General features: G+C 43.0%; 10 protein-coding genes across 18 annotated transcripts in view; 5 read left to right on the top strand and 5 right to left on the bottom strand.

Annotated features, from left to right (window-relative positions):
- Positions 1 to 5,353, bottom strand: part of nbl1 (NBL1, DAN family BMP antagonist) — a 30,739-nt gene extending 25,386 nt beyond the window's left edge. The window contains exon 1 of one of the 2 annotated variants that reach the window (XM_078425083.1): positions 5,136 to 5,353. The gene's annotated coding sequence lies outside the window, so the exon portion shown is untranslated. Of the gene's footprint in view, positions 1 to 5,111 lie in introns of both variants that reach the window. The other variant, XM_078425082.1, reaches the window with a different exon arrangement.
- Positions 5,354 to 12,032: 6,679 nt separating this feature from the next.
- On the bottom strand, positions 12,033 to 30,023 carry micos10 (mitochondrial contact site and cristae organizing system subunit 10). Its single transcript, XM_078425184.1, has 4 exons — positions 29,916 to 30,023; positions 14,880 to 14,927; positions 13,408 to 13,517; positions 12,033 to 12,399 (listed from the first exon to the last, which is right to left on the bottom strand). The coding sequence occupies exons 1-4, from the start codon at positions 29,980 to 29,982 to the stop codon at positions 12,385 to 12,387; spliced, it is 240 nt and encodes a 79-aa protein (XP_078281310.1). The 5' UTR covers positions 29,983 to 30,023; the 3' UTR covers positions 12,033 to 12,384.
- A 10,312-nt stretch (positions 30,024 to 40,335) lies between these two features.
- capzb (capping actin protein of muscle Z-line subunit beta) lies at positions 40,336 to 138,326 on the top strand. The gene is made up of 9 exons (XM_078424983.1): positions 40,336 to 40,470; positions 70,220 to 70,309; positions 103,885 to 104,006; positions 111,145 to 111,258; positions 119,269 to 119,410; positions 120,921 to 121,037; positions 126,900 to 126,965; positions 131,243 to 131,319; positions 137,067 to 138,326. Exons 1-9 carry the CDS (start codon positions 40,468 to 40,470, stop codon positions 137,158 to 137,160), a joined length of 825 nt encoding a protein of 274 aa, XP_078281109.1. The 5' UTR covers positions 40,336 to 40,467; the 3' UTR covers positions 137,161 to 138,326.
- Positions 138,327 to 150,962: 12,636 nt separating this feature from the next.
- slc66a1 (solute carrier family 66 member 1) lies at positions 150,963 to 181,625 on the bottom strand. 4 transcript variants are annotated; one of them, XM_078425585.1, is made up of 8 exons: positions 181,373 to 181,496; positions 173,496 to 173,739; positions 170,300 to 170,429; positions 168,606 to 168,693; positions 164,384 to 164,535; positions 160,266 to 160,358; positions 159,196 to 159,381; positions 150,963 to 157,159 (listed from the first exon to the last, which is right to left on the bottom strand). In XM_078425585.1, the coding sequence occupies exons 2-8, from the start codon at positions 173,669 to 173,671 to the stop codon at positions 157,073 to 157,075; spliced, it is 912 nt and encodes a 303-aa protein (XP_078281711.1). In that variant the 5' UTR covers positions 173,672 to 173,739; positions 181,373 to 181,496; the 3' UTR covers positions 150,963 to 157,072. The 4 variants fall into 4 exon arrangements, with proteins under 4 accessions (XP_078281711.1, XP_078281712.1, XP_078281710.1 ...); XM_078425586.1 differs by lacking the exon at positions 181,373 to 181,496 and adding an exon at positions 174,347 to 174,398; XM_078425584.1 differs by lacking the exon at positions 181,373 to 181,496 and adding an exon at positions 173,942 to 174,093.
- pink1 (PTEN induced kinase 1) lies at positions 181,498 to 198,281 on the top strand. The gene is made up of 8 exons (XM_078425582.1): positions 181,498 to 182,175; positions 186,096 to 186,515; positions 187,646 to 187,752; positions 191,723 to 191,905; positions 193,656 to 193,819; positions 194,423 to 194,550; positions 194,716 to 194,952; positions 197,167 to 198,281. The coding sequence occupies exons 1-8, from the start codon at positions 181,852 to 181,854 to the stop codon at positions 197,419 to 197,421; spliced, it is 1,818 nt and encodes a 605-aa protein (XP_078281708.1). The 5' UTR covers positions 181,498 to 181,851; the 3' UTR covers positions 197,422 to 198,281.
- A 4,324-nt stretch (positions 198,282 to 202,605) lies between these two features.
- Positions 202,606 to 213,714, top strand: agmat (agmatinase (putative)). Its single transcript, XM_078425172.1, has 7 exons — positions 202,606 to 202,918; positions 206,661 to 206,863; positions 207,689 to 207,737; positions 209,452 to 209,647; positions 210,566 to 210,745; positions 212,525 to 212,609; positions 213,477 to 213,714. The coding sequence occupies exons 1-7, from the start codon at positions 202,671 to 202,673 to the stop codon at positions 213,548 to 213,550; spliced, it is 1,035 nt and encodes a 344-aa protein (XP_078281298.1). The 5' UTR covers positions 202,606 to 202,670; the 3' UTR covers positions 213,551 to 213,714.
- Positions 213,715 to 214,459: 745 nt separating this feature from the next.
- dnajc16 (DnaJ (Hsp40) homolog, subfamily C, member 16) lies at positions 214,460 to 242,754 on the bottom strand. Of its 3 annotated transcripts, XM_078425651.1 has the most exons (17): positions 242,620 to 242,754; positions 242,224 to 242,329; positions 239,882 to 239,929; positions 239,629 to 239,787; positions 239,083 to 239,149; positions 237,341 to 237,674; positions 236,461 to 236,645; positions 235,630 to 235,734; positions 234,193 to 234,351; positions 233,336 to 233,466; positions 230,033 to 230,216; positions 228,436 to 228,624; positions 227,448 to 227,524; positions 225,414 to 225,494; positions 223,747 to 223,860; positions 222,284 to 222,451; positions 214,460 to 216,145 (listed from the first exon to the last, which is right to left on the bottom strand). In XM_078425651.1, the coding sequence occupies exons 4-17, from the start codon at positions 239,784 to 239,786 to the stop codon at positions 215,710 to 215,712; spliced, it is 2,388 nt and encodes a 795-aa protein (XP_078281777.1). In that variant the 5' UTR covers position 239,787; positions 239,882 to 239,929; positions 242,224 to 242,329; positions 242,620 to 242,754; the 3' UTR covers positions 214,460 to 215,709. The 3 variants fall into 3 exon arrangements, with proteins under 3 accessions (XP_078281777.1, XP_078281775.1, XP_078281778.1); XM_078425649.1 differs by lacking the exon at positions 239,882 to 239,929; XM_078425652.1 differs by lacking the exons at positions 214,460 to 216,145; positions 239,882 to 239,929 and adding an exon at positions 220,803 to 221,057.
- Positions 242,755 to 247,585: 4,831 nt separating this feature from the next.
- casp9 (caspase 9, apoptosis-related cysteine peptidase) lies at positions 247,586 to 262,101 on the bottom strand. 2 transcript variants are annotated; one of them, XM_078425653.1, is made up of 10 exons: positions 261,964 to 262,101; positions 260,476 to 260,716; positions 259,306 to 259,367; positions 257,591 to 257,767; positions 257,146 to 257,235; positions 256,628 to 256,645; positions 253,658 to 253,808; positions 252,409 to 252,585; positions 250,705 to 250,814; positions 247,586 to 248,674 (listed from the first exon to the last, which is right to left on the bottom strand). In XM_078425653.1, exons 1-10 carry the CDS (start codon positions 262,093 to 262,095, stop codon positions 248,576 to 248,578), a joined length of 1,257 nt encoding a protein of 418 aa, XP_078281779.1. In that variant the 5' UTR covers positions 262,096 to 262,101; the 3' UTR covers positions 247,586 to 248,575. The 2 variants fall into 2 exon arrangements, with proteins under 2 accessions (XP_078281779.1, XP_078281780.1); XM_078425654.1 differs by lacking the exon at positions 256,628 to 256,645.
- A 725-nt stretch (positions 262,102 to 262,826) lies between these two features.
- ddost (dolichyl-diphosphooligosaccharide--protein glycosyltransferase subunit (non-catalytic)) lies at positions 262,827 to 277,332 on the top strand. Its single transcript, XM_078425257.1, has 11 exons — positions 262,827 to 263,038; positions 264,391 to 264,501; positions 264,868 to 264,954; positions 266,663 to 266,766; positions 268,070 to 268,164; positions 268,863 to 268,956; positions 271,439 to 271,587; positions 272,240 to 272,387; positions 273,935 to 274,055; positions 275,227 to 275,333; positions 276,529 to 277,332. The coding sequence occupies exons 1-11, from the start codon at positions 262,852 to 262,854 to the stop codon at positions 276,676 to 276,678; spliced, it is 1,353 nt and encodes a 450-aa protein (XP_078281383.1). The 5' UTR covers positions 262,827 to 262,851; the 3' UTR covers positions 276,679 to 277,332.
- A 2,427-nt stretch (positions 277,333 to 279,759) lies between these two features.
- The window catches only part of ddi2 (DNA-damage inducible protein 2), an 18,339-nt gene continuing 9,740 nt past the window's right edge, over positions 279,760 to 288,358 (top strand). For both annotated transcript variants that reach the window (XM_078425224.1, XM_078425225.1), the window contains exons 1-4: positions 279,760 to 280,140; positions 286,454 to 286,592; positions 287,542 to 287,805; positions 288,320 to 288,358. The exon at positions 288,320 to 288,358 is cut by the window's right edge and continues 88 nt beyond it. In XM_078425224.1, coding sequence (XP_078281350.1) covers positions 280,003 to 280,140; positions 286,454 to 286,592; positions 287,542 to 287,805; positions 288,320 to 288,358 — 580 coding nt within the window. In that variant the 5' untranslated portion in view covers positions 279,760 to 280,002. The remainder of the gene's footprint in view (positions 280,141 to 286,453; positions 286,593 to 287,541; positions 287,806 to 288,319) is intronic.

The following is a 288,358-nucleotide window of genomic DNA, read 5'->3' on the forward strand; positions in this document are numbered from 1 at the left end:
AGGTACAGGTTACTGAGCTGGATGATCAGCCATGATCATATTGAATGGCGGTGCAGGCTCGAAGGGCCGAATGGCCTACTCCTGCACCTATTTTCTATGTTTCTATGTGATCACATTGAATGGCCGTGCTGGCTCGAAGGACCGAATGGCCTGCACCTATTTTTCTGTTTCTATGTCCTATGTTTCTATGATCTAATTCCATGGATCAGTATTACTTACATACTCCATTGTAAGTAATTAAACTAAACTAACCACCATTAAACTAAACTAACCCTGAATGGTCTTGACCCGAAACGTCGCCTATCCCTTTTCTCCAGAGACGCTGCCTGACCCTCTGAGTAACTCCAGCATTTTGTGTCTATCTGATGATAATTGACAAAGGCTCCAACTAAATTTGTCACAGCAACACATTTAACCCATGAACTTGCAAACTAACGCAAACCAGAGAGTCCTTACTTATAACGAAGTTTGTATCTATTCCACTCACCGTGAGTTATGTACTAACAAACGGAATTTAAATATGATTTGCCCCCCCGCTCCCCCCAACGTTCCCCGTGATTGCAATGGTGGATTGCCTTTCAGTTGTCAAGTGAGAACGCAGGGAAATGGGATTAGGAGGCAGAGATCAACCACCATTGAATGGCGGAGTGGATTCGATGGGCCGAATGGTCCAATTCTACTCCTATAACTCGAGCAAATTGGGCTATGCAGATGCGGCAGACACAGAATGTGAATGTGGAACCATGTGTAATCCATGCCACGTCTACCAAGATACCACTTCTCCATCCCTTCCCACCCGAGGTGCTGCCTGACCCGCTGAGTTACTCCAGCATTTCGTGTCTACCTTGGTGACCAATGCTGCCTGAAAGATCTAGCGGAGGCAAACGAGAAGGGTGTCAGTCCACTGTGCAAGAGCCCGGCCGAACATTTGAAACATCGATGATGGACACGAAAGAAGAGAAGACTTGTGAACTTGTAAGGTACACACAAAAATGCTGGAGTAACTCAGCGGGACAGGCGGGCAGCATCTCCGGAGAGAAGGAATGGGCGATGTTTCGGGTCGAGGCCCTTCTTCAGACTGATGTCAGGGGAGGGGGCGGGACAGAGACAGAATGTAGTCGGAACTTGTGAATGGTTGCAACAAAAATGTACACGTGACAATAAACTGAACCGAACTGATATTTATTTTCTTTGTCCAAACTGCTAGATATCGCGACTCGGGTGACGGGGCTAGTGAGGTGAGGTGAGGCGAGGAGAGGTGAGGTGAGGCGGGTGGAATCCTATCTTCTACCCATCCAATACGGATATCCAAACTTGCTGAGTAGTTTTTGATTGATTTTGATACAGCACGAAACAGGCCATTCGGCCCACCGAGTCCTCGCCGACCATCGACCACCCGCTCACACTACTTCTCAACTCATCCCACTTTCTCACCCACTCGCTACACACTAGGAATGGGTGCAGGACTAGGCCATTCGGCCCTTCGAGCCAGCACCACCATTCAATGTGATCATGTGATCGAAACCGGAGCGCTGTAAAGAAACTCACGCATTCAGAGGGAGAACGTGCAAAGTGAACCATCCCATCAACAACTAGAGAACGGCTCTGACAACTATCTACCTCACTGGAGACCCTCGGACTATATTTAATCGGACTTTACTGGACTTTACCGTGTATGTGTACACTGTGGATGGCCCGATTGTAATCATGTGTATTGTAGTCTTTCCGCTGACTGGTTAGCGCCCAACAAAAGCGTTTCACCGCACCTCGCTACACGTGATGATAAACAGTAAACTAAACCAAACCCGAGGTGAGGATCGAACCCGTGTCTCTGGCGCCGTGAGGCAGCGGCTTTGCCAGCTGCCACTGGGCCGGCCTTGATCGGGGGGTGAGGTGGTGGGGATGCAGGACGGGAAGGAGTGTTCCTAGCTCTACCCCAGTTAGTCCGGCTACTCACGAACCTGGAGTCTTGCCGGACTTAGACACAAAATGTTGGAGTAACTCAGCGGGTCAGGCAGCATCTCTGGAGAGAAGGGATGGATGGGTGATATTTCGGGTCGAGACCCTTCCTCAGACGCGACACGTTACCCATTCCTTCTCTCCAGAGATGCTGCCTGACCCGCTGAGTTACTCCAGCAATCAGCATCTGCAGTTCGTTCCTGGTCTACCCGCCTTGCCGGGATCTCTGTCCCTACTGTAAACTGTTAACTCCGCTGTATAACTGATTCCCCCCCGAGCCGCGTCTACAGTGAGGGGTGTTTAACCCCTTACATCCAGCAAGCGACATTTGGACTCATCCTGAATATCTCTAACAGCAGATTAGACTCTTTAAACAGGGAGTAAAATCTCGCCCAGTGAATCGATAGTGTACACCTTGTGTGATCATCGGGGCTTCATACCGTCCACGATTGGAGACACTTGAAGCCCATCAATCTTTGCAGAGAGAAACTGTTCTGCATTTAAAATAAGACACAAAGTCCACCCCGCTGAGTTACTCCCGCACTTTGTGTCTTTTTATTTCGTAAACCAGCACCTGCGGTTCCTTGTTTCTCCATTGCCTTGCATTCAACGTCCGCGATAATTGAGATTAAAATCAAGTTTGAACCATTTCAGCTCCTCGTCTGCTCGCTTCTCTTACGCACAGACCTATTGAATCAGCGCCTTGTCTGGCTGGTAAACGCGGTCGGATTGAGAACCCATGGAGATACATTGGGTGGAGAGAGGAGAGTGGGGAGGGATTGGAGTGGGGAGAGGGGAGAGGGAAGAGGGGAGTGGGGAGAGGGGAGTGGATAGAGGGGAGTGGGGAGAGGGGAGTGGGGAGAGGGGAGAGGGGAGTGGGGAGTGGGGAGTGGGGAGGGATTGGAGTGGGGAGAGGGGAGTGGGGAGTGGGGAGGGATTGGAGTGGGGAGTGGGGAGTGGGGAGAGGGGAGTGGGGAGAGGGGAGTGGGGAGTGGGGAGAGGGGAGTGGGGAGTGGGGAGGGATTGGAGTGGGGAGAGGGGAGTGGGGAGAGGGGAGTGGGGAGAGGGGAGTGATTGGAGTGGGGAGAGGGGAGAGGGGAGAGGGAAGTGGGGAGAGGGAAGTGGGGAGAGGGGAGTGGGGAGAGGGGAGGGATTGGAGTGGGGAGAGGGGAGAGTGAAGTGGGGAGAGGGGAGAGGGGAGGGATTGGAGTGGGGAGAGGGGAGGGATTGGAGTGGGGAGTGGGGAGAGGGGAGTGGGGAGGGATTGGAGTGGGGAGTGGGGAGAGGGGAGTGGGGAGAGGGAAGTGGGGAGAGGGGAGTGGGGAGAGGGGAGAGGGGAGGGATTGGAGTGGGGAGAGGGGAGTGGGGAGGGATTGGAGTGGGGAGTGGGGAGAGGGGAGTGGGGAGGGATTGGAGTGGGGAGGGATTGGAGTGGGGAGAGGGGAGAGGGGAGTGGGGAGAGGGGAGTGGGGAGTGATTGGAGTGGGGAGAGATTGGAGTGGGGAGAGATTGGAGTGGGGAGGGTTTGGAGTGGGGAGAGGGGAGTGGGGAGTGGGGAGGGATTGGAGTGGGGAGAGATTGGAGTGGGGAGAGGGGAGGGATTGGAGTGGGGAGGGATTGGAGTGGGGAGAGGGGAGAGGGGAGTGGGGAGAGGGGAGTGGGGAAGGATTGGAGTGGGGAGAGGGGAGTGGGGAGATGGGAGTGGGGAGGGATTGGAGTGGGGAGAGGGGAGTGGGGAGATGGGAGTGGGGAGTGGGGAGAGGGGAGGGATTGGAGTGGGGAGGGATTGGAGTGGGGAGATGGGAGTGGGGAGGGATTGGAGTGGGGAGGGATTGGAGTGGGGAGGGGAGTGGGGAGAGGGGAGTGGGGAGAGGGGAGTGGGGAGTGGGGAGAGGGGAGTGGGGAGATGGGAGTGGGGAGTGGGGAGAGGGGAGATGGGAGTGGGGAGGGGAGTGGGGAGGGATTGGAGTGGGGAGGGGAGTGGGGAGGGATTGGAGTGGGGAGAGGGGAGTGGGGAGTGGGGAGATGGGAGTGGGGAGATGGGAGTGGGGAGTGGGGAGATGGGAGTGGGGAGGGATTGGAGTGGGGAGGGGAGTGGGGAGGGATTGGAGTGGGGAGAGGGGAGTGGGGAGAGGGGAGTGGGGAGAGGGGAGTGGGGAGGGATTGGAGTGGGGAGTGGGGAGAGGGGAGTGGGGAGATGGGAGTGGGGAGTGGGGAGATGGGAGTGGGGAGGGATTGGAGTGGGGAGGGATTGGAGTGGGGAGGGGAGTGGGGAGGGATTGGAGTGGGGAGAGGGGAGTGGGGAGTGGGGAGAGGGGAGGGATTGGAGTGGGGAGAGATTGGAATGGGGAGGGTTTGGAGTGGGGAGAGGGGAGTGGGGAGTGGGGAGGGATTGGAGTGGGGAGAGATTGGAGTGGGGAGAGATTGGAGTGGGGAGAGGGGAGGGATTGGAGTGGGGAGGGATTGGAGTGGGGAGTGGGGAGAGGGGAGTGGGGAGGGATTGGAGTGGGGAGAGATTGGAGTGTGGAGGGGAGTGGGGAGGGATTGGAGTGGGGAGGGATTGGAGTGTGGAGGGATTGGAGTGGGGAGTGGGGAGAGGGGAGTGGGGAGTGGGGAGGGATTGGAGTGGGGAGGGATTGGAGTGGGGAGGGGAGTGGGGAGGGATTGGAGTGGGGAGGGGAGTGGGGAGAGGGGAGTGGGGAGAGGGGAGTGGGGAGTGGGGAGAGGGGAGTGGGGAGGGATTGGAGTGGGGAGAGGGGAGTGGGGAGAGGGGAGAGGGGAGTGGAGGAGAGTGGGGAGGGGAGAGTGGGGAGGGGAGAGTGGGGAGGGGGAGATGTGGAGTGGAGGAGATTGGGGAGGGGAGTGGGGAGAGGGGAGGGGGAGAGTGGGGAGTGGAGGGGGAGAGGGAGAATGGGGAGTGGGGAGGGGGGGAAGGCGAAGTTTCTCAGTCCGACACCAGCAGAGAATAACCTTTGCAACGTCCACAATAGAGAGTTAAAAAACATAATGACGCCCCTCCAAGCCCAATTAGGTTCACGTAGACTCGCGGGCGCAGTGGGAACCAGGCGGCGATTGCCCGCTTTCTATTGTTAATCCGCACGGTCACAGCTATAGCAACACACAAACAAGCGGGCCACTTGAAGTCATTTTACCTTCGGCTGGGCAAAGACAGATACCTTTGCTCGAAGCTGAGGCTTCTGCGAGGAAACGCACCAAGCAGTTTCCAGATTACATTTTCTGAAGCCAGGATCGCGGCGAAGATCCTCCTGGTGCCTTCTTCGGTCGACAATCCAGCAGTGGTGATCAATGTGCAGAACAAGGGATTAGCAGTCCAACAGCGCGGAGTTAACTGGAGCAATCTCTATATTTCTGCTACACCCCGATCTGGCATCATTCCCGAGACCTACTTAGAGTGGGCGGCGCCAGTGTGACTTTGTCAGAGTGGTTCTGAGCCAGTACTCGGGCTTTTACCGACGTGACAGCTCCCTCCCCTCGGGAGTGTGAGCGACCTGAGTGGATTTGTCAGAGGAGATGGGATAATTAAGGGAAGAACAGCTGCAAGGAGCGGAAACGCGCCCTGGAGGAAACACAGGGTCCAGGAGCCGGCCGCTTTGATACCAACTCCCCGCCTAATCCTTAACCCAACCCCCGCCTGCAAGTCACGCTAAAGGTTCACGGCTTGCACGTTTCTCTATTCTGTGGAATTCTCTGGCACAGAAGGCAGTGGGGGCCAATTCATTGGATGTTAGTTTTCGCTCTTGGGGCTAAAGGAATCAAGGGATGTGTGGAAAAAGCAGGAACGGGGCACTGATTGAGAATGATCAGCCATGATCACATTGAATGGCGGTGCTGGCTCGAAGGGCCGAATGGCCTCCTCCTGCGCCTTTTTCCCCCTATGTTTCTCAAATTGATATGACGGGAAGGATAGCTGCTTAACGTCCAATGCGGTTTGTTTCCATGATTTCCCACAAAAAGTCAGCATTATTGAAGATTCAGCGGAATAACAGCACTTAAATTGTGATATATATATATTTTAAAGTTACGCAATAAAAAATAAACTTGTTTATACCAAAGATGGTGGAGTAACTCAGCAGGTCAGACGGTATCTCTGGAGAAAATGAATAGGTGGCGTTTGGGATCGGGACTGAAGAAGTGTTCCAACCCAAAACGCCGCCTATCCGTTTTCTCCACAGATGCTGCCTGACCTGCTGAGTTACTCCAGCGGTTATCTACCTTTTCAATAACGTGTTGGGTTCAGTGAGTTTGTCGGGGTAAGGTAGCACCTGGCATTATTTAGTTTAGTTTAGGTTTTGTCGACACTAATAGTAACTTATTAACTTTATTTATATGCTGTAACTGTAATTCTTTTTGTGCACAACCCGCAGGCATTGCCACTTTCATTTCACTGCACATCGTGTATGTGTATGTGACAAATAAATTTGACTTGACTTGAGATGCAGCATTGAAATGTGCCCTTCGGCCCAGCGAGTCCACGCCGACCATCGATCACCCGTTCGTTCACACTAGTTCTCTTCTGCTCCACTCCCTACACACTTTACAGAGGGCCAATTAACCTACAAAGCCCGCACGTCTTTGGAATGTGGGAGGAAGTCCATACAATCACATAATTTCCACGCAGCACCGGAGGTCAGAATCGAAACCGGGTCTCTGGCGAGGTGAGACAGCAGCTCTACCAGCTGCGCCACTGCGCTGTTTGAAGTAGAGTGACTTCTTCATAAACTGGATAGCAATTCACTCAAAACACATTAACTGCTTAAAACAAATCAATAACTATTTGCATTTTGGGGATCCATGAGTGCAGATACATCATTCGTTGAAAGTGGTGTCACAGGTAGATGGGGCGGTGAAATAGTCTATTGGCACATTGGCCTTCAGCAGTCATGGAAATGAGTGCAGAAAACTAGGACGTTATATTGCACACATTCGTGAGGCTACACTTGGAATCCAGTGTTCCAGCTTTAGTCAACTTACTACAGGAAAATGCCGTTAAGCTGGAAAGGGTGCAGAGAAGATTTACGAGGATATTACCAGCACTCGAGAACATGACCTATAGGGAGTGTTTGAACAGGCTAGGACTTTATTTCTTGGAGTGTAGAAAGCCGAGGGGAGATTTTACAGAGGTGTATAAAATCACGAGGAGAATAGATAGCGTGAATTCACAGATTCCTTTACGCAGAGTTGAAGAAATTGAGAACTAGAGTTTATTTAGTTTATTGTCATGTGTGCCGAGGTACAATGTAAACCTTTTGCTGTTTGCTAACCAGTCAGTAGAAAGACAATACGTGATTAATTTGATCAATTTCCCTCCTGGGATAAATAAAGTCCTATCGTCTCGCATTACAATCGAGCCACCCATAGTGTATAGAAACATGTTAAAGTGAATAACGTTTAGTGCAAGATAAAGTCTGTAAAGTCCGACCAGAGATAGTCCGAGGGTCTCATAGAAACACAGAAAATAGGTCAGGAGGCCATTCGGCCCTTCGAGCCAACACCGCCATTCACAGTGATCACGGCTGATCATCCACAATCAGTAACCCGTGCCTGCCTTCTCCCCATATCCCTTGATTCCACGAGCCCCTAGAGCTCGATCTAACTCTCTTTTAAATTCAACCAGTGAATTGGCCTCCACTGCCCTCTGTGGCAGAGAATTCCACAAATTCACAACTCTCTGGGTGGAAAAAGTTTCTTCTCACCTCAGTTTTAAACGGCCTCCCCTTTATTCTTAGACTGCGTGTCCCCTGGTTCTGGACTCCCCCAACATTGGGAACATTTTTCCTGCATCTAGCTTGTCCAGTCCTTTTATAATTTTATACGTCTCTCTGGGCGGCACGGTAGCGCAGCGGTAGAGTTGCTGCTTTACAGCGAATGCAGCGCCGGAGACTCAGGTTCGATCCTGACTACGGGTGCTGCACTGTAAGGAGTTTGTACGTTCTCCCTGTGACCTGCGTGGGTTTTCTCCGAGCTCTTCGGTTTCCTCCCACACTCCAAAGACGTACAGGTATGTAGGTTAATTGGCTGGGTAAATGTAAAAATTGTCCCTAGTGGGTGTAGGATAGTGTTAATGTGCGGGGATCGCTGGGCGGCACGGACTTGGAGGGCCGAAAAGGCCTGTTTCCGGCTGTATATATATGATATGATATGATATGAGAAGATTCCCTCTCATCCTTGTAAACTCCAGTGAATACAAGCCCAGTCTTTCCAATCTTTCCTCATATGACAGTCCCGCCATCCCGGGTATTAACCTGGTGAACCTACGCTGCACTGCCTCAATAGCAACTGGGACGTCCTTCCTCAAATTAGGAGACCAAAACTGCACACAATATTCCAGATGTGGTCTCACCAGGGCCCTGTACAACCGCCATTAGCTTTCTTTAATGAAGTAGGTAGTAGTTCAGGACTGCTCTCTAGTTGTTGGTAAGGTGGCATAGGCTTAAGGTGAAGGGGGCAAGTTTAATAGGAACCCGGGAGTTCTGCGGGTCAGGACCTTCCGAGAGATGCCAGTGATGAAGGGCCTTTAAGTGGGCTGCGATTAAAGCTCAGCCTGAACGACTGCTGGGACAACGCAAGGAGCCCGCCCGAGTGCTTGTGTGGGGAAGGGAGTGGAAGACCACAGCTTGGGGCTCCGCTGGCTGAGCCAGAGGGAGCCAGCCGTGACTCGTGAGTAAGTCTCATGAGTAAGTGAACCAACCCTGCACTGCAAGGACAAGGGGCGTCAGATGCCCGGGTGGTACTAGAGATGGACCACGCTCTGTCCACGGGCGCACTGCGGGGATTTCCGCGTGGGTTGGAAGTCAACGGATGGTGATATAGTTGTGTAAGAGTTTATTTAACGTATTTGTTTGACTTGTATTATGGTGGTGGGTTTTGTTTTGATTTATTTTGTACTGTAAATATTAATGTTAATAATCGATCACAAAACAAAAGGGAGTGCGTTAGTGGCGAGGATAATGCACGGGCCCCACTGTGGTGTCACCATAGACTGGTTCGCGGCAGGAAGGCTTGTTTTCACCTACAATGCCCCCACCCCTCCCCCCTTTTCCAAAGTTTGCTGTAGTGCACCCATTTCTCCTCCCACCTCCATCCTTTCTGGCTTTGCTTTTCTCTTATTTGACAAGCTGTTGTCTCCTTTTCATCTCTACCCTCTCTCCACCCACATACGAATCAAAACCCCCCCTCACCTGTTTCCACCTATCACTTAATCCCACACCCATCTGTTTTCCAGCTTTCTCCCCCTTACTAGGTATTACTAAAGATGGGTCACCTCCACAGATGCTACCTGGTCCGTTGAGTTCCTCCAGCACTTTGGGTTTTTTCTTGTTTAATTGGGCTTGGAAACTCCAGAGATGGATTTGGGCATTCCTTAGCAATAAGCCACTACTCTGGACTTCACACCACGATGGTTACTCTGTCTACCTTGATTTTTGCACTCTCGTTTTCTGATCTAAAATCATGTAGAAAATCGTGAGAGGAATAGATCGGGTAGATGCAGAGTCTCCTGCCCAGCGTAGGTGAATCGAGGACCAGAGGACATAGGGTTAAGGTGAAGAGGAAAAGATTTAATAGGAATCTGAGGGGTAACTTTTTCACACAAAGGGTGGTGGGTGCATGGAACAAGATGCCAGAGGAGATAGTTGAGGCAGGGACATTTAAGAAACAGTTAGACAGGTACATGGATGGGGCAGGTTTGGAGGGATATGGACCAAACGCGTGCAGATGGGGCTAGTGTACCTGGGACATGTTGTCCGGTATGGGCAAGTTGGGCCGAAGGCTCTTTTTCCACGCTGTATCACTCTATGATTCTATCCAATTGGAATAACTGATAACTTATAGTATATTTATTGTTATTGCTTCTACATGTCTCTATAGCTGCAGCAAGTAAGAACTTCATTATTCGGGTTCATACCCTGTGCAAATAAGACTTAGACAAGATCGCTTCCCACTTTACTCTCATGCAATGACAGAGATATGCATAACTAAAACAAATCTCAAATAGTAGTCATGCATTGAACTAGTTTAGTATTGAATTTTGTTTCACTAAAATAGTTAATATTTGGAATGAATAATCACCCACATTTTTGTTTTAAAATGAGATTATTTTCCCTAGACAATGCATTAATATACTGCTCTAGTCAGGAGGTGTAATTTGGTGACCACATTGTTGTCACATATGTTTGTAGTCGTTAAGAGGCTAATTATTTGGACCCATCCTGAAGTAATTTTCAACCACATTCACTTCAGGTTGTGGTGACACTGACAAGCCTCATCGGCTTACATGCCAAAGACAACTAGCTATCTGATAGCTCATTAAAGTAACTACTATTGGAGCTGTGGTGTTGAATGGTGCAACAACTGAAATGACTACACCAGACATTCGAGGTGAGAGTGCCCAGTGTTCATGCATAGCTAAAAACACTTTCCAATGTGAAGTATAAACATTGTATTAGTTTTCTCTTCTTAACCCACAACAACTCAGCCAAGGGTCAGAATCTGGTACCTTCCTGCAGTAACACTCGCTGCAAGTTTAAGAGCATTACTATTCATGAATATTTAACTTATTCTTGAAAACAAAACAAAGTGCTGGAGTTACTCAGCAGGTCAGGCAGCATGTCTGGTGAACATGAATAGGTGATGTTTCCGCACGGGACCCTTTCGAACCGATTATAGCGGAGGGGAGAACGCTGGAAGAGAGGTGGGGGCAGGAGAATGTCTAGCAAGTGATAGGTGGATACAGGTGGGGGAATAGGGCCCCAACTTGTTCAACCTCTCCCTCTAGCTCAGACCCTCAGGTTATGGCAACTCTGACGGCAACTTTTCAATTCCAGGTTTATTTAAATGAATTTTATTCTCCTGCTGACAGAGGGATCTGAACTTTAATCCTGGACTAGTTCAGTATCCCATCCACAGAGCCATCGTATCACAATTGAAGAGATTTCTGCAGCACGAACTGCATTTCCAAGGAAGTTTCATTCTACTACTGATGTAGTAATTTATTACAATTAATTTCAACCACATTCACTTCAGATTGCGGTGAAATAAACTACCTCATTGATCTACTTGCGAATATGACAAGCTATCTTGTTTAAGAGGCTACTATTGAGGTGTGATACTGAACCGCAATGCTCATGAAATTACTGTATAATAAAAAGAGCTGGATATAAAACACACACCTTGAGATAGTAGAACGTAACACAAGATCTTCAGGAAGGTCAAGATTTTAAATTGCACTATTTCCTATTTTGAAAATACCCAGTAAAATTGACAATAATTGAACATGGAGTAAAATTGACATACTTGGAAAGACAGGGAGCGTGCACAGAAAATGCTTTTTGCCTTCCTCCCTTTTCAGCAGCAGAGCCTTCAATCGCCGAAGATTTTTAGCAGCCACTCAAAAAAAATAAAAGTTAAGGAGTAAATTAGAGACTGATGCAATATTTGAAAAAAGTAATTTGTTTATATGCTAACCTGATTTTATTCCCCTAAGTGTTAAACAGCAAATCATAGCTATCAATACACTGATAATTTATAGACTGGGGAATCCACACGCATGTGGACAGGACGCTCAGCAAGAATTATTTGAAAATGTACCATTAACATTTGACTTATAGCAGGCTGCCTATTATAGAGGTGACTATATAATTTCACTGTAGTAAATCTGCAGTGACCCTTTGTAATTTTGTTCTTCATGCAAAGCATTAATTGAGCTGATTTACTACCAGCCTGGGCAGCATTTAGCAGCAATACATTATTACACTGTAATTTATTGTTAGCTGCGTAGTGGTTCTAGATTCCAGAGATTGCACAGAGGGAACATTCCAAACTAGAAGTTCAGCTTATATTCTGGCTATAAACACAGGAGTGATTTAGAATGCCCTCCAGCAGTTGCCTGTTGTGGGGAGCAGAGGCAGTGTGCTTCACAAGAAAGCAAGAGCTAGTCTTTTATTTTAACAACTCCAGCTGTGGGAGTGTGCACCTTTGCTCAGCTCCTGTTTGACAAGTAACAAGCTTTCCATTTTAACCAGAACAGCACCACAAGAAGAGACCAAAATACCCAGTTAAATAGACAATCAAATAAATCGATATCAAGTTTAATTGGTTGTTTGACAATCGTGACAAGTTATTTTCGGAACTTCACCTCACTTGCTGACACCACCAGCGATCATCATATCAGACAGTCTCTTAGATGAGCCCATCTGTTAGTCCTTAGTCCCAACTGCTCTTCCACTTACACGCACAGATGGAAAAAGCTGGGGACAATGAACTGTTGTTAACTCTTTATTAATACCAACTCTATTGTAGAAGTTTGACAAATAAAATTAAACATAGCACAGCAATAAGAGTTTCTCTTGCATGGACGGACACAGGTAGAATTGATTCACGGGCAACAGTTAGTAGAGTCAGAAAACACTACGCTGATTCATCCTGTGGAAAGAATAAAAAAGTTCAAGATTACCATTATTTTATTCTGCACATTTCAAAGAATAACCAAACTACACTGTTACAAAAGACAACACAAAATCAAATAACTACAGTGTCCTGATGTGTACAGCAAATAGTAGGAACTTAAGCGGCCGAACTCAAGACCCGGACCAGCAGATCATGGCTTCAGGGGGAGCCCGCTGAGCCAGTACCCCGCTTGTTGGACCCGGTGGACCATTGGTCTGGAAGGGGGAGCCCGCCATGCCCAGACACCAGGGCCAGTGACGGACGATGACGATGAGCATGGAGCGAGGCCGGTAGGAGAGGAGTGGGAACCGGGGTCTGGTCTACCATGCACCTCGCGATGGGCTACGGGAGGCACCTCCGGGGAACAGAGGTGGACGGGCGAGGAGAGGGACGTGGCATCCAAGGAAGGAGATGGCTGGAGGCCAGTAACAGCCCGGCACTTGCTTGGAACAGGCATCGCTCATAAAACTGGAGCATAGACCCAGCGCCTACTACTTCTGCTGGTAGTTTGTTCAGTATACATACCACCTTCTGCGTGAAAAAATTGCCACTCAGCTCCCTTACCTTCAACCTATGCTTTTAGACTCCTTTACTCGAGGGATAGGACTGTGGCTTTTCACGTACTCTGCCCCTCGTGATTTATATACACCTCTAAGGTCACCTCCCGATCACCTTCATTCCTGGGGAAAAGAGACCCAGCCTATCCAGCCTCTCCTTATATCTGCAACCCCAAAATGCGTAAATGCAGCACCTCATGGTCAGAACTTACCTAGTGGAGGTCACGAGAGGCGTTACTGCCAGTTGTGAATTCACAGTTTGGGAAGGATCCAGTGGACCCTTAAATCACACGTTCTTTGGCAATAATTCAAATCGCTAACATACGACTGCAAGGGCCTGACCCAAGCCGACAGAGATAGTTCAGCACTTATTTGATGTTCGTACTTTAATAAAAATACAATTGAAAAGAATTAGCATTGTACTCACTTTGACAAACTTCCCATGAAGGAGATATGGAGACTGAAAATCACGCTGGCAATTGGCATATGCCATTCCTAAACCCATCCCTGCACCGAATGTAATAGGCCATACACGCCCTAAACATGAGAAAAAACAAGCTGTCACAGAATATCTATTGTGAAACAATTAAGTACTCTACGTAATGAACATCTACAACAGGTTCAGCTGATTTATGTACTCCAATACTTTCCGTTCTCCAATACTACCAAGATGGCGCCCAACCCAGGAGACTATTTACCTGCTAGTCACAGAAGCAGATCTGCAATCACACATTACAATCGCTCCACACTTTTACACAGTGAATGGCTCGATTGTAATCACGTGTTATCTTTCTGCTGACTGGTTTGCATGCAACAAAAGCTTTTCACTGTACCTCTCTGTACTTCTCTACATCGGCGAGACCAAGCGCAGGCTCTGCGATCGTTTCGCTCAACACCTCCGCTCTGTCCGCCTTAACCAACCTGATCTCCCGGTGGCCCAGCACTTCAACTCCCCCTCCCATTCCCAATCTGACCTTTCTGTCCTGGGCCTCCCCATTGTCATAGTGAGCCCCAGTGCAAATTGGAGGAACAGCATCTCATATTTCGCTTGTGGAGATTATACCCCAGCGGTATGAACATTGACCTCTCTAACTTCAGATAGTTCCTCCGTCCCTCTCTTTCCCCTCCCCAGTTCTCCCACTAGTCTTCCTGTCTCCTACTACATCCTATCTTTGTCCCGCCCCCTCCCCTGACATCAGTCTGAAGAAGGGTATCGACCCGAAACGTTACCCATTCCTTCTCTCCAGAGATGCTGCCTGACCCACTGAGTTACTCCAGCATTTTGTGTCTACCTTCGATTTTACCTGTGCAGTCGTATGTTAGCAGTTTTCTTTCCTACACATCCTTTCACTGTACCTCGGTACACATGACAATAAACTAAACTAACTAAACTCTTCCAAAGGCACAGTTATGCTGCAGTGCAACTCCATTGCACAGAACACCACTGTGCACGTCATTCAAGTTCCCATTCTTCCCATGGGCACGTAGACAGCGGCTGGCAGTGCATCATTCAACCATAAGGTAAACATAGACTAGTTGATGCTTGCCTGCAGGTTGCTCTGGCTGGGATAGTGGAGGAGTGGAGAGGAGAAATACCCTGAAGGGAACACTTTTCCCTTTCTCCTTCACAGTTCAAAATCGTATGAATCCAACCCTGGTTAGATGCTAGTTGCAAGTCTGTGTAGCTCAAATAACAGGCCCTAACCATTAAGGAACATAGTTATTCCATCGCATTCTGGTGTTTATGACAATGCCAATCAGATTTGAACACGAGCTATTCCTGGGCATTAATGCTGCATCTCCCACAATACTTCTGCAAATTATCCACCCGGCCCAAGATTTTCCGATAGAAAGGTCAAACCTTGGTTTTAGATGCGAACTTCAAACAGTAATACTTACGTTTGAAAGCAAAAAGAGAAAATACAATTCCTAATCCAAGGCCAACACCTGAAAATATAATAGAAAAGATCAGTTAAATAATGTTTGAAATTGAACCATCGATAGATAACCTTAAAGTTATTTAGGGATAAGGGGATACTATCAAGAACAAGTTGTATGAAAAACAGTCAAAGGCATTGTAGGAATTAATATTTCTGTACAGTCACAGCTCAAAGTGCCATTTGTGTCAGCTTTCATAAGCTCTGTCCTCTTAAATATCAAATTAATATTGTTCTACAGACCTCTTCGCTCACCAGCCTTAAAAATCACCAGGGTTTGGGGGTGGTGAGGATGGGGGAGGGGACGTAGATGGTGATTGTGGTGACGGGTGGGGGTGGTGTTGGTGTTAAGTAAGGTTCAGCTTTTCATCTTGAAGAAAATCTTCCTTAGGGGCAACTAACACAATTACAACTTGGAGTCAGGTCATGGTGTTCAACAAATTGCAGGAACTACTGCAGGGGAAACAACTTCCGCCAGCACAACTGTGAATTTCAGTTTGTCTGGCGCTATTAGTCTTTACAGATTGATTGCATAAAGAAAGGCAAGTACCTACTAACCCAAACTAATAAATGAACACACTTCAACTTGGTGCTAATTAGCTCCATGTCAAAGACTTTTAAGACCAGGCCTGCCCCCCAAAAAAAGTTTACAGTTTTTGTTTTTTTATATAGAGGGTTCCCTAATGGCTCGATGCACATATCAGGGTGATAGTAAAAACAAGGAGGTCTCGACTTCAATCAATGCTGAGTTGTCTTCGACAATACTTTGGAAAGGATAGGACAGACTTTCTTACTCAATAGTTACTGAGTGAAAGCCAATGGAAAAAGAGCGGTGGGCAACGATGAAAGGTGAGCTGTGATTGTTCTAGCAGTGAGATAGCCTGTTGAAATTCTAGCCCATGCTTACTTGAATTCACTGAGAAACTGCAGGTTGAATTCAGACCTACACACAGCACAGAGTTAGCGCAGAAGGAAAAAAAAATTGGCAAGAAATTAGTAGGGAGGATGAAGACAGAGCGAAGGAATTATTTTTCAAATAAAATCAGCTAAAGGGATTGGAAAATGTAATGCACGTGACAAGAGTTTTGAATCAGGCTGTCAGTCCACTGCCTTGAGCGGATTCCTCCAACACAAAACACAAGAGTATTGCAATTCTGAAATTCTGCAAGTAATTGACGCAAATCCTGTTCAGACACGAGTGTAAATTGGACTCTTAACTTTGTCTCTAGGTAATTGTTGATCCAAACTAAGTTATATATCCAGATTAAGAGAGATTTTTTTATCTCTCCAGGCAACATGTCGGCCCTAGTTCTAAAACATTCTGTTCTTCAAATAGCTCTGATGGCAGGAAGGCACAACAACCAAAACTATTCCATAAATAATTATAAAGTGAAATCGGACAGGTACTCAAGGATGAAAAAGCAGAATGGAGGATTAATCACAATTGTCCCTTCGATGTGTCACTGTGCACAGATTGACCTAGCTTCTGTGGTGCAAATTTCTATAATTCTTGCTGATAAAGTTTAAAAACACCAACTAAAGTTGCATGCAGCAATCTTGCAGCTAAAACTCCGTTTCATCTCTACACTATAGAGCGGTCGGTGCTTCTTCAACTGGTGAATTGTTCACCCAAGGGTGAATGAAACTAGAGGGGTGCATGAAGGGTGAATGACTTAATATATATAAAATTATACACAAGGGAGAATAAGATGAAAATTACCCCCAAAAAAACATAAGAAAATTTAGTCGAGGGTGAATGAAATTTTGTGACAAAGACTCAAGGGTGAATGAGTTTAAGAAGCACTGCACTAGAGGTTTTGGTCATAAGGAGCAGTGAAAATTTGAGAACTTTTTTTTGTTCCAAGCATTTTTGAACTTCAAAGCCTATTACAATTAACAATTTCCTAAAATTCCGTGCACAGAAATTATACTCAACAAGGACAAGCTAACCATCAACAAGAATGTACGAAATGGGGAAAGATTTTGACCTTTAACCATCATCTCTGCTGCACACCACCTGTCTCCCAGACAGAGATGCATTAAGGTATTTTTCTGTTGCCCTTAACCTTAGGGCTGGGGCCCACGAGAAGGGACTTCATAAAGAGGTCAAGTCTGTATTTTGGAACATATCTTTGGCATAAGAATCTGTTTTATAGACATATATATATATATATATATAATGTATACATATCCTCTGTTGGAAGCTTGACTTTCACTTCAAATATTTAAAAAGTCATGAAGAGTTTATACATTTCGCAAATGTAAGATTTGGATAAGGAATTGTTTAATCAGGAGAAAAGCAGTCAAGAAATGCAGTTATTGCTGCAGTTTGCTAAATTATGCTGTATTCATATTAAGTTGCAAAGACATTTATGTTTGGGAGTGGGCTCATATAAAACTACACTTCAAAGATTCAAATTTAAAAAAGGAACCTGGGTTTTGTTCAAACATTAAAAATGTTTGTTTAAATCTTAAGACAGAAACATTCAAACACTCTCTGGAATAAAGAATTGAAGATTCCAAAAAACGTAGGAGGACACCTTGAAGGTAGTCAAGGATGAGAAACGTACAGGTTTATGGACAAATGGAAGAGGAATCACAACTGTTACTTCAATGCATCACAAGTAAACACATTGGAACGGATTCTTCCTATTGGAAGTACAATTTTCAATCAGACTGCTTTGTTTCAGAGCAATCCTGAAGGGCCATATCAAATTTCAGCAATAATTTCTAAATTGCTGATTTCACAAATATTTTATTCCCTAAGCACAGTGGCTGAGACTACCCAATCAGATGGGAGAGATACAGTGGCTGTCATGCTATTATATGTGGGTCTTACCCGACTTTTAACACAGATACCAAGATAGAAGGCATGGAGAAATCTACTTCATTAATCAGAGATTTCAGATGCTAGTCCTTTCAAGATTTATGAATGAAAAATTAATGGTTTTGATCTAAATTTATATTGTTGTCGAGTGGTGCTTGAACCATTAACCTTAATTCGAGGTGACTAATGAGGCAAGCTATCACATTTTGAAATTACGTCCCCTAATGAGTAACACATTTTCATCCATCTGTGACCCTAAAGCCCCCAGCGCCCAAACTCTCCATTCTTCAATGTTTGTCCAGAACGACTGCATGAATTGCAAATCAAATAAAGATATTATTCTACCACCGATTAAAAAATGGAGCATTTGACTGCTCAGGTGGAATCTTTAAAGATTGCAACATGACACAAAATGCTGTGTAAACTAGGACACATAAAGCTTTTACCTGTCGAGCAAAGAGCTAATATTTTTCATGATCTCAAGACATCTCCAAAGTGTTTCAGTCAATGAGGCACATGTAAAGAGCAGTCATTGCTGTAATAACTGCAATACATATGCGTGGGGGTATAGATGATCTGGATATATCTGTATATGGGAGTATGTGCATAAGTACACGCACTGGACTTTTTTCTTGTTTATTATATTGTTTATAGTGTACTATGTTTATATATTCTGTTATGCTGCTGCAAGTAAGAATTTCATTGCTCTATCTGAGACATATGTCAGTGAAACACTCTTGACAGCAAATATTATGGTACAATGGTATAATTTACTCCAAATATTATCTGATCATATATGCATCCTGATTTCCTTTTTAGGTTCATTATCACACTCTTATACTTAGTATGAATGTGCCCAATGTCTTCAGATCGTCACTGAACTGTATGAGAAAAGGAATTTCACTGCCCTTGGGTATTTTTGACAACTGAACCATTATTAATGTTGAAATCAATGACTTCAGCTGAATGCACAATTATCTCAGGGAACTGCTAAAATTCAGTTTCAAAGTTTGCCTCACTATTAAAAATCTAGTACACAAGAAAGAACACATAGGGAGTGCTCTCAATAATAGCTGTATAATTATAGGTCCCTTAAGTTCCGGCTTTTACATACTCAATTTCCATCATGGAGCAACACATTGCCTAAAATACTGTCCACATGACCAAGACAATTAATTACACCACAGCCCGACAAAAAGGATTTATTGTGTTCTTGTTCAAAAATTGAGATTTAACACTGGGGCAGCTTCTCAATAAAGGTTAAATTGGCAATAAAATACAAATGACTGGATTTTGGTTCTCTTTAGCATACTGACAGCATTACGTTTGATGTCTCCCAAATGGGCACATTTGCATAAAAATCCACACAGAGTTGAGCTCTTGGACCAATTTCCCATGAATTTAGAATGGTATGTCCTTTCAAAATACGACCTAAATTTTCAAAGGGGCCAAGTCATTGCTTTTCTGTGGAGCGCAGAGAACTGGAAGGCTTTGAACAAACTCGAGAACATCCAAAAACATAAATGGAATTAAACTTGAAGTTCATTAAAGAGTGAACTCTTGAAGAGTGTAGGAGAGACTTTGATCATACTTGTATGACCTTGTATCTTGCAAAACAAAGATCAGTCTATTAATCCTTGGAGAAGATGGCAGTTTGATTGAGAAACAATTGATGAATGAAAATTGATTCAGACTTTGACTGCTAATGGTTTAAATAAATGATGACAACATCACTGTCCCATTGATAATCCCAAGCAAAGGAAGGTTAAGTAAGATTGAATTAAACCAGCTTAAAATTAGGGAGATAATATGACTATTTTAAATAAAACAAATAGGATACCAAAAAGGACTTTCTACAAAAATTAACTAACTCCTTAAATGGTTCACGTTCTACACTTCAATGACTTCTAAATCAAAAAACATCTCAAATGAATCAACAAAATACTGGCATAGATGCCTATGTTCACTTATGCCTTGTTACGCTGCATTTCTCTAGAAAATTATAACTATAAACTTCGAGCTTGCAAACATTTGCAGATACAAGTGCAAATACAAGTACAAATGGAAAGTGTGTTCTCAAAAAATATTTGATAGCTCAGGACAGACAGAGATTTTCAAAAAAGTTAATGTGAGACAGATGCAGGGTCAGTGTCAGACAGAAAGCATTAAGGAATTGGGGAAAACAACGCTGTACTGATGAAGTGAGAGAATGGATGGCAGAAAGAGGCATGAAGCCACAGATTGTTGTGTGAGAGGAGGGAAAGTGATATGGCAGTGTGAGACAACAGTTTTACATGGCAAGGAAAGCAACAGAGTTGGGGTGCAAATTAACAAATACAGTAAAAACGATGGAATCAGGAAATAACTAAGTGACAGAGGGCTCAGGGGGAGGGCAGAAGAGAAAATGGAAGGGGGGCATGGAGGTGGGGGCAATGGCAAAAATCAAGTCAAGAATGTTAAATTCTTGTCATATGCAGCAGCATAACAGACCTGCAAACATAGTACTCACTGATAACACGACAAACAAAAAAATTCAACAATGCTTGATAAGAATCAACCATGAAAGTAATGTTGAGATGGAGAAGAAAAATTCAGCCAAGGCTGGGCAGAAAGCAACAACTTTCAGTATATCAGGGTAGGCAGGCCACGAGTGGAGTGCAGAACAACTGGAGGAACAGAGGTACAGAGAATGACATAAAAATGACTACAATTAAAAACCGAGAAGCAACATAGATAGGAAGTGAGTGCACACACAAGTCAAAGTTAAAACATTTGCAGTACATTTTTTTATTTACTAGTTTAAAAGCTATTAAACCAGGAGTTTGATGGCAATAACTGGTATGTTAAAACAGCCTGAAGATCTTCCAAGCATCTGGTGCAAAGGTTGATGGGAATGTTAACCCCATTAAATCTCCCATTCCATTAGCAATTGGTTTTAAAGTAAATATCTGCTCCAGATGGATTTTAGTCTTAATTGAATCATGTTTCGACAACGATCCAAGGCTAACTCTGCCAAAATAATGCATTGTATAGTTACAGCTACCATGACACAAGGAAACTCGGTCAGTAATATCATCACCAGCAACATATTTTACATAAGCATCCTTTTCGTCTTCCTTTACTTCATGTGCAATGATTTTAGTGCAAATTTATTTACAGAAATTATCTCTCTCTTTTTAAACAATCAGTCTTCACATAGACCTGCAGTATTTGCTCGACCGTCCAGTCTATTGTAGCTGTTTCTTTTCCAAAGTGACATTTTGACATATATTTGCTTTAATCAACTTGCCCTGCGATCATTGCATTTTGTTAAAACTTGGCCGGTAGCACAGTCTGCTTCCAAGCTCTCACTTTCATCCACAGTTAAAGACATGAAACTTTCTTCAGAAAGAAAAGTTTATGTACCAATGGTGGTATGTTAAAACCAACCCGTGTCATTTTATATTCAACTCCATAGGTTGACAATATATGATTACAGTATGTCTAGATGCATGTCACAATTTGTTACAAGAATTCAGTAAATGGAATTTAGTAAATGCAAACAGATGATCTTATTTCTATATAATCTGAAACTGCAATTAAAATTTGTGCAAATAAATTACAATAATGCAGTCATCTAATCAAAGAACACAAACACTACCAATCAGCTACAGACAGTATGTTCTCTTTTACCACCGCACCAATTTTCCTCTCCCATGCCTCATATTTTGTCATTCTTCTTGTGTTCAACTGGTAATGCCATCTGTGGATGGTCAGCAGGCAAAAACCATCATGGTCGGGCTGCCTTCTCAACTCCCTTTCCCACCCAGGGATGTGTCCTGTGCAAGTACATACTTGCATTACTCAGGTTAGAAAGTCAACATTACATACAGTACATCCATTTCTGACATACATGTGACATGGATGCAACACACATGCAGCATCAATCCCAATCTCCACAGTCTCCACAGCAAATCTAACTTTCTAACAGGTAACAGTTAAGCACTGTAATTGATAAGGCTCATGATTTTTAATAAGTTTCTAAGCAAAGTGACTGAATTAAAACTTTCAAACAGTTTGGCCAACAAATCTTCCTGGAAATCAGCTGGTTACATCAACAGGCAGACTGAAACAATAAATAGGGTGGAAGATTCCCCTTCATAAAGACAGTTAAGAGTAGGGGAATTTCGTAAGGACAATTTGTTTATTACATGGGTAACTGTCCCTCTTTCCCACAAGTTGAATTTACTGACTGTGAATATGAAGCATTCCGTCACCCATTTCTGATAGATTAATTTTAAGATTAAAAAAATTATGGAATACAGTTCTTTAAACAGTGTTTCCTTTTATAAAAAGTATCAGAGCCAGATACCAGTGCCAAAGCACTGCAAAGTTTGTTGCTTCTAGAAACACAATGGACAAAGAAAAATAAGGATACATTATTTCATGTCATGCCAAACAATGGAATGGAATACTTTATTTTCACATGTGACTAGGCACAGTGAAATTATTTGCTTGTATACCCGATGCACACAAGTAGCGGCCACCTACGGCGCTGAAAATGTACATAGAATATCTAAAAGGCTACATTAACTAACACCAAGTTGCACTTCACATAATTAGTTCTGAAAAAATCAGGGAAAGAAAACAAACTACTCTGAGCTTCTTTACAGCGGCAAAACCAAATGCAGGCTCGGCGATCGTTTCCGTCAACACCTTTGCTCAGTCTGCCTTAACCAACCTGATCTCCCGGTGGCTGAGCACTTCAACTCCCCCTCCCAGTCTGACCTTTCTGTCATGGGCCTCCTCCAGTGCCATAGTGAGGCCCACCGGAAATTGGAGGAACAGCACCTCATATTTCGCTTGGGCAGCTTGCAGCCCAGCGGTATGAACATTGACTTCTCCAACTTTAGATAGTTCCTCTGTCCCTCTCTTCCCCTCCCCCTTCCCAGTTCTCCCTCTATCTTCCTGTCTCCACCTATATCCTTCCTTTGTCCTGCCCCCCCCCTGACATCAGTCTGAAGAAGGGTCTCGACCCGAAACGTCACCCATTCCTTCTCTCCTGAGATGCTGCCTGACCTGCTGAGTTACTCCAGCATTTTGTGAAATAAATACCTTCGATTTGTACCAGCATCTGCAGTTATTTTCTTACACTTCTTAAACTACTCTGAGCTAGTACGGTCCACAAAGAACAATGAGATTAACGAGTTGAATGTCTGGCTTGACGGTGTTGCCTGTGGGAAAGAGCTAGAGAATTAACAGAAAAGACCAGGTAGGATCTTCATTTTACTATCGAGAATAAGCCTAACATTACATCAAGGTGCTAATTTCAATTGCAAACTGAAGTCCGCCAATCTGCTTAAATCCCTGATCTTTTGACTCAGAGGCAAGCATGTAACCAATTGTTTATTTAGAGCCATGCAGACTCAGCAAAAAAATCCAGCCATCCTACCACGTTCTCATCAGTATCAGAGGGCAAGTATACATGCAGAGCAGTTTTACCAAGAAAAATAGGCCAAAAGATATCAAATGTGAAAAACAATTGCAAAATATAATTACATCTTGTGAACCCACAAAATACCCAAACTTCAGAAGGGATAATAATTATTAAGACGAATTATAGGGATGGTTCCTCTCTAAATAGCCTTACCATGATTGAATGAAAAAGATTTGTTCATATTTGTGGCTCTGTGTTATAATTAAGCACAAGCAAATCTTTAATTAAAGGTAATAACCTCACTCCAAGAGAAACAACCTGGCTTATCCATCGACAGATCACAGGAAAGCATCACATAGGATGTTTGAGAGGCCTGAGTGCCAAAGAGAATTTTCCTTTGAAGCTGAACTTTAAAATCTCCAAAATTAATCCAATTTCAAGCAGTTTCTACACTCTGCTCCGCAAGTACAAAGCTCTGCATGCAAATGGCTGGAATTGTACAGACTGATGTCGAGCTGTGAAGGAGTAAGTGACTTGAAATATTTAAAAATGTACTAGACCAAGTGGACCCATTGGGCCCAAACCTCTACTGCCTTGGTGCAGCACCCTTTCCTCCCTCACTCCCCCATCCCCTCTCCCCACCTCTCTCCCCCCCTCCCTGCCCCTCCCCTCTCCCCCTCCACCCTCCATCCCTCCACCCTCCCTCCCCCCCACTCCATCCCCCTCAACCCCCCCCCCGTATCCTCTCTCCTCCCCCCTCTCGCTCTCTCTCCCTCCCTCCCCTCTCCTTCCCTAGGATATAGATTTAAACTTTAAAATGTAAATAACGTTAAAAATATAACACCGATTTCAATGAAACTTCTTCCATTAGCACCAAAGGGACAACAGTGTGTAAGGTGGGTCTAAAATTGTCGCGCTATCATGTACCGTTTTAGCTATAGTTCAGGAACAAACAAACAAACAAATGAGAGTTTTAGTATATAGATAGATATTAATCAATCCAAAATGCCACCCATGACACCTTTCCCACAGATGCTTCCCCCAGTGTTCCTTACATTGACCAGAACTGGAGGATTTTGATATAAATTGGAAAGGCCAGTTATTTGAAATTGCCAATTTCAACATTGAATCATTGGGGTTGTAGCTTGCCCAATTGGAAGATGAGATATAGTTTCTCAAGCTTACTTTGGACTTCGTGGGTACAGTCTACGAGGCCAAAGAAAGAGTGGGTTTGAGAATTAAAGTGTGTTGGAAGGAACTGCAGATGCTGGTTTATACTGCAGACACAAAGGGCTGGAGTAATTCAGCATGTCAGGCAGCATCTTTGGAAAAGACTAGAAAGTCTGCAACACATTCAGTCTGAAAAAGGGTTCCAACTCGAAACATCATCCGTCCTTTTTCTCCAGTGATGCTGCTGGGCCCGCAGAGTTACTTCTGCCCTCTATGTCTATCTTGAGAATTAAAGTGGCAGGTAACTGGAAGAGCAGCATCACACTCGTATGTTGAATTGAAGGGCTCTGCAAGGCAGTCACCTCATCTGCACTTGAGGGGAAGTCATCTCATCAGCATTAGTGGTACACTAGAATGGAAATGGTGCAAGCAGATTGCTGCTTCATCTGGATGGAGCATTTGGGTTCCTAGAATGGTACGAAGGGAAGAGATGAAAGTACAGTTGTGCCTCCTCCAGTTGCATGGGAAGGTGCCGTGAGAAGAGGAATGGGGATTGGTGGAAATGGAAGACTGAAACAATCCCTTTGGAATGCTGAAAGGAGAGAGGAGGTGATGCCACTTAATTCAATGTGATGGAAACTTCAGACGATGAATGTGGAGGACAGTGGGAAGGAAGGTAAAAGACAAAAGGAACATTGTCCTTGCTATAGATAGGTTAAAACAAAAGCTTGGGAAATGGAACTAACACTTAAAAATAGCAATGACTTTTTATATATAATTGGCTCTGTGTGTGTGGAGAGTCCTGGGATGGCAGGACTTTCATATGAAGAAAGACTGGATAGACTCGGTTTGTACTCGCTGGAATTTCGAAGATTGAGGGGGGATCTTATAGAAACTTACAAAATACTTAAGGGGTTGGACAGGCTAGATGCAGGAAGATTGTTCCCAATGTTGGGGAAGTCCAGAACAAGGGGTCACAGTTTAAGGATAAGGGGGAAGTCTTCTAGGACCGAGATGAGAACGTTTTTTTTCACACAGAGAGTGGTGAATCTGTGGAATTCTCTGCCACAGAGGGTAGTTGAGGCCAGTTCATTGGCTATATTTAAGAGCGAGTTAGATGTGGCTCTTGTGGCTAACCCTTTAGGGGGTATGGAGAGAAGGCAGGTACATGATACTGAGTTGGATGATCAGCCATGATCATATTGAATGGCGGTGCAGGCTCGAAGGGCCGAATGGCCTACTCCTGCACCTATTTTCTATGTTTCTATTAGGGCAAAGTACATGTGAATAATTCGAGTTTATATGTTATCAAGCACAACGAGGAACCAAATTTTTAAATCATTCTTTTTCTTTCCAAATCATAAAATCCATGATACATTAAGTAAGGCTTGTGACAAGCGAGTCATCATGTTCAGCAACACAGGGATGCTAAGCATAATTTCCAATCTGTACATCAAGATCCAGGGGAAAAACAAATCAGAGGCATCTGTACTTAGATTCAAGATTAAAATAATACTCAAGAACTGAGGAAAGTGTTCTGAGGCAGAGAATTCCACAGATTTATACCTCTCTGACTGAAAAAGTTATTCCTCATCTCCGTTCTAAATGGCCTACCCCTTATTCTTATGCTTCCAATCGAGCATTCAATTCAACTCTTGAGCATTCAATTGTTTCAGAACTCGTATCATCATCTCCAAAACCTGCTTGGCTCACAGGTCTTTGGACTGCCTGATATACCGGAGGATAATACCAGGGGAGTGCCGCCATTCAGTGAAGAAGATCTCTGCACAATAGGATAGCAGAAATATCAAAATAAAAATACATATAAAGCATCATGCATTGGATGTCTACGAAGAAACAACAGATGCTGGATTACACCAAAGATAGACACAAAATGGACAAAAGTAATAAGTGATGTTTTGGGTCAAGACTCTTCTTCAGACTGAGAGTCAGGGGAGAGGGAAACTATAGACAATAGGTGCAGGAGTAGGCCATTCGACCCTTCGAGCCAGCACCACCATTCAATGTGATCATGGCTGATCATTCTCAATCAGTACCCCGTTCCTGCCTTCTCCCCATACCCCCTGACTCCACTATCCTTAAGAGCTCTATCTAGCTCTCTCTTGAATGCATTCAGAGAATTGGCCTCCACTGCCTTCTGAGGCAGAGAATTCCACAGATTTATAACTCTCTGACTGAAAAGGTTTATCCTCATCTCCGTTCTAAATGGCCTACCCCTTATTCTTAAACTGTGGCCCCTGGTTCTGGACTCCCCCAACATTGGGAACATGTTTCCTGCCTCTAACGTGTCCAACCCCTTGATAATTTTATATGTTTCAATAAGATCCCCTCTCATCCTTCTAAATTCCAGTGTATACAAGCCTAGTCGCTCCAGTCTTTCATCATACGACAGTCCCGCCATTCCGGGAATTAACCGAGTTAACCTACGCTGCACGCCCTCAATAGCAAGAATATCCTTACACAAATTTGGGGACCAAAACTGCACACAGTACTCCAGGTGCGGTCTCACTAGGGCCCTATACAACTGCAGAAGGACCTCTTTGCTCCTATACTCAACTCCTCTTGTTATGAAGGCCAACATTCCATTGGCTTTCTTCACTGCCTGCTGTACCTGCATGCTTCCTTTCAGTGACTGATGCACTAGGACACCCAGATCTCGTTGTACGTCCCCTTTTCCTGACTTGACACCATTCAGATAATAATCTGCCTTCCTATTCTTACCACCAAAGTGGATAACCTCACACTTATCCACATTAAACTGCATCTGCCATGCATCCGCCCACTCACACAACCTGTCCAAGTCACCCTGCAACCTCATAGCATCTTCCTCACAGTTCACACTGCCACCCAGCTTTGTATCATCTGCAAATTTGCTAATGGTACTTTTAATCCCTTCATCCAAGTCATTAATGTATCCGGATTCCGCTCCAACCACTGTACTGAAACTGCGCTCCTCAAAATCACAAACGACCTTTTCCTCTCCTCCGACGCTGGCAACCTCAACATCCTCATCCTACTTGACCTCAGCGCCGCCTTTGACACCATAAATCACTCCATTCTCCTCACCCGACTTGAAACCTCCTTTAACATCACCGGCACAGCCCTATCCTGGTTCAAATCTTACCTCTCTGACAGGCACCAGTTCATCTCCATTAACAACTGTAAATCCCCCACCGCTCCCCTCCCCCAAGGTGTCCCCCAAGGCTCAGTCCTTGGCCCCCTCCTCTTCATCCTCTACCTGTTCCCCCTTGGTCAATTAATCCGCCGTCATGGTCTCAACTTCCACTGCTTCGCCGATGATATCCAGCTCCTCATCTCCACCAAGTCAATCTCCACCACCACACACTCTACACTGACAAACTGCATCACTGAAATAAAATCTTGACTTCAATCAAATTTCCTCAAACTCAACTGCAACAAATCTGAAATCATCATCATTGGTCCAAAAACGCTCACCAAATCCACCCAAAACTTCATCCTCAATATTGATGGTCTCCCAGTATCCACCTCCCCTCACATCCGGAATCTTGGAATCATCTTTGATCAAACCCTCTCCTTCGACAAACACATCAAACACATCACAAAGACAGCCTTCTTCCACCTCAAAAACATTGCCCATCTCCGTCCATCCCTCCTCCACAGCTGCAGAAACCCTCATCCACGCCTTCATCACCTCCCGTCTGGACTACTGCAACAGCCTCCTCTATGGCGCACCCTCAAAAATCATCAGTAAACTTCAATACATTCAAAACTCCGCTGCCCGTCTACTCACCCACACCCCGATCCGTGACCATATCACCCCCGTCCTTTACAAACTCCACTGGCTCCCCATCCCCCAGAGAATCCAGTACAAAATCCTCCTCATGACCTACAAAGCCCTCCATAACCTGGCCCCATCCTACCTGACTGACCTCCTCCACAGGTACACTCCCACCTGAACCCTCCGCTCTGCTGCTGCCAATCTCCTATCCCCCCCCCATCCGGACCAAACTCAGATCCTGGGGGGACAGGGCTTTCTCCATCGCTGCTCCCACCCTATGGAACTCACAACCCCAAACCGTCAGAGACTCCTCCTCACTCACCACATTCAAAACATCACTGAAGTCTCACCTGTTCAGTACTGCCTTCAACCACTGAAGGTCACCTCAACTTCTGTCTCCTTTCTCTGTTCGTTTACTTATTTATCTATTTATTCACTTCCCTATGTTCTTTAAATCCCTGTAAAGCGTCTTTGAGTGTATGAAAAGCGCTATATAAATGTAATGCATTATTATTATTATTATTATTATTGTAAATAGCTGCGGTCCCAGCACCGAGCCTTGCGGTACCCCACTCGTCACTGCCTGCCATTCTGAGAGACCCATTTATCCCCACTCTTTGCTTTCTGCCAACCAATTTTCTATCCATGTCAGCACCCCAATACCATGTGCTCTAATTTTGCCCACTAATCTCCTATGTGGGACCTTGTCGAAGAGGTACAAAGTTCATATGAATAAAAGGTATGGTGGGGGGAGGGAAGATTTGATAAGAACCCGACGGGAAACTTGTTCACACAAAGGGTGATGGGTGCATGCAACAGGGTGCTAGAGAAGGTAGTTGAGGCAGGTACTATTGCAACATTTAAGAAACATTTAGACAGGTACATGGATAGGATAGGTTTAGATTGATGCGGGCCAAATGCAGGCAGGTGAGACTAGTGTAGATAGCACATGTTGGTCGATGTGGGCAAGTTGGGCTGAAGGGCCTGTTTCCACACTATGACCCTATGATAACACTATGCTCAACTGTGAACTGTCTTTGGATGCAGTAAACACATCGTGATTTTTAAAAACTATTATTGGGGTTAGTAATTCATTGAATTTGTTTATTATATACCTGTATTGTGTTTGCAGATCTGTCAAGCTGCCACAGAAAGGCATTTAGTTGTTCCGTTCAGTATATATGACAACTATTCACACATGTCAGAAAATAACTGCAGATGCTGGTACAAATCGAAGGTATTTATTCACAAAATGCTGGAGTAACTCAGCAGGTCAGGCAGCATCTCAGGAGAGAAGGAATGGGTGACGTTTCGGGTCGAGACCCTTCTTCAGACTGATCAGTCTGAAGAAGGGTCTCGACCCGAAACGTCACCCATTCCTTCTCTCCTGATCAGTCTGAAGGGTCTCGACCCGAAACGTCATCCATTCCTTCTCTCCTGAGATGCTGCCTGCCCTGCTGAGTTACTCCAGCATTTTGTGAATAAATACTATGCACACATACTCTCTATGTGTAGGAAGGAACTGCAGATGCTGGTTTATACCGAAGATAGACAGAGATCGCTGGAGTAACTCAGCGGGACAGGCAGCATCTCTGGAGAAAAAGAATAGATGATGTTTCGGATCGGACCCCTTCGTCAGACTCCCTTTATAAACCGAATCAATGACAGGGCACCTTGAGAAAGGCCTACAGGTCAGGCACATGTCTCGATGGCTGAACACTCAAATGGCACGCCGTTCCACCGAACCAGCTGTCAACGCAAAAGGTATGTCCCGTGAGATCGATTGCACTCGGATGGACTTTACCTAACTTCACCACCGCGTCGGCCGCGCACCGTTCCATCTTCTGGTTGATTTCGGCCTCCGCCATCATGGACCAGCCTTCCACACAATCTCGCGAGAAGAGGGAATGGGGGAGGGACGGGACGAGGAGCGGGATCACGGAACCAGGGAGGGCGGCGCTAACCAGGAACACGTGACCAGCTAGGGGCGGTGCTAACCATGAACACGTGACCAGCGAGGGCCGGCGCTAACCAGGAACGCGTGACCAGCTAGGGGCGGCGCTAACTAGGAACACGTGACCAGCGAGGGGCGACGCTAACCAGGAGCGCGTGATCCGCGAGGGTGGCGCTAACCAGGAGCACGTGACCAGCGAGGGGCGGTGCTAACCAGGAGTACGTGGCCAGCGAGGGGCGGCGCTAACCAGGAGCATGAGCACGTGATCAGCAAGGCGGTGCTGGCCATGAACACATGACCAGAGAGGACACTGTCATTTGGCCTTTTGCTGTATGTTATCAATTTGGATTTAAATGTTGAGACATGAGAAAGAAATGTGCACATTGCATAGCGCAATCATGCACCATGCTGTATGTTCATAATGCATGAATATGGTGAATGGATCCTGAAAGGTGGTGAATTAATGTGGTGAAGAAAGCACTTGGCAAGCTTTGCCTTCATTGGGAAGGGTATTAAGTTGAAAGGTTGGCATACCATGATACAGGTGTACAAGTCATGGGTGAGGCCGCACTTGAAATACTGTGTGCATTTCTGGTTGTCCAGCTGCAGGAAGGAAGTCCTCACATTGGAAAAAATGCAAAGGGGATCCACCAAAAGTGCAAAGGGGATGTTATCCTGGCTTTTGGGCTTGAGTTACATGGTGAGGTTGGATAGGCTGGGATTTCTTTCATTGTCATCTAGGAGGCAGAGTGGTCACCTTACTGAGGTGTACAAATTCATGAGAAATTCATAAAGAGAAAGCTCACACCTTTTCCAAGGTTAGAGAATTCTAAAACTAGAATCATCGACTTGAGGTGAGAGGGGAGAGATTTAAGAGGGATCTCATGAGCAGCTTTTTTAATCAGAGGGTAATCCGCATCTGTAATGAGCTGCAAGTTGGACCTATGGAAGTGGATATAATTGTGACTTTTAAAAGACATCTGGACAGGTATAAGAAGGGTTTAGAGAGCGATGAGTCAAATGCAGGCCAATGGGACTAGCCCAGTGCACCAACCTAGTTGGCATTGATAATGTGGGCCAAAGGGCTTTAACTATAAAAATAAATATGATATAACAACCAAAACAGCTGACTCGATTGTGGGAACCACCAAAGATGTTATCACATAAACAGCATTTTACATGTGGTTAGTAGAAGCAAATAGAAAAATTAGAGCCATGATCATTATCCTTGACTTTCATTATAATGGGACATATCAAAAAATAACAATGCCAGTGGAAGACAAAGGCATGTAAACGATTCCATATAATGATCATTGTGGACTTCATCTGAAATCCACGATCCATAAAACCAGAAACTTGCAGCTCCGGTGTTACACACATTTTTACCATAAAAATAATATTAAAGCTGGGAAAACATGAATGAAGAGAGACTAGGATTCTGTTGCAGATGGAGCTGGTTGTTGCTCAAGTGAATACTTTTTATAATATTGCTGATGGTCCTATACTATTTACAGTGCAAAGCGATTATGACAATAAAATACCACTCATTAAATCAGAGAGTTACAAAAACTGGGACGTGAAAAAAATAATAGCAAGTAACTAAGCTTGGCTGAAGAAAGCAGAAATTGTGTTGCTTGGGATGTGCAGAGCAATTCAAATGTTCTGTGGTTTGGAGAGACACACAGCATGCTATGTGTATGTTATAACATTTAAAAGACATTTCAACAGGTATATGGATAGGTAAGGTTTAGAGGGATGTAGGCCAAATGGAGGCAATTGTGACTTGGGGCATCTTGGTCGGCATGGACGTGTGGGGCTGAAAGGCCTGTTCCCTTACTCTATGACTCTTTGACAATGACATGCATATGCTGAATGTGAAGTTGAAGATAAATGCATGCACACACATATCCTCATTTTTCTCAGGTGATTATTGGAGTGGATCAAGCTCTTGCCTGCTATTTGCACATGCCTTTGGTGGGAGGGACAAAAGCAAAAAAGGGAAATGCATGCTGAGACACAAGAAGGAAATAGTAATGCTGAAAATCGGCAACAGTCGCAACACACAGTAATGTGTGTGATTTAATTAATAAAGTTTGAAGGCCCTGGTTGCTTAAGCAATTGGTTCAATTAGCACCTTGAAAATGTATTGATTGCTGGCCAAAGGTGATAGTGGCTGTGACAGATGAGGGGGAAATGTCACAAATAGCAATCAGCAAACTTAGAAGCAATTGATTGATTGATTGATTGAAAGATACAGCATGGAAACAGGCCCTTTGGCCCACCGAGTCCATGCCAACCATCAGTCACCCATTCACACTAGCTCTATGTTATCCCACTTTCGCATCCATTTCTAACACACTACGGGGAATCTACAGAGCCCAAATAACGTTCAAACCTGTACGTGTTTGGGATGTGGGAGGAAACCGGAGCACCCAGAGGAAAACCAAATCTCAGGAAGAACATGCAAACTCCATAACAGACAGCACCCGAGGTCAGGATCGAATCCGGGTTTCTTGTGCTGCGAGGTAGCAGCTCTCACGGCTTCACCACTGTGCCAGCCTTCACTGCACAGAGAATGGCACGGAGATAGCACAGTGGCAAAGCTGGCAATTCACAGCACCAGAGACCTATGTTCAATCCTGACTTCAAGTGCAATCCATGTGAAGTTTGTACGTTCTCCCTGTGACCACATGGGTTTTCACCAGGTGGTCAAGTTTTCTCCCAACTCTCAAAGACATGTGCGTTTGTAGGCTGCCTCTGTAAATTGCCCCCAATGTGTAAGGAGTGGATGAGAAAGTGGGATAGCATAGCATAGATGTAGTGTGAAGGGGTGACCGATGGTGGTGTGGAATTGTTGGAAAGTCTCTGTTTCCATGCTGCACATTTGAATCAATCAATTACCTCACCTTCACCACCTCCTAGGTGTCTTGCTTTATGTAAATATTTTTCCTGTTCTCTTTTTCTTTTTTTGAAGAGTATGTATTGTTGTGTGCAATGGAAAAGCATGGCAAGGAAAAGAAGCCATCAGTATTAAATGGCCTTGTGATCCTGGGGAAATTGTGGCAGTCGGGGAACCCTCAGCATTCCTGTTCTTAATCTTTGTGTTTTCCTCAATGTCCTCATAGTAATTCCTATTCATATGCTCAGACTACCTGGCACATATTCAACTGTCACAGTGCTAGGAAAAGCATGCATAGGTGACCTTTCGAGTCGGGACTCTTCTTCAGACTGAAGAAGGATCCTACTACGAAACATCATATCCATGCCTTCCAGAGATGCTGCCTGACCCACTGAGTTACTCCAGAAATGTAAATCAGTAACTGCAGTTCCTCATGTCTACAGAGCACAGTATAGCGCAGGAACTGGCCATACAGTCCGCTATGTTCATGCCGAACATCATGCCAAGTTAAACTAATCTGCCTGCAGATGATCCATATCCCTCCATTCCTTGGATATCCATGTGCCCATCCACAAGGCTGTCCACAAACCTCTTAAATGCCACTGTCATAACTGCCTCCACCACCACCCATGAATCCAACTATCAGTCTTCTCCAAGTGTACTCTCTAAGTAGATTGAAACTCAAAACCCAAAGAGTGACATACTTCGGAAATTGATATCACAAAATGTTCTTACTGTGCACATTTATATTTACAACAAATGGTTCCAGTTTCCTTAAGCTTCCCTGTGCTATTCTTAAATCTTTCTGAAGGCTCCTGCTAAAATTATGACTGTCTAGATGTCGAGTGAAGATGGGATCTAAATGGGAAATCCTCTGATAGCACCTTTGATCCACTCCATTCACACGTTTTAAAGTGCAACATCATGTATACAAATAAGCCTACTTACGTTTTGTAATTAAACTTTTTATTTTGATAATAAATCAGACTTAGTACTACCCAAGTTCTAGCTATGGATTTAATACACATAGGTTCTTAAGTCATAGGAACAGAATTAGGCCATTCAGCCCATCAAATCTACTGCGCCATTCAATCATGGCTGATCCATCTTTTAACCAGTTTCCTGTTTTCTCCCCATATCCTTTGACCCTCAAGTACATCAAGTACATGTCAATCGTCACTTAGAAAATACTCAATGACTTTGCCTCTACAGCCTTCTGTGGCAATGAATTCCACAGATTCACCACCCTCCTTTCTAAAGGTACGTCCTTTTATTCTGAGGCTGTGCCCTCTGGTCCTAGACTCTCCCACTGGTGGAAACATCCTCTCTACATCCACTTCATTCAGGCATGTACTGAAGAAGGATATAATATCAATATAGTTGATACTTTGCAGTACAATATAGTACTGGTAATATATTGTGCCAAAATGCAGAGATTAAAATATAGCAATTTAACTGACATCAAATGATGACTGATGAAGTATTTTCTTTACTGAACATCGACAGTATTGAATTCATCCATTTTGATTCAAATCAAACTTTCAGGTCCTTACCTGATTTGATTCCCACCCCACTCTGGCCACTCTTCCATTTCGATCTTACCATTGCCTTGTTGAATACGGAGGTCAAAAAGGCTTGGTGGCGACATACACATTGGAAATGGGTGCATTTTGAGTGGTGTCACTAAATTAAAAAACATTGAAGAGCATAGGGAGAATGGGTATGAGGGAAAACAAAACTGAAAATACCCAAAATACTAACCAGGTCAGGCAAGAGAGGAACAAGACTAAACTTTCCAGAACTGCGCAAAGCTAGAAATAAAAAAAAGAGAAAGGAGAACAGAAGGAAACACCAAAGGGGAAGTTCTGTATAATAATGGATTGCAAGAGTGTTTATTTTTAGTTTAGTTTAGTTTAGAGATACAGCATGGAAACAGGCCCTTCGGACCACCAAGTCCATGCCAACAAGCGATCCCAGCACATTAACACAAGTTTACACATACCAGGGATAATTTACACTTATACCAAGTCAATTAACCTAAAAACCTATACATCTTTAGAGTGTGGGAGGAAACCGAAGATCTCGGGGGAAAACCCTCGCGACCATGGGGAGAACATACAAACTCCGTATAGCCAGCACCAGTAGTTGGGATTGAATCCATGTCTCTGGCGCTGCAAGCTCTGTAAGGCAGCAACTCTACCGCTGTGCCATTGTGCCGCCCAGTGCTTGAATGACAAAGGGGAAATGATGCAAGGCCAAAGATGAAGGTAGTAATAAAAATAAAGAAATGTTGAGCTCTTTTGCAACTATATAGGAGGCAGAAGTTTGAGAATTCAGAGTGGAGTCATAAGGTCATAAGTGATAGGACAGAATTAGGCTATTCGGCCCATCAGCCATTCAATCCTGGCTGATCTATCACTCCCACCTAACACCATTATCCTGCATTCTCCCCATAACCCCTGACACCCGTACTGATCAAGAATCTATCTATCTTTGCCTTAAAAATATCAATTTACAGCCTCCACAGTCTTCTGTGGCAAAGAATTCCACAGATTCACCACCCTCTGACTGAAGAAATTCCTCCTCATCTCCTTATTTAATGGAATGTCCGTTAATTCTGAGGCTGTAACCTCTAGTCTTAGACTCTCCCACTAGTGGAAACAACCTCTCCACATCCACTCTATCCAAGCCTTTCACTATTGTGTAAGTTTCAATGAGGTCCCCCCTCATCCTTCTAAACTCCAGCAATTACAGGCCCAGTGCCGTCAAATGCTCATCATATCTTAACCCGCTCATCCCTGGGATCATTCTTGTAAACCTCCTCTGGACCCTCTCCAGAGCCAGCACATCCTTCCTCAGATATGGTGCCCAAAATTGTTCAAAGGTGGCCTGACCAGCACCTTGGAGTGGGAGATAAAAATAAATTAACCAGCAACTGCAAACATAGTTATGCTACTGTGCCATATGGAGGCCTTTTGCAAAGCATTTACCTATTATAGAGGAAATGTTGCATGGAACACAACGTGTTGAAATAACTCTGGGTCAGGCAGCATTTCTGGAGACATATATAAGCGATATTTCAAAAGAAGAGTCCCAACCTGCCTGACCGCTGAGTTATTTCAGAACTTTGTATTCTGCGCAAGAATTTGCAGTTGTTTGTGAATACATAGTAAACATTATTGTGAGAAGCAAATATAGTATATTAATTTAAAAATGTACAAAAGTTACTATTTCATCTGGAAAAAATATTTGGCACCTGGATTGTGGGAAGAGAGGATGTAAAATAAAGGCGATGCACTGTGCCATGGGAAGGTAAGGAGCTGCAGTGTGAATGAAGAGTGGATGTGGCCAATACAGAGGCAATGGTCCCTTTGGGATGCTGACAGCAAATAAAAATGGAAGATGTTGTGATGACATGATGCTGGGATGTATGGTAAGTTTGCTGTGGATATATGCAGGTGGAAAGTGAGTTGCAAGAATTATATGAGGGTAGATAAATGTACAGGGTGTACCTAACATTGAGAACTCCAAAGACGTACAGGTATGTAGGTTAATTGGCTGGGCAAATGTACAAATTGTCCCTAGTGGGTGTAGGATAGTGTTAATGTATGGGGATCGTTGGGCGGCACGGACTTGGTGGGCCGAAAAGGCCTGTTTCCGGCTGTATATATATGATATGATATGATATGATATGATATGATAACTGCATATGCACTAATTAGTGCCTATGAGAGGTCTCAAGCTGGAACAGTAAAACAGAAAGACAAATGATACCTTTTCTATTATTGTAAGTGGTTGGAGTATTAAGACATAAAGAGCAGGAAATGTACAGGTTTCTTTCTGGTGAGATCACACCCAGACAATCAGGTGTAGATTTTGGTTCTATAGTCAGTTTAGTTACTTGACACAAGAGCAAATAGTATGGTTTCACTGGACTTATTCCAAGGATAAGAGCTTATTCCATTAAGAAAGCTTGAGAAGCATGAATGTAAAATCGTAACAAAACATATATGACTCGGAGAAAGATTATAGACAATAGACAATAGACAATAGGTGCAGGAGTAGGCCATTCAGCCCTTCGAGCCAGCACCGCCATTCAATGCGATCATGGCTGATCACTCTCAATCAGTACCCCGTTCCTGCCTTCTCCCTATACCCCCTCACTCCGCTATCCTTAAGAGCTCTATCCAGCTCTCTCTTGAAAGCATCCAACGAACTGGCCTCCACTGCCTTCTGAGGCAGAGAATTCCACACCTTCACCACTCTCTGACTGAAAAAGTTCTTCCTCATCTCCGTTCTAAATGGCCTACCCCTTATTCTTAAACTGTGGCCCCTTGTTCTGGACTCCCCCAACATTGGGAACATGTTTCCTGCCTCTAATGTGTCCAATCCCCTTATTATCTTATATGTTTCAATAAGATCCCCCCTCATCCTTCTAAATTCCAGTGTATACAAGCCCAATCGCTCCAGCCTTTCAACATACGACAGTCCCGCCATTCCGGGAATTAACCTAGTGAACCTACGCTGCACGCCCTCCATAGCAAGAATATCCTTCCTCAAATTTGGAGACCAAAACTGCACACAGTACTCCAGGTGCGGTCTCACCAGGGCCCGGTACAACTGTAGAAGGACCTCTTTGCTCCTATACTCAACTCCTCTTGTTATGAAGGCCAACATTCCATTGGCTTTCTTCACTGCCTGCTGTACCTGCATGCTTCCTTTCATTGACTGATGCACTAGGACACCCATATCTCGTTGAACTCCCCCTCCTCCTAACTTGACACCATTCAGATAATAATCTGCCTTTCTATTCTTACTTCCAAAGTGAATAACCTCACACTTATCTACATTAAACTGCATCTGCCATGTATCCGCCCACTCACACAACCTGTCCAAGTCACCCTGCAGCCTTATTGCATCTTCCTCACAATTCACACTACCCCCCAGCTTAGTATCATCTGCAAATTTGCTAATGGTACTTTTAATCCCTTCGTCTAAGTCATTAATGTATATCGTAAATAGCTGGGGTCCCAGCACCGAACCTTGCGGTACCCCACTGGTCACTGCCTGCCATTCCGAAAAGGACCCATTTATCCCCACTCTTTGTTTTCTGTCTGTCAACCAATTTTCTATCCATGTCAGTACCCTACCCCCAATACCATGTGCCCTAATTTTGCCAACTAATCTCCTATGTGGGACCTTGTCGAAGGCTTTCTGAAAGTCGAGGTACACCACATCCACTGACTCTCCCCTGTCAATTTTCCTAGTTACATCCTCAAAAAATTCCAGTAGATTTGTCAAGCATGATTTCCCCTTCGTAAATCCATGCTGACTCGGAATGATCCTGTTACTGCTATCCAAATGCTCAGCAATTTCGTCTTTTATAATTGACTCCAGCATCTTCCCCACCACTGATGTCAGACTAACTGGTCTATAATTACCCGTTTTCTCTCTCCCTCCTTTCTTAAAAAGTGGGATAACATTTGCTATCCTCTAATCCACAGGAACTGATCCTGAATCTATAGAACATTGAAAAATGATCTCCAATGCTTCCACTATTTCTAGAGCCACCTCCTTAAGTACCCTGGGATGCAGACCATCAGGCCCTGGGGATTTATCAACCTTCAGTCCCATCAGTCTACCCAAAACCATTTCCTGCCTAATGTGGATTTCCTTCAGTTCCTCCATCACCCTAGGTTCTCCGGCCCCTAGAACATTTGGGAGATTGTGTGTATCTTCCTCAGTGAAGACAGATCCAAAGTAACGGTTTAACTCGTCTGCCATTTCTTTGTTCCCCATAATAAATTCCCCTGCTTCTGTCTTCAAGGGACCCACATTTGCCTTGACTATTTTTTTCCTCTTCACGAACCTAAAAAAACTTTTGTTATCCTCCTTTATATTATTGGCTAGTTTACCCTCGTACCTCATCTTTTCTCCCCGTATTGCCTTTTTAGTTAACTTTTGTTGCTCTTTAAAAGAGTCCCAATCCTCTGTCTTCCCACTCTTCTTTGCTATGTTATACTTCCTCTCCTTAATTTTTATGCTGTCCCTGACTTCCCTTGTCAGCCACAGGTGTCTCTTACTCCCCTTAGAGTCTTTCCACCTCTTTGGAATAAATTGATCCTGCAACCTCTGCATTATTCCCAGGAATACCTGCCAGTGATTGGTAGGAAATATGCTAAGAGGTTGCTTCACCATGAAGAATCCTGAACCAGGTGGGGTGGGGGTGACCCCAAGTGGGGTGGGGGTGAACAGGATAATGGATCAGCCAACCCAAGGGGTTGGATCTTACACTCTATGTATTCATGACAACAATGAAGGTTCATGAAAAGACCCTGGATATTGTGGACTTATCTGAATATGCCAGGAGCCACTTCTAGTTTAAGGCAGTTATCAATGATGAGATACATCGCCACCTTAAATATGTAATTGATCATATGACAATTACATGAATTGGAAAGGCTTGGAAGGATATGGGCCAGATGGGACTAGTGTAGATGGGACATCGTGGTCGGCATGGGCAAATTGAGCCAAAGGGCCTGTTTCCACACTTTATGACTCTCAGACTCTATGCAAACATACAGCCTGAACAGAAAATAGGGAGTGTGCATGTTTGCAATGCAATGGGGAGGGTGCATATGGGCCCCCCGACAGGAAGTGTGCATGTTTGCATTTCAACAGGGAGTGTGCATGTTTGCATTTCAACAGGGAGTGTGCATGTTTGCATTTCAACGGGGAGGGTGCATGTGTGCACCACAACAGGAAGTGTGCATGTTTGCACCGCAGCAGAGTGTGTGCATGTTTGCATTTCAACAGGGAGTGTGCATGTTTGCAATGCAACGGGGAGGGTGCATGTGTGCAACGCAGCAGGGAGTGTGCATGTTTGCAACGCAGCAGGGTGTGTGCATGTTTGCATTTCAACAGGAAGTGTGCATGTTTGCATTTCAACATGGACAATAGACAATAGGTGCAGGAGGAGGCCATTCGGCCCTTTGAGCCAGCACCGCCATTCAATGTGATCATGGCTGATCATTCTCAATCAGTACCCCGTTCCTGCCTTCTCCCCATACCCCCTGACTCCGCTGTCCTTAAGAGCTCTATCTAGCTCTCTCTTGGATGCATTCAGAGAATTGGCCTCCACTGCCTTCTGAGGAAGAGAATTCCACATGGGCCAAAGGGAGTGTGCATGTTTGCAATTCAACATGGAGTGTGCATGTTTGCATTTCAACAGGGAGTGTGCGTGTTTGCATTTCAACAGGGAGTGTGCATGCACTGAAGCACCACTTCCGCATTGCAAGGACCATACTTGGGCACGCTGGAGATCGGGCCGTGGATTGGTTGGGCGCGAGGTTGCCTGCGTGACCCGGATGATCAGTCGGGCCCGGGAAGGAACCGTCCGCGAGCCCGCCGCCGCCGCCCGTCAACTGCCAACCGTCAACTGCCCGCGAGCCCGCCGCCGCCAACCATCAACTGCCCGCCCGCGATCCCCCGACCACCGTCGCCATGGTGAGTGTCTTCCGCTGCCCGCCTCACAGTGCGGCCTTACCCCCCCCCCCGGCCGGGGAGCGGACAGCGTTGAGGAGCCATGCCACGGTCGGTGTGTATGTGTGGGAGGTAGAGAGGAAACAGGGCAAGGGAAGAGCCGCGCCCTCCCCCTCACCTCCCTCTCAACACCCGGTCCAGGGCTCCCTTCTCACCGCCGTCCATTCTAGCCCCACACCCCGTTCAGCACCCGGCCCCAAGCTCTCTCTCTCTCCCCCCCCCCCCCACCGCATCGCCCTGCCCAGGGCAACCCCCCCCCCCCCCCCCGCCGGCGGTGAGGGCATCCCCTCCCTCCCAAACTTCACATTTACCGGGACTCCTAGAATAATTCTCTCACTCCCCACACTGGTCCTTCCTCTAAAAGTAGAGACAAACTTCCTACAAATACTATTCCTTATTCACACTGTCTGAGTGAGGGGGTGAGAGCTGAGAGTAACTGCGTTGGTCGCTGGACCTGTCACGGTCTGGCATTGTGTCACCACTTTTCTTTTGTTGGTCTATTCAAGCATCAAGTTTTGTGGAAGGTGTATTGTCGCGTCGTGATCTGAATGTTCACTCGGGGCAGTTGGGTTGGATTTACTTCTGATATCAGCTTATTATGATCTCGGTTCTTCCCATTGTGTTATCTAGTAGTGTAATCTTTGACATTTCCGAGGGTGGAAATGTCAAAGACTGGATAGCACAACTTTCAGGTGCTATTTGGGACAGTTACAGAGGTATTGTACTATGGGATTCATGTGGTTGTCAAACTGGAAGGATGTAGATTGAATGGCTAATAACATAAAATCAAAAGTTAGTTTGCAACTTTTACTTGATTCATTTGAAGCCTCACCCTGGTATTGATATAAGAATGTTATGTGGTATTTGTAAACCAGTTCGTTGCGTTCCGTCCTCAAATGGAAATGTGAAACCTGGCGCTATCGTAGAGTTGCTACCTTTCCCATCTATTGTTATAGTGCTATTTTTATTTGCCAATACTCTACTCAAATTGTCCTAGGTTGGAAAGATAATTGCCGGTTGCCTTTCCCAACTGAAAATTGGCTGAAACCTCTCTTTGCTTTCTTTTGTTAATGTACAAAACCAATTGTGTGAAACTGTCGTTATGTGAATATTGTACCTGAACGTCACTGTACTTGTGCGTATGACAATAAGCTGGACTTGACTTGAACTATCTAATCAATTGCCTCTCCTTCACATGCCCATGAACCAAATCTCTTCTAAGGATTTCTACTGTCCTCGGATTTCCAACTTTTGGTGGTTCTCCTATATCCTTGTCACTTTCCAAACTTTGTTTAATCATGAGATCCTTTGCCTGTTCCCTTGATCCTATTCCGACCAAATTGCTAACTATCCAGCTTTCTTTTCTAGTTCCTGTTTTTTTGTTGTTGTTGCAGATATTACATTTTCTCTCCTGGACTACAGCATTCTGCCTCAGGAAAGCAGCTATCATAGTCAAGGACCACCCACATTCCTGCCATTCTCTTTTTTTCTCCTTGCCCCTCCCATCAGGAAGAAAATACAAATGCTTGAAGGCACATACAACCAGAATTCGAGAAAAAGTTTTCCCTGCTATCGTCAGACTCTTAAACAGACCTCGTTAAACAGAAATCTTCCAATGTACCTCGTTTTGATTCTTGCATTTTTTAATCTGCACTTTCTCTGCAGCTTTCTGCTTTGCAATTATACTGATGTCAAATTTATTAATATCATCATATATGACTGACAAAGGAACTCCTGTTCTTTCTGTTGTTTTCATTGACATCCAGTTGCACTCCACAGTTTTCTAGGTGGAAGGAATCATGTGTGTCATGTTACAATTCTGTCTTTCACGTTGTGGCTAGAAAATCATCTTTAGACAATAGACAATAGACAATAGGTGCAGGAGTAGGCCATTCAGCCCTTCGAGCCAGCACCGCCATTCAATGCGATCATGGCTGATCACTATCAATCAGTACCCCGTTCCTGCCTTCTCCCCATACCCCCTCACTCCGCTATCCTTAAGAGCTCTATCCAGCTCTCTCTTGAAAGCATCCAACGAACTGGCCTCCACTGCCTTCTGAGGCAGAGAATTCCACACCTTCACCACCCTCTGACTGAAAAAGTTCTTCCTCATCTCCGTTCTAAATGGCCTACCCCTTATTCTCAAACTGTGGCCCCTTGTTCTGGACTCCCCCAACATTGGGAACATGTTATCTGCCTCTAATGTGTCCAATCCCCTAATTATCTTATATGTTTCAATAAGATCTTTAATGGCTGTTTAGACTGTTAATGTCCTCTAAAGATCTGTTCTTTGTTCTGTGGGCAAGATTGAAGCCATTGTTATTTGTGTCTATCCTAAATCACTCATCAACTTCATCTTTTTCCCGGCAACTGTTTGGAGCTAGACTGTTTTGAAACTTGATGGCATACCTAATCTTATGAGGGGCTTTGGATGGGAAATGTACTATCATTAAGTTTGTCTGTCTCGTCCAGTACCTGCACTTCTTCAGGCCTTTATTACCTCAAGACTTGACTGTTCTATTGCTCTATTGACAGTCTTCCATATTTTACCCTCTACAAATGTAATCGTGTCGAGCATTCCTGTTTATGCCCTAACTCCCTCTAATTCCTATTCACCCATTTATGATTGCTGGCCCACATTGGCTGCTAGTTAAGCAATGCCTCAATCTTATGATTTTCATGCTTGTTTTCCAAACCTGTGATTGTTTCTCTACGTCCAATCTTTAACCTCATTGTGCCCAATGTTGTCTGTCCCCTTATTCTGGCATTCCCAATTCTAATCCTTTTATTGACTTGCTTTCCTTTATCAAAACATGAAGCTCAGGAATTCTATCTCAAAATCTTTGCCCATCCATCTAATCCCTCCTTGGATATTTTCCTTAAAATCTTCCTCACATGTGCCCAAACACCTCTGCATGTCTCAATCAAATGGTGCAATGAAAGAACATGATTAAAAGGTGCTTTATAAGTGCAAGCTGCATTTGGAACTCTTCAATGGATAATGTCTGCATTTTTTAATAAAACTATTATTTTTGGTAGTAGAAAAATTGATTAGAGAGTAATGTATGAAAAATATTTTAATTTGCCTACCTGCATATATGGAAACATTTTTTTCTATCCTGTAATTTTGATTTTGACACTTGGTTGACTACAAATGAAGTTGTCTGAATGACAAATAGGATTACGCTCAGATTTATTAAAACATTGGTCTTTTTTGTAGAATTTATTAAAAATAAATATTGATTATTGTGCATTTGGGGAGATTAAAACATACTTTTATTCAAATAGAATTACAGTTTTGTTAAGATATCATTTTCAGTTAATCACAATTTTTTTTTGGTTTGAAAGAACACTGCTGACTTTATTTGCTGATAAAGATTTTAACAGGAAATTGGTGGGAAAGGAGTAGCCAGGCCTAACTTAACTTTGGCAATGTAATTGTCATTGTGAAAATTGTTTTTGTGTTTGAATGCAAGATTGGTAACAATCTTTTACAAGATTACAAATCTTTTACAGCACCTTTTGGGTGCAGGCTGAAAAATATTATTATTATATGTATCATATTTACATGTACATTATTATATGTATGGTGCTCTTAAAAGTTGAGTTTCAATCAAGTGTAATGGCCATTTGTGTATAGTTACAGTTGTATGAATACAGGTTTTCTAAAACTGGTAGTGGAATGATCTAATAGAATATGATACTAAGTGCTGGAGTAACAGCAGATTGGGCAACATCTGTGGAAGACATGGATAGGCGACGTTGGGGCTGGTACTCTTTTTCAGATTTCAGATGTCTGAAGAAGTGTCCCAATCCAAAACAATGCCTGTCCATGTCCTCCAGAGATGCTGCCTGATCCGCTAAGTTATATCGGCACTTTGTGTTTTACTCAAGATTCCAGCATCTGCAGTTCATTTTGTCTCTCTTAATAGAATATGATACTTGGCTAACAACCAAAAATTGGCAAAACCCAAGATTTTTTATTTCCCTCAGATTAAAATCAAAAACTTAGAGGGGAAAAGGAGGGATAAAAAAGAATGTACTAATATGCTTACAATAATACGGTACTGGCAGAACTACAGTTGAGTATCGGCTTGTATTATATGATCATATCTAGATTGGGATTTGTCTCCACAGTTTTCTGATTGTGAGGCAAAGTGAGCATAGTCAGTGAACATTTCCATGGCTTTTGGAAAGATTCTGAGATTATTAGGGGTTGGTGTTCCAGAGGGAGATGGACATTTTGCAAAGCAAAGATCTTCGGTTAAAACATATTTCTATTTATGGGTGTAAATTTGTACATCAGTTTAGTTTAGACATACAGCACGGTAACAGGCCCTTCAGCCACCGAGTCCGTGCCGACCAGAGATCCCTGTACACTAGCCCTATCCAACACTTTAGGGACAATTTACAATTTTTATTTTCCAAAGCCAATTAACCTACAAACCAATACGTCTTCCTGGAGTACCTGAGAAAACTCACACTGTCATGGGGAGAACGTAACAACCTCCGTACAGAGCGCACCCACAGTCAGGATTGAACCCGGGTCTCTGGCAATGTAAGGCAGCAACTCTACTGCTGTGCCACTGTGCTGCTCTTAAAGTTGCAACTAAAATTCCCATTTACTCTTGTAGTTCAGTTAACATGGGAAGGAGGATCTAAGTGTACAGAACACAGAAGAGTACAGCAGAAGACCAGGTCGTTCGACCCTCAATGTTGGTGCCAAACATGCTATCAACTTTCACATCCTAATCTCCCCAATCCCTTCATGTCCAAATGCATGTCAAAAAGCCTGTTAAACACCAATATCGTTTCTGCTTCAACCACTACCCCCAGGTGTTCCAGACAGTCACCACCCTCTGCGTAAAATTAAAACCTTGCCCTGCACATGTCCTTTAAACGTTGCCCCTCTCACCTTTAAATTATGCCCTCTAGTATTTAATTTTTCCACCCTGGTAAAAAGGTTCTGACTATCCAGCCTATGCCTTTCATAATTTTATATACTTCTATCTGGTCTTCCTGCAGCCTCCAGCATTCCAGAGAAATCAACCAAGGTATGTAGGTTAATTTGGCTTTGGTAAAAATTGTAAATTGTCCCCAGTGAGTAGGATTGTGCTAGTGTACGGGGATCGCTGGTCGGTGCAGACTTGGTGGGCCGAAGGGCCTGTTTCCGCGCTGTCACAATCTTCCAGCCTGAATATTGTCTTTCCACCACAACCCTCTTCTAAGTAAGCCAGTTCTGAATGTTTTTGACCAAGTCACTGTTAATCCCTTGCATCTTAATCTTATGGATTAGTCTTCCATGGGGAACTTTATCAAATGCCTTACGAAAATCCATGTAGACAACATCCACTGCCATACATACCATCATCAATCAGCAGTGTAATGAAACTCAATTAGCCACGCTTGTGTTTCTTTGGATGTAAGATCATTCAATTTTCTGCAGGCTGAACATCTATCTGGTTTTGTGTTTGCTTTTATATGATGAATGGTAGTTGGAGCAAAGATAGCTGTTGCACATGCCTTGAGATATGTTTGGATTATTCTTTAACATTTCTGCCACAGTTCTGAGGATGCCACACTAATTTAGTCAAACATTCGTTAGATGTTTATGTTACAATTTAAGAATTATAGACTTTTTTTTCTATTGAATCTCTTCATTGTACTTTGTTCTTTCTCTCAAATAACTAACCATGTTTACTTAGACTCCGGGCCAAATATTTAATATTAAATCAAATAAATTTGTATCCAGAGCTGAAAAAATTATTTTTTAATGCTACAAAAATGGTCAGTAATTTACTTCAGATACACAGCATTGAAACCGGCCCTTCAGCCCACCGAGTCTACTCCGACTATTCACACGAGTTCTATGTTATCCCACTTTTTCATCCACTCCCTGCACACTAGGGGCAATTTACTGAGGCCAATTAATCTACAAATTTGCACTTCTATGGGATGTGTGTGGAAACTCAAATGGTCACATGATGAACATGCAAACGCTGCACAGACAGTACCCATGGTCACAATCAAACCCAGGTCTCTGGCTCCATGAGGCAGCAGCTCTACCAGCTGCGCTAGCATGCCACTGACATATTACTTTGTGCAGCTTAATATAGATAAAATATAAATATAATGTAACAGGTGCCTTTGGTTTTGTACTTCCTAAAATGTTACGCCATCAGCAGTATTCTTACCTCTTACCTTGATCTATTGAAAATGTTTGCTTAGTCAGTAAGCCCATTAAATTGTATCATAATGGTAGACAATAGACAATAGGTGCAGGAGTAGGCCATTCAGCCCTTCGAGCCAGCACCGCCATTCAATGCGATCATGGCTGATCACTCTCAATCAGTACCCCGTTCCTGCCTTCTCCCCATACCCCCTCACTCCGCTATCCTTAAGAGCTCTATCCAGCTCTCTTTTGAAAGCATCCAACGAACTGGCCTCCACTGCCTTCTGAGGCAGAGAATTCCACACCTTCACCACTCTCTGGTAGTTAGTATTATTTTCTCTGGAGCGAAAAGGTTCTCCATATTTCCTGAAAGTTATCTTCTGTGTGCTTCAGATTGATATCACTATTTAATACTATAACAGTTGAGTTTATGTGTGAAGCAGTATATAACCAGCTATTCAGATCTGCTGCTTTCATTGATGAATCTGAATGTGGGTGTAATGCTGGGAACCAGCACTTTGGCTGGGAAAACAGGAAAATGTGGACTTGGAATTTGTATATTTTAGTGATAATAGTATACTAGTGATTTTGGTATATTTGGTCTCCAAATTTGAGGAAGGATATTCTTGTGATTGAGGGCGTGCAGCGTAGGTTTACTAGGTTAATTCCCGGAATGGCGGGACTGTCATATGTTGAAAGACTGGAGCGACTAGGCTTATATACACTGGAATTTAGAAGAATGAGAGGGGATCTTATCGAAACATATAAGATTATTAAGGGGTTGGACACGTTAGAGGCAGGAAACATGTTCCCAATGTTGGGGGAGACCAGAACCAGGGGCCACAGTTTAAGAATAAGCCATTTAGAACGGAAATGAGGAAAAACTTTTTCAGTCAGAGAGTTGTAAATCTGTGGAATTCTCTGCCTCAGAAGGCAGTGGAGGCCAATTCTCTGAATGCATTCAAGAGAGAGCAAGATAGAGCTCTTAAGGAAAGCGGAGTCAGGGGGTATGGGGAGAAGGCAGGAACGGGGTACTGATTGAGAGTGATCAGCCATGATCGCATTGAATGGCGGTGCTGGCTCGAAGGGCTGAATGGCCTACTCCTGCACCTATTGTCTATTGTCTAACAGTTTTAAATCCCGTTTTCCTTTCTTCTGTCCCATGCTAATCATTGTTTTGGAACCACAGCTCTCACCATTTCAGTTTTTGAGTCCAGGTCAAAATATTTTTATGCTACTTGATCTAAATTGCTTCTAATGACAGATTAATCAATGCAGTTGCTTGATAAAAATAACATGATTGCATAACAAACCAGTTTATTGTACACAGCTGTTAAACCTCAGGGGAACAAAAGAGGTCTATATTTTGAGGTAGGGCATCATTTTAACCTATGCAGACAATTACAGTGCACTTCTGGACACTAGCCTCGTGTGCCAGTGGTGGAGGAACCTAATGTTTAGTGTGATTAAGGTTTGCTAATCAAGTGGGCGGCTTTATTCCGTGTGCTGTTAAGCTTCTTGCGAGTTATTGGAACTGTACTTGCCCAGGCATGTGCAGCATATTCTATTTTAACCCTGACTTGTGTCTTGTACCCCGAGGAAAGATGTCAAGTGCTGAATCGCTAACTGCAGGATACTTAGTCTTGTACTGTACACATAAACAATCCCCTAACCTGTCATGTTCATGCCACACATTGAGCACCTGTCTACATGAATCCCATTTTCCTCACTTGATCTATAACCTTTAGTGCTATGGCCCTTTCTATATATTTATAGAAGCTCATCTACTGTATATATTTAATGTTGTGAGAGTCCCCACAGACAGTGCATTCCAGATTTCAATCTTGAGGACAGAAATTCCTAACATAGTCATAGGGTGATACTGTGTGGAAACAGGCCTTTTGGCCCAACTTGCCCACTCTAACAAATGTGTCCCTGCTATACTAGTCCCACCTGCATGCATTTGGTCCATATCCCTCCAAACTTTTCCTATCCATGTGTCTGTCTAACAGTTTCTTAAACGTTGGGATAGTCCCAGCCTTATCTGGCAGCTTGTTCCATACACCCATCACCCTTTGTGGGAAAAAGTTACCCCTCAGATTCCTATTAAATCTTTTTCCCTTCGCCTTGAACCTATAGAAACATAGAAAATAGGTGCAGGAGTAGGCCATTCGGCCCTTCGAGCCTGCACCGCCATTCAATATGATCATGGCTGATCATCCAGCTCAGTAACCTGTACCTGCCTTCTCTCCATACCCCCTGATCCCTTTAACCACAAGGGCCACATCTAACTCCCTCTTAAATATAGCCAATGAACTGGCCTCAACTACCTTCTGTGGCAGAGAATTCCACAGACTCACCACTCTCTGTGTGAAGAAATGTTTTCTCATCTCGGTCCGAAAAGACTTCCCCCTTATCCTTAAGATGTGACCCCTGGTTCTGGACTCCCCCAACATCGGGAACAATCTTCCCGCATCTAGCCTCTCCAACCCCTTAAGAATTTTATATGTTTCTATAAGATCCCCCCTCAGTCTTCTAAATTCCAGCGAGTACAAGCCTAGTCTATCCAGTCTTTCTTCATATGAAAGTCCCGCCATCCCAGGGATCAATCTGGTGAACCTTCTCTGTACTCCCTCTAAGGCAAGAACGTCTTTCCTCAGATTAGGAGACCAAAACTGCACACAATACTCCAGGTGCGGTCTCACCAATGCCCTGTACAACTGCAGTAGAACCTCCCTGCTTCTAAACTCAAATCCTCTTGCTATGAATGCCAACATACCATTCGCTTTCTTCACTGCCTGCTGCACCTGTATGCTTGCTTTCAATGACTGGTGCACCATGACACCCAGGTCACGTTGCATCTCCCCTTCTCCTAATCGGTCACCATTCAGGTAATACTCTGCTTTCCTGTTCTTGCCGCCAAAGTGGATAACCTCACATTTATCCACATTATATTGCATCTGCCATGCATTTGCCCACTCGCCTAATCTATCCAAGTCACTCTGCAGCCTCCTAGCATCCTCCTCGCAGCTAACACTGCCACCCAGCTTCGTGTCATCCGCAAACTTAGAGATGTTGCATTCAATTCCCTCGTCCAAATCATTAATATACACTGTAAATAACTGGGGTCCCAGCACTGAGCCTTGCGGTACCCCACTCGTCACTACCTGCCATTCCGAAAAGGACCGTTTATTCCTACTCTTTGCTTCCTGTCCGCCAACCAATTTTCTATCCACCTCAACACTGAACCCTCAATACCGTGTGCTTTAAGTTTGTCCTCTGCTCCTTTACATTCCCATTAAATTTCCTATCCCTTACCAAAACTGATGTCCACTAGCCATTGATACCTCTTCATCGATGCCTCATCTTCTCCATTTTTTCCTGGGAAGTGGAAAGCTCCATCCAAGGCAATATCCTCATAAATATCCTCTGCAGCATTCCAGTCCATTCATATTGTTCCTATGGTGTTGTGATCGGAAATGTACACAACACTCCAGTAGTGTCATGACTAATGCTTTGTATGGTTGTACCATAATCCTCCTGCTCTTATAATCTGTGTTGCACTTGTTATGGCAATTTAATATTGTTCCTGACTTGTAGATGATTTACCACTGAGCGTCAGCTGGTGAATAATGTGCTGCAAGATTCTGGACTCTGAAGCTAAGTATTTTTGTGGTTGATTTAGGTAAGTTTCTGATAATGATGACATTCCAACCCCAACTCCCATCCCTTGTTGATGGTGAAGGGCTGGCAAATAGTAACATCAGTGAATGTCTAGGGTAGCCAATTGAACATAGAAACATAGAAAAATAGGTGCAGGAGTAGGCCATTCGACCCTTCCAGCTAGCACTGCCATTCTATATGATCATGGCTGATCATCTAATATCAGTACTCCGTTCCTGCTTTCTCCCCATATCCCTTGACTCCTTTAGCCCTAAGAGTTAAGTCTAAGGGTGGCACAGTGGCGCAGCGGTAGAGTTGCTGCCTTACAGAACTTGCAGCACCGGAGACCCGGGTTCAATCCCGACTACGGGTGCTGTCTGTACGGAGTTTGCACGTTCTCCCCGTGACCGCATGGGTTTTCTACGAGATCTACGGTTTCCTCCCACACTCCAAAGACGTACAGGTTTGTAGGTTAATTGGCTTGGTAAATGTTTTAAAAAATTGTCCCTATTGTGTGTAGGATAGTGTTAATGTGCGGGGATCGCTGGTCGGCGCAGGCTAGGTGGGCCGAAGGGCCTGTTTCCGCGCTGTATCTCTAAACTAACTCTTGAAAACATCCAGTGAATTGGCCTCCACTCACTACCTTCTGTGGCAGAGAATTCCACCGATTCACAACTCTATGGGTGAAAAAATGTTTCCTCATCTGTCCTAAATGGTCTACCCCTTATTCTTAAACTGTGACCCCTGGTTCTAGACTCCTCCAACATCGGGAACATTTTTCCTGCATCTAGCTTGTCCGTGTTGGAGATTGTCATTGTTATACTTTTATGATGTGAGTATTACTGGTTGCTTATCACTATATGTCTGAATGTTGTCTAGTCTTGCTGCATGCGGCAATGAATGAGTTGTGAATAGATAGACACTAAATGTTGGAGTAACTCAGCAGGATAGGCAGCATCTCTGGAGAGAAGGAATAGGTGACGTTTCGGGTCGAGAACCTTCTTAGGACTGATCTTTATTGTTCTTTCATGTCCATCATCCATGTTTCAAATGTTACATCGCTGTCATCGTCTGTCCTGAAAAGGGCGCAAGCTTCCGGCGACAATCAGTGGGAGTGAATAGAATTGATTATTGTACATTCCATTTTGAAGCTCGTGATGGGAGGAAGATTGTAAATGAAACAACTGAAGATGTTTGGGAATAGAATACTACCTCTGGTAAATCCCACAAGGATGTCCTGAGGCACTGATAATTCTCATTCAATAGTCACAACCATCTTCCTTTGTGACTCCAACCTTGAGTATTTTCACCTTGATGTCCATTAACCTCAGTTTTACCAAGGCTCTTAAATGTTGCAGAAGGTTGAATGTTGCTTGGTGTAAAGGGCAACCACTTTCACATTGCTTCTGGAATTCATCTGTTTCATCCATATTTGCAACAAGGTTGTGATGAGATCTGGCACCAATTTAGTCCTGATGAAGCCCAAATAGGGCATCAATGCTCAGGTTATATACCATTTGATAACATCATTATAGGGGGCTTCAATCACGTAATTGAGCAAGGTTGGGCAGTAATGAACTGAATTGGATTTGTTCTGTGTGTGAATAGAACATGTCAAGGCAATTTTTGGTTGTTGGATTTGTGCCAGTGTTGTATACTGGAGCGGCTTAGCATAACTGAATCTGGAGTACATCTTTAGTGCTATAGCTGGAGTGCCAGCTCGTCATCCCTTTGCCTTCACTGATTTTACTTCTCTCAGCCATTTTTTTTAATATCACATAGAGTAAATCAAATTTGCTGAAAATTGAAATGGTAGGGACATCAGGAGGAAGTTGAGCCGGATCATTTATTTTAGGTGAACCAAGGCTGCCAAAGTTCTAGCTTTATCGTCAGCACTTACCTGCTCAGCCATACTTCATTAAGAATAGACACAAAGTGCTGGAGTAACTCAGCGGGTTAGGCAGCATCTCTTGCGAAAAAGAATGGGTGACGTTTTGTGTTGAGTCCCTTCCTCAGTCTGAATTTATGAGTCAATCTTAAAGGTTAGTCTGGAGTCACATTAGAGGAGATTGTTGAACCAGATAGATGAGTTTCACAACAACGCAGTAGTTTACGGTCACCATACTAATTAGTTTCAAATTCTTGAATTTGGGTCTCTAGATTGCCAGTCTGGTAACTCAATTGCTGTACCACCACCATACCCTGTAATCTATCTTTATATTCTTGATCTGCGTGGATCGATAAATATGTAAAATATGTAATTTTTGTGGTCAAGAAAGTGTTTCTTGCGTTCATAGCCAACACAAAAATTAAACAATGTCATCGATTTAGGAATACGGAGGGTGAGGAGAAAGACCTCAGGAACATGGCATATAATATTGTGGGCAGGTGCTCTTTGTACTGTAAAATAGGAAATTCTAATGTAAACCTTATTTGGTGAATTTTGGAATCCAGTCATAACAGGAGCATTATTCAAAAAGCCGAATATAGAAAGTCAGAAGCACTAACAGAAAATGCCGGAAATGTGCAGCAAGGTGGTTAATATTTGTGGTGAGTGCAGATGTATTCATACATGCACCCATCTTCAGTTTGCAAGAATGCACCAATGTTGTACGTCACAAAACTGGCACTGTCTGATTTGTCTCTTCAGCATTTTCTGCTTTTGTTTCATGAATATTTCCTACATTTGTGAAATTAAACCGTAGCAGTCTTAAATTAATTTTCAGGGTGTTCAAACCTATGTGCAATTTTATAAAGATAGAACTGATATTGCAACACATTTTTTTATTTTTTATTTTTTGTCTCTACAGTGAAACTAAAAGATTCTTTTGATCTATTAACTTATGTCTAATTCTGTGGCACTGTTACCATGGTCTATGATTGAAGAAACTGATGTTGAAGTTTTTTTGATGTTCACTGATGAACTTCCACTTGAAGGAATGTTTGAACTGCAGTGTTCTGAGTGTTAAGTACCTGAAAATGATTAGACCTCAGGCTTTTTCTTTATTTTAAAGGTAACCTTTCTTGAATTCAGTTCAAGAATTAGCACTAATCTTCAAATAACAAGCATGTTATTTTGGATTTGTCTCCTCGCATCCCAAGCTATTCCATGAAAATGACTTCCGATCCACAAATGTTAAAATGCTTCTGGCTGCCTTGGCTGTTTTATCAAAGGGAGCTGAGGGAATGCTGTGTGTTCTGTTTCACAGAGACATGGCACACCACCAGCTCTCCAGACTCAGCCGTCCAACCTGAAGGTTTCTCCATCCATCGTATGGACCGAAAGCAGGCATCTGTGAAAGGGAGAGGTGGGGGTGTCTGCCTCATGGTCAACTTTTCATGGTGCTCAGATGTGGCAGTTCTGTCTAACTCCTGCTCTCCGCACCTGGAACATCTGGTGGTGAAGTGCTGCCCCTTCTACCTCCCGAGGGAATTCACCTCCATCATTCTGACCGTGGTCTACATCCCAACCCAGGCAGACGTCCGTCTAGCATTGGAGGAGCTGCACGCTGTGGTCAACAAGCACCAGTCGGCATACCCCAAAGCCTTTACTGCCATAGCTGGGGACTTCAACAAACCCAACCTGAAAAAAATCACTCCCAAACTACCACCAACATGTCGCCTGCAGCACCAGAGGATTAAACACCCATGACCATTGCTATACGATCATCAAGGATGCCTATTGCTCTTTCCCTGGCCCTCACTTCGGGAAATCTGACCATTCAGCAGCGCTGATCTTCCTGCATACAGGCAGCAACAGAAGAGCGCACCCCCAGAGGTGAGGATTGCATAGAGCTGGTCTGGGGAGGCAGAGGAACAACTATGGGACTGCTTGGAGTCAGTAGACTGGGCAATGTTCAAGGACGCCTGAATAAATTTGCCACAGTCGTTGCAGACATTTCCATAAGGAAATGTGTGGGGGACTGTGTTCCTGCAAAAATCATCCGAGTGTTCCCTAACCAGAAGCCTTGGATGAACCAGGAGATCCGCATTCTTCTGAAGACCAGATCCTGGGCATTCGGGTCTGGTGACGAATAAGGCTACAAGAAGTCCTAATATGACCTTGACAAGGCCATCAAAAAGGCCAAAAGGAACCTCCGCTCAAAGCTGGAGGATGGGATGGATGTTCGGCAACTGTGGCAGGGCTTGAATGCCATCACCCCCTACGAGGCGAAATCTGGAGGCAGCTCAAGCGACAGCGAAGTATCACTCCCTGACGAGCTCAATGTTTTCTACGCACGCTTTGATAGAGAAAAAACATGTGCCTTTCCCAGTATTACAGTCACGGAAGATCCTTCGGGGGGTGGGGGTGTGAATCCTCGGAAAGCGTCTGGACCTGATGGTATACCCGGTCGAGTTCTCAAAACCTGTGCAGACCAACTGCCTGGAGTTTTTGCGGACTTTTTCAACCTTACATTATTGAGGTCTGACGTTCCCACCTGCTTTAAGAGGGCATCAATAATACCGGTGCCCAAGAAGAGTAAGGTGACGTGCCTCAGCGACTATCGACCAGTGGCACTAACGTCCGTGGTGATGAAGTGCTTTGAGAGGTTGGTTATGGTGCATATCAACTCCTACCTCACCAAGAACCTCGACCCATTACAGTTCACCAACCATCACAACAGGTCAACGGAGGATGCAATCTCACTGGCTCTCCACTCTGCACTGGACCACTTAGACAATCAAAAAAACACTTGCGTCAGGCTGTTGGTTATAGACTACAGCTCGGCATTCAATACCATCATCCCCTCCAAGCTGGTTCCCATGCCCGAGCCAGCTGCCTGCCCCTTTTCTGGGGTTACGTCCGCGCCTGGGTGATATATTTAAAAAAAGCTGGTTCCCAAGCTCAAGGAACTGGGTCTCTGCGCATCCCTCTGCAATTGGATTCTTGACTTTCTCATCCACAGACCATAGTCTGTTAGAATTGGCAGAAATACTTCTTCCTCGTTAACAATCAGTACGGGAGCACCTCAAGGCTGCGTGCTCAGCCCCCTGCTCTACTCAATCTATACTCATGACTGTGTAGCTGGACACAGTGCGAACTCCATCTTCAAGTTTGCCGATGACACCACCGTTGTTGGACGAATTACAGATGGTGATGAGTCAGAGTATGGAAGTGAGATCGACCAATTGACCAAATGGTGCCGGCACAACAACCTGGCTCTCAATATCAGTAAAACCAATGAACTGATTGTGGACTTTAGAAGAGGAAAGATGAGGACCCACAATCCTGTTTATTTCAATGGTGGAGAGAGTCAAAAACATCAAATTCCTAGATGTATATATTTCCGAAGATCTTTCCAGGACCCAGCACACTGATGCAATTATAAATAAAGCATATCAGCGCCTCCACTTCCTGAGAAGATTATGGAGATTCGGTATGCCAGAGAAGATTCTCTTGAACTTCTACAGGTGTACAGTAGAGAGCACATTGACTGGTTGCATCATGGCCTGGTTCGGCAACTTGAACGCCCGGGAGCGGAAAAAACTGCAAAATGTTGTGAACACTGCCCAGTCCATCATCGGCTCCGACATCTGAAGGGATTTATCGGAGTCGCTGCCTCAAAAAGGCAGTCAGCATCATCAGAGACCCACACCATCCTAGCCACACACTCATTTCACCCCTGTCATCGGGAAGAAGGTACGGGAGCCTGAAAACTCTAATGTCTAGGGTCAGGAACAGCTTCTTCTCTACAGCCATCAGGATATTAAACACTACAATCTCAAATAAGCTCTGAACTTCAATAGATTATTTTTATTATTATTATTATTATTATTATTAATTATTGCACTACTATTATTTGTTTTTGAGTGTGTGTGTATATATGTGTATATATATGGATGTGGATATACATGTATGCGTATGTGTGTACTTGTGGGGTATGTGTATATATACTCACTGAACTTTTTTTTCTCTCTCCTTCATATTGTTCACAGTGTACTATGTTTACTAATTCTGTCGTGCTGCAGCAAGTAAGAATTTCATTGTTCTATCTGGGAACATGACAATATACCACTCTTGAATCTTGACCATCGCCACCCCTCCCTAGACAAACCCCCTACATTTCATCCACTGGTCCCCAAGCCACATAAGGAGAAACTATTCTGTCTGTAGCATTATGCCAATTATAGAACTATAGAATTTTTGAACTCCCATCTTGTCGCGATCCTGAAGATTTTGTTAAATGAGTATTTTTTTAATTGAGTATTTTTCTGTCCATCAACGTAATATCAAATAGTTTCAACTCCATAAAGTTGAAACTCGTAACAGAAATATAGATGACAAATTTGTTTGGAGGTGTTTTTCTGCATTTCTACTCAAAATCATTTAGTCAAACATTCATCAATAGAAACCATTACAATTGGGCAGTGTTTTAATTTATTGGTCAACTTATTAAAATCCCGTGATGTATTCTGGGTTGGTAATGGTGCAGTTGAAAATGGGTTTATCATTAAAAAATGTATTTTTAACGCTATCAGTCCGAGACTTGAGAGTGATCTTGATTTTTAAATGACTGAAAATAACTTTTAAATTATAGTACCATTTGGATGAAATGTACTGAAAAGGACACTGGGAATGAGCAGAAAGATAGTTTTGAATGTGTAGTTTGACGATGAAGTAATGTTGGCTAAAGGCATCATCTTTGGGATCTTCAAATCTGAAGAGGTTGAAGCTTTAAAAAAAATGCTGCTTTGCTTAAATGTAGTGGGAGCATGGTTTCCACAAATGTTTCGATATCTGACGTTACCTAACCAACTTAAAAGGTATGTTTGTTTGATTGCCAAAAGTGAAACAGTATTGTACCATTGAGAAGACCTCACCTGGAGAATTGTGTACAGTTTTGGTCTCCTTCCTTGAGAAGATATATTTGCCATAGTGAATGTGTAGCAAAGGGTCACTGTACTTGTTTCTAGACTGGCAAAACTATTGAGGAGAAATAGGGTAAACAAGGCCTGAATTCTCTCAAGTTTACAAGAATGAGAGGGGAGCACTTGATGCATACAATATTCTGGGTCAGACAGACTGGATGAGCGGGGGATATTTGACAGCAAAGAGGAGGGATGACCATCTCAGCATACAGGACAAGACAAGCAGGACTGAGATGAGAAAAAAAATCACGAAAAGGGTATAGAACCAATGTGATTCTCTAGCACAAATAGCGATTAGTGCCGAGTAGCTGAGTATGTGTAAGAAAGCGATGGATTTTTGGATCCAAAGAGTAGTAAGGGATTCGTGGAGTGAGCGGGAATGTGGTATTGAGATAGTGGATCAGTCATGATTGTATTGAATGCAGAGTGACTTGTAAAACCAAATGGCCTACATCTGCTCCTTGTTTCTATTTCTCTGAATGAAATAAATGATACAATAATATTCCACTTTGGAGTAAGAAATCTATCGCGTCTACCACTTTTTAAGCTGTATTTTTTGCATTGAATCATATTGGCAGAAGTTTACAGATATTATATTTTGGAACTGTTCAATAAAGTAATTTAGGAAAGTTTAATTGGACATTTTTTTTCCTTCTAGTCTGGAACAGTGAAAGAATTTAAATAAGTATGATGTTCCTTGAATTAATTCAAAGAATAGGCAATTTACCTCTTACCATTCTCAAGAGTGATTTTGAGTCATAGAGTTATACAGCATAGAATAAGCCCCTCGGCCCACTGAGTTTATGCTGACCATCATGCCTATCCATATTAATCCCACTTTTCTGCTATAGTTCTATATCGAGCACCATGTGGTGCTGGCTCGAAGGGCCAAATGGCGGCCTCCTGCACCCATTTTCTATCCCTCTATGCCTTGCTGATTACAGTACTTTCCCAGGCACCTCTTAAATATGCTGCTACTACCTCCCCAGGCAGCTTACTTAAGATATTATCTACTCTTTGTATAAAGAATTTACCACTCAGATCCAGTTTAAACCATTTCCTTCTCACCATAAACCTATGCCCTCTAGTTTTCAAGTTTTGGTCATGCTCTGTAGTATGAGAAATGGACTCTGTCTACCTTGTCTATGCCTCTCATAATTTTATATACCTCTGTCATGTCATCTCTCTGCCTCCTTTGCTCCCGGGAAATCAGAACCAGTCTTTCCAATCTCTCTGTACCCCTCTGACTCTCTGTTCAGCAACACTTGGCAGGGCCATACCATTCACTGTGTATATCCTGCCCTGGTTTAACATCCCGACATTCATCACTTTGCATTTGTGTGAGTTAAATTCCATCTGCCATTCTTTTTCCCACTTTTCCAGGTCATCAATATCCTTTGTAATCTTGGACATCTTTCTTCCCTGTCCACAATACCACCATTTAGATTCGCATCCAAATCATTAATATCTGCAGGAATATTTTCTTTCCTTTTGGGTTGTCTATTTGGGGTATGCGTACAGTAATTACATTTTGATTATCTTCCTCTTCATCCCCTTTTTCGTGGCAACTATTGATCCTGGATTAAGTGCAATAATTGGTTTCTTCACAAAATCACATTTTCATTCTCGTGCTCCTCTTCGCCGTCCTCTGCATCATGCAGGCATGAGCTAGTGTATTGACCATATTAGGACCAATTTTTCTGTTTGCTAATGCTAGCATTTTGCTGGGAAAATTTGAACATGTCAAATCGTATATTGAGAAGTCAAGGAATTGAGATAGGTACTGGAATGTTTGAATCTTAAATTTGGATTACCAAACAGCAAGGGGCAGGGGAGTGGGGAGGATCCTACAGTTTTTCAATGCGGATTCCAATCTCTAACCACACTTTCTTCTGTGCTGTGATTCCATTTTAGATGCATTTAAGCCGTCACCAGTGAACTTGAGCTTGTCCCGTTCATTTCACATTGACCCACATTGTCTTCCAGAAAAGAAAACTGCAGTTTAATAATATTCATCTCTTTTCTGAGACATTTTGTGTCTGTCTTTCTAATCTCCTCGCTTTCAACCCTACTGGCAAAGTCTCATTGTTTCTGTAATTCTATAATTTTGTAGGCTCCAGGCATTTTGCTGCCTATGATCTCTAATTTCTTCCTGAAATTTTTTCCTCTTTAAGGGCATCAAAGGTTACAGGGAGAAGGCAGGAAATGGGGTTGTGAGGGAAAAAAATAGATCAGGAATGATTGAATGGCAGAGCTGACTCAATGGGCCGAATGGCCTGATTCAGCTCCTATGTTTTATGGTCTTTTCCTTGTAAGTTTCTTAAAGCTAAACTCTTTTGACCTAGCTTTGGCCATTTGGTTTATTATTTCCTTCTATATCAGATTTCATTTAATAATATTCTCATGAAATGCCATGGACATTTTCCTACGTTAAAGATACTGTATAAATACGAGTTATTGTTATTGAGGTATCCAGTCTTTGATGTTAGCAATTACATATATAATGTAGATCACATTGATTACATTCTTCTCCCAAGCTTTTCGGAGATGAAATTCTTTGGGTTGTGGCATGCACAACAAACATATCTATAAAAGTGATTACTGTAATATCTATTTTTTTCCAGAAGTCATATATATAGTCTGAATATTTTTTTCTGCAACATTAAGCAGTGATCACATCTGGGGAAGTGGTGCTAACTAATTTGCACAGTTGAAACTTAAGCACCAGGGATCTTTGGTTCTCATCGACATCATCTAGCTTTTTATTTTTAGACTTCATAGCTTATGAACCAACGTTGGCATCATAATCATCCCACGTAAACAATATCAAGAAAAAACTATTCCATTTTAAATGTACTATTCCTTGGCAGAACTCTGTGACTTAGATGACTGCTTCCATATTTTAAAAAAATTGTATGCATGATTTGTCCTTTATATTTAGATTGTAGTATAATATTTCACAATATATCTGTCAGAATTTATTTGTCCTGAAGTGTACATTTGACCAGTCAAAATTTTGCCTGTGGCATGCATTTTGAAGAATTCAACCTAAATACTTGCATTATAGCATGTTTTCATTTTTAAAAAACTACCAAAACACTGAAAATTCAAAGGCCAAGATGTTGGGCATTAAGCTTCCATTAAAATGTAGCCATCCCTCAATATATCTGCACTGGTGAAACGATTCAGTGTTTATATGGGATGTGATTTGATGCCCAATATTCCCTGGTGGATGTTGAATATAGTTGTTGGGCCCTTGGTATCTTATCTATTTTCTAAATGATCTTCACCATCCATTATCTCTTTATGATCTAATTTCTTAAATAGAGTCATTTTACATATAAGATTCCAAAAATCTACAACTCTGAAGATATTCCTCCTTTCTTTGCGTAACCCTTGTCTTGAACATGATGGGTAGCTCTGTGCTTCCCTACCACCTCTCAGTACCTACACGGTCAAAGATACAATGAAACTGTGATGAAATGTATCATTTTTTAAACTCTCGAGAATATAAAACTGATCTACTTATTCTCTTTTCATAGGATAAACTCCTTATTCAAGAAGTCAAATTAGGCAACCTTTGATACAGTACTTCTAAGGCAAATATATACTTCCTTACGCAAAGAGATTGAAACGTACGGAATGTGTTATCTCACCAAGAGACTAAACAATTTGCATTAAGACTTCATTTCTTTTGTCCTCCAAGCCTATTAAACGCTGACATTTGGTTTCCCAATTCTCCCTTGCTTATGTGACTCATGTGCAAGCATTTCTCGCCACTCCTGCTGAATACCAACATTTCCTTACCGCTTTCAATTTTCTTGTCAGATAAGATAAGTTCACATTTCTCCTGTATTCCATCTGACACATTTGCACCAATGCAACTTGGTGATGCAGAATTGTTGCAAATACGTCTCATTTTCACACCATGCTTTTGTATTATTGGCAAATTTGAACAATTGACACTTGATTGTTTCGTCTAAGTTATCGATGAGGCTCTTGCACTGATCTTGAAGAGTGACGTATGAACAAGAAACTGCAGATGCTGGTTTACAAAAAATGGCACACAGTGCTGTAGTAACACAGCGGGGTCAGGCAGCATCTCTGGAGAACATGGATAGGTGATGTTTCGGGTTAATAGGTTGATACAGATGATGGTTGGATAAAGCCCAGAGATGTATACGTAAGGATTGTACAGTTGTGAGTTGTAAAGCTAGAGGAAGGAATGTAGGTGGAAGGGGAGAAATCGGTGGAACAGTACCTCGTGTTCCACTTGGGTATAAAGGATATTTGAACATTGAATTTTCTAATTTTAGATGCCTAACCTCAAACCTCCCCCACCTCTCTTCCCAGTGCCCCATCTGGACATGCACCCATTTCCCCCCTCCCCCTCACCTTCCACCTATGTTTCTTCCTCGGCAATCACAATTCGCTCTTCTATCCTTATTTTATACTCTTTGGCCTTTCATCTCTGGCCTTTGTCTAACTATCTGCCTCTCAAAAATTTCCCTTGTGTGTATCCACCTTTAACTCGCTGGGTAGGAAAGAACTGCAGATGCTGGTTTAAATTGAAGGTAGACACAAAATGCTGGAGTAACGCAGAGGGACAGGCAGCATCTTTCTCGCTGGGCTTTGTCCTGCCCCCTCCTTCTTTTCAGCTTTCCCTCCCCTCCCTGCCCCCCGCCCCCCCACACCACAATATGTCTGAAGGGTCTCCAACCCGAAATGTCAGGTTGTTCTCCATGTTCTCCAGAGATGCAGTATTACACACTGAGTTACTCCAGCAGTTTGTGCCTTTTTCTGATACAGTGCTGCATTACTTTTGCGAGACTTTGCGAGATTGTTCCCTGTAAAAAGATTGCACGACTTAAGCAAAACACCACCATTGTTTTCACACCTAATATCATTGCAGCATCGCGGACAATGCGAGTTATAAATATTGAAATTGCAAAACTGCTGTGAGCGTCAAAAAGGTTGAGATTTATTCAAGAGTTAAGAGTGTTTTATTGTCATATGTCCTGCAGTGGAGAATTTAAATTCTTACTTGCAATAGGTTAGAGGTTAGGTTTTGTGGTAGAAATGATAAAATTGATAGCTAACAGCAGGATTCTCAAAATGTAACAAAATATCTAACGATTGGCATCTAACAATTGGGTTGATACATTAGGATGGGCCTCTTAATTAATTAAGTTTGGGTCACATCTTTATTGTGGTGTAATAATTTAGTCCTTTACAGAAGAATGTGAATAAAATTAACAAAACTACAATCATACATCAATCTGCATGTGGTTGAGATCAGAATGGAAGAAAGGCATAAAAGTTAAAGGCTGGTAAGGACATGGTGCCTCAATTTGAACACACAGATGACAATGTTAAATTTAAAGCGTTAGCTGGCAATGAGTTGGTCATAGTTGGTGATCGTATGGTTAAATGGGGCTACTTGTGAATTAGGATATACCTGTAATAAATTTTCTGAGAAACTCTTAAGGATGTGGCATGTTCAGGGTGTCAACCAGAAAAGTCACAGATAGTTGAGTCAAGAGCAACAAATGCACATATTAGGGTTTTGGCAACAGATGAACTGAGTTGGAGGAGAAAATGGGCGATATTGCATTATTGTGATCAATAAATAATTAAGTTTTCGTAAATGCAATTAAACTATGTTAAGTTTTCACGATTTGGATCTGTGCTCTCTAGAATTGGTCTGGGGGGATTTCCACTCTTAATGGAGATCCTGAGAATAACGTGATTATATTTCCTTTCAACGGGAAAGACATACAGTTGTGGTTTAAAGATGAAGTCTCCATATCTGAACTGCTGAATTAATTTTCAAGGTATGAGGGAAAGAGCTGGAGAATGAAACTGACTGGATTGCTTTACACTGGCGTGTCCTACCTTCTGCATTGAGGATTCGGTGTTTAATGATGCCTAGTCTTTGATTGTAGCAATATTTCATCTATTATTAAAGTACACTGTTAACAAAGCATCTGAGACCGATTGTTAACTGTAGTGATTTTTTGAGAAATTCATTTGATATTACGGGGAGACCATAAAGTTTAGTTAACGATTTCATAATATATCCCAATATAAATCATAGGTGGTTTCCAGCATTTATTTTCTACTGTTTAATTTCAGATTTCATGCTTCTGCATATTTGTAATCTCTTAAATCCTAGGAGCAGAATTAGGCCATTAGGCCCATCAAATGTACTCAATTCAATCTGCAATTCAATCATGGCTGATCTTTCTTTCCCTCTCAGCCCCATTCTCCTGCCTTCTTTCTCCCCACAACCTTTAAGGAATTGTATTACCAATAATTAATGCCTAATTGTTTATATCAAAGATCTCACCATTTCACATGAAATGTCATCTTTCATCACCATAATATGGTCGTCTTAGCAAGATTTAAAAAAATCTTCTCTGCTGTTTTCATTGCCATTGGCTGTAGATTTTGGGTGGCATCCAGCTGCATCCTAAGGCTAGGGCGATCAGCAATGAACTTCTATTGACTCTTTGTTAGTGAGTGCAGTTTTAACATCTGCTGCCTTAGTGCCAAGTTTTCATAATTATTCTTTGTGGAAGAACTATAGAAGAAAAGCTGTAATCTTATTGAAACAGTTGCAGCACATTATTTTACTAAATTATTATATCTTGTAGGATGTTGGAAACAACTTTTTTTTCTTCCCCGTGGAGATTGTTTTCTATTTTGCCTAAAAATGAGCTTTTCTTCATGTTTCTGTGTGAATGTATAAAGTATCGGCTAACTGAAGCAGAACTCTAATCCAGGGACACTGCAGTAAATTCTAACATTTTGATCTATTCATCTCAAACATGGAATCTTTATCTGTGCTCACTACTGGCCTGAACATTATCTTTCTCTGTATTTAATTGCTTTTATATGTATTTGTATGCATGCATGCCGTTGTCCCTAAATTAGTTTTTGTCCTTGTATACTCCTTTAATCCTATAAGAGATTTGATTGGCAATTGTACACTGCACAGAAAGCTTTTCTGCAGTTTCTATCCAGAGAAAAACTCATCTAGGCCACCCGCAAGTTAGTAACACTTGACTGAAGGATACCTGTGCATATGAATGAGCACCCAGATTATTAAATTCAAAGGTACTTGCATTCCTGCAAATGGCAGAACTAGTTTCCTACCCATTTTTAGTAATTGTTCTCATCAGTCATGGCTGATCATCCAAAACCAATACCCCGTTCCTGCTTTCTCCCCATATCCCTTCATTTTGTTAGCCCTCTGAGTTACATCTAACTCTCTTGAAAACATCCAGTGAATTGGCTTCCACTGCCTTCTGTGGCAGATTCCACAGATTCGCAATTCTCTGGGTGAAAAAGGTTTTCCTCATCTCAGTCCTAAATGGCCTACCCCATATTCTTAAACTGTGACCCCTGGTTCTGGCCTTCCCCAACATCGGGAACATTTTTCCTGCATCTAGCCTGTCTAATCCCTTAAGAATTTTATATGATTCTATAAGATCCCCTCTCATCCTTCTAAACTTCAGTGAATATAAGCCCAGTCGATCCATTCTATCATCATATATCAGTTCCACTATCCCGGAAATTAACCTGGTGAACCAACGCTGCACTCCCCCAATAACAAGAATGTCCTTCCTCAAATTAGGAGACCAAAACAGCCACAATACTCCAGGTGTGGTCTCATCAGGGCACTGTACAACTGCAGTAGGACCTCCTTGATCCGCAAATCCTCTGAAGATTGAAGATCAAATCCGCTATGAAATCCAACATGCCATTTGCTTTCTTCAACGCTTGCTGTACCTGCGTGCTTACTTTCAGTGACTGATGTACAAGGACACCCAGGTCTCGTTGCACCTCCCCTTTTCCTAATCTGACACCATTCAGATAATAATCTGCCACCTTGTTCTTGTCACCTCACATTTATCCACATTATACTGCATCTGTCTTGCATCTGCCCACTCGCCCAACCTATCCAAGTCACCCTGCAGCCTGGCTCAAGGGCAAAATTGATTTATGGATGTCTGTAAAAAAGGAACCTTTTCATTGCCCGGGGGAGGAAACTGTAGTGAAGTATACTGTTCGCCGCTCAGATTTCCAGATTGTCCCAAAATGTGCATCTTCCATTTTCTTGACTTCACTGAGTTTCATGAAAACCGTCCCATGTTGGTGAAAATTTGACCTAAAAATGTGCTGTAAACCATTGTTATAATTTCAGTTATGTTTTTTGAATTTCTGTGTTTTAGTTTATGTATAATCTGTCTCAGCAGCATGTAATATGTACATAAAGGTATTGGATGAGGTGTTGATAATAGTTGCAGATTTCATGGCTGTAAGAATCCAACTTGTTTCTTTTTGATATGGGAGAGCAGTGTTTTTTTCCCCTTCATTTGGTGTATTACTTTCTTTCATATTCTCTTATTTATGTAAATTTCCCCGGTGTGGAACGAATAAAGGAATATATTGAAACAAAGCTACTATGATTAATTTTTCACAAGCTTATCTAAATCATACCAGTTTGTTCCGGTGCCGCGACAGGGTCATATGATTCACATTAGGGTTTGGAATCAAAACCTGGTTATCCTTATAGACAACGGCGTAATCTCAATCTCTGGAAAATAACTGCTATCCAGATATTTAAGACTAAATAATTGTATAATCATGTACTGTTTTAATGCTTTAGATATTTGGTGTCTTACTTTCTAAGATTCAATTTTTAGAAAATGCTCCCTACCTTTAATTATTATGTGCATAATATAAGAAAATAATGCTGGTACAAATCGAAGGTATTTATTCACAAAATGCTGGAGTAACTTAGCAGGTCAGGCAGCATCTCAGGAGAGAAGGAATGGGTGACGTTTCGGGCCGAGACCCTTCTTCAGACTGATGTCAGGGGGGCGGGACAAAGGAAGGATATAGGTGGAGACAGGAAGATAGAGGGAGATCTGGGAAGGAGATGGGGAAGAGAGGGACAGAGGAACTATCTAAAGTTGGAGAAGTCGATGTTCATACCACTGGGCTGCAAGCTGCCCAGGCAAAATATGAGGTGCTGTTCCTCCAATTTCCGGTGGGCCTCACTATGGCACTGGAGGAGGCCCATGACAGAAAGGTCAGACTGGGAATGGGAGGGGGAGTTGAAGTGCTCGGCCACCGGGAGATCAGTTTGGCCAACGCGGACCGAGCGCAGGTGTTGAGCGAAGCGATCGCCGAGCCTGCGCTTGGTTTCGCCGATGTAAATAAGTTGACATCTAGAGCAGGGGATGCAATAGATGAGGTTGGAGGAGGTGCAGGTGAACCTTTGTCTCACTTGGAAAGACTGTTTTGGTCCTTGGATGGAGTTGAGGGGGAGGTAAAGGGACAGGTGTTGCATCTCGTGCGGTTGCAGGGGAAAGTGCCCGGGGATGGGGTGGTTTGGGTAGGAAGGGACCGGTGGACCAGGAAGTTATGGAGGGAACGGTCTCTGCGGAACGCAGAGAGGGGAGGGGATGGGAAGATATGGCCAGTGGTGGGGTCCTGTTGTAGGTGACGGAAATGATTATTATGTTACGTGGTAATTGCGACACTCAACAGGATGTTCAGCAGGTCAATGTCTCTAAACACTTGCAAGTTTGTGAAAATGATAAACAAAATTTCAGTTGGTGGTGGTTTAAGACTATTCAACGTTTGCAACATAAGAAATATTTTAGGTAAAAAAGAATTAAACTGCACATTGTTTTACATGTGCCTGCAAGTCTTAACTATATTTCTTTCCCTCGGGCATTAATATCTTTTAAGAAGATTTCCTTTAAGATTGTATATTAGATAGCTTGTGGTTTGTATGTTCTAGCTGCATAAATATTGCAAATGTGTAAACTGGTTTAATTTTTGAAGTTGAATTTGTATTTTTGTTTAAATTGAATTTTTCTCAAGGCTTGGTTTTATTTCATCCTCGCAGTTCTGTCTACATTGGTACAATTATTGATTTTAAAAACCTTCCTTGCCATAGAAGACGTATTTTTTTATTCAGCGATGAACTGTTCTGTTAATTAACAATGGCTTAAGCAAATTTTAATGCCTCCTGGATGCATTAAATTAATTTTGTATCCCAATGAACATAAGGTTGTTAACCCAAAGTAAAGCTACGTTTGGTAATAAATCAACATTTGTGACCAGACTGACTTTTGAAAAGTATTCATCAATGCTCTTCCTTTTATTTCCACCTGGTTCTCGTGTGTAGAAGTTGCACGTGGGCGTTTGGAAAGGGGAAAAAACCTGTCAAATGATGGGCAGCTTAATAGTTATCACTTGAATTTGATACAGCCTCGAAATTCATTCTACATTGCTACATTTTACTGGCAAAGGATCTTGATAAACATTGTTTGCAGGGAGAATAAAATGGGATTTATAGATGAAATTATCTTGCAGGACAGGAAATGAATTAGATAAGTACAGCTGTGCCTCAGGGCAGTTATTATCCATTATATTTTCAATTTGGTGCAACCAAGGGCTCAATTTAAAGAGCACAGTATGTCCCAAATAATTATATTTATCTAAATGATCCACAATTTTTTCTGGGATTAAGACTCAAATTTGTACACCTGGAACGGATCATGTGTGCGTCATTGCTGTTGTACAAGAATTGACACGCTAAGCATTCCAGAGAATAAGTTTGTTCCTCAACTGGTTAGGTTTGTTTTGTGGTCACAAATGTAGAGGTTATTTGACAGACATGTTGCAATTTAATGTAATTTGAACCATTTTTAATGTATTGTTACTGTGATACTCTAACCCATTCTTGTAATATCCTATTATCTAAAGCATTTATTTGCCAGAAACTGGGAGGGAGAAATATCACTTTGGGAGAATGTTAGCAGGATATCCTGTGCTCCTATACCAAGTAGTGGATTAATAAAATAGTTTTATGTTGTGTATTCAGGACAAGTTTAATGCTTTATTACTTGTTTTTTTTCTCGGCTGCTGACTTTAGACTATAGAGTCCACGTCAACCAGTAATCACCCCGTACAGTAGCATTCTTCTACACATTAGGGACAATTTACAACTTTACCAAAGCCAATTAATAGACAAACCTGTATGTCTTTGGGGTGGGAAGAATCCGGAGCATCCAGAGAAAACCCATGTGGTCACAGGGAGAACGTACAAACTCCATACAGACAGGATCCGTAGTCAGGATCGAACCCAGGAACCTTGCAGTGTAAGGCAGCAACTCTACCGCAACGCCACCCAGCTGTTGTAATGAAACTGGCTAACAATTTGTATTTTCATGAAAGAATTCTCGACTTTTCTCAGCTTGATTGCTTGACACTTTTGTGCGTTAATTTAAATTTGTTATACCTTTACAATTTTTCTAATATTTTTATCATCCTGAGGTCATGGAGAGGTTTTAGTTTTAGTTTTTTTTAAACTGTTGTACACCACTTCTGCCTCTTCAAATTAAACAAAATTAATTAATTCTAACTAATTTTTATACAATTTTATATGTTTATAATTTTATACAATTATAAACTTATTATCCAGGTCTTTACATACCATTTTATGTGCCTTAATTTTTTTGGAAGGCTTCCTGTATTAATTTTGTCATGGTGGTGTTATTTCTGTTTATGGTTCTTTCTTGTGCCACAGGACTTAATAGCAGAGAGGACAATTATTATCCCAGCCTTAAAATCAAATATTTTAGTTTGGTTTAGAGATACAGCGCAGAAACAGACCCTTCGGCCCACCAAGTCCACGCTGACCAGCGATCCCAGTACACTAACACTATCACACACAAGGAAAAATATATAATTTTTACCAAAGCCAATTAACTGACAAACCTGTATGTGTCTTTGGAGCATGGGAGGAAATTGGATATCCTGGAGAAAACCCATGCAGGTCATGGGGAGAACGTACAAACTCCGTACAGACAGGACTTGTCAGGATCGAACCCGGGTCTCTGGTGCTGCATGTCAGCAGCTCTGCCGCTATGCCACTGTGCCGCCCACTTTCCTGATGAGACCCCTCTTTTATTCCAGTTCATTCCAAAAAATTCCAGTTTTTGCAGTGTGCTGCTGGGAGTTCAAGGTTTTTGACTCGGTGACAGTCTATGAATTACAAACTGTCCAAATTGGAATGATACTTAACTAGGAGATGGTGTTCCATCTTGAACTGCTGCGGTCATTTCACAGAAGCCAATCATCTTGTCAAATGTTATTTGCCTAGAATAAATCCATGCTGTCTGACTACATATTCATCTATTTATTTATTTATTTATAATGGATTTGTATGTGTACATATGTATACATATGTATCTCCACAGATATAAAATTATAATTAATTGGATCACACTGTTTTTTTTGTATCTGAAATTCTTGTAGTCTTGTAGTCTATGGTTACTTTGGCATCCTGTTTTTTTTTATAGTCTACAGTTACTTTGTGTTCCTATTTTTAAAAGTTAATGTCTGCCTTTAAGATGCGAGAAACTGAAGTGGGAAAGGAGAAGTGAAATGTTGTCAATTGATTAGTGATGCCTTCTCCCGTGCTTGTATATTTCTGATTTCTGTGTTTAATTGGCTGTAATAAATGTGATAAAACTCTGAGCTATGAGAAAGTAACCTGACTTCCCATTAGTGGTGCCTTTTGTGTGATCTCATTAAGTTCCATAATGACTTTCAGCGAATAGAAGGTATTTCCTCTCTTCAGCAAATAGACTTCTTTTGTGGCGTAGCCACTGTTGTTTTTAGGAAATCTAGCAGCGCATGTTTTTAGAAAGTTCTCACAAACCATGCAGTCTTGGAAATATGATGGTTTATGGTGTATTGTTTGTGTTCGGAGTAGACCAACGTCCCGGTTCCCTTCTGGGGTTCATGGAGATATTTTTGGCATCTTGGCATTTTAATCGTACTTTATTGCTTCTCAGGAAATGAGTGTGTTTGAAGCAAAGGAGTTCAATGGCTACTTAAGTGCTTTTTTTCCTATTTATTTAGAGTCTTAATGCAGACTTCAGTATTATTAATTCATCTTTATCCAATTATTTTCCCTAGAGTGACCAGCAGCTGGATTGTGCCTTGGATTTGATGAGGCGTCTTCCACCTCAACAAATTGAGAAAAATCTCAGTGATTTGATTGATTTGGTGAGTACAGATTGAAAACATTGACCTATGTATTTGAGTTGAGTGTATGCTGGAGTTGTCACTACCTGTCACTTTGGTTTTGTGCAAGCAGCAGAATGATTTTTTAATATTACAAAAAGTGCAAATATTGGAGCTCTAAAATAAAACCAGAAAATCTTTAATTATGCAATTGTTCTGTTAGCAGTTGTAGGTAGATCGGAAGAGATAAAGCAAGTCTCTTTTCAGGTTGATGTTAAATGTGGTATGGTTGTTTTCTCTATATTCAAGTATTTTTATTCTAATGCCTCAGACTTGTCCAAATTTAGTATGGCTATCCCTGATGTTATCACATTTAGAATAACTCATTTCTGTGACTAGTAATCAGAAAGTCTACTTTACTCTAGTAATCAGAAGGTCTACTTTAGTACACGAAGATTCACTAATCTCAAAGAGTTGGAATTCAAACGGAGAAAATATGTTCAGGGATTCAGTGAAGATTTGTGTTTTTTTTTGCCTGTTCCAGAAAATACATTGGAAAATACGGTGTTACTCGACAGAATGATAACCACGGGTTAGAACGAGACATTTGTTTGGAGCTGCTTGAGTTGTAAAAAGTTTTGGATAATCTATTGCATATGTTTTATAGCATCACTAGAATGGGTGCAGGAAAAGCGCTTCTTGAGAATCCAATACAAACTGCAGACCCTTAAAGTTAGACAACCTAAAATACAACCTTAAACCTAAATCGATCAACCGGCCTGGAAGCATCTGTGGGGAGACAAACAGAATTAATGTTTAGAGTTAAAGGTAGACACAAAATGCTGGAGAAACTCAGCGGGACAGGCAGCATCTCTGGAGAGAAGGAATGGGTCACGTTTCGGGTCGAGACACTTCTTCAGACTGATGTCAGGGGAGTGGGCGGGACAGAGGTAGAATGTAGTCGGAGACAGTAAGACTGGTGGGAGAACTGAGAAGGGGGAGGGGATGGAGAGAGAGGGAAAGCAAGGGCTATTTGAAGTCAGAGATGTCAATGTTCCTACCGCTGGGGTTTAAGCTACCCAAGCGAAATATGAAGTGCTGGTCTTCCAATTTGCGCTGGGCCTCACTCTGACAATGGAGGAGGCCCTGGACAGAAAGGTCAGATTGGGAATGGGAGTTGGAGTTAAAGTGCTGAGCAACCAGGAGATCAGATAGGTAAAGGCAGACTGAGCGGAGGTGTTCAGTGAAACGATCGCTGAGCCTGCGCTTGGTCTCGCCGATGTACAGAAGTTGACACCTGGAACAGCAGATACAGTAGATGAGGTTGGACGGGGTGTAAGCAGGAATTTCTGGGCATAATCCAGAAGATACAGGATCATTTCATTCCAAAGAGGAAGAAAGATTCTAAGGGAGTAAGAGGCAACCGTGGCTGACAAGGGGAGTTAGAGATGGAATAAAACTAAAAGAAAAGATGTATAAGATAGCAAAGAGTAGCGGGAAGCCAGAGGATTGGGCAACTTTCAAAGGACAACAGAAGATAGCAAAAAGGGCAATAGGGGCTGACAATATGAGGTATGAAGCGAAGCTGGCCAAGAATATAAAGAAGGAGAGTAAAAGCTTCTTTAGGTATGTTAAGAGAAAAAGATTAGTAAAGGCAAATGTGGGTCCCTTGAAGCCAGAAACGGGTAAAATTATTATGGGTAACAAGGAAATGGCGGAAGAGTTGAACAGGTACTTTGGATCTGTCTTCACTAAGGAAGACACAAACAATCTCCCAGATGTACTAGTGGACAGAAGATCAAGGGAGACAGAGGAACTGAAAGAAATTTGCATTGGGCGAGAAATAGTATTAGGTAAACTGATGGGACTGAAGGCTGATAAATCCCCAGGGCCCGATGGTCTGGATCCCAAGGTACTCGAGGAGGTGGCTCGAGGAATCGTGGATGCATTGGTGATCATTTTCCAATGTTCAATGGATTCAGGATCAGTTCCTGTGGATTGGAGGGTAGCTAATGTTATCCCACTTTTCAAGAAATGAGCGAGAGAGAGAGAGAGAGAGAGACAAAACGGAATTATAGACCAGTTAGCCTGACATTGGAGTGGGGAAGATATCCAATAGACAATAGACAATGGGTGTAGGAGTAGGCCATTCAGCCCTTCGAGCCAGCACCGCCATTCAATGCGATCATGGCTGATCACTCTCAATCAGTACCCCGTTCCTGCCTTCTCCCCATACCCCCTCACTCCGCTATCCTTAAGAGCTCTATCCAGCTCTCTCTTGAAAGCATCCAACGAACTGGCCTCCACTGCCTTCTGAGGCAGAGAATTCCACAACTTCACCACTCTCTGACTGAAAAAGTTCTTCCTCATCTCCGTTCTAAATGGCCTACCCCTTATTCTTAAACTGTGGCCCCTTGTTCTGGACTCCCCCAACATTGGGAACATGTTTCCTGCCTCTAATGTGTCCAATCCCCTAATTATCTTGTATGTTTCAATAAGATCCCCCTCATCCTTCTAAATTCCAGTGTATACAAGCCCAATCGCTCCAGCCTTTCAACATACGACAGTCCCGCCATTCCGGGAATTAACCTAGTGAACCTACGCTGCACGCCCTCCATAGCAAGAATATTCTTCCTCAAATTTGGGGACCAAAACTGCACTCAGTACTCCAGGTGCGGTCTCACCAGGGCCCGGTACAACTGTAGAAGGACCTCTTTGCTCCTATACTCAACTCCTCTTGTTACGAAGGCCAACATTCCATTGGCTTTCTTCACTGCCTGCTGTACCTGCATGCTTCCTTTCATTGACTGATGCACTAGGACACCCAGATCTCGTTGAACTCCCCCTCCTCCTAACTTGACACCATTCAGATAATAATCTGCCTTTCTATTCTTACTTCCAAAGTGAATAACCTCACACTTATCTACATTAAACTGCATCTGCCATGTATCCGCCCACTCACACAACCTGTCCAAGTCACCCTGCAGCCTTATTGCATCTTCCTCACAATTCACACTACCCCCCAGCTTAGTATCATCTGCAAATTTGCTAATGGTACTTTTAATCCCTTCGTCTAAGTCATTAATGTATATTGTAAATAGCTGGGGTCCCAGCACCGAACCTTGCGGTACCCCACTGGTCACTGCCTGCCATTCCGAAAGGGCCCCATTTATCCCCACTCTTTGCTTTCTGTCTGTCAACCAATTTTCTATCCATGTCAGTACCCTACCCCCAATACCATGTGCCCTAATTTTGCCCACTAATCTCCTATGAGGGACCTTGTCGAAGGCTTTCTGAAAGTCGAGGTACACCACATCCACTGACTCTCCCCTGTCAATTTTCCTAGTTACATCCTCAAAAAATTCCAGTAGATTTGTCAAGCATGATTTCCCCTTCGTAAATCCATGCTGACTCGGAATGATCCCGTTACTGCTATCCAAATGCTCAGCAATTTCGTCTTTTATAATTGACTCCAGCATCTTCCCCACCACTGATGTCTGACTAACTTGTCTATAATTACCCGTTTTCTCTCTCCCTCCTTTCTTAAAAAGTGGGATAACATTTGCTATCCTCCAATCCACAGGAACTGATCCTGACTCTATAGAACATTGAAAAATGATCTCCAATGCTTCCACTATTTCTAGAGCCACCTCCTAAAGTACCCTGGGATGCAGACCATCAGGCCCTGGGGATTTATCAGCCTTCAGTCCCATCAGTCTACCCAAAACCATTTCCTGCCTAATGTGGATTTCCTTCAGTTCCTCCATCACCCTAGGTTCTCCGGCCCCTAGAACATTTGGGAGATTGTGTGTATCTTCCTCAGTGAAGACAGATCCAAAGTAACGGTTTAACTCGTCTGCCATTTCTTTGTTCCCCATAATAAATTCCCCTGTTTCTGTCAGTCAATTATTAAAGAGGTAATAACGGTGCATTTGGATAGCGGTAAAAGGATTGGTCCAAGTCAGCATGAAATTATGAAGGGGAAATCCTGCTTGACTAATCTTCTGGAATATTTTGAGGATGTGACAAGTAAAATGAATGAAGGAGAACCAGTGGATGTAGTGTATCTAGACTTTCAGAAAGCCTTTGATAAGGTACCACGCGGGTGGTTGGTGAGCAAAAGTAGAGCACATGGTATTGGCGATAGGGTATTGACATGGATGGAGAATTGGATGGCAGACAGGAAGCAAAGAATAGGAATAAACGGGTCCTTTCAAGTTGGCAGGCAGTGGAGAGTGGAGTGCCGCAAGGCTCGGTGCTGGGGCCGCAACTATTTACAATATATACATAATTTGGATGTTGGAATACGAAGTAACACTGGCAAGTTTGCGGATTTCAAAGCTGGGTGGTAGTGCAAACTGCGAAGAGGATGTTAGAAGGTTGCTGGGTGACTTGGACAGGTTGAGTGAATGGGCAGATGCAGTATATAATGTAGATAAATGTGAGGTTATCCACTTTGGCGGCAAAAATAAGGAGGCAGATTATTATCTCAATGGTGTCATATTAGGTAAAGGGGAAGTGCAACGAGACCTTGGTGTCCTTGTACACCAGTCACTGAAAGTAAGCGTGCATGTATAGCAGGCAGTGAAGAAAGCTAATGGCATGTTGGCCTTCATAAAAGGGGGATTTGAGTACAGGAGCAAAGAGGTCCTTCTGCAGTTGTATATGGCCTTGGTGAGACCACATCTGGAGTATTGTGTGCAGTATTGGTCTCCTAATTTGAGGAAGGATGTCCTTGCTATTGAGACAGTGCAGAGGAACTGTCATATGAGGAAAGATTGGAAAGACTAGGCTTGTATTCACTGGAGTTTAGAAGGATGAGAGGGGATCTTATCGTGATGTATAAAATCATAAAAGGACTAGACAAGCTAGATGCAGGAAAATTGTTCCCAATGTTGGGGGAGTCCAGAACCAGGGGACACAGTCTAAGAATAAAAGGGAGGCCATTTAAAACTGAGGTGAGAAGAAACTTTTTCACCCAGAGTTTTGTGAATTTGTGGAATTCTCTGCCACAGAAGGCAGTGGAGGCCAATTCACTGGATGAATTTAAAAGAGAGTTCTAGGGGATAGTGGAATCAAGGGATATGGGGATTGATTGTGGATGATCAGCCATGATCACAATGAATGACGGTGCTGGCTCGAAGGGCCAAATGGCCTCCTCCTGCACCTATTTTCTATGTTTCTACTCTGGTTACCATGTGTGGCTAAAAGGAACATATCCATAACTATGCCTGTGGTGTCAATGTGTGTACTAACAGTTCATGAATTTTCATCATCATATATATACAGCCGGAAACAGGCCTTTTCGGCCCACCAAGTCCGTGCCGCCCAGCGATCCACGTACATTAACACTATCCTACACCCACTAGGGACAATTTTTACATTTACCCAGCCAATTAACCTACATACCTGTACGTCTTTGGAGTGTGGGAGGAAACCGAAGATCTCGGAGAAAACCCACGCAGGTCACGGGGAGAACGTACAAACTCCTTACAGTGCAGCACCCGTAGTCAGGATCGAACCTGAGTCTCCGGCGCTGCATTCGCTGTAAAGCAGCAACTCTACCGCTGCGCTACCGTGCCGCCCTTGGAATAGGTTAATAAATTTGCAGGTAGCTCAATTGCACGATCATCCACAAATAAGACATCCAGATTTTATTTTGTTCAGACACATTCTGCGCCTTCAGACACAGTAAGGATGGCATATTGGCACAGAGGTAGATCTGCCTCAACGCCTAGGACCCGGGTTTGATCCTGATGCTGTTTGTGTGGGTTTGATGCTGTTTGTGTGGATTTTGCATGTTCTCTCTGTGGCACATGGGTCTCCTCCGGGTGCTCCGGTTTCCTCCCACGTCCCAAAGATGGTTTGTAGGTTAATTGACCTCTGTAAATTGCCTCCAGTGTGTCGGGAATGGATGAGAAAGTGGGATAACAGTGCGAATGAGTGATTGATGATTGGAGTGGACTTGTGGGCCTAAGGGTCTGTTTCCATATTGTATCTTTAAAACTAAAAACTAATGATCACAGAGCTGCCAGGTTTTTAGTAGCAGTTAATAACAATTAAAACAGCTAATAACATAACAAATTAATAATTAAAAAACATTTAGATGGGTACATAGACAGGAAAGATTTAGATGGCTAAGGACCAGGCACAGACAAATGGAACTAGCTTCGATGGAGCATCTTTGTCAGAATGGACAAGTTACGCTGAAGGGCCTGTTTCCATGCTGTATATCTCTGACAATTAATGTCCTTCAGGATAGTAAATCTGCCATCCTTTCCTAGTCTGGTCTGTATCTCCTAAGGCCACCCACCTCATAAATATCCTCTGAATTGGCCAAGCAGGTCTCCCAGTTAGGGATGGGCAATAAATGCTGGCTTTGCCTTCATTGGCCAGATCCAGAAAAGAATTGAATAAAATAAATTGATTTTGGTTTTCCTCCAGGAAATGTAGCAATTAGACATAAACTCGAGGGAAAAGCTAAAACATTCTGGATTCTTTTTTTAAAATCAGATAAGCAATATTGGACTTTCACAGGGTGTGCTCATTATAGTAACATCCTAACAGTTTATGGTGTGTACTATAATATTGGAATATGACACTGCACCTATGATTTAACAGTGATAATTGCTTGCATGTAGCTGCTGAATTTAGTTGGTTTTAAAATATTAAACACAGAATTACATTGGATTATTGTGGTTTTGAAGAGGGGACTTGCATAGAAAACCTAAAAGGCAATACGAGGAGAAAAGATGAGGTACGAGGGTAAACTAGCCAATAATATAAAGGAGGATAGCAAAAGTTTTTTTAGGTACGTGAAGAGGAAAAAAATAGTCAAGGCAAATGTGGGTCCCTTGAAGACAGAAGCAGGGGAATTTATTATGGGGAACAAAGAAATGGCAGACGAGTTAAACCGTTACTTTGGATCTGTCTTCACTGAGGAAGATACACACAATCTCCCAAATGTTCTAGGGGCTGGAGAACCTAGGGTGATGGAGGAACTGAAGGAAATCCACATTAGGCAGGAAATGGTTTTGGGTAGACTGATGGGACTGAAGGCTGATAAATCCCCAGGGCCTGATGGTCTGCATCCCAGAGTACTTAAGGAGGTGGCTCTAGAAATAGTGGAAGCATTGGAGATCATTTTTCAATGTTCTATAGATTCAGGATCAGTTCCTGTGGATTGGAGGATAGCAAATGTTATCCCACTTTTTAAGAAAGGAGGGAGAGAGAAAACGGGTAATTATAGACCAGTTAGTCTGACATCAGTGGTGGGGAAAATGCTGGAGTCAATTATAAAAGACGAAATTGCTGAGCATTTGGATAGCAGTAACGGGATCGTTCCGAGTCAGCATGGATTTACGAAGGGGAAATCATGCTTGACAAATCTACTGGAATTTTTTGAGGATGTAACTAGGAAAATTGACAAGGGAGAGTCAGTGGATGTGGTGTACCTCGACTTTCAGAAAGCCTTCGACAAGGTCCCACATAGGAGATTAGTGGGCAAAATTAGGGCACATGGTATTGGGGGTAGGGTACTGACATGGATAGAAAATTGGTTAACAGACAGAAAGCAAAGAGTGGGGATAAATGGGTCCCTTTCGGAATGGCAGGTAGTGACCAGTGGGGTACCGCAAGGTTCGGTGCTGGGACCCCAGCTATTTACGATATACATTAATGACTTAGACGGAGGGATTAAAAGTACCATTAGCAAATTTGCAGATGATACTAAGTTGGGGGGTAGTGTGAATTGTGAGGAAGATGCAATAAGGCTGCAGGGTGACCTGGACAGGTTGTGTGAGTGGGCGGATACATGGCAGATGCAGTTTAATGTAGATAAGTGTGAGGTTATTCACTTTGGAAGTAAGAATAGAAAGGCAGATTATTATCTGAATGGTGTCAAGTTAGGAGGAGGGGGAGTTCAACGAGATCTGGGTGTCCTAGTGCATCAGTCAATGAAAGGAAGCATGCAGGTTCAGCAGGCAGTGAAGAAAGCCAATGGAATGTTGGCCTTCGTAACAAGAGGAGTTGAGTATAGGAGCAAAGAGGTCCTTCTACAGTTGTACCGGGCCCTGGTGAGACCGCACCTGGAGTACTGTGTGCAGTTTTGGTCTCCAAATTTGAGGAAGGATATTCTTGCTATGGAGGGCGTGCAGCGTAGGTTCACTAGATTAATTCCCGGAATGGCGGGACTGTCGTATGTTGAAAGGCTGGAGCGATTGGGCTTGTATACACTGGAATTTAGAAGGATGAGGGGGGATCTTATTGAAACATATAAGATAATTAGGGGATTGGACACATTAGAGGCAGATAACATGTTCCCAATGTTGGGGGAGTCCAGAACAAGGGGCCACAGTTTGAGAATAAGGGGTAGGCCATTTAGAACGGAGATGAGGAAGAACTTTTTCAGTCAGAGGGTGGTGAAGGTGTGGAATTCTCTGCCTCAGAAGGCAGTGGAGGCCAGTTCGTTGGATGCTTTCAAGAGAGAGCTGGATAGAGCTCTTAAGGATAGCGGAGTGAGGGGGTATGGGGAGAAGGCAGGAACGGGGTACTGATTGATAGTGATCAGCCATGATCGCATTGAATGGCGGTGCTGGCTCGAAGGGCTGAATGGCCTACTCCTGCACCTATTGTCTATTGTCTATTGTCTATTGTCTAAATTAGATTGCCAGTATTTCTGTACATGACTGCATTGGCAGACTGCAGTTTACCTCTGTCCCACTCTAACTAGGACACCGCATGCCTTGCATCAAAAGTTTGGCTGGGAAAGGAACAGCTGCTATTAACAGACTTGGTCACCCATAAATGCACAAAGAACGTAGGCATATTACATTATTAGAAATGTCAAGCTGTTGTCACTAGATCAAAATGTTGCAAGATAGATACCTTTAATGTTGATAAATAATTTTGAACACTTCACATGCTAACTGAATGTGGAGACATAATGAACTGCAGATGCTGGTTTACAGAAAAAGAGACAAAGTACTGGAACAACTCAGCAGGCCATGCAGCACCTCTGGAGAATATGAATAGGTGAGGGATTGGGACCGATCTTCAGACTGATTGTTGTTGGGGTGGGGTGATGGTTGAGGAAGCTGGAAGAGATGTGCGACAAATGATATGTGGACACTGGTGAGGGAGGAGGGGTGGTTGATTGATAGAGGGTTGGACAAAGGCCTGAGATTAAAAGACTGAGATAAGGATTGGAGGTTGGGATTGCAAAACCAGAGGAAGGATTATAGGTGGAGGGGGTAGGGGAGAAATGGATGTGTATCCAGGTGAGGCACTTGGAGGGGGGGGAGGAGAGGAGGTGATAGAGGACAAAGGGAGTAGTTATTTGAAGGTTAATTACCTAAAATTGACAAATTCAATATTCATACCATTTAGTTGTAAGTGTGGGAATGGAAAGGGGAGTTAAAATGGTTCGCAACTAGGAGATCCAGCAGGCCTTGGCAGACCGAGCGCAAGTGTTCTGTGAAACAATCACTTAGTTTACACTTGGTCTCACCGATATAACGGAGGCACATTGGGAACACTGAATACAGGAGATGCGGTTATAGGAGGTGAATGTAAACCTCCGCATCACCTGGAAGGACTGCTGGGGTCCTTGTATGAATGTGAGGGAGGAGGAATAGGGGCAGGTGCTTCGTCTCCTGTAGTTGCAGGGGAAGATACGTGGGGAGGAGGGAGGTGTTATGGGGGTAGAAAGCTTCTCCGTGTCCACCTATCACTTGCCAGGCTTGTTCCTGCCCCACTACTCTTCCACCTTTCTCTCTCTCCCCCCTCCCTTCCCCCACAATCAGTCTGAAGAAGGGTATTGACTCTGAACCACCTATTCATGTTCTCTAGCGATGCTGCCTGATCCGCTGAGTTACTGCAGGACTTTGGTCAACTGAATGTAGGTTGAGGGTGAGCATATACACAGAATAGAAACATTTCAACAAGAAAAAAACTTTGAAGGAGAGAATCAACCTCATGGCTGATCAAAAAGTCTAAGTAGAATCAAACCTAAAGAAAAAAAACAAATAAATGGCAAAGATGGGTGGCAGCTCAGAAAATTATTTAAGACAGGATATTTAAGAAAACAACAAAAACCTATTGAAAAAGGAAAATTTTGAGTGAGAAAAGGCTAGCTAAAAATGTAAAATCAAATTAAATGTTTTTGCAGATATATATTTTTTTAATTACAAAATGGCATTTGGTCCTTGAGAAACTGAATTTGGGGAAATATAGATGAAAAAAGGGAGATGGCAGATGAATTAAACAGGCATTTTCAATCAATCCTCTTTAACATCCCAGAAAATTGCAATCACTGGGGAAGTGGAATGGGCAAATTGCTGGAGCAATGGGTTGATGGTTTCCTTTTCCACCCCCACCCACCCAACAAGATCTGATAGATTTCGTCCTTGTGTTTTCTCATAAGAAAGTTTTAATTTTCCAAAATTCCTAAGATTTAAGGTTCTGTTAGATTGGAAAATAGCAAATATAACTTTTCTTCAAAAAGGGAAGGAAACAGAAAGCAGGGAACTATAGGCTAATTAACTTAACATCTGTCTTAGCAAAAATGCTAGAAGCTATTATTAAAGACATTTTAGCAGGGAACCAGGGGAAATTCAAAGTAATCAAGCAAAATCGACATGGCTCTGTGAAAGGGAAGTAGTATTTGACCAATTTATCCTTTGGGTAAAAGGGAACGAAAAGGCTTTTCATAAGGTTCCGCATCAAAGTGTATTGTGGAAATTTAAAGTTTGTGATGCATAAAGAAAGATGTTGGTATAGATAGATTATTGGCTGACTAACTGGAAACAAAGAGCAAGCATAAATGGGTTGTTTTCTGATTTGCAAGATGTAACAAGTGGTGTGCCGCAGGGACTGGTGCAGGGGCCTCAAATTTACTGTTTGTAGAACTGACTGGATGAAGGCACCAAGTATGATTGCTAATATTGCTGAAGATATAAAGATAGGTAGTGAAACGTCCCCATACGTTGTGAAGGGGACACCTACAAATGGATATGGATTGTGCATAGAGAGGATTTGTCCCCTTGAGAGAAAATCCAGAGTGAAGTGTTACTATTTAGAAGTAACAAACTTCTAGTTCTAGTTAAGGCAAAGACACCAATTTTTCCTGAGTGCCATGAGACTTTGGAACTCTCTTCAAAGATTGGTGAAAACAGTCTTTCAGTATTTTTCAGGCAGAGTTGAATGGAAATCGGAAAAGGCGTTGAAATGTTATCACAGATACATTGAAATGTGAAACTGAAGTAGCAATCTGATCAACCCCAATCTTGATGACTGGTGGAGTCTGTTGAAGGGACCAGACAGAGGCCACCTTCTGCTAATTTGTACGTATATAAATTTAGAAAAACATTTTGCTCAGACAAATGGAGCAGTTCTGCCAACTAATGAATTTTCAATTTCTTAGTCGCAGAGTCATTGTAACCCTGTGCATTTCCAAGGAACTATATCTTTTGCTTTATGATGTTTTTGAGGAAATGTTTCTTCTACAATGAAATATTGCAAGCATTTTATTATATCCAAAGGTTTCTGATAAATATAAACTCCCTCAGCCTCTGAACCATTTCAGACTTGCCTTCCAAATCTGAATTAATACGCACATGGTTCTGTTATTCAGAAAAATCCCGCCTGTATTTGGTTAGCCATCTGTGGACCTGGTATTCTAGGGAAAATTTCCTGTGGTACAATATATTTAAATGACCTTTCTACTGCTAAAATTACCCTTGGTTGTTTGATTCTTTCTAAATTTAGATCTGTTTTGGGTATAATAAATTTAATTTATTTTGGATATTCAAGTCAACAATTGTGAGCATTTCAAAAATGATTATTTTTTCAGTGCCTACCATTGTAATGCTCCTTTAATTTGTGTGCAGAACTCTCTACATTTTGTACATAATGCCCAAAGCTATCTATCTAGGAACCATTTTTGTTATTCAGTGTTTTCTGTGTCCGAGTGAATTGCATCCATATGAAACCTGAAAATTGTGGATGCCTGGTCAGACAGAAATGGTAAGGACTTGACCCTTCTGATTTTTTTTTCCCCGCAGCACTTTTGCCTGTACATCCTCATAATCAGAACCAGCTGCAGGTTCCACAATAGTGAGAGAGTTGCTTATGGATGCACTACAATCCTCCCAGGTGGTTTAGGGAGTTTTGTCCCAGTGAATCCACAGATTATTTATATTTGAAGATGCATAGAAACAATACAGAATCTAGCCACATTTCTGAATTTTTTTAGTGTGCTGCACAGAAGTTGGTTCCTTAGCTGATTATCTGCACATGACCAGTCAGAACTTTAAGACAATAGCATTTTATAATATGGTTACCTTGTTAGGGGTCATAGTGTGAGTATGACTTCTAAAATGTTTCAATGAAAATTAAAATGGTAATTATTTCCACACAAATGTTAAATAGTTTTTGTGTTAATTTAATTTTGTGTCTATCATAGACCGCCATAATCACTTGTTTTCATTATGAAGTTGATTTACAATCCTGGCTTTGGCACATCTGTTGCTGTTTTTCTGTGACTGCAGCACTAGCAATTATAGCTCATTAAAAATGTCAGTCCTATTGCAGTAGAATGTACTTCAGTAGAGTACTTTCTAATTATTGATGCATTAGCTTCCAAATATTGTGCAGTGTTTTTATATGTGCTTTGGTTTTAATTTCAATGCTTAAATGGAAAGTAGAAGTTGTATCTTGCAAAATATTGTTCTGAAATACTTTAACCTCCGGGGTTTAATTGCTGCTTGTCAAGGTAAAATGGATGGCTGTGTGAAGTACATAAATAATTGGTGTCTGCTTATGATTGCTTAAGCATGAAGTATTTAAGATATTTTTGACAGTTCTTGAGATGAAGGCATGATGGCTCCTGCAACATTGAGTGTTACAAACTAATGAGAGTTTAGATTTTCAGTTTGGGGCCTCAGAGCCGCAGGAGGTCCACTGTAAAATCCTAAACTATCTGAGGATCAACAGATTACTACTTAAAATGCTTGCTGACAAATTTGTTGCGCGTAATATTATTAAAAGCTTATCTGCATAAAAGCAACCTGTCTGCTCCTTGTATCCGTATGCAAACATTTGAAATGAAAACTTCCTGTAATTAATTGATTACGTTATTGCACCCTCCTCCTAGTGCTGATGCTACAGTTTGATAACATAGAACAGCTACAATGCCGGTTTGTGATAATGCTGCCTCTGGGACACTTTAAAAAATAATTTTTCTTTTGATATTGTTGTGTTTTCTTTCCTTAATTCTAATGTTCTCCACCATCACCTTTGTTTGGCAAACTGTATTTCTCATTTAGTTCAGTACTGATATTTCAAAACCAAGCTTGGAGTTCTTGAATAGGGTGACGTTTCGGGTCGAGACCCTTCTTCAGACTGAAGGGTCTCGACCCGAAACGTCACCCATTCCTTCTCTCCTGAGATGCTGCCTGACCTGCTGAGTTACTCCAGCATTTTGTGAATAAATACCTTCGATTTGTACCAGCATCTGCAGTTATTTTCTTATACTACTTGGAGTTCTTAAAAGTTGTTTGAGTAAAAATTACAGCCAGTATAATTTTTCATAGGCATTGTTTTATTAATAATCATTATGGCTTGGTTCTCTTCTCACTTTCCAAATGTTTTAAGCAAGTCTTTTGACCTGTTAGATCATTACATGCATTTTTTATGCAAGAAAAATTCATTGTGACATTGTAAAATGCCTTCTGAAATGCCTTTGTTTTGCTGTCAACTCCTTTCTAGAGGGCCACACAGCGGTGGGCGGCATAGTGGCGCAGAGATAGAGTTGCTGCCTTACGGTGCCAGAGACCCGGGTTCGATCCTGGCTATGAGTGGAGTCTGTACGGAGCTTGTGTGTTCTCCCTAGTGACCACATGGGTTTCCCCCGTGTGTTCCAGTTTTCTCCCACACTGCAAAGACAATAGACAATAGACAATAGGTGCAGGAGTAGGCCATTCAGCCCTTCGAGCCAGCACCGCCATTCAATGCGATCATGGCTGATCACTCTCAATCAGTACCCCGTTCCTGCCTTCTCCCCATACCCCCTCACTCTGCTATCCTTAAGAGCTCTATCCAGCTCTCTCTTGAAAGCATCCAACGAACTGGCCTCCACTGCCTTCTGAGGCAGAGAATTCCACACCTTCACCACTCTCTGACTGAAAAAAGTTCTTCCTCATCTCTGTTCTAAATGGCCTACCCCTTATTCTTAAACTGTGGCCCCTTGTTCTGGACTCCCCCAAGCGTACAATAGGCTTCTGTAAATTGTTCCCAGTGTGTGGATAGTGCTAGTGTACACGGTCATTGCTGCTCGGTATGGAATCGGAGGGCTGAAGAGCCTGTTTCCAGGCTGTATTTCAAGTCTAAAGTAAAGATCAAGTTTACTCAGTACAAGTGGAAGTATATTTGAGTTGTTTGGATTTGATCAAGAGAGAACTATGAATATTATGATTCATTCAAGCCTAAATATGCACAAAATCGAAGAGGGTTAATGAATGACAGATAATTATTACCTTTAATATTTGCTTGAATTAGTATAGGATATTTTTTTAATAGATGGGGGGAGGAAGGAATGATGTAAAAAACAAAAATGCCTAATAGTATTCATACAACATTTGGCATACTTCATTGAATAACATTTTGCTAACCAATATCATATTTTTTTTGTGTATTTGAAGGTTTTGATTCCAAGCATTGTTCAAAAATATAAATTAGATATTTGTGGCACCACCTGTAAGCAGTAACATCAAAAACTACAATAAACCTGGAGTGGCATTGCTCAAGCAGTTCAGTACTTGTCAGAGTGATCTCAAATATGTTTTGCAATTTGAGATGACAAAAATCCCAACCGTCACATTTTGTTGACTTTAAATATGGGGGAATAGTGGAATTTAGAGTTCACGCAGTAATGTGGCACCGAGGCAAAGAATCGGCAATGAAAGTGCAGGTACAAAAGATTGCCTCTCCTACATCTGTTCCCAAACTAGTCATCTGCTCATCGTATCAAGAACCTTTAGATGTAAAGATTACAGCTGTAAGAATTGGTGATGAAACAAAAGTTGGTCATTGCTGTATTATTCTCCTTGTGTAAGCCCTTGAGATTGAGGATGACTTTTCCTACTCCAGTTCAGCCACCTCAGACCCCAGTGGTGGGGTTGGAGTTTCCTCATACGGTGGGCAGAAGGAAAGGTTGGGAACTTAAGAAATAAGACCACTTTGTGTTTGCTCCACAAGCCATAAAATCATGGCTGATTATTTGCCTCCGTGCCACTTTACTGAATAAACACTGCAAAGCCATGTCCCTTGATTCCTTTCATATCAAAATATCTAGTCCCTCTCTGCTTTGAATATGCTCAGCAACTGGGGCTCCGCAGTCCTCTTTGAAACTGATGATGGCTGAAACTATTGGGCTGTTTTGTCGCAAAGGAATATAAAATACTTGTAAATACTTGTAAAATACTTGTAAACTGTCTATTAAATCATTAAAATTTAGCCTTCGCTGGTTTATTGTTATCACATTTAATGTAATTTCCAGTGACAATGCATGCCTTTGGGCACGTTATTCAGATTTAAGACCCAGTATTCATATTGGATAATTCTGGATCTTTTTGTAAAAATCATCATTATATTTATGACTATGTTCCCTACAGGCCACTTAACTGTCAAATCATCAATTTCTCCTCCTCATTATATAATGTCAGTTCCAAAATAATCCGTTCCCTGTTTCCACAATATCATATATATCATATCATATATATCATATACAGCCGGAAACAGGCCTTTTCGGCCCACCAAGTCCGTGCTGCCCAGCGATCCCCGTACATTAACACTATCCTATTATCCTCCCCACTAGGGACAATTTTTACATTTACCCAACCAATTAACCTACATACCTGTACGTCTTTGGAGTGTGGGAGGAAACCGAAGATCTCGGAGAAAACCCACGCAGGTCACGGGGAGAACGTACAAACTCCTTACAGTGCAGCACCCGTAGTCAGGATCGAACCTGAGTCTCCGGCGCTGCATTCGCTGTAAAGCAGCAACTCTACCGTTGCGCTACCGAGCTGGAAAACCATTTCCTGCATACTTCATGAGATTACTAGAAATGGGTTGAATATGACTTTATTTTCTCAGTCTATATGTAGGTAAGCATCCCACTTTGCAATAATACTCTAAGGGGGTCATAGATAGGAGTTACAGTGAAGTAGTCACGCCTAAGGTAGGGGCAGAAAGTAAATTGGTGACCATCTTGACAGGGAGTAGGCAAAGTGTTGGAGTGCTGGCCATTCCTCTCCACAACAGATATGCCCCTTTTGGATATTGTTTGGGGGGGGGAGGGAGGGAGAATGACCAGACAGAGGAGGGCTGCAGCAGTCAGGTCTGTGGCATCGAGCCTGGCTCTAAGGCACAACAGGGATGAATGGTCAGGCAGAGTGATAGTGATAGGAGACTAGTTCGTTAGGGTGGTAGCAGGAGAATCTGTGGCAGCAAACGAGACTCCTAGATGGTGTGTTGCTTCCCTGTGGATGGTAGATGGGAGTGGCTGCAGAACATTTTCAGGGGGGAGGATGAGTGGCCAGAAATCATTGTGCGCATTGACTCAAATGACATAGGCAGGAAAAGGGATGAGATCATGTGGAGTGAATATAGGGAGTTAGGCAAAATATTAAAAAGCAGGTCCTTGAGGGTAGTAATCTCCAGATAGCCTCCGGTGCCACGTGCCAGTGAGGGTAAGAACAGGAAGATATGATAAGGAAATGGATGGCTGAGGAGTTAGTGCAGTAGATTTTTGGATCATTGGGATCTCTTCCAGGGCAGAGGTGACATGTACATAAGGCATCTTTCTTGATTAGTAAGGGTGTCAGGTGATGGGGAGAAGGCAGGAGAATGGGGTTGAAAGGGAAAGATAGATCAGCCATGATTGAATGGCAGCATAGACTTGATGGGCTGAATGGCTTAATTCTGCTCCTGTGGCTTATGAACGTATAACTGTCTGTATCTGAACTGGAGCGGAACCAATATTCTGGCTGGCAGGTTTGCTAGTGCTACCTGGGATGGTTTGAACTAAATTGGTAGGGGACTGGATCCAAAGCAGGAGTGAGGTCAGAGGTTGGAAGTTGATGAAAGCAAGTTCCATAGGCAGGAGCATGGAAGAGGTGGGGGAAAAGAACCGGGGGAGTTGCTTTATTGATTTAGGAGAATGTCATGGCAAGCATTCGAGATGATATTACTACTGGGTCATCCATTGAAGCTATAGGGGTGGAGCTAAGAAATAAATTGGGGATGATCACCTTGTTGGGAATTTACTATAGGTCTCCAAATACTCAGCGGGAATGAGTAGGACAATTATGCTGGGAGATTGCGGACAGCTGCAAGATTTACAGGGTTGTCAGAACAGGGAATTTTAAATTTCCCAATATAGCGTCAACGGCTTAGAGGGGATGGAATTTGTCAAATGTGTTCAGAAAAGTTTTCTACTGGAGGGCCTTACAAGGCCGAGGGAAAGGCTTGACCTGCTCTAAGGAAATTGGGATGGGGAAGTGACTGAAGTGTGTGTGTGTGTGTGTGTGTGTGTGTGTGTGTGTGTGTGTGTGTGTGTGTGGCTTTTGAGGCCAGTGACCTCGATTCAGAAAGTCTTTGACAAGGTCCCACATGGGAGATTAGTGGGCAAGATTAGAGCACATGGTATTGGGGGTAGGGTACTGACATGGATAGAAAATTGGTTGACAGACAGAAAGCAAAGAGTGGGGATAAATGGGTCCCTTTCAGAATGGCAGGCAGTGACTAGTGGGGTACCGCAAGGCTCGGTGCTGGGACTGCAGCTATTTACAATATGCATTAATGTCTTGGATGAAGGGATTAAAAGTACCATTAGCAAATTTGCAGATGATACAAAGCTGGGTGGTAGTGTGAGCTGTGAGGAAGATGCTATGAGGTTGCAGGGTGACTTGGACAGGTTGTGTGAGTGGGCGGATGCATGGCAGATGCAGTTTAATGTGGTGGTAAGAAGGGAGATTATTATCTGAATGGTGTCAAGTTAGGAAATGGGGATGTACAACGAGATCTGGGTGTCCTAGTGCATCAGTCACTGAAAGGAAGCATGCAGGTACAGCAGGCAGTGAAGAAAGCCAATGGAATGTTGGCCTTCATAACAAGAGGAGTTGAGTATAGGAGCAAAGAGGTCCTTCTGCAGTTGTATAGGGCCCTAGTGAGACCGCACCTGGAGTACTGTGTGCAGTTTTGGTCTCCAAATTTGAGGAAGGATATTCTTGCTATTGAGGGCGTGCTGCTTAGGTTTTACTAGGTTAATTCCCGGAATGGCGGGACTGTCATATGTTGAAAGACTGGAGCCCCTAGGCTTATATACACTGGAATTTAGAAGGATGAGAGGGGATCTTATCAAAACATATAAGATTATTAAGGGGTTGGACATGTTAGATGCAGGAAACATGTTCCCAATGTTGAGGGAGTCCAGAACCAGGGGCCACAGTTTAAGAATAAGGGGTAGGCCATTTAGAACGGAGATGAGGAAAAACTTTTTCAGTCCGAGAGTTGTAAATCTGTGGAATTCACTGCCTCAGAAGGCAGTGGAGGCCAATTCTCTGAATGCATTCAAGAGAGAGCTAGATAGAGCTCTTAAGGATAGTGGAGTCAGGGGGTATGGGGCGAAGGCAGGAACGGGGTATGGATTGAGAATGATCAGCCATGAGATCACATTGAATGATGATGCTGGCCCTGCACCTATTGTCTATTGATTCTATTAACCTTAAAATAGTTATGGATTCGGGCAGGGTTGGTCCATAAGTTAATGTTCTGAATTGCGGCAAGGCCAACTTTGATGGCATTAGACACAAACTAAGTTGATTGGAGTAGGTTGTTTGCAGGCAAAGGAACATCTGGAACGTGGGATGTTTTTAAGACTGATGGTGAGAGTTTCTGTTAAAGTAAAGTAAGGAAGACAAAATAGCTTTCTTTTCTGATATAGTGTATCTGTTAAAACACATCAATTGTGGAATTTGTTATTTCTAACAAAATTTTACTTCTGAAAAGGTGCCTTTTCATCTTTGGTATTGTGCAATCAGCTTTGTTTCCATCAGAAAACCTGCTTACTTTGGTTCCATTAAATAGTTATTCTGAGGAGTGGATTCATTTCTTTCAGAAGCTAACTGGATTTGGTAATTTCTGGCATTTGTGTATTCATGGCCTGAACTCCTTGCAATGAAAGAAGCTCTCTTTGAGACATGCAACATTCTGAGAGGTATTCACATGGTACATGCTAAGAGGTGCTTTGCTCTGAGCCCAGAATTAGGGGGAGAGTGTCAAGATAAAGTGACAGACATTTGGGAATTGTGGTGCGGAAAACTGAAATTCTCTACTTCAGGGGATATGCTGGTCGGGCAGTAAAGTAGACTTGAGGCACAGGAGCAGCCAGGATTTTTATGAATGGCAGAGTAGGCTTAAGGAGTTAATCGGTGTTCTCTTTCTAATATTCTAAACACTTAAAATGGGTAAAATAATCTTCAGATTTTTTTTGAATGGCTGAAAACGCTCATTTATAGGCTGACATTTGACTCTTGAATTGAATTATTTATATTTTAAACATGTATTTTAGGATTCTTGGTCAGTTGAAATGTTATATCTTGTGCTTTAATCCTTGAGTTCTGAATCTGAGTTTGTGGTATTCCATCAGAAAACCCCTTAGGACCATAAGAAAATAAATGATCAATATTCATAACATTTTTTCCCCATGGGATAAAAGATAATCCACATAAACTGTATCCACTCGCCTCGTCTGAGAGGTGAAATTGAGTGAATATCCTAAGGTGGACTGTGTATCCAGCTGGTGTATCAAGGCTGATGGAAATTTAGTATTGATGGCTTTTGGAAAGAATTAATTTTGATAAGTCGAAGGTTTAAAGTTTTTTGTAATGAAATGTTTAATGAAAAGTGTAGAAGACATTTGTGGAAAAAGCAAAACAGAAAGTGCTGAGGAAATTTGTGTAACCCGCTTCTCTGCAGGAGTGAAATAAATCTTGAGTGAATATCCTGAGGTCGACTGCAGGTGGCAAGGCTGAAAGAAGACGACTTTTGTTGGCTGACCCTTAAAAACAAAACTTTTTTGTGTTTTCATTGCATGTTTGCATTGCGAGTTAGCTTGATCGTAATTTGTTTCTCTTTTACGTCAGTAAGACTAGCAATTATTTTCCATTCCTTTGGGGAGCTTCGCAGTGAGTGGAATAGACAGCTTTCACGATTTTCTCCAGATTTACTCGGGATAGATAACTATCTTCTGCAATGTTCCTCTTACCCTATGAGTTTTAACATCTGTGATAGGAAGAAATTACATAGAGTTGAAATAGAGACCAGTAATAAGATCAGTAACTAACAGATATCACCTGTTGGCTAATAGATTTTTTTTAAAATTGGGTTTTTTTTCAGTCAGACTTGAACATATTTGAAAAATATTTAAAAAAATTAAACCATCTCAAATCAGAATTTTCATCAACATTTTTAAATGTTAAATTAAGTTTATGTAGAAAAAGAAATAAGGTAACTATGTTCAGCTGGGACCAACGTCAAGTGTGATGAAAAAATTGATCGGAAACGAGGAAATGACAAATAATTTAAACATACCTTGCATTGGTTTTCTGGATGGAGGACACTCGATATTCATGGTATCCCAAAGATAACAGATGGGCCAGTTTTAAATAGGAGCGCAAAACTTGCAACTGCCTATTATAGGTGATAAGGTATTGGGGAAAATGTAATTAAACTGTAGGCATTTAAGTTGCCGGAACCTGATAGACTACATTCAAGTTTTTAACAAAGTAGCTGCAGAGCCATTGGTTAATATTTCTCACAGTACATTAAGTGCCGAGAGAGTAGCAGTTCAATAGAAGGAGATGAAAAGTGAAAAACTTTCAGTCAGCTGTTTTTAACCTCTATCGTTGGGGTGATGCTGGAGTCCATAGCCAAGGAATGAATACATTATTTAGAAAAGGTTAATGCAATCAAACCGAGCCAGCCTGTTTTTAAGAAAGAAAAATCATGACTGACAAATTTCCAAGAGTTCTTCGAAGATGTAACAAGCAGAGAACCTGTAGATTATTTGTATTGCCAAAGATACTTGATAAGAAACCACTGTCTATGGTTATTTTGGAGAAAGGGCCTTTTTCAGATTGGAGTGTTCCAAGGATCAGTTCCTTAACAGTTGACTGATTATACAGTAAAGCTCCAATGATTTGCTATCAAAACATTCAGAAATCTCAATGATCCATCATCTAGCTCACCAGCTGATGTTTGCTGTACTCTTGAAACTTTTTGGGTTCACCAGAATATTACCAATATGACATCTTTTTGAAAATGAGTAAATTAAAGGTGTGTTTGAGTGTTCCAATGTGAAAATAAAGGTGCTATTGCAGTCTCCGACCTCATGCTACTGTTTGGGATACATTGAACAAAGATAAAATAAATTCACAAGTATTCTGATCTTCATGTAGTATAACATTTGATTAAAATTTTGACCGCCTTGAAGCTTAATAGGGATTAGCATGTGCAAATTGATACATTAAAACAATTGTGGGTAGGAGGGACTGGTATTTCATATGGATCATTGTAGGTTAATTGGCCTCTATAAATTGCCCTTAATGTGAAGGGAATGGATGACAAATTGGGATCAAACTGGTGATCAGTGGTGGACCTGTTTCCATGGTGTATCTTTAAATCAATAAAAAAAATTAAAAATCGGCTTCTGTTTCTCTATGGTTTAAAAATGGGAGCATATCTCCAGTCGATTTGACATGAGTGCATGTTTCAAAGCATGTTTTCATATACTTGCAGATAGATGGTGTGATGGGTTAAAACATCACTCATGTAGTTCTTGCCAAATAGGGTGGCACAAATTGACTATGTGGCTGGAACACACCTGATGAAGTGCTGACATAAATTTTGGCAAAAGACAAATCTTTTCACCCTTAAGAATGGTGAGGAGGGTAAAATCCTTCTACATCCCTGGATTACCCTGAGTGTCGTGTAGGAAGCCTAAGACACTTGTCATCTTCAATGTTATTTCAATTTCCTTTCGAATGCTTAGTATGCCATTAGATGCTTCCCTGTAGTTGTTTCTTAATGGGTGATTCTTGCTCACGAAAATCATGTACAAATTCAGAAATAGTGTGAGCAATTTCCTTCCATCCAAACTCCCATCCTTTCTCAGATAAAGCCCCTTTTCTCTAATATCCCCGTCTAATCACATGTACAAGGGCATTTAAACATGAGAAATAATTGTTGGTCTTATCAGTGACAATAAGGACCCAAAATAAGAATATTTTTACAAAGCATTTGCACTAACCTGCTGGCAGAACAGCCTGTCAATATTCCCTTGCTCTAAAAAAACACTGTCACTTCCTTGTTCTCTACGTATTCCAGATGCTCCCTAGTCACATCCTGGTAATACCAGGACCTTTTGGGGTGCAAAGGGACAGCTAAGAATACTTGAGCTATTCTGAGAACTTGGAACCATCTCAAAGCTGCCTCTTCCTTAATATCGAACAGTACCACAGCGCATTTCCTCGGGCCAAGCCTCCTGCATGCTCCCTGCAAACATAGATGTTTGCTAACTTTATAAAGATTTCAGCAGCATAGACTCCATTTTATTCTTTAAAATGCCTGCTGGGACCTGCTGGGTTCCATGTTGAGTTAATAACATTGCCATCAGATACTAAAAGGCGAATTCTGTATTTTGCATTCATTTGTTTCGGTTCAATTAAAATATATTAAAAATATGATCTTTTTGTTTACCATTGCCAGGGGAGGGGTTATTTGTAAATTTCAAGGAAATTCCCCTAAGTTAGGTGCGGACTGTCTTCAGTATTTTGCTGCATTGATAACAAGTGCTATTGCTAATTTGCTGTAATCAATATGTTGCATAGTCGGCAGTAGTTCATTTTGCTGATCGAGTTTGATCCAGACTGTGGATACTATCTGTGCAGAGTTTACTCGTTCTCCCTGTTAAGTTTGAGTTTCTTCCAAAGGCCCCAATTAGGTTAAATGGCTGCTGTAAGTTACCCCTTAATGTAAGTTTAAGGCAAAATAGAACAGTTGATTGGGATGTGTGAGGGAGAATAAGTTGCAGGAGTAAGAAGGAGATGCTGCCCGACCTGCTGCGTTACTCCAGCACTATTTTCTTTTTTTTTTAAACCAGCAATTGCAGTTCCTTGTTTCCCCATTAAGATACTATTTGTTCACACTAATCTGAAATATCTTCTTTTGGTACAGAACCACAGCAACCAATCATCTGATTAAAAGCTAAGTTAAAAGATTGAGCTATAAAGTATTGCCCTGAGTTAATCAATAATATTTAACCCTGTTGCCAGAAGCCAAATGAAGCAAAAAGAATCTGAATTTTGATATCAGTAGTGTGTGTCTTGACAACTTTTGATCTCATGGTGTTTTATAAAAGTACTGTAACTGTAGGTAATAGGGCAAGTTCTCTGACATCACCACATACGTGCCCTGACCCATCATTTTTCCTGTTGTAACGTTACCACTTGATGACATAGCATGGTTAACTTGCATTTATATTGTGGCCAAATTGTAGCAACCATTTGCAGCACAGATTCCATATGTCAGCAGTTTGCAGACTGGCAGTACTCTTGGGCTGTCATCCAATCATCTAAAACGGAACTTGTGTGTCATGCAAAGGGACAGGTGAAGCAAGTTCTTTAGATGTTTAGCCATTTATGAAACAACAGCCATCTTTTTCTTTTGTAGGAAGGAACTGCAGATGCTAGTTTACACTGCAGATGGACCGCCATTTTCTTGCTTTTGGACTCAGCATCCCCTTTAAGCCTCGTTTACTCTTGAGATTAATAGCAATCAGTGGGTAATATTAATTAAATAGTATTACTTGGTTAACTAACTGCACTGAAGAGCTTTTTCATTCAATGAATAATGGGAGCTTTGTTCTGAAAGTTTTCAAGTGGATTATTATTTTCATTTCTTATTGGTTTTCTTTATGCTTATACAGCGTAACTTTTTTTTTCGTGTTGCTTTTTCCAGCTGCACACTTTCCAGCATTATTGGATTTGTACCACACAGTTTGAACAGCTGAGACTTGCCCTTGAGAATCCTGGTTTGTTTTTGTTGAAGTGTGGTCCGGATATAAAACTGCAGGAGCAGGTCATCCTGTATTTCTGCTGAGGGTTGGAAGTGGAAATAGTCAGGTGAACAGCTCGGCAAAATATCAAAGTACTTAAAAATACAAATGTGGTGTTGCCAGACGTTTGTCCATTTTTTTTGGAACACTGCTTGCCCAAATTCAAAATCCACTATCAAACTATTGTGATAACTATTCTGCAACAAAATGACAGAATTTAAATGCTTTCAATCTTTTGTCATGTATAAGTCAAGTCAAGTCAAGTCAATTTATTTGTATAGCACATTTAAAAACAACCCACGTTGACCAAAGTGCTGCACATCTGACTAGGAAAAAAAGAAACATACAGTGGCAGGCAGCCAAACACAACGGCGCGGCCATCTTGAACAAAATGTTAATTCAATCACCCACAGTCCAACAATAAAAGCACTAAACAGGCACCCAAATTACCCAACCCCAAAAACCCCCCCTAAACACAGTCCAACAATAGAAGCATTAAATAGGCATTCAAATCACACACCCCAAAACCCCCAAGAACACAGTCCAACAATAAAAGCATCAAACAGGCACTCAAACCACCCAACCCCAAAAACACACAAAAAAGAAACATCCATCAAAGAAACATCCATCACAGTGAGTCTCCTCCAGTCCTCTCTCTCCTCACTGTGATGGAAGGCCACAATGTCTTTCCCTTCTCCTGCTGTCCTCGCCCGCAGTCAGGTTGTTGTGGTTGCAGGCCGCACCGGACGGTCCACAGCGGGCCGAGCCCAAGGCGCGTCGCGTCGCAGCCGCTCCCGCAGCCTCCGAAGACGGCCGGCTCCGCTGATGATAAGTCCGATCCGGGGCGGGCGAACACGCTGTCGCTGCCGCTGTTGCTGCACGTCGGGGCGGTCGTGGCTCCCGACATTGAAACCCCCGCCCAGCAGAGAAATATCCCGCGGCCATCTTAGGCCGCGCCGGACGTTGAAATGTCCGCGCCCCAAGCCCCGCGATCCGGGGTGGGCGAACACGCTGCCGCTGCCGGAGCTCCCGATGTCGGGATCCACGCGGCCCGAACCTAAGGCGAGTCGCAGCCGCTCCCGCAGCCTCCGAAGACGGCCGGCTCCGGTGATGGTAAGTCCGATCCACGGACTTGGATGGTAAGTCCGATGGAGGCTGACAGCTCCAGGAGTTGGGCCGATGGTAGGCCGCAGCAGGAACGGAGACACGGCCCAGAAAACAAAGGTCGGGTCTCCGTTCGGAAGGGACACATATTTACAGTGTTAGTTTCCCCCTCCCCCCCACATACACACACAGAACACAAACACAAAAACACCACATCACAACTACAATTAAGACAAAAAAAACAACAAAAACACAAAGACAAATGGACCGCAGGTGAGCGGCAGCTGCTAGGGCGCAGCGGTAGAGCAGCTGTGTAACAGCGCCAGAGACCTGGGTTTGATCCTGACTATGGGTGCTGTCTGTACGGAGTTTGTACGTTCTCCCTGTGACCTGCGTGGTTTTTCGCCAAAATCTTCAGTTTCCTCCCACACTCCAAAGACGTATAGGCTTGTAGGTTAATTGACTTGGTATAAATATAAAATTGTCCCTATTGTTGATGTGTGGGGATCACTAGTTGGTGCGGACTTGGTGGGCCGAAGGGCTTTTTTCCGCGCTATATCTCTATAAACTAAACTAATCAATACACTTCAGATCTTCCAAACAGCTTTTAACTTGCATGTTTTGATTTTGACTTGCTTTTAATGTGCCACTTATCACATTCTTTGTGTAACTTAGACACCATTGATCTGTTTTACATCTTTCTTTTGTCTCTGTTCTCAAAAAATAAGAACATGCATTTTTGTGTTTGTGCTCAGATTTGAATAAATGAATCTAATGAAGGAAACATTAAATATTACATGTTTTGGCATTTTGTTACAGTGCACAACTATAAAATAAATCCACTGGTTTACATTTTCATTTCACAAAAACATTGGATGAGATTGGTGTTATTTTATGCTTCTAATATTGACAAAATACCTTTTAGTACTGGTGATCTTAAATGCAAATGTATGGAAAACTATCCTAATTATATATTTTGTAATCCAGATTATACTTTCAACATTTCTATAATTTGTTACTACATAGAAAGAAGCCATTTGTCCTAATGACTCTAAGCCAGTTCAAAGCAATCCCACCCATCATATTCCACCACCTATTTCCCTTCGACCTGGAATCGCGGGACTGTCATATATTGAAAGACTGGAACGACTAGGCTTGCATTCACTGGAATTTAGAAGGATGAGAGGGGATCTTATCGAAACATAAGATTATTAAGGGGTTGGACACGTTAGAGGCAGGAAACATGTTCCCAATGTTGGGGGAGTCCAGAACCAGGGGCCACAGTTTAAGAATAAAGGGAAGGCCATTTAGAACGGAGATGAGGAAATACTTTTTCAGTCAGAGTTGTAAATCTGTGGAATTCTCTGCCTCAGAAGGCAGTGGAGGCCAATTCTCTGAATGCATTCAAGAGAGAGCAAGATAGAGCTCTTAAGGAAAGCGGAGTCAGGGGGTATGGGGAGAAGGCAGGAACGAGATACTGATTGAGAATGATCAGCCATGATCACATTGAATGGTGGTGCTGGCTTGAAGGGCTGAATGGCCTACTCCTGCACCTATTGTCTATTGACCTTATAACCTGCTCTTTCTCACAAACCTATCAACTCCCCTAATACCCCTGAGACCCACCTGTAAATGAGACAATTTACAACAGCCATTTACCCTACAAACATGTTTTGGGGATGTGGAAGAAAACTGGAGCACCCAGAGGAAACTTGCACTGTTGGAGGAAAGCATGCAGCAAAGGTCAGAACCAAATCCTGGTTGCTGGAATTGTACAGCATCAACTAGAGCAACAAATCCATGCTCTTCCCACCAATTCTCAACCCTTCTATTTTTGACTAACCCACATGAGATCTCATTCCTAGCCAGTGTGATAAAATAAATTGAAATATGTGAATAAACAGATTTTATTTTGGTAAGACTCAATTTAGCATTTGGTATTTTCATAATGCTAGGGATGAATGCAGACTCCACTAATCTCATTCATTATTTGTATCCATGCCCCTTTTTTTTTTTTTTTTTGCAAGGGCAACAGAATAAATATTAAAGGAGGGGCATCAGGCAGTGGATGAAAACAAAAAAAAGGTAGATGCGGGGAATCTGGCTCCAGGCAGTTTTGCTGTTATCAGCACACGTTTTTCCATAATCAAGTTGTACTTAGAATTATGATTGTAGTGTTGTAAAGTTATGCAGAATGAAAACAGGCTCTTCTGCCCAGCTTGCCCATGTCGACCAAGGCATCTGCCTGAGGTAGTCATCCTTGTCTACCTTAGGTTCATAACACTATAAATCTTTCTTATCCATGAACCTTTCCGAATATCATTTAAAATTGTAATTGTACCTCTACCTCTACCTCTACCGCTTCCTTTGGCAGGTCTGCAATGGATAATCTTGCCCCACCCAGGTACCCATTAAATCTTTCCTTTGTCACTTTAACCTATGCCTTCTAGTTTTAGATTCCTCTACCCTGAGGGGAAAAGACTGAGCACCCATCTTATTGATTATCATGACCTTATAAGCTTTTGTGAGCCACCATTCAGCCTTGATTGGCCCACAGAAAACTGTCCCAGACCATGTAGTCTTTCCTTGTATCAGTTCAGTTTAGTTTATTGTCACATGTACCGAGTTAGTCTGAAGAAGGGTCTCGACCCAAAACGTCACCCATTCCTTCTCTCCGGAGATGCTGCCTAACCTGCTGAGTTACTCCAACATTTTGTGATGCCTTCGATTTGTACCAGCATCTGCAGTTATTTTCCTACACGAGTTCCAGTGAAATGCTTTGTTGCATGCCAATCAGTTAGCAAAAATACAATGCATGATTATTATTGAGTCATTTACAGTGTACAGATACATGATAAGGGAATAACGATGAGTGTAAATTAAAGCCAGTAAAGTCCGATCAAAGATAGTCCAAGGGTCACTAATGAGGCAGATAGTAGTTCAGGAGGACTGTTCTCTAGGGGTAGGATGATTCAGTTGCCTGATAACAGATGGGAAGAAATTGTCCCTGAATCTGGAGGTACGTTTTCACACTTCTATACCTTTTGCCCGATGGGGGAGGGGAGAAGAGGGAGTGGCCAGGGTGTGACACGTCCTTGATTATGTTGCTGGCCTTTTGGTTTGTGTGATTTGTTTGGTTTGGTTTGTGTCCACAATTTGCTGCAATTTCTTACGGTCTTGAATGGAGCTGTTCTCAAACCAAGCTGTGATAAAATGCTTTTTGCAGCACATCTGTAGAAGTTGGTGAGAGTTGTTGGGGACATGCCGAACTTCCTAAGCCTTCTTAGGAAGTAGAGGCGTTGGTGTGCTTTCTGGTCATTGCTTCAATATGGGCAGTCCAGGAGAAGTTGTTGGTGATGTTGACTCTTATGAATCTGAGGTTTTCAACCATCTCTACTTTGGCACTGTCATTGCAAACTGGGGTATGTGTATTGCTTCTCTTTTTACTGATATTGAGAGAAAGGTTATTGTCTCGACACTAGGACACGAGGTCCTCAATTTCCTTCCTGTACTCCGTCTCATCATTATTTGATATCCGGCCCACAATGGTAGTGTCGTTTACGAATTTGTAAATTGACTTAGATTTGTACATTTGTACATGCACAGTAGTAGGTGTACAAGAAGTAAAAAAGTGGGCTGAGAATGCATCCTTGCGGAGCACCAGTGTTGAGGATAATCGTAGAGGATGATTTGTCCCCTATCCTCCTTGATTGGGGTCTGTTGGTCAGGAAGTCGAGGATCCAGTAGCAGAGAAGAGTGCTGACTCCAAGTCACACGAGTTTGATGATATGCTTGGATGGTATAATGGTATTAAAGGCACAGCCTATGAAGCCCTCCAGCCTTGGCAACATCTTTGTGAATATTTTCTGCAACTTCTCAAGCTTAATCACATCTTTCCTGTTGCATGTTGACCAGAAATGCATACACTATTCCAGATGTGGTCTCATTACATCTTAAATAGCTTTTACATAACATCCAAATTATTGTACTCAATGGCAAGCCGTGCCATACACCTTCATGATCTTTGATGCCACTTTCATGGATCTATGTACTTGTACCCCAAGGTGTTTCTGTTCTGCAACATTCTCCTGGCCCCTGGCAGTTACTCTTTATGCACTGCCCTGGTTTAACATCCTAAAATGCATCCTTTTGCACTTGTCTGGGTTAAATTCCACCTGCCATTCCTTTGCCACTTTCCAAATTGATCCAGATGCCTTTGTATCCACCAATTTTGGTGACATTCGCAGACTTGCTAATCATGGCACCAACATTTTTTAAAAATCATATGACAAACAACGGGAACCTGCACTAATTCCTGCAGCACATCACTGATCATGGGCCTCCAATCTGATAAACAACCCTCCATTACCACCTTTAGACTCTTTCCACCAAACCAATTTTGTATCCAATTGGTTAGCTTGGCCTGGGATTCCATGTGATCTCATATTCTGGACTAGCCTAACACGTGGGACCTTGCTAATTTTGTTGATCACCTCTTCAAAACATTTATTAAATTAATGAGACATGATTTCTCACACACAAAGCCATACTCAGCCCTTGACTTTCCAAATGTCATAAAATGCAAATTGTATTTAGTACAGATCAAGCAGTCCTAAATAATACATTGAATAAAGGGCAATTTAATCCTAAATCTCTAGAAAGCCTATACAATATGAGCTCTTTATTCTTAATATTACAGTACAAATTCTGATTGTAAATGCATATAGAGTGCATACATAGCAAGCTCTCTGACCCTAAATACACATTTGATTCAATGAGGACTGTATAATCCTAAATATATAGATTGCATCCTGTCCAAACTCTAATTCTAAATACTTTCCTTTGTTAACATTCCTACACAGCTTGACCTCTGCTTTATGACTCTATTTTGAAATCTGGTATATATACTCGGAATCCCCTAGGTGTATTTTAAATTGCTTTTCAAACAGTTCTGTGCGCCATAGCAACTCATGATGAGACCACGCAAGGGCATAATAAAAAAAGTGGAATACATTTATAAAACACTATTTTAACTGTCCGGTTTTACTTAGTTCAGATACTAAAACTTCATGCAGTTGTTGTAGGTCCACACAGGATTTTGAATGTGCTGGTATGTTGCTAATATTTGTTTTTTATCGTACACTGTCGTCTGTATAATAATGTTACATCGCCAGCCACTTTGTTGTGCAGGGATAACCAGGACATTTGCGTACAGGTAACTGATACCTTCTCACTATATCTCTCTCTCTGTAGGAGATGTGAATACTGCAGAGAAAGACCAGGGAGCAGTTTGTTTGTGAATAGAATATGTTGTCATGTGAAACAAACCACAAACATTTTATTTAATCTATTTTTCACAGTTATCCCTTTCACTAATTTGCCTATGTAAAGGACTAATTGTCTTATTTAGCTGTTCGCTTGAAGAATTGATGTATTCATTGATTTGCTTAATTTCTGGTAAATCTGAAATTCTTCTACATGACAATTTTTGTTCCTCAAAAATTCCTACATTTCATTAAAGTATCCAAACTTACTTCTATGCTATTCCTGGAAGGGGAATGATCAATGCATATAGTTTTTACTTGCCTTTAATTTAATCTCGTTTTATTCAGGATAAGGGTATTGAACTTTGCATTGTTTCCAATTGCTTTATGTCCTGTAAAACTAAAACTGCGACTTACCGTTGCCCTATTTATTGAGAAGGGAGACACCTGTGGAAAACTTAGTGTAATGACGTGAATGCTTTGCTGTTTCCAAAAAAAATGGATTTTGGTCGTGCACAAGTAAAAATATCCTGATGGGTGTAAAAATTTTTAATTGAAGAATTGTGGTAGACTAAATATTTGAAGGGAAGAGATGCAGAATTTGTCTGGTGCTTTGGCATTACTGTGAGTCTTGCCTGCTGCCCTTTGCTATTGACTTTAATCATTTTCAAAGTTCTGATTAAATTGCTTAATTAGTTCCCTCCTTCAACTCTTTTATTTCAAGCGAGTTGGAACACTGCTTTTAATTTTCTTGTTAACTACCTATTTCAAATTATTTATGGTTGATTCAGCCATCTAATCAGTTTCTAAACCTTTCTTGCCTGCCACTCCATATCTTCACAATGTTTACAGTGATAAATTGAACTACATTGTAAATTCAACTTTAAAATGTTCTATTTATATAGAATCTTTGCATGAAGCTATGGTTATAGAACAGTAAAATGTATGCATTGTGCCCGCTGCTTAATCCTAATGGTGTTGCATAAGCTGTTGTTGGGTTACTGAGGGCTGAGTTTGTGTGAGGTGCAAGGTTAATGTAGTGGGATATTAAAATGGCTGAAGTTCAGGAAACTGTACAATATGCCTACCTAAAGTTGAGATCCAAAGAACTTTGTTTTGTAAAAAATATATGTTAGAATTTACTGAACTGAATCTCTGATCATGCATGGAAGTTCATTCCAAGAAAGAAAGTATTCTTTTAAATAATATCCCAATTATTGCCAAGATTTTCGAGTGATCTGCGTATACCAGCTTCTGAGCGTTTGTGATTATTGAAGCACAGAACATAGTTGGTATGGCAAAACTAACGTATCTGCTTGGAGCTTATTTCAGCATTATAACCACTCTGGGCCTGTACTTGCTGGAGTTCAGAAGAATGAGGGAGGAACTCATTAAAACGTACCGAATAGTGAAAGGCTTGGATAGAGTGGATGTGCAGAGGATGTTTCCACTAGTGGGAGAGTCTAGGACTAGAGGTCGTAGCCTCAGAATAAAAGGACGTTCCTTTAGGGAGGAGATGAGGAAGAATTTCTTTAGTTCGAGGGTGGTGAATCTGTGGAATTATTTGCCACAAACGGCTGTGGAGGCCGTCAATGGAGATATTTAAGGCTGATTCTTGATTAGTACGGGGGTCAGGGTTATAGGGAAAAGGCAGGAGAATGGGGTTAGGAGGGAGATATAGATCAGCCATGATTGAATGGCGGAGTACACTTGATGGGCCGGATGGTCAACCTTTGCTCCTATCAATTATGACCTTAAGACTGAAAGCATGCATTTGAAGTGCAACTACTTGTTCTAGAACAGTACAACACAAGAACAGGCCCTATGGCCCACAATATCTATGTTGAACATGATAATTTACCAAGTTAAATTAATCTCCTCTGCCTGCAGGTGATCCATATCCCTCCATTTCCTGCATATCCATGTGCCTATCCAAAAGCTTCTTAGATGCTACGATTGTATCTGCCTCCACCACCACCTCTCATCCTCCAAAATAAATTGAAATTCAAATTTGTGTGGAAACTTTTCCTCTCTGTTCCCTGAGAAAATATAAACAATTAAAAAGAGTGGAAATTCATTCAATGTTTTACCCAATAATATTTATGATTTTATGAAGCAGTTTAAATTCAAAGAATTGTATCAGTGCAATACCATTGAAAGTCCATTAAGATTGAATTTCAAATTGAGGGTATAATACTGGATGTGCGCCACTTCCTGACATTTTTTTTAAATGTTACAGAAGCATATGATTTACAGACAGCACTTGCAAAAAATTTTGTTTAAAGATTGCAACATTTTATTTAATTATTTTAAAAGTTTCTTTAATGAGATCTAGTATGATGTTTAAAATCTAATTCTTTGTCTTGCTATAAAGCAGTTTAAGGAAAATTGTTTTTGGTTATGAGATAAATTTTCTCTCCTTGCATGAAATCTCTCTCTGCGTGATATGGTGTTCCTCTTGCCCATTTTCGTTGCAGACATGTCCAAAGTAGGAAAATTGATTGGTTGTTTAATCCTGAAAATGTGATGTATTATTCTGCGGTTACAGTAATTTCTGCTGCAGAGCTTGAGATCATACTGGGTTTGGCGTGCCAATGTTCATTCATGCAGATGAACAAGATTCTGTTGGGACGGGTTGGAAAGTAGAAGGTTATTCAGTTTAACATTGACAAGTTGGTGTTTAAACATTTTCACTGAGCTGCATTGCTCTTTGCAATGGTTTGAAAAGATGAGGGATCAGTTAATGTGTCGGAAAGAACTGCAGATGCTGGTTTAAATCGAAGGCAGACACCATGCTGGAGTAACTCAGCGGAATAGGCAACATCTCTGGAAAGAAGGAATGGGTGACGTTTCGGGTTGAGACCATTCTCGACCCAAAACATCACCTCTTCCTTCTCTCCAGAGATGTTGCCTGTCCCGCTGAGTTACTCCAGCATTTTGTGTCTACCAGGGATCAGTTAATTGTGTTTTAAATAACCTTTGGTTTGATTAAATTCATAAAATGCACAAAATGTATATTTTTACACACTTTGTTAAAACGTTTTGTATTCTATTAATTTTTTTGCAAACAGGTGCCAACTCTCTGTGAAGACCTATTATCATCAGTTGATCAGCCACTAAAGATTGCCAGGGATAAAGTGGTTGGAAAGGATTACTTGCTTTGTGACTATAACAGAGATGGTGACTCATACAGGTGAGGTAATTGAAATGGAAATAATGGTACAGATATAACCATAACTATGGTTCAGCTTCCACCCTGCTGATTCCTCAGCTAAGCCTGTGAGCCCTTGAAGCCCTGACTACTCTTTTGGGGTTTTTTCTCACAGTCACTGATTTTATTTTTGTCTGGCTGGAAGGTTGGATATGATTTAGTAAATCAGAATATAGTCGTTTAGCATCAACAATATGATACAAATGAATGATAATATTGATATAAACTTCAGTGCCAGTCCTGAAATTACATGTGACCCAAATAGGTAGAAGCTTGATTATTCAGGCTTAATTTCTGAACAACGCTGTTCCATTTTAAGACCAGTTGGAGCCTTTTACTTTTGTTTTATTTGTTTGTAATTCTTCTTTCACATACAGACCCAAGTAAGATAGTAAAAGAATGGGCATGTCACCACTTGGGCAAACCTGATGCTAAGGATGTCATTCATCCAAAAACAAAAATTTGGAGATCAGTGTGTGTGGAAAGGGGAATAGAAAGGAACTGCAAATGCTGGTTTTTACCGAAAATAGACACAAAATTCTGGAGTAATTCAGCGGGTCAGGCAGCATCTCTGGAGAACATGGGTAAGTGACGATTCTGGTTAAGACCCTCCTTCAGACCCGCTGAGTCACTTCAGCATGTTGTGCTGGGAAAGTGACATGGTTTATATGTCTGAAAGCAACAATTTGCCATGTCCATTGGATACATTTATTCATTATCGAGTCATTTGCCATGTTAATTTTTAATGTTGAAGATTCTTCTATGGCTGATTTATCACATAAGCCTCAGGCGTATAACTTTGTATCTTATCGTGAGGAAAACACAGCTTCTTGTTTAATGCAAAGATTACTTTCATTCCTCTTGTGATTGAAGATTTCTGATAGTCACTTGTTCTGCAAGCTCCAGAAGAAATAAATCGTCTCGAGGTTCCTTCTTGTTCTACTTGTCATTCAAGTTAAAGGTGGTGCACATTTTATGGAACATGCGTCTTCTACAATGCTTCATTTTCCAATATCTTTGGGACTTCTAGATTAAACTAGAAATAGCATAGGCTTAACTTTGTTTTAATAACTTTTAAAAATGGTGCAACTTCAGTTTTACCTTTCAGGTTGTTTTAATGAAATAAAATCAGTTTCTTTTTGTTTGATATGAATTGTTAAGTAACATAGCAATCTGAATTTCTGGGATCAGTCCAAGCAAGGGAGTATTCTACTCCTTACACGTGGATCACTATGTTCCCAAAGATTTGTAAGTCGAGGTGACTTATCCAGATATTAAAACAATCTTAAACTCTGATATTTATATATATATATATATATATAACGTTAATGCATTTGCTAACTTTATATCTGGGGCATGATCTAGTTTTTGAAACGTATACATTTGGGACTTCAGATTTCTCACATTGTTTTCTTCTGAGATCTACACATGCTTTCTTTCCTGCATTTCTCTTTTAAATGAAATCCTTATGAGGAAACTGGTGCCAGCTACACAGTTTGAGGTCGTTAGCTTTAGCAAAAAAACATTCTCTGTGGAAAAAAAATACATGTTACATCTAGTCAGTGACCAGGGCCATGTGGCTTTTTGTTGCACACATAAAATGCACTTTAACTTGTTAACTAAAATGGGAATTTAAAAAGTACATTATCCATACATTAAACGTTTGTTGATTCTTTTTTAAGCTTAAGGCCTCCAGATACTTGCTCATGAATATTCGCTGAAAAAATATTGTACTGTTTAAATGTGAATGGATACATTCCAGGAAATAGGCATCTCTTCCATTCCATTTTGACAGCAGCATTGTGGTGATGGAGATCAGAAATGGTGTGTCTCTGCAACTACAATTTAATAAGCCTTTAAAACCTATGCAATATGTGCATCAGAAAGCCATATGGTGCAAGCCATTTGGTTTTAGGCAAGGAAAGCAAAATTCAGTCAGTTACAAGTGTATTCTTCCTGCATAAGAAAGGAAGAAAGAAGAAAAGGAAAAAGAAAAAGGCACTACCTTAAACATTTCATTTTCTAGTTTAAACATGTATATACTGCGATTTGCAAATGTCAATTCTGTTTTTGAGTTGTATTGTGCTGAAATCAAGGCAAATGGGCATCATTGTGACCTGACCTTGGAGCAGCACGTTATTCTCTTGAGTTGATTTGGTTGTAATTATTGAATACGGAATGCTTTGCATCTATTGTTACCATGACGATTAGAGCTTTTGATATCTTTACTACATATGCCTGCATAATATGCTTGAAGGTCACATGTTCTTAATCTGAAAGTACATTTGCCAGAATCTGCTGTCTATAAATTTTAATACTCATTGTGAAATTTGTGGTGTTTGGAGTCAATGCTTCCCGAATGGCTTCAATAGGAGTCATTTTTGAATAAATTGTACAAAAATGTAAAACTTGGATTTTGTTGAAAGCAATTTTAATTAAATGTTAAATCCTTTGTGTACTGTACCACATATCATTCTCTATAGGGAGATAGCTAGTGCTCTATTCTACTCTCCTGGTAGAGATGTTTGATGACCATCTGCTGCATTGAAGTCTCACCCCAGACTCTTACTATTCTACTCCATTTCAGTCACAACCAAACCAAATTGGAGTTCTACTTTTAGAGCATAGAAAGTTTGTTTTGGGAAGCTAAGTACTTTTGGTAGACACAAAATGCTGGAGTAACTCTGCGGGTCAGGCAGCATCTCTGGAGAGAAGGAATGGGTGACATTTCACGTCGAGATCCTTCAGACTGATGTCAGGGGAATGGGCGGGACAGAGATAGAATGTAGTCGGAGATAGTAACACTGGTGGGAGAACTGGGAAGGGGGAGGTGATGGGGAGAGAGGGAAAGCAAGGGCTAAAGCAAGGGCTATTTGAAGTTAGAAAAGTCAATGTTCATACCGCTGGGGTGTAGGCTACCCAAGCAAAATATGAGGTGCTGTTCCTCCAATTTGCGCTGGGCCTCACTCTGACAATGGAGGAGGCCCTGGACAGAAAGGTCTTAAAAAGGATATAGCATAAAAAGTACTTTTGGTCATGCACATAGAAATCAACACCCTCCCTTTGACACCACATAGACAAACTCGCTTATAACAGAGCTTTATTTGTCGTTCGGTACTGAAGTACCGAACGAAACTACATAGCAGTCATAGAAAAAAAGAACACAAGACACATAGCCCCAACACAAACGTCCATCACAGTGACTCCAAACACCCCCTCACTGTGATGGAGGCAACAAAACTTCCACTCTCTTCCCCACGCCCACGGACAGACAGCTCGTCCCCGACCGACCCGCACAGTCCCCGCAAGGGGATGGAAGTCCCCCCGGCCGAATCGCACCGGGCGCTGAAACGTCTCGCGGCCGAGCCGGGCGATGAAAGGCTCCGCGACCAAGCCTTGCGCAGCTAAGTCCCGTGGTCGAGCCGCACCAGCGATGTAAAGTCCCGCAGCCGAGCCGCACCGGGCGATGTAAAGTCCCGCAGCCGAGCCGCACCGGGCGATGTAAAGTCCCGCAGCCGAGCCGCACCGGGCGATGTAAAGTCCCGCAGCCGAGCAGCACCGGGCGATGTTAAGTCCCGCAGCCGAGCCGCACCAGTGATGAAAAGTCCCGTGGTCGAGCCGCACCAGCGATGTAAAGTCCCGCAGCCGAGCCGCACCGGACGATGTAAAGTCCCGCAGCCGAGCCGCACCGGGCGATGTTAAGTCCCGCGGCCAAGCTGCACCGGGCGATGTAAAGTCCAGCGGCCGAGCCGCACCGGGCGATGTTAGGCCCCGCAGCCGAGCCGCACCCCGCGCCGTGAGGAAGAGAAAAGTTTCCCCCAACCCCCCCCCCCGCCACCCCCCACCCACACCACCCCCCCCCCACACATACACAACCAAAAACAAATACAAAAACCATCCCAACACCGACACACAATAAAAAAAAAAAGGAAAAAAGACGAACAGACTGCTAGCGAGCCGCTGCCGTTAGGCGCCGCCACTTCAATGATCCATTCTACATTTTCCTTGATCTGCATTGCCTTTGATCCCTCGTTTTCGCACCTTACCCTTCCATATTTCGATGTCTCCCTCTCTCCTGACTGTCTGAAGAAGGGTCTCAGCCCAAAACGTCACCCATTCCTTCTCTCCAGAGATGCTGTCTGTCCTGTTACTCCAGCATGTTGTGTTTATCTTCGGCTTATACCAATTGTTGACATAAAACCCTTTAAAGTAGGGCGAGGGCGCTATATTAAGACTTACAATTAGTTCAATGTAGAATGGATCATTGTTAGATATGGGGAAGGTGACAAGGAGGCATGCAATCGGTAAAATTTAATCAGGAGGGCAGTGAAACTAGTCAGAGAACTAGGGTGGGAGAGGAATGGTGAGAGAGGGAAAGCAAGGGTTACTTAAAGTTAGAGTTCAATATTCATACTGCTGGATTGTAAGCTGGCCAAACAAAATATGAGGTGCTATTCCTTCAATTTGCGTTTGGTCTCACTCTGACAGTGGAGGAGGCCCAGGACAGAAAGGTCAGTATGGGAGGGGGAGTTAGTGTTTAGCAACCAGGAGCTCATGTAGGCTAGGCGGACTGAGCGGTGATGCTTAGCGAAACGATCGCCCTTCCTGCACTTAATCTCGCTGATATATAGGAGTCTACACCTGGAACAGGAGATACAGCAGATGAGGTTGGAGGAGATGCAAGTGAACCTCTGCCTCACCCGAAATGACTGTCGGGGTCCATGTATGGAGTCGAAGGAGACAGTATAGGGATAGGTGAATGACAAATGAATTTATATATTGATAATTTGCTTAAAAAATATTACAGACATTAGCAACTGGAGGATGAAGAGGGGATTTACAATAGGCAGCCTTTTAAAGTTATACACTAGGTACAAATTAAAAGCTTGAATATACAGGAGGCTGTTCGGATAAACTGATGTCTTCATTCAACTGATAAGCGAAAATTAATTTCAAACCAGTTTTATATCTGCTATAAGCCAAACCATGTTAATGTCCCATTATTTTCTAAAAATGTTGAAGTATTTTAATGTATATAAATATCTTTCAGTTCAGTCTTCGTCTTGGAAACAGATACCACTCCTTCCATTGTATTTTGATATTGTATGGTTCTCTGAGGCCAAAGAAAAAATTGATAGTCGGGTTTTCCATCGACAATGGAGCTTAACGAGTTAAATTAATCAGTGTCTTTAAGTTGTGCTTATGTGCCTGTGCTCGCTGTGTAACTCTTTCTACTCGCTGCCATTGGTAACATCTGTGTTTAATATTTTGTGCTTTTCCTTGTTCTTTATTGTATCATATAAATAAACAAGACTATGCCACGTAAACATGGATGAACTCTGCCAATTTTCTTTGCCGTGCAACCTTTTTAGCCACTTCTGCTTTAAATTTGTCTAATATTTCTTCAGAAATTAAACATTATAAATTATCACTTATCATTTAAATTATCCAATTTTTGACTGGAAGTTGTGCTGTGACAGAATTTTAGTGGATCCATATTTTGTAGTAACTTTAAATATAATATTTTCAGTTAAAAAAAATATTTATACTACTAATAGAACGAGGGACACTTATGTAACGGAATAAAAGTAAAGAACAAAGCATGAACAGCTTCGATGACAAAAAAAATCATTAAATTAGAAGGGCAAATAATTATTGGAATTTGTAAGATCATCTTTTGGATATTTTGGAAAACTAAAGTTTTCAATTGTCGCTAGGCATGTAGCTACAAAAGGCAGAGCAACTGTTCGGTTTACTGCAATAAGGTTGGGTGCGATATAAAAAAAATTAAACAATTGGGAGAGCAAACAATTTAAATCCAAAGGGCTTTGATTCCAATTGTTAAGTGAAAATGATAGTTTAAATGTAGAATGACGTATTGTGCAATATAAGGACAGAAGGAACAAAGAATGAGAATATAATTTTGAAGCAGTTGCCCAGGCAACGTATATGGAGTTTAACTGGTAAATAGCTCATTTAGATGCCTCTGTATTCAGAGCAGAAAATATTACCAGTACTAAATTATTAAAAATTTCATAAACAGAATTGTCGGTATAGGTGGGATGTTCTACACCACTCTCTATTTGTTGTGACATTTCATAAGAGCTACATTGATTTCTTTCAAAACATAAGTTGAGCAGAATCAAGTTTGTCCAAGGCACTAAAGATAAATTCTTGGAAAGATGGCCTGTAGTGGCAAAGCTATAAATGGGTTTTCTACAACTTTGCGCATCTTCATCCTAAAGTTTGATGGGGAGTGGCTGAACACCAGACAATTCATAAGATGGAAGGAAATGTTTCCCTTGGAGGTTCATGCAATTTGTTTGAATGTTAAGTAAACAAAATTCAGGTGCCCAACATTTTATTAAATAATGCATTCATTGCTAATATACTAAGTATTTGGATGGGGGTGTGATGGAAAACGGGTCTCCCTGCTGATAATAAAATAACATAAATACCACTGGGACCCTCTCCTTTGTACCAATACAGCTCCAAATCTAAACATGTCCCATACTCTTCTAATAGTATCAACATGCTTTAAGTACATTAAAATATAGAGAGACACTTGACACAAATGAATTAGAAACTGATTGCCATATTAATTCGCACAATGATCAGCTCCTCAATGTGTATATGTGGATAGATATTTTTTTTAAAAATTCAGATGGGGCCTGGAGCCGACCTTGCAAGTAAGTGGATCTATGAACAGGAAATCAACTGACACTGAGGACTAGTGGCTCTCATACTTGAGCACAGTTTGCAATTAAATGTATTCCCAGCACCTTCATAGATGGATGGTGTGCAATGTAATTTTGCCGATCTAAAATAATTGGTGGCTGTGAGCCAATGTGTGAACGGTGGTTTTAATTTTCAGGAAAGTGCTTGAATCTATTTAAGGCATGAGATTCCTTTTAAATGTATTTTTGTCACACATTTTCTAGAAAACCAACTTAGAGGAATATCACTCTTTATCTAAATGGGCAGTCTGCTGTAAAATTCATTCTGTGCAATCAGATTGCTGACACTCGATAGTGCAGTTTGTATTCTGAAGTAAACCAAGTTCAGTCCGAAGACTTTGTAATGGCTGCCTGTTTCTGATTGCACTGTGGCCTTTTTTTAGATCACCGTGGAGTAATAAATATGATCCCCCTCTGGAAGACGGTGCCATGCCATCAGCTCGCCTGCGGAAACTAGAAGTTGAAGCCAACAAAGCATTTGATCAGTACCGAGACCTGTAAGTAATGTAATGTTGTTTAATATAGTTTTCTGTACTATTATTTCTGTAGGTATGATTTAAATTGCAGATAGACCTTTAGTTTATTGCAAATGCTATTTTAAATCTCCCAGGCTCTTTTAAGATCTCAAATTGAAATTAGAGTAATTTGAGCTGTCTACTTAAAGTTGAGATAACTTTCAGATCCTTGACTTTTTCAAATGATTGCCTGGAATTAAATTGACTGAAGACTGTGCCTGTTTAAGTCTTCGTAATATCCAGAGTTTTTATTAAATACAACTTGGCATTCCACCGAGAACTTTCCTACGGTGTCTGTAACAGGCAGGGACAAGCCCTGATGAAGTGAGTTCTTGATATCTATTGTACAATGACACACTCTTGCTGATTTTACAAACAAAAGTAAAATACTGGAAGGTACACAAGCATTACTTAGTTTGATTTGGCCGGAATAGAAATTGTCACGTGACCAAAAACCCGTGAACGTTTAGTTTGATCATTGCACCACTGACCTGTTGGGAACTGGATTATTTCCATTCATTTGTTATGAAATGTAAAATCTTTTTTACTTTCAGCATAAGAACCACCTCTACCTGCTTGAAGTCCTTGAATATTTATGCCATGCTCTCGTTATCGTTAGGTTGAGAATTTCAGGATTTGGAAGTAGTGATTATGGGTATGCAGATCTATGCCCAGTTTAGGTCTGGTTTTGGAGGTGATGGTGTCCCTTAATATTGTTGCTCTGGTCTTGCTTGGCGATATTTCACCAGATTACAAATGAGACTACTGTTGCCACAATGTCCCTGTCTTCAAACAGCACCCATTTCAACACCATTATAGCAGATTCTCTCTTCCTTAATCTTCCCCAAGCACAACATTCAACTCTACTTCATAGCGTCACAACAGCACCTCCCAGGCCCTCCTTCAGTATGAAGAAGGGTTTTGACCCGAACACCCATTCCTTCTCTCCAGAGATGCTGTCTGTCCAGCTGAGTTTCTCGAACATTTTGTGTCTACCTTTGGCTGCCTTACTATTTTTTTTTCTTCAGTGGTACTATTCCAGATATCAGTGGTATGGAATAGGAATGGGGATTGTGCTGTGATGCTGAGATAAGGGTGAATATTGCCCTGGTGATGGGACTGGTATTTTGTTAGAATCTATTGTCATGGTATGGAAGTGATATTTGTAATGGTGTTATGGTGGATGGTTGAGGATTCAGTGATGTGAATGTTATTGTGTTAGTAGCATCTTTGAAGAGTGGTGAGAAGAGGTCATTATCTCATGCTTGTGACAACAGATATTAACTTGTCAATGCAATCTGTCAACGTTCTGCTGGAGGCTGGCATGTGCCTCTTTATCAGAGTTGTGATTGTAGCGAAATGCAGTGGAATTGCTGAAAACTGCCATGAATGTACAGATCGGGCTTCCTATGTCATCTAGGAAAAATATCACCTTTAATGCAATTCTCCTTCACTGTTGTCGAGTGTCAAAATTGGGGAGATATGAATGTGCAGCCTTATGCGTGCATTATGAACTGAATCAAACTAGCAGTGAAGGTTTTTTTAAAGTCATTGAACGTCCAACTGCTAGCAAGCTTTCTCCTGAAAAATATAATAGAATTTGAAATGTAAATGGCTACCCAGGGGGTATTTGAATCAAACCTCAACTGATCTGTGTCAGCAAAGGAATTGTAAATTAAGTAAGAACAGACTTTGTGTCGTCTAATATGTATAGTTTGCATATTTTACAAGGAACAAAGCTTGTCTATAAAAGTTGAAAATTGCTCTGCCCTCTGGTAGAAAGTTTTGTATTCAAGTAAATTTGAGGGTGGTGATGGGGGGGGGGATTGGCAAAACACGATGTTTGACAAAATGCCACTATCATATTGTAGAGTATTGTACATTTAAGATATGCTGTAACCTACCAGTATTTTTCCTGGTGTTTAATGCAAAACAGGTTGTTCTGACTCTAAAGTTGCGTTTATTTCATGCCTTATTCTTCAAGCAACAGTTGTATAAATGAAACCTTCATAAAATGTTAGATCATCTGGTAAGCCCATTATTTTAACTCAAAATGAATGCATGGTGAAGTATCAGTGAACCATGCCATATTTATTTATTAATATTGCACAATGATTTTGTTTTTGTGTGTGTTTTTTTTTATTGTGAGGCTATGGGCGTGGCAAGCAAACGGCTATTTGTGTGCTGTTCCACCATGGCTATCAAAATAAAACATAGAACATACCATAGTACAACACAAGAGCAGGCACTGCGGCCCACAATGTTTGTACCGTCAAGATGCCAAGACCAACTCTTATAAGTCTCCACATAATCCATAACCCTCCAATCCATGGATTACCATGTTGCTTGTCCAGAAGTCTCTTAAATGCCATCATCGTATGCCTCAACCACAACCCCCCTGCAGCGCGTTCCAGTCACTCGCCACTCTCTGGGTAAAAAACAAACTTGCCCCACTCATCTCCTTTAAACTCTCAGCTTAAAACTATGCCTCTAGTATTTGATTTCTCCATCCTGGGGGAAATGTTCTGACTGTCTACCCTCTCTAGGCCTCATTCGTAATTTGATGAACTTCTATCGGGTCTCCCCGCAACCTCTAGTTCCAGAGAAAACAATCCAAATTTATCCAACCTACTCCTGCAGCTAATATCCCCAAATCCAGACATAATTCTGGTAAACCTCCTTTGTGACCTCTCCACATCCTTCCTGTAAGGGACGACCAGAACTGTACATAACATTCCAAATGTAGCCTAACTATTGTGATGATCAACAATGTCCTTGAAGCACTGCAACCTTTATAGTGGACAACTTTTATACCAGTGGTGAACAAGGATCCTGGATTTTGGCAATGTTCAAGTCATAGTGATGTTCTTCACCCTAGGAAAGTAATTTCCAGATCCTTGCAAAGAATCCTTAAGGCTTAACTGCAAGAATACATTAATTGTCCCAAGAAGCAAAATTGAACAGATTAACAATGATAACTTTCAATCCACCAGTCCCTTCAGCGGGACAAAGCATCTTCAAGCGTAAAATGCAAGCTTTATTGATCAAAAGTTTACATTGAGTTGCTTAGAGCAATATTATGAAGTAACCAAAAACTTAGTCAGTGAGGTAGCTTTTAATCAACCATTGGAGCGAGGAAGAGGTGGTGAGATTTAGGACCTTGACAGCCACTGGCATGGCCACCAGCAATGGAATGGTTTTTAAATATGGGAATAATTAGTAGGCCAAAATTAAGGCATCAAAAATATAAGAGGTTAAAAACGGAAAGCCTTAAAGGGAAACAAGGAACTGCAAATGCTGGTTGACAAAAAAAGCTGGTGTAACGAGCAAACCGTTACCGCTGAGTTACTCTAGCACTTTGAGCCTCAAGAGATGATGGTTCGAGGCAAAGTGTTTTAAGTGGCTATTAATTAAGATCTAAAATGTAATGCTAATTTAAAGTTATTTTTAAAATCAAGTTTGGCTTAGTTCGCATAAAAGGTGAAAAATCCACTTAAGAATTTATGTTCAAAAAGTAAAAGTAACACTTGCAAATTAATGAGTTATATTATACCTGCTGCTGACAGCTTCTATATGATTGCGCAAAACACAAAGTGCTGGAGGTACTCAGCAGGTGAGATAGCATCTGTGAAGGAAAATGGACCAGCAAGGCTTCGGGTCAGAACTCTTCAGATTGAGCAGTCTGATGAAGGGTTCCGGCCCGAAACATCATCTATCTATTTCTCTCCATAGATGCTGTCTGATCTGCTGAGTTCTTCCTGTATTTTGTGTCTTGCTCAGGATTCCATCATCTGCAGTTCCTTGTATCTCTCGCCGTTACAATCATTTTTAGTTTTTAATTTCTGAGCTTTTGTCATTTCCATTCCAAATACCATATTGGTCTCATTCTGCTGTTGATTGAATTCCACGCATAAACTAGTGTTTATCTACTATACGTTATCGACCAAAGTCTTTTGGTGTATGTCAACATTACATTCTGCAACAACTATTGTTACACAAAATAATGATGTTTGCACCGTTTTTGGCAACTTTATTATAAGGCATCTTGTGCAAAATTAGGGAACCTTTAAGATCTGCAGGTGACATTAAATGGAACGGTGTACACTTCAAAAATTCATTTGAACTGTGTTCATTCTTAACAGTCTATTAAATTTTGTGATTTTAGTTTGGAAATTTTCCTTTAGGTTCTGATTAATTACCAAAAAAACAACTGGCTTACCCTATAAACCAGAAAGTATTTTGTCCAAAATAGCTAGATTAATTAGTGAGTCTGGCAGTCAAACTACAAATCATGGTTTCTGTACTCCAATTTACTGGAATATAGTGTGAGCGAGGCTTTTGGGACAAGCAGCCACAGTTCTATTCTCTTTAAATTGTGGATTAGCCCCAGCCTTATCCATAACCATTTTAAAGTTCTAAATTGATGCAAGGCCAACATTGATGCTATTAGACAGGAGTTTGCAAAAGTTGATTGAGGTAGGTTGTTTGTGGGCAAAGGGTCATCCGGAGAGTGGGATGCTTTAAAAAGTGTGACGGTGAGAGTTCAAGGTTAGCGAGAGCTTGCATGTTCCTGTGAGAGTGAAAGGTGAGGCAGGTAGTAAGTAACCCTGGATAATGTGGGAAATTGAGCCTCTGGTCAAAAAGGATGAGGCATGGGTCAGCTAGAGATGGCGGGGATCAAGTGAATCCCTGGAGGAGTATAAAGGATTGAGGAGTGTAAATCAGGAGGGGAAAAAGGGGGCAACAAAACCTGTGGCTGATAGATTAAGGGTAATCTGAAGTGATTTTATAACTATATTAAGAGGAAAAGGATAACTGGAGAGGGAATAGGGTCCCTCAGAAACACAAGTGATCATCTGTGAAGAGCCTCACAACATAAGCAAGATCCTCAATGAATATTTCTCCTCTGTTTTTATTGCGGAGAGAGACACAAAGACTAGGGCTGGGCCCTTTGCTGTTTGCCATCTGTATCAGTGATTTGGATGAGAATGTTCAAGGCATCATTGGTAAGTTTGCAGATAACACCAAAAAGGGTGTTATCTGCAAATAACTAAGAAGATGGTTGACATAAATTACAGTGGCATCTATATCAGTTGGGCAAATGGGCTGGGGAATGGCTAATGGAGTTTAATTCAGATAAGTGTGACAGTGAGGTGTTCCATTTCGGGAAGTTCAACCAGGCAGGACCTTTACTGTGAATGGTAGGGCCTAGGGGAGTGTTGTAGAGCTGAGGGATCTAGGAATACAAGTATTGCCTAAAATTCCCTGTTGCACATAGATAGCATGGCAAAGAAAGATTTTGGCATGCTAACCTTCATGAGTTTGGGAATTAAGTATAGATGTTGGGGCATTTATGTTAGTCATGTAAGACACTGGTGAGGCTGCACTTGGAATATGGGGTTTAGTTTTTGTCACCCTGCTTTTCGAAAAGATGCCATTAAAGGTGGAAAGGTTACTGCAAAGATTTACGATGATGTTGCCAGGGTCTGAGCTAGAGGGAGAGATTGAGCAGACAAGGTCTTTATTCCCTGGAGCACAGGAGGCTGAGGGGTGATTTTATAGAGGTGTAAAAGATTATGAGGGGAATAGATAAGGTGAATGCGCAGTCTTTATCCCAAGATAGGGGAATCAAAAATTAGCAGGCATATGTTTTAAGATGAGAGGGGGAAGATTTAACATATACCTGAGGGGCAATATTTTCCATGCAGAGGATGGTAGGTATATGAAATGAGCTGCCAGAGGAAGTAGTTAAGGCAGGTATGATAATAATATTTAAAAGACATTTGGACAGATACATAGATATGAAGGGTTTAGACTACAGCAGTTCTTAACCTGGGGGGTCGTGACCCCCATGGGGTTTTCCCAGGGGTCATGAAGGGGTCATAAATGAAATCATCCCATCCCATTGACTGAGTATTGGCAGACATGTTTTCATAAATCAGTTTTTTTCCCCCAATTTTGGTTTTGGGGGTCAAGGTACTGACCAAGAATGTCTGATGGGGATGTGGGGCCAAAAAGATTAAGGACCGCTGGTTTAGAGTAACATGGGTCAAATGTGGGCAAATGGGACTAATTTGGATGAGGCATCTTATTTGACATGGACGAGTTGGGCTGAAGGGCCTGTTTCTATTGACTCTGATGCTCTATCACATAATCAAATTGATGGGTATTCACTCCATCTAATTGTAGTTCTGAAGACAAATTAACACATACATCTGTGTAACTTTAAACAGGTAAATGAACTTATCATCACGTATATAATTTATGTTAACAAGCTTTGTTCCTTTCCAAATTGTAAAATAACACAGATGTCCCAATTGCACCAATCCTCAATGTTAAAACGATCCTTCAAAAACTGTCAGCCTTTGATTAGTTTCATGCCTCTAACAGCCTTTAATTGACTCTTTTAAGATGCATGGCAGCTAAGATACATTTACAAATGCCTTTGAAGATTTTCCAGAAGAGAAAAAAAGCTAAAAGTGCAGTTCTAGAGAACATCTTTTTGGTGTTAGAAATTCACATGATTGAATAGGCATCTGTTTGTATGTATAGCCATTAAACATGGATTCTAAACAGACAAATGTAATTGAATGGAATGCTTCCACCCTTACAAATATTTAGAAAGATCTGTGAGGCATATTCCCATTCAAGGGCAAAGGACATTTCAAGTTAGATGCAATCCTGTTGATGCTTGTAGATTATTAAAAACATAGAGGGGCACTATCATCACCACATACATTCTTTAGAACTTTCATAATCACCGAACACCACTCATTTTATCATGGATAAAATATTTCATCACATTCTGCAGTAATTTAATATCAGCTATAAAATTCAATTCTCAGGTTAGGGTTTGTCATCATTTGAGAATATAATTTTGTTTTGTGTGATGTTTCCTTGAAGCATAACAATATCCTATTTGGATTTTGAATTGCCTATTATGCATTATCTACATTTATTTGATAATGAAGGTAGACACAAAATGCTGGAGCAACTCAGTGGGTCAGGCAGCATCTTTGGAGAGAAGGTATGGGTCACGTTTTGGGACGAGACCCATCTTCAGACTGATGTGGGAGTGGGCAGTACAGAGATAGATTGTAGTCGGAGACAGTAAGACTGGTGGGAGAACTGGGAAGGAGGAGGAGATGGAGAGAGAGGGAAAGCAAGGAATACTTGAAATTAGAGAAGTCAATATTCATACTGCTGGGGTGTAAGCTACCCAAGCGAAATATGAGGTGCTGTTCCTCCATTTTGCGCTGGGCCTCTGACAACGGAGGAGGCCCAAGACAGAAAGGTCAGATTGGTAAAAAGGGGGGGGGGGGGGAGAGTTAAAGTGCTGAGCAACCGGGAGATCAGGTATGTTAAGGCTGACTGAGCGGAGGTGTTCAGCGAAACGATCGCATAGCCTGAGCTTGGTTTCGCCAATATACAGGAGTTGACACCTGGAACAGTGGATATAGTAGAGGATGTTGGAGGAGGTGCAAGTGAACCTCTGCCTCACCTGAAAAGACTGTCGGGGTCCTTAGATGGAGTCGAGGGGGGGAGGTCAAGAGTGTTTTATTGTCATGTGTTCCAGATAGAACAATTAAATTCTTACTTGCTGCAGCACAACAGAAAATGTGAACATAGTACACTGTAAACAAAATGATAAACGAGAGTGATAAAGGGACAGGTGTTGCATCTCCTGCTGTTGCACGGGAAGGTACCGGGGAGGGGGTGGTTTGGGTGGGAAGGGACGAGTTGACCAGGGAGTTGCAGGGGGGATGATCTCTGTGGTCTATTTGATAAAGTTTATTAATATTATTGAATTTAAGGACAAAAAACGAAAATCTTTTTATTTCCTGGGAAATGAGCATTTCCGAAAATGGAATGTGGAAGTTTATGAACTTGGCTGATGAAGATGAAATTGAAAATAATAGTTGAAATTTAACTGTGTGTATGTTCTCACTGAAGCCCTGAAACCAATATGCTACTTTTCAATTTCCCTGGCAGATATTTTGAAGGAGGAGTTTCTTCTGTCTACCTCTGGGACTTAGACCATGGTTTTGCTGGTGTGATACTGATCAAGAAAGCTGGCGATGGATCAAAGAAGATCAAAGGCTGCTGGGACTCCATACATGTGGTGGAAGTTCAGGTACATAATGGAAATCACTACGATGCTGTCTAATACTGTTTTAAGTTTGCTAAATATTTTAAGATGGGTCACAGATGCTGCAGACTCAAAATATCCTCTGATTCAAGGCTCCAAATGTGTTGACTTCTGGCTGCCATCTATTTCTTATCACGCCACGATGCACTTTAAATGCAAAGTGTTGTTTCAATTCATGATGTTGAGAATGTTATTTACAAGAATAAAAAATTAATAGAAATGGTAAAGTGACACAATCCCAGGAAAATAGACAATAGGTGCAGGAGTAGGCCATTCGGCCCTTCGAGCCAGCACCGCCATTCAATGTGATCATGTGATCAAAATGATTTATGTTGCAAAGAAATAGGAATGTGTTATTCAACTCTTCAAACCTGCATAATTAAATCATGAATGATGTGTGCCTTGGTTCCATTTATGTGTGCATATCCTTTATTCCTCTAACCTGTCAAAGGTTTTTTAGTTTCAGTGTTAAAATTTAAATTAACGTTGTATCCAATCTTTTGCTTGGAGTGATTAAATTTCCAATATTTAGCTGTGGGGGGAAAAAGAATGTTTTGAAATTTTACTCTCAAATGGTATGGCTTTAATTTTAAAGTTTTATATGATCTTTAAGATTCATTTGAAAGAGAAGGTTATATCTTCTATATCAACTGCTGCTTTCGCAAAAAAAATGTAAAGATCATCATTCAACTTTGTTTGAGGAAATACAAATCAGGTTTATGTAGCCTGTCCTCACAACTAAGTTCTCTAAACCTTTGCAGTGTTTTGGTGAAACTCTGCGATGCCTCTTCCAAGTTAAGTGTATCTTTCCTGAAGTTCACCCATGAACTGAATTTGTACTCTAGGTAAGGATTTGTCCATAACGCTATTATTGACAGACAGTTTCTACAAATTTATATTCCAATATACCAAAAATGACCAATATTCCTGCTATTTTCTGAATAATTTTTGAACTTGTCCATCAATTAATTGTTAGTAATCTCTGATCGTGGACACTTAAATCCTTTTAGTCCCCTTAAAACCCAATAAATTACAGATATTTTTTCTTTCATTAATTACAGTTTTGAATGCATCACTCTCTTCCTTCAAGTCAAATTTAGCCTATACATTTCTATCTAATCAGGTGAGGTGTAAAAAATGTCAGTGAAACACCATTATATTCATGGCCTTGGCACAATTCCTCGTACCAGTATGTAATCATGCATTCCACTTTATATCACTCACGATATTGCAGAGATGTATATATTTACAATACAGGAGGCCTTTCTTTGCTAGAATAAAAAACAAAAAAAAATATATATCACTCCCTTGCTGTATTCGAGATCTGGTATGTTGTTTCTCTGGTTCATTTGTGTATCTGTTTTTCTTTTGCAAGGCAAATTATGTGTGGTGTAGCTCATTCTACAGTTTGAATAATTTTCAAAATATGCATATATGCAGAAAATCAGATTTTTTTTTGGTATTTTTCTGAATAACTCTTCAATGCATTTCCCAGGAGAAATCAAGTGGACGTACTGCTCACTACAAACTGACCTCCACGGTTATGCTTTGGCTACAAACAAACAAGACTGGCTCTGGCACTATGAACCTTGGTGGCAGTCTGACTAGACAGGTATTGTAATAGGCTTCTATCATTAAGGGTTAATACTGTTATGGGCTAATATATTGTTAGAAACAGAAAATTCTGTGGTTCCATGAGCAAGTCAAAGGCTGGTTATCTTGCAGTGAGTAATTAATCTCCTGACACCCCAAAGCTATCTTCAATGCACGTCAGAAAGGTAATGGAATACTCTCCACTTGCCTCAATTAATATAGCTCCAACCATTCTCAAGCGTTTCTCCAGAGGAGCCTTTGATTTGTGCTCCATCAATCACTTTGACATTCCATTTCTTCACCACCTGTAGTATGTGCCATTTACAAAATTCAATGCAGTAACTTGCTAAGGCTACACCAACAGTATCTCTGTACCACCAAGAAAGCAAAATGCAGAAGGTGCATGGCAACACCACCGAGTGCAGATTACCCTCCAAGCCACATGCCATCTTGATTTGGACTAGAGAGTCATTTGTGTTTTTGTGAAACTTTAAACTAAGTGAATAAATGTAATGTAAATATAATTTACTGATGGTCATTGGCAACTTTAAGTTGAATATTGTCCAAAACAGTGGTCACCCTACATCATTTATATTCAGCAATTTTTACACTCTGGATCCAATGTGCCTGGCCTGAGGAAGGAAGTTAATTGCATAGAGAAGGAATGCAATGCAGTATTTACAGGTAAGGACACAAAGTGCTGGACCAACTCAGCAGGTCAGGCAGCAGGAAAGCAGCAGGAAGGGTGGTAGTGGAGAAAACCTCTTTCTTCCCACTGTGACTCATCTTCCTCAAGCTCCCTGCCTCTCCTCTTCCAACTTTCTTCTCTTCCTTCCCCAACACGCACACAATAAGTCTGAAGAAGATTCTCAACCCGAAATATCACCTATGTTCTCCAGAGATGCTGGCTGACCTGAGTTACTCCAGCACTTTGTGTCCTTTTTTGTATAAACCGGCATCTGTAGTTCCTTATTTTTAGCATATACAGGTATTTTGATGCTGCCACGTTGTGAAACTAATCGCCAGTGATTTTTTCCCCCCTGTAAGGTCCTGATTTTCGCTCTGCAAGTGTAGAAGATAAACAAATGCATTCTGTGAATTTTTACTTTTCTATGTACTCATTTCTGTTTCAAAGGTTACTATTGATTCTACTTTCAGCAGGAAGACTACAAATCAAAACATGCTGCACAAAACGAATCTGGTTCCTACAATCATTTCTCCCTCTTAATTTTCCAGTGATCTTAAATCTGTATGTTTTGATTACTGGCCAACTTGTCCAGGGAAACGGGTTTTCTTTATCAATTACTTTCTTAATCACAGCAATCAATATTTCCTTAATTCTCCCTCAAGAAAAGGGAACAATCTCAATTCCATCCATTGTCACTGAAACCCTTGAACTTTGCTTCTGCTAACTCTGTTTTCTCTCCATATCCTTGAGATCTTTCTTGGTGTTGCACATAATGGGTCTGTCCATGCTTTATGCACCTCACCCCTGCCATCCTCTCTCCTCCCCAATGCTATTTCCTTTGCCACACATGGAGTGGCTTTGCTACTGTAGATGTCTCAAAGGGCAGAGTCATCTGATAGTGATCGGTAGTCCTCAAACAGTGGTGCCTAAGAAACTGCCCATGGATAGCCCTGACAGCCTGGTGCTATTAAAGGCCATTGAACTGCGTTTCAATGTCTCTGATCAAGATTCAAAGCAGGCTTTATCAATTTGTGCTAATTCATAACGAATTGTGATTGGCATCAGAGGAAGTAGTAGTTTCAGTTTGTAATATTGGAAAATTAAATTTTACTATAACTTCACTGCAGACCATCTTTTCTGGTTAGATCTGATAAGTAACATATGTAAATTGTAAGGCCGAAAACGGCATTATATATTATTGAATCCTGAACAGTTAAATTAACAGTAATATTTTTTTAAACTTCAGTAAAGCTCTGTGGTGTAAATATTTCATGGAAAGAAGCATAAACACTTACATTTTTTAAAGAATAAAGCCGAGAAACATAATTATTGCAGAGTCATGGACCTTGCCAATAAAAACAGTGCTCAGAGAAAATATATTTTTTTGAACTGCCTGCTGTCAGCCTTGTGAAGACCAACTTAAAAGTTCTCCAATTAAGCACTTTGGCTTCTGTCTTTAATTTATACACAGAGTAATATATAATGGATATGTAAGCTGTATTAAGGTTACCTTTAAGTATTACTGTAAAGGCTATGAAAGGTAATCATGTAATGAAGTAATGAGATAGGACAATGACTCAGCTTATCCTCCACCAGTATGTCTGATTTAAGTGTTATCAGGTTTCATTCCAAAGAGCCTGCTGGAGTTGGAAGTTACCTTATCTTGGGAAAACATGATGAAGCATCAAAAAAATATTAAGCCTTTCTGAGGTCGACGGTGTGCCCCAATCGGGCAGACACAGTGTCTGCTGGGGCATGTACATGAAAACTTTGTTTTGGACCAAAAACCATGTAGTAAAGCCTGAATTAGCTGATCGATAGTAGAATTTTAACGCTTGGCACTATTGCCGAAGAAAACTGCCCTTAAAAATTCAATAGGCTCTGTGGCATGCAATCTCCATTTTGTTTTGCATGATTTGCAGTCTGTATGAGATATGTGGCAAGCAACACGGAGATATCATCAACTAAACACATTAAAAATCCATTGCTCATCTATCAAAAGCCTCCCCGCGCCTATGTCGACCTATTTCCTGCCATGCTTTGTCCTGTCTTTCCCCCTTTTCCAGCTTTCTTCTTTCCCCCATTTTCATTCCCACCCCCCCCCCCCCCCACATCAATCTGAAGAAGATATTTGACCAGAAACATCACCTAACAGTGTTCTACAGGGATGTTGCCTGACCCGATGAATTACTCCAGCACTTTGTGTCCTCATAGGAAATGTTATTCCTCAAAATAGCTTTGTAAATCCCATCACAGAAGACGTTAGGATAAATTTGGGATCGTTTTCCGAAAGAATATTGTGGCAGCTATCTTAGAACTTGGTCTAATGTAATGAAACAGCTAATTATTAATCTTGTCGATATCCTCTTGGGAAAAGTGATCACTAAAATTGAAGTATATACGAGTTCAATCATTAAGTCTTTAAGTTAGTCATTTATGTGGGCATGAGGGTTATATTAATATGGATCGTTTGGAATATCAGATTTTAAAAATTGTGTTAACAATGGTAAACCTGTAAACATTTCTAAATTCTCTATAAATGTATGTGGAAGTGAACTTGAGGCATAGGATTATTAGAACCATTATGGCCTCCCCCTCTTCATTTTTATTATTAAAAGTCATGAAATTAAAAAGGAATTGTTCAATTGCATTGAAGAGTGGCTTTGGGTTCGGAAACTGGTCTTGCATTGAAAAACAAGTATGCGTCACCAGCTTTGCAATCTTGTGGGGACTGCCAATGCACATGATCAAGCTGTTCCAGTCCTTGATTCACAGCTCGTATCATAAATATAGACAAATGCCGTGCTTGTGATAGTGGGTAATACAACCATGTAACAAGTATGGACTGGAGTGGTCTGCATTTGTCTCTGGTTCCAAGAATCTTGCTTAATCTGAAAATTTGCAGCAGTCACATAAGCAATTTCCATTTATATAATGAAATGGTTGAAGTGACGGGATAAAGTGGAAATGTTATGGAAATCAGAATTTTAAACTAATCAATGTTTTAATAATGACATTCGAATCTTTTGGAGTTATATAAGCAGTCAATTATGTTTTTTCACATTGGCTATGTTTTGTTTTCTGTCCAACTTGGCAAATGAATTAGTGGTAGTGAATTTTAATAATGAGCACGCTGGAACAAGGGGAATGAAAATAAAATGTAATTCCCCTTTGGCAGATGACAATGAACTGAGTTCCAACCTCATTACACAAATTCATATGTTAGCTATTCCCTGAAAGACTTGGAAAATCTTGTGACACTATTTGAAAATGAGCTCTAGAATTCTCTTGATCTTGATTCTCTTGATCTCTTGACCAATATTTACTCTCAAACCAGTTCTGATTATCTATTTCATTTACTTCATTGATGTTTTTGCAGACTTGCTCTGAATAAAAAGTCTCCCTGTGTGGTAATATTTAATTCTCTCCATAAAGGAGAAATGTAAAACATATGGAATATCTTCTGAATTGAAAAGTGCTATATAAATCTTATTTCCTATTGTCACCATCTGTTTGTGTTGTCTCATTTACAAAAATAAAATAATGAATGCATTTGGATGAATGCAAAATGTAAAAATTGAGGCAAACCTTAAGCAGAAACATCTTGAAATGGAGTCTAGTTCCCTACAATGCCCTAACAAAGTTTTTAATTTAATGTTTTTCATTTTAATTTAGACCCAAGGAACTGTAGATGCTGTTACAAAATAAAAGACACCATGCTGGAGTAACTTAGTGGGTTAGGGAGCATCTCTGGAGGACATGGATTGGTGACGTTTCTGGTTGGGACCCTCCTTCAGTCTGATTGTAGACTAGGGTGTTGGAGGAAGCTGGAAGATAGATGGGGGCGGAACAAAACATTTTGTGTCTCTGAGTTTTTAAATCTACTTTTTGCTAATTGATTTGCTCACAATTCCATGTTAGGAAGGACAGAATGTTGGGAACAGGAAGCTTCTAAAAGACATAAGTGGCTTAAAGCGAATGAGCAAAACTATGACAGCTGGAGTTCATTGTGGGAAGTGCAAGAGAAATTCTTTGAACCCAGGAAAGGAAAATCAATGTAATTTTGAGATGATGGGAAGTTAGAAACTGGACAGAAGTTCTGGTTATCCATGTGCACAGATCATTAAGAAGTGGAAAAGAAAGTAAAAGTTTTATTTAATTAAACCGAATTTAATTCGGTGGGGAAACAGATGAGAGAATATGATGCTTAAATTCTGCGTAAACTTCAGCTATCTTCTTTGGAAGAGCACATTTCATTTTGGGCACTTAACTGCAGAAAAGACATTGGCTTTTTTTTTGAAGGGGTGCTTGTAATCACCAGGGCTTACAGGGTTAAATTATGGAGGCGTTCAGCATTAACTTGACCTGTATTCCCTTTGAGTTAAGCATTTGAGGGGGTGATCTAACCAAAGTAGTTTCAATGATAAGAGAATGCAGAAAATATTTCCTCCGGAACAAGTGGCGGAATCTTAAAATCCAGTTTAAGGCATTATTCAAACAATGCTCTATTTGCTTAAAAAAAAGTCACCATGAGCAATTTGTGGTTTTTGGTAGATATATTTGTGTGATTGGGCTTGGAGGTGTTCTACATTCTCGTGCTGCTAGTATGAAGAATCTCTCTGTGTGCTGTTCTAAAGAAGGCTGTTAGTGTGAATGTGATTACATTGTTCTCTGCAGACCACCCATCTAATGCAGCATAATGAGTCATGTTAATATATTTGTATCTTTTTGTTGCTTTTTTTGTTGGTAATTGTATGAATCGTGGAAAATGTTTGGACACCAGCTATCGAGTTGCTTGCAGCTGCGGAATTGGGTCTTTTGAAGAGTCCGATGGCCTGATCAATGCGTCTATTGTGCACCAGCCTGCAGGGCCCGGAGGGTCCAGTTTCATGAACTCCTTTCACAACCGTCTGCCACCAAGTGGCAACTATAATGTGGAGACAGATGGCCAAAGAAATTATGCAGCAGTTACTTTGGTTGCAATGTCTGGTTCTGAAAATCATTTTCTTATATGTAAAATGTTCAGACTGAAGAACCGAACGTGGCTTTACGTTCTGCAACTGAGTTCAACTACAACCATAGAGAACCCTGGTTCATTCACTGACTTGGGCACAGATAAGAGTGCAGCCTTGTCTACGATGAATTTTCCTTGTCAGTCCAGCACACATTCTGAACCTGTTTTTGTTGTTGCAGATGGAGAAGGACGAGAACGTGAGTGAGTCGTCGCCTCACATTGCTAACATTGGAAAGCTGGTTGAGGTAGGTGCAGCTTTCTCTGTGTGGCAGATAGGTATCACTGGATGAGGAGCAGAGTGCGTGGCTTCTTGCAACAACAGTTGCAACGGCTCTGGCCAGCACAAATAGCAGGTCACTGTGGCAAACAGCATCCATTTTAAAAGCAAAAACGCTGCTGAGACCAGAAATCAGAAATACAAATAGAAAATGAATGAGATACTCAGTAATTCGAGCACTGTCTGTGGAGAGAGAAAAAGTTAATGATACAAGACAGTCCTTTCAATAATACTCAAACTTTAACTGTTTCTCTCTCCACAAATGCTGCCTGACCTGCTGAGTATTTTTTTTGTGTTTTAACATCATTTTTAATATGTTTAGCCCATTTTTTTCTGTATTTGCTTTTATTTTAAAGTGGGTATTATTGGTCAATTTATCTCAATACTTTGTTATTAATACACTTCAATTGTTGACTTGAATGTTGACAACTGTCCATAAGGTTGGAGTTAAGCTGCTTTGTCGGTGTAGTTCTTAATGGTAAGGTTCTGGGATGTGCCCAGTCGATGATACTGTACAATAAATGAGACAGCAGCATCCAGTTCTGATACAGACAGAAATAGTTGGAAAATTGGGCATTGAGTGCTGAAGGCTACATCATGTCCAGGCAGAAGATGAGGTGCTGTTCTGCAACCTTACCTTGTGACAATGCAGGAGACCATTGAGGGAAAGGTCAATGTGTGAGTGGAGTCGGTTGGCCATTAAATGGAGACACAAGAAACTGCAGAAGCTGGACTCGTGCATAAAACACAGTACTGGAGAAACTCAATTAAAGCTTATCTTCCACTTTCTCTGCTAAGTTGCCTCCCTCCCCCCCCCCCCCCCCCCCCCCAGTTTTAATGAAGGCTCCCAGACTTGAAATGTGAATGTTTTCCCTTTCCACAGATGCTGCCTTACCTGCTGAACATTTTCCATATTTTCTAGTTTCTTTTCAACTTTGGCAGCGCTGATTTAACCGTGACTATCCGAACATTACTCAAATTCCAGCATCTACAGTAGACATTTCTCTCCACCAATTCTGCCAGGCTTGCTGAGTTCTTCCAGCAGCTGGCTTTTTATTCCAATGAAAGAATTGTTCAGTAAACACATGAGAAGCACTATCTAGTTATAATGGATAATTGGTAAGATGCATGGGATTTACAGTGATTTGAACATTTTGATTCAGAACTGCCTTACTTGTAGAACGCAGGAAATGGAGAGATAGGGATCATGTGTAGGCAGAGGAGATTAGTTTAAACTGGCATCATGTTCTGCACTGACATTGTGGGCCAAAGAACCTGTTCCTACGTTGTGCTATGTTCTAATGTGAATTTTATACACTGATCCTTTACAAGGAGTAAATTATTCAGGCATTGAGACCTCTCGTAAATAAAAGTATATTTTGCATCCTCAACTTGAATCATGACACTTCAATTAATTTCTTGATAGTTTAAATATAGTGATCCTCTTTATCTACATTTTAGTTGGGAATGTTTCCTAAACCATGACAGTAATTAACACTTGCCTTGGTACAATGCAAAATGATTGGCACAGATCATTGGTGAATCCATATTCAGATATTTTGCCCGTAACAAAACCATTCTTCAAAACCCAGCTACCATTTTAATCAAACATTTAATCTTTCTCTTCCCAATTTGGCAATCATTTTTATGAATGTTGTTCAGAATAGGATTACCAAATGTTTTTGTGTTGTTTGATGAGATGTCTGGCATAATCTAGGATACGGAAAAACTCTGTATGATCACTAATTTCTTATTTGGGTCAAAAAGCCAGAAACATTGTATGTTAGTTCCAAGCCTTCTAAAGCAGATAACTGAAATTTTGCATGTTTGGCATCTACTATGTAAAAGAAAAGTTCCAGGGTAGTTTAACATCTCTTTTTTAATGTCATGCTACATAAAAATGACAGTTTACAGGTGTACAATGATCACTTTTAAATCAGTCATAATGTAGACAGAATGTATGGATACAATTGCCAGCTTGCTGTCGGGAAGAACGGATGCCAAGTGATCTCACTATTTGTTAGAGTTTTGGAGGCTAGTGAGCTGTGTAGCCACTGATGCAGATTTCTTGGAAAATAAAAAAAAGGGGATAAAAGTTAATTAATAGAAGACGTGATTAACAATTGACCAATGAACCGGAAAAATAAATATGCTCCTCGTGGTCAAAGTCATGTTTTTCTGCAGTGTGAAAGAATCCAGCTTGAAGCATCACAGCTTGTATCATCAGGATAATAACTTTGTTTGCCTGCATGATGTGCAGTCCGGGAATGGTGACATCACTGTGGCTTGCCTGTGTTCTGTAGCTGTACTATAACATTTTCCACAGAATTCTGGCTTGTACACAAAACATATTTATTATTTTAGGAGCCAAAATTCTTTGGAAAGTTCAATAGCTGCTACAGAGCCCAAGCTGGCCACAATTAAATTGACCAAACAAGAATACATTGCCTGTAAGAAGGTCTACTAGTGTCCTCTGGTGGTGAAAAGCACCCACACCAGACCTAGTCTGAGCATGCTTCAAGCCACATGTCAACCTGTTTCATTTTCCTTGATTCCTTTTGACGGTTGCAAATAAAAGTGATTGTGAATCATTGCATCATATAGTTATAAAACTTCTGATGCTTCAAAAAGCTTAAGTCTCAAATGAATGAAATATGATAATATTAAAATCCAAATGATTTGGAGTTGGAGCATGAATCATGATATCTAATAGGAAACTGGGTGCATCAGAGAAAGCCACAGTTTGAAATGTTTGACATCTGCCAATTAAAGTTGGGCAAAATGAAGATCCTGTTTAATTCTCTCCCATGATTTAATGGTTGTATTGGAATGCTGGAAAACTAGATGGATGAGTCCCCTGTACAGGGAACAAGGGGAAACGTGATCATTCGATTTTCACTGCAGGCAGGTAGAGGTCACAAATGTTGCTGCAGTGAAGGTGCCCACTGCATTCCTAATAGTGATTTGAAGCAGTTTATTGTATTGTTAGGTAAATTATTATCCAGCAAGAGGAGAATCAAGATTTAATATATTAAACAGTATTGGTTTATCTGGTGAGAATTCTCATATTCCACTGTTGTATGAATGGAGTTGATAATTATTTCAATTTAAACAGCTGAGCTAGCAAATCCATGTAGCCAGAGAACTTTTATTAAGATAAGGAAATGTTCCCAGCTCCTTGCTGGTCTTGAATGTTAATGCCAAAGGCTCTCCCTCGCTCTGTGGAAGAGCTCTAGGTAATATTTCTCATTGAAAGTGCTCCACTGATCACAGGCAGTCCCTTACATTCCCACGTGGCTTGGTGCCTGGAGTCTATCTGCTGCATTTCTAACAGGTGTACTTGTTTTGTTTTCATTCTTGAAAAATTGAACTTTTTAAAAAAGAGCCAAATTACCTGGGCCAGAAGTTGCATAATTTTTAATACTCTTTATCCTTCAATAAAGTGGATAGGTTTTCATTGTGCATATATAGCTCCTTTCTTGAAAATGTATTCATGCAGTCATGAGAATGGGTGTCGAGAGGTAACTTACTGGTCATCTAGTGTATACTTCTGATTGCTAGTTCACTTGGTATCAGAAGAACTTCAAACATGAGGCTTGAATTCCCAATCACTTCAGTGTGTACCCAGATTTAGTTTGACTCCAGTTATGCTGAACGAAATGGGTATGACTGAAACCAGTTGATGAAAATGTTTTTTTTAAAATCTGTTCATGCTGCAAATCTGAAATAAAACACAGAAGAATTCTGATGAAAATTCCTCAACCTGCGTATTCACTTTGTTTCTCTCTCCACGGGTGCTGCCTGATTTGCTGAGTGTTTTGAATATTCCCTGTTTTTATTTTGTTAAGAATTTAAGGGAATTGTGACAAGTACATGGAGAGGAAAGGTTTAGAGGGATATGGGACTAGAGCAGATGAGCATCTTGGTTGGCACAGATGAACTGGGCTGAATGGCCTGTTTCCGTGCTGCATGATTACATGACCACAGCCAAATCAGGACTTCACTGCCATTTTGTTCTTCAACCCTCGATACATTTTTGTCTTGAAGAAGTATGGCATCTCCCTAACACTGCAGTGATGGTTATGTTGATAAAGTGCGACTGCCTGCACCTGATCGTGCATTAAATACTTGGAGATGGTTCCGTTTCATTCTGTTTGTTTAACTGAAATACCAAAGACACTCTATTAAATGTGGTGGGAAGATGATCTTTATAACTAGCTGATTTGATTGTTATTGTTCTTATAGGATATGGAAAACAAGATCAGAAGCACATTGAATGATATCTACTTTGGGAAAACAAAGGATATTGTGAATGGACTAAGGTAATGTATGAAACGCTATTTCTATGTAACCCTTGTGGAAGCCCTTGTTTTAGCAGTATTTTAATCAAAAACCTTTAAAAAGGATGGGAGATGGGAAATTTTAGGGAGAAGATCCTGGAACATGGGCCAAGGACGCAGAAGGCACCGAGAGTAATGTGAGCCAAAGAGATGGCTCCATAACAATGCAATGCACAGTAACCTTGTATGTGCACTGTTGGAGGAGATCAGAGGGAGTGATTAGCAAGGCCATCAATGAATTTCAGCACAAGAGACATTTTTACTTTGGAATCTAAAGTTCCAATGATGACAGGAGAATTGCTTGGTTGGACTTGGATATTGGTAACAAAGGCCCTGAGCTTGTGAATGGGGTTAGGATGTACAGCTCTTGAACCAGCATGGACTCACTGGGCCAAATGACAGTCTCCTCTCCTTCAATTTCTCAAATTCTTACCTTCTCAGTGGTTTTGAAATTCCAGTTTAAGTGGGTGTTTAAGGGAATTTATTCAGAGAATAACAAATATGCCTGCCGTGGATAATATTTGTTTGGAATTTTTATGAATATACAGTTTTTTGAAAATGTGGGTGTCCTGATATTCTCGAGAGGAATTATCATAGAGGGGAAAACAAAATCAGCAGTAGAAATGTAATATTGAAACTATTTAAATATAATTTGGTTATGGAGCTTTAGCATGACTTTTTGAGCGTGTTATCCAAAATAGGACCTGTTAAAATGTGTTTTGTATATGAAGAAAGCACCATTATTAAGGTTTGTATGTGTTGGTTTTATTGATTTTTAATGTTTATTTTTCTGGATTGTATCTCTTTCCTTGACTTTCATGTGAAAACAAAACATTTTTATAGATCAATTGATGATTTACCAGACACCCAAAAACTTAAACAGTTACAGAGGGAACTGTCTCAAGTACTGACCCAGCGCCAGATCTTCATCCAGCCCGATAATTAAATGCCCAGGTATCTGCCTGTGAGGCTTAAAATGTGATTAACCACAACTTAACTGGGCTGACATAGTTAGCCTTTATCATTGCATGAAGTTTTACTGGTAAATCTAACCTTTAACCCACCTCACTCAAGGAAACGGCTGCTTTTTATTGTAGAGTGAAAACAACACTTGCAACACGTGGTTTGTAAAAGTGCTTTGATAACTTTAAATCTTGACGTGCAGTGTGTTAAAAGTTTGTGCCTAATTACTTTTCAGTCAATAGCTTTTATTGGAATCTTCCAACTCCCGAAGGATCTTCATGCTTTTAAACTAAAAACTTCCGAGAGAGAGAGCATTAATTTTCATGGATTGTGTTGCTTTTTTTAATTTTGGACAGTTTGAAACACAAATTTCATGATTTCTGCCATTTCCAACCAGTTTATTTTTCTATAGTACTATAGAAAAATAGTGGTTGGAAATGGCAGAAATGGTGAAATTTGTGTTTCAAACTGTCCAATTTTTTTTTAAAAAGCAACACAATCCATGAAAATTATTGCCCTGTGTTTAGCAGAAATGTGTTCACATTAAAGGTGCAATGTAGCAAAGCATCTCGGTATCCCTCAATGTTCAGGGACAAAGCCCAGCAGTCATGAAGAAAGGTTCTGTTACTGAATCATACAGAACATCCACTGTACTGTGCCGCACTCAATCCAGAGTTATGAATTTGCCAATGTGGTCTAGGGTTGTTATTCATGTTTACCACCTAACTATCTTGCTGGAAGGTGTGAAGCAGGAATCAAGGTTACCTATGTAGTCCATGTTCCAAAACGTCCTGGTTTCATTATCCATGCTACCCTTCCATAGAGACTCATTAAGTGTCTTTCACCAGGAGGCAATACTTTCAAGAAACATGACAAAGAAAACTAATTTATTCCTCAGCTTTGCTAAATAAAATACAGCTAATAGATTAAACATGTTATGATTTCAATCTAACTCTACTTCCTATGTTGTAATTTGGTACCATTTAGATTATAGTTTATGTTCAATCACAATTGGCATTGTCCATTTATCAGCATTATTACTGCCTATTTTGGCAGGGTGGCTGAAAGTGAGTAGCCCTGTTTAATGCAGAGGGGGAAAGGGTCCTCTGCATGACTGTTGGGAATGATTAGCGAGGAGTTTAGTCCTTTATCGCCTGTGTAGGAAGGATGGAGTGCCCAGCACATTAGTTCACTGACTGAGCAAATCTTTCAGAGGTAGTTGGGAAATGCCGTTCATTAAATGTTGCATCTCACTTGATCATAGCAATTTCAATGTAGGTGGAAATCCTGCAAAAATTAAGAATGATCTGATAACCTGCTTGTTAAAAGGTTTTTTTAAAACGCTTTGATGAAAAAAGAGTCGCCCTCTGGGTGTCGTATTAAACAAAATAAAGTTATAAATGAGCTTAATATTTTGGGAGTTACCTGCATGGTTGTCATGCTTGTAGTGGACTCACTGGAGGCTTTAACTTGTGCATGGTATTTGCCCCAAAAGAAAGCCTTAAGAACTCTGTGTGTGATTGTGCTTCATGACTGCAGACCTTTGAAAAGCTAACTTTATTTTTTCAAAGCAAATTATTGTTTATAACTAGAGCCAGGATTTTGCCATAAGTGCCTTTTTATGCCTTTTTTTGGGATGATTTCAGCAAGATAATGCCTTTCTCACGATCGAGTGCCTAAATCAGTCTTTTTTGCTGTTTTAACGTAACTTACAAGAAAATTTCCACCACCGGGGCAAAACCGGGGGCGCCACCATCGGTCGTTCTGTCGTGGGTAGTGGATGAGGCCCCAGTCTTTTGCAGTCAGGCTGTTAGTGGGTGTTGAGTGGTGATTGAAGAGGGGTGGGTGGGGAAGAGTCCAGTCTTTTCAGGCTGGAGGCAGGCTGTGAGTAGATGTGAAGTGATGTTTGGGGAGTGGGGGAGTGGGGAGGGGGTACCAGGGTTAAGTTTCTGTTTATCGAACCTGCAGTAGAACTCGTTCAGGTCGATGGTCAGCTGACGATTGTCCAAGGGTTACAAGGGTTTTCCTCATGTAGCTTGTGATTTCTTGCAAGCCCTTCCAAACTGAAGAGTCGTCATTAGCTGAGAACTTGCTCCTCAACTTCTCGGAATACCTTTCCTTGGCAGCACTGATTCCTCTTCTCAGCTTGTACTTGGCCTGCCTGTAGAGGTCTGCAGGAGCGGGGGCTCCTGCAGGATCTACCCTTGCAAGCGTCAAAATGCCTAAAGTCAAGTCAACGGCGTGTAAAAAATGGAACAATTTGGTGACAGTGTACCGGAGTGATATATTCTCAACATGCTGTTTTGCAAAGCATGTGAGAAAACAGCAAATCATGATAAGAAATATTTCGTCTCCCAGCATGTACAGACAGCTAAACACAAGTCGGCGGCAGAGAAACTGAAGGTGGGAAATACGCAAGCTTGTCTCCTCACTACATTTACTGCTGGCTCCAGTCGCAAATCTGAGTTTTCGAGTGATCTGTACAAGGCATTCATTGATGCTGGAATTCCATTGTGGAAATTGGAAAACAAATCTCTCGGGGTTTTTTTTAGAGAAACACACAGAGGAACATATACCGAGCAAGTCATCATTACGGAAAAATTATGTTGACAGCAACTTCAACATTGTTGTGCAGAAAAGTAGAGATGAAGTTGCATGCAACAAAATATGGATCCCGATAGATGAGACAACCTATGCTGTGGAGAGATATGTTGCCAATGTGGTCATCGGTACACTAGAGGCAGGTCAACAATCAAAGGAGTATATCGACATGAATATAGAGTCTGCAGCTTGTTTCGGGGATGCACCAGTGACCTCAGCTGGGGTAGAAAGAAGTTTCTCAGAACTGAAGCATATTCTGTCTGGCAGACCAGATAATTTGAAAATACTGCTAGAAATTATGTGCAACCAGGCAACTTTGGTCATTTAATGTAGTATACCTTTATATTATAATTTTTAACCATATTTTGGTGGTGGAAATACATGCCTTTTATGCCTTTTTTTGTAAATAAATGCCTTTTTTGTGCCTTTTTTGTAATTTTATTATGCCTATTTGCTTGCTTATTTCAGAGATTTTTAGCGTCTGAACATCCTGACTCTATTTATAACTATATGGCTCGGCTAGCCCCTAAAATTATCAGTTTCTTGTGGTGAATGGGGATCATGATGGTGAGCAATCAATGTTTAAATGGCTCATACAAGCACACAGGAACCATGCATCTGAAGCTCTGCACTGGTATATGTTGCTGCTGCATGTACACAATTGTAAAAGTCAGCATTAGTTCAGTTATACTCTCTTTGGAATTTGCACGGTCTGATCAGTTCATGTAATGTCATGTTTCCTATTTTGTTGAAAGGTTTGTGCTGGTTTGGATCAATCTGTTTATTTGGTTTTCTCACCTTAAGCTCCTTTAAACTTGCAATTCTGCATCTCCTCTCAAGCCCTGATTTTTTTTCCGTTAAATGTTAGGGGGCAATATCGGCCAGTCTTCTCAGCTGAATAAATACTAGTGATGTGTTCGGTTCTCAGGATAAAATGCGTGTTTATGATTGCAGTACTTGAGTTGCACTTCTGACAGAGGGAGCAACTTCCACGCCTACTGTTCCTGCTTAATAACTGATCATAAACAAAATTGCTGTTTCCAGATTGAAGAGTAAATTCTCTTCCTAGCTGAAGTCTTGTTTCTTATACAATCAAACTTCCCAAAGGACTGATGTTTGGAAAGGGAAATCTTTACCTTTTGATTCAGAAGTCTTGATCTTTAAAAATTGTTAGACACCATTGCTTGAGACAATACTAATGCCAGGATTTCAAAGTGTGTTTCCATTTAACTCCCTGCCAAAGGCCTTGGGTTTATTTGAGACCTCGGGTGAAGGGAAGCACCTTTACTGATCTCAAGAAGCTGGTCCTTTATTGGAGATATAATTCACAGGACTGTCAGCTACCGTTTCTCTGCATCGTTTGCATTGCAACCATGACCACAAAAATGTTATGTGGGACTTTTCATTTTCAAGTTTAATATAGTGATGCTAAAATGTTCATTTCCAGGATATAATGTGTGCAAGTTAAATTCTACCGCTGTTCAGATTATTTGGCATTAGCATCCTGAGGTTTCCAATGGGAAAGTATCAATCCATGGACAAATGGGAGACAAACTGCACGTGGTGTGATCCTGGACGTTCTTTCTACTGACTACCTGAACCATCATTCTGATTGGTGATCAGTTTAGATGAGGATCTCGCTCGGCATGGACGAGCCTGTTTCCGTGCTGTATGACTCTAAATTACTAAATTAGATGAGCTGTTTAAATACCTGTCAACCTCCAACTTGAATATGAACAATGACTCTACCTCCACAGTTTGCTGGCTAGACAGTTCCTGATTCTCAGAGTTGCTCTTCACCTCGTCTGAAAATGGCAACCCCTTATTCTGAAACTGGCCCCAAGTTATAGATGCCCCCACTAATGACCTTAAACAAAAACTGCTCAGACTCGTGTAGTGTTGTAAGCATGTGCTATATGTCAGTACGCAACAGAGCGAGCGAATGGAATGCACATGTTGGAATTGTTCAGGACACGTGATGAGAAGCATGTTGAAATCCAGGAGAATGAAACAGCTCATCGAGAGGCTACTGCACTGTGCACCTGTGGTGACACCACCATCAGTCATCCTTGCTGCTAATACCATCAAGATCTGCAGATTTGATTTTCACAAGAACTCGTTGAGCAGCCCTTCACCCTGTTAACTGTTGTTCATTTGTTTCACAGGTCTGTGGCATCACTTGCAGACAGATCAAGCCAGGAAGCTCTGATAACTAATTTGGCAGAAGCATTGAAGAAAAGACAGCAGCAATCTTATTGATCCTTTGAGCTCACTGACAAAAGCAAAGCACTGTCAGTTTCAGTTACATTATTTTCTTATTTCTTTTGTTCTTTAATTTGTCCTATTAAAATTTGCCTAAACTATTCTTGTTTAAAAGCCATTCTAACCCTGTCAGAACTGTATAAAATGCTGTTTTAGCTTGTAAACAACACAAAAGCATATTTCACGATCAAACATGGGGAACTTTTACCAAAAGGCATCTTGTACTTTGACTGCTATTGGTCACATTGTTTAACATACTAGCCTAGATTTTTTTTTGTTTAAAGACACTGGATACACTTAAAGTGTAAAGCAAGGAATAAAATCAACCTGCAGACAACAATCGTGAGATGGAGACCCGATCTCACTGGAGCATCATGTTCTAATTACCAGTTGCAACTTTTGAAGGGACAAGGATTGTATGTTCAGTATTGTACTATAGAAAAGATGCTTTATAAATTGACCTGAAATTCTACAAGTTCTAACATATTTCCCTTAAGGTTTACCCATGTCAATATTTTCAAGAATGCAAAGTTTTTTATGTAAAGCTTAAACATTAAAATGTACATTGTGTCCTAAAACCTCCAAGCTAAAAATAAATAGAACTAGAAAATCACACCAAACAGCAGTTATGTGTTAATTCTGTTTCTTTTTAGAAATGCCTCGGCTTTTTAAAGGAAATGCGTGGGGAAAAAAAAGAACCGTCTCAAGTCGACTTCACTATACAGTTAAATCTTGGCTGAAATGCACCATTTATCTGTCTTAGATCCATATCGTGGATACCCTGACCTAATAAAAAAATAATAAACCACTGGGTTCTGAAAATGCTAGTTGCTCGAGCAGCTATAGGTTTCTGGGTGAAGGGAATTCTGTTTTTCCATTATTTGTTACATTAGACTTTATTTAAAGCTGGTTAAAGTTTAGAGTAGCAGAATCCTACAGACCACATTCATTCCATTGGGGGATGTCCATCTACTACTACGAAGCAGTCTTCATAAGAGTTGTAATAAGTAGATTGGCTTTTGGTTTAAAAATTAAATTTATCTGGTCAGACTGGAAAATGAAACCATTATTTGTATTTTTTGTCACTCTGCAAGTGATAGCCTGACGATAGTTTATTTGCAAAATAAAGATTGATTGTGACACCAGATTTGGAAACTTTTTTCTGGTTATTTATAGCAATGCATTAGCTGAGAAGTTGGGGTTATGTATTTGGAGTAATGCTATTTCCAATTCCCATGTAATAACTTCGAGAATTTAAAACATAATTCATTTTGTAATTGTGTTTGTTATCAAACCCGCCAACAAGGGAGGTGCTGTTGTAGTCTGGCAGGCTGACTGTACTGAGGCCAGGTGCCAGCTCTTGGACACCACCTCACAGATAAACACATGGCCATCTTCCATCTCCCAAACTGTTTCCAATCTCATCACCTCTGGCTATCATCTCACCACCACAGTCTCCAACCTTTTCGTTCCCAGCCCCGCACAGCCCGCTTCTATCTCCTTCCCAATCCACAAATGGGACTGTCCTGGCTGACTCAATGTTTTTGACTCCAGTCCCCTCCCACCTCCATCTGAGGCACCTCACACGCCCTTCAACTTTTCCTGAACTTTGAGTTTCTAAACCCCCAATGCCACATCTTTACGATGGATATCCAGTCTCTTTGCACATCCATCAAGGCCCTCCAGTTCTTCCTCAGACACCCAATTAATTTCCATCTACTAACACACACCTCCGCCTAGCGGAACCTGTCGTCACCCTCAACAACATCTCCTTTGACACCTCACTTTTTCCAAGTTAAAGGTGTAGCCATGGGGACTTGCATGAGCTACCGCTATGCATGCCTTTTTGTCGATTACATCGAACAATCCTTGTTCCAAACGTGCACTGACACCATCTCCCATCTCTTTATCTGCTACATTGACCACTGCATCAGGGCTGCCCCTGCGCCCATGCAGAACTCATTGATTTCATTAACATTGCCACTAACTTCCATCCTGTCTGTAAATTCACTTGGACTATCTCTCGCATCTCTCTCCCTTTTCTTGATCTCTCGGTCTCCATCACAGGGAACAGACTATTGACTAATATCTACTACAAACCGACCAACTCCCGCAGCTTTCTGGACTACACTTCCACCCTGCCGCTTGCAAAGACATCGTCAACTTCTCCGCATCTGCTCCCAATTTGAGGCTTTCCAAATGAGGACATCCAAGACATTTCGGATTGGAACCCTTTAATCTGAAGATCTGAAGTTTCAGTCCGAGACCCGAAATAATTACTACGGGGGCTGTCTGTATGGAGTTTATACATTCTCCCTGTGACTCTGTGGGTATTCTAAGGGTTGTCCGGTTTCCTCCCACAATCCAAAGATGTATAGGTTTGTAGGTTAATTGGCTTTGATAAAATTGTACCCCGTGTGTAGGATAGTGTTAGTGTATAAGGTGATCGCTGGTCGGCACGGGCTCGGTAGGCTGAAGAGCCTGTTTCTGTGCTGCATCTCTAACATCTAAAAAAAATCTGCAGTTCCTTCCTATGCAGAATATCTGAGCATGATCACATTTGTGGGATCCTAATTTGCAACAGTGACTGCACTCTTAATATACTCGGTAAAGCACTTTGAGACTTTTGCAGTCACTTCAGCTGATCAATGAACTGTAAATTAACACTCTTTGTTCTACAGATCCAGTCTGCCCTGATGAATATTTCCAGCATTTTCTCATTTCTATTTGTGTATTTGCAGTTGCCATGTCATTTTGCTCCTGAATTCTTTTTCCCGATAGGAATTATACTGGCAGGTACCCAGGAATGTACTCTAATGTACATAGAATGTACACCCTAGCCACCTTTTAACGTACAAATTCTTTTATTTTCAGCGATATTTTTACCAACATGCATGTCTCTAAGTGGTGTGTGACTTCTAAGGTGATCGTCAAGCTGCTACTTTGAAAAGTCCAGTCACTGGCCGTTGTCCTCCATAATTGAAAGGAAATTTATATTTAGTTTGGGACCAGTCTGTTCAGGAGATTGTGTTATATTGCTTTTAAATATGGTCCACCATGCTTGCTCCCAAGAAATCTTAATATATATTTTGAGTCTGTTTGTATAGATTTTATTTTACATCCACAACAAATCAGAGCAGCACATTTTCCAAATGCCAAAGAACTAGTAAAAATGTATTGCAAATGTAAAGATTATATTGAAATATGTGTATTTAATTATTTTCATAAAATTGATTGCAACTAAGTATTTTCCTGTTCAGAGTTTTGCATAAGTAACACCGTGGGTTTTCTCCAGGAGCTCCGGTTTCCTCCCACACTCTAATAACGTACAGGTTTGTAGGTTAATTGGCTTCAGTAAAAAATGTAAATTGTCCCTAGTGTGTAGGATAGTGCTAGTGTACGGGGATCGCTGGTCGGCACGGACCCAGAAGGCCGAAGGGCCTATCTCTAACCATCTCATTTAAACTTTGCCCCTCTCACCTTAAAGCCATGCCCTCTAGTCTTTCAGATGGAGATAAGGAGAAATTTCGTCTCTTGGAGTTGTGAATCACTGATATGCACTTTAGCCTAAATTATTACAGAGGCCGACTCATTGAAGACTGAGATAAACTGACATTTAAACTGCAGGGAAGTTGAGAGCAATGGGGAGCGAAGGGAAACTGGTATTGAGGCCAAGGATCTTCTCGAATGGCAGAGCAAGTAGGAGAGACTGACTGGCCTATTCCTTCCTCACACTTGTGTTGTAATCAATAGGATGAGAGCTCTCTGTCCATATTCAATACAACTGAGTGTGTGTCATTGATCAGTGAAGCACATTCCTCTGAATGAAAGGTGGAATGCAACGTCAAGCTCTTTGGTTCTTTTGTTGACAGGAGGGAGACAAGTGATGCACAGCGACTACAAAGCAGCAGGTTTAAGGGAGATGATAGCTGCATATTTTTGTGAATGTATCAGTCACTCAAGGCTCAGCAGTAGACAAGGTCTTATTAAGTAGCTCAGATTGGTGTTAAGATCCTGATCTTCTTCTCGCTTGGTTGCAAGGATGTTGGAAAGAAATGAAAGATTTCTGAAAGGCTGCATGTAATGGAGAGGTCAGTGTACTCTGCTCCAGCTGTGCCTCACGTTCCTCTGTGCCTTCCCATCCGTGTCCTCAAGGTTCCCAGCGGGTTTTTGTGGCCAGCTGCAGCAGGGACTGTAAAATGGTGCCTCTTGTATTTGGATTCAGTGGGCTGTTCTGTACATTCTGTACTAACCAGGGCAATTGTGCTTATGTATAGGGACAAGCTGTATACAAAAAAATTATTTCACTGTACCTGGTACATATGACAATAAAGAAACCATTGAACCATTAATAAATGAGTCTTTTACCTGAACCCTCACTGAGTCATTCACACACCACCCAATGGGAACCTACTTGGGTAGAATGTACTTCAGTCCTATGTAGTGCACATGGCCATTTGCTGACAAATTAAGTTCATGGGATCATTAGGAGATAAGTGATAGGAGCAGAATTAGGCCATTCGGCCTATCAAGTCTGCTCCTCCATTCAATCATACTGATCTATCTCCCTCCTAACCCCATTCTCCTACCTTCTCCCCATAACCCCTGATACCCATACTAATCAAGAATCTATCGCTGCCTTAAAAATATCCATTGACTTGGCCTCCACAGCTTTCTGTGGCAAAGAATTCCACATACTCACCACCCTCTAAAGAAATTCCTCCTCATCTTCCTGAAGGAATGTCCTATAATTCTGAGGCAATGACCTCTGGGCCTAGACTCTCCCACGTGAAACATCCTCTCTACATCCACTCTATCCAAATTTATTGATCCACTCTAGTCTACTTGTGTTAATGTTTTAAATCCAACGGAATATCTCACATTTGTGGGAGTTTGTTGGGTGGCACAGTGGCGTAACGGTAGAGCTACTGCCTTACAGCGCCAGAGACCCGGGTTCCATCCTAACTATGGGTGCTTGTCTATACAAGAGTTTGTATCTCCTCCCCGTGACCTGCGTGGATATTCCCCGAGATACATAGACAATAGGTGCAGGAGTAGGCATTCGACCCTTTGAGCCAGCACCGCCATTCAATGTGATCATGGCTGATCTATTCGGTTTCCTCCCACACTCCAAAGACGTACAGGTTAGTAGGTTAATTGGCTTGGTTATAAATGTAAAATTGTCCCTAGTGTGTGTGGGGTAATGTTAATGTGCGGGGATCATTGGTTGGTGCGGACTCGGTGGGCCAAAGGGCCTGTTTCTGTGCTGTATCTCTAAACTAAACTAATTTATGCTGGATTCAAATTTCTTTAACGCTGGCCTGAAACTGATAGGTCCAGAATTAGTTCTAGCAAGGTGAAAGCTTTCATAAACTGCACTGTAGCATTTTGTTCTTTCCCGGGGCAAACGTTTGCATATGCATGAATACTTCAACAAGTAGAGCTCATGTTCTCCACAGACTGAACAGTGCCGTCCTCTGCTCAATATCTAGTTCAGCAAAACCTGGTTGTAACAGTGAAGTCTTGTTCCACTCTGTAATAGAAATATCACCTGGCATGCATTTGCATGCATTTTTTTGTGGAATGCAGATGGAAAGGCATTTTGTTAGGAAAGGCCCGGCATTAATTAATTAACAATACAGAAAGTGGTGAAGGTGAAATGCATTAGCTTTGTCTATTCTCTGACTTCTGTCTCAGACGGGCCATTCCCAACTGTTGTTTATAATAATAATAATAATATATTCCTTTATTCGTCCCACATCGGGGAAATTTACAGTGTTGCAGTAACAAAGTGGATAGCAAGAGATCATTCATTATAAATAAAAGTAAAGACAAGGATAAATTGTCATCAGTTTACTTCTGTCCTGAGATGCTGCCTGACCTGCTGAGTGACTCCAGCATTTTGTGAATAAATACCTTTAACTGTTACTGTTGACTCATCTGCTGGGAGCAGTGCTGATTGTGCAGTCTCACAGCAGCGGGAAGGAAGGACCTCCTATATCTCCTCTTCACGCACTTGGAGTGACAGAGTCTGTCACCGAAGGAGCTACTCAGTGCAGTGACAGTGTCCTGCATGGAGTGGGAGTCGTTGTCCAGCAGCGATGTTAGCTTTGCCATCATCCTCCTCTCTCCCACCGCCTGTACTGAGTCGAGGGGGCAACCCAGGCCAGAGCTGGCCTTCCTGACCAGCTTGTCAAGTCTCTTCCCCTCCGCCGCTGAGATGCTGCTGCTCCAGCAGACCACACCATAGAAGATGGCTGATGCAACCACCGTGTTGTAGAAGATCCTTAGGATGTGTTTGATCTTTCCATTGCAAAATAGAATATTCAGTCAAATAGTGAAAGGCCTGGATAGAGTGGATGTGGAGAGGATGCTTCCACTGGCGAGAAAGTCGAGGACCAGAGGCCATAGTCTCAGAATAAAAGGATGTATCTTTGGAGTTGAGGAATTTCTTTAGTCAGAGGGCAGTGAATCTGTGGAATTTATTGCCACTGACGGCTGTGGAGGCCAAGACAATGGATATTTTTAAGGTGGAGATTGACAGATTCTTGATTAGAATGGGTTGTGGGGAGAAGGCAGGAGATTGGGGTTGAGAGGGAGAGATAGATCAGACATGATTGAATGGTGGAGTAGACTTGATTGGCAGAATGCCCTAATTCTGCTCCTTGAACCTATGAAAAAATTCCTTACCCACCCCCCACCACCCTTAGCAACACATTCCAAGCACCCACCACTCTGTGTATGAAAAATGTGCCCTTACATCTCCTTTAAATTTATGTCTAGTTTTAGTTTATCATCATGTGTACTGAGGTACAGTGAAAAGCTTGTGTTGTGTGCTAACCAGTCAGTGGAAAGACTGTAAGATTACTATCTGACTGACTATAAATATAATTTTATAAACTTCTATCAGGTCTCCCCTCAGCCTCTGACAATCTCGGGAAAACAATCCAAGTCTATCCAACTGCCCCTTGCAGCTAATCCCCTCTAATCCAGGCAGCATTCTGGTAACCCGCTTCTGTACCCTCATCAAAGTGCCACATGCTTCTCGTAAGGGGGTGACCAGAACAGCACACAGAAATGTAGGTGTAAGTCCCAGTCGAATCTCTGAGGAAGTCTCACAAAACCAACAGCCTAATAGACTCTCATTAATGTTGCTCCAAACCCATTAACTCCCACTGTTCAACTCCCTTTGAGGGAACAGTGTGTAACAAAGGGGATTTGGTAACGATTAAATGAAATGTTTAATCTGCTGCGATCCTACTTCATCTCTATCTGGGGAAGTTCTTTCATTCACAGAAACCTCATCATATCTTGTTCAACAGATCTCATTGTGTCTAATCAAAGATCCAATTTGCAAACTCACTCATTGGAACTGCGGTTTACAAGGCTGCTCTTTCTACCTGAAAACCTATTACCTTCCATGACTGCTCTGCTGGTTAATTAAATTCTGTTTCAACATGTCCTGGCCCTTTAGACAAATGTTCTTTATTTTTCTTTAATTTCTATTTAAAAGAAACCTAAGCTTGTTCCAACATGCATCGGCTCAAATTCCTCATACAAGGCACAGTAGCAGGCAACTCCCATCTCACACAGTGGGTGTACGGAACGAGCTGCCAGAGGAGGTCGTTGAGGCAGTTCAGTTTAGTTCCTCGTCACGTTTACCGAGCGAGGTACAGTGAAAAGCTTTTGTTGGGTGCTAACCAGGCAAGCACTATTGCAACGTTTAAGAAACAATTATACAGGTATATGGAGAGGACAGGTTTGGAGGGATATGGGCCAACTGCAGGCAGGTGGGACTCATGTAGATGGGGCATGTTGGTCGGTGTGGGCAAGCTAGGCCGAAGCGCCTTTTTCCACGCTGTAAGACTCTGACTATGTGTCCTTGGAAAAATGCATGGTATCCTTCAGAACTTGGAAATCAGATGCAACCAAGTGTGGAGGTGCAGCACTGTGGAGCAATATAGCACAGAAACAAGCTCGACCCGCCAAGTCCATGCCAGCAAGTCCTTCACACTAATCTTATTTTTTAAATTCTCTCCACTTCCTCAATAACTCACATGCACCAGACTCCCCACCATTGACTCCATCTACAATACACAATGCCTCAGAAAAGCACCCTTTACAATCACTTGAACACAAAAGAATACAAAGTGCTGGAATAACTCATCGGGTCAGACGTCATCTCTGGAGAACATGGATAGGTGACGTTTCGTGAAGAAGGTTCTCGAGCTGAAAAGTCACTCATTCATATTCTTCAGAGATGCTGCCTGACCTGCTGAGTTACTACAGTGTCCTTTTGTACTGAAAATGTGATCCATCTAAGGGTAAAGAGAGAGGCCAAAAGCAGCCCTTGCATTTACAATCTTTACTCATCGGGTCAGACGTCATCTCTGGAGAACGTGGATAAGTGAGGTTTCAGGAAGTGCACTGAAGAAGGTTCATGTCTGAAGAGGGTCTCGACCCGAAACGTCATCCATTCCTTCTCTCCAGAGATGCTGCCTGCCTGAGTTACTCCAGCATTCTATGTCTACTGTCACCAAGATATGTTCTCCAGTGACTTGGATGAGGGAACGAGTGTAATGTATGAAAGTCCGTTAATGACACAAAGCATGGAGACAGGGTCCACTAAAGGATATGACAGGTTAAGCAGCGGAAACTAAACCAGAGGGAGTTTAGAAGTCCAACATCTGAACTTTTACAGTGAAGGTGCTAAAAAGAAAACAAACAGGGCAGCACAGTGATAGAGTTGCAGCCTTACGGTGCCAGAGACCCAGATTTGATCCTGACTACTGGTGCTGTCTGTACGAAGTTTGTATGTTCTCCCTGTGACCCCGTGGGTTTTCCCCGGGTGCTCCGGTTTCCTCCCATACTCCAAAGATGTGCAAGTTTGTAGGATAATTGGCTTTGGTCAAAGTTGTAAATTGTCCCTGGTGTGTGCTAGCGTAATGTGGATCACTGGTTGGCGTGAACTCGATGGGCCAAAGGGCCTATTTCAGCTTTGTATCTCGAAACTAAATCTGAACTAAAATAGCCTGGAAAAAAAAGTCATTTAATTTGAACTTTGTAGAGAGAAGTCCTTGGGATAGTTCAGGCCAGGATTCAGATCTGTTTCATATATCTGGCCTGCTCTTCAATTACATTCCTTCAAATGAGCTGTATTTTGTTTTTCTATGGTCTCGCTGACCTGCTACATTGCAATACTACATTTTATGGAGAGAATGAATGGGTGAAGTTTCGGGTCGAGACCCTTCTTCAGACTGATGTCGGGAGTGGGCGGGATAAAGATAGAATGTAGTCGGAGACAGTCAGACTAGTGGGAGAACTGGGAAGTGGGAGGGGATGGAGAGGGGAGGCAGGGGCTATCCGAAGTTAGAGAAGTCAATGTTCATACCGCTGGGGTGTAAACTACCCAAGCGAAATATGAGGTGCTGTTCCTCCAATTTGGGCTGGGCCTCACTCTGACAATGGAGGAGGCCCAGGGCAGAAAGGTCAGATTGGGAATGGGAGGGGGAGTTAAAGTGCTGAGCAACCGGGAGATGCTGCTTGTCCCATTGAGTCACTCCAGCATTTTGTGTCTACCTTTGATTTAAAACAGCATCTGCAGTTTTTTCCTACACATGTTACATTTTATCATTTGTATACGATTACATGTTACATTTTATCATTTGTATACGATTACATCAATTTATTATTTTCCTCTTTTGAACATATTTTCCAAGATTCTTATTCTTATTATTTCTTCCCTATTGCACCACATCATATTTATCTGTCATTTAGGTTATTTGCTATTTACATATTCATTATTCTGTTTTAGAAACAAGGAACTGCAGATACTGTTTTCAAAAAATGACACAAGGTGCTGTAGTAACTCAGCCGGACAGGCAGCATCTCCGGAGAACATGGATGGGTGATGTGTCAATGTCACTGAAACGAAAGCTGCAAAGCTCGTCCAGCTTTCTTCCCCCAGCCTTCCCCCCCCCAACAACTAGTCTGAAGGGTCCCAACCCGAAACATCTCCTATCCATGTTCTCCAGAGGCTTACAGTAAATGTGAGCTAAGTATATATATATATATATATATATATACGTGGGAAATCCATCTGCATTGCGAGTTTGTAACTTCTTATGGTATAAATTATGGCTAATTAATGATGACCAATAGACAATTGTATTTCCACCGAGTGGCACCAGCAATGGCTGCCTCACCAAGACTGTCTGTCCCTTTGTTGTTTGTTTAGTATGTGTTAAATGTATGTTTTTAGTGTTCTTTAGCTTGTTTTATGCGGTGTATGGGGGAAACTATTTTTAATCTCTTACCTCGATGGAGATGCGATTTTTTTTCCCGTATCGCATCTCTGTCCGCACTGCTGCCTAACATCGAGGAGTTGGCGGCCTCTGCTGGACACCGACTTCGGAAGCTCCAACCGCGATAGCCTGCGGACTTACCATGGCGGAGCTCGCGATCCCTGTCAGGGATCGACCTCTGAGCTCCGACCATGGGAGCCTGCGGATTTAACATCGTGGAGCTTGCGGTCTCTGGTTAGAGACCGACTTCGGAAGCTCCAAGCCACAGGAGCTTCAACCGCAGCAACGCGGGAGTTTCGATCGCCCCGACATGGGAGCTTCGATCGCCCCGACTGCAGATTGTTCGACTGCCCCGACCGCGGGAGAATAAAGAGGAAGAAGCTTAGACTTTATTGCCTTCCATCACAGTGAGGAATGTGGGGAATCCCTCATGCCCCATGGTGGGTGTTTATATTAACTTTTATGTAGTTGTGTGTCGTGTTGCTTTTTTTTTTAGTATGGCTGTATGTTAATACGAATTTCGCTGAACCTTAATTGGTACACGTGACAATAAACTGGCCTTGAAACAGTTCTGGTGTTAAAGATGCAGGAGATTAAAAACCTGTCACAATGGCGGCACCTACTGGTGATTCAGTGCACAACATTGTCAATGGATAAAAGATGTGCCATTGAAAGCATTTTATCAGGATGCATTACAGCCTGGTTTGGGAACAGCTCCGTCCAAGACCGCAAGAAATCGTAGAGGTTTGTGGACGCAGCCCAGACCATCACACAAACCAGATTCTCTTCCATCGACTCCATCTACACTTCACGTTGCCTCGGCAAGGCTCACCCTAGTGACTCTCTTCTCTCCTCTCCCATCAGGTGGGAGATACACCTCCAGCCATTCTCAGGCAACACAACGGTCCTCATTAGCTAGAGTGTGGTCATCCCATCTACCTCAGTGGAGACCTTTGAATATTCTTTAAATCAGACTTTATCAGACATGAATATATCTTTGCACTAAATGTATTTGATTGTATTCATGTATAATCTTTCCTGACTGGATAGCGCACAAACAAAAGCTTTTCACAGTATCTCGGTATATGTGACAATAATAAATAAACAAGTTTAGGTGGATGAGGAAGTATCTTATTGAAGCCTACCAAATAATGAAAGGTTTAGATCGAGTGGATGTGGAGAGGAAGTAGTGGGAGAAAGTAGTGGGAGAGTCTTGGACTAGAGACCACAGCCTAAGAATAAAGGGACGTACCTTTAGAATGGAGATGAGGAGGAATTTCTGTAGTGGGAGTGAACCTGTGGAATCCATTGCCACAGTTAGCGGGAGTGCCAAGTTAGCGGGAGTGCCAAGTGAACCTGTGGAATCCATTGCCACAGTTAGCGGGAGTGCCAAAGTATTTTTGAAGTGGAGATTGATAAATTCTTGATTAGTACGGGTGTCAAAGGTGACAGAGAGAAGGCAGGAGAATGGAGTCGAGAGGGAAAGATAGATCAGCCATGATTGAATAAGAAAATAACTGCAGATGCTGGTACAAATCGATTTATTCACAAAATGCTGGAGTAACTCAGCAGGTCAGGCAGCATCTCGGGAGAGATTCTCTCCTGAGATGCTGCCTGACCTGCTGAGTTACTCCAGCATTTTGTGAATAAAGCCATGATTGAATGGTGGAGCAGACTCGATGGGTTAAATAGTCTAATTCTGCTCATATGTCTTATGAACATTAATTTATCTGTATATTTCTCAACACAGAAACAAAACCATATTCCTTTAGCTACTAGAGTGGAAAGCAAGAATCCCCGCATACACCACTGATTGACATGGCACACGATCTGAGAGACAACCACAAATCTGCATTTGAAACAGTTGCAATAGGGCACCCTGTACAATTTTACCCTAACAGTCAGTCATAGAGAGTGGAAGCAAGCCCTTCGGCCCAACTTGCCCATGCCGGCCAACATGTCCAAACTACACTATTTCCAGGTGAGACAGAGGTTCACCTGCACCTCCTCCAACCTCATCTATTGCATCCGCTGCTCCAGATGTAAACTTATTTACATCGGCGAAACCAAACGCAGGCTCGGCGATCGCTTCGCTCAACACCTGCGCTCGGTCCGCATTAACGCAACTGATCTCCCGGTGGCCCAGCACTTCAACTCCCCCTCCCACTCCCAGTCTGACCTTTCTGTCATGGGCCTCCTCCAGTGCCATAGTGAGGCCCACCGGAAATTGGAGGAACAGCACCTCATATTTCGCCTGGGCAGCTTGCAGCCCGGTGGTATGAACATCGACTTCTCAAACTTTAGATAGTTCCTCTGTCCCTCTCTTCCCCTCCCCCTTCCCAGATCTTCCTCTATCTTGCTGTCTCCACCTATATCCTTCCTTTGTCCCGCCCCCCTGACATCAGTCTGAAGAAGGGTCTCGACCCAAAACGTCACCCATTCCTTGTCTCCCGAGATGCTGCCTGACCTGCTGAGTTACTCCAGCATTTTGTGAATAAATACCTTTGATTTGTACCAGCATCTGCAGTTATTTTATTATACTACTAGTTCCACCTGCTCACCTTTGGTCCCCATCCCTCCAAAACTGTCCTATCCATTATGTGTCTAACTGTTTCTTAAATGTTGGGATAGTCCCTGCCTCAACTACCTCCTCTGGCAGCTTGTTCCATACGCCCACCACCCTTTGTGTGATTCCTCTTAAATCATTTCCCCTTCACCTCAAACCTATGTCCTCTGGTCCTCGATTAACCTACTCTGGACAAGAGACTCTACGCATCTACCCGATCTATTCCTCTCATGATTTTATACACCTCTATAAGATCACCCTCATGCTCCTGCACTCCAAGGAATAGAGTCCCAGCCTGCTCAACCTCTCCCTCACACTCTCTAGTCCTGGCAACATAGAAAATGGGTGGAGTAGGCCATTCGGCCCTTTGAGCCAGCACTGCCATTCAATATGATCATGGCTGATCATCCAAAATCAGTATCCCGTTCCTGCTTTCTCCCCATATCCCTCGATTCCATTAGCCCTAATTTACATCGGCGAAACCAAACGCAGGCTCGCCGATCGCTTCGCTCAACACCTGCCCTAAGAGCATATATCTAACTCTCTCTTGGAAACATCCAGTGCCTTTTATGGCAGAGAGTTCCACAGATTCACAACTCTATGGGTGGAAAAGTTTTTCCTCATCTCAGTCCTAAATGGCCTACCCTTTATTCTTAACATTATGTTTCTAAATCATACTCCTGTTCCCTTCAGTTAAGCCCTGGATCCATGTTCCCTTCAGTTCTTCTCTTTCAAGTATCGACTGTTTTCTATTTCTCCAGCATTTATCCATTCCTGTGGTTCACTGTTTATCCAAGTCTTTCATGTGGAATTAAGTGCACATATTCAAAAAAGACAAAGGCGTAGATTTTTAAAATGATTATCATTAATGAAAAAGACCAATCCATTAGACAAACAAACATTGGTTTAGGAATGTTTATAACATCTGTGTAAACCTTTAAATGAGAGATTATTATGAATTTATCACTGATTATGTCATAAAACACATCAAAGTAAAATTGCATTCAAGAATAAGAGCTTGCAATTGGAAATATAACAGAATCAATGCAAGAACAGGGATTAATAACGACTGAATGTTCTAAGCAAACCAGCTAATTTCACTCAGTGAAAATTGAACACTTTCCTAGTCAAGACAGCGAAATCTCCCTTTGAGTCTGTACAGACATCCAGCACAAATATACAATACATTCTCACCTAGCTGAACAATGGTCTCCAAAAAAACTCATTAAAGGCAAGCAATTTGTTTTAGTTCATCGGAGCTGGAGTACAGCGGGCCAAGGTTATTCTGCATTTTTGTAATCCGCTAATCAGACCACTGTTGCAATACTGTGTTCATCTGTGACCACCACATCCAGGAATAACATCAAAGCCTTAATGATGTTGCATGAGGGATTTTCAGATAGAAGAGTCCAGTCATATGAAAAGGAGAGTGGAGAGCCAGCTCATCTAGGACCACACAGGTCGAGGGAAGGAGTCCGACATTATGATATGATAGCAAACGCAGCTACATTGTGGGTTTTTTTCTGGCAAGAGGGCTGGTGAATACACAGCACAGTCGTGATCAAGTGGCAAAGAGTACCAGATGGGAAGTGGAACTGAATATCTACCACCGGTGAACAGTTTTGATTGGAAACGCCCAAATAGGTTCAATAGGAACTTTCAAAAGAGAAGTGTATAAACATAGAAAGGAAAATACTGCAAGATTTCAGGGAAGTTGGAGAGGTGTTGGGCAGGCAGCCCTGGCAAGAGCAACTAATTGTAAAGCCTCCTGAGAGATGGCATGGATATTTGAGTGGCTGGCCTGTGGAACGATGCCAAGATCAGTCCGTTTAAGCACCAGATAATTGGATGCATTTAAACGTTTATTTTCTCATTCCAAAATGGTTTGGTTAATTAAAGCCACAGTACTCTGATAGCTAAGATCGTTTGATGTCTGACTTGTTCAGTGGAAAAAAACACTAAAAGAGCAGGGTGAGAAACACATTCAGTTAATTAACAGCTATGTTGGCACAGGCTGTAAACACATAATATATTAAGCATTTCTATTAATAAACAAGATAAACTCTAAATGCCAGAAATATCAACCATCAACAATGATTTACTGTATATGCTATCTTTAAAAAATCATTAAATCACAAATTGACATTTTCCATTAGTCAATTAACTCAGAAGGAACATTATAGAACAATTAATTAACAACATATTTCTTCCCTTTAACTTGTAACTTACAATGTCATAACGGCATTATCTGGAAAAGATTCCCGCAAAATCACAGGCACACCAAACAGGCACTCGTAAATCCACATTAAAGTCCTGTGTAGAAAATAACCAGCTGGCAAATATAATGTTAAAGCAGATTTGCACCCAAATCGTTCACAAGAATTGGGTTGGTCAGAGTCCAGCACTGCCTGTGGAAACTCAAACATTCTTTCTAGTGCCGCATGTTTCTTTAAGATCTTTAATGAACATTCCTATCCCCGTGCCTCAGCAGTTGGGACAGATTCGCTCTGATACTACTTGAAAATGTAATTGTGACCGAGTATCTTCATTCCCTCTTTAACGAGCTCATTTTGTGAAATGCCTTGTGTGTCCTGCATTAAAATCACTGCAGGACTGCACACATCAGATTCTCTTCCAAGCAGCCACCGAGGCCAATTGAACAGATAAGAGCCAAATTAAACGGCAAAATTGAGTTGACAGAATTTGGTGAAGTGGAGAAGATTTAAAAGGCTGTGAATAAAAAAAGATCAAAGTATTGATTTGACTTGATCTAACTAAATGGTAGAATGGGATCAATGGAATCTCTGTTCCTTTCTAGCACGGCACATGTGCAGTTGTCGTATATTTAAAGGTGTCAGGGGTTATGGGGAGAAGGGCGGAGAATGGGGTTGAGAGGGAAAGATAGATCAGCCATGATTGAATGGCGGAGCAGACTTGATAGGCCGTGCGGCTTCTTTCTGCTCCCAGAACTTATGGACATTTAATGCATTCTGAGGCAATAGAAACAAAAAGCAAAGAGTTCCATTTTCCCTCTCATCTCTCCTGCCCTTCCATCTATGGTTTTTCCTATCATTTGACCTCTACAAGGACTATTAGACACCTAGCTCTGTCAAATGCCATCCAGATTTATTCAAGGTTGATAGGGGATCCTAGTTCAGGTAGTAATCAACCATCCACCCAACAAGATAACGGGGTTAAATGTCCCTCTTCATACCGTTTCTTTAAGTTATGAGACCCCCAATACAAGTTGCCCTGATAGGTTAGAAGAGTTAAGAGTTTAACACGAGTGCAACAAATACTTGCAGCAGATTGGAGAATCAGATACTGTGTTGCCCAGAGGAAAGTCTGCACACAGATATCAAATCCTTTGGCTCACCGGCTTATTGGTGCGATTTTTCTGCTACATGCAGAGTAAAACAGACGCCATTTTGTCCTCACTAGCACCTGAGAAATGATACTGCTTAAACCAAACCAACACGAATGGTAACCAAGTAAAAGCAAAGTCAAATATACAGGAGCTTAACCCGGGTGGGAACTGGAGGGATGGGAATGCAAAGATCGCACCAACTATTGACTCTGGACAAGTATAGATTAAACAATTACATTAGCAATTGATTTGAGGCTTATCAGAAGGGAAGGGCTTGCTGGCATCACATGAAGCAAACACATGATCTGCAATCAATTGCAGCTTCTGCCTTTTTTTTTTTTTTTTTAAAAGGCCAAACTTTGGTGCATATTTTTAAAATAAATGTTGTTAAATGCGAGGAAAGGCTTGTAGATTCTGGACAAGCGTCACAACGTTTCAGACAATGAAGTCTGGAAGCAGAGCCTGACGTTCCAGTTTATAATAATGTAGGCGTGCCGGCCTCACTGTCTCTTGCAGATGGGCATTTTGCCCACACGGGACTGCATTAACCGTTAATGGTCAGATTCAGCATTGAGAGATAAACAAAAGAAAACAACACATCTGTCCAGCAGATCTCGATTTCATTACTTTCAAATAGCATCAAGTCCAGGGTTCTGCCACTGAAGAAATCCAGGCAGCAAGGAAGTTTCATTTTTAAACAGCACACATGGAAGACTCTGGTTTCATTCCAAAAATGGCTAAATAAGAAGTTCTTAAAATAAAGTGCAATTTAAAAAATATTGCTACTTCGATGAGAATCAGAGTATATTTTTCATACATCAACTCGTTTATATAAAGTGCAATTTATCAATGGATCTATTGTGCTATATTTGACTGTTTTGCATTATAATAATGCTGATATTCTCCAGGTAAAAGTAAATGAAGTACGACTAAGAGTTTTAAAAAGGAGCTTTAAAAGTGAGCAAGATAACAGGAAGAAAAGGAGGTTGGAAAAATCATTCTAAGAGATCTTCATTTCAAAATGAGCGAGGACAGAGAAAGAGTGAGTAAGATACTTGCAACTTAAAGGGAATTAATTTAAAGTTGAAAATTGCAAAATTACATTTGGGTATGAAGAATGAGATATAGCAGTATACACCCAACGGCACAATTCTAACAGAGGTACAAGTACAGAGATCTAGGCTACATATGGTTTGTTGAGGGATTTAGAAAGCAAATGAGTGTTAAAAAGCAAATGGGATCTTGAGCTTTATAGAGTCAGGCAATACTGGAGAGGGGAAATTATTGTCTTCAGGATTAGACTTTCCACTTTAGGAAAGAGGTGAAGTCTTTAGCAAAGATGCAGAAGAAACTTACTTAAGTAAGTTTCTAATGATGAATGAATTTAGTTGTGCGGAGAGACTGGAGAAGATTATCTTGAAACAGAGTGCGAGAGAGTTGAATAAACTGTGGGGAATGTAGATAGAGCATATCTATACGCTATTGACAAAGAAACTAGGATGTTACCTGGGCTTGCGGTCCAGAGACCGTGGTTAGGCTGGAACTTTTTTCTTTGGAGCGCAGGAGACTAAGATTGATTTAATTGAGGTGTACAATATCATGAAGGGCATGGATAAAACTGAACGCTCAGAGTCTTTTTCCCCGGGATAGAGGATTCAAACACTAGAGGGCATAGGCTTAAGGTGAGAAGGGAGGAATTCAAAAGAGATCTCAGGGGCAAATTTTTAAACTGAGGGGAGTCCATCTCTGGAATGAGATGTCACAGAAAGCTATAGAAGCAGATACAATTATGGCTTTTAAAATACATTTGGACAGATATGGGTAGGAAAGGTTTAGAGGGTTTTGGGCCAAATGCAAATGGGACCAGCCCAGTATACCAACTTGGTCGACATGGACAATGTAGGGCAAAATAATCTGTTTCCATGCCAAATAGTTGCATGATTATGTCGAAGAAAATAACTTACCTTTATGCATTGAATGGTTAGAACATAATGCACTGTCAAGGGGGGTTATGGAGGTAGTTGGACAATTATCTGAAGGGACTGGTTAATACTTTGTCTTGATTTTGTCACTGAAGTTCACACAAGGCAAATCAATATGTTTCAACTGAAACATTGATGGCTTTCAAAACGAGAACTGTGTTTATCATTAGCTGCTCAGAACCATCCTCTGTAGCCCAAAGTCCTGTTGGGGTACATGGGTATTTTAAAGCAGTGATTAACAGATTCTTGATTAGTAAATGTGTCGTTATGGGGAGAAGGCAGGAGATTGAGGTTGAGAGGGAAAGATAGATCAGCCATGATTGTACAGCGGAGTAGACTTGATGGGCCGAATGGCCTAATTCAGCGCCAATGACTTATGTTCTATTTTCCGCTACTTTACTCAAGTGGTCAGATCCCGTCTGTGCGTGTCCGTTGGATAGTCGACTTTGGAATGTATGATAGGCAAGCCCCAGTGCATGGTTACCTGGAGAGATTGCCAAGACATGGCCAAGCCCAGACTACTGGACAGAAATCTGGAACTTGGCCAACTTCTTCATGCTTCTCTACCTTGGGAATGTCGTCACTAAAAATCAGAAGAGACAAGGAATAACAGTTTGTGCCACCTGTTTGGCATGGCCCATCACCGAACTAGACAGTATTTTCACCAGGACAGTTGTAGAGTCGAGAGACACGACATGGAGACAGCCCACCAAGTCAACATCCACTGTTGCAACTAATTCCGTCAACCACCATTGCCACGCCAGATTCAACAACTCGTCTACACAACAGGGGCATTCCACCATGGCCAGTTACCTGCTAATCCACACAATCTTTTGGATGTAGGAGAAAACCAGAGCACCAACAGGAAGCCAGTTACAAAGAAAACATAGCACCATAGGTAAAGATGGAACATGGGTCATAGGACCAGTGAGGCAGTAGTTCGACCAGCTGCACCACTGTGGTGTCCAGAGCTTCCTTCTATTTTTAAACAGGTGAATTTTTGTATTGATATTTCAGATTCAATGAAAGTCTAATGATAACCCACTGGTAATTTAAATTATTGCAAGATGGACAAGAATAACAATCTTGTCTAGGCACCTGTACACGGCCAGCCGAGTTGTAACACATTATTGGTCAGATCATTTCTGGACTACTGCATGTTTTGGTGTGAGTTTTGATCTGACTCCTCTTCAGAGCGTTCCTGCTCAAAATCACTGACCGTCATCAACTTCAAAAAGGAAAGTTGATGTTGACAAGAGTCTTCAAGGTGTCTGTAGCAGCATTCATTATACCCGGACAAAGAAACCGATCACATGTTGCACTTCAGTGGTCAAGCCCACAATTGTATGAAATGATTAGATAAGATTTGACACCCTTTTTCCCTGATCTTTCATCCATTTTTTCACCCACTGACTTGCAAAGGTATAAACATTGTGCACTGATTGATCCTCTTCAGCCAGTTGGAACATGATGATGCAGATTGGGCGGCGAGATATCTCCCAAGTGTCTGGGACGCGAGGATATTTGCAAAATATATATTTATAGTCAAGATTGATTAATGCGCTGAAATCCAGCAAGAATTTGGATACATCTTGGTCATAATAGTCTTCTAAAATGAACCTTGTTCTGCCCGGCTCAGCTGGCGGGAGAAGCTTCCCTTTACATAGTTTCTTTAAAAGATACGCCCTCACTAGTGTAATGATTTTCGTTGTGCTTTAGGAATTAATAGTTCACTTTCGGAGTTCGGTGTTTTATACAAAGCAAATTGAATTAAAATCTGAGATATCATTAAGGAGAAACAAACGTCAAAATGATTTTGGCAATCACAAACAAAAAGAAAAATCAGAAAAACAAGTGTTCCCATTTTTGACACCCCGGATGACTGTTGGGCTTTCTAGGTCAGGCACAGCAGGCCATGATCTGAGAGCTTTCCCCACCTCCCCCCAATACATCAGTCAGAGTATTGAGTATTTAGGTTGGGCAGTCATGTTGCAGTTATGCAAGACCAAAGATAATAGAGCAGAGCAAGATAAACCACTCGACCCTAAAAACTGTAGTGCGTCACGGCGCCATTTTAGTAGGCAGAAACTTGCAGAAACATTAAAAAAGAAAAATAACAAAAATCTGTGAATTGATAGATGAGATATATTCTGCATTTTAATGGTATCATCACACATACTGTTCCCCCAAAACACTGATTACACTGCGAGAGGCTTAACGGATGGTGGGTTTTGCCTACTAAAATGGCGGGGTTTGCCTACTAAAATGGCGGGGTTTGCCTACAAAAATGGCTCCTTTGCATACTACACTTCAGTATAGGTGATTTAGACAGAATGGTCCATCTTGCTCGCTCTATTATCTTTGTGCAAGACGTTGGTGAGGCCACATTTAGAGTATTGTGGTCAGTTTTGGGCACCGTGTTACAGGAATGATGTCTTTAGTTTTAGTTTTAGAGATACAGCGCGGAAACAGGCCCTTCGGCCCACCAGGTCCGCGCCGACCAGCGATCCCCGCACATTAACACTATCCTACACACACTAGGGACAATTTTTGTTTACATTTACCAAGCCAATTAACCCACAAATCTGTACGTCTTTGGAGCGTGGGAGGAAACCGAAGATCTCAGAGAAAACCGCACAGGTCACGGGGAGAACGCACAACCTCCGCACAGACAGCACCTGTAGTCGGGATCGAACCCGGGTCTCCGGCGCTGTAAGGGAGCAATTCTCCCGCTGCGCCACCGTGACCGCCCGTATGTCATCCACATAACATTATTAGAACATGGAAAACAGCACAAGAACAGGCTCCGAAACATGACAGCAAGATAAACTAATCTCACTATTTATTCACAAAATGCTGGAGTAACTCAGCAGGTCAGGCAGCATCTCGGGAGAAGCTTCTCTCCTTCCCTCCTGAGATGCTGCCTGACCTGCTGAGTTACTCCAGCATTTTGTGAATAAATACCTTCGATTTGTACCAGCATCTGCAGTTATTTTCTTAAACTAATCTCATCTGCCCGCACATAATCCATATCCCTCCTGTCCTGCACTTCCATGTGCCTATCCAAAAGCCTCTTAAATGCCATGATGATATCTGCCTCCATCACCACCCACACATCTCCTTTAAACGTTGCCCCTCTCACCTTCAAGCCACGCCTTCTAGTCTTTGACATTTCCACTCTGGGGAAAAGCTTTTCACCGTCCACCCTATCTATGCCTCTCATGATTTTACATACTATCAGATCTCCTCTCAACCTCAGGCGCTCTGGACAAAACAACCCAAGTTTGTTCAACCTCTCCTTGTACCTAACACCCTCTAATCCAGACATCATTCTGGTAAAGAAAGACCCAAAATACTGGAGTAATTCAGCAGGTCAGGCAACATCCTTGGAGAACATGGATAGGTGATATTTCAGGTCAGGACCTTTCTTCAGATTGATTGCAGGGGTGGGGGGGGGGGGGGGGGGGGAGAAAGTTAGAAGAGCACACTGGCAAACTCTGCTGCCTGACCCAGGCTCCAAAGCCTCCACCTCCATTAACAGACCATTGGAAACTCAGCTGTCAGCAACCAACGACACAGGTCTCCAAGTCTCCAGTCTGAAGAAGGGCCCTGACCCGAATCGTCACCTATTCCTTTTCTCCTGAGATGCTGCCTGACCCACTGAGTTACTCCAGCATTTTTGTGTCCATCTTCGGTGTAAACCAACATCTACAGTTCCTTCCTATACAGGTCTCCAAGCAGACTAGCTGCTCGATATCTGGCCACAAGGTGTCTCTGGAGGAAAGAAGGACATTTTGGACAAGTAAAGGATACCATTACATCGAGCACCATGGTTCCCAAGCTGCCCACCAACCAGGGAAGGTGATGCACCACGTAGTTAGCCTCCGTTTGACCTCTTCTCGGGATCTTCAGCAGCACACTCAGGCCATATGTAAGATTCCCTATAATCATCAAAGCAAAGAGGGAAATGGATATGCCTTTGGTAGACTTCCTTTTCATCTGTGGAATAAATTGGGGAAAAAGGATAAATTACAGTTTGGTTTATTGTCACGTGTAGAGGTACAGAGCAAAGCTTTTGTTGGCTGCTAACCAGTCAGCGGAAAGACAAACATGATTACAATCGAGTCATTTACAGTGTGTAAATACATAGAAACAGAAAATAGGTGCAGGAGGAGGCCATTTGGCCCTTTGAGCCAGCACCGCCATTCATTGTGATCATCCACAATCATTAACCTGTGCCTGCCTTCTCCCCATATCCCTTGATTCCACTAGCCCCTAGAGCTTTATCTAACTCTCTTTTAAATTCATCCAGTGAATTGGCCTCCACTGTCCTCTGTGGCAGAGAATTACACAAATTCACAACTCGCTGGATGAAAAAGTCTTTCCAATTTTTCCTCATATGACAGTCCCACCATCCCATGATAAGGGAATAACGTTTAGTGCAAGGTAAAGCCAGCAAAGTCTGATCAAGGAGAGTCCGAGGTAGATAGTAGTTCATCACTGCTCTCTGGTTGTGGTAGGATGATTCAGTTGCCTGATATAAAGAGCAATGCTTGACTTATTTCCTACTTCTATGGAGAATGAGTGTTCTGGATTTTGTGAATTCGATATAGCATCAATACCAAACAATGCTTTTAATACTCATGGAATGGGATTGAGAGGGAAAGATCGATCAGCCATGATTGAATGGCGGAGTTGGCTTGGTGGGCTGAACGGCCTAATTCTGCTCCTCACTTATGAACTTAGGAACCTTAATAGAGTCAGAGTCATACGGTACAGAAACAAGCCCTTCGGCCCAACCCGTCCCGATCTAAGCGTGCCCCATTTGCCCACCGTGGGCCCATCTCTCTCCTTTCCAGTTTATTAACCTGAAACACACTTACATTTCTGCTCAGCTGAGGCAACCTGGATGCCAGGTAGAATACTGATGAAAATGATCCAATCACAAATCCAACGATTTCTTTGGGAGTAAATGCCTGCAAAGGAAAAAAAAACCCTCAAAATTGCAGATTAAACATAACATTTTGCAAAACTAATTAAAAGAAAACAAGTGCAAGGTCACGTAGAAAATAAGTAGCAGCTGAACGCTTTTTCATGCAATTAAAATTTAGGATTTTAAGGAACTATGTGTTGCTTTTTATTTTATTTTAATTTTTTTTATTTTACTTTGTGCAGGACTAGGCCATTCAGCCCTTCGAGCCAGCACCGCCATTCAATGCGATCATGGCTGATCACTCTCAATCAGTACCCCGTTCCTGCCTTCTCCCCATACCCCCTCACTCCGCTATCCTTAAGAGCTCTATCCAGCTCTCTCTTGAAAGCATCCAACGAACTGGCCTCCACTGCCTTCTGAGGCAGAGAATTCCACACCTTCACCACTCTCTGACTGAAAAAGTTCTTCCTCATCTCCGTTCTAAATGGCCTACCCCTTATTCTTAAACTGTGGCCCCTTGTTCTGGACTCCCCCAACATTGGGAACATGTTTCCTGCCTCTAATGTGTCCAATCCCCTAATTATCTTATATGTTTCAATAAGATCCCCCCCATCCTTCTAAATTCCAGTGTATACAAGCCTAATTGCTCCAGCCTTTCAACATACGACAGTCCCGCCATTCCGGGAATTAACCTAGTGAACCTACGCTGCACGCCTTCAATAGCAAGAATATCCTTCCTCAAATTTGGAGACCAAAACTGCACACAGTACTCCAGGTGCGGTCACACCAGGGCCCGGTACAACTGTAGAAGGACCTCTTTGCTCCTATACTCAACTCCTCTTGTTATGAAGGCCAACATTCCATTGGCTTTCTTCACTGCCTGCTGTACCTGCATGCTTCCTTTCAGTGACTGATGCACTAGGACACCCAGATCTCGTTGAACATCCCCTCTTCCTAACTTGACACCATTCAGATAATAATCTGCCTTTCTATTCTTACTTCCAAAGTGAATAACCTCACACTTATCTACATTAAACTGCATCTGCCATGTATCCGCCCACTCACACAACCTGTCCAAGTCACCCTGCAGCCTTATTGCATCTTCCTCACAATTCACACTACCCCCCAGCTTAGTATCATCTGCAAATTTGCTAATGGTACTTTTAATCCCTTCATCTAAGTCATTAATGTATATCGTAAATAGCTGGGGTCCCAGCACCGAACCTTGCGGTACCCCACTGGTCACTGCCTGCCATTCCGAAAGGGACCCATTTATCCCCACTCTTTGCTTTCTGTCTGTCAACCAATTTTCTATCCATGTCAGTACCCTACCCCCAATACCATGTGCTCTAATTTTGCCCACTAATCTCCTATGTGGGACCTTGTCGAAGGCTTTCTGAAAGTCGAGGTACACCACATCCACTGACTCTCCCCTGTCAATTTTCCTAGTTACATCCTCAAAAAATTCCAGTAGATTTGTCAAGCATGATTTCCCCTTCGTAAATCCATGCTGACTCGGAATGATCCTGTTACTGCTATCCAAATGCTCAGCAATTTCGTCTTTTATAATTGACTCCAGCATCTTCCCCACCACTGATGTCAGACTAACTGGTCTATAATTACCCGTTTTCTCTCTCCCTCCTTTCTTAAAAAGTGGGATAACATTTGCTATCCTCCAATCCACAGGAACTGATCCTGAATCTATAGAACATTGAAAAATGATCTCCAATGCTTCCACTATTTCTAGAGCCACCTCCTTAAGTACCCTGGGAAGCAGACCATCAGGCCCTGGGGATTTATCAGCCTTCAGTCCCATCAGTCTACCCAAAACTATTTCCTGCCTAATGTGGATTTTCTTTAATGTGAGAAAACATGCAAAAGGGTTCTTAGCGATGGCTAGGCATGATGCAGGATTTATGGAAGAGGTGCAGCAACCAGTTATTACATTTATTCACAAAATGCTGGAGTAACTCAGCAGGTCAGGAAGCATCTCGGGAGAGAAGGAATGGGTGACGTTTCGGGTCGAGACCCCCTGACATCAGTCTGAAGAAGGGTCTCGACCCGAAACGTCACCGATTCCTTCTCTCCCGAGATGCTGCCTGACCTGCTGAGTTACTCCAGCATTTTGTGAATAAATCGATTTGTACCAGCATCTGCAGTTATTTTCTTATACAACCAGTTAATACAAGTGGGCCTAACCCGCTGAGTTACTCCAGCATTTTGTGTCTACCTTTAATACAAATCGGAACCAGTCTTAAAAAGGCAAAGTGCAGGCAACAGAGATTGCAGATCTGGAATTTTGAGCAGAAAACAAACTGTTGCACTGGAGGTTGTGTGGTGGAGAGCAGAGACAGCACGGAAACAGGCCCTTCGACCCAACCAGTGATCACCTGTATACTAGTTCTATCCTGCGCTTTGCACGAGGGCCAATTTATAGACGCCAATGAACCAACAAACCTGCACTTTTTTGGAATGTGGGAGGAAACCGGAGACCGAGAAAACCCATGCCGTCACAGGGAGAACGTGCAAATTCCGTTCAGACAGCACCCGTAGTCAGGATCGAACCTGGGACTCTGGCGCTGTAAGGCAGCAACTCTACCGCTGCGCCACTGTGCCGCCCTGTCCTTATGTTCTACTGTATTGTACATAAAACATCGAACAGGACAGCACAACACGGGCTCTTTGTGTCAAACATGTGGCCAAGTTACACTGATCTCATCTGCCTGCACATGATCCATATCCCTCTATTCACTGTACATCCATCTGCTTTATCTAAAAGCATCTTAAACGCCATTATCCTACCTGTGTCCACCCCCCCCCCCCCCCCCAGCAGTGCGCTCCATGCCCCCACTACTCTGTGTAAAACACGTGCCCCGCACATCTCCACTAAACTTTGCCCCTCTCACCTTATAGCTACGCCCTCTAGTGTTGGACATTACCACCCTGGGGATAAAGGTTCTGACTGACTACCCTACCTATGCCTCATATTTTATATACTTATCAAGTCTCCCCTGAATCTCCGTTATTCCAGGGAAAACAATCCAAGTCTACCCAACATCTCCCTGCAGCATATGGTAAATGTAAATTTACTACATGTTGCAGTACAAGCTTGTAGTAAATATGAAGATCAAGATACATCATCATTTAGTTTAGAGCGTGGAAACAGGCCCTTCGGCCCACTGAGTCTGTGCTGACCAGTGATCCCCGTACACTAGCAGTATCCTGCACATTAGGGGTATACAATAGGCAGATTATTATCTCAATGGTGTCAGGTTAGGTAACGGGGAAGTGCAATGCAACCTGGGTGTCCTTGTACACCAGTCACTGAAAGTAAGCATGCAGGTACAGCAGGCAGTGAAGAAAGCTAATGGCAGGTTGGCCTTCATAACGAGAGGATTTGAGTATTGGAGTAAAGAGGTCCTTCTGCAGTTGTACAGGGCCCTGGTGAGACCACATCTGGAGTATTGTGTGCAGTTTTGGTCTCCTAATTTGAGGAAGGACATCCTTGCTATTGAGGCAGTGCAGCGTAGGTTCACCAGGTTAATCCCTGGGATGGAGGGACTGTCATATGAGGAAAGATTGGAAAGACTGGGCTTGCATTCACTGGAGTTTAGAAGGATGAGAGGGGATCTTATAGAGACATATAAAATTATGAAAGGACTGGACAAGCCAGATGCAGGAAAAATGTTCCCAATGTTGGGGGAGTCCAGAACCAGGGGCCACAGTTTAAGAATAAAGGAGAGGCCATTTAAAACTGAGGTGAGAAAAAACTTTTTCACCCAGAGAGTTATGAATTTGTGGAATTCTCTGCCACAGAGGGCAGTGGAGGCCAATTCACTGGATGAATTTAAAAGAGAGTTAGATGGAGCCCTAGGGACTAGTGGAATTAAGGGGTGTGGGGAGAAGGTAGGCACAGGTTACTGATTGTGGGTGATCAGCCTTGATCACAATGAATGGCGATGTTGGCTCAAAGGGCCAAATAGCCTCCTGCTGCACCTATTTTCTATGTCTATGTCTACGACTGGGGCAGGTGATATCGTTTGTGTGATTCTCAAGTTAGAAACTGACCTGATTAGCAGATGATTGTGGAATAGCCAAAAGAGAGCGTGTATTAAATCTTGGTGTTTCTCCGATTGGATATTTTACATGGCTGCCCGGTATTAAGGAACCAGCTGCTCCAAGCATCACAAACATGACAACAATATTAACTGCAATCGCATCTGTAAGAAAGCACAGCTTTGGATTATTTGCACCAAAATATTTCAATATTGAGTATAGAGGTTGGGAGGTCGTGTTGCAGTTGTTGAGTGTAGAAGTTGGGAGGTCATGTTGCAGTTGTATAAGACATTGGTGAGACCGCATTTAGAATATTGTGTTCAGTTCTGGGCACCATGTTATAGGAAAGATATTGTCAAGCTTGAAAGGGTTCAGAAAAGATTTACAAGGATGTTGCCAGGACTAGAGGGTGTGAGCTATAGGGAGAGGTTGAGTAGGCTGGGTCTCTATTCCATGGAGCGCAGGAGGATGAGGGGAGATCTTATAGAGGTGTATAAAATCATGAGAGGAATAAATCGGGTAGATGCACATAGTCTTTTACCCAGAGTAGGGGAATCGAGGATCAAAGGACATAGGTTCAAGGTGAAGGGGAAAAGATTTAATAGGAATCCGAGGGGTAACCTTTTCACCAGAGGAGGTAGTTGAGGCTGGGACTATCCCATCATCTAAGAAACAGTTGGACAGGTACAAGGATAGGACAGGTTTGGAGGGTTATGGACCAAGTGCAGGCAAGTGGAACTAGGGTACCTGGGACATGTTGTCCGGTGTGGGCGAGTTGGGCCGAAGGGCCTGTTTCCACGTTGTATCAATCTGTGACTCTGTGACTCTAATACTTAGAAATAGTTTGCCGCGTGTGCCGAGTGAAAAGAAAAGGCGAGTTTAAAAAAAACAAGTGGTGGAAATATTAAGCAGACCAGAAAACATCCTCTAGATGGAAAAAGTTAAAGAAATGTAATGCTTGTCTACTTTCATCAGAACCACACAATGTCAAAATATGTAGATAAGCAGAAAAAAAGAGGATGTTTGATAGGGTGGAATACAGGACGATTACATTTCTAAACAGGCAATGGTGCAACATAGAGATGACAATGGAACAAGTTAAACAACAAAATACAACTCGAGTTTTAAACGACAACTTTAGTTTACTTTAGTTTATTGTCACGTGTACCGAGGTACAGTGAAAAGCTTTTGTTGCGTGCTATCCAATCAGCAGAAAGACAATACCTGATTACAATCGAGCAATCCACAGTGTACAGATACATGATAAGGGAATGACGTGTAGTGCAAGGTAAAGCCAGCAAAGTCCGATCTAGGCTGGTCCAAAACAAAGATACTAGAGGAACAAGATGGACCACTCCGTTGAAATCGCCTATTCTGAAATGTAGTATGCGAAGGAGCGTAACGTCCGCCATTTTAGTAGGCAAAACCCGCCGTCCGTTATGCCTCTCGCAGTGTAATCAGTGTTTTGGGGGAACAGTATGTGTGATGATACCATTAAAATGCAGAATATATCTCATCTATCAATTCACAGATTTTTGTTATTTTTCTTTTTAAATGTTTCTGCCTACTAAAATGGCATCATGACATACTACGGGTTTTAGGGTCGAGTGGTCTATCTTGTTCCTCTAATATCTCTGGTCTGAGGGTCACCGAAGAGGTTCGGCACTGCTCTCTGGTTGTGGTAGGATGATTCAGTGGCCTGATAACAGCTGGAAAGAAACTGTCCCTGAATCTGGAGGTGTGCGTTTTCACATTTCAATACCTATACCTTTTGCCTGATGGGAGAGGGGAGAAGAGGGAGTTTCCGGGGTGTGACTCATCCTTGATTATGCTGCTGACCTTGCCCTGGCAGGGCGAGGTATAAATTGAGTCAATAGAAGGGAAGTTGGTTTGCGTCTAATTGCCCAGGTGGAGCTCAAGTAATCTTTTCAAATTGCTCAGAATGCACTAAATTGAATACAAGCCCCTAAAGGCTCAATCAAAAGATGAGGTGCTTTTCTCCGAGCTGCAACAAAACAGATTATCATCTAAATGGAGAGACATCCTAAATGAGTTAGTGATCTGTGCATGAAACACAAGTTCGCAGGCAAGCAGAACAAGCAATTAAGAAAGCAATTGGCATATTTGCCTTTCTGGCTCGGTGGTTGGAGTTTAAAAATCGAGCGTCATCACAACTGAGAAGGGAACTGGCCGTGTCTGGAACACAGTGCAGAGTTTTGTTCTACTTATTTAAGAAGGGACATAAGAGGCAATTCAAATTGGCTAATTCCCTGGGGGAGAGGGTTGCCCTATTATGTGCAGCTAAAGAAATTAGACCTATATATAAGTTCAGATGAATGAGCCATGATCTTATTGAAGCATGCAAGGAGGGAGAGATAGAGATGTCGAGATCTCAGTTTAATGACCAAGTCAAGTCAAGTTTATTTGTCACATACACATACAAGATGTGTAGTGATCCACTCCTTGATCTTGTAACTAGGGCCCTAATTTGATGACCCCCCCCCCCTCAAATTAGGGTCCTAGTTACAAGATCAAGGAGTGGATCACTGCACATCTTGTATGTGTATGTGACAAATAAACTTGACTTGGTCATTAAACGGAGGTGTGGCATTTCCGTTACACATGCTCCCTCTCAGCACCAGGGGGAGGTGTTGAGCAATTGCCGCGTTGGCTTGTGTCTATTCACAGGAGCTGAGCAACAGCACCCTCTGCTGGCAGCATACAATATCAATGCTGCTCCACCAAGTACAGATACATACAACATAGAACAACGAAGCCCAAAGCAGGGCCTTCGGCCCACAGTGTCTGTGCAGAACATGACCAACTGTTATCTGCCTGCATGTGATCCATATCCTTCCATTCCCTGCATATCCAAGCGCCCATACAAAGGTCTCTTAAACACCATTGTCATAGCTGCCTCCACCAGCACCCCCAGCAGCACATATCCGGGCACTCATCACCCTCTGTGTTAAAACATTGGGGTGTGGGTGTGTGTGTGTGTGTGTGTGTGTCTGTGTGTGTGTGTGTGTGTGTGTGTGTGTTTCGCACGTTCTTCCTGTGATCGCGTGGGCTTCCTCCGGGTGCTTCCCACAAAGCAAAGACGTACGTCAGGTACGCACGCTAGATGCAGGTTAATCGACCTCTGCACAATTGCCCAGAGTGTTTAGGGAGTGGATGAGAAAGTGGGATAACATAGAAAAGAATGTGAATGGGCGATCGATAGCCGGTGGACTCGATGGGCCGAAGGGCCTGTTTTTGTGCTGTATCTCTCAACTAAAATGAATAATTTAGCACCAAGTGTGACTATTCAAAATTTAAAGCTACGAAATGGCATTCAAGTTTTAATAATTATTTCTCATCTGTGTTTACCGTGATGGCTGCCAGTGAGCCTCCGATCTTGGTCACAACGAAAGAAGTTCATAAAAGTGAAAACTCCAACCACAGCAAATTCTCTGCGACTGAGTGGAATTCCCCACCACAGAAGGCAGTGGAGGCCACTTCACTGGATGATTAAGAGAGAGTTAAATTTAGCTCTTAGGGCTAACGGAATCAAGGGATATGGGGGAAAAAGCAGGAATGGGGTACTGATTTTGGATGATCACCTATGATCATATTGAATGGCGGTGCTGGCTCGAAGGGCCGAATGGCTTACTCCTGCACCTTTTTTTCTATGTTTCTATGACCTTTGAGAAGCAGGTATGAAAAGGGACTTTTCTTTACGTCCAGCAAGTTATTGTAATAACTAGAAAGAAGAGATAGATTTGAAAAGGGAAAGAGTGGAGGTGGAGCAGAAGTGGACAACCCTTTAGAGATGGACCATGTGGTCTCTTTTCATTCAACATTATTCAGTGATGTTGGTTAGACTATAATATTATAGGTTTGTCAAAGGATAAAATACTAGTCTTAAGGCATGGAAACAAGTCCTTCAGCCCAACCTGCCCACACCGGCCAACATGTCCCATCTAATTAATATATCAGGCAATTAATCTGAAAAACTGTGATTTGCTATGATTAGTACTGCGTAGAAGGAGCACATGGGCTGATTGGCCTGCTTCTTCACTGTCCTTATGATTCCATGAGTGTGTGCTTGGCAGCACCCTTACGTAGCTAGCACCTTATATCCATGGCATGACATGAGGAAGAAAAGTTGGTTTAATACTTGTGAGAAAAACAGAATTTGGTAAAGGACCTCAAAATGCATGGAACAATAGCAGTTGGGGGAAAAGTAACTCACCTGGTCTGGATCGGTTCTTCACTTTGTAATAACAATACAGTCCGACCATGACTATGTCTACTATCACGTAATACACAGCGGTGTAAGTCTGAAAGAGTGAAAACAACCGTAGAAATGTGAGGTAGAGTCACAGCCATACAGCATTGAATCAGGGACTTTGGCCCAACCCTTCCGTGCTGACCAAGGTGTCCCATCTGCACCTTTGCCCGTGTTTGACCCATCTATATACTAAAACTCTCGTTTGTTTGTTTGTTCCTGAACTACAGCCAAAACAGTACACGATAGCGTGACAATTTTAGGTCCACCGTACTCACCATCGTCCCTTTGGTGCCAATGGAAGACGTTTCATTGAAATCGGTTTTATATTTTAAAAGTTATTCACATTTTAAAGTTTAAATCTATCTCCTAGGGAGGGAGGAGGGAGAGAGGGAGGGAGACAGGAGGGAGGGAGGGGGATGAGGGGGGGTTGAGAGGGATGGAGTGAGGGGGAGGGGAAGGTAGGAGGGGAAGAGAGGGGATGGGGAAGGGGGGAGGGGAATGGAGAGAGGGGGTGGAGGGAGGGGGGGAGGTTGGGGCAGGGAGGAGGGGGTTGAGGGAGATGGAGTGTGGGGGGGGAGAAGAGGAGGGGGGAGGGAGAGGGGGAGGAGGGAGGGGGGAATGGGGAGGGGGGAACGGGGAGGGGGGAACGGGGAGGGGGGAACGGGGAGGGGGGAATGGGAGGAGGGAGCGAGGAGGGGGGAGCAGAGAGGGGAGAGAGGGAGGATGCTGCACCAATGCAGTAGAGGTTTGGGCCCAAAGGGTCCATTTGGTCTAGTATCTCACTGAACCTTCTCCATCCAACTATCTTTTAAATTGTGTTATAGTATTTGCCTCAACTACCTCCTCAAGCAGCTCGTTTCATATACCGACCACCATCTGAGAGACAAATTTGCCCCTCCGGTTCCTATTAAATCTTGTCGCTCTCACCTTAACTCTATAAGCTCTGAATCTCTGGCCTAATGGGATACCATAAAAATTAATCTTATAGAATCTACAGCAACCCAAACCTTTATAAGATACAGCAAATTAATTCTTATCCTGCAATACTGACACACTGTGCATTAATATTAGGTTGAATGGGTAATTTAGTGGATCTAGCCGATGATGAGGCCTTTGCTTATCACAGACCAAAGTCATATTATAATGACATTCAGTGTTCATCCAATTTTGGTCTAGGAAGGAACTGCAGGTGCTGGTTTATACCAAAGATAGACGCAAAGTACTGAAGTAACTCAGTGGGTCAGGCAGCATCTTTGGAGTAAAATAACAGGTGATTTTTTAGGTCGGAACCCTTCTTTAGACTGTGAAGAATTTGAAGAAGTTAGATTTTGCTCTTGAGGTAATGGAATCAAGGGATATGGAGAAAAAGCAAGAACAGGGTACTGATTTTGGATGATCAGCTGTGATCATATTGAATGGCGGTGCTGGCTCAAAGGGCCGCATGGCCTACTCCTGCACCTATTTTCTATGTTTTCTATATGCCTGAAGAAGGGTTCCGACCCGAAACGTCAGCCATTCATTTTCTCCAGAGATGCTGCCTAACCCATTGAGCTACTCCAACACTTGAGGTATTTAATTTTGATAGATTATTCCTCACCTATAATACCAAAAGCATTCCGTACATATTAGGAGTTTACCGAGCAGCGATCATTTACCTGCAGGGGCAATTGTTGAGCCAGGAAAGCACCAAGAAAATTGCACGAGTCACCTCCCAACCAACCCAACAGGAACCAGAGAGACAGAGCTTGGTCCATGTTTCCATTCTTGTAAGAACTGTAACACTGTCTAAATAAAAAGGGAGTTACTTGGTAACATTTCTCAACAGGGAAACAAAAGACTGAAAATAATACCTTAGTTCATTCACTTTCTCCTAGCAGTGCTGGGTTTCAGCAGATGTTGAATATATGCTCTGAGTATGGTGTCCAATTTGACGTGAAATACAATGCTAAAAAGAGCGTTGTCATGATTTGTAAAGTAAAAGGGGACAAAGATCTAGTCTTTCCATCATTTTACCTGTCAGGGCAGGTTCTATCTGTCTGCTGTAAAGCTAAGTATCTGGGACATGTCATAACAGATCAAATGTCTGATGATGAGGACATGTATAAACAGCGCCGCATGTTGTATGCACAAGCTAACATGTTGGTTAGGAAATTCCACTGGTGCTCAGGAAATGTCAAGATAAACCTGTTTAGAGCGTACTGTACTCCTCTTTACACTGCTCCTTTGTGGATAAAGTTTAATAAGTCAAGCATCCATAAACTTAAGGTTGCCTATAATGACTGCATGCGCATATTGCTTAGAAAGCCAAGGTGGTGCAGTGCAAGTGAACTGTTTTGTAGTGCAGGAGTCAATACGTTTCATGCCCTGTTGAGGAATCTCATGTTTAAATTTATATGCCGATTGAATGGTTCTCAGAATTCCATCATTGTGCTGCTGGTAAATCCTGGTTTCAGTGCCGTGAGATACCTGTCACCTTTGTGGAAACATTGGTATTGTTGCCTTTTCTAATTTAATTTAATTTTATATGTATATACTGTGTACTGTATGTGTATTCTAATGAACCATGAGTCTGCTTAAGAAAATTTAATAATAATAATAATTTCAATGCATTATAAACAATGGCTGGAAAATAGACATTAGACAATGGACAATAGCCAATAGACCTGAATCTAGAGGTGTGTGTTTTTACACTTCTGCACCTCTTGCCTGATGGGAAAGGGGAGAAGAGGGCGTGACTGGAGTCAGATGTCAGGAAATTTTCATGCAACTGTACGTATTACATTTGTAGTGTTGGTGTCTTGCAATGAAGGCACTGCAGGGAAAGTCCATGAGGTTGATTCCTGGGAAGACAGGATTGATGTATGAAGAAAGGTTGAGCCTGTACTCATTGGAATTTGTGCTTTCTGGTTAGCCAATCCATCCAAATGAAAACTGTTTACCCAGAGTTAAACATTTCATCTTCTCTGTTTCCTGAGCTGTTCATGCAGTGTTCTGAGCAACTGGTAGTGACGGAGTTAACATCACTGAGGCATGCAGGTTTGGAGGTTAATTGTCCTCTGGAAATTTCCCTTACTGTGCAGGGAGTGGAAGAGGAAGTGGGATAACATGGAACTAGTGTGAAAGGCCTGTTTTCATGCTGTAACTCTAAACTAAATTCTCAACAGACAGACAGATAAAAGACTTGCATGGTGGAAATAATGGAATAGACTTTGGACACACAAACTGAAAGTTACAATGCACAATGATGCAAGTTGCACTTTATTTCTTCAATCTGCTTGCTCCATGGCTTTTTGCTTAGTTTGTTTTCAACTAACCACAGAATACCATTGAGCTGGTTAAATACACTGGGCAAAGCAGAAAGTGTTGGAGGAACTCAGCGGGTCAGGCAGGGTCTCGGGAGGTATGGATAGGCAATGATTTGGGTCTGACCCGTCTTCAGACTAATAGGAATAGAAAAGGAAAGCTGGAAAAGAAAGTTGGGTGGCACAAGTCTCGGCCTGTTATTTTTGATGAACGACAAACATGAATTAGAGCATGTTAAAGCAAGGGGGAGAAGACTATTATTTCACATTTCCAGTTGTTCTTGTTTATGTTTTTGCTATTTGTTTACATAGAAGTACAATACAATACAATATATCTTTATTGTCATTGTACAGGGGTACAATGAGATTGGGAATGTGCCTCCCATACGATGCAATTAATTAATTAGCTAGTCAGTATTAATTTAAACAACCCAATGAAACAAATTAGAACAGTTTTAAAACAGAGTAAAGTGCAAGTAGATCTGTGCCGGTTCACTGTGCGATGTGACCATCCGGCTCACAGGATACTGCCATTGAAATAATCTTAGATCATAGAGTCATAGAGCGTGGAAACAGGACCTTCGGCCCAACTTGCCCTGGCTAACATGTCCCATCTACATTGGTCCCACCTGCCTGCATTTGGCCCATATCCTTCTAAACCTGTCCTATCCATATATTCATGTACCTGTCTAAATGTTTCTTAAACGTTGGGATAGTAACTGCCTCAACTACCTTCTCCGGCAGCTTGTTCTGTACACCCATCACCCTTTGCATGAAAAAAGTTACCCCTCTGGTTCCTATTAAATCTTTCCCCCCTCACCTTAAACCTACGTCCCCAGGTTTTGGATTCCCCAACTGAGCAAGAGACTCTGTGCATCTATCCGATCTATTCCCCTCATGATTTTTTACACTTTTCTCATAAGCATCAGGACCTGTAACTCTTAAGACACTTCTAACTGCTAACTGTTCTCAAGACACTTCCAGTGACTACCTCTAGATCGTCATTTCTCCTGTCTTTCTCCACGCTAAAAACAGAGGAGAAATACTCATTAAGGACCTTGCCCATCTCTTGTGGCTCCACACAGACTCTCCCCCCCCCCCCTCTCCCCACTCGAACACAATCAGTCTGAAGAAGGGTTCCAACCCAAAACATCACACATCCATGTCCTCCAGAGATGCTGAACTGCTGAGTTACTCCAGGACTTTGTGTCTTTTTTTTTAACGTAAACCAGCACCTGAAGTTCCTCATAGAAACAAATCATTGTAGATGCTGGTTTATACCAAAGATAGACACAAAGTGCTGGAGTGACTCAGCAGGTCAGGCAGCACCTCTGGAGAAAAAGGATAGGTGACATTTCGGGTACACACCCAACTTCAGACTCAAGAAGTCTGAAGAAGGGTTCCGACCGAAACTCTTCCTATCCTTTTTCTCCAGACCCACTGAGTTACTCCAGCATTTTGTGTTTATCTGTAGTTCCTTGCTTCTTTCAACCTTTTGTGGACTAGTTAAAATTTAATAGGCATTGGAATTCCAGTAAATTATACTTACGGGAAAGCTGAAAACATGAAACAGATGACAGAAAATAATCCCAGGGTTATACTTGCTATGTCTCTGGCATCTTCAGTGCAAGCCTGGAGAATGTCCCAAACAAGATAAGACCCATTCGGACAATCGGTGGTATAATTTCCCACATGATTCTGTGGGGCTAGGAGGGCCCAGAACATTGTTTGCACGGTATTACTCAATATTACTTGTCCACAAAGTAACGTCAGAACCAACACCCCAGTCAGAACTGTGAAGGAGAAAAACAATGAAATGCTGTTTAACATTTTACAAAATGTGTACTTATTTCATAAACGTTTACAAATACCAGACTTTCCTATATTCACCCTTCACTGTTGACATCAATCCCAGTCTGCCATCGGTACATTTGCAAACAGAGCTCTAGCAAATTAAGGCAGCGAAGTAAAACGTATATTAAAGCAGAACTTTACCTTTGCGCCGGGGGCGTGGGAGCCAATTTCACGACGGAAAATTTGTAAAAAGGGGAGCTTTCCAAGGTGGATTCTTCCAAGGGAAAGTGCAAAGAGTTATTTGCATGCGATCAGTTGCCGTGCTTTAAACTCAAATGGTTCGCGGCTATTACTGACAGAAACAACGGCAAAAAATAAAGATGTAACTGGTCAGAAGTGATTTCCTGAACCGTCCAAGCGGCTTGAAGCAATTGCACTTTGCAAAACACTTTGCTGATAAAATGTTACTTACACAATTGCCTCCTGATGTAACCCCTCTACTCCCCCCCTCCTCCCGTGCCCAGGGAGAACCGATGCACCGTTCTCTCCCGCTTATACGGGGGGCAGATAAAACATGGTTTATGTCAGATGAAGGGTAAAACTCACTCTTCTAGCCGAGAGCTGCAGCGATCGCTGACACTGGCAGATTGGTCACGGGGCATGGGCGCTGACGTCCGCCTCCGGTGATTGACAGGCGTGGGTGGGCGTTCATTCACAAACTGGCTGGCCCGGGAGGAGGGGGGGGGGGGGGGGGGGGGGGGCGAGGACGCTGCAGGATGGACACAAAACGCTGCAGTTGTAACTCACTACCATTCTGGAGAAGCGTTATTATTTTTAAAAATCCACCTTTACACTCGAGGACCCGAGTTCTGGCTGCTAACTTGCATTTTTTTACAAAGAACATTCAATAGACAATAGGTGCAGGAGGAGGCCATTCGGCCCTTCGAGCCAGCACTGCCATTCAATGTGATCATGGCTGATCATTCTCAATCAGTACCCCGTTCCTGCCTTCTCCCCATACCCCCTGACTCCGCTATCCTTAAGAGCTCTATCTAGCTCTCGAATGCATTGAGAGACTTGGCCTCCACTGCCTTCTGAGGCAGAGAATTCCACAGAACAACCTCACCATCACTTCCACAATTCATTACATTTTGAAACAAAAACCTTCCATAAGAACAGTGTAGAGGTCCTAAGGTCATAGATTCTAGGAGCACAATTAAGCCATTCGGCTCATCGTCCACTCCCATGGCTGATCTATCTCTCCCTCCTCAACCCATTCTCCTGCCTTCTCCCTATAACCCCCTGACACCTGTACTAATCAAGAATCTGTCAACCTCTGCCTTAAAAATATCCATTGGCTTGGCCTCCACAGTCGTCTGTGGGAAATAATTCCACAGATTCTCAGGGCGGTCACGGTGGCGCAGCGGTAGAGTTGCTGCCTTACAGCGAATGCAGCGCCGGAGACCTGGGTTCAATCCCGACTACGGGTGCTGTCTGTACGGAGTTTGTACGTTCTCCCCGTGACCTGCGTGGGTTTTCTCCGCAATCTTCGGTTTCCTCCCACACTCCAAAGACGTACAGGTAAGTAGGTTAATTGGCTTGGTAAATGTAAAAATTGTGTAGGAACTGCAGATGCTGGTTTAAACTGAAGATAGACACAAAATGCTGGAGTAACTCAGCGGGTCAGGCAGCATCTCCGGAGAGAAGGAATGGGTGACATTTCGGATCGAGGCCCTTCTTCAGACTGAGAGACAAGGGAAAGGGAAACTAGAGATCTGGAAGGGCAGGGTGTGAGAAGGACAGATCAAAGCAGACGGTGATCAAGGAAATGTAGAATGGTTCATTGGTGGCTGAGGGGAAGGTGACAACGAGGCACATAATCAGTAAAATTAATCAGGAAGACAGTGAAACTAGTCGGAGAACTAGGGTGGGGGAGGGACAGTGAGGGAGGGAAAGCAAGGGTTTTACTTGAAAGTAGAAATCAAGGAGGTCCAGGACATAAAGGTCAGTGTGGGAATGGGAAAGGGAGTTAAACTGTTTGGCAACTGGGAGATCGCGTGGGCCTAGGCGGACTGAGTGAAGGTATTCAGCGAAACGATCGCCGAGTCTGCACTTGGTACGCTGCTTGGCTTCATTTGTTTCAATTACTATTACATATTAACTGTGGAAAAATCAATACATATCAATTTATTGTCCACCTCGCCACTCAATGCTTGGGTAGAAACCTTTCAGGAAGAGTTTGTAGCATGATTACAGGGAGAAAAAAAAAGCGCAAAAGTTAGTACAACTTTGAAGAGAGGCATGAAAATGCATCAAAAGATCTTGATACATATTTCCCCAGGGGGAAAAAATAGTCACGATTTTATGTTAAAACGTAGACAATGTATTCAAGTTAAATTTTTACTTTACTTTACTTTATTGTCATTGTAGTGGTGCATACAACTAAATTCAGGCACACTGCCTGACTGGAGCTCAAATGTATAAGATAAAAAATAACAATAAAATAACAGTAAAATAGATTCACACACACACATACACATTATGCCTACGTATGCACCCTTATCAGAATATAAGATATGGCACTCAGAAGGTCATCGTCAGAATATAAGATATTACACAGAATAGTATTATAAACATAAATTTTGCAGTTGAAGCAAAATATTGCTGTGCCAATTTTCCACAGAGCAACCACACCATCACTTCCGCAATGATTACGTCATAAATAACTATAACCTTCTCCTTTTTTGACTAAACTCCCTTCCCCCAACATAGAATGTAGGATAGGCGCTTTGGCTCACCATGTCTGTGTAGACCATGATGCCAATATAAATTGCACATCTGTCTGCAGTGATCAATATCCCTTCAATACACACCTATGCACGTTTTAAGTCCTTCTGTTATGATGTGCTCCCGGCCATGGCATGCAGTGAGTGGTATTCCTAATTTCGCAAGATAGACACAAAAAGCTGGAATAACTCAGTGGATCAGACAGCATCTCTGGAGAAAAGGAATAAGTGACGTTTCGGGTCGAGCCCTTCTTCAGAAAGGGTTAGCAACATTGGTTAGGACTATTTTACAAACCAGAAGGGAAGATTTGTGTTGATTTTCATGCTGAATATTTGTTGAATGTGGAAAATCAATGGCACCAAATGACAGTTAAATTCTGAAGTTTGCTACATAAGATGTCATTCCTGAGGATCATAAAACTACCTCAGGCACTGCAACAACATGGTGTTTATCTGTTATTTTCACCACAGGACCAACCTGTTCAAATGAAATTGACATTCAAATGATTCATTTGTAGACCACTTATCTTAATTTCAGCCAGTTTTAGGTTGGGTCACCAGTATTCACCTTTGCTCTAAAAAAGATTATATGCTGGAAGTCAAAAGCCATCCGATTTTTAATTCATTGGTTTGCACAGCGTGTCAATAATAAGCACTCTGTACTTCATGATTATCTATTAATGTCTTTTTTTTGCAATCTGCAGCGAGTGAAAAGCTTTTTTGAGGGAAGAAAATTAACTTAGTTACATTGCAGTCAGCACAAGTTATGTGAAAATTAACTTAGCATTGCAGTCAGCACAAATTATGTGAAAATTAACTTAGCATTGCAGTCAGCACATGTTATGATATATATGCCGGGACCAGAAACTAAATTTTAAAAAGATTTGTATAATTTTGTACTGTACAGTACAATTTTGTTTGGCAACCCCACTTCTAATCAAAGTCCCGCCCCCTCCTCTGACATCAGTCTGAAGAAGGGTATCGACCCGAAACATCACCCATTCCTTCTCTCCCGAGATGTTGCCTGGCCCCGCTGAGTTACTCCAGCTTTTTGTGTCTACCTTCGATTTAAACCTGCATCTGCAGTTTTTTTTCCTACACTGAGAGCAAGGTTGTTGTTCTGGCACCATTTAATCGGATTATCAATCTCTCTCCTATACTCCGAATCATCATGACCCATAATTCGTCCAACAACAGTGGTGTCATTGGCAAATTAAAAAAGGAACTGTGTGTCTCCACAGTCATGAGTACAGAGTGAGTAGAGCAGTGGGATGAGCACACAGCTCTGAAGTGCTCCAGTGCTGATGGTTACCAAAGAGGAAATGTTCTTGCCAATTCATTCTGATTGTGGTCTGTCAAGGTTCCAGTTGCATAGCGATGCACAGAGAATCAGTTCCCTGAGTGTGGTAACAAATTTGGAGGGCATGATGGTGTCAAAAGCCGAGCTGCTGTTGGTGAACAACAGCCCGACATACGTATTCTTATTGTCAAAGTTGCCCAGTGCAGAGAAAGTGAGAATCTGTGAAATATGGTTATCAACTTTAAATAAGTTGTACAGTTGTAGAATACAGGTTGAATTAAATGTCAAGAAGATGGACACCTTGTACACTGATGGTGACAATGGTTGAATTAATTCAATGTATGATTGCCTCCAATAGAAACATACACAATAGATACAGGAGGAGGCCATTCAGCCCTTCGAGCCAGCACCGCCATTCATTGTAATCATGGCTGATCATCCACAATCAGTACCCCGTTCCTGCCTTCTCCCCATATCCCTTGATTCCACTAGCCCTAACTAAATCTCTTTTGAATGCATCCAGTGAATCAGCCTCCACTGCCTTCTCAGGCAGAGAATTCCACAAATTTACAACTCTCTGGGCGAAAAGGTTTTTCCTTATCTCAGTTCTAAATGGCCTACCCCTTATTCTTGAACTGTGATCCCTGGTTCTGGACTCCCCTAACATTGGGAACATGTTTCCTGCATCTAGTGTGTCCAATCCCTTGATAATTTTATATGTTTCTATAAGATCCCCTCTCATCCTTCTAAATTCCAGTGAATACATGCCCAGTCGACCCATTCTTCCATCATATGACAGTCCCGCCATCCTACGAATTAACCTTGTGAAGTTACGCTGCACTCCCTCAAATTAGGAGACCAAAACTGCACACAATACTCCAGGTGTGGTCTCACCAAGGCCCTGTACAACTCCAGTAGAACCTCTTTGCTCCTATACTCAACTCCTCTCGTTATGATCATCTATATCTATATACTAAAGCTCTAGTTTGTTTGTTCCTGAACTACAGCCAAAACAGTACACGATAGCGCGACAATTTTAGGCCCACCTTACTCACTAACATCCCTTTGGTGCCAATGGAAGAAGTTTCATTGAAATTGGTGTTATATTTTTTAAGTTATTCACATTTTAAAGTTTAAATCATTCTCCTAGTGAGGGAGGGAGGGGGTGGATGGAGAGAGCGGGGGAGGGGGGTTGGAGGGAGGGGGGAGAGGGGGTGGGGAGGGGGAGGGGAGGAGGGAGGGGGAGGGTAGATGTGAAGGAGGGAAGGAGGGAAGAGGGGGGGAGAGGGGGGGGGGGGGAGGAGAGGGTGCTGCACCAATGCAGGAGAGGTTTGGGCCCAACGGGTCCACTTGGTCTAGTATATTACTAAAACTCTGTATTTGTTTGTGTGTTTTATTAATTGTATATTATTTGGGGCTTGACACAACCAAAATGGTACACGATAGCGTGACAATTTTAGGACCACCTTACTCACCATTGTAGTAATTGGAAGTTGGATAAGGGGCGAATGGGGGAGGGAAGAGGTTATTTTTGGCAACGAATGATCACGTTGATAGGTTAAAAGTAAAAGTCACTAGTTCACGAGAGAGAAATCTTATTAACTTCTGAACAACTGAAATGGCAAATGATAATCAGAATATGCATTTGCAATGCAAAATTCTGAACGTCTTGTGATATTATTAACCGTTGACTCATTTCCTTAAATAAATAAAATGCGTCTTATGTTTTCAACATTAACATTTCTAATTTTGAAGCTTTTACAGAGCTATGTTTGTCATTCCTACTACAGGCCATACAATAAAAATGAAAACCCCTTAAATAATTCTGTTTTGGTGAAGTGAAACAGCATAAATGCTGTATGTAGGCTGATGACCTTTCATCAGAAATGCACAAGATTTAAAAATAAGTATTAAAGCCGGCTAGTTTAGTTAGGCAACTGGGTGGTGCCGCATAACTCTATAAAAGATCGTAAACAGGTACACGGTAGGTAAAGAAACAATTGCGGACAAGTGCAAACTGGAAATTAAAGAGATGGAGAGGATGGTAAATGACAAATGAGGAAGTGGACACAAAACGCTGGAGTAACTCAGCGGGTCAGGCAGCATCTCTGGAGAGCAGAAATGGGTGACATTTCGGGTCGAGACCCTTCTTCAGACTGATGTCAGGGGAGGGAATGGGACAAAGATAGGATGTAGTAGGAGACAGGAAGATTAGTGGGAGAACTGGGAAGGGGGAGGGGAAAGAAAGGGACAGAGGAACTATCTGAAGTTAGAGAAGTTAATGTTCATATCGCTGGGGTGTAAATTGCCCAAGCGAAATATGAGATGCTGTTCCTCCAATTTGCGCTGGGCCTCACTATGACAATGGAGGAGGCCCAGGACAGAAAGGTCAGATTGGGAATGGGAAGGGGAGTTGAAGTGAATTGGGAATGGGAGGGGGAGTTGAGGGGGAGTTCTGCAGAATGCAGAAAGGGATGGAGATGGGATGATGTGGCCAATAGTGGGATCCCGTTGGAGGTGGCAGAAATGTTGGAGGATAATTTGTTGTATGCGACAACTGATGGGGTGGAAGGAGAAGACAAGGGGGACTCTATCCTTGTTACGAACGGGGAGAGGGGAAGCAAGAGCGGAACTGCGGGATATAGAGGAGACCCTAGTGAGAGCCTCATCTATAATGGAAGTGGGGAACCCCCGTTTCTTAAAGAACGAGGACATCTCTGATGCCCTGGTAATGAGGAAGTGGAGATTGTCCAGCAAGGAATGATCAAATTGGCATTACATTACAATTTTGGAACAATTACTTATTTTACTTGTTATGGAGCATCACAGGAGGACTTTAAGAGATGTTTTCAGCTGTTGGCCGTCATTTACCATTTGCTAATATTGTCCAGAAAAGAATGGCGAGATTGACATTATATTACAATTTTTGGGGACAATTTTACTTGTTATGGAGCTTCACAGAAGAAGTTGAATAGACAATAGGTGCAGGAGGAGGCCATTCGGCCCTTCGAGCCAGCACTGCCATTCAATGTGATCATGGCTGATCATTCACAATCAGTACCCCGTTCCTGCCTTCTCCCCATACCCCCTGACTCCGCTGTCCTTAAGAGCTCTATCCAGCTCTCTCTTGAATGCATTCAGAGAATTGGCCTCCACTGCCTTCTGAGGCAGAGAATTCCACAGATTCACAACTCTCTGACTGAAAAAGTTTTTCCTCATCTCAGTTCTAAATGGCCTACCCCTTATTCTCAAACTGTGGCCCCTTGTTCTGGATTCCCCCAACATTGGGAACATGTTTCCTGCCTCTAACGTGTTGACCGTCTAATTTGCAGAGCAATCCCCCTAGGCGGATTGGTCCATGGCTGAATTTCGTATTGCTGACCTGATCTATGGTAACCAGTGTCATCTGTATTATGCTGCTGATTAAATTCGTTTCACTTTGTGACCGTGCCATACAGAGGTTTTCTCACTTCCTCTCTGCATTGTATTTGTAATGAAACGCTTATTATAGCAGTTAAACGATTTGTGGAAATCCACACTTCTTACATCATTTGCTAATGTTCTCGGCCAGACAATTTGGAGCCACCACCGGTTTCCATCTTGCACAAGAGAGCTGTGGAGTTGGTTTTGAAAGGCCTCGCCCTCTCCAGGCCTCGCCCCTCTCCAGGCCTCGCCCTCTCCAGGCCTCGCCCTCTCCAGGCCTGCCCGGCCAGGGGGTGGGATTACCTGGTTTAAACCGGTGCCGTGGTTGTGGAGCAGGGCGGGGATGTCTTCAGTTTCCACATGATGAGGCGTTGCCCTGGGCTAAGGTGGTGGTGGTGATGATGATGATGCAGAGACGGCCGGCCATCTGTTTGATGCACCTCCTCCAGTCAGGCTCTGGGCCTGTTGTGCCGTTGCCATGGTGACGGCGCGGAGTAATACCGCGGGCTCGCGTTGTTGACGCAGTAACTTTACCCCCGGGGACGGACGCTCCTAATCGGTCGCCCGCCCGCCCGCCCACCTTCGCTCCTTAATCCGTCGCCATGTCGCTGCGGACCCTGTTGACCCGCGGGTGGCGGCTAGGCCGCTCGGCCCTGCGCCTGGTCGCCCCCGCGGCGGGAGTGCGGCCTGGTGCGGGGATCCTGCGGCCTGCGGTCCGCTTGCCGCCGCTCCGCTATGAGCTGCCGGCCCGTTACCGCTATTTCCGACACACGGTCGGCAGCCTGGCCGCCCAGCTGCAGCGCCAGGCCGCCCGACGGCTTCGCGGGCCCCGCGGGGCTTTGCTGGCCTTCGGCCTGGGCCTGGGCTTGGTCGAGCAGCGGGTGGAGGAGGCGAGGGCCGGCACCGCTGCGTGTGAGGAGATCCAGGTAAGCAAGAACATCTCGGGGGGTGTTGGGGAGTTGGGGGGTGTTGGGGAGGAGTGGGTGTTGGGGGGGGGTGTTGGGGAGGAGTGGGGGTTGGGGGGGGTGTTGGGGAGGAGTGGGGGTTGGGGAGGAGTGGGTGTTGGGGGGGGGGTGTTGGGGAGGAGTGGGTGTTGGGGAGGAGTGGGGGTTGGGGAGGAGTGGGGGGGGTTGGGGAGGAGTGGGGGGTGTTGGGGAGGAGTGGGGGTTGGGGAGGGGTCAGGGGTTGGGGAGGAGTGGGGAGGGTGTCAGGGGGTTGGGGGGTGTTGGGGAGGAGTGGGGGTTGGGGGTGTTAGGGGTTGGGGAGGGGTGTCAGGGGGTGTTAGGGGTTGGGGGTGTTAGTGGTTGGGGGTGAGGGTTGGGGGGGTGTTAGGGGGTGGGGGAGTTAGGGGGTGTTAGGGAGTGGGGGTGTTAGGGGTGGGGGGGGTTGGGGGTGTTAGGGGTGGGGGGGTGTTGGGGGGTGTTAGGGGGTGGGGGTCAGGGGGTGTTTGGGGGTCGGGGGTTGTTAGGGGGTGCGGGGTGTTGTTAGGGGGTGTTGTGGGGGTGGGGGGCTGATAGGAGTATATATAGTGTATATTATATACTTTAACTTTTTCACAAATAGACGTTACTCGTAATAAAAAGTATACAGAACAAAAAACATGCATAAACTCTTCATATTCTTAGCGTTTATATATTCCATATTGTCATACTCAGTAGTGTAACATGGAACATAGTACATGTACAACACAGGAACACAAAACCCATGCCCAATATGATGCTTGGTTAAACTTGGTTAAACTGGAGTAGCAGCATCTCAACTGCTGACAGGAAGAGACTGGATAAACTGATCAAGAGGGCCAGCTCTGTCCTGGGATGCCCCCTCGACTCAGTGCAGGCGGTGGGAGAGAGGAGGATGATGGCAAAGCTATCATCACTGCTGGCCGACTCCTCACACCCCATACAGGACACTGTCATTGCACTGAGCAGCTCCTTCAGTGACAGACTTCTTCACCCCAAGTGTGTGAAGGAGAGATATCGAAGGTCCTTCCTTCCTGCTGCTGTCAGACTACACAATCAGCACTGCGCCCAACAGACCAGTAAATAAAGATAATTACCGTTATTTTTTTTATTTTAATGAATGTTTATTTATTGTGCTATCCACTTTGCTGCTGTAACCCTGCAAATTTCCCCATTGTGGGACGAATAACATACTTATTATTATTATTATTAATCTTCTCTGTGCATGACCAAGTGAGGCTCTGTAGGCGGAGGTGAGAAATGAAAAGGGGATGTGGAGGAAGGAACTACAAGATAGACACAAAATGCTGGAGTAACTCAGTGGGCCAAGCAGCATCTCTGGAGGAAGTAGTTTATCTTTGGATCAAAACCCTTTTTCAGGAAGGTACAGAAATAAAAAGGGGATGATCATCTTGTTGGGAGTGTACTACATGCCCCCAAATATACCATGGTAATGAGAAGAGAAAATATGCCAGGAGTTTGCAGGCAGCTGCAAGATTAATAAGATTGTAATAATAGGGGATTTTTAGCTTTCCCAATGTGGACTGGGACTGTTATCATTGAAAAGGCTTAGACGGGATGGAATTTGTCTCATGTGTTTGGGAAAGTTTTCTCGGGCAATATGGAGAGAGCCCTACACAGGAGGGGGCAAAGCTTGATCTGCTTTTTAGAAATTGGGAAAAGGCATGTGACTGTTGTGGTCAGAGGTGAGCGTTTTGAGAACAGCGACCGCTGTTCTATTAGCTTTAAGATAGTTACGGATAAAGACAAGGTTAAAATTCTGAATTGGTGCAAGGCCAACTTTGATGGTATTTGACAAGAATTTTGTTTTGTTTATTATTGTCATGTGTACTGAGATGCAGTGAAAAGCTTTTGTTTGCGTGCTATCCAGTCAAAGAAAAGACAATACATGAATACAATCAAGCTGTTCAAAGTGCACGGATAAAGGGTTAAACATTTAGTGCAAAGATATAAGATTGAAGTCCAATTAAAGATATTTCAAAGGTCTCAAATGAGGTAAATGGAAATGAGCAGACAGTTCAGTTGCCTGATAACAGCTGGGAAGAAACTGTTCCTGAATCTTTAGGTATGTGTTTTCAAACTTCTCTACTATTTTCCTGGTGGGAGAGGGGAAAGACGGAGTGCGGCTGTGACTGGTCCTTAATTATTTCTGAAACGTTACAGTTTTGGGGCTCTTTTACCTGCTTCCTGATGTCAGGGGTGATACAACAGCATGACCAGAATGGTGTGTGTCTCTGATGATGCTGGCTGCCTTTTTGTGGCAGCAACTCCTGCAGATCCCTTCGATGGTGGAGATGTCAGTACCTGTGAAAGACTGGGCAGTGCTCACCACTTTTTACAATCTTCTTCGTTCCTGGGTGTTCTAAATGTCAAAGATTAGACGGCACGACTTTAAGATGAGAGGGGCAATGTTTAAAGGAGATGTGTAGGACAAGTCTTTTTGCTTCACAAAGGGTGGTGATGGTGTAGGGCGATTTTCAGATGATTTTAGATAAGCATGTGGTTATGTAGAGAACGGAAGGATATGCAACACCTACATGCAGAGGAGATTAGCTTATCTTGGGAACATGTTTGGCACAGACAATGTGGCCAAAGTGCACGTTCCTGTGCTGTATACTGTTCTACAATCTTAGCCCAGATAAAGTTCCTTTGTTCGAGAGAAAACACATCACCTGAGTGATAGATACAAAGTACTGGAGTAACTCAGTGAGTCAGGCAACATCTCTGGAGAGAAAGGATGGGTGACGTTTCGTGTCGGGACAATTAGAAGGGTCCTGACCCGAAACGTCTCCGAACCTTTTTCTCCTGGGATGCTGCCTGACCCAATGAATTACTCCAGCACTTTGTGTCTTTCTTTGGTATAAACCAGCATCTGCAGTTCTTTGCTTCTACACCCCCTTGGTGCAAAGTTCGCGTTTCTGATGGAAATTTACAATTGGCAGCTGTCAGATGTAAAACTGTTGCACAACTGCCTGTTTTTAGGTTCAATAATTGTGTTCAATCCCATGGATTAAAAAACCTTCTAGTTTAGTTTAGAGATACAGTGCGGAAACAGGCCTTTCGGCCCACCGAGTCCGCACTGACCAGTGATCCTCTCGTATTAACACTATCCTACACACACTAGGGACAATTGACATTTATAGAAAGCCAATTAACCTACAACCCTGCACGTCTTTGGAGTGTGGGAGGAAACTGAAGATCTCTGAGAAAACCCACGTGGTCACTGGGAGAATGTCCAAATTCCATACAGACAGCACCAGTAGTCGGGATCAAACCCTATCGTCTTCAAGACAAAGTTTGTGCTGAAGAGTAACTTGATAAGCCTACATTGTCTGATCTCTTAACAAGTTAACTCTTAACTGATCAGATATATCCAAAGACACTGGGAGCTAGATATGAGTGATGTGCTGGAAGACTGGAGGGTGGCTAATGTGTGCCTCTATTTAAAAAGTGCTGTAATGAAAAGCCTGGGAACTATAGACCAGTGAGTCTAACATCTGTGTTAGGCAAGTTAATGGAGAGGATTCTGAGGGATGAGATATATGCATTTGGATAGACAGGAGCTGATTAGAGATAGTCAACATGGTTTTGTACATGGAATATTATGTCTTACAAATCTGAAGAGTTTTCTGAAGAATTAACCAAAAAGATCAATGCCGTAGACGTTGTTTATATAGACCAGCAAGGCATTTGATAAGGTTCCACGTGATAAGCTGCTCTGTAAGGTTAGATTGCATGGAATCCAAGGAGACAATTTTCGATGACCATTGTGTACCAGTTGATTTATATTTTGGAAGCACTCATGCAATTTATCTCGTTGCTCTTAATAAGTTTCTTTTTTTTCTTCTCATTTTTCCATTTGCCAGACGCTGTTCAAAAGAAAGAAAATTCAGTATGAAAAATCCATACCCTTGTCCGGCATTGGCCATTGTCTGGAAGATTACGAGATCGGACACGGCATTGGAAAAGGGTGCAATGCCGCTGTGCACAAGGCCTTCATTCCTGAGGTAGCCATTCCAAAACCAAGCAGTGAGATCAGGACAAAGGAGACACCACCAGAAAGTAAAAGCGAGGGGGTGAAAGCAGCTGCTGCCATGCCAGATGTCTCCAGTGTTGGTACCGAAATAACCAAAATTAATTCCCCACTTTCAGAGGAAAAATCAAGTTTGAGTTTTGTGGTTTTGGAGAGAGATCCACCTGCTGTATCCGAAGGAGAGGCCAGCCATCCACACAGCGAAGGGAACTCTGACTATCCTCTGGCATTAAAAATGCTTTTTAACATAAATGTAAGTTAAACAGTCACTTCCAGTGAAAATTCATTGCATGGGCTCAAATGTTTGGGCTTGTATAGTATTTAACTTAAGCTTGAATCCTGATCATGGCATGCATATATGAGAGGGTGGGGGGAATATAGGAAATTTTACAGAAAGTACGTTGTTTAAAATACTACATATATAAATCTTAATTATTCCTCTTTAAGAAATAATAAATTGTGAATTGCAGTAAGCAGCATTAAAGGTTCCCTTAAAGTCCCCTGACTCTCAGTCTGAAGAAGGGTCTCGACCCGAAACATCACCTATTCCTTTTCTCGTGATGCTGCCTGACCCGCTGAGTTGCTCCAGCATTTTGTGTCTATTTGTGGTGTAAACCAGCATCTGAAGTTCCTTCCAAAGCATTAAAGATTTATCAGGGTGGTAGTGAAAAATAAATGACCACTAATGTTGTTAGTATTTGTACTTTGCGCACTGTACATATGAACCATTCTTGACCACATGAATTTGTGTCATTTCAGGATCCAGATAGTCAAAGAATTAAAATCGCTACTCAAGTAGTAATTCTATCAAAATCAGGGAATCAAATTATTCCTTGGAGGAGCTGGATCTGACTATTTCCAATGCTTTATCTGGAGAGTTTGGCTGTGGGAATATATTCTTCCATTATATTAAACCACAATTTTCAATCTCGGGCAGCCCAGTGACACAGGTGGTAGTGTTCCTGCATACTTTTAATTTTTCTGTGTTCCCACCAGGCATCGGGGTCAAATTTATGGTTTCCTTTTTTTCCATGAACCCAGTTTATTTACAAAAGAGCCATTGATGCACTGACTTCCCTCAAGTTTGAAAAATAATGAATTTCATGCAAGAAAAGAGTTCATTGGAAATTGTTATTAACAATTGAATGATTCCTGACTCAGGACATGGTTTACACTGCATCTTTGTGCCTTGAAGATACACACAAAATGCTGGAGTAACTCAGTGGGACAGGCAGTATCTCTGGATAGGAGTGGGTGACGTTTTGGGTCGAGACCCTTCTTCAGACTTGAACCTGGTTCCTGTGATGCAAAGTAAATAATGCAAACTGAGGTGGCAAAGCATTTTAAAGTGCTTTTGTTTGATATGTAAACTTGTCGTTGCAGGCTGGGTCCTCCACTGACGCTATCCTGAGAACAATGGGCAAAGAGCTGGTTCCAACCATCCCCAATGCTTTGGCTGGAGAGTTTGGTACCACCAAAGGATTAGTTCTGTATGTACTGGTGCTTTACCAGAGACTTAGTTAGTATGGATATGATGGAATAAATAACTGTAGATACTTTGACAATTGCACGGTGTTTGTATGGGGTGGAATTATCCTTTTGATTTTTTTTCTTGTACACTCAATCGTAACATAGAGCATAAAATACAGACACAAAATGCTGGAGTAACTCAGCGGGACAGGCAGCATCTCTGGAGAGAAGGAATGGGTAACGTTTCGGGTTCAGACCCTTCCTCAGACTGAGCGTCAGGGGAGAGGGAAACAAGTGGGGGGGAGGGGTTGACAAATTGGGAATATGGAGATGGAGTTAAAGGGGAAGCGAATACAGGAGAAACTGTAAAGGACTCTCGTATGAATGGGAAGGGAAGTTCTAGAAGGGATATGAGAGTAAGGTCAGGGCCCATTGTGACCGGTGTGAGAGGGGAGGTAAATACCGAAGTTAAAGTGTTGTATTTAAATGCGCGAAGTATAAGAAATAAAGTGGATGAGCTTGAGGCTCAGTTAGACATTGGCAAGTATGATGTTGTGGGAATCACTGAGACATGGCTACAAGAGGACCAGGGCTGGGAGCTGAATATTCAGGGGTTCACAACGTACAGAAAAAACAGGCAGGTGGGGAGAGGGGGCGGGGTAGCTCTGTTGGTAAGGAATGATATTCACTCCCTTGCAAGGAGTGACATAGAATCAGGAGATGTAGAATCAGTATGGATAGAGATGAGGAATTGTAAGGATAAAAAGACCCTAATGGGAGTCATCTACAGGCTCCCAAACAGTAGCCTCGACATAGGGTGCAAGTTGAATCAGGAGCTAAAATTGGCATGTCACAAATGTAATGCTACGGTGGTCATGGGAGATTTCAACATGCAGGTAGACTGGGAAAATCAGGTTGGTAATGGACCCCAGGAAAGAGAGTTTGTGGAGTGCCTCCGAGATGGATTCTTAGAACAGCTTGTACTGGAGCCTACCAGGGAGAAGGCAATTCTGGATTTAGTGTTATGTAATGAACCTGACCCGATAAGGGGACTCGAGGTAAATGAGCCATTAGGAGGCAGTGACCACAATATGATAAGTTTTACTCTACAAATGGAGAGGGAGAAGGGAAAATCGGAGGTGTCAGTATTACAGTATAGCAAAGGGGATTACAGAGGCATGAGGCAGGAGTTGGCCAAAATTGACTGGAAGGAGGCCCTAGCAGAAGAGACTGTGGAACAGCAATGGCAGGTATTCCTGGGAATAATGCAGAAGTTGCAGGATCAATTTATCCCAAAGAGGAGGAAAGATTCTAAGGGGAGTAAGAGGCACCCGTGGCTGACAAGGGAAGTCAAGGACAACATAAAAATAAAAGGGAAGAAGTATAACATAGCAAAGAAGAGTGGGAAGCCAGAGGATTGGGACTCTTTTAAAGAGCAACAGAAGACAACTAAAAAGGCAATACGGGGAGAAAAGATGAGGTACGAGGGTAAACTAGCCAATAATATAAAGGAGGATAGTAAAAGCTTTTTTAGGTACGTGAAGAGGAAAAAAATAGTCAAGGCAAATGTGGGTCCCTTGAAGACAGAAGCAGGGGAATTTATTATGGGGAACAAGGAAATGGCAGAAGAGTTGAACCGGTACTTTGGATCTGTCTTCACTGAGGAGGGTACAAACAATCTCCCAGATGTTCTAGTGGCCAGAGATCCTAGGGTGACAGAGGAACTGGAGGAAATCCACATTAGGCAGGAAAAAGTTTTGGGTAGACTGATGGGACTCAAGGCTGATAAATCCCCAGGGCCTGATGGTCTGCATCCCAGGGTGCTTAAGGAGGTGGCTCTAGAAATTGTGGACGCATTAGTAATTATTTTCCAATGTTCTATAGATTCCGGGTCAGTTCCTGTGGATTGGAGGGTAGCTAATGTTATCCCACTTTTCAAGAAAGGAGGGTGAGAGAAAACGGGAAATTATAGACCAGTTAGTCTGACATCAGTGGTGGGGAAGATGCTGGAGTCAATTATAAAAGACGAAATTGCAGAGCATTTGGATCGCAGTAACAGGATCGTTCCGAGTCAGCATGGATTTACGAAGGGGAAATCGTGCTTGACTAATCTACTGGAATTTTTTGAGGATGTAACTAGGAAAATTGACAGGGGAGAGCCGGTGGATGTGGTGTACCTCGACTTTCAGAAAGCCTTCGACAAGGTTCCACATAGGAGATTAGTGGGCAAAATTAGAGCACATGGTATTGGAGGTAGGGTACTGACATGGATAGAAAGTTGGTTGACAGACAGAAAGCAAAGAGTGGGGATAAATGGGTCCCTTTCAGAATGGCAGGCAGTGACTAGTGGGGTACCGCAAGGCTCGGTGTTGGGACCGCAGCTATTTACAATATACATCAATGACTTGGATGAAGGGATTAAAAGTACCATTAGCAAATTTGCCGATGATACAAAGCTAGGTGGCAGTGTGAACTGTGAGGAAGATGCTATGAGGTTGCAGGGTGACTTGGACAGGTTGTGTGAGTGGGCGGATGCATGGCAGATGCAGTTTAATGTGGATAAGTGTGAGGTTATCCACTTTGGTGGTAAGAATAGGAAGGCAGATTATTATTTGAATGGTGTCAAGTTAGGAAAAGGGGACGTACAACGTGATCTGGGTGTCTTAGTGCATCAGTCACTGAAAGGAAGCATGCAGGTACAGCAGGCAGTGAAGAAAGCCAATGGAATGTTGGCCTTCATAACAAGAGGAGTTGAGTATAGGAGCAAAGAGGCCCTTCTGCATTTGTACAGCGCCCTAGTGAGACCGCACCTGGAGTACTGTGTGCAGTTTTGGTCTCCAAATTTGAGGAAGGATATTCTTGCTATTGAGGGCGTGCAGCGTAGGTTTACTAGGTTAATTCCCGGAATGGCGGGACTGTCATATGTTGAAAGACTGGAGCGACTAGGTTTGTATACACTGGGATTTAGAAGGATGAGAGGGGATCTTATCGAATCGTATAAGATTATTAAGGGGTTGGACATGTTAGAGGCAGGAAACATGTTCCCAATGTTGGGGGAGTCCAGAACCAGGGGCCACAGTTTAAGAATAAGGGGTAGGCCATTTAGAACAGAGATGAGGAAAAACTTTTTTAGTCAGAGAGTTGTGAATCTGTGGAATTCTCTGCCTCAGAGGGCAGTGGAGGCCAATTCTCTGAATACATTCAAGAGAGAGCTAGATAGAGCTCTTAAGGATAGCGGAGTCAGGGGGTATGGGGAGAAAGCAGGAACGGGGTACTGATTGAGAATGATCAGCCATGATCACATTGAATGGCGGTGCTGGCTCGAAGGGCCGAATGGCCTACTCCTGCACCTATTGTCTATCTATTGATATGGAAGGGTACAAAGAACGTAAAGTGTGAAAAGGACAGATCAAAGCAGACGATGATCAAGGATATGTACAATGGTCCATTGTTGGATGCGGGGAAGGTTAGAATGAGGAATACAAATAGTAAAATTAATCAGGACAGTGAAACTAGTATGAGAACTTGGGTAGGGGAGGGTCAGAGAGAGAGAAAATAAGGGTTACTTGTAATTAGGGAAATCAAAATTCATATCGCTTGGTTGTAAGCTTCCCAAGTGAAATATGAGATGCTGTTCCTCCAATTTGCATGTGGTCTCACTTTGGCAGTGGAGGAGGCCCAGGACAGAAAGGTCACTGTGGGAATGGTAAGGGGAGTTAAAGTGTTTAGCAACCAGGAGATTTGCAACAGAAGAGATTTGAGGATAAAACTCAAAAGATCAGGCAGAATATATGGAGCAGTTTAAAAAGAAAGTTTAATGTTCCAGACCCAGAGACTTCATCAGAAAAAAATTGAAAACCAAGTTATAAGATGCATAAAATAGGGGGAAGAACACAAGGGAAGTCTATGGGAGACAAGGAATAATTGATAATATTTAGTGTTGTCAAACCTACTCTATGACTATTCATGACTTTCTCTTTCTTTGGACAGACCTTATCATTATAACAGAGAGAAGCTGAAACCACATCCAAACATAATCCAGATTGTCCGGGCATTTACAGCCAAGGTTCCTCTGTTACCTGGAGCATGGGTGGACTATCCTGATGTACTGCCCACCAGTTTGAATCCTAATGGGGTCGGGCTCGACCGTACGCTCTTTCTGGTGATGAAATGGTAGGTAGTTCAGACCATGCGCTGGCTGGAGAACTAGCTCTGGTCTGGAATGTAATGAGCTTGTTATTGGAGGGGATGGATCCCAGATTGGGCATGATGTCACAGCATGGAATACAAGAGATTGGTTGTGTTCTGGAAGTATTGGAACTTGTATTGGACCTTAAGCTTGGTTTAGGTACTCTACCCCTCAATTCACACATTCTACAATGATACTGAATAAGTACTATAGTTAAAGGCACAATATGATAGTTTTATGTTTAAGATTAATATATGTAGCACTTTTTATATATCTATCTTTTTTTCGACGCAGCTTTTAAAAATATTGTAAAGTTTAGTTTAGAGATACAGCGCCGAAACAGGCCCGTCAGTCCACAGAGTCTGGGCCAAAGGAGCGATCAACCCATATACAAACACTATCCTACACACTAGGGACAATTTACAATCTTTACCAAAGCCATTTAACCTATACGTCTTTGGAGTGTGGGAGGAAACTGGAGCACCCAGGGAAAACCCACATGGTCACAGGGGGAATGTACAAACTCCGTACAGGCGACATCCCGAGTCGGGATTGAACCCGGGTGACTTGTGTTGTAAGCTGGCAGCTGTACCTCTATGCCACTGTGTTGCCCAAGCTTTGAGGAATAATCTTTATTACACATGGCGGTGTTAATTGTAATGTTAAAGATTTTATTCTTGAATTCAATTTATTGAAACTGGTGACTATGTTAAAATCATGGGACTAAAATACATAGAGGAATTTGCAATGCATAGACCTGATGAAGTAGGACCTGTTAGACGTGCTTCTCTGCTGTTGAATGGCAAGAGTGTGGATTCACTGTTGCTCTTACCTTCTTCACTGTCTCAAGCAAATGAATGAGAACATGTTGGGGCCTGTTCACTACAATTGTCAATACTTGAGATCATTTCCCCCCACCCTGGTGGGCAAGTACTCAGCCCCTGCTCGGGAATAGCCAGGTCAGCAACTCATGATGGAGATTTGGTGCAATTTTCCAGAAAGTGATCCTTTAGTAAGACATGCTATAGACTGCAACTAAAGGAAAAGGTTGGCATTTGTGATACATTAAAAGAAGGTCAAACGTTCAATCATTAGATCTGCATTGAGTTAGCTTACCGCTATAGTAATAGGATTGGAATAAACAGACTGGGGATCTATTTCATTATTGCTCCCCGTGGCTTTTGCTAGAATCACATGTGGGTGGAGACTGAGTTACGACAAACTTGGCTACAAAGTTCTCATGGCCACTGAGCCTAATTTTGCTTGCCATATAGACTTCTGTATCAACTTAAAGATTCATGTAAGTCACCGAAATACAAGGGAGCTGCACTCTAGAATTGGTACTTCCAGGAGGGGAAAAGGTAACACTAAAGTGAAGGGAGCAGCAAAAACACCTTGGGGCTGACACTGTGTGGAACTGCTAAAATTGTGAATTGAACACAAAGTGCTGGAGTAACTCAATGGATCATGCAGTGTCTCTGGAGGACATGGACAGGCAACATTTTGGATCTGGTCCCAAAACGTTGTCTATCTATGTCCTCCACAGTTGATGCCTGATCAATTGAGTTACACCAGCACTTGGTACTTTGTTCAAGATTCCATGGTTCCTTGTTTTTCTGTTAAAATTGTTAGTTCCTTTCAAATAAAATGAACAATTGAGGAATTTGTAATGGGCTTTTTTGATGACTTTTGGGCATAGCAAATGCAACTGATATGTGTCATTTTGTGTCGTAGTTACCCATGTACCCTGAAGCAATACTTGCAAGTCTGTACCCCCTGGAGTGACTCTGCTGTGCTGATGATTCTTCAGTTACTGGAGGGAGTGGATCATTTGGTTCAGCACAACATTGCCCACAGAGATCTGAAGACTGACAATATTCTGGTGGAGTTTGATTCAGGTAGGAGTGAGACTTCTGTAAACTAACAATGTTCAGATTTCTGTAAATCTTAATGACTTTGCACATACTTTGTTCAGTAACAAGTTCAATATAACCACAAACTAATAATATTACACCACACAATATAGAACGACAGCATTACACAGTGGTGCAGCTGGTAGTAGAGCTGGTGCCTCAAAGATCCAGAGACCCGGGTGCGATCCTGATCCTGTCTGTGTGGAGTTTGCATATTCTATCTGTGACCGCATCGGTTTGCTCCGGGTTTCCACCCAGATCCCAAAGACGTGCGGGTTTGTAGGTTAATTGGCCCTTTGTAAATTGCCCCTTGGTGTACAGGGAGTGGATGAGATAATGTAGAACTTGTGTGAACGGGTGATCGTGGGCAGCGTGGACTTGGTGGACCAAAGGGCATGATTCACACTGCACCTCTAAACTAAACTGTACTTCATGCAGTATCCACCATACTATTTCTGTGGCAACACAGGAGATATTTAGCTATATTTGTTTGTTTATTGAAGGCCTGTCCTATTACAGGCTCAGTAGTTCGCTATTAACAAGGTTACAGGTCTAGCTGGAATGTGTTTCTTTTTGTGCACTGTTCAGTTGGATGCCCACGTTTGGTGATCACTGATTTTGGTTGCTGCCTGGTGAGTCGGGATAACGGATTGAAGCTTCCCTTTACCAGTATGGAGGTGGACCGTGGAGGAAATGCCTGTCTAATGGCTCCTGAGGTAAATGTTCTGGGGGGGATAAATCAAAGCAAACCTGGCACTTGTGCCTGGTCTATGTCGGTGCTGTGCCTGGCCTTATTGCAACAGTAATCAGAACCATAAGTTCCTTATAATTGAAGCTGGTGTACAAAGGCTTAAATCACACCCCGACTCTTGTCCTACTAGATTAGTACGGCAGTGCCTGGACCCAGGGTGACTATAGACTACAGTAGATCTGATGCCTGGGCAGTGGGTACTCTGGCCTATGAGATCCTGGGGTTTACCAATCCCTTCTATCAACACGGAGCGGGTAATCTGGAGAGCAGGAGCTACGACGAGGACAAGCTGCCACCATTGCCGAGCTCCATTCATACAAACGTGAGACTGGTGCTGAAGCTTTTACTGTGCAGAGATCCCAAGAGGGTGAGTACGGTGATTATATCTAACTGTTATTGATGAGCTGTTGGCTGTGCATTGTTGAAATGAAACGCTTTAGTAACTTTTTCAGCTAGTGTAACTCTGCCTAATTTAGGATCAATAATATGTTCACCTTTTATAAATTTAGAGTTTTTCTGAAAACCTAAGCAAACATAAGGGTGGCGGTAGACTTACTGCCTCACAGCGCCAGAGACCCAGGTCCGATCCTGACTATGGGTGCTGTCTGTAAAGAGTTTGCACGTTCTCCCCGTGACCTCCGTGGGTTTTTTCTGGGATCTCCAGTTTCCTGTCACATGCCAAAGACATAGATTGTAGGTTATTTGGCTTGGTAGGTTTGTAAATTGTCCCTAGTCTAGGATAGTGTTAATGTGTGGGGATCGTTGGACGGCACAGACTCAGTGAGCCGAAGGGCCTGTTTCCACGCTGTATCTCTAAACGAAACTAAACTAAACTAAATTTATCTTGTTGAATTATACATAAGTTATTTGTTTTTTAACATGACAACATCATTGCCCTGTACTAATTCCTATTGCAGTTTTTGGTTGTTTTTATACTTGTACTTGATGTCTTCCTTGCCAGTTATTGTACTCTTAAATATGGAGATTTGGTGGCCAGAGGTTTAATGACACGTTACCAATACATTAATCGGGTACTGAATGTCAGGGCCTAACCCATGCCATTCCATCTTGTCCCAGATTAATATCTTTGCAGCAGGAGTCACTGAGTAGGTTTTCTTGATACCAGCTTTAGTACTTAAACACCAAGCTCTGCTTGAGCACAGCACCCATCTGCCAATTGCCTGTAGTATAAAAAAATAACTGCAGATGCTGGTACAAATCGATTTATTCACAAAATGCTGGAGTAACTCAGCAGATCAGGCAGCATCTCGGGAGAGAAGGAATGGGTGACGTTTCGGGTCGAGACTCCTCCATTATAGATGAGGCTCTCACTAGGGTCTCTTCTACATCCCGCAGCTCCGCTCTTGCTCCCCCTCCCCCCACTTGCAACAAGGACAGAATCCCCCTCGTTCTCACCTTCCACCCCACCAGCCAGCGGATCCATAATATCATCCACCAACATTTCCGTCACCTACAACGGGACCCCACCACTGGCCATATCTTCCCATCCCCTCCCCTCTCTGCGTTCCGCAGAGACCGTTCCCTCCGTAACTCCCTGGTCCACTCGTCCTTTCCTACCCAAACCACCCCAACCCCGGGCACTTTCCCCTGCAACCGCACGAGATGCAACACCTGTCCCTTTACCTCCCCCCTCAACTCCATCCAAGGACCCAAACAGTCTTTCCAGGTGAGACAAAGGTTCACCTGCACCTCCTCCAACCTCATCTATTGCATCCGCTGCTCTAGATGTCAACTCATTTACATCGGCGAAACCAAGCGCAGGCTCGGCGATCGCTTCGCTGAACACCTGCGCTCGGTCCGCATTAACAAAACGGATCTCCCGGTGGCCGAGCACTTTAACTCCCCCTCCCATTCCCAGTCTGACCTTTCTGTCATGGGCCTCCTCCAGTGCCATAGTGAGGCCCGCCGGAAATTGGAGGAGCAGCACCTCATATTTCGCCTGGGCAGTTTGCAGCCCGGTGGTATGAACGTCGACTTCTCCAACTTCAGATAGCTCCTCTGTCCCTCCCTTCCCCTCCTCCTTCCCAGATCTCCCTCTTTCTTCCTGTCTCCACCTATATCCTTCCTTTGTCCCGCCCCCGACATCAGTCTGAAGAAGGGTCTCGACCCGAAACGTCACCCATTCCTTCTCCCAAGATGCTGCCTGACCTGCTGAGTTACTCCAGCATTTTGTGAATATGCCAATTGCCTGTATCCACTTATCATTTCCCAGGCTATGTCCAGCCTCCACCATGCTTTTCCAGCTTTCTCCCCCCCTACTGCAATTGGTCTGAAAAAGAGTCACCTCTCAAAGTGCCACCTATCCATCCCCTCCACAGATCTTGGCTGACTTGAGTTTTTCCAGCATTCTGTGTTTTGCAATGAATTTAGTACAGGTGTTGGGGAGAAGGCAGGAGAATGGGGATTAGGAGGGGAAAATAGATCAGCCATGATTGAATAGCGCAGTAGACTTGATGGACCAAATGGCCTAATCCTGCTCCTGTCACTTATAAACTTATGTAATATGTTGAACTGTATAAGCAAGTGTAAACACGGGCACTTTATTCCTTGCCGTCTCCAGCGCCTGTCAGCACGAGTTGCTGCCAACATGCTGCATCTCCACCAGTGGGGGGCAGAGCTCCTGGCTTCAGACGAGATCAATGTGGAGAGGCTATTCGGCTGGCTGCAGTGCCAGACTCTACTCACCTCCCTGCAGGTAGCGATGAACTGTGGATCTACAGTGCAGACTGAACTGAGGAGGAACTTCTTGGCTAATCTCAACTTTGAACAACTGAACCTGGGGCTGCATCTGCTGCTGAGTGGAAGAAACAACTAAAGTTCTGCTTCGAAAACCCAATCGGGTGAAAATTAATGCTACTTAGTGCACGTCTAGGAATAAAACATTGCATTTTGTTCCTTAACTAATTAGACAAATTAATCAATTGGGGCTGATGTTGGTTGGTAGTTAATGAAGTCGACTCTGCTGTCTTTTGCCATTCAATGCTGATACTATGGAGATATGTTGGTTTGACCAGTTCACTGCCAGGTTTTTTTTCCACTATTGGCCATGACCCAAGTTAAGTACAGGTTAAGTAGATCTTACACAGTTGGGAAGTAAATGTTCCGATGTGCCATCGATTGTGCATTGAAGAATGTAACTGACTGGCAGCAGAATGAAATGAAGGCCGGCACACCTTTTTTTGTGTGTGTTGCTTGTACCTTGTCCCCAGTTCTAGCACTTTAACCTCTTGTTGTTTTTGAAAGAATATCCAAGACCCACAGTATAAGGGGTTGTCAGGTTGTAAAATGTGTAAATGCAAAGAAGACATTGTTAAGTCGCACAGTTGGAGTCACAAAGTCTATGTCTAGATTCCAAGAGAGAAGTGGATTGGAGGAGTTCCACAGTTTTGAGATTTTTTTTGGGGGGGAGGGAGGAAATATGTTTACAGGTCATGAAATATTAATTGTGTGGGTGGAAAGTCCTATATTTTTTCTGAATGCTATCTGCGCATGACTTGAAATTGGCTCGTATTTTCCTTCCTTACGTTTTCTGTATTGTAAACGTTTCTCCCATCGAGATAACTCCGTGAGCCGATGACTTTGTCGTTCACATTAATCCACAGATACGTTTTCAGTTTGATTTACAGTGTGGTTCTGTTAAACTGATTTAATTAAAAATAGTATTTGAAATTTGAACAGTGATTTTATTTTCATTTCTTGAGTATTTCAGAAATTGTTACTTTCTAGTATGGCCCACTCATGCGACAACATCAGAAAGTAAAAAAACACATTCTTAAGAGGGCACAGAACTGCTAAAATATATTGAAGGCGAAAGAGACTGCAGATGCTGGAAAGTAGAACTAAAACAATGCTGCGGAAGAATGAACTGCAAATGCTGGTTTTAACCGAAGATAGACACAAAAAGCTGGAGTAACTCAACGGGACAGGCAGCATCTCTGGAGAGAAGGTATGGGTGACGTTTCGGGTCAAGACCCTTCTTCAGACTGGTCTCTCCAGAGATGCTGCCTGTCCCGCTGAGTTATTCCAGCTTTTTGTGTCGATCTTCAACAAAAACAATGCTGGGTGAATTCAGTGGATCAAACGGCCCCATCAGGCATGCACAATCCCTTCTCCAGCTCAAGAAAGAAGGCCAGAATTTAATTAGTTTTAAGTCCTTTTTTGGTAACAAAAGATAGACATCAGGTGACGTTTCAGGACGAGACATAGCATCAGGACAGAAGAAATGGGAAAGATTACAAGTGTGGAGCAGTAGAAAGTGGGATGGGACAGAGGCAGATGGAGACAGGATGATGGACAGATGGAACCAGAAGGAGCTGATGATGATGGGGGAGGTGAACAAGGAGAAGAAAAGTTTGAGTTGGACTTTAGTTGGAGTTTGAGTTTAGTTTATTGTCACATGTGCCAAGGTACAGTGAAAAGCTTTTGTGGCCTGCTAACTAGTCGGTGGAAAGACAATACATGATTACAATCAAACTATCCATAGTGTGCAGATACATGATAAAGAGAATAACTTGAATAGCGTTTAGTGCAAGATAAAGCCAGTAAAGTCTGATTAAGGATAGTCCGAGGGTCTCCAATGAGGTAGATAGTAGTTCAGGACTGCTCTCTAGCTGATGATAGGATGGTTCAGTTGCTTGATAACAGCTGGGAAGAAACGGTCCCAGAATCCGGAGGAGTGCGTTTTCACACTTCTATACATTTAACCGAATGGGAGAGTGGCGAAGAGGGAGTGGCCGGGGGTGCACCTACTCCTTGACCAGAAAACGAGGTGATTGGGTGAGTGTGTGTGAGGGGGAAGTACCAGTGGTGTGTGTTACCTGAAATTAGATGATTCTATATTCATGTTTGTTAATCCTGTTCGTCCCCGGGGGGGCGGGGGAGGGGGGTGGGGAAGAGGGGAGCGGGTGCTGCACCAATGCAAGAGAGGTTTGGGCCCAATGCGTCCACTTGGTCTCCTGTGTCAATAAAAGTATCTATTCTAAGCCACCCCTCTGTTATTTACTGACAATCTTTCCTGTTCCCTCTTGGTTCTTTAACCTCCATAGATGCTGCCTGACCTGCTGAGTTCTTTCAATGTTCTGATTATTTTTTTTAACAACAATATATTGTCATGACTGAATTCCTCTCCAAACTGCAAGTTCAATATCACTGAGAATTTGAATCGTAACATTAAGTCGTCATTATTTGCACAATATATACATATAAGAAGGATCATTCATCATCTGCTGTGATAATTATTTGCATTTCCCCAAAGGTAGAGTTGCATTTCCCGCAGCGGTAGAGTTGCTGCCTTACAGCGAATGCAGCGCCGGAGACCCGGGTTCGATCCTGACTACGGGCGCCGTCTGTACGGAGTTTGTACGTTCTCCCCGTGACCTGCGTGGGTTTTCTCCGAGATCTTCGGTTTCCTCCCACACTCCAAAGACGTGCAGGTATGTAGGTTAATTGACTGGGTAAATGTAAAAATTGTCCCTAGTGTGTGTAGGATAGTGTTAGTGTGCGGGGATCGCTGGGCGGCGCGGACTCGGTGGGCCGAAGGGCCTGTTTCCGCGCTGTATCTCTAAATCTAAATCTAAAAGATGTTCCCCATTGCTGTTCCGATTATCCCTCTTCCCTACTGCATTTCACCACAATATTTACTATCTTCCTCTTTCACTACAATTTCCCCATTAAATCTAAGACCAAGTACAGCAGAGGGCACATCACTGCCAATCTTTGACCATTTATGCACCAGTTAAGTCATTCAAGAATTTAAATTTATTTAGCTTCGTTTAGAGATAGTGCGGAAACAGGCCCTTCGGCCCACCAGGTCTGCGCCGACCAGAGATCCCCGCATATTAACACTATGTCAATGGATATTTTTAAGGCAGAGATAGATAGATTCTTGATTAGTACGGGTGTCAGAAGTTATGGGGAGAAGACAGGAGAATTGGAAATAGGAGGGAGAGATGGATCAGCCAAGATTGAATGGCGGAGTAGACTTGATGGGCCGAATGGCCTGATTCTACTCCTGTTCCTTATGGCCTGATGACAGCACCTGAGGTCAGGATCGAACCTGGGTCTCTGGTGCTGTGAGGCAGTGGCTCTCACCAGCAGCACCATTGCTGTGACTGGACAACTTCCCAGCCGTGACACTTAAGACCCACACTCCAGAACTTGCTGTGCTCCCGGCCAAACTGTTCCCAAACTGATCACAGCAACGGCATCCTCCTGGAAATGGCTTGAGTAAATCCTGTTCCAATCAGTCTGCCTTTAATCATCACTAAAATGACGGAATCACAAAAAGCTGGAGTAACTCAGCGGGTCAGGCAGCATCTCAGGAGAGAAGGATGGGTGACGTTTCGGGTCGAGACACGAAACCGCCACCAAATGACATTCACCACTAGGTGTTTGCCAACTGTCCCGTATTAGCCGGGACATCCCATGTTTTGGGCTAAATTAGTTTGTCCCATACGGGACCGGCTTTGTCCCGTATTTAGTAGGGTTACCAAGTTCCTCACTCCCAAATAAGGGACAAAGGGTGACGTCACTGCCCCCGCACCCCACGTGACCTCACCCAGCCAGCGGCCTCGCGCTCCCGCTCCACCAATGGCGGCCGCCATTGGTGGAGCGGGAGCACGTGGCCGCTGGCTGGGGTGAGGTCACGTGGGGTCGCGGGGCAGTGACGCCACCTTGCCCCGTATTTGGGAGTGAGGAAGTTGGCAACCCCTACTCACCACAATCCCATTGAAGCACTGGCGGGAAGAAATCTTTCAATAACTTTTAAATAAACCCAGTTTAATGGGTAGGAAGGAACCGCCAGACGCTGACGTACACCGAAGATGTACGTCAGAATGCTGGAGTAACTCGGCGGGTCGGGCAGCATCTGGAGAAAAAAGAATTGGTGACCCTTCTTCAGATTGACCCGTTGAGTTCCTCCAGCATTTTGTGCCCATCTCTGTTTAATAGGGTTGAGAGGGATTGGTCGTAGATCAGCCATGATTGAATGGCTGAGTACACTGGATGGGCCGAATGGCCTCATCCTGCTCCTATGGCTTACAAAGTTGTAAACTCTTTACTGGGGTCACTCGAGGGTCGGTAATTTCTTTTGATTATTAGCAAACGTACAGTGAGACTGTGCATCTGTTGCCGACCAGCTGCTCGCATTGCAAGAGATGTGTCCTTTGAACGTGGTTACTTTGTAAGGGATACGTACGGTCGGTCGACCCCCATTTGGCAACGTTGAGCGGTCGGTGCAAGCAGGCATGGAACTGTAATGAACACAACCGTTATCCAATGGGTGCTTTGAGGGAAATAGATTTTTGGGGGGGGGGGGGGGGGAGAAAAGCACATCTTTGAGCAAATTTATGATGCTGTAGGAGGGTTTTGTCACCAGTCCCCCAAGGTGTGCCCCACTCCTGGACAACGGTGCTGAGTTACTCCACCATTTTGTGTCTCCTGGGATGCTGCCTGACCTGCTGAGTTACTCCACCATCTTGTGTCTCCTGGGATGCTGCCTGACCTGCTGAGTTACTCCACCATCTTGTGTCTCCTGAGATGCTGCCTGACCCGCTGAGTTACTCCACCATTTTGTGAATAAATTTCTCCTCAAGGTATGTCCACTTTGAAGAAGTTCTCCTCCTCCTCCTCTCTTCGACGAGACTTTAGCAACATGTTCTCTCTCGCTGCTCCCCCTCTGCGTGATTCTCCTGAGAAGTTGCCTGACCTGTTGAGTTACTCCAGCATTTTTTTGTATAAATACCTTCGACTTGTACCAGCATCTGCAGGTATTTTCTTAATAATTCAGCCAGGGGCTACTGCAAATAGACACACACACACAGAGAGTCAGTCCCCTTGGTATCCGAGCCCTGGGTGGGCCTCAACTACTGCAACACAACTCCAAAAGGGGCGGCGGGAAATCTTTAAAAATAGACTCAATAGACAAATAGTCTAAAGGGGGGAGGAGAAGTGGCTTTGAGGTTGCAAGTGCAGTTGGCTTCGCTCTCTTGGTTTGTTTGCGCAAGGGTGACTGTCACCAGAGAGTGAGGAGGGTTATAAAGACTTTGGAATCTTTGCTCGGAGAACATGGAGTGGTTGTTGTGGTGCCGACGCCTTGCTTCCCTGCTGACCAGAGGAGCCCGCCCTCGCCCCGCGCCCGGCCCGCGGCTACTCCTCGCGCCGCTGAACGTGCCCAAGAGTGGCGGTGACGTGGCCCGCTCGGTGGGGGTCTGCTCCATGATGCGTCTCCCAGTGCAGGACACCTCGCAGGGGCTGGACGCCGCCTTCGTCGGTGTCCCTCTGGACACGGGCACCTCCAACCGGCCCGGCGCCAGGTACAAGGAGAGGGTGGGGGGTACAAGCTCACACCTTGGGGGGGGGGTGGGGGGGGGGGGGGGGGGACCGACAACAACAACAAGTCCAGGGGGTACTATCTCATTGAGGTGACGGTGCTGCCTCGATTAGGCCCAGCGAGGAGGGGCCTACTCCTCCAACTATTTTTTTTTCTCTCTCTCTCTCTCTCTCTCTCTATGTTTACAAAGCACAGACACAAAAAAATAAATAAATGCTGGAGTAAAACTAACCCAGCGGGACAGCAGCAACTCTGGAGAGGGGGAGGATTCTGGGTCGAGACCCTTCTTCAGACTGACCTGAGAATCAGGAGAGAGGTTATTCAGGAGAAACATGACCAAGTGGGCCCAGTGGGCCCAAACCTCTCCTGTGGTTGGTGCAGCACTCTCTCCCCTCTACCTCCCCTCTCTCTCTCCCCCCCTCTCTCTCCCCCCCTCTCTCTCCCCCCCTCTCTCTCCCCCTCTCTCTCCCCCCCCCTCTCTCTCCCCCCTCTCTCCCCCCCCTCTCTCCCCCCCCCCCTCTCCCCCCCCCCCTCTCTCCCCCCCCCTCTCTCCCCCCCTCTCTCTCCCCCCCTCTCTCTCCCCCCCTCTCTCTCCCCCCTCTCTCTCCCCTCTCTCTCTCCCCCTCTCTCTCCCCCCCTCTCTCTCCCCCCCCTCTCTCTCCCCCCTCTCTCTCCCCCCCCTCTCTCTCCTCCCCCCTCTCTCTCCCCCCCCTCTCTCTCCCCCCCCTCCCTCTCCCCCCCTCTCTCTCCCCCCCTCTCTCTCCCCCCCTCTCTCCCCCCCCTCTCTCTCCCCCCCCTCTCTCTCCCCCCCCTCTCTCTCCCCTCCCTCTCTCCTCCCCTCCCTCCCATCTCCCCCCACTCCATCCCCCTCACTCCCCTTATTCCCCCCTCCTCCCACCACCCCCTCCCTCCCTAGGAGGTAGATTTAAACTTTAAAATGAGAATAACTTAAAAAATATAACACCGATTTCAATGAAACGTCTTCCATTGCACCAAAGGGACGGCGTGAGTAAGGTGGGCCTGAAATTGTTGCGTTATCGTGTACCGTTTTGGCTGTAGTTCCGGAACAAACGAACAAACAAACAAGAGTTTTAGTATATAGAAGATTATATGTGATGGGTTCCAGTAACAGTGCATCTTGACCCCAGTTTAGAAACAAACCAAATGTTGGAAAGGGAGTCAAGGGGATAGAGGTGAGTGAAGTTGCTCTTGCAAAGGAGAAGGTGCTTGGGATCCTGAAGGGTCTGAAGCTGGATAAGTAGGGTTGCCACTGTCCGTATTAGCCGGGACAATCCGTATTTTGGGCTAAATTGGTTTGTCCCGCACGGGACCGCCCTTGTCCCGTATTCGGCCTGCGGGCCGCAGACGGGCCGGGACAGTGTGGGCTAACGGAGTGTGTTCGGGGAGCGGGGCCGAGTGTGTTCGCCTAACGGAGGTTGCTTAGCAACCCGCCTCCTGGCCCGGGCGGCCGCCATTGGTGGAGCGGGAGCACGTGGCCGCTGGCTGGGTGAGGTCACGTGGGGCGCGGGGCAGTGACGTCACCTCGTCCCTTATTTGGGAGTGAGGTAGTTGGCAACTCTTTGGATAAGTCACCTTGGACCAGATGGACTACACCCCAGGGTTCTGAAAGGTGTAGCTACAGTATAAAGATGGTAGAGGCATTAGGAGTGACCGTTCAAGAGTGACTACAGTCAGGAGTGGTCCCAGGGGATTGGAAGGTTGCAAATGTTACTCCACTGTGCAAGGCAAAAGAGTGTAGACTATAGATTGACACAAAAAACTGGAGTAAATCAGCAGGTCAGACAGCATCTCTGGAGAGAAGGAATAGGTGAAGATAGACACAAAATGCTGGAGTAACTCAGCAGGACATGCAGCATCTCTGGATAGAAAGAACTGGTGACGTTTCGGGTCGAGACCCTTCTTTCTATCCAGAGATGCTGCATGTCCTGCTGAGTTACTCCAGCATTTTGTGTCTATCTTCAGTGTAAACCAGCATCTGCAGTTCCCTCCGACACAAATGAATAGGTGACTTTTCGGGTCGAGACCCTCCTTCAGTCTGTCTTTAGAAAGGAGATGAGAAAAAACTCCTTTAGACAGAGGGTGGTGAATCTGTGGAATTCATTGCCACAGATTGTCGTGCAGGCCAAGTCATTGGGTATTTTTAAAGTGGAGATTAACAGGTCCTTGATTAGTACGGGTGTCAAAGGTTACATGGAGAAGGCCGGAGGATTGGGTTGTGAGGGAGAGATGGATCAGCCATGATTGAATGGTGGAGTAATCTCAATGGGCCGAATGGCCTGATTCTGCTCCTACGACATGAACAAATACACAGCAGGTCAGGCAGCATCTGAGGGAAAAAAACAATACGATTCTCTTCCACATCCTGTTTTTGTTACGAACGGTTCCCCAAGTGTCACAGCTGGTAGATCTGCTGCCTCACAATGCCAGAGATCTGGGTTTGATCGTGATCTTGGGTGCTGTCTCTGTGTGGAGTTTGCATGTACTCTCTGTGTCCACGTGGGTTTCCTCCCACATCCCAAAGACGTGTAGGTTTGTAAGTTAAGATGCTGCCACAGTCTAAGAATAAAGGGGAGGCCATTTAAAACTGAGGTAAGAAAAAACTTTTTCACCCAGAGTTGTGAATTTGTGGAATTCTCTGCCACAGAGGGCAGTGGAGGCCAATTCACTGGATGGATTTAAAAGAGAGTTAGATACAGCTCTAGGGGCTAATGGAATCAAGGGAAATGGGGAGAATGCAGACACGGGTTACTGACTGTGGATGATCAGCCATGATCACAATGAATGGCGGTGCTTGCTCAAAGGGCCAAATGGCCTCCTCCTGCACCTATTTTCTACGTCCCTATGTTAATTGGCCTCTGCAAATTGTCCTTAGTGTATTGGGGATGGATGAGAAAGTGGGATAACATAGAACTAGTGTAAATGGTTGATCGATGGTTGGCATGGACTCGGTGGACGATGAGCCTGTTTCCATGCTGTATCTCTAAACCAAAAAGGAACCGTTCTCAGGAACAGATACTTGTTGTAACCCAGGGACTTCCAATAAGTAGCAATAAACTCCCTTAGAAAGGAAAATTTGCCAAAAAAATGTTTAAAGTTTTAAAATGTTGAAAAAAAATCATAAATCAGTCTGAAAAAAAGGTCCCAAACCAAAACATCGACTGTCCATGTTCTCCAGAGATGCTGCCTGACCCGCTGAGTTACTCCAGCACTCTGTGTCATTGTTCCATTTCGGAACGTGAGATTTTAAAACACTCTTGACGATATCCGTAACGTTATGGTCACGGAGTCCAGGTTCATGTTTGGCCGCTCGGCCGTGGAGCTGAATGTCCATGTGGGGAGGCTGCTGAGAGAGAGGGGGGGGGGGGGGCACGATGATCAATGTCCGGGATCGAAGGGAGGACCCGGTGGGGGGGGCGAACAAAGGAGGGGAAGCCAGTGAGGGGGCGCCGAGAACAAAGGGGGGGGCAGTGGGCGGGGCCGCCGAGAGCGAGGGGGGCCGCAATGATCAAAGCCCGGGATCGAAGGGGGAATCCGGATGGGGACACCAATTAGTCCCAATACACGGGATGTCCCGGCTAATACGGGACAGTTGGCAACCATAGGTTTCACCGGGTTGTGTGCAAAAATAAAGCACGTCACTGTAGCTGGGTACCTGCACCAATAACGTATGGTTGAATCGTTGAATCATTTGCTTCTCTGTGTAGGTTTGGGCCCCGGCATATCCGGGCAGAGTCGTGTCTGATCAGGGCGTACAACGGGGGGACCAAGGCGGCCCCTTTCGAATCTCTGATGGTGGCCGACATTGGAGACGTCAACGTGAGCCTTTACGACCTGGAGCTGAGCTGCAAGATGATCAGGGAGGCCTTTCAGAAGATCACATCCACTGGCTGCATACCCCTCACCTTGGGTATGAATCTCGGGAGGCATCTCCTTGGGTGGCGAATATGAATACAGTTTATAAAGAGACAAAGAAGATAGGCACAAAATGCTGGAGTAACTCAACGGGTCGGGCACCATCTCTGGAGAGAAGGAATAGGTGACGTTTCGGGTCGAGGCCCGAAGGTGGCGCAGCGGTAGAGTTGCTGCCTTACAGCGAATGCAGCGCCGGAGACCCGGGTTCGATCCCGACCAAGGGCGCCGTCTGTACGGAGTTTGTACGTTCTCCCCGTGACCTGCGTGGGTTTTCTCTGAGATTGGTTTCCTCCCACACTCCAAAGACGTGCAGGTTTGTAGGTTAATTGGCTTGGTAAATGTAAAAATTGTCCCTAGTGTGTGTAGGATAGTGTTAATGTGCGGGGATCGCTGGTCAGCGCGGACTCGGTGGGCCCAGGGGCCTGTTTCCGCGCTGTATCTCGAAACTAAACTAAACTGCACTAACCACGTCTTCACTTCCTCTGGCTTCACATTTCACTCCTCTTCTCCTTATCTTACATCTTTTTGCCCCCTTTTTTTTTACCTCTAGCCTCTGTCCACTCAGATGCCAATCAAACCTCCCTCCTCACCTGTATCCACCCATCGCTTGCCACACTTTGTCCCACCCCCACCTCTCCTCCATCGTTCTCCTCCCTACTGCAATCAGTCTGAAGGAGGGCCCCAATCTGAAACGTCACCTAACCCTGTTCTCCAGAGGTGCAGTTTGACCTGCCGAGTTACTCCAGCATTTTGTGTCTTTGTTTTGTGCCCTGCACTGCGGTTCCATTGTGTCTAACTATGTCTGTTTAATATGGTCTAGGTGGCGATCATACAATAACATACCCCATACTTCAGGCAGTGGCAGAAAAGTAAGTTTTGCTGTAAGTTATTGTAATTGAAATGCATGAGGGAACCTGCACTCTGTACTCTCCTAGTCCACGTGACCTGGAAACGCAAAGGTAGACACAAAATGCTGGAGTAACTCAGCGGGTCAGGCAGCATCTCTGGAGAGAAGGAATGGGTGGCGTTTCGGGCAACATCTCTGGAGAGAAGGAATGGTGGCGTTTCGGGCAACATCTCTGGAGAGAAGGAATGGGTGACGTTTCGGGCAACATCTCTGGAGAGAAGGAATGGTGGCGTTTCGGGCAACATCTCTGGAGAGAAGGAATGGGTGACGTTTCGGATCGAGACCCGGAAGGGTCTCGACCCGAAACGTCGCCCATTCCTTCTCTCCGGAGATCCTGCCTGACCCGCTGAGTTACTCCAGCATTTTGTGTCTACCTTCGATTTTTACCAGCATCTGCAGTCTTCTTTCCTACACCTGGAAATGCACGCTGGCATTATTTGTTTTCATGTTTTACCTGAAACTGTCCCATTTGATCACCACTGCTCTGAAGAAATACATTTTTCACATGTGCTGCCGAATACATACTTGTATCCTTAAGTATATTTTCTAAAACGGGTTAAACGTCTTAAAATAGATTATTCAAAAAAATATATATTTTTCCAAATTACTTTTCTCCTCAGGGCAGCATGGTGGCGCAGCGGTAGAGTTGCTGCCTCATAGCACCATAGTTGTTGGGTTCAATCCTGACTACTGGTGCTGTGTGCGTACGGAGTTTGTACGTTCTCCCCGAGGCCGCGTGGGTTTTCTCCAGGTGCTCCGGTTTCCTCCCACACTTTAAAACAGGTTTGTAGGCTAATTGGCTTTGGAAAAAAATTGTAGATTGTCTGTCGTGTGTAGGGTCGTGCTAGTGTGCGGGGATCGCTGGTCGGCACGGACTCGGTGGGCCGAAGGGCCTTGTTTCTGCGCTGTAACTCTAAACTAAACTGAAGTATGCTTTTTTTCTGAGTATTTTAAGATCTGAGGTTTACACCGATCAGCCAAAACATTATGACCACTGACAGGCAAAGTGAATAACATTGATTATCTTGTTACAATGGCACCTGTCAAGGGGTGGGATATATTAAGGCAGCAACTGAACAGTCAGTTCTTGAAGTTGATGTGTTGGATGCAGGAGAAATGGGCAGGAGTAAAGACCTGAGCGACTTTGACAAGGGCCAAATTGTTATGGCCAGACGACTGGGTCAGAGCATCTCTGAAATGGCAAGGCTTGTGGGGTGTTCCCGGTCAGCAGTGGTGAGTACCTACCGACAGTGGTCCGAGGAGGGACAAACCACAAACCGGCGACAGACAGGGTGTTGGGCGCCCAAGGCTCATCGATGCGCGAGGGCAACGAAGGCTATCCCACCTGGTCTGAACCGACAGAAGGTCGACTGTGGCACCAGTCACAGGAAATTTTAATGGTGGTCACAGGAGGAATGTGTCACAATACACAGTGCATCGCACCCTGCTGCGTATGGGGCTGCACACGGAGGACCAACAACATATTAGGCAGGTGGTCATAATGTTTTGGCTTGCTAGGTCATAATGTTTTGGCTGATTGGTGTAGATCTGGAGCTGTTGTCCTTTTAATATTTTATCCGTGGCCATTAAACATGAGTCAAGACTGGATATTGTATTGGATGAACATCACAGCTAAGAAATACCAGCCCTTGATGGTCTGTTGTGCTTTAAATCAGACATGGTCCAGTGGGACTGGTTCACATCGATGCTCACGCTGACACCAGTGATATTGTCCTCGGGTCGAAAATATGCCACGGAACGCCCTTCAGACGCTGCGTGGATGAGGGGCTCCTCGACTGCAAGCGGGTAGTGCAGATTGGGCTTCGCGGTTCTACGTACGAAGCAGATGGTTACATTTGGGGCAGAGAACAGGTAAGCTATCAGTTCATTTTTCTCCCTTCCCCCTCATGGCTTAAGGGGTTAGCCAGTCATCCTAACATCCTAGATGGACACAGAATGCTGGAGTAACTCAGCGGGACAGGCAGCATCTCTGGAGAGAAGGAACGGGTGACGTTTCGGGTCGAGACCCTTCTCCAGTCTCAACCCGAAACGTCACCCATTCCTCCTCTCCAGAGATGCTGCCTGTCCCGCTGAGTTACTCCAGCATTTTGTGGGTAACTTCGGTGTAAAACAGCATCTGCTGTTCCTTCCTACACATCCAAGACAGGTTTATTGATGTGAACTCTATAGTGCCTTTACTTATTTTTCTCCAGAACTGATCTCCCACCTACGTCATCGTCTGCTAAGTTCACCTGACGTATGTTTGTTGAGGTTCCATTGCCCATCTGTCTGCTTGCGAGAACCAAGCAGGGAACTCTTGTGAAACATCATCACCATCCCCTCCTTTATCTGCTTCCACTTATCACCTTCCTTATTTAACAAATTCCAACATCTGCAGCCACTTATTAGCCTAGTTTGGACAAACAGCACGGAAATAGGCCCTTCGGCCCACCGAGTCTATGCTGACCAGTGATCCCCGTACACTAACACTATCCTACACACACTAGGGGCAATTTACAATTCAACCAAAGCCAATTAACCTAAAAACTCGCATGTCTTTGGAGTGTGGGAGGAAACCGGAGCACCCAGAGAAAACCCACACGGTCACAGAGAGAACAGACAATCTCTGTTCATACAGCACCCGTAGTCAGGATTGAACCCGGGTCTCTGGCGCTGTGAGGCAGCAACTCTACCGCTGCGCCACCGAATTTATAAACATTTTAGAGAAAAATGAATGATTTAGCTCTTGCACGGTTGATGCTCGCTACTGTGGGCATTTATTGTTTCCAGGGTTTTCGGACGGTTACTGGGCGGGATTGTTGGCTGCGTTCCCTTGCTCCACTGATGGTTGAGGTGAAAGAGCAGATGGGAGATGGCCCTGTGTACATTTCCTTTGACATTGATGGCCTGGACCCAGCCTTCGCACCCGGAACTGGAACGCCAGAGATCGCAGGTCTTCACCCGAGTCAGGTAATTGATCACAACGTGTATTGCACTGGAGAGAAGGAATGGGTGATGTTTCCGGTCTTCGGACTGAAGAAGGGTCTCGGCCCGAAACGTCACCCATTCCTTCTCTCCAGAGATGCTGCCGGTCCCGCTGAGTTACTCCAGCACTTTGTGTCTGTCCTCGGTTTAAACCAGCGCCTGCAGTTCCTTCCTATACAGGTCGATCTTCAGTTGGCAAGTGGAGCGATGCAGCAGGGAGGAAGCGAAGCTGGCTCTCGTGTATTTTACACACAGGACACTGGAGTAAGAATTTTATAGACAGGAGACTATCGGCAGTAAGGAAGGCAAATTTAATGCTGCCATTTATATCAAGAGGTCGGGAATACAAAAACAGAGATGTAATGCTGAGGCTCCATAAGGCGCTGGTCAGGACGCATTTGGAGTAAATGTGAGCAAATATGGGCCCCATATCTGAGGAAGGATGTGCTGGCTCTGGAGAGGGGGGGGGATTGAGTGGGTGAGCATATGATAAGCGTTTGACGGCACTGGGCCTGTACTCGCTGGAGTTTAGAAGGTTGAGGGGGGACCTCATTGAAACTTACAGAATAATGAAAGGCCTGGATAGAGTGGATGTGGGAGAGTCTAGGACCAGAGGGCACAGCCTCAGAATAAAAGGGCGCTCTTTTAGAAAGGAGGTGAGAAGGAACTTCTTTAGTCAGAGGCTAGTTAATCTGTGGAACTCATTGCCACAGAGGGCTGTGGAGGCCAAGTCAGTGAACATTTTTAAGGCAGAGGTAGACAAATTCTTAATGTGAACGGGTGTCATGGGTTATGGAGAGAAGGCAGGAAAATGGGATTAGGAGGCAGAGATCAGCCACGATTGAATGGCGGCGTGGACTCGATGGGCCGAATGGCCTAATTCTACTCCTATAACTTGTGAACGCAGCGTGGAGATGGGCTGGATGGGAGGAGGTGATGAGTCAGCGCTGGACGGGGCTGCCCCGTGCTGACCGAGCGCTCTCTGGAGGTTCAGGCAGTCACAAACACAGCAGTGGCCACACCAATCCGAGGTGCATCCGTCAGAATGCTTTCCACGGCACTTCTGTCAAAGTTTGGGAGAATCCTCATGGACATACCAAATCTTCTCGGATGCCTTGGAAAGTAAATACACTGACGTGTTTTTCGGCTCAATGCGTCAGTGTGAAGGGGCCAAGTTAAGTTGCTGGTGTTATGGATGCTCAGCTGTCAACCTTCTCTCCAATGCTTTACACCCCAGCAGTATGAACATTGACTTCTGGGCCTCCTCCATTGTCAGAGTGAGGCCCAGTGCAAATTGGAGGAACAGCATCTCATATTTCGCTTTGGGTAGTTTACACCCCAGCGGTATGAACATTGACTTCTCTAACTTCAGATAGCCCTTGCTTTCCCTCTCTCTCCATCCCCTCGACCCGAAACGTCACCCATTCCTTCTCTCCAGAGATGCTGCCTGACCTGCTGAGTTACTCCAGCATTTTGTGATACCTTCGATTTGTACCAGCAGTTGCAGTTATTTTTCTACACCGTTAGCTTCAGTATTTACTTGCTGTGCCCTTGTGATGGTCTGGAGTACTCCCGTTAAACCAAGCTGACAACAAGCTAACTATCTGATTGTGTGACTGTCAAAGCATGTGAAACGTTTGAGGGAGTGGTCTTTAATAGTATGTGATGTTAAGCTGAAAGGTAGCTCTTGGCCGTTCATATTATTGATAAGAAGTCATTGAATGCAGTATGGAAATATGAAATCTGTTGCTTGTGTGTTTACAGGCCTTGGAAATTATCCAAGGGTGTCGGGGGATGAGAATCGTCGGCTGTGACTTGGTTGAGGTAGCACCGATGTATGATACCTCTGGTAAGAGATAATTTCGAGTCAAATTTCGTATTAACCTACTTGAGGAATTTTGCTCTGTTAAACCAAATGGACAGTGGTGCAGCGGTAGAGTTGCTGCCTTACAGCGCCAGAGACCCGGGTTCGATCCTGACTATGGGTGCTGTCTGCACGGAGTTTGTACGTTTTCCATGGGGGCTCTGGTCTCCTCCCACACTCCAAAGACGTGCAGGTTTGTAGGTTAGGTTCATTGGCTTGGTAAAATTTTTAAATTGTCCCTAGTGCGTGTAGAATAGTGTTAATGTGCGGGGATCGCTGGTCGGCGCGGACTCGGTGAGCCAGAGAGCCTGTTTCCGCGCTGTATCTCTAAACTTGACCGCGGTCCAAGTGATCCATGTATGAAGGTGTTAAATGACTTGTGCCAGAAAACATTGTTGTACCTTTAAAAGGACAATGTACGTTTAAGTACATGATCTGGATTGATACTCAACTGTGGAACTAAGTGCTATGCTTTGGGGAGGAGTGGCGTTTTGAGTGAGACGAATAAAACAAGCGGGCAGATCTTCCATTTCGTCAGTTGAAATGGACAAGGATGGCACCCAGGAACTTTCCTTGTCAAAGATACATTGTGGAAACAAGCCCTTCTGCCTTACTTGCCCACAGCGACCAACATGTCCCTGCTACACTGGTCCCACCTGTCTGTGTTTGGTCCATATCCCTCCAAACCATCTGTCGTGCACCCACTACTAATAACCTCGGAAAACTAACCTGCACAAGATCCAATGGATGATGGTTAGCAGCAGTGCATGATAAATGCCAGCAATTAGTAATGCTCCACACAGGTGTAAAAGGGAAGAGTCCACACCATTTACGCATATTCTTTTCTTTCAGGTAACACAGCTCTGACAGCCGCCAATCTGCTCTTTGAGATGCTTTGTGTTCTACCCAATGTTAAATACTACTGAGATTTACACATCTTTGGATCAAACCGCCAACATTAGCTCACAATAATGATTACACTGGTTGCGGCCAAATCCATTTGATGGCTGCTCTGTTCACTTCACCATGTATATTACAATTTTACATGTAATAAAGGCATCTTTAACCTACTGTAATATGGTGTGAAGCACTAACCAATCGACCGAAGCTCCCGGGGAAAACCCACGCGGTCACGGGGAGAACGTACAAACTTCACACAGACAGAACCTGGAATCACGATCGAATCTGGGTCTGGTGCTATGAGGCAGCAACTCTACCGCTGCGCCACAGTGCTACGACAGCCACATTGAAATGCTATCCACAATCACAATTGAGGCTTAGCAGGTAGTCCACTTGTCTTGGTTCCACAAGGGGGGAAATATAGCTGGGAGAGGATCTCAAAGTCCTTAGATACACAGACAAATATATATCAAGTTCAAGGGCAGATAAAGCACGCATATTTTCCCCATTAGTATTGCATGTGGTACATTGTGCACTTATAGCCTGCCCGCCAGGAAGGGATCTTTGACACTTGGCTACCTTACGATTTCCGCACAACTTTCAGGCCATTATCTTTTGGGTTCCATGTCTTCTTCCATCCTTCTGCAAGCTGATCAATGTGCCTTTATCGACACAAAATGCTGGAGTAACTCAGCGGGTCAGGCAGCATCTCTGGAGAGAATGGGTGACGTTTCAGTTCTCGACCCGAAACGTCACTCACTCCTTCTCTCCAGAGATGCTGCCTGTCCCGCTGAGTTCCTCCAGCATTTTGTGTCTGTCTTCGGTTTAAACCAGCGTCTGCAGTTCCTTTGTACACATTTCACTGCTTTTATTTCAGATTCCATTCTCTTGCAGTGACACAAACTGGACAGCAAACAAGTTATAAATAATCCTAAATGTTAAAATTTAATAAATACATTAAATGCAATTTACATTACTTGCATTATATACTGTTATGGACAACCAAGCACAGGAAGTGCAGAATAAATTATTTCAGTCCATGAGTTATGGTTCAGATCTGTTAATATTTGATCTATTCTAATGCAGACCAAACTGCGTCTCCAAAGCCGGCTCCACCAATAATCTTACACAACCTTTAATCCAGCTTCCAGCAATTGACATTACAACTATAATTAAACTCCTGTTCCGAAATGCTTCTCATTCCGGCGGTTAAATCTGTCCAATGTTGGTTTGTCTCTCCATGTGATGAAGGAAGTCCAAGCTTGTCCAAGCATCAGATGTCAGCGGGGATGATCAGTGAAGGGCGGGAAGTGGTTTACAGAGGTTTGTAGGAGGCGAGGGGCGAGTTGAAACCCGTCAGGTTTCTCCTGAGTGCCGTCCAGCTCTTTGTAAATTCATCTCAGTGCTTGCGGCCGCGGGGCAGGAACATTGTCCACGTACGCTGCGGCCATTTTGGGCTGCTGAAGTACCGTTTGGATGATGGCGGTCAGTTTCAGTACCTCTGCAGGAGCGGAGAAACCAGAGTCGGGTTGAGCGGCGGGGGGAGAGGGAACGAGAGGACAGCTGTAAAGTGCAGCAGGCAGAGTAAAGCTTCACCATGACCAACCAGCAACTTCAGAAGAGTCCACTGACTCCACTCAATTCCAAATCGGAGGACGGGGCTAAAGGCAAGTTTCTTTCCTTTTTTCTCAGCAGTTTTGTAGGGGTTGGGGAGGGGGAAGGTGGAGGTAGCTGTCTGTCTTTGTTCTTATCCTCCTATTTATTGCAGGTTAATGTATCTTACACAGGATGGAGGGGAGGGGGGGGTAGGGCCAGAGTACCTTAAACTTGAGAGGTATAACAGTTCAAGTGCTTACGTGAATTCTGGTGAAAACATCCCAAATGTCTTTGTGTTATTACCCATCTGCTTTACAAATCCACTCACTCACCAACCCCCTCATTAGTTGCAGTGCAAATTCAAGTTCATTCATTCTTTTCCCAGGTGGGCAAAACGGTGTAAACATAGATTTTGGAACTGTCCAATTGCCCCTGTTCTTGTGTTTCACTTTATACGACTCTTTAAAACAAAACCCAAAATGGGTGAAATCTGTGTTTTTTTAATGAAAGAGAGCTGTGTGTTGTTGCTGTATGAAAATGTGGTTCAGATGCAATTTTCGGCTCCAAATGCTGTCAAAACTACAGAACGTTAGTGAAGCTCGGGCCAAAAGGGTACGTAATATCGTTGCAGAATCCCCTCGAGCAGCCTGTCCATCCACAGGTTAAGTCTGTTGAGCAGTTGCTTGGTCTGCTTGATGGATAGATTGGAGCTGGAAGGATATGGATGTGTGTAGTCTGGTTCTGCTGAATTCGCTGCACCCTCAGATCCACTCCCGTCTCGTTTCGATTCCGAGCTGCTCAGTGCACCACGGTTCTCAATTTCATTAGAGAGTTTGGGTTTAAACAGGCAAAAGTATTTCCGATGTCCATTTAATGCCAGCACGTAGCCAATGTAGTTCTGGTTGTGGCAATTTTCATCTTGTGCGTTGGAAATCCGAGCAGGATCCTGGGCGTACTCCAGCAGGTCTTCCAGCCACCTGCGATGCTTTGATAAGTTTAAAAAGGAGAAGTGTAACGATTTATTCCTGGAACAAAATAAAAGAAAACATTTAGAACTGCACAAAAAGGGTGTAGATCTTAAAGAATATTTCAACGGGGTAGAGAGAACAAGGAATTAAGAAATTGATATCGCTTTATCACAAGATGGAAGCCAAAGTGGGCGAAATCTGTTTTTTTAAATGAAAGAGATACACTTCAGAATTCATTATGTTACCACCATCAGCAGTTGTATCATCAATGAAGATAAGTGAGCCAGTACCTTCAGCAGCCATACATGCCCAGGCCATAACGCCCCCATCACCGTGTTTCACACACGAGGTATTATGCTTTGGATCTTGGGCAGTTCCTTCTCTCCTCCATATTTTGCCCTTGCCATCACTCTGATACAAGTTAACCTTTGTCTCATCTGTCCACAAGACCTTTTCCCAGAACTGTGGTTGCTCTTTTAAGTACTTCTTGGCAAACTGTAACCTGGCCATCCTATTTTTGCGGCTAACCAGTGGTTTACATCTTGCAGTGTAACCTCTGTATTTCTGTTCATGAAGTCTTCTGTGGACAGTGGTCATTGACAAATCCACACCTGACTCCTGAAGAGTGTTTTTGATCTGTCAGACAGGTGTTTGGGGATTTTTCTTTATTATAGAGAGAATTCTTCTGTCATCAGCTGTGGAGGTCTTCCTTGGCCTGCCAGTCTCTTTGTGATTAGTAAGCTCACCAGTGCTCTCTTTCTTCTTAATGATGTTCCAAACAGTTGATTTTGGTAAGCCAAAGGTTTGGCTGATGTCTCTAACAGTTTATTCTTGTTTCTCAGTCTCATAATGGTATCTTTGACTTTCATTGGCACAACTTTGGTTCTCATGTTGATAAACAGCAATAAAAGTTTCCAAAGAACCCAGACTTTGTACCATCTACCATGGACTCAGGATTTGACAGATGGGCTGACAAAGGGCTAATATACATAGATCAAATGTTTCAGGGACAAACAATGAAAATATTCACACAACTTCAAAAAGAATTTAATTTACCTGCTCATGACTTTTACAAATTCTTACAGCTAAGAGATTACTTACAGAAACATCAGGAATGGGAGAACATCTGCAAGACTCCATCTAAATTAGAGGAAGTGTTGTGGGGGTTCTCGGAAGACAAGTCAAAAAAAGGGATTATATCAAAAATTTATGAAGCACTACAACATGAATCCAAAGAGAACAACTTACATATCAAAGAAAAATGGGAACTGGAAGCGAATATCATAATATCAGAAGAAGGGTGGGAGGAATCATTTAAAGAGGGACATAAACTAACTAAGAGCCCAACATGGAGGGAATTTGACTGGAAAGTTAAAATGCGTTACTTTTATACTCCATTCATTACATCGAAATATAGTAATACAACTGATTTATGTTGGAGGGAGTGTGGAGAAGTTGGGGACTCCACTCATATATTCTGGGATTGCCCAAAAATACAGGATTTCTGGAAGAATATTCAAAAGGAAATTAAACAGATTATGGGCATTAACTTCCCTCTGGAACCAGCACTTTACATTTTGGGTATAATTCCTGACAGTATGACAGATAAGAGTTCGAAACATTTACTGACAATCCTGCTGCTGATAGCAAAGAAGACGATAACAACTTCGTGGTTGAAACCACAGCCTCCAAGCATAATGCAATGGAGAGATAGGGTAAAAAATGTGTATATAATGGAAAAAATCACAGCAAGGTTACAGTTGACAACAGACATGTTTGATAAAAGATGGTCATTATTAATACAGGCAATGCCGGGACTCGAGTCTCTTCCGTTTTTGGGAACTTAAAGTAAGGGTATTTACATTCAATATGCATCTCCTATGTTTGTTTAGTTTGTGTTTGTATGTATGTAAAAAAAAAAAATAATAAAAATAAAGTAAAAAAAAAAAAAAAAGTTTCCAAAGGTGATAGAAAGACTGGAGGAAAGACTAGGTGCTGAGAGCTCTCTTATATCTGCCTTAAGGAGGCAATTAAACACACCTGAGCAATTACAAACACCTGTGAAGCCATGTGTCCCAAACATGGTGCCCTGAAATGGGGGGGACTATGTATAAACACTGCTGTGATTTTTACATGGTGAAACCAAAATGTATAAAAATACCCTTTAATAAAATCTCACAATGTGCACTTTAACCACGTGTGATTTTTTCTATTACAAATCTCAAATTGTGGAGTACAGAGGCAAATAAATAAATGATGGGTCTTTGTCCCAAACGTTATGGAGGGCGGCACTATAGCGGCTAACAGAATCAAGGGATATGGGGAGAAAGCAGGAATGGGGTGCTGATTTTAGATGATCAGCCATGATCATATTGAATGGTGGTGCTGGCTTGAAGGGCCGAATGGCCTACTTCTGCACCTATTTTTCTATGTTTCTAGTACAGCACAAAGACCCACAATGTTTGTGCCAAACATGAAACCAAGTTAAACTGAACTCATCTGCCTGCACATGTTCCATATGCCTTGCATTTGTATGTGCCTATCTAAAACCTGTTAAATGCCACGATTGTATCCATCTCCACCACCAGCCCTGGCAATGCGTTTCAGGCCCATTTCCATTTAACTTTCAGTATAAGAAAATAACTGCAGATGCTGGTACAAATGGATTTATTCACAAAATGCTGGAGTAACTCAGCAGGTCAGGCAGCATCTCAGCAGGTCGACCCGAAACGTCACCCATTCCTTCTCTCCCGAGATGCTGCCTGACCTGCTGAGTTACTCCAGCATTTTGTGAATAAATCCATTTAACTTTCCCCCTCTCACTTCATAGCTATGCCTAAGCGGGTCAGGCAGCATCCCTGGAGAAAAGTCACTCGGCCCAAAACATCTCTTTTCTCCAGAGGTGCTGCCTGAGCCGCTGAGTTACTCCAGCATTTTGTGTCTATATTAAGAATGATCCTATTGGGCTCCCTGGTTGTGTCAGGTTCCAGAGAGCGACATGACACAGATGTACCAGGTGTTGATGATGTCCTCGACTAATGTCCACTTGCCTGAGCGGCGCGGTGGCGCAGCGGTAGAGTTGCTGCCTTACAGCGAATGCAGCGCCGGAGACTCAGGTTCGATCGTGACTACGGGCGCCGTCTGTACAGAGTTTGTACGTTCTCCCCGTTTGTACTGCATGGGTTTTCTCCGAGGTCTTCGGTTTCCTCCCACACTCCAAAGACGTGCAGGTATGTAGGTTAATTGACTGGGTAAATGTAAAAATTGTCCCTAGTGTGTGTAGGATAGTGTTAGTGTGCGGGGATCGCTGGGCAGCACGGACTCGGTGGGCCCGAAGGGCGTGCAGCGTAGGTTCACTAGGTTGATTCCCGGAATGGCGGGACTGTCGTATGTTGAAAGGCTGGAGCAATTAGGCTTGTATACACTGGAATTTAGAAGGATGAGGGGGGATCTTATTGAAACATATAAGATAATTAGGGGATTGGACACATTAGAGGCAGGAAACATGTTCCCAATGTTGGGGGAGTCCAGAACAAGGGGCCACAGTATAAGAATAAGGGGTAGGCCATTTAGAACGGAGATGAGGAAGAACTTTTTCAGTCAGAGAGTGGTGAAGGTGTGGAATTCTCTGCCTCAGAAGGCAGTGGAGGCCAGTTCGTTGGATGCTTTTAAGAGAGAGCTGGATAGAGCTCTTAAGGATAGCGGAGTGAGGGGGTATGGGGAGAAGGCAGGAACGGGGTACTGATTGAGAGTGATCAGCCATGATCGCATTGAATGGCGGTGCTGGCTCGAAGGGCTGAATGGCCTACTCCTGCACCTATTGTCTATTGTTTCCGCGCTGTATCTCTAAATCTAAAATCTAAAAAAAAAATCTAATTCCCCTTCTTGTAGAAGGACAAAGGAACTTAGAAACATAGAACATAGAAAATAGGTGCAGGAGTAGGCCATTCGGCCCTTCGAGCCTGCACCACCATTCAATATGATCATGGCTGATCATTCAGCTCAGTAGCCTGTACCTGCCTTCTCTCCATACCCCCTGATCCCTTTAGCAAAAAGGGCCACATCTAACTCCCTCTTAAATATAGCCAATGAACTGGCCTCAACTACCTTCTGTGGTAGAGAATTCCACAGACTCACCACTCTCTGTGTGAAGAAATGTTTTCTCATCTCGGTCCTAAAAGACCTCCCCCTTATCCTTAAGCTGTGACCCCTGGTTCTGGACTCCCCCAACATCGGGAACAATCTTCCCGCATCTAGCCTCTCCAACCCCTTAAGAATTTTATATGTTTCTATAAGATCCCCCCTCAGTCTTCAAAATTCCAGCGAGTACAAGCCCAGTCTATCTAGTCTTTCCTCATATGTAAGTCCCGCCATCCCAGGGATCAATCTGGTGAACCTTCTCTGTACTCCCTCTAAGGCAAGAACGTCTTTCCTCAGGTTAGGAGACCAAAACTGCACACAATACTCCAGGTGCGGTCTCACCAAGGCCCTGTACAACTGCAGCAGAACCTCCCTGCTCCTAAACTCAAATCCTCTTGCTATGAATGCCAACATACCATTCGCTTTCTTCACTGCCTGAGAAGAAAAGGTAGGGACTTACACACCAAGGACTTGTACAAACAGGATGGATAAATATAATAAGAAAGCCAATGAAAAAAAAAGTGTCTCTCAAAACAAATTTCAATCTTTCTGATGCCCATTTTTAATTATAATTCATATTAAAATGAACGTTCAAAATTACACAATAGGTGCAAAGATAGATCTTGTTCATCAAACAAGGTGTCCAGTATTAGTTGCTTTGATGGTTTGGCTGATCAAAGCAATGGAAATCTAGCTGAACCACAGAGAATACAGAGGGCAGAAGCTTGGTTCTCTAGATTGAGGAAGGGTCTCAACCCGAAACGTCACCCATTTCTTCTCTCCAGAGATGCGCCTGTCCCGCTGAGTTACTCCGGCATTTTGTGTCTACCTTCGATTTAAACCAGCAACTACATTTAATTAAGTACTTTCAGTAATGGAGTGAAGAAAAATGTTCAACAAAGGATGGCATTCCAGTTTTTTATTTAGTGACTGGAACGTGACATGGGTATGTACGATTAACTTACTGACCACTCACTATTCAGATTCAGTCAGGGGAAAACAACCCTGGGTGCGATGGGTGCTGCAAGACAGTGGTCCTTTGAGGAGATTTCAAGGGAGCAGTGGGGCTGGGGGAAGAGGTTGGGGGGGAAGTTTGTCCTCTTGAGGAATGGAGGGGAAAAAAAATGGTGATCACTGGAATATGGTTCCTCTTGTTGTGATGGGGGCCAGACAGGAGAGGGGTTTATAAAGCTCAAAGCTCTGTTACCATCACGGGTTAGGGTGGGGTGGGACGCACGAGTGTGCAATCGTGGGCGGCGCAGTGGTAGAGTTGCTGCTTTACAGTGCCAGAGACCCAGGTTTGATCCTGACCACAGGTCCTGACTATGGATCCTCCCACACTCTAAGACGTGCAGGTTAATTGGCTTGGTATAATTGTAAATTGTCCCTGGTGTGTGTAGGATAGTGTTAATGCGTGGGGATCGTTGGTCGGCGCGGACTCAGTGGGCTGCAGGACCTGTTTCCGCGCTATATTTCTAAATGAAATTGATATTACTGCCTTCACGGTATATATTTTCCAACCATGATTACTAATGGATACCCTAGCTGATTACCTTTCATCACCAATTGCAGACTCTTCAACCTCGAGAAGGACTCGCCTGGTCCTTCCACGTCTAGGACCAGTCATAGCCTCAGAATTAAAGGATGAGGAGGAGGAAGGAGATGAGGAGGAATTTCTTTAGTCAGAGGGTGGTGAATCTGTGGAATTCTTTGCCACGGAAGGCTATGGAGGCCAAGTCAATGGATATTTTTAAGGCAGAGATAGATTCTTGATTATAATGGGTGTCGGGTTATTGGGAGAACGCAGGCGAATGGGGTTGGGAGGGAGAGATAGATCAGCCATGAGTGGTGTAGACTTGATGGGCCGAATGGCCTAATTCTGTTGCTATCACATGACGTTATGACCTTAGTGTGAAGGGGTGTTCCATGGTCGGCATGGACTCTGGACTGAAGGGCCTGATTCCATGCTGGTCTATCAACTCAATTAAAAGCGGTGCATTGCTCAGCAAAGTTTCACAATTTCCACCCCTCCCCACCACCGAATGCAAAACTCACCAGGTTACAGGATAGACTTCATGTGCAAACTTTTGGATCAAAGTATTCTTGGTAGCATCAGTAACAGCGACCAGCACATTGATGTTTCCAGGCATGAGCCGCATGAGGTTGCTGGTATAGTTAATGTAAGTCAGTTCAGTCACTTCCACAAAGACCTGCTCCGCTGACCTAGTCAGTAAAGATGCATTAATTATTTAATTGCCATTGTGGTCTCACTTTCAGATGGATTTTTATCCTTCACATCCAAATTGAGTAACACCTCATTGCCAGTCAAGTTTAAAAAACATGTACAGTGAAACTCAGTTCAGTTTAGCTTATTGAGGGCGTGCAGCATAGGTTTACTAGGTTTATTCCCGGAATGGCGGGACTGACATATGTTGAAAGACTGGAGTGACTAGGCTTGTACACACTGAAATTTAGAAGGATGAGAGGGGATCTTATCGAAACATATAAGATTATTTAGGGGTTGGACACGTTAGAGGCAGGAAACATGTTCCCAATGTTGGGGGAGTCCAGAACCAGGGGCCACAGTTTAAGAATAAGGGGTAGGCCATTTAGAACGGCGATGAGGAAAAACTTTTTCAGTCAGAGAGTTGTGAATCTGTGGAATTCTCTGCCTCAGAAGGCAGTGGAGGCCAATTCTCTGAATGCATTCAAGAGAGAGCTAGATAGAGCTCTTAAGGATAGCAGAGTCAGGGGGTATGGGGAGAAGGCAGGAACGGGGTACTGATTGAGAATGATCAGCCATGATCACATTGAATGGCTGTGCTGGCTCGAAGGGTCGAATGGCCTACTCCTTGTCTATTGTCACGTGTACCGAGGTACAATGAAAAGCATTTGTTCCGATATTCTGGCACTCTCTGGAATTCAGTGGCCAACTGGAAGATTTTCCAGGGTATTGAATGTAATTTTGATTAATACCCCAACACTTTGAAGTTGTTTTCTTCTGACAAAAAAATGACAGGGTATTATAATATACTTTTCGCAATGGACTAGGCAAGTGAAGAGGGAGTTCGGGGACCATGCTCTGCTGAGTGTAGAGGAAACGAGGAAACTGGGGTGCCGGTGAGAGGAAGGCGAGTTTGGGAAGCGGGCGAGTTGAAAAGAAACATGGCAAATATCACAGTTCAAGCAAAATGTCATCCACTGGGATTTCTAAATAAGTAACTCTGCAGGTCAGGCAGCATCTCTAAAAACATAGTTAGATGCTGTTTCAGGTCGGGACCCTTCTTCAGAAAGTCTGGAACCTAATAGTATGTGTCTTGTGGAGCATGTCTTTGGTGACAATAAACAATGGGTCTGAATTGGCGGTGCTGGCTCGAAGGGCCGAATGGCCTCCTCCTGCACCTATTGTCTATTGATTCAGAGTTGAAGGTGGAAAAATAACAAGCCCATTAGGTCAAAATTAGAGGTAAGCAAGAATATGGACAAGTGAATTGCATTTAATGTTCAGACAGCAGTACCTTAAGTTGCTGGAGGTGTTGGATTGCTGCTTATTTGATACATCCTCAACCTTTGCTGTTTTTGGTTCCTCTTTTTTTTCAGATTCAGACTTCCTCTCCATCTCATTCGGTTCCCTGAAATAGTTTTGGAGTGAAGTTTTTAATTTCCCCAATTCCAGTACGTTTTGTCATCATCATAATCATATTTTATTAGCCAAGTTTGTTTTGCAACATACGAGGAATTTCAATTGCCATACAGTCATACCAATAAAAAGCAACAAAACACACAAAACACTATTTAACATAAACATCCACCACAGTGACTCCTCCATAAGTCCACGGTCCCGCGGTGGGGCTCAAAGTCAGTCCCGAGCAAGGCCTCCAGCTCCACGATGTTAGGCCGCAGAGCGACCGGAGATACGATCCGGAAAACAATCGCATCTCCGGCAAGGTAAGAGATCGAAAAAAAGTTTTCCCCGCCCCCCCCCCCACATAAAACAAACCAGAGAACATTAACACATACTTTTGAAACACACTAAAAATACCAAGACGAAAAGACAGACCGTAGGCGAAGCTGCAATCGCGGCGCCACCCAGTGGTATATTATATACAGATTGACTTAAAAATCACGAGACAGCAGTAAACTCCAAGTGAACTGTATTTAAAATAAAGGCTATTCAGACACAAATAGATGTTAGACACAAAAAGCTAGAGTAACTCAGCGGGTCAGGCAGCATCTCTGGAGAGAAGGAATGGCCGACGTTTCGGGACCCGAAACATCACCCATTCCTTTTCTCCAGATATGCTGTCTGATCCGCTGAGTTACTCCAGCTTTTTATGTCTATCTTTGGTTTTAAACCAGCATCTGCAGTTCCTTCCTACACAAATAGTCATTGCACTGAAGGAGATGTCTTATTGGGAGGCTAGATCAAGAGCTACATCAGATGGGTGGGTTTCAGGGAGCCTTATGAACAGCAATAGATAGGCAACACAAATCCATCAAGGAAATGCTCAACAACTGCAGGCAAACCCTGCTCAAAACCCCACATTAACTTGACAGACAGGGAAAGTTCAGCTGGTCTTCCAAGTTCTGCCCCATGAACAGAGAGCAATGCAAAAGTTGTAGAGTTAGTAAAGAAGTTAGACAAGATAGATTTTTTTGAGGCAAGATAGATGGGGTGTGGAAACAGAGTACAGAAGCATCACGTGGGGTAAAAATACAGAAAAACACAAATGGTGTTAAAGGCTTGCATTGTAGAATGGATAAGAACTCAAGATTCATTTTTGGATTATAACACTGAACTTTCAAACTTTTTGTTTCAATTCAGTACTGTGACAGACAGAGGGGGTGGGGGTGTAAATCCACATGAAGGGGTATAGGCTTTGTGGAGGCAGTTGAATACTCTGACATTGGTCTTCTCGAGTTTGTTACCTTAACCATTAAGCAACCTATTGTATTTCAGCTGCCATTAGACCTGTTGTTAACTTCCAGAATTTTTTTTTTGCAATCCAGGACACAAATTGGCATGTGTAGGAAGGAATTGCAGATGCTGGTTTAAACCGAAGGTAAACACAAAATGCTGGAGTAACTCAGCGAGACAGGCAGTATCTCTGGAGAGAGGGAATGGGTGATGTTTTGGGTCGAGCCCCTCCTTCAGACCAAATTCACAAATTGGCATGTTGCTTACCCAAAAGCCTGAATGATGAATGCTCCGAGCAGAATGAAGATCACAGAAAATAGCAGAGAAATCAAAGGCATCATTTCCCTCCTGAAATAGAAAAATAATCAGCATTGTTCATGTTTATTTCCCCCTGGTAATTTCCGATACTTACTCTGTTTCTCACAACTGCACCTCCTCCACAATGACCTTTTGTTCCATCATTTGTCTACTTGTCCCAATTCTGGCATCTTTCATCTTGCTCTATTAAATCGTTCCTCATTTATCTCTTCTGCTTCTCTGTCTTTGATCTTCCCTTTTGTTCACCCCCCCCACCACCACCACCACCCCTCTTTTCCATGAATCTTACAACTCTATTTATTCACAAAATGCTGGAGTAACTCAGCAGGTCAGGCAGCATCTCGGGAGAGAAGGAATGGGTGACGTTTCGGGTCGAGACCCTTCTCGACCCGAAACGTCACCCATTCCTTCTCTCCCAAGATGCTGCCTGACCTGCTGAGTTACTCCAGCATTTTGTGAATAAATCGATTTGTACCAGCATCTGCAGTTATTTTCTTATATAATCTTACAACTCTTTTGTCTTTAACATTTTCCACTTCTACTGAAAGGTCATGACTTGAAATATTAACAGTGTTTCTTTGCCACAGAAGCAGGCCTGCCTGATCTTGCTGAGTATATCTAGCTGCTCCTGTTTTACTCCTGGCCATCCATGTGTCAGTTTAGATGCCTGTTGAACACCACTATCGTATCTGCCTCCATCACCACCAGTGGCAACGCCTCCCAGCCCCCCCCCCCCCCCCCCCCACCCTCTAATCCATGCTAATAACCTCTTGCATTTCAATGGCAATTATTCATGTTTGAACCTTGAAAGTAACATCAGGTTCTATCGAAGTAGTAGTCAAGCATAATACTATTCTCAAGCAAAAAACAAACTGCTGGGGGAACTGGGAACAGATCAGGCACCACCAGTCGAAGGAAATAGACAAATGACATTTAGTGTTGGGACTCTAGGGGAGATAGCTGGTAGAGAGAGGCGAGGGGAAGGGGTGGGGGCAAGAGCTAACAAGTAGGGTGGATCGCAGTGAGGAGGGTTGACGTTGAGTCAGGTGGGGGAAGAGATGAGTGGAGATGGTGAAGATGGAGAAGACAAAAGGGCGCAATGGTGCAATCTGATAAGGAAGGAAGGTGGGGAGTGAAATGTAGAACCAGAAGACGGGATGGTGGGTAGAAGGGAATAACGTGGGGGGGGAACTGTAAAATGGGGGACCAGGAAAAGGAAATTGATGTATGGGGGAGGTAGAGGAAAGGAACTGGGTGGCAGGAACAGTGGAAGTGGAAAGGTGTGCATAGATTGGGGATGAGGAAATGTGTAGGAAAGAACTGCAGATGCTGGTTTAAATCAAAGGGAGACACAAAATGCTGGAGTAACTCAGCAGGTCAGGCAGCATCTCTATCACTGGAGAGAAGGAATGGGTGACGTTTCGGGTCGAGACCCTTACTGGTCTCTACCCGAAAAGTCACCCATTCCTTCTCTTCTGAGATGCTGCCTGACCCGTTGAGTTACTCCAGCATTTTGTGTCTCCCTTTGGGATGAGGAAAGTGGGGTGGATAAGGGGGGGGGTTTACCAGAGATTAGATCATTCAACGTGCATGCCATGGGTTGCAAGCTTCCAGTTTAATGCGGCTTCACTCTGGCAGTGGTGGAGGCCATTGCCAATATAATCCTTTTCTCACCAGACCTCTGCACTTGTAAAACTTTCCACCGGGGGAGTGGAAATCACAGAGGAGGAATCAGAACAGAAGATTGCTCCAGTGGGAATATTAACCAGCATCTTCTCGTTCAGACTGTAATTGGCCTGCTCTGCACTAGCATGAACCCTTGTCATCTCAGAATTTAAATGTTTGTGGATTTTGTTTTTAGTTCTGCCGTAGTTTTCCGATAGCTCTCTGTCACCTGCTACAATTTCTGGCTTCAACTGGTTTCAAAGCAGTGGATTACACAAGCTACTTTAACGATGTCCAGCTTCAATGGCAGGCACTTACCAGTTATGAGTGAACCCAGATTTCCAGATTTGCGATGCATAATCTGTCACGGCATACAGCCAGCGGACCAGGAAGATCTGGGGAGAGAGTGTACTTAGAGTTTTACACAACAGTCTATTATCAACTGATACCACCATTTCTTTCCTGCACAAATACAAATGTTAAAACACAAATTGGAGGAACAGCACCTCATATTTCGGCTGGGCCGAATTGGAGGAACAGCACCTCATATTACAACCCAGCGGTATGAATATTGATTTCTCCAACTTTAAGTAACCCTTGCTTTCCCTCCCTCTCCGTCCCTACCCCACCCTAGTTCTCCAACTAGTTTCACTGTCTTCCTGATTAATTTTCCTGCTTGTATGTCTCATTGTCACCTTCCCCATAGCCGACAATGAATCATTGTACATTTCCTTGATCAACATCTGCTTTGATCTGTCCTTTTCACACCTTACATGCTCTTTGTATTCTTCCATATTTCTAGTTTCCCTCTCCCCTAACTCTCAGTTTGAAGGAAGGTCTCGACCCAAAATGTCACCTGTTCCTTCTCTCCAGAGATGCTGCCTGTCCCGCTGGGTTACACCAGCATTTTGTCTCAATCTTCGGTGTAAACCAGCATCTGCAGTTCCTTCATACACAAATGTTAAAACTTGTTTTTGGAAATGTCTAAGACTAGCAAAAAGGATCTCGAACTGAAGCTGTTCAAATATACCCATTCTGATGTTTAAACATAAGATGAACCTGTTTGCCCTTGCGCTGATTCCCTGATACAGAATAGATTACTGAGAGAATTTCTACCTATAATGAGGAATAATGGCAGTTAAAACAATACAAATGATGGCCATGGATGGGCAACACTTTGGGTCAGGACCCTTCTTCAGATATGGGCATCTTATTTCGTTTTGAAAATCACAGGTAAAAGTTACAGAGACCAACATGTCCATTCAAGCAGACTTTTTAAAAAAAAAACACTTTTTAAAACACTTACTGGTGCAAATTCATCATTCAGTTCTGGAAGAACAGCTTCGTGGGAGAAGAATGTGTGGTGTCCCACTTCTAACAATTGATTCACCTCAGTAAAGAGTTGGAGTTTATCTTCTTCACTCCCATTCCATCCAATGTCAAGCAATTTATAGAACACTTTGCCTGGAATAGTGCTTTGCTGTAGAATCACAATCTGTCCAACAGATATTTTAGGAAAAAAAAGATTTTTCAATAAAAACACATGACTTCTTCAAAAAAAAGCGTAAGCAAGAACTATAATGAAACATGGTGCGGGATGCATATTCAGAATAATGGACAATAGATATACCTTTGCAGATGAAAGATCGCTGAGATCAAACATTAAATCTATCCACAGATAATCCTGGTTGTTTTCAGCTTTGTTTTTCTATAGCCTTATAAAGATCATTTTCAGAGTCAGCAAACATGCAGATTGATCCAGGGCAATAGGAGCAAAGGTCTTTTCCTAATATTCTAAATTACCTTAGTTGCGATGATTTATGTTTATTGGATATTCTATAACTGCATATAGGGTAGGGTTTTAATATGATTCTAAAGAACAAGCTCAGAGTGTGCACTAGAACACAGCAGCACAACTGAATGTTCAAAGTCTTAAAGAAAGAACCAGGGATGGAGCTGAAGTTCACGCGATGGACCGAACAATCGTTTCAAAGACACGACACCAATATCTAAATGGCTTCTTGTGAATGCACAGGAGAAAGTGCAGTTATAAGTGATTCTGTCTTTAAGTAATTTGAGTTGGTATCTTCGAAGGAAAGACTAATTTTCTAAAGTATTCCCACTAGTTATGTGGCTCTTAAGGATGTGTGAAGATCTGTTTGCAGAGAATCTGTCCCATCCAAGAATCCTAATATAACAAATTTAAAATCCTATTTGCCCGCATTTGGCCCATATTCCTCTAGTTTTGACCAAAACACCAAACATGGGCAAATGTTCAGTTTTGTTTATTGTCAGGTACAGTGAAAAGCTTTTGTTGCATGCTAACCAGCTAGCAGAAAGACAATACATGATTACAATCGAGCCATTTTAGTGTATAGCTACATTATAAGGGAATGACGTTTAGTGTAAGGTTAAGCCAGCAAAGTCCGATCAAGGATAGTCCGAGGGTCACGGATGAGGTTGATAGAAGTTCAGCACTGCATTCGACCTCATTGGTGACCCTCGGACAATCCTTGGGACTAGCTTGGATGGGGCATCTTGTTCAGCATGGACGAGTTGGGTCGAAGGGCCTATTTCTGTGCTGTATGACTCTATGACCAATGAAATGGGTGTCACTTTCTTCCATCACAGATAATACTGACAAATATATCAAGCAGTAACCTCAGCTTAAAGATATAGACACAAAAAGCTGGAGTAACTCAGCGGGACAGGCAGCATCTCTGGAGAGAAGGAATGGGTGACGTTTCAGGTCTCGACCCATTCCTTCTCTCCAAAGATGCTGCCTGTCCCGCTGAGTTGCTCCAGCTTTTTGCGTCTATCTTTGGTTTAAACCGCCATCTGCAGTTCCTTCTTACACAAACCTCAGCTTAAAAGTGTATAAAGTTTATTGTTATTTTACTCACATTTGGTGTAGGACTGTCTCTCAGTGGCGGTGGGAGTAAGGCATTAATAAATGCTTGCTGGCGTTCTGGGTAGATGTATGCAAACCTCAGAGACTCTTTAGCATTCGCAGAGGCAAAGGAAACAAAAGAGTTGTATGGGGTTTGCAGCTTCTGTATCTCTCCAATTATTAGCAGGACACAATATCTGCAGAAATCAAGCAAAATCACGCATAAATTACCATCTGCTCCACGTCCCAGTCAGGATAGTTTTGAAGATCTTGACTTCATGTATCAGAGCATAATGAAGCCTGAAAGGCAGAAATAGTGAACCTCGTGAACTACAAACCTGCCTGCATTGTCAAGCACTTACTGCCCCATTGTGGAGGAATCTGCAGTTCTCGCTGTCACTCCAGAACCCATAAAACCAAAGTGGATGCAAGGCATCCTCAACCATAGCACATCGAACAGGACAGCACAGGAATAGGCCCTTAGACCCAGAGTGTCCTTGCTGAACACAATGCCATTTTAAACTAATCTCCTCTGCCTGTATGTAATCCATATCCCTCTGTCTCTATGCGCCCATCCAAAAGCCTCCATTATAACGGTTTCCACTGCCACTCCTGGCAGTGTGTTCCAGGAACCTGCCATCCTCTGTGTAAAGAACTTGTTCTGCACATCTCATCTACACTTTGCCCCTCTCACCTTAAAGCTATGCTCTCTAGTCTTCGACATTTCTGGAAAAAAATGTCCTGACTGTCCACACTGTATATGCCTCTCGTAATTTTGTACTCTTCTGTCAGACCTCCCCTCAGCCTCCAACGATCCAGAGAAAACACAAATGTTATCTCAAGATCTATGTTAAACAAAACAATTGTGTGCAATTAATGTCTCATTGGCAATGTTACTCAATGGCAGAATTTGCAAAATAGATACCAATTAGTGAAATCAATTAAGCAACATGTTTATTGCACAATGAATATTTGACAGATGATACATTTATTCCAAACGTGCATTGCTATCATTTAAGTCTGAAGAAGGGTCTCGACCCGAAATGTCACCCATTCCTTTTCTCCAGAGATGCTGCCTGACCCTCTGAGTTACTCCAGCATTTTGTCTCTACCTTCGATTTAAACCAGCATCTGCAGTTTTTTTTCCTACATGTCCTGTGCATTGCTATCATGTTGCATTTACAGTACTATTCTACAAAATAAGAGCATAATGAATCTGTGCATTGTAAATCACAACTCACATACATGTTCTACAATCATAAGCAATCCATGGTGTCAACAGGCCAAATTCCCGGTGGCCCTGATATACCTGTAGGCTCCCTTGGTCCCAAGAGCACTGGCTCACTGTTGCCTTATTGCTTTGTTTCCCTGCTCTCGCCAGTCATTTGTCTTGAAGCTGCTGGCTCTTGCTGAGCCACAGTTTCGCAGGTGACACAAAAATCTGCAGATGTTGTCATCTTGAGCAAAGCACCGAAGTGCAGGAGGAACTCAGCAGGTCAGGCAGCATCTGTGGAGGGAATTGACAGGTAATGTTTCTGGTTGGGACTCCTTTTTAGACAAAAGGGGTCTGAAACAGAGTCCTGAACCAAAACGTCACCTGTCCATTCCTTCCACTAATGCTGCCTGACCCGCTGAGTTCAGGACTCTTCTTCAGACTCCTTCTGTCTGAAAAAGAGTCCTGGCCTGAAACGACGTCAGTCAATTCCCTCCTCAGATGTTGTCTGTCCCGCTTGAGTTCCTCCAGTGCGTTGATTTGCAGTGTTTCACAGGAGCTGTTTGCCTTTTTTGTTGGCTTAAACAGTGAGTGCTGACACCAAGTAATGCAGCCAACATTGATTCAACCCTTAAACATCATTTAGAGATGCATCCTACAGCAAAGGACACATGGATAATAATCACTACGAGAAACCATGGATAATTCTAATTCTTTCAGAGCCTTATTAGGCTGTGGTTAAGTTTGACTAATTTCGCACAGATCTTGCATGTTCTTGCCCATCTGGTTGTGCAATATTAACATGCTCTACCAAAGCAATAGGAAGCCTTGGTAGCTCCTCACTGCTGAAGTAGAATGTACCTGGCTGTACAATGCATCTTGCCTTTAATGAAGACCAGACAGATTTGTTGCACTTCATCAATGACATCCTGGAGCTAAAGGCACCCGTAAATGTGACAGACACAAAATGCTGGAGTAACTCAGTGGGTCAGGCAGCATCTGTGGAGAAAAGGAATAGATGTATTCCTTCTCTCCAGAGATGCTGCCTGACCCGCTGAGTTACTCCAGCATTTTGTGTCTATCTTCAGTGTAAACCAGCATCTGCAGTTCCTTCTCACACATAAACGTGACAGTCGCTATCAATGCTTTCAAGCAGTTACAACAGCATTTGAAGCCAGAATTTCAGCCCGATTGTCCCTACACGATGGAATCAACAAGAGCAGATAGAATGTGTCCGTTCTCCTGCAAGATCACGCTCAGTCGGTCACACCCTTGCTTGTGTGGATACAGACTTCACACCAGGGAATTCAGCCACACTCATTTAATTAGCAAGGAAGTACTGCTTTGACTTGAAACAGATGTTACACAAAGCCTCTTGCCATTCTTGCCATTGCAGGTAAATGATTCCACAATGCAATTTAAAATAGCACGAAAATTCTCCCTGGTGTCCACAAATGAAGACAACCTTCAGCTGACGTCACTAAAAATTGAGGTTATCTGGTTATTATCTGTGCTGAGTAACTCAGTGGGTCAGGCAGATTTGTGGAGGGAATGGATAGGCAACATGAGGCCGGGACCCTTCTTCAGACTGGATATAGTAGTAGGCAGAGAAAGTTGGAAAAGAGAGTTGGGGGCGGGACAAATCCTGACAAGTGATAGGTGGATACCAGGCTTTGTCTTGCGCCCCCACCACTTTTTTCCAGCCCCCCCCTTTACTACAAGCAGTCTGAGGAAGGGTCTCGACACAAAACGTTGCCTATCCATTCCCTCTACAGATGCTGCCGCAGAGTTACTCTAGTACTTTATGTTTCGCTCAAGATTCTAGCAACTGCAGTTCTTTGCAGTCATTATAGGTGCTGCTTTGTTGAATCTAAACTACTGGCTACTGCATTTCCTGAGGTTCAAATCATTTCAATGGCCATAAAATGTTTTGTGAATCTCAAGTTCATGAAAGATGGTATAAAAATATAGAAAATACAGATTTCTTTGTCTTCCCCCCCCCCCTTTTCTTTAACTGAAGGACATGATGACTGTCAGCAAATAAATGTAATCCATTCAGGAATCAAAATCAAAAGAAATGATGATTTCTGTAAGATCAGTTACCTCTTCTGGCGACGATACTGTTTCACTGGACATAACTCCTCAAAAAGTCTTTGGTTTGCAAGGCGTGGAGCCACTAGGAATTTGTTGCTGGAAATCAATTCAACTATAATTTGTTTTTTTATTCCTTTTCCCTGCAGGAAATAATTTAAAACCATTAACTATTTCAACGCATCAAGTTGATAATCAATTACATCTTTCTTTTAAAACTACACTACCACTCCTTTCTCTGCTGGAAATACTAATGCTCACTGGTTTGCTACTCACAGCTAGGATAGCCAAGATAGCCAAATGTGGAAGTGCTGAGTATGATGATTTGAGTAGGGAGAGGAAGGTCGCAGTCCATGCATAAGGGGTTGTAACATGATAATGTGATAACAGAGGCAGTTATAAACTAAAGAATTCTATTCTTGTAAGAACCGGCACTGTTAAAGAGGAAAGAAATGAAGAGAGTAACAGGAAAAACCCATGTGTATGGGGATATCAGGCAACTGAACCATCCTATCAACAACTAAAGAGCATTCCTGAACTATTATCTACCTCACTGGAGACCCTCGGACTATCTTTAATCGGACTTTATCATGCACTAAATGTTATTCCCTTTATCGTGTATCTGTACACTGGATGGCTTGATTGTAATCGTGTACAGTCTGTCTGCTGACTGGTAGCACGCGACAAAGGCTTTTCAAACACCTTGGTACACGTGACAATAAACTAAGCTAATATAATAGAGAGAAACAATAAGTCTCAGAGCAATGTTCAATCTGACTTTAGCAACTGGAGGGAAACCTATATTCTATAGGAACTGAATTCTTCACTGTAACGGATATCTGAAATATAAACATTAAAAATTCACTTACCTGAATAACATCAGATGCTTTGTGTATGTTCTCTTTAAAAATCATTATGGTAGATGTGTAGCTATTTATATTGTAGTTAGTTAAGATTTCTTTAGTCTTTTCTATGCCGGCCTCCACGTAACCAAATGTAATATAATCTTTAAACTGGAAGGCAGTCAACTTTAGAAAGAAAAATGGATGTTATGGATGTTAGAACAGCAGCTTAATTTTTTGCCACAATCTGTATTTGATTAACAATAAGTTAATTGTTGCCAAGATGATATTTTAGCAACAACTTACAGATATCTGAAATAAAAACAAGCATTTTTACAGATTATACTGAATATTTATGACCACACAATACAAGATAGAATATTAAACATTATAGTACAACAGATGCCTACATTCATTTGGAAAAAAAAAATCACAGATACTATTAATAACTTCTATTTGAAAGTTAATATATATTTAATTAAATAAAAGCTTCATTAAAAAGCTGACAGCAAATTATTCACAGAAGACAACAAGCATGCGCGGAAATAAGTCTTAAATTTGTATACAAAGAAATGTGCTTTGATGGTTAAAATGATTAGTTGTTGGACGTTTTAAATAGTTTACTATCAGTGGACATTACAAAAATACTGTGGATATTACTGGGCGAGAAAGGGAGAAAACTGACAAAGACAATGAGAAAAAAATGACTGATATTTAATCCCATGGAGTAAAATTTGCAAAAAGGACTTGTAGACAAAAACCAGAGAGAATTAAGCACATGATTTATTGGGCATTACCCAAGTGGTAATTCCATCCAAAGTTAACTAGATGTCAAGGTGAATTGTTAATTCTATCTCTAATATAAAATGTTGCACTCAACAATTTTTTACAAGCAGTAAGATTTAGAACTCTTCAGCATTTTACAATGAAAAAGTAAATAATCAGTGTGTTTTTACCAGTCCTTGGAGGGGAGAAAACTTTTCAATCACATTTAATATACAATTTTTGTACATAATTTATGAGCTGTATGATCATATTTTGATCAAGGTACACACTGATGTAAATCATGGACACATAATTTAATTGAATGTTCTATTCATAATATTGGGTGAAATTTAAGATTGCAACAAGTTAGATGAGTCTTAATGAGAAATTAATGGATTCCAAATTGGCTTTGACACTATTATTGTGACAGGTTTCTTCAGCTTTGTCTATACTCAAAAGCAAGAACATGTCTTATTGAACATGGAAAACAATTCATAGTTTAATGCCTTCAAAATCAAGACTTAGCAAGACCTTTGCTTTTTAAATGGACCATGAACTACATGATCATAGAAAGGGATTTCATTTTAAATTTGTTTAGGATAATTTGACATGTAAAAGGAATATGCAGCACACATGCAGTTATACCGATAACACCACCATTATACACTACAATTCAACCAACTACCAAAAATGGATTACCTTGTACAACAGTGGCACAACAGGTTTCTGATGAAAGATTAACGCATGTGGCTTGTTATCATCCTCCCACGCAGACAGAAACTGCACATAATTCTTGTTAGTTATCTAAAAATGAAATCCAATATTTAGTTACATTCTAAAATTTGAGGAAGGATATTCTTGCTATTGAGGGCATGCAGCGTAGGTTTACTAGGTTAATTCCCAGAATGGCGGGACTGTCATATGTTGAAAGACTGGAGCGGCTAGGCTTGTATACACTGGAATTTAGAAGGATGAGAGGGGATCTTATCGAAACATATAAGATTATTAAGGGGTTGAACACGTTAGAGGCAGGAAACATGATCCCAATGTTGGGGGAGTCCAGAACCAGGGGGCCACAGTTAAAGAATAAAGAGTAGGCCATTTAGAACGGAGATGAGGAAAAAAGTTTTCAGTCAGAGAGTTGTAAATCTGTGGAATTCACTGCCTCAGAAGGCAGTGGAGGCCAATTCTCTAAAGAGCTCTTAATGATAGCGGAGTCAGGGGGTATGGGGAGAAGGCAGGAACGGGGTACTGATTGAGAATGATCAGCCATGATCACATTGAATGGTGGTGCTGGCTCGAAGGCCCGAATGGTCTACTCCTGCACCTATTGTCTATTGTCTAAAAGGCAGGACTATGTAGACCATCTTTCCATTTTTCCATTGTCCCCTAACCATGCAATTTGACTCAAAATGATTGCATATGTGCAGGGTAAACAATGAGATTTCCAATCTTGGCTCAGTTTTAGTACTCAGCCCACTACCGAGACTTGATTATATTATTCAGACTAATATTTACAGACATATATACCTGATCCAGAAGCTTACTCGGTAGAAGATTCTCCACAAATTGCCTTAAGTTATCTCGAACCACAGCATTTTTAAAGAATGACACTCTTCCATTGATGACTCCCACTATCGTTGGATGCTGGTAAACCCTAAGATGATTTAACAGGTGCCGTTCATACCCTGAATCAATGACACCAATCCCAACACCTGAAAAGAAATCAAGAAGTGGCTTATTTAGTCAGTGTAAACACTACCACAATGCAGAAAAAAAAATTCCCAATCCCCTTCCACACACCTATTCACACCACCCCACCTGTAAGCCAAGATTTGCACTGTGGTATAGTCAGCCCAAATAGGGATGCTTCATGCATGCCTGGTCAGCAAGTGCCGCTTGATACCAATCACAAGAGCTAAACCTGATCTTGTCTCACCCAATGTAAACATAAAAATCATTTAATCATTTTTGTTAAAAGCCAGAGTGGCCAATTGCATTAATGGTCACAATGCATTTTATTAACGTTAAAGAATTTCTTTCTACATGTATAAGGCTGTCAAAGTGGCGCAGCTGATAGAGATGCTGCCTCATAGCATCAGAGGCCCAGGTTTGATCCTCATTTCAGGAGCTCTCTGTGTGGAGTTTGCACATTCTCCCTGTGACCACGTGGGTTTCCTCCGGGTGCTCCGGTTTCCTCCCACATCCCAAAAGCGCGCGGGTATGTAGGCTACTTGGCCTCTGTAAATTGCCCCTAGTGTGTAGGGAGTGGAAGAGAAAGTGGGATAACCTAGAACTAGTGCAAACAGGTGATCAATGGTTGGCATGGACTCGGTGGGCCGAAGGGCCTGTTTCCATGCTGTATCCCCAAACTAAATAAGCTTTGCAATACATTCCGAGACTGACGTACCCAGAGGTTCTAGCTCCTGCACCACCTCCTTCCAGATTGGCTCAATGTGAATGCAGCTGAAACACCAGTCAGAAGTCACTTTGATCAGATAAGGTTTCTTATGGCTGTCTGGCACAACTTCATTCATGTACTGAGAGAAATGCAGTAGGTATTTATCATCAAATGAATCACGGGCAGAATTAAACTCAAAGTTAAAAATAGAATCGTCGAAGAAGAAGCTGTCATATTTATGAAAGCTCCGGAAGTGGTGATGCGATTGTTGGTGATTCCCCGGCTGCCCATCAACATCTCCATATTTATCAAAATTCAACCTTCTCTCCTCATTTGACAGTATCTGAACAAAGAGAAGAGGTGATCAGTTCATGTCGAGGGCTCAACTTTCACTTAAAAATAGACTCAAAGTGCTGGAGTAGCTCAATGAATCAGGCAGCATCCCTGGAGAAAATGGATAGATGATGTTTCGTTTCGGAAGTCTGAAGAAGGGTCCTGACCCGAAACGTCACCTATCCATGTTCTCCAGAGCTGCTGCCTGACCAGCTGATTTACTCCAGCACAGCGTGTCTTCTTTTTGTAAACCAGCACCTGCATTTCCATGCATCTCCTAACAACAATGTAATTGCACACAATGTTTGGAGGCACAGATGCCGACTGCCTTCAAAATGTGGTCCCTTAGACAACTTAAGGTTTTCTAGACCCAAAATAATAAGCCCGAGAGATTAGTATAAACGCTACAACGTAAAAAATATCAATTTATCATTAGGAACTGAGTACAAATAAGATGTTATTTCAAATTAAAAGACATAACACTGACACAAGGAGCAGGTTGCAAACTTGCAGTACAGGAAGATGCAGAAGATTAAATTGAAATTAGAAAAATGTCATGGCAAATATTTTGGAAGAGAAATGTGAAGAGCTAATACAAAAAACAAATTGTTCTATTTTAAAGGATATGAACGGACAGAGGCCTCTGGGTGTGTATACGTAAATCGTTGAAACTGAGAAGTATCATTAAAACTAAAATGCAGATGGGATCCTGGGCTCCCTTAATAAAAGGTGAGTGGAGAAATTTAATTGTTTTCTGTTTCTGGGTCATTTCAAAAATTTGTTTCAGCACTTCCAGCAAGGACACCCTTGAGAGTCAATGCAATTTGGATATGAGGACCATGTGGGATAACATTATTCCTCTAGCAATACTCTTTTTAGATCCAGACCATTGATTCCGCAGGTCCCCACTTTCCTCGTCTTAGCATCACAGATGCTGGGTCCGATCCATCTCTCCCTTCCCTCCACTAAACACCGGTCCCGATGCACTTAATCCTCAACATAACCACCAGCCGCAAGCCTCCGAACCAAATACCAATTCCAATACTCTTATCATAAGATCATAAATGATAGGAGCAGAATTAGGTCATTCGGCCCATCAACTCTATTCTGCCATTCAATCATTGCTGATCGATCTCTCCATCCTAACCCCATTCTCTTGCCTTCTCCCCATAACCCTTGATACCCGTACTAATCAAGAATCTATCTATCTCTGCCGTAATAATTTACTTAGCCTCCACAGCCTTCTGTGGCAATGAATTCCACAGATTCACCATCCTCTGACTAAAGCAAAACGTCCTCGTCTCCTTCCGAAAATAACGTCCTCCCCACATCCACTCTATCTATCCAAGCCTTTCACTACTCGGTAAGTTTCAATGAGGTCCCCCCTCTTCCTTCCACTAACACAAAACTCATAATACCTCATATGACTTGCTGATCTGAATGAATTGATCTTCTGCCTTTGGGTCCTTATTCTTATCAGGGTGCCTGATGAGAAAAACAATTAGTGATAGCATAAAGAAGATTAATGAATCTCAAGCCACTACCATACATGAATAAAATGTGAATATTTAAGTTTGAAAGAGCAATCCACTCTGCTAACAGGGCGCTCCCGTCTCTGAGACAGGAATATAGACAGCAATTTTGACATTATTTCACATTAATTTTAAAATTATAGAATGCCCAGTAGTACTATTCATTACACAGACAATAATAAAGGTCAAGTAATGAAAAATCAAACCATTTGAATGAAGTCAAATGATTAAGGCATCAGCATGATTATGTTTATACAAGTCTTATATCTTTATCGGCATTCAAACTATTTCTTAAAGTTTAAACTGGAGTGTATGTGAATGTCCAACTAACCTCAAGGCACTTACTAAATACACAACATAATAGGAGAAATATTTCACGTAAATAAAATCATCTCCTCGTCCCAATTACAACCGGTTTAGTCAGAAACTCACCATTCCCGAGCCAGCTGCTTATAAGCTTTCTTTATTTCTGCCTGGTTCGCAGTTCTACTAACACCCAGTAACTTGTAAGGATCAAACTCTACTCCATGCAGGAGAGGGATGTTGAGCAGAAAGACTAGAACCACCAGTAATCTTCCAAAAGCAGCCATTCTAAAAACATTGAAAATTTGAAAAACGTTGAATAATCTTAAATATTTGGCATTTCAAAAGCTAACAATAAAATGAGTAAAACAAAAAGGATCACCTTTTTTTCCATTTCAAAATCTAGCCCATTTTGAGGAAAGATGTTCGCCTAATGCAAAATAACATGGGGCCTCAAATACTGAATTTAAACAAATCTATATTTCACTTAATATTGAAAACATTAATTAACACTTCATGGTAAATAATTAATAGCATCCAGCACAAGTTGAAAAAATCTTAATAAATAATATAAAGAGCCAATATATAACAGCAACCTGTTCAAAGCAAACCACTTAGCCTACAAACCACTTGCTGCTGGTCTGCTACAGTTCTCAATCTAAGGATGGACCATTATTGTAAATTGCAACTCTCTGCTAAAAGTGGTGTCACATCTGCAAATATCACCCTAACTTTCAAAAGAAATAACTATTCAGAGTGTAATTAAATTGGCAGCCGAAAAAAAAGTATATTTGTCAGATTAATGGGATTTACAACTAACTACAAAAATACAAAGATGAATGACAAGGTGAGGTTTCGAATGTCAATTCTCACACGACACCTACAAATGTCAAAAAAGCACGGGAACAGGGCCATCGGCCTACAATGCTCAGCTAAAACACAGTGCCAAGTTAAACTAATCTCCTCTGCCCGCATATGATACATAGCCCTCTATTCCCTGCATAACCATGTTTAAGGCAGATTTTAGAAATGTAGTAGATTTCCCATTTCCAACCCGGGATCACCTGTAGCACAATTCCTCTGATTAGCCAAATCCACAAAGAGCGAGCATTAAACCTCAGCTACTTCATGGTGCAGGGGCTCAGCTGGACTCCAGATAAACATTCATCAGAATTGCTAGATACGGAACTGATTCCTGTTCTGCTCCATAGAAATTTAGTCAAAGAAGGTGGCATTAAGGTGGCAGTGAGATATCTTGTCATATCGCTACAATACAGATGAAGGTGGGGAGATGGATTGGCACAAACACATATTAGGTTTAGATTAATTATTGTTACATGTCCTGAGGTACAATGAACAATTGTTTTACGTGCTATCCCATCCCATCGGATGATACTACACGAATATAGTAAAAAACGATAAAGTGCTGGAGTAACTCAGCGGGTCAGGCAGCACTACTGGAGAACACATTTGGGTGATGTTTCGGGTCAGAACTCTTCTTCAGACTCCATCTATTGAGTTTGGCTTGACTAATCAAACTATAGTACAAGTACTATAAGAAAATAACTGCAGATGCTGGTACAAATCGATTTATTCACAAAATGCTGGAGTAACTCAGCAGGTCAGGCAGCATCTGTGAATAAATCGATATAGTACAAGTACAATAGGTAGATTAGAACATTGAACATTACAGCACAGGAACAGGCCCTGCGGCACACAATGTTTCTGCCGAACACGATGCCAGGTTAAATTGATCTCATCTACCTATACATGATACATGATCCATAGTCCTCTATTCCCTGCACTTCCAAGTGCCCATCTAAAGTCTCTTAAACACCACAATCATAGCTGCCTTTACCACCACCCCAGCAATACATTCCACGCTCCCACTCTGTGAAAAAAATACCTGTCCTGCACCTCTCCATTAAACTGTCCCCCTCTGATCTGATAGCAATGCCCGCTAGTGTTGGACATTTTCACGCTAGGGTAAAGGGCCTGACCGTCCATCCTATCTATGCCTCTCATAATTTTATATACTCCTATTAAGTCTCCCCTCAACCTGTGAGATTTGAGAGAAAACAATCCAAGTCTATCCAACCTCTACCTGTAGCTGAAACTCTCTAATCTAGGCAGCAGTTTGGTAAACCTCCTCCGCACTCTCTCCAAAGCCTCCACATCTTTCCTGTAATGGGATAACCAGAACTCCACACAATACTTGAATTGTAGCGTAACCACAGTACTGCAGAGCTGCAACATGACTTCCTGATTCTTATATTCAATGCCCTTAGCAATGAAGGCAAGTATATCGTACACTTACTTTCCACTAAAGTATATATACTTCCTCTTCTGGGACTAGCACACAAAGTGTTGCAACATTTCCTTAGATCATCAAATAAATTATGAAGTGCTTTTCAAAATTCTACCAGGTCTACAGTCTTGCTCTCAACAAATTTACATCAAAAATATTTTGAATTATAGGGAGGGCAGCACTGGGTGACAGGGTAAAATCCGTAGTTTCATTACAGATAGGACTAGGACTGTCAGGTTATCTTACCGAGGGGTTCAGTAACTTCAACAGCACTCGAGTTAGTAAATAAATGGTACTAAACTTGCTCTGGACATTACACAGTACTTATTACACGTGCGGCGTTGAGGGGAAAGGCTTTGATGATTCTGGGGCTGTTGCCCTTCAAGGTCATAAAAAAGAATCCTGGACATACTCACAGTCTAGCCTGAGACGAGGAAGGCCACAGTGACAAAATGCCAGAGGACAAGCAGAACCCATTGATCCGTAGCCGAGTTTGCAGCCAGAGGAAAAGGGAAGAGCGATCTGTGTAGGACAAATTCCCAAGTTATTAAGAAAGGCAACATTAAAACAGAAATGTAGATAAACGCCAGGCCGATCTGTCGCAGGGTTCGGGTGTTTGTGTTGGGCAGGAACTGCAGATGCTGCTGGTTTACACGAAGGGTAGACACGACATGCTGCTGGAGTAACTCTCAGCGGGTTCAGGCAGCATCTCTGCTCTGGAGAGAGAAGGAATGGAGGGGAGGGGAGGGACTCCTGGCTTGTTACGTGTCAAATGTTCAGGCGGCCGCAGTGTGGGCCGGCTCCTGACTTACCCCTCGAAGCCTCGCAACTTCACATCTCCATCTCTCTCTCTCTCTCTCTCTCCCTCCCTGACTGACTGACTGACTGATGGAGCCGCAAGGCCGCGGCGCAGGAGCGGACAACAAACAACGGGCGCCCGTCCCGCCCACGCCGGCTTCCGGTCCGCTGCCGTCGATTCCCGACCCGTTGCCATGGTTTCCAGGCCTAGGCCTTGGCCCAGCTATCACCCAGCACAACCAGAAGCAACAAACGTAAGGCATTGCTTTTTTAAAAATTAAACAAAAAAGAATATCCTCCTTTGGAAGCTGTGTGTGTTTGTGTGCATAATCGCTTATTAGCAAATAGATACTAGGAAAGAAAACTGCAGGTGTGTTGGTTTAAATGGAAGGCAATACTCCAAAATTGACAGTTTAAGAATAGGCCATTTAGAACAGAGATGAGGAAAAACTTCTAGTCAGAGAGTTGTAAATCTGTGGAATTCTCTGCCTCAGAAGGCAGTGGAGGCCAATTCTCTGAATGCATTCAAGAGAGAGCTAGATAGAGCTCTTAAGGATAGCGGAGTCAGGGGGTATGGGGAGAAGGCAGGAACGGGGTACTGATTGAGAATGATCAGCCATGATCACATTGAATGGCGGTGCTGGCTCGAAGGGCCGAATGGCTAACTCCTACACCTATTGTCTATTGTCTAAAATGCTGGAGTAACTCTTGTCTTGTTGATACTGCATCAACCACCAATGTGGGGCTATAAACATGCAGTCCCTCATGCATGCAGTTGCAGATTTAAAATTTAGTGTTTGCAAGCAACAGTTTAACGCAGCGGGTCAGGCAGCATCTCTGGAGAGAAGGAATGGGTGACGTTTTGGGTCGAGACCCTTCTTAGACACTAAATACTTCCTATCCATATATCTGGCGAAATAGACAATAGGTGCAGGAGGAGGCCATTTGGCCCTTCGAGCCAGCACTACCATTCAATGTGATCATGGCTGATCATTCTCAATCAGTACCCCGTTCCTGCCTTCTCCCCATACCCCCTGACAATAGACAATAGACAATAGACAATAGTCTCCGCTATCCTTAAGAGATCTATTCTAGCTTTTCAAAGTCGTAATTTGTATCACCAACAGGGTGCAGAAACAATTTACGGCGATGTTTTCAGGAACTCGAGGGCCTGAGCTCCAGGAAGAGGTTTAGCAGACTAGGACTTTATTCATTGGAGCGCAGGAGGACGAGGGGGTGATATTACAGAGGTGTTAAAAGATCATGATGAGAATAGTTCGGGTAGACGCACAGAGTTCCTTGGCCAGAGTTAGGGAATCAAGAACCAAACGACTTAGGTTTAAGATGAGAGGAGGAAGATTCAATAGGAAACTGAGGGACAACTTTTTCACTCAGAGGTTGGTGGGCATATGGAATGAGCTGCCTGAGGGGGTAGTGGAGCAGGTACTTTCACAGCATTTAAAAGACACTTGGACAGGCACAGTCGCACAGCAGTAGAGTTGTTGCCTTACACCCGGGTTTGATCCTGACTATGTGTGCTGTCTGTACGGAATTTGTACGTTCTCCCTGTGACCACTTGGGTTTTCCCTGGGTGCTCCGGTTTCCTCCCACATTCCAAAGATGTGCAGGTTTGTAGGTTCATTGGTTTCTCTAAATTATCCGTCGTGTGCAAGATAGAACTAGTGTAATGGTGATTGCTGGGCCTTTGGTGGCCCAAAGGGCCTGTTTCCGCGCTGTATCTCTATGGTACATGGATAGGAAAGGTTTAGGGGGATGTAGATAGAAGAAACTGCAGATGCTGGAATGTTGCATACAACACAAAGTGCTGGAGTAAGGCAGCATGTATGAAGGTCGTAAATGGGCGATATTTCAGTATGAAGAAGGGTCCCAACCTGAAATGTGGCCGATCCGTGTCCATAGACGCTGGTTGACCTGCTGAGTTACTCTAGCACTTTGTACTATACAAGGAATGTGGGCCACAGGCAGGCTTAATGGACTATCATGGGATATCATGGTTGGCATGGACTAGTAGGGCTGAAGGGCCATTTTCCATGCTCTATGACTTGACTCATTGTTCACCCAAGGGCACCCACGAGTGTTCATACATTCCTAGTCTGTACAGTAAGAGTGTTCTGTGTAAAGACATACACTAACACTACTGGGTATGGCATTAGCAATAGACACTAAGACTGTACAAACAGTCACCTACAAGGCACCTTCCCAGTTTGTAAATGCTTTCAAATAATGCTAAGTTTAAAAAAAAACAAAAACAAAAATAAACTTTATTCAGAGTAAAAATTATATGCACCACAAAAACTCTGTAAGACTGTACAAACTGTCTGAAGAATGGTTTCGACCCGAAACGTCGCCCATTCCTTCTCTCCAGAGATGCTGCCTGTCCCGCTGAGTTACTCCAGCATTTTATGCCTATCTTTGATTTAAACCAGCATCTGCAGTTTCTTCCTACACACTTTGTAATGTACTTATGTATGGCTTGATTGTACTCATGTGTAGTGTGATCTGCTTTAGTTGGATAGGATGCAAACAAAAGCATTTGACTGTACCTCGGTCCACGTGATAATAATAAATCAATACCATTGCTAATACCAGAATCAGGCCATTTCCCTACGGTTCTGATGAAAGGTCATCAATCTGACACGTCAACTCTCCTCTCTGTGTCATAGAACAGGTATCTGATAGGATGGTTATCCATAAAATGAGAGGAAATATTGTTACATTAGAAATTAATTAAGTACAATACGCCCAGTGTTTGGTAAAGCAGGGTACTGCAGGCATTCGGGTGTTGGGGGCATAGGGATTATTGAGCCGCAGTAGAGCATACAGTCGGAGATTGTACACTCTGCAAAGTATGAAATGCTAGAGAGACGTAGGTGTGTGTGGCTTAACCAACAGCCCCTCACGGACTGTAGAATGTACAGCACGCATGTTGTAGAGATTAGTAAATCACACGATGTAATCCTTAAAGCAATAATAACTGATCACAACCAATATTACATATGGTACATAGTTTGTAACTCATTGTTTCTGTACTAGTTCTAAGCGACTGCATTTTTTAGAGGAAATTGCAGCACATTCATGCTCTTCCAGTTCTGTAAGAAAAAACAAGCAGACCAACCAGATTATTACATACCAAAGTTTTCCTATATCAAACCATACCTCTATTCAGAGAGGAAGCATATCCCATCCAATTTTTGATATCTCTAAACTCTATGTTTCTCCTAATGATGTCTGCTGGTATTGATTCTTACATTCTTTAACCTTATTAGATCAATATCTTTCACTCTCTTCCCTCCCCAGGTATTTGAATTGAATATTATTCACCTCACCATTCACCCAGGATAACTTTTCACTCCATTTACTCTACCCGGCCTTGCTACAACAAACAAAATCTCTGCTTCCAACCCCCTATGTGGAATTCAGTTACAAAGACCTCAAGAGAGAATAGTATGTAGTCAGATAAAAATATTTAAGGTTAAAACTTTTTTACTGTCTTCATTAATACTGCCGAAGCACTTTCCTCAAACATCATTAGCAACAGTTGTGCTCTGGTCATAGTGGTTCAATTCTCTCAGCCCCTAGCACTGGTCCTACTGAAGCTTTATTGATAAATGTACTTAGTTTCTAGTCTTCAGACAGGAATTCGTGTACATCGCAGCCATGCCTTTCATGAAATGCTATCTTTGGCATCTGTGCCTTTGCAATATGAAACTTGTGCATTCACTTTTCTAAGAATAGATTGGCTTCACAGAAAGTGAAGGCAAGATATCCTCATTTTTAGCCAGTAATTTCTGACATGTGTTTGATTTCTCTGAGCTCAAAATGGAGCGATTAATAGTCTTTGGGAACAGAGAGACAAAGTAGTTCATGAGCTAAAGGGGAAGGGTTGCTACTGGATTTTTATTTTTGTACAAAACACACATCATGTTATCGCCTCCATACTTGAATGTCAGCCAACTGCATCTCTCCGTCATTTCTTTCATCCCAGGAGTCTGTGCGCTATTTGGTTTTGGCAGCATCTCAGGAGAGAAGGAATGGGTGACGTTTCGGGTCGAGACCCTTCTTCAGACTGAAGGGACTCGACCCAAAACGTCACCCATTCCTTCTCTCCTGACATGCTGCCTGACCTGCTGAGTTACTCTAGCATTTTGTGAATAAATACCTTCGATTTGTACCAGCATCTGCAGTTATTTTCTTACACTATTTGGTTTTGGCCCAACATCAATTTCAATACCTCTCTAACATGTCTCTTTCTTGTCCACCGCCCACCCCAGTGTGCACCCACTATCACCCACCTCTGTCACCCTGCTTCTTTCCTCTCCTTCGTATACTTACCTCCCATCTCTGTGCCCCTCATTTTGCTTTTATCCCCCTCCCTCTCTTCCTCTTTCCTCTTACACCCACATCCCTCCCTGGTCACTCTTACTGATTGGACAGATGTGGGTTAAATAATAGTAGAGGCTTTCCCTCCAATTCTTGAGCTTTTAACTGTGGTCCCCTTCACTTCCCAAACCTTTGCTTTGACTCCCCCTCTTCCAGACAAAGGTTGGAAGACTTTGTTCTCACTTTCCACGTCAGCAGCCTCAAACGTCACCTAGTCCTTTTCTCCAGAGATGCTGTCTGACCCGCTGAGTTACTCCAGCATTTTGTGTCTATCTCCACATTCAACAGTTCATCCTCCCAAATTTCATAGAACTTCAACATGATTCCATCACCATTTACCCATCCCATCCATCAACTGCAGATGTCGCAGTTTTTTGCTCCAATCACTATCTTATTTTGTGACATTGTGTCAGATTTTATTTCATTGCTTCTTAACAAAGGTTTTGGGGATATTATGCTGCACTTGAAGCTATGTTGAACCATATGCTGAAGCTTAATGGGGCATTCATTTTAAAGTGTCATGTAATTATGGAATCCAACAGACTATAATTAGATTTCATAATAAAAATTTATTTTACCACAGTTGTCATCCAAGATGTACAAAAAAACAATACTAAAAGACTATTGTACAACAAATATAACATGAAACAGAGAGACACTGGAGTGAACATTTGGGTATTGGGATATCTACTGCGAATCTTTCATGAGATGAGGAAACTACAAACCTGTCCACCAATTATTTGAGTGGAATGCCATTGTAAAGTAGCAATTTCTGGTATAAATACGTGCAATATTCTCTTAATATGAAAATATACCATTCATAATATCGTTTGTGGCTGTGCAGTATCAAGTTATCGGTTGAGAAACAAAGAACTGCAGATGCCGGTTTACACCAAAGATAGACACAAAGTACTGGAGTGACTCAGTGGGTCAGGCAGCATCTCTGGAGAAGAAGGATGGGTGACGTTTTGGCTCGGGACCTTTTCAGTCTGAAGAAGTGTCCCAATCCGAAAGATCAGCCAACCTTTTACTCCAGAGATGCTGCCTGACCCGCTGAGTTACTTCAGCACTTCGTGTCGATCAAGTTGTCGGTGTGTTATGTTAGGTATCTTTTCAAGTCATATTTATCCAAACCATTACATACAATATCAGACGGCAAGATTTCTGTGACCCCCCTCCCTCCCACAAAACTGCAGTTATATATCCTGAAAAACAATTTAATTATTCCTACTCCATAAAGCAAAGTTTTATTTTGTGAATATTTTGGTATAATTGCATCAATGGTGGTTTGTTTAGAAACTTTTAAGTGTCACCCCCCCACATGTTAAAATAAACGTTATAATTAATTTGCATCTAATAATTTCCATTTAGATCATAAAAACCTGCTACAAATTTAGCTGTAATACAAATATATAATCAAGAAGATTGCAGTTAATCAGAAATCGGTGATAATTATTATTCCTTTTAAAACAGGGCACTGAGATTGTTTGAGATTTTTCAAAGTGAATTGCACCATTGTAACTGGATGTGCACAGTCATAATAAAAAAAAAGGTCGCTGGTTCTCCTTGTTAAGAAAAGTAAAGATGTTTTCGGAGAAAGTTGAATGAACCAGGAATCTGCTTATACACTCCAATAGCTTCTTCGTTTTCTGAAATATTTCTCGTCACCTGCAAAATAGACATATTTTAAACCGTGTGGTTAACATTGTCCATTGCAAACCACATGGGGGTACGCAGACTTCTATTAAAAAAAAATATACGAAAAGCTTTCAAAATGTGTAGGGTGCAACTGCAGATGCTGGTTTAAAGTGAAGACAGACACAAAGTGTTGGAGTAACTCAGTGGGTCAGGCAGCATCTCTGGAGAAAAAGAATAGGTGATGTTTCAGGTCAAGACCCTTCAGACTGAGAGGGAAATGCAAACGATATCTCTCGTTCCCCTTTCTCCTGACTCTCATTGACATTGTCTATGTTTAGAGATACAGCGTGGAAACAGCCCCTTCTGCCCACCGAATCTGTGCTGACTAATCATATCATCATATTGTAGTGGCCTGGCGGAGGCCAGAGAAAAGGCAAGACGCCAGGCAGTGTTTTGTTAGATTGCTTTATTAGGCTGTGAGCTGGTGCCCACAGCGTAGTTCTCCAAGGGATGATCCACGCCTTCCCTTGGTCTGGCTTTTAACTCCTTTCACCTGTCCGTCACGTAACGAGGGGGCTGACCCGAGGAGTGGCCTGATCCGCCACAGGACCCCCCCCCAAGCACCGGAGGTACAAAACGGACAGGAGGGCGCACAAGGCGACCAGCCCGGGTGCGCACCATGACCGGCGCAGGGACCGGCGACTGACCGACAGGTGGAGGGGTCGTAGCAGACACTGGAGGGGGTAGCTTGGATGGGGGGCGACCGCGCGGGCTGGGCTGTGCAACCGGCACCGGCCGATCAATGTCCACGTGTGCCGGCTTCAGCCGTGCGATCGAAACAGTCTCTCTGCGACCCCCCATGTCCAGAACGAATGTGGCCGAGCCGTGTTGTAGGACCCGGAAGGGGCCCTCATCCAAGCTACCCCCTCCAGTGTCTGCTACGACCCCTCCACCTGTCGGCCGAACCTCCTGATAAGGAGTTCTTTCAGGCCCTTATATTTGTCATCCGCGGGGGGTTCATTAAGGTAGGGCTTTACTCGCCTTGCTGTCGCCTGGTCCAGGGCGCCGACGACGTAAAAGTACTTCGTCAAGTCGACGGTTACCCCTCGCACAGCAAACTGTGCCTCTGCCTGCTGAAACCAGACCTCAGGCTCTTCGGTCCACAGGGTCGGGAGTTTGAGGGAGACGGCCTCGAGGTCGGCAGGGCCGAGGGCGGCAGGACCGGGTTGCGCGAGGGCGACAGGACCGGGTTGTCCATTGTTCGACATCACTACTTGTGATGTCCGTCGAGGTCACCAATGTAGTGGCCTGGCGGAGGCCAGAGAAAAGGCAAGACGCCAGGCAGTGTTTTGTTAGATTGCTTTATTAGGCTGTGAGCTGGTGCCCACAGCGTAGTTCTCCAAGGGATGATCCACGCCTTCCCTTGGTCTGGCTTTTAACTCCTTTCACCTGTCCGTCACGTAACGAGGGGGCTGACCCGAGGAGTGGCCTGATCCGCCACAATATCATATCATATATATACAGCCGGAAACAGGCCTTTTCGGCCCTCCAAGTCCGTGCCGCCCAGTGATCCCCGTACATTAACACTATCCTACACCCACTAGGGACAATTTTTACATTTACCCAGCCAATTAACCTACAACCGTACACCAGTTCTATGTTATCCCTGTTTCACATCCTACACACTAAGGACAATTTGCAGAAGCCAATTAACCTACAAACCTTTGGAATGTGGGAGAAAACCGAGGCACCTAGAGAAAACCGAGGCACCTAGAGAAAACCCACGCGGTCAAAGGGAGAACATACAAACTCTGTACACACAGCACCCGTGGTCAGGATTGAACCCAGGTGCTTTAAGGCAGCAACTCTACTGCTGCGCCACTGTGCCATTCTACAAAGGAAAAACTAATTAAAAAAGTTAAATCATATCAACAAATATCTAACACTGGACTGAGAAGACTATCCAGATAAATACATGCAAGCTTAGAAACATCTGGGTCACCAGAATCCGTGTGAACTACAGTATAAATGTCAAGTGGGCTTAAAATAAAAGAACTCACCCTTGTTAGTAACGCTTGTAGGTCTTCTAAATGAGCGTATTCACTGAAGACACGCACTAATGTTTTAATGTACCAAGATCCCTCTTTTTTATCTCGCCAAGACACATAGCCTAAAGGAAGAGTTCAAAAATATCTTTATGATCTATTGCCACATCAAAGCAGAGGGGAAAAATATATATCAAGCCAGTCATGGCATGCAAAAAAAATAAAATAAAAATATATATATATACCCAGTCATGGCCTACAGAAATCATTGGTGATTGTCAAAACTATCACTGCTTATCAAAGGCCCATCAAATAATGGGCCCCAACATTCAGTCCCACTTATCATTGTTGTTCACCACAGTCTCAGCTATTGCAAGCCACTTAATAAGATTCACTAATCATTGTATACACATTCTGAATCTAATAAAAAGTTAAGCTAAAGAGCAACTAAAACAAGATAACTCCAAACGCAGATGTAATTGAATTTACAATCCTCCAATAATGGGGTGGAAATGTTAATGTTTTATACTTTATTCTTAATTGTTTACTGTATGTTTGTGTTGTTACTTGCGAGCGGAGCACCAAGGCACATTCCTTGTATGTGTACATACTTGGCCAATAAACTTATTCAATTCAATTCAATTCAACTCGGAATTGGGACTGGGCTTGGTACCGAACAGGGTCCCTGGGAAGGTAGACACAAAATGCTGGAGTAACTCAGCGGGTCAGGCAGCATCCCGGGAGAGAAGGAATGGGTGACGTTTCGGGCCGAGACCCTTCTTCAGACTTTCCTGCACAGGATCCCTGGGAATACAAGTTACTCCTGCTAGCAAAAATGGGATGTGTTGGTCCAATGGAATCATTTATCACTCATCACTTGTATAAGTGACTTCATCTATGAACTCAGAGGTAGCATTTACATTTTTTTGGATGACACCAAACTCGGTGTATAGTTAATACTGAGGAGGATTGCGTTGGTGAAATTAATAAACTAGGCCGGGTATCTCATTAGCAAATGGCAATTCATATAAATGTCACCCCCATCAAACCATTCTGTCAAAGCATAATAAAACAGCACAAAACACAAAGTGCTGGAGGAACTCAGCGGGTTAGGCAACATCAGTGGAGAACATGGTCATGTGGCGCTTCGGGTCAGGACCTCCTTTAGACTGGTAGTAGTGGGGGGACTGACGGAAAGCTGGAAGAGAGAAGTGGCGGTGGGACAAAGGTTAACACATGATGAGCGTTTGATGGCACTGGGCTTGGACTCGCTGGAGTTTAGAAGGATGAGGGGGGACCTCATTGAAAGGTACTGAACAATGCAAGGCCTGGGTAGAGTGGATGTGGAGAGGGTGTTTCCACTAGTGGGAGAGTCTAGGACCAGAGGGCACAGCCTCAGAATAAAAGGATGTACCTTTGGAAAGGAGAGGAGAAATGTCTTTAGCCAGAGGGTGGTGAATCTGTGGGATTCCTTGCCACAGGCGATGTGAGGTGAGAGATGTACAATGTTGGAGATAGGATTCCTGAAATGGGTTTGGGTGCCAGCATTACTGTTCATTACTACAATAATCAATAAAATCCTGTTAAAAGTAAATATTAGTTCTGTTAAACTGACTAATATATTTCATAGGTAGGTAGCTGATCAAGCCCCAAAATGTGCAATGTTAACATACACTTGGAACTTTATTCCTGACTCATTAACTGGAAAGATGCAAGTACCTGGGAATGTGGAGTATGAAACTAAAATATCACTGGGGGTTGGTAAACTCGATACTGCATCAGGCTCATCCTCTGCTCGATATGGGGTAGCGTCGGTCTGTAAACTGGTGGTTTCAGGGAATTTATCAGGAGCACTGTCCACTTCCTCTGCTGTGTGGAATCCGGTGTCCTTCTGTTCTGCAAGAAAGTTGATGTTTAACTCTAAATTCATGGTTTGATATTTCAGCAAATTTGCATACCTGGATAGAGAATGCAAAAGAGACATTACATCAACTGTCTCCCTTTCTCTCTGCAATCGTTGTTTTTTAATACTCTCCATTTATCTCTGATCTCTATTTCAAAAGTGCACTCACTCCTGATTTCTATGTCGTAGGAAAGACAGTCTTATGGATAGACACAGTGAAATATAAAGAGATCACAAGGCAAAAGAAGACGATGACACAGTAACAGAGAGGAACTGACCAATAAACAGAACCAAAGGGAATTGGATGTGAACATGAAGAAACTTAAATAGAATGGAAAGACAGTGGGATTCTCAGCTAATATGCTAGGAAAAGGACAGTGTTCATAATTTCTATGAAAAAAAGGTAAATAATACTTGACAAACTATGTTTTGATGAAAAAAGACAAAGTGCTGGAGTAACTCAGCGGGCCAGGCAGCATCTCTGGAGAACATGCTTGGGTGACGTTTCAGGACAGGACCCTTCTTCAGACTGAAGGGTCCCGACCTGAAACACCACCCATCCATGTTCTCCATGGTTGCTGACTGACAAGCTGAGTTTGTCCAGCAGTTTGTGTCTTTTTTGTAAACCAGCATCTGCAGATCTTTGTTTCCAAAAGCTTTGCTGAATGTTTTGCCCTGAATAAGGTCACCAGCTGCCCCATTAAGGACCAATTGTAATTGACATGGAGGCACAGTAGCGCAGCGGCAGAGTTGCTGCCTTAAAGTGCCAGGGACCAAGGTTCGATCCTGACTGCACGGAGTTTGTACGTTCTTCCTGTGATCTACGTGGGTTTTCTCCGGGATCTCCGGTTTCCTCACAAGACGTACGGGTTTTTAGGTTAATTGGCTTGGTATAATTATAAATTGTCCCTAGTGTGTGAAGCATAGCGTTAGAGAGTGGTGATCGCTGGTCGGCGTTGACTCAGTGGGCCTTAGGGCCCGTTTCCGTATCTCTAACTAAACTCAACTAAACTAATTATTTTAATGCTGCCAAATGGTAACCTAATTAGATAACTCAGCACTTACCTCCACCACAAGCTTGAATGAAGAATATTTTGGGCTTTTCGCGCAGTGTTGGACTGTGCAAACCATCAAAGTAGCTGACAATCTGTTGAACTGGTATTGGGGGAGCTCCATCCGCTCCGTAGATTGCACCGGGAAATTGTCGATGTGGTGCCTGAGTACAGAAACAAATGTACAACTTTCAACATTATCACAGCACAATAAGCACACAACTCCAAAAATGTGGCTAATACTGTTACTCGTAAATTATTCACTCATTCTCCCCTAATGCTGTTGTAAAAGGAATTATTTATAAACAATATTTACCACTTAAACATGAACATACCAGCCTTGGAGGACATCTACAACACACGATGCCTCAGAAAAGCCACCAGTATTCACAAAGACTCCTCACACCCCTACAATAGTCTGTTCGAAATTCTACCATCGGGCAGATGCTACAAGGCCTTCTACGCCCGCACCTCCAGACTCAGGAACAGCTTCATCCCCAGAGCCATAGCTGCTATGAACCGGTCCTGCTGAGCCGGATGGTCACATCGCACAGTGAACCGGCACAGACCTACTTGAACTTTATTCTGTTTTAAAACTGTTCATAATTTTGTTTCACTGGGTTGTATAAATTTATACTGATTAGCTATTTAATTTATTGCATCGTATGGGAGGCGCATTCCCAATCTCGTTGTACCCCTGTACAATGACAATAAAGATATATTGTATTGTATTGTATAACCAATGGAATGAAAATCTTTTGCTTGATGGCTGCACTGTAAACTTATTTGAAGAGTAAACGAGGATGGGAGTTGTGAGATGTTTAGAATAGCAAGGGTGTTGTAATGGAGGATGCCTTCTGCTGTTGGAGTAAGATACCTTGATGGAGTGAGGTAGAGTGGAGCTTCACTCACTGTTGCCTAAATTGTAGCTGAAATGGCAGTGCATCACAAGGACCTGCAATCAGAAAGCTTCCCATTCTCAGTTCAAATATTCAGCAGCCAATGAGGATAAACGTTTACAAAAAAGCAAATAGAAAGAAAGTTCTGCAGTTAGATTGATGATCATACTTATTGGTCAAATAGATGAATATGCCATTCATTACTGTTTGTTTCCCCTCGTTTGGTGTGTCTCTGATTTCCCACTTTGTCCATTCCATCTAAAGAATGACCTTCTCCCTGCTCCTAGTAGGAAAGAAAACTGCTGATGCTGGTTTAAATCGAAGGTAGACACAAAATGCTGGAATAACTCAGCGGGTCAGGCAGCATCTCTGGAAAGAAGGAATGGGTGATGTTTCGGGTCGGGTCTGAAGAAGGGTCTCGATACGAAACGTCACCCATTCATTCTCTCCAGAGATTCTCCCTGCTCCTGTCGGCAGAAGGTACAAAAGCATGAAAGCACGCACTACCAAACTCAGGAACAGTTTCTCCCCCTTTGTTATTAGGCTTCTGAATTGTCCTCTTATAAGCTAGGGTACGGTCTGATTCACCTCGACCACATCGAGGACATTGGAGTTTGTCTGAGGAACTGATGTGCTACAAGGCACTACAATGCTGAGAACTATATCCTGCACTCTGTATCTTCCCCTTTGCTCCACCTACTGTACTTGAGTTTGAACTCATTGAATCTATGCATCTAAAATGAAGCTTTTCAATGCACCCCAGTACACGTGACAATAATAAGCTGAACTAAACTATATATGGTATATCCAATTTGTTTGGATAGCATGCAAAACAAAGCTTTTCACTGTACCTCGGTACATATGACAATAACAAACCTAAGCCTATGTTATCCATTGTTTACCGCCCATGTTATCTATTGTTTACCTGCATAGGTGAGAATGCAGCCGAACTCAGCTCTGACAAATATATTGGGGGGATATACCAGGGAGAACTGAGCTCCAACCTCTTTGTGTTATCTTGGCTGGAATTTTTCATAATGGACACGTCCCTCTTTTACAGACACAAAATGTGCGGCACGGTGGCGCAGCGGTAGAGTTGTTGCCTTACAGCGAATGCAGCGCCGGAGACTCAGGTTCGATCCTGACTACGGGCGCCGTCTGTACGGAGTTTGTACGTTCTCCCTGTGACCTGTGTGGGTTTTCTCCGAGATCTTCGGTTTCCTCCCACACTCCAAAGACGTACAGGTATGTAGGTTAATTGACTGGGTAAATGTTTTTTTTTAAATTGTCCCTAGTGTGTGTAGGATAGTGTTAATGTGCGGGGATCGCTGGGCGGCGCGGACTCGGTGGGCCGAAGGGCCTGTTTCCGAGCTGTATCTCTAAATCTAAAAAAATCTAAATCTAAAAAAAAATGCTGGAGTAACTGAGTGGGACAGGCAGCATCTCTGGAGAGAAGGAATGGGTGACGTTTCATATCGACACCCTTCTCCAGAGATGCTCCAGCATTTTGTGTCTAACTTTGGTGTAAACCAGCATCTGTAGTTATATAGATCTCTTTTATCATCTTTTCAATTAAAAAAAACCCAAGATACTCTTCTGAAATAATAATCTTCGATGAGTAACAGCTGAAAGTTTAGGATACACGATTTTGGTTGAAATATAATGAAGTGGGAATTCGAATCAATATAGGAAAAATAGTTCTCCAAATGTTAATCTTTCCTCTGGTCATTAATAGATATGAACAATCATGGTATCTATTTCCTGTGTTATCATCTCCAGCCTTTGTGACCATCTCGACCTTCTCTCCCCCCCCATCCTAACTCATTTGTCGATCAACCCCTCTGCTCCTGGAGGGAACAGCCATTTGCTAGCTCTTGCCCCAGCCTTTCCCCTCACCTCTTTCTACCAAACATCTTACCTCTATTCAGAAGAATGACCCCAACCCGAAAGGCAATCTGTCCATATCCCTCCAGAGACACTCCCTGACCCGTTCCTCCAGCTGTTTGGTTTTTGCTCATCCATTTCCAATGTTCGGTTTTTAATTCTGGTCTTTCAAAATGTTTTACGTAAGGGTTTACACTTACCTTGTGGGTGACTCTGTCCTTTGCAGCAATAATAAAGAAATTACAACTTCAGATGTGCGGGAAGCATTTCATCACAGTGGATTTTATAATTAAGTTATGCAAAAAGGTTAAGAAATCAATATTTCACACAATAATTGTCATAAGTTATAGGAGCAGAATTAGTCCATTTGGCCCATCAAGCCTAGACTGCCATTCAATCATGGCTCATCTATCCTTCCCCCTCAACCCCATTCTCCTGCCTTCTCCCCACAACCCCTGACACCCTTAATAAACAAGAATCTGTCAATCTCAGCCTTAAAAATATTAACTTGGCCTTCCAAGTTATTCCAAACCAAGATTTCTAAGTCAGACTCAGCAAGAATGCAACAATAAAGCTGACGCAGGAGGTAGATAGTTGTTAATTGATAATGGAACCAAGGAGAAAAGCGGCATAACACACAGACAGAGATGAAACGAAAACATGGAACTAAATTATGCCATTGAACAATCATGCTACTGAGGTCCATGTCAGGACTCACCTCATTGCCGTGAGAAAGAATAACTACAACACAACAATCAAAATGTGCATGGTTCGTCCGTGCCAGGCTTCTCAGTTCCTCCAATATAAGCTGTAAAAAAAACCCGAGATAAATTATTAAGGAAATAACAATCCCAACAAACTGTTGAATGACAATGCAAAGTGGCCAGGAGAAAAATGAAAAGGAAAAGCAACAGGTCCTTCTCAAAGCAAAGCACAAAGTGCTGGACTAACTTAGCAGGTCAGGCAGCATATGTGGAGGGAATGGATAGGGGACGTTTCAGGTTGGGACCCTTCTTCAGTCTGATTCTTAAACTGTGACCCCTGGTTCTGGACTCCCCCAACATCGGGAACATTTTTCCTGCATCTGGCCTGTCCAATCCTTGGAGATCCCCTCTCATCCTTTTAAATTCCAGTGATTAATGTTTAAGTTTGGAAATACTCACTTGTTTGGTCAAATTCTTTCGAACAATAATTTTAAAGCACAGCTTCTCAAAGAGATTTTGGACATTTTCGCAATCAACGTCAGAGCCCATGCGAGGTTTCAAACCGCTGTTTGGATCGAAGTCCACATTGTTGATGATCAAACAATACCCTCGAGGACTGGCCTCCATTTTGTAAACCTAGAAGTAAACAACGGGAAAAAGTGCACTAAATTCTGTGCTGTAAATTCTGATAACGAAGGCAAATGCTGAAAAAAGAAAAGTAATTTCCAGCCATTGTAGGCACTTCTTGTTAATTTGACGTGTTTTGTTTCACAGAAATATAAACTAATGTAATCATTAACTTTCAGAAAAATCCAATGAGTATTCTGATAGATATTTTTCAGAAAAATTAAGTGATTTGGTTGACAAGGAAAATATGGCCACGCAAGGAAAAACTTTTTCACCCAGAGTTGTGAATCTGTGGAATTCTCTGCCTCAGAAGGCAGTGGAGGCCAATTCTCTGGATGCTTTCAAGTTAATAAATAGACTACATTAGCAGAAAAATAATAGCAATTTCAATAAAAACATATATCTTTCACGAGCAGGAAATCAAAGATATAAACCGTAAGGGGGAATCAGCCACTGTCCGTCACCATCAGCTGCAATAGATATATTGATACACTACTTGGCTTCAACAATGTACTTAAATTGCAGCAGTAGACAATTAATACTCTCAGGAATGGTGTAAATAATCTTTAATCAATCAAGCACCACACTGCTGAAACTTAGTTTAGTTTAGAGATACAGTGTGGAAACAGACCCTTCGGCCCACCGAGTCTGCTCCGACCAGCGATCCCCGCACAGTTGCTCCAGTTTCCTCCTACATCCCAAGATGTGTGGGTTTGAACATTAATTGGCCGCTGTAAATTGCCCCCCAATGTGTAGGGAATGGAACTAGTGTGAAAGGGTGATCGATGGTCGGCGTTGACTCGGTGGGCCAAAGGGCTTGTTTCCATGATGTATCGCTAAAACTAAAACAGTAGGAGCAATTTACTCTAAATTTAAACCAATCCAAATTATTGGTCCCGGGGAGCCACCCGCCGAACAGCCGCAACGCCGCCAACCACAACAACGACCGGAACTCGCCCCAGTAGGCCCGACGCGTCCCACAGGCCTCCCAGGGAGCTGCGGTGAAGCCGGGCGGTGAGGCCTGTCTGGGGCGAAGGAGCCTCCACGGTGGCGGCGATGGGAGCCTCGGTGGTGGCAGCGGGTGCCTCAACAGCAATGTGGGCCTGGGCAGCAACGGGGGCCTCGCGGTCAATGAGTGTGTGGGGGGGGGGAAGACAATGGGGACCCGGCGTGGGGAGACCGCCGAGAGGGACAGTGGGAGAACAAAGGGGGACCCAGTATGGGGGGGGGGGGCACTCTAGTTTAGAATCCTCTGCCCAGGGGAGAAGAAGTCTGTGTTTGTTTGTCTGTTCATTTGTTCCGGTGAAGACGCTGTGCACACGGCAGCCAGCCAACAGTCGCTTGTCTTTTTCTTTTTGTTTTCACATTTAATTTCAAGTTTTCGTGTACCTTGTGTGTTGTGACTGTCGGCAGAACAATTTCCCTCCGGGGATGAATAACGTTTTATCGTATCGTATTAAAACTATTACCTTCCACATCACTCAATACCATTTAGAAATTAAAAATAGGAGTAAATATCTTGTTTTGATGATGATTTAAATACTCACAATGTCATACTTTTGTGCTGTGTTAGTTGGTTCTCTTGGACCCAAGAAATCAGGATCCGTACCTGTGAAATAAGGATAGTTATCATGATACAGCTCCCTCCGTGTAAAGATTCCCCGCCAAGTCACCACAGCTGTGATTTAAAACTGATTCCTATTTAACATTAGACTCCCCATTTGTCGCTGTTCGTCTGTACTCTACGCCCTCGCCACACTTATCATATCATCATATCATATATATACAGCCGGAAACAGGCCTTTTCGGCCCACCAAGTCCGTGCCGCCCAACGATCCCCGTACATTAACACTATCCTACACCCACTAGGGACAATTTTTACATTTACCCAGCCAATTAACCTACATACCTGTACGTCTTTGGAGTGTGGGAGGAAACCGAAGATCTCGGAGAAAACCCACGCAGGTCACGGGGAGAACGTACAAACTCCTTACACTTCATATTCTTATTTCCAGAAAACCCTTAATTATTTCCCTTGACGAGACTTTGTTTTCACAAATCGATCAAAATTCTGCTTCTTGTACTTTGAAGATGTTACCTGTTTCCCTTTCTGCATGAATGTTTCCAGCATTTTGTTTTATTTCTGCACATTCAAATTTATTCCACGGCAGACACAAAATACTTCAGATAGTCCCTGCTTTCCCTCTCTATCCCCTCCCCATTCCCAGTTCTCCCACCAGTCTTCTTGTCTCCGACTACATCCTATCTTTGTCCCGCCCCCTCCCCGACATCAGTCTGAAGAAGGGTCTGGACCCAAAACGTCACCCATTCCTTCTCTCCAAAGATGCTGGCTGTCCCGCTGAGTTACTCCAGCATTTTGTGTCTGCCTTCGGTTTAAACCAGCATCTGCAGTTTATTTTCCCCTACATAGCTTCCCTACCATTAATGAGAGGTTCATTAACGCCTACAATTCCCAGGATTCTTTCTATTTCTCTTCTCAAACAAAGGAACAACATCAGCTACTCTTCAGTCTACCGGGACCTCGCCTGTGGGTAAGGAAGATGCAAAGATTTTCTTTGAGACTCCCAAAGTCTCTTCTCTTGCTTCTCTTAATAACCTGGGATAAAACCCACCAAGTGCCCAGAACACAATTAAACAATCCAAGTAATTGGTTTCTTAAAGATGCAGAACCAAATTCCTTAAGATTCTTTACTTACATTGGACTGGGTCATCAGTCTGTCTGTCTTGCTGCTCGGGTCTGTATCCTTCCACTGGCTCGACTGGTTTAACAAAGATGGAGGAGCTGGGTTGGAAGGAGAGTCCCTTTCCCAGTAAATCCGCAAGATTATGTTGTTTCATTTCCTTCAGACTTTCCAAAAAAGCTGGGAATGCTCTTGTCCCACGAGTCTGCAGATCCGTTATCAACTGTCGTGCCTGGTCTCTGCGTGTCCCTGAATTCTACAGTCAAAGAAAATTCTAACAATCAATTTATGACCATGTTGTTTTGAGAGATTAGCATGAAAACAGGCCATTCAAATCAAGTTTATTTGTCACATGCACATACACGATGTGCAGTGAAATGATAGTGGCATTGCCTGCGGATTGTGCACAAAAAAGAATTACAGTTACAGTATATAAATAAAAGTTAATACAGAGAAGACAACATTTAGTCCCTGGAGTCCACATCTATCACCCATTCACACTAGTTCTATGTTATCCCATTTCCCCATCCACTCCTTACACCAGGGGCAATTTACAGACGCTGATTAACATCTTTGGGATGTGGGAGCAAACTGGAGCACCTGGAGGAAAGTGCTAGCAAGTGATTGGTGGATCTATCTCTCTCTCTCTGCATCCCTCCCCCACCCTAGTTCTCTGACCAGTTTCACTGTCCTCCTGATTAATTTTACTGATTGTTTGCCTCGTTGTCACTTTCCCCTCAGCCAACAATGAACCATTCGACATATCCTTGATAACCATCTGCTTTGATCTGTCATTTTCACACCACGTTGCTGCAGACTGATTGTAGAAGGGAGGAAGAAAGTTGGAAAAGCGAGATGCGGGCAGGACAAAGTCAGGCGAGTGATGGGTGTGGAGGAAGGAACTGCAGATGCTGGTTTACACAAAAGGGTTAGACAGACACAGAGTGCTGGAATAACTCAGCGGGTCAGGCAGCATCTCTGGAGAGAAGGAATGGGTGACGTTTTGGGTCGAGACCCTTCTTCAGACATTAAATTGATGTTTAATACAGCTGGATAGCTTACAATGGTTATTTTATGAGAGTCAGGGGAGAGGGAAACTGGGGAATATGGAAAGGTACAAAGATAATGTAAAGTCGAAGAAAATATCTGCAGATGCTGGTACAAATCGAAAGTATTTATTTCACAAAATGCTGGAGGAACTCAGGTCAGGCAGCATCTCTGGAATGGGTGAAGAGAATGTAAAGTGTGAAAAGGACAGATCAAAGCAGACGCTGGTGAAAGGAAATGTTGACTGGTTCAATGATAGGTGGATCTGCAACGCTGGAGTGTTTTATTTATTTATTTAGCAATAGCAACTGAGGCCAGAGACTATCTTATTCCTGTCGATCACCCCGAATGCCCCGAGAAATGAAGCGGTTAAGGGAGCGGGGAGAGCCGGTGAAAGCTGCCGGTGACCCCAGCCCCTCTCCGGGCCCGGTGCCCAGCTCCCCCTCCCTCTCACACCTGCACTTCCTCCACCATGTCCTCGGTGAAAATGCCTTTCGCCAGCAGTCGGCTGTAGAGGAGTTCGGGTCGCAGGCCGGTCACCAGCGCGACGCGGTGTTTCTGCAGCAATCTTCTATGGCTCTCTTCCATCTTGGCGATGCGCCCCCGAACTGCCCGGGGACCGGGTCTTGACCCGCTCAAGATGGCTGCGCGGCTATGACCCACTCAAGATGGCTGCGCGGCTGTGACCCGCTCAAGATGGCTGCGATGCGTTGACCCGCTCAAGATGGCTGCACGGTTGTGACCCACTCAAGATGGCTGCGCGGCTGTGACCCACTCATACCTGCAGCCCCCCTCACTGACTCTCAGTCTGAAGCAGAGTCTCGACCCGAAAAGTCCCTTTAATCCAGAGATGCTGCCTGACCCGCTGAGTTACTCCAGCATTTTGTGTATGACCCACTGAAGATGGTTGCAACAAATTACCTCTTCTGTTCCCACCTATCTGCATCTGCAGTTCCTTGTATCTAAATACGTATCCGTGCCCCGGAGAGAAGGAATTAGTGACGTTTCGGGTCAAGACCCTTGTTCAGACTCTGTTTCTCCCTTGTCCTGGGTGGGGAACCTTTGATGGAACTCGCGGTGTTCGGGGGGCGCCTTTCCTCGCTGCAAATGGGCTTTAGTGACAAGTTGGCCTCTGCTGATTGGTTAGATTTGAGAAGCGACGATGCTTTTTTTCCCCCTCTACCCAGTGCCGGAGTTTAGCGATCAATAATGACGAGGGACGACAATAACGCGGATGAGGTGAACGTTCCGTGTATTGGTGCCCGGGGAGAAGGCGTGGGTGGGGACGGAGGACGGGGGAGCGGTGGGTTTCCGGATCCGGTCTTGGTGGCGGCGGTGCTGGAGATGGCGGAGGGTCGGGGCCGGAGCTCCATGGTGGGGATGGGGATGGCAGCGAGTTGGGCCTCAGCGCCCCTGCTTCTCTTGTTCGTCTCCCTGGGGTCGGCGGCGGACGGGGCCGGGCGGATGCTGGTGCTTTTGGAGAACACCAATATGAAGGAGACGCACTCCATGTACTTCATGAGCCTGGCGGGTAGGTCAGGGTCAGGATGTTTCTGTCACTGCAACCATTGAATTCTCACCTCCAGCAGCCTAACAGACCTGCAAACGCAATATGCAAATAGTGCATGACAAATAAATTAACATCGTGTCGGAAGAACTGCAGGTGCTGGTTTACACCGAAGGTAGACACAAAATGCAGGAGTAGCTCAGCGGGACAGGCATCATCCATGGAGAGAAGGAATGGGTGACGATGAAGCCTGAAGAAGGTCTTGACTCGAAACGTCACCCTTCTCTCCAGAGATGCCGCCTGTCCCCCAGAGTTACTCTAATAACTTAATATCGAGTGGTTAGCATGCAACGAAAACTTTTGACTGTGCCTCGGTACACGTGGCAATCAACTGAAACTGAACTAATAGCCACAATCGTGCTACAAACTAAAACCCCAAATCCTTAGTACAGCCAAAGATAGTTCATAGTTGAGATTAGTGTTGTGTGGTCTTAGAGCCATACAGTGTGAAAACAGGCCCAACTTGCCCATGCTGACGAACATGCCCCATTTAGACCAGGACCACCTGCTCGTGTTTGGCCCATATCCCTCTAAACCTATCCGACCCATGTAGTACCTGCCTCGTCTATCTCCTCCAGCAGCTTGCTCCATAGACTTACCACCCTTTATGTGGGGAAATAGAGACATTGATGGGCTTTGTGGGAAACTCTCCTCTTGGGAGACTCATCATGGGAAGGTGAAGGTAGGAAGAGAAGTGTTTGAGTTGGCCAAAATAAATTAGACAAACAAGTCCAAGGGAACTGACTTGAAGGTCCATGCATCCCATCTATGCTGCATCGTCATGGCTCTGCACTTCATCACTTTTTCTTCACAGGCAGGCAGTGTCCTGGTGGGGGAAAAAACTAATATAACGGGGCAATAAGGGGAGGGATATGTTCTTTGGGGTTCCCCGGGTGAAACCATTTCAAAGATCATTAGAAATATCCAGGATTGTCGGGGCATTTTCCTTTTTAAAGATGCCATCTGATTCAGTTCCACTTCTGTCTCGAAGACCCTTTAGGATCAATGTTCTTCTCAACAGCCACATCAGCAAACATGAGCGATGGAACCAGGCCTCTGGAATCTAGGAAACAAGGTTGAGAGAGTTTTGCAGGATATTTGAATCAATATTGCTTGTGATAGTTGAAAGAGTGCAGAGAAGTCATAATGATGATAATTTAAAAATTTGTGTTTCAAAAGGAAATATTTTCTGCAACTGTACCTTCAGTGTGGGATGATTCATTCTGTAAATATCGTTATCCTGGTATTTTTCTGAATATTCCCATCAATTGTTGAAACATACTGACCTGTTGCTTTTTCTTGAAATCTCTAATTAGATCTTGGGTTCAATTTGACTTTCAAGATTTCAGATGATCCTGGTTTGTCTCTGATTAAACATGGAGAATTCCTGTATGATCACCTCATTATATTTTCACCATCTGTGGAAGGTAAAAATGTCCGGCTTTTACTGTATATGTTTTTTATTTAGAAATGTCAATTTGCCTTTGAAATCATTTTAATTCTTTTGACTATATTTAACTCGATTGCCTATTTGAAATGAGGCAATGTAAACAATCAGTGTGTTTACTTAAATTTAATATTAGTTTTAGGAAATTGCTGCCTTTCTTAAAAAGCCTTTCAATGGTTTTTGGCTTGAAAAAGGATCATAGAATGTGCACCATAAACCACTAAAGGCGATTGAGATGATAATCCACCAGAACAGATGGACTTTGGAACAATGTTTCGGTTGGTGGCGCTGAAGAGATAGAAAGGAGTCATAGTTGCGATGAATAAAAGTTTGCTTTTGTTTTCAGATTTTGGAGGCAACATTAATGTTGACACCATTGCAACATTCATTGATGGAGGTGGAAATGTACTGGTCGCTGCAAGCTCTGACATTGGTGAGTAATACACAATTGTCATAGAGTCTTACAGCGTGGAATCAGGCCCTTCGGCCCAACTTGCCGCCACCGGCCAACATGCCTCATCTACACTAGTCCCACCTGCTTTCATTTGGCCCATATCCTTTTAAACCTATGCTATCCACGTACCTGTCTAAATGTTTCTCAAAGATCGTGATAATACCTGCCGCAACTACCTCCCCTGGCAGCTCGCTCCATACACCCATCACCCTTTGTGTGAAAATGTTACCCCTCAGATTCCTATTAAATCTTTCCCCCCTCACCTTAAACCTATGTCCTCTGGTTCTTGATTCCCCTACTCTGGCAAGAGAATCTGTGCGTCTACCCGATCTATTCCTCTCTTGAAATATAATGACATTGGAAATGTTATCTGCTTACTGAGTAATCTTGTTTTTTTAAACAAGCCTCCGTTTGTTCATCACTGCTTGAGGATGTCCCAAAGTCATTACTAGACGTCTTCTGAAATTTATGCACTGCTTTGATATGTGGAATGTGCCAGTCAATTTGTATATTATGAGGCCCCACCAGTGGTGGTAAGTCACCTGTTCATCCATTCACAATATAGGTTACAGCCTCAACTGTTCAACCTCCACAGGTCTGGACAAGGCGCAAAGGAATCTTTACATCTGTGGGGGAGGCAAAGTGGCCTCCATTTTAAATCAATTACTAAGGAAAATATTGCCAACAATGCTTTGCATTGATGTCACGGGGATATCTGCACATTTAGTTTGTTTCGTTTATTATTATCACGTTTGCCAAGGTACAGCAAAAAGCTTTTTTGTTGCATGCTTTCCAGTCAGCGGAAAGACTAAACATGATTACAATTAAGCCGTCCACAGTGTACAGATACAGGAGTGGAGGTTCAAAAAAGTGGAACAATTATAATGAATGAATTGTAATCCATTTCTGGGACCATGCATCAAATGTTCCAATATTGGCACAGCTGGTAGAGCTGCTGCCTCACAGCGCCAGAAGCCTGGGTTCAATCCGAATCTCGGATGATGTCTGTGTAGGGTTTGCATGTTCTCCCTGTGATAGGGTTGCCAACTGTCCCGTATTGGCCGGGACATCCCGTATGTTGGGCTAAATTGGTTTGTCCTGTACGGGACCGCCCTTGTCTGGTATTAGGCCCGGACACTAGCCCGGGGGCTGCTGTGGTCCCGGACAGCGTAGGCCCAGAGGCCAGGGCACCGCCTAATGGAGGTTGCGTAGCACCCCGTCATTGGTGGAGCGGGAGCACGTGGCCACAGGCTCGGCAAGGTCACGTGAGGCATGGTGCGGTGATGTCACCCTGTGTCCCTTATTTGGGAGTGAGGAAGTTGGCAACCCTACCCTGTGATCACATGGCTTTCCTTTGGGTGGTCCGGTTTCCTCCCGCATCTCAGAGACATGCAAGTTTGTAAGTCAATTGGCATTTGTAAAATACCCCTTGTGTGTAGGGAGTGGATAAGAAAGCGGGATAATATAGAACTGGTGTGACCGTGGTTGGCTTGGACTTGGCGGACAGAAGTTATGATTTTTCAACATTAACTGGTGTAAATTTGCAGAAGTAAAATTTTGCAAATTGGGAAATCTGAAGAAAAAAACCTCACGTTGGATATACATGGAGGCTCAAGATACATTTGTGGACAGAGAACCTTGGCCAGCAACCCTGATAATGTGTTTAACTTTGCTTATTTATTTTTAGGGGATCCTTTACGAGAGCTGGGTAGCGAGTGTGGGATTGAATTTGACGAGGAAAAGACCTTGGTTATTGACCATCACAACTACGATATTTCTGATCCTGGTCAGGTAAGAATCACTTGGAGACAAACAGCAGAACAGTGTCTCGGGGTAACGTACTTAAAAATATGTGAGAAGTCTGCTTCATAATGATAGCGCTCCCATTTGTTGCGAAAAATCTTGGACGTTTTTAGTCTATTGTGAATTTTATATGTCAGGAGGATGAGGGATTGATGTGCTGGATTATTATATAGCTCAAACATGCTAGGCTACAACTGGTATTTAAGACAAACTAAAATTCTATTAGTAAGAATATTAGATATAGAGTCGTAGATCGATACAGTGTGGAAATGGGCCCTTCGGCCCAACTTGCCCACACCGGCCAACAATGTCCCAGCTATCCTTGTCCCACTTGCCTGCGCTTGGTCCATAACCCTCCAAACCTGTCCTATCCATGTACCCGTCTAACTTTCTTAAACGATGGGATAGTCCCAGCCTCTGGCAGCCTGTTCCATACACCCACCACCCTCTGTGTGAAAATATGGATAAGTTGGGTAAGTACTTTGTTACTCCAAAGACGTACAGGTATGTAGGTTAATTGACTGGGTAAATGTAAAAATTGTCCCTAGTGTGTGTAGGATAGTGTTAATGTGTGGGGATCGCTGGGTGGCGCTGACTCGGTGGGCCGAAGGGCCTGTTTCCGCGCCGTATCTCAAAATCAAAAAAACAAAACAAAATCAAAATGTTGCCCCTCGGATTCCTATTAATCTATTTCCCTTCACCTTGAACCTATGTCCTCTGGTCTTCGATTCCCCTACTCTGGGTAAAAGACTCTGTGCATCTATCCGATCTATTCCTCTCATGATTTTGTACACCTCTATAAGATCCAACCACAACAACCTGACTGCGGGAGAGGACAGCAGGAGAAGGGAAAGACATTGTGGCCTTCCATCACAGTGAGGAGAGGACTGGAGGAGACTCACTGTGATGGATGTTTCTTTGATGGATGTTTCTTTTATTGTGTGTTTTTGGGGTTGTGTAATTTTAATGCCTATTTAATGCTTTTATTGTTGGACTGTGGGTGACTGAATTTCGTCCAATATTGGATGACAAATAAAGCTATCTTGAATCCTCCTACGCTCCAGGGAATAGAGACCCAGCCTACTTAATCTCCCTATAGCTCTCACCCTCTAGTCCTGGCAACATCCTCATAAATCTTTTCTGAACCCTTTCAAGCTTGTTTAATTAATGCTAACAAATTTCAATTTATTAAACATTGTAAAGTAAACCAAGAGATTTATCACAAAAGTGACTGACAACGCATAGAACGTTGAAGGAGATTGAGTTGATGAAATCCTTGTTTTTTCTAAAGCACACCCTGATCATTGCCGACAATGAACAACTGCTGAAAGCTCCCACTATTGTGGGGAAGCATCCAACAAATCCTCTTTTATTCCAAGGCGTTGGGTAAGTACTTTGTTACTCAATTGGTGTACTCGTTCCTATAGAGCATAGCTGCAGAAATGTTACAATAATTAGCTACAAACCCGACCATAAAATACTTCACATTTATGACTTGCAATCCCCAAGCTTAAGAGTCAAGAGTGAAGAGTGTTTAATTGTCACAGGTACCGACATCTGAACAATGAAATTCTTATTTGCAGCAGCTTACCAGGCTTGTAAATGCAATAACATTGGCCATATCTAACAATGAAAAAACATAACAAATTAATAACTATGGAACTCAGTAACCTTATTAGTGCAAAAACTGAAGCCCGTAGTACAACTGAAGACACACCCCAGGGAAGATTATAATTGCTGAAGTAAGTGTTGTGTGAAGTTCAGATAGTGAACGTTGGGCAGAAACGTTGGGAACGTTGTGATAGTTGGGCAGAAACTCTTCTTGAACCTGGAGGTCATGGTTTTCGGGCTTCTGAGTCTTCCCAATCGTAGAGAGACGAGAGTGTGGCCAGGGTGGTGTGGGTCTTTGATGATATTGGCTGCTTTTTTGAGGCAGCGACTCAGATAGATCCCTTCGATGGTGGGAATCTGTTGAATAGCTTAATGTTTAAGTAAAGTTGAGAGATGCCGCTGGATGAGAATGGAATGATTTGATTATATTTGAACCCTAGATGCTTAACTTTGTTTTTTTTTCCCCCTTTCAGTATGTTGGCAGATCCTGATAATCCTCTGATCTTGGATATTCTGACCGGATCCTCCAGCTCTTATTCCTTCTTTCCAGACAAACCAGTGACACAGGTAACTCTGGTGTACAATCTTCTAGCTGAGGAAAAATCCTCTTTCTTTTCTTAAAGCCCTGATATTCTTGGGGACAGTTCTATAAGTATCTTGGTTCCACATTCAAGTATGTTTATGAGTTGAAAGAGTAGGCTTGAATGTGTTTTATCAAGGAACAACAAGCAAGCTTAGGAAAAAAACCCTGCAGAAGCTGGTTTAAATCGAACGTAGACACAAAATGCTGGAGTAACTCAGCGGGTCTGGTAGCATCTCTGGAGAGGGTCCTTCTATCCCGAGATGCTGCCTGACCCGCTGAGTTGCTCCAGCATTTTGTGTCTACCAACAAGCGAGCTGACCTGGGAAAGGGAAACGAGAGATATGGACGACGATGTAGAGAGATCTAGAACCATGCGAGAAAGTAATGATGACACAGGAAACAGGCCATTGTTAGCTGTTTGTTAGGTGAGAAAGAGAAGCTGGTGCAACTTGGTTGGGGAAGGGATGGAGAGAGAGGGAGTGCTGGGGTTACTTGCAGTTAGAGAAATCAATATTGACATCAGGAAAGGTGGTTGTATTCTTTACCGTCTCTACTTGAGGCCTTGGGTGAATTGTTTTGCTGCTTGTCTGAGAAAGATTAACTCGACCCATGTTGAGATTCATGATCGAATGTCATTTTCTAGCATTGTGCAATATTAGCTTTGACAATCCAAGTGTGAGGTGGGTGTACCAGTGGTCAGATATCACCAGTGAGCCCTCTGGAGATGTTGTGGGCTTATCAGTGAAACGTCAAAGAAGGAGGGTGCCCACCTGATGATCTCGATGGCGCACCTACCCTCCCTTTGACCACTCCAATCCCACTGCCAACATCAAGAGTGCTGACTTACCACAGGGATTGAAACATCAAGTCCTATTAGCTTTACTGACAATTCAAGTCGGAGAGCAGCAGTTCCCCCCCGTAACTTGTGTGGTGTGTTGAAGACATTAAGCTGCAATTATATCTAGGTATCTGAGAGGAGATCTTATCAAAACGTATAAGATTATTAAGGGGTTGGACACGTTAGAGGCAGGAAACACGTTCCCAATGTTGGGGGAGTCCAGAACAAGGGGCCACAGTTTAAGAATAAGGGGTTGGCCATTTAGAACTGAGATGAGGAAAAACTTTTTCAGTCAGAGAGTTGTAAATCTGTGGAATTCTCTGCCTCGGAAGGCAGTGGAGGCCAATTCTCTGAATGCATTCAAGGGAGAGCTAGATAGAGCTCTTAAGGATAGCGGAGTCAGGGGGTATGGGGAGAAGGCAGGAACAGGGTACTGATTGAGAATGATCAGCCATGATCACATTGAATGGCGGTGCTTGCGCGAAGGGCCGAATGGCTTCCTCCTATGTCTATGCTCATGTGCTTCAATCGTGGGTTATTTTAAGGCTCAATCCCTTTAGAGTTTCATGAGTGGAATTGATGCTTTCTGAAACGTGCAAGATTGTGAGGCATCTTGACCGTGTAAAGTGTAGAGTGGATGTTTCCCTCCCGTGGGGACTCCAGAACTAGCAGTCGTGGCGTTTTACAGAAAACAGTTGCCCATTGAAGCCAGAGATGAAGCTAATTCTTTTCATCACTGAGATTTGTCTGCTTTTGGAACTCTTCCTCAAAGGGGAGTGGAAGAGTCTTGGATCATTTTACAGCTAAGATGTGTAGAATTTAAATAAGCAAGGGGCTGGAAGGGTACCCCAGATGTACGGGAATGTGGAGTTGAGATGACAATTGCATTAGCTATGATCTTATTTGAAAGCCAGAGAGGATTCCAGAGGCCATTGGCTTTCTCCAGCTTCCACTTTTTTGTTTGTGATGTATTTGTAATGTGGATGCTTACTCTATGTTCTTGGCATTGGGCATTCTATTCTACCTTTCTTCAAAGCATTCACTGGGAACTTTGTGTGTGCATAGTGCAATTAATCTCTGGTTGTTTTTTTTTTATTTAAGAAAATGTTAGCATGTTGAAGTTCATCACATCCTGAGTAATAGTGCACATTAATTGGAGCGCATGAAGTTGAGGGTTGATCTTATAGAGGTGTACAAAATCATAAGAGAAATAGATTGGGTAGGTGCACAGAGTCTCTTGCCAAGAGTAGGTGAACCAAGGACCAGAGATGTCGGTTTCAGGTGAGTGGGGAAAGATTTAATAGAAATCTGTGCGATGACCTTTTCCACACACAGGGTGGTGGGTGAATGGAACGAGCTGCCGGAGGAGGTCAAGTACTTTTGCAATGTTTAAGAAACATTCAGATCGGTACATAGTTAGGACAGGTTTAGAAGGAGGGTGGGACAAGTGTAGATGAGACATTTTGGTCGGTATGCGGAAGTTGTGCCGAAGGGCCTGTTTACATGCTGTTTGACTCTAGAACCCATACTGAATGTATGTAAAGTTTGTGTATAAAATGCAAATTGCCACTGTATATAGAATAGGGAATGCCTAATAATGGTAATCTGGACTTTCCAAACTTTACTAGTATCCTCATGCGGTGGGGAAGAATACCTTGCTGATTGCTGGACTCCAAGCACGGAACAACGCACGTGCTGTCTTCAGTGGATCTATCGATTTCTTCAGCGATGCCTTCTTTAACTCCCCCGTGCAAAAAGCAGTCGCGGGAGCTAAGCGGTAAGACCAGATGACAAACTAGTTTTGCAAGCGTGTGAAATTCTTTCTTCTTACTCTCTCATTCAAGTTCCACTTGAGAAATGTTTGAAGCGTCGGACCTGAGACTGAATAGCAATGTATAATGAGCGTTTGATGATGCTGTGCCTGTACTGGCTGGAGTTTAGAAGGATGAGGTGGGGAGGGGGGGGGGGGGGGGGACCTCGTTGAAACTTACCGAATAGTAAAGGCCCTGATAGAGTGGATGTGGAGAGGATGTTTCCACTCGTGGGAGAGTCTAGGACCAGAGGCCTTAGAATAAAAGTCGTACCTTTAGAAAGTAGGTGAGGAGGAATTTCTTTAGTCAGGGTGGTGAATCTGTGGAATTCATTGCCACAGTGGGCCGAATGGCCTAGTTCTGCTCCTATGACGTATGAACTTACGAGATTGAATTGGCCATGCAAAGTTTCATGTTTATAATATTGACCAGCCCTCGGTGGATCTACCTCTGACTTTCCAGGCAATGAAGTTTGGGCCATTGAGTTAATGGCAACAAAAGTTCTATAAATGTAAATCTCTTCCTAAAATTTTATGGGTTATTTTTTGGAGCGTGATAAGTGTGTAGGCTTGTACAATGATTTTTGACGTCATTTTAGCAACCTTTCCTTGAATTCAGATTTTCAAAAAATGGGAACTTTGAATTGGCAATAGCACTGTCACGCTGGGTATTCAAAGAAGAAGGCGTTCTCCGTGTTGGAAAGGTGTCTCACCACCCGATTGGTGAAACCAGTCCACCAAATGCTTATACCATAACTGATCTGGTGGTAAGTATCAATGAAATCCACATTAATCATATCATATCATATATATACAGCCGGAAACAGGCCTTTTTCGGCCCACCAAGTCCGTGCCGCCCAGTGATCCCCGTACATTAACACTATCCTACACCCACTAGGGACAATTTTTACATTTACCCAGCCAATTAACCTACATACCTGTACGTCAGAAAATTATCAGAATTATTTTTCAGTAGCTCAATTGGAAGTTACAAATTACAGGTACTCCCCAGGTTACGATGGTTCGACTTGCGATAGTTCGACTTTGCGATGGTGCAAACGGAAGCGACCCGTAGTGAGCCGCAACTCGCTTCCGGCCACGTGATTGCGCGTTTTCAATGCACTTGCACTTGCGATACTTTCGGTTTCCAATGGGTTTCCCGGAACGGAACCCCATCGTAAGCTGAGGAATACCTGTAAATGCGTGATATGAATTTATAGGTACAAGTGTAGCACATAGTGGATTCAACATTGCAAGAATACCACAAGAAAATTCTAATTCCCTTGATTGAATTGGCAAAGACAATATTGCATTTTGGCAGAAAGTTCTCTATTAAACGGGTCTTGATGTGAAAGGGATGAGGCTATTCCTGTTTGTTTAATTAATGTAGCCCATCCTTTACTATTGTCACAGATTGAAAGATTAGTTGCATAATTACGGATGTACTCCAGCTTTTTAATACTGTAATTGTGTTTAAACTGATTTGGCTCCGGGTCCCGTATCATTAATAAGATAGGGTAAACTCTATCTCCAATCAAATGTAGTTCAGAATCAAATTTACCCAATAATTCAGAATCTAATTTACCCAATAATTTAGATTTTTCAACCGATTAAAGTGGCTTAAATTACTGGCGTGTTGTACTGTAAATTATAATGTTTTATTCTTAATTGTTTACTGTATGTCATGTTACTTGTGAGCAAAGCAACAAGGCAATTTCCTTGTATGTGTACATACTTGGCTCATAAAATATTCAATTCAATTCAGATGCAGTACTAAACAATGGAATTTAAGGGGAATTACTAGATGCTGAACATAAGGGGAATTGCTACAGTTCCTATCTGGGTACCAAATTCTTCAATTATTCAAATACATAGTAGTTTAGAGATCGAGCATGGAAACGGGCCCTTCAGACTACCAGGTCCATGCCGACCATCGATTACCCATTCACTCTAGTCCTATGTTATCCTAATTTTGCATCCACTCCTACACACTAGGGGCATTTAAAAAAAAAAATAGGTCAATTAACCTACAAACCTGCATCCTATGGGATGTGGGGGGAAACCAGAACACCCAGAGGAAACCCAGGTGGCCACAGGGAGAAAGTGTAAACTCTGCACAGACAGCACCGGAGGTCAGGATTGAACCCAGTTCTCCGGAGCTGAGAGGCAGCAGCTCTTATCAGCTGCACCACTGTGCCACATTCTAAGTTGTTTTTTTAAAACAGGTTTGGTCACAACTTTCTCGACCCTGCAATAATGTTCCAAGAAATATGCGGTTGATTTGTGATGACAGTCGTGTTCTCTCTTGGTATAGGAATACAGCATTGTTATCGAGAAACTCTCAGAAGGAAAATGGATCCCGTTTGATGGGGATGACATTCAACTGGAGTTTGTTCGTATTGATCCTTTTGTTAGAACCTACCTAAGGAAAAATGGTGAGTAGAATTTGTCCAGGTGTAGTAATGCAAAGTAAATATTTGATCTAAGAGAGCCACAGGGTGATATTGGGTAAATTGACTTTGTCTTTTATTTATGCATTCGATACCTAATTTGAATTGTTCTACCAGAATTTTGTCACTGCTGCCTCTGAAAGGCAAGAACTGGGCATTCAAAAGATTTGGGAAGGCGGAATGATGCAAGTGGGAGGATTGTACTTGGCTGAGAGAGAGAGAGAGATGCGAATTGAGTTGTGATTGTAAAATGATAAATAAGTTTCCAGGTTCATAGATTACACAGCCTCAATTAAAAAAAATTAGGCTGACACCTTTGCCATCAGTGTTCTGAGCCTGGAGTAAATCCCTTCCCCCCCCCCCCCCCCCCCCCCCGATAATCCCAAGGAAAATTAATTCCAGGCCAACCATAGCACTTTTGTATTTGGATCTGGGAATGGAAATGGATGTCGTGGGCAACCTTCAAGAGGGTGGTGACAATAGTTAAGGCAAACACTAATCTGGAGACATCGCAGATTAAAAGTTCTGTAACCTGGGGTTTATTCAAATTATGCCAGTGAAAATGTGAATGGGAAGTATAGTTCTTTTAGTTTTACGCTCAAGATGAGAAATACTAGTGCTGGAAAATGGAACTCGTTCCATTTCAGTTATTGTAAGAAAATATCTGCAGATGCTGGTACAAATCGAAGGTATTTATTCACAAAATGCTGGAGTAACTCAGCAGGTCAGGCAGCATCTCAGGAGAGAAGGAATGGGTGACGTTTCGGGTCGAGACCCTTCTCTCGACCCGAAACGTCACCCATTCCTTCTCTCCTGAGATGCTGCCTGACCTGCTGAGTTACTCCAGCACTTTGTGACTAAATACCTTCCATTTCAGTTATTTGTAACAGCATCAGAGCAAATAAAACTTTCCTCAATGTCAAGAACATTCCTTATTGAACTACCGTGAAGAGTTATAATTAAATCACCTCTTTCACAAATGATGGGATAATACAAGGGCAATATAATGCCTTGCTGCCTCTCAGAAGCTGCCATGTTCTTTATACCTCTTGGATTTTCTTCCCACACTGTCTGTCCACAGTTTGGGAATTAATTGCACAATAATAGATTCAGGGTGTTCCCAGGCAGCTTTGAAATCTTTAACTTGTTTTTACAGGTGGTAAATACACTGTACAGTTCAAACTGCCTGATGTTTATGGTGTGTTCCAGTTTAAAGTGGATTATAACAGGCTTGGATTCACCCAACTGTACTCCTCCACTCAGGTATGTTTCAAACTGTGAACTTGTGCAAAAATATCGCACAAAATGTAACGTTACTTCATATAATAAAAGCAAGAACCAGCATTCATTTAATTTCTGATATTAGCAAGCGCTATTCGGCCTTTTCCTGGAAATTGAAAGCCATATTTTGCTTCATTTCTTGGTGGTGTCCACCATAAACCTAATCTGTTCATGTCATGTTGATGACGGCTTCAGCAGCAGAGAAGTTGAGCAATGTTACAAATTTAGAAACCGGTGAACTTATCGTACCACTGTAATTTGACCCTCGCCTCGAGGTTAAATTGATTCCAATAATCTTTCTCAGCCTTGGGTTCAATGGGTTTACACCAAGTGTTGTTCACCCAAAGCCCTTGTACTCTGCTGCCTTGTACCCCTAAATTTCTATGCTCCTCCAATTCTGATCTCCAAATGCATCTAGCCTCTTCTCTTGGCCATGCCATAAGCTGCCTTCAGTTCTCATATCTCCTCCCTAAAACTCTCCCATTCGTACTTGCTCTCCTACTTTAAGACATGCATTTAAAGAAGCTTCTTGTTATTTGTACTGTTATCGCCTTCCAAAGATGTACAGGTTTGTAGGTTAATTGGCTGGGTAAATGTAAAAATTGTCCCTAGTGTGTGTAGGATAGTGTTAATGTGCGGGGATCGCTGGGCGGCGCGGACTTGGTGGGCCAAAAAGGCCTGTTTCCGCGCTATATCTGAAATATGAAAATAAAAAATAATAAATAAAATATGAAATATGAAATATCATTACTGTCACATTTACATATGCTCAGAAGGTCCTCAGGATATTTTATTCTTCAATAAGAAGGGTCTCGACCCGAAACGTCACTCATTCCTTCTCTCCACAGATGCTGCCTGTCCCACTGAGTTACTCCAGTGTTTTGTGTCCACCTTCGATTTTTAAACCAGCATCTGCAGTTCTTTCCTACACACTCAGGATATTTTACTTCATCCTGTTCTCTCAAATGTTTTTGCTATCACGTGTGCTACAGGAGCAGCTTCTACTGATTGCGTCACAAAGAAAGGGCATAAGAAGATGTTTCTGCGTCAGAGCAAAGACTCTATAGATTTTTTAAATTTTAAAGTCTTCCTAGTAGTCACAGGACCACCATGTGACTCGCAGAGAAATGGCAGCTGTGTTGCTGAATCTCACCAAAGCTGTTTCTCTTTGTTCTAGGTATCTGTGCGTCCTCTTCAACACACTCAGTATGAACGTTTCATCCCGTCTGCCTACCCTTACTACGCCAGCTCCTTCTCCATGATGATTGGCCTTTTCTTGTTCTCGGTGGTCTTCTTGCACATGAAAGAGAAAGAGAAGTCCGAGTGAGGGATGGGCGAGGATGTCCATTTTGGTGTCTCCAATGCTGAGAATTTAAGTTGGTTAATAACGGGGAAAGACGGTTACAAATTCACACTTTTCCGGAGCTGCTGCCATCTCAGGTGCAACTAAACTACAAATCCCACTTATTGAGATCCCTCCGTTGATCAGAGGCTAGCCGTGAACTGCAGGTTGCAGAAAGTGGGTGCATCAATTTTAGTGTTGATTTTCATTGCACTGTAGAATAAAATAACTGTTATATATATATTTTTTAATTGCCTGAAATGTTGGTGTTATTTCCCATTTTGGAAAAAGAGAATTAAATCCTTAGTAAAATAACAGGGGAAATGTAAAGAATTCCTGTTGTTTCTTCAGCAAAAGCTCCAGAAACACAGAACAATACATGCTGGAAATTGATATCAGGCGAACTCCAGTTTCAATCAAGTATCTGAATTAATATAACCACTTGGGTTCTCTTTGAAGGGATCATACTATTTAGTAAATGATGTTGAGAGAAATTAGTGGAAAATTATTTTCAGATCTATCAAATTACTTTTTTTTTAAATGCTCCCCAACACTTCTAATTTTTGCACCTACATTGATTTTGCACCTAAACTTGTCAATTTGTTTCTTACCATTGGAAATAAAATTTAACATTCCATTTATTGTTGTTTCTGATTCTTCTTATCTTTCCATACATAGTGTGATCAGATTTGTGTGTAAGTTTAGTTTTACTTGCGAATGTGAGATGGGATCTTATCGAAACGTATAAGATTATTAAGGGGTTGGACATGTTAGAGGCAGGAAACATGTTCCCAATGTTGGGGGAGTCCAGAACCAGGGGCCAGTTTAAGAATAAGGGGTAGGCCATTTAGAACAGAGATGAGGAAAAACTTTTTTAGTCAGAGAGTTGTGAATCTGTGGAATTCTCTGCCTCAGAGGGCAGTGGAGGCCAATTCTCTGAATACATTCAAGAGTCAAGTCAAGTCAATTTTATTTGTATAGCACATTTAAAAACAACCCACGTTGACCAAAATGCTGTACATCTGATTAGGAAAAAAAAGAAACATACAGTGGCAGGGAGAGCTAGATAGAGCTCTTAAGGATAGCGGAGTCAGGGGGTATGGGGAGAAAGCAGGAACGGGGTACTGATTGAGAATGATCAGCCATGGTGCTGGCTCGAAGGGCCGAATGGCCTACTCCTGCACCTATTGTCTATTGGTACTTTGGTGTTCAACAAGATGAGTCCACCACAATCTATATACTAAAACTCTTGTTTGTTTGTTCCTGAACAGCCAAAACGGTGCACGATAGCGCGACAATTCTGGGCCCACTTTACTCTGTCGTCCCATTGGTGCTAATGGTAGAAGTTTCATTGAAATTGGTGTTATATTTTAAAAGTTATTCACATTTTAAAGTTTAAATCTATCTCTGCGGGAGTTGGGGGGGGGAGGGGAGGATGCTGCACCAATGCAGGAGATGTTTGGGCTCAACGGGTCCACTTGGTCTAGTCACTACTAAATATGTTTGGGTAATAGAGTGTTTTCTGCACAGCTTAAATAGGCAAGGCACAGAAGGTTCTAATGGGAACAAATGGGATTAGATGGGGGGAAATGGTCAGCATACATATGGTGGACTTGGTCAATTTCTGTGCCGAATAACTCTCTAAATCTAAGCTAAATCTGTATTTCACTTTTCCATTTGTTCCCCCTTCAAATAGACACAGCCAAGAGTATCAAGACGGGGAAAAAAGCTGTTACGTTTGTAGTTCTGGACACCAACTTCATACTTTTTGCTACTATGAAATAATATAATGAGGGAAAGAATTTGGAACGTGCCTCATTAGCTTCAAAATGCCATATATTCATGAGAAATGAAGAATAGACAATAGGTGCAGGAGGAGGCCATTCGGCCCTTTGAGCCAGCACCGCCATTCAATGTAATCATGGCTGATCATTCTCAATCAGTACCCCGTTCCTGCCTTCTCCCCATACCCCCTGACTCTGCTATCCTTAAGAGCTCTATCTAGCTCTCTCTTGAATGCATTCAGAGAATTGGCCTCCACTGCCTTCTGAGCAGAGAATTTCACAGATTCACAACTCTCTGACTGGAAAGGTTTTTCCTCATCTCCGTTCTAAATGGCCTACCCCTTAATCTTAAACTGTGAGCCCTTGTTCTGGTCTCCCCCAACATTGGGAACATGTTTCCTGCCTCTAACGTGTCTAACCCCTTAATAATCTTATACGTTTCGATAAGATCCCCTCTCATCCTTCTAAATTCCAGTGTATACAAGCCTAGTCGCTCCAGTCTTTCAACATATGACAGTCCCGCCATTCTGGGAATTAACCTAGTAAACCTACGCTGCACGCCCTCAATAGCAGGAATATCCTTCGTCAAGGAGACCAAAACTGCACACAGTACTCCAGGTGCGGTCTCACTAGGGCCCTGTACAACTGCAGAAGGACCTCTTTGCTCCTATACTCAACTCCCCTTGTTATGAAGGCCAACATTCCATTGGCTTTCTTCACTGCCTGCTGTACCTGCATGCTTCCTTTCAGTGACTTATGCACTAGGACACCCAGATCTCGTTGTACGTCCCCTTTTCCTAACTTGACACCATTCAGATAATACTCTGCCTTCCGATTCTTATCACCAAAGTGGATAACCTCACACTTATCCACATTAAACTGCATCTCTCTGCCATGCATCCACCCACTCACACAACCTGTCCAAGTCACCCTGCAACCTCTTAGCATCTTAGGGGAGGGGAAGGGGGGTGGAGTGGGAGGGAGGGGAGGGGGGTGGAGTGGGAGGGAGGGGAGGGGGGTGGAGTGGGAGGGAGGGGAGGGGGTGGAGTGGGAGGGAGGGGGAGAGGAGAGGGGGGGGGGGGTGGAGAGGGTGCTGCACCAATGCAGGAGAGGTTTGGGCCCAACGGGTCCACTTGGTCTGGGATGACAATGAAACACTGGGCTTTCATGGTTTGAGCAATGAAGCCCCACTTTCTGCTTGAGTCCCTCATCAAGAGGGCGCGTCATTGTGACACATCTGGTCACGTGTCGCGGGTGCTGCTTTACGGCGGTGTGGCCGCTGCTTTGCGACAGTGAAGTCAAGCGGCGGTGCGGTGCGGTGCGGTGCGGGCGGACAACGCGCCGTGTGTGTGACTGTGTCTGTGGGGAGGATTTGTTCAGGCGCTGCTCGGGGCCGGGATCTGAGGCTCCGAGCTCGGGGGGGGGGGGGTTCGGGCTGCAGGCCTTGGCTTTGCTGCCGGTTGGGTGCGGCGTGGGAGTGTTGAGGGAGTGCCGGTGCCGCCCGCCCGCCCGCCCGCCGGCCGCCATGTTGCTCACCGTGTACTGTGTGCGGCGCGACCTGAGCGAGATCACCTTCACCCTGCAGGTGGACAGCGGCCTCCAGCTCAACACCTTCCGGTCGCTCTGTGAGATGGAGAGCAACATCCCCGCCGCCGAGAGCCAGGTGAGACCAACTAAGCAACAAGGCGGGGCCTCCACAAGCTGAACATCCAGGATCCAGGCACACTGGTTCATAAGTTCCAGCAGCGGAATTAGGCCATTCGGCCCATTGAGTCTATACCCCCCCCCCCCGTTCAATCATACAATACAATATATCTTTATTGTTATTGTACAGGGATACAACGAGATTGGGAATGCGCCTCCCATACGATGCAATAAATCACTTAGCTAATCAGTATTAATTTAAACAACCCAATGAAACAAATTAGAGTTTTAAAACAGAATAAAGTGCAAGTAGTGCACTTATCAGGCACATGCCTGATCTATCATCCCCTCTCAACCCCATTCTCCTGCCTTCTCCCCATAAACCGTGACAGCCGTACTAATCAAGAACCTATCAATCTCCGCCATCAAAATACCCAATGACTTGTCTGTAACAATGAATTCCACAGATTTACCACCCTATCTCTTCCTTAACAATATCCATTGACTTGACCGGTGGCGCAGCAGTAGATTTGCTGCCTTACAGCGCCAGAGTCATGGGCACGATCCTGACTGACTGCGTGTGCTGGTTTCCTCCAAGGACGTACAGGTTTTTTTCTGGTTAATTGGCTTTGATAAAATGGTAAGTTGTCCCTCGTGTGTGTACGATAGAGTAAGTGTGTGGGGATCGGCGCGGGCTCGGTGGGCCAAAGGGCCTGGTTCCGCGCCGTATCTCTAAACTAAACTCAAACATTCATATCCTGTCTGCCACACCCAGGTATGCCCTCCCTAAAACACAAAGTCCTGAAGGAACTCAGCGCGTCAGGCAGCATCCTTTGAATGAACTACAGATGCTGATGTCTTGAGTAAAACACAGTGCTGGAGAAATTCAGCGGGTCTGGCATCTGTTTAGGGAATAGACTAATGGTATTTTGGTTTGGGACCCTTCTGAAACGTCCTCTGTTCATTCCCTCCCTACATGCTGCTGACCCGCAGAGTTCCTCCAGCATTTTGTGTCTTATCTTCGGTGTAAAGCAGTATCTGCAGTTCCGTCCTACACAATTAAACCTGCAAACATCTGAATACGTTGGTCAAGATAGTTTTAAATGAACCCAACTGTATCTGATCTCAGTCGCATAATACAGATTCAGAGTTATGAACTGGAGTATAAACTCTGATTCCGGTTATGTTTCAACTAATGTGTGTTTATCTGGCAGATAAACACTAATATACCTCTCCTCGATAGTAATTATACAGGAAATAACATTATTTAAAACCGTGTGAACACAAATCACAAATGGAGTATATACTATATAGCAAACCACAAAATACCGGAGGAACTGAGCGAGTCAGGGAGCATCTGTCAAGGGAATAGACGGCTGATGTTTTGGGTAGGGACCCTTCTTCAGAATGGTATGCATTGGATTCAGTTTTGTTGAGGTTGTATGGTTTGTTAATGAACAATACTTTTCCACCGTTTTGTTAAGATATTATACTTCTTCAGATTTATAGTATATGTATCTGAGTGCATCACCCATGGTCAGCCATGACCGAGGGGGTCCTTAGAAGAAGAAAGAAGAAGAAATCTGAGTGCATATAACGTGCCTGGATACGTAAACTCTGTATGTAGTTATAAATGCACCTACATTCATGAATGCATATCCACAACCTCAGATATATATTTGCAGCAGTGCTATCGATACAACAGCCTTCCTATTCCTGGCTGCAGTATTTGGCTACATTTCTCTTCCACCGCTCATTCCTTCCACCAACTTGCAATAGAAACCATCTGTAGCTACAAACTGAGATATAACTGCAGCTGTCTCTACATATCAACCATGACACAATTTAAAACAAGTAAATGAAAGAAGACCAGTTTGACTCTTAATTGACCTGAGGTTTTGCCTACTAATCAGCTTGCACGTGAAATAGGAGCAGGAGGAAGTCAACTACTCCGCCATTCAGTAAGATCATGGCTCTTCAGACCTTGGTCTCAGTTCTACTTTCCTTCTTCATGATAATCCTTGATTCCGCTACAGTAAAAAAATCTATCACTTCCTTGAATACGTTAAATTACTCTGTCTTCACATCCCTGGGACAGAGAATTCCAAAAGATCGTAATCTCCTCACAGAAGAAATTCAGCTGCCATTTCTTATACCATTAATTGGGCAGTCTTACATTTGAAACTATGCCCCCTAGTACTAGATTTTCCCACAAGGGGAAATGTCCCTTCAGCATCTACCCTGTAAAAACCCAATTAACATTGTAAAAAAATATTATCACAGTTACCATTTAAAAAATCTGTAGCACACGCTATTCAGGCAAATCATACCATAAATGCTGGGCTAGTTTAATAAGTCAGGCAGCATTTGTGGAACAAAGAACTAAGAAAAGTGAAAATGCAAATATTTCAGGCTGTGGAAAGAGGGAGGGGTGAAGAGAACAATGGGAACCTCTGTAACTGGGTGGATACCAAGAGAGACTAAATAAGGCAAGAAAGTGCAGCTGGTGCAGTCTGAACAAGGATCCTGATCTGAAACGTTGTCTCCATTTCGCTAAACAGAAGGTGCCAGAACTCCTGAGTTCATCCAGCACTTTATGTTCTAATGGAAATAGTGGTGGAACTGGCTGAGAGCGGGTGGTTAAAACTTGCTGGTAATCCATCAGGACAAGATGTAAATAGAAAGGGTCAGTTCTGATGAAGCTAGAATTGCTGTTGACTTAATATTGTTAAAAAAAAAACCTTGAAAGTAACTCAGCTCATCTCAGGAATCAGCCTTAACAAAACTATCCAATACATTTATATTTCTCCTTAAATAGAGAGTCCAGAAATTTACATAGTTCTTCATGCATGGCCTCATTAACATCCCATACAGTTTTAGCAGAAGTTCAATTTTATACTCAGTCCCCTTGCATTAAAGATCAACATTCTGTTCCTTGGTACTTACTCTCCCAGAAAGCTAAATAAATGTCTTACCAACACGGATACCCAGGACACTCTGTACAGCAACATTCTTCAGTGTTTGTTTAAGCAATATTCTGCATTTCTAACCTCACATTTCTAACCTCACATCATAGTTCCGAGCAGAGCACCAAGACACATTCCTTGTATGTGGCCAATAAACTTATTCATTCTTTCATTCATTCATTATATGTCATTATATGTCATTTGCCAAACTTTTGCACGCATTTAACATATCTGTATCTTTCTGCAGAGGTAATGTGTCCTCCATGAACTAGCCTAACCAATTGTCTCTGTATCCTTGTATCGTAATATTTACGGAGCTAATCAGGGTAGATGTGAAATTGGTGGGAATGTCCAGCTCACTGTTCCAAACTAATGGGGGTCAACCATTCAGGACAGATAAAACATTTTACACTTAAGAGGTAGTGAGCCTAATGGAACTGTCTCCAATGCATCTATAATTCTTCCTTACATCTGAAAGGCCACACTGTATTCATCAAAATGAATATGTGCAGGAACGTGATGCTGAATGAAAGGATTTGTCGTGATCTTATTGAATGGCAGAGCAGGCTGAGGGGCTGACTGACCTGCAGGTCTTCCCCTGGGTCATGAATGCCTGAGTAGTGGATACTCTGTACATGGGAGACATGGGGGTGGATTTGCCGGCTGCTGCAGGGCTGCAGGCATCACCCGCTGCTTAGAATGGGGCATTTCAGGTGTCTTCTCTCTCCGATCTTGCTCCCCTACCTTACTCCAACCCAAGCTCAAATTGTTAAACATAGAAACAGAAAATAGGTGCAGGAGGAGGTCATTCGACCCTTCAAGCCAGCACCGCCATTCATTGTGATCATGGCTGATCATCCACAACTGCCTTCTCCCCATATCACTTGATTCCACTAGCCCCTAGAGCTCTATCTAACTCTCTTTTAAATTCATCCAGTGAATTGGCCACCACTGCCTTCTGTGGAAGAGAATTCCATAAACTCACAACTCAAAATTCTTCTCGTCTCAGTGTTAAATGGCCTACTCTTTATTCTTAGACTGTGGCCCCTGGTTCTGGACTTCCACAAACATTGGGAACATTTTTCCTGCACCTAGCTTGTCCAGTCCTTTTATAATTTTATACGTCTCTATAAGATCCTCTCTCATCCTTCTAAACTCCAGTGAATACAAGCCCAGTCTTTCCAATCTTTCCTCATATGACAGTCCCGCCATCCCAGGGAGTAAACTAGTGGAAATTCTTACCTGGCCCTACGTACTAATCAGCTTCTTGCCCTGCTACACGTCACTTTCTGAAACACAGCGTCACCTCTAATCTCGCCACTCATCTCTGTTAGATGGTAAGTTCTCGCAGGTATCCTCCTTCCCACCCGCTGCTGACAGCCGGTCTCACTGCAGCCTCACCCATTCAATCCATGTGTGGTCACGGTCTGCTGTTCACTGGGATGTCATCCTCCCCACACCATGCAGACACGGTGTGTGTTGCACTGTATGTAATGCCTGTGATTTGACTTTTAGAATACTGGCTAATCACAAACTTGGTAATTAAAGCTATCACTTTCCCTTTGGCGGAGTTTGTTAGCATATTCAAAATTAATATTTAAAAACGCAGTCTCGAAATTTGAACCCATCGCAATGAAGATATGAGACAGGTTGTTTCCATTAATATTTCTTAGACTAAGTAAGCCATTCTTTATTCATGGAGAGCAACTAATTTAAGTAACTTAAATTGTATAATGGGTGCAAGATTTCAGTTCATTAACAACAATTTTGTTTAAAGAATGATATCAAAGATATTGGATTTGAAAAACTCTTACAGTCTCTACTTCAAAGTATTTAGATTGTTGCTTTAGTCCATTGAGCCTTTTTCCTCTCCTCTCCATATTCCCTCCACAAAGACCAGCCTGTGATCATTCTCCCTTCCCTCCCTGCCCCAACTACAATCAGTTTGAAGAAGGGTCCTGACCCAAACTGTTGCCTGTCATAAGGATTAGGAGAAGAATTAGGCCATTCAGCCCATCAAGTCGACTCCGCCATTCAATCATGGCTGATCTATCTCTCCCTCCTAACCCCATTCTCCCAATAGCTTTTGACACCTGTACGAATCAAGAATCTATCTATCTCTGCCTTAAAAATATCCACTGACTTGGCCTCCACAGCCGTCTGTGGCAATAAATTCCACAGATTCACCACCCTCTGACCCTCATTCCCTCCACGGATGTTGCTTGACCTCTGGAGTTCCTCCAGCAAGTTTTGCTCAAGATTCCTTCATCTGCCATTGAAGGTGTTATCATTTAGACACGTTGTGGAGGGCACAATCTATCTCTTTGATTCATGTTGAAGCAAGGAGAAGAGGGAAATCATTAAAATTCCAAAAAATCTTTTCTTTGAATTTCAAAAAAAAATTGCAGATTTCATTTTATCTCCTACATTCTCACTGGTCAAGAAATTGAGACTGTGGTGGAGATGAGACTGTGTCCGACTGAAGCGTCTGCCACTGGTAGAATCACCAAACGTTAGTTTAACTAGTTTAATTTAGTGTAGCCTCTGGCTAGCAGTTTTTTGCGAAAACGTGAGCCGAGTGCGTAAGACTCCCCCTTACCTCTGCATTATCAGATGTAACCTCTGCATTATCAAGACTCCCGCAGTGCCTCCTCGTGACTGGGGCCACCCTCAGTCCCAGGCTAATCTGCGCGGAAGAACTCTGGCCCCCAGAGATGCGACATGCAGGCCCACCGGCGTGTGGACATGTCCGGACGTCCATCAACCAGGTTCCAACTAGGGGTTAAATAGCACCACGCGGCCTTGTGGGTAAGGCTGAGGAGAGCCGAAGGCACTGGCGCTGGAGTCCCTAGGGATGGTCGGCTGATCCCTCGTGCGTCCGCCTTCCGGCAACTCCGGCAACCCAGACGTAGCAGCCACGCCGTTCCTCTGGAATCCGCCTATCAGGTCAAGAGGGGAATGCAGATGCTGGGCAAGTTTGTATTCCCATTTACCTGCCCAGGCTCAGCAGCCAAATCAAGTGGAGAGGACACAAAATCCCCCTCTCCAAGCAGGACAACGCCAAGCCGCACCATCATCTCCCGCAGATGGACGGATGCCAGAACAAGAACAAGATATACAGCCCACCGAATCCACGCTGAGCAGTGATTCCTGCACATCAACACCATCCTACACACACTAGAGACAATTTATAATTTTACTAAGCCAAGTAACCTACAAACGTGAACGTCCATAGAGTGTGGGGGAGAAAACCGAAGATCTTGGAGAAAACCCACGCAGGTCACGGGGAGAACATAAAATTTCCACACAGACGATGCCCATAGTGCAGAATGTTAGTGTTAAATCCGAGTGTTGTTTCTGTTTCAGATAATCTTTGCAGACAGGCCATTAACAGATGATCATATGACACTGAACGCATACGGACTCAAAGATGGCGACGTATTGGTGTTGCGACAGTTGGACAGACAACCGGTGCAGTCTAATGTACCACTTCCAGGTGTACCAGGTGAGAGATCCTATAGGAATATGGGGTCACTAGTAACTGCCTATCAATTCATTGCCCTTCTCAGACCTTGTATTTACTGCTTTGAAACGCCCCTCCCCCCCCCCCACTCCATCCCAACATAATACAAGAGGTAACAATGACAATTATTATTTCAAGATAGTTTAACTTTGAGGGAAGTGAACATTGCCAAGATGCCTTTTTTCTTGGTGACCAGTTAGCATTAGCGATATCGTTGGCCTACCAATTCTGGATTAGGGAAAAGAAAGCCATTGACGTTTTCTCCTTCTACATTGCTGTTGTGCTGGAAAATATCTGAATGTTTTTGTGTGGGCAAGATTGGGCTCAATTGCAGTATACTTCCATATTGGAACACCTTGTGGGTAACTGTCAGGCCCTGTGTAAATAATGGCCATTGGATACTGCACCTTTTGTGGAAACCTAGTTTCAAGAGTAGCTATAAATAATCTTAAAGTATTTAACTGTAAGACAATTGGAGATTTTTCAACTGAGGATGCCATCAACACAATGTGTGTCGCAGGCTGTTTAATGACCACCCAAGATTTGCTAATGTTCAGATATTGTGCTCAACTTAATCGCTGTGGGTTAGAAATATTTTGTTTGGGGGTTTGAGTCCAATGAGTGAAGTCCCACTATTACGATGTTGTCTGCTTGAAAATAATCATAATTAATGGTGGGTTTATTGCCGTGTTACAGCAACTGGAGGATGGAGATGCCCACGGGGAAATCTAGCTTTTAGTTGGAGCCTGTCGTATATTACTTTCCAAAATGTTTGTGTTCACAAACATTTATTTTTACTGTTCAAGAGGTGTATGAGACTCCTAAGCTTTCATTAATACATGCTGCCTTTCAGTGCAGTGAAAGATTATGGGGTTCACACATGGATATTATGCTGTTTAACCTAAATGCTTCTCTCTCCTTGCTCCATTAGGACTTCCCAGGATTGATTTCCGTGGTATCTCGGTGCCTGGATCAATGGCGCCCGGGAATCCAGCGCCCAGTGCAGTGACCCAGCCCCAGCCACTGCCGACTCCCAGCACCTCTACAAATTCTGCTCCCGCCGTGCCACCTCCACACAGTCTGGAAAATAATCCAGCCTTACTCCGGGACATGCTTTTGGCTAATCCACATGAGCTTTCGCTGTTGAAGGAGAGGAACCCTCCATTAGCTGACGCACTTCTTAGTGGAGATGTTGGTGAATATGGAAATTCTGTCTTGTTATCTGTGGTGTTCGCCCTTCTGTGTTTGTCTGGCTTCTTTTCAATTGTTTTATTGTCTTCCTCACTCTGTTCTTGGCATTGTCTCTTCATAGTCAAAACAGGCCATTTGGCCCAATGAGTCCATGCCGATCATCACGCATCTGCTTGTACTAATCCTGCAAAAATCCTGTTCTATTCTCCCGACATTTCCATAAAGATTCCCCCAGATTTGCCATTCACACAAGGAGCAAATTCTATCAGCCAATTAACCTACCAAACTGCACAACTTTGGGGTGTGGGACCAAATCAGAGCACTCAAGGGAACCCATGTAAACTCCCCGTAGACACCAGAGGTCAAGGCTGCAACATTTCTCCATTTGCCCAGATATATTGAACCCTAAATCTACAGTGCTAAAATAGATCCTCTTTGCTCCACAGTTCATGTATAAAATACAGCGTCTCAGTGGCTAAGCAATTGTTTTCAGTTTGGTTTGTCTTTCCTCTCTGTAGATAAGTTTACCAAGGTTCTTCGAGAGCAGCAGCAGGAGC

This window comes from Rhinoraja longicauda, chromosome 30, assembly GCF_053455715.1.
Source record: "Rhinoraja longicauda isolate Sanriku21f chromosome 30, sRhiLon1.1, whole genome shotgun sequence".
NCBI classification, from domain to species: domain Eukaryota; kingdom Metazoa; phylum Chordata; class Chondrichthyes; order Rajiformes; family Arhynchobatidae; genus Rhinoraja; species Rhinoraja longicauda.

Bases quoted from the DNA above. Each gene is read 5' to 3' on its own strand.
- micos10 (XM_078425184.1), bottom strand. From the start codon at position 29,982: ATGATGGCGGAGGCCGAAATCAACCAGAAGATGGAACGGTGCGCGGCC. The intron at 14,928-29,915 runs GTAAAGTCCATC...TTATATTTTCAG, and splicing joins CGACGCGGTGGTGAAGTTAG to GTGTTGGCCTTGGATTAGGA. The intron at 13,518-14,879 runs GTAAGTATTACT...TCTCATGTTTAG, and splicing joins TTCTCTTTTTGCTTTCAAAC to GGCGTGTATGGCCTATTACA.
- agmat (XM_078425172.1), top strand. From the start codon at position 202,671: ATGGAGTGGTTGTTGTGGTGCCGACGCCTTGCTTCCCTGCTGACCAGA. The intron at 206,864-207,688 runs GTATGAATCTCG...AATATGGTCTAG, and splicing joins CTGCATACCCCTCACCTTGG to GTGGCGATCATACAATAACA. The intron at 209,648-210,565 runs GTAAGCTATCAG...TATTGTTTCCAG, and splicing joins ACATTTGGGGCAGAGAACAG to GGTTTTCGGACGGTTACTGG.
- pink1 (XM_078425582.1), top strand. From the start codon at position 181,852: ATGTCGCTGCGGACCCTGTTGACCCGCGGGTGGCGGCTAGGCCGCTCG. The intron at 194,551-194,715 runs GTAAATGTTCTG...TTGTCCTACTAG, and splicing joins CCTGTCTAATGGCTCCTGAG to ATTAGTACGGCAGTGCCTGG. The intron at 194,953-197,166 runs GTGAGTACGGTG...TGCCGTCTCCAG, and splicing joins TGTGCAGAGATCCCAAGAGG to CGCCTGTCAGCACGAGTTGC.
- casp9 (XM_078425653.1), bottom strand. From the start codon at position 262,095: ATGGAAGAGAGCCATAGAAGATTGCTGCAGAAACACCGCGTCGCGCTG. The intron at 260,717-261,963 runs GTGTGAGAGGGA...CTTTGACTGTAG, and splicing joins ACATGGTGGAGGAAGTGCAG to AATTCAGGGACACGCAGAGA. The intron at 259,368-260,475 runs GTAAGTAAAGAA...CTTATTTCACAG, and splicing joins GACTGATGACCCAGTCCAAT to GTACGGATCCTGATTTCTTG.
- dnajc16 (XM_078425649.1), bottom strand. From the start codon at position 239,786: ATGGCTGCTTTTGGAAGATTACTGGTGGTTCTAGTCTTTCTGCTCAAC. The intron at 227,525-228,435 runs GTAAGTGTTTTA...CTCTCTCCCCAG, and splicing joins TGAATGATGAATTTGCACCA to ATCTTCCTGGTCCGCTGGCT. The intron at 222,452-223,746 runs GTACTGCTGTCT...TTTACTGACTAG, and splicing joins AACACCTCCAGCAACTTAAG to GTCAGCGGAGCAGGTCTTTG.
- ddost (XM_078425257.1), top strand. From the start codon at position 262,852: ATGGCGGAGGGTCGGGGCCGGAGCTCCATGGTGGGGATGGGGATGGCA. The intron at 263,039-264,390 runs GTAGGTCAGGGT...ATCTCTAATTAG, and splicing joins GTACTTCATGAGCCTGGCGG to ATCTTGGGTTCAATTTGACT. The intron at 264,955-266,662 runs GTGAGTAATACA...ATTTATTTTTAG, and splicing joins CGCTGCAAGCTCTGACATTG to GGGATCCTTTACGAGAGCTG.
- slc66a1 (XM_078425585.1), bottom strand. From the start codon at position 173,671: ATGTTCTGGGCCCTCCTAGCCCCACAGAATCATGTGGGAAATTATACC. The intron at 168,694-170,299 runs GTAAATGATCGC...TCACTCTTTCAG, and splicing joins CTCAACAATTGCCCCTGCAG to ACTTACACCGCTGTGTATTA. The intron at 164,536-168,605 runs GTGAGTTACTTT...GCTTTCTTACAG, and splicing joins GAAGAACCGATCCAGACCAG to ATGCGATTGCAGTTAATATT.
- capzb (XM_078424983.1), top strand. The intron at 104,007-111,144 runs GTGAGGTAATTG...GCCTTTTTTTAG, and splicing joins AGAGATGGTGACTCATACAG to ATCACCGTGGAGTAATAAAT. The intron at 121,038-126,899 runs GTATTGTAATAG...TTGTTGTTGCAG, and splicing joins GTGGCAGTCTGACTAGACAG to ATGGAGAAGGACGAGAACGT.